At 38.4% G+C, this 288,358-nt stretch overlaps 7 protein-coding genes, 2 long non-coding RNA genes and 4 pseudogenes across 11 annotated transcripts; 4 read left to right on the top strand and 9 right to left on the bottom strand.

Moving 5' to 3' along the window:
• Window positions 1-21,832: 21,832 nt before the first annotated feature.
• LOC140233281 (uncharacterized) lies at window positions 21,833-25,920 on the bottom strand (annotated as a pseudogene).
• Window positions 25,921-54,889: 28,969 nt separating this feature from the next.
• On the bottom strand, window positions 54,890-56,557 carry LOC140233279 (piggyBac transposable element-derived protein 4-like; annotated as a pseudogene).
• Window positions 56,558-69,703: 13,146 nt separating this feature from the next.
• Window positions 69,704-118,058, top strand: LOC140232983 (uncharacterized). Its single transcript, XR_011901517.1, has 5 exons — window positions 69,704-71,213; window positions 72,019-72,277; window positions 107,163-107,887; window positions 108,662-108,906; window positions 117,685-118,058. It is a non-coding gene; the product is annotated as an uncharacterized lncRNA (long non-coding RNA).
• Window positions 118,059-125,859: 7,801 nt separating this feature from the next.
• On the top strand, window positions 125,860-135,729 carry LOC140232564 (uncharacterized). 3 transcript variants are annotated; one of them, XR_011901493.1, is made up of 7 exons: window positions 125,860-126,172; window positions 127,403-127,486; window positions 128,503-128,595; window positions 130,635-130,984; window positions 133,325-133,561; window positions 134,021-134,151; window positions 134,968-135,729. It is a non-coding gene; the product is annotated as an uncharacterized lncRNA (long non-coding RNA). The 3 variants fall into 3 exon arrangements; XR_011901494.1 differs by lacking the exon at window positions 128,503-128,595 and having other exon boundaries at window positions 130,632-130,984; XR_011901492.1 differs by lacking the exon at window positions 125,860-126,172 and having other exon boundaries at window positions 127,114-127,486.
• Window positions 135,730-136,396: 667 nt separating this feature from the next.
• On the top strand, window positions 136,397-140,379 carry LOC140233278 (putative nuclease HARBI1). The gene is made up of 5 exons (XM_072313388.1): window positions 136,397-136,762; window positions 138,420-138,686; window positions 139,189-139,340; window positions 139,911-139,914; window positions 140,374-140,379. The coding sequence occupies exons 1-5, from the start codon at window positions 136,397-136,399 to the stop codon at window positions 140,377-140,379; spliced, it is 795 nt and encodes a 264-aa protein (XP_072169489.1).
• A 3,817-nt stretch (window positions 140,380-144,196) lies between these two features.
• On the bottom strand, window positions 144,197-152,659 carry LOC140233011 (uncharacterized). Its single transcript, XM_072313118.1, has 4 exons — window positions 152,574-152,659; window positions 147,981-148,129; window positions 145,097-145,212; window positions 144,197-144,680 (listed from the first exon to the last, which is right to left on the bottom strand). The coding sequence occupies exons 1-4, from the start codon at window positions 152,642-152,644 to the stop codon at window positions 144,294-144,296; spliced, it is 723 nt and encodes a 240-aa protein (XP_072169219.1). The 5' UTR covers window positions 152,645-152,659; the 3' UTR covers window positions 144,197-144,293.
• A 9,746-nt stretch (window positions 152,660-162,405) lies between these two features.
• Window positions 162,406-168,522, bottom strand: LOC140233277 (uncharacterized; annotated as a pseudogene).
• A 1,808-nt stretch (window positions 168,523-170,330) lies between these two features.
• Window positions 170,331-172,754, top strand: LOC140232558 (putative nuclease HARBI1; annotated as a pseudogene).
• On the bottom strand, window positions 172,523-181,515 carry LOC140232560 (uncharacterized). Its single transcript, XM_072312654.1, has 3 exons — window positions 181,073-181,515; window positions 179,691-179,970; window positions 172,523-172,669 (listed from the first exon to the last, which is right to left on the bottom strand). The coding sequence occupies exons 1-2, from the start codon at window positions 181,513-181,515 to the stop codon at window positions 179,787-179,789; spliced, it is 627 nt and encodes a 208-aa protein (XP_072168755.1). The 3' UTR covers window positions 172,523-172,669; window positions 179,691-179,786.
• A 25,950-nt stretch (window positions 181,516-207,465) lies between these two features.
• Window positions 207,466-240,052, bottom strand: LOC140232556 (NPC intracellular cholesterol transporter 1-like). Its single transcript, XM_072312652.1, has 26 exons — window positions 239,975-240,052; window positions 229,180-229,392; window positions 226,221-226,431; window positions 225,514-225,702; window positions 224,924-225,222; window positions 224,097-224,235; window positions 222,739-222,962; window positions 222,046-222,179; window positions 221,233-221,322; window positions 219,907-220,007; window positions 218,802-218,965; window positions 218,033-218,161; window positions 217,299-217,481; window positions 216,791-216,905; window positions 216,199-216,326; window positions 215,346-215,483; window positions 214,226-214,315; window positions 213,545-213,735; window positions 212,867-212,985; window positions 212,347-212,476; window positions 211,906-211,967; window positions 211,351-211,501; window positions 210,132-210,363; window positions 209,178-209,291; window positions 208,610-208,772; window positions 207,466-207,851 (listed from the first exon to the last, which is right to left on the bottom strand). The coding sequence occupies exons 1-26, from the start codon at window positions 240,035-240,037 to the stop codon at window positions 207,547-207,549; spliced, it is 4,077 nt and encodes a 1,358-aa protein (XP_072168753.1). The 5' UTR covers window positions 240,038-240,052; the 3' UTR covers window positions 207,466-207,546.
• A 10,455-nt stretch (window positions 240,053-250,507) lies between these two features.
• Window positions 250,508-255,174, bottom strand: LOC140233276 (lactadherin-like). The gene is made up of 5 exons (XM_072313387.1): window positions 254,856-255,174; window positions 254,051-254,198; window positions 252,951-253,135; window positions 251,531-251,680; window positions 250,508-250,829 (listed from the first exon to the last, which is right to left on the bottom strand). The coding sequence occupies exons 1-5, from the start codon at window positions 255,156-255,158 to the stop codon at window positions 250,674-250,676; spliced, it is 942 nt and encodes a 313-aa protein (XP_072169488.1). The 5' UTR covers window positions 255,159-255,174; the 3' UTR covers window positions 250,508-250,673.
• Window positions 255,175-261,419: 6,245 nt separating this feature from the next.
• LOC140233275 (lactadherin-like) lies at window positions 261,420-270,659 on the bottom strand. The gene is made up of 10 exons (XM_072313386.1): window positions 270,569-270,659; window positions 268,894-269,099; window positions 268,058-268,205; window positions 267,451-267,576; window positions 266,358-266,566; window positions 264,883-265,030; window positions 264,189-264,343; window positions 263,417-263,596; window positions 262,139-262,286; window positions 261,420-261,442 (listed from the first exon to the last, which is right to left on the bottom strand). Exons 1-10 carry the CDS (start codon window positions 270,591-270,593, stop codon window positions 261,420-261,422), a joined length of 1,368 nt encoding a protein of 455 aa, XP_072169487.1. The 5' UTR covers window positions 270,594-270,659.
• A 921-nt stretch (window positions 270,660-271,580) lies between these two features.
• LOC140233274 (lactadherin-like) lies at window positions 271,581-272,961 on the bottom strand. The gene is made up of 3 exons (XM_072313385.1): window positions 272,910-272,961; window positions 272,331-272,539; window positions 271,581-271,817 (listed from the first exon to the last, which is right to left on the bottom strand). The coding sequence occupies exons 1-3, from the start codon at window positions 272,959-272,961 to the stop codon at window positions 271,581-271,583; spliced, it is 498 nt and encodes a 165-aa protein (XP_072169486.1).
• Window positions 272,962-288,358: the final 15,397 nt, after the last annotated feature.

Below are 288,358 nucleotides of genomic sequence, written 5' to 3'. Positions count from 1 at the left end.
TTTCTGCTATGCTGTTTAACGCTGTTTATAAATTGTGATTGCTCGATTCTAAAGATAGATATATAGAACTTCATGTTGTGCTATAATGATAGATAGAAAAATAATAATATTACTCTTTTTCTATATTAATATAAAAAATATAAAGGGACAATATCCCCATGATTCTCTGAATGATTTTCTGTGCTTAGTGGGAAAACAACCCTGAGAATAGTAAATCTATATTTTTTGGAAGTATTTACTATCATTTTTCAACTAATTAAGTTTGTCATATCTTTTTTATTCACAGCCGCTTTTTTGACAGGGGTGGATCCAGGAATTCCATAAAGGAGATGTGTCTTTACAAAATTAAAGGGGGCGCACACCCCCCCCCCCCCATTTTATTAAAATTTCTTTCCTGATCCGCCGCTGTTTTACACAGTAGGAGAACTATGCATCTGTTTATTTTCTTTTTTATTTCTTTATCTAATTTGTAAATGTAGAGACATTGTTAAACAAGACTCTTTTTTAATGTGCTGGCACAGATATTTGAAATAGCTGGTATCATCGCATGGGATGAGTGAGAACAGTCCCCAAATATTTACATGTATCTGAGTCAGTCAGTCTCTGTCTTTAACTTTATATTTTGTTGGCTGTTGTTGAAATGTCACCTAATTGTATCCGACTGTGATATGATTATCACAAGTGATGCATGTTGCCACTTGACAAATTGAGGATTTGCTGGCCTACCCTTCATTGTCAGTTGGAAATGCAGTGTTAAATTGTAGTAATGAGCAGTACTGTTAGTGAGACTCTGCCTTAGTTGCTATGAATGGTTGATTATACAAGTCACACTTGGTATTGATCACTGGCATATGGAGTAGCACAGGCACGACAAATACATTCTTTCTACTCTATCCTTTGCCTTGAATCTGTCCCCACACGCAAATGGACATATGGGACCAACAAAACTGATGGCAATAATATTTCCACCTATGAGAAAAGAATCTGCTGTCCAGGCTTGTCATGAAGTCTAGCAATTGTTCAACCAAGGATGAGTGACAGCAAATTAGATAGCAACCTTTATATTATTCGTACATTCCAGCTCTTGTATGGTTTTGGTAATTGGACAGGGAAGGTAAAGAGGAACTTCAGGTAAATAGAGAAAAGTAAAGATTTGTTTTATAGTCATATATAAGAAGATTTTTTTTTTTTTTCATTTGTGCAGAGCAACATTAAAACAAAGAATACATTCAATTCCATTCAAAATTTTCTTACTTTTAAATAGCAAATGATGATATCAGTCCCTCTTTTACCGTATCTGTGTTTGTGATGTCAGTAGACATAATTTACAGCTCATATTTTGTTACTTTTTGGATAGATATTCCCTATCCATGTGATCAAAGATATATAGAAATGTGCTCAATTAACAATTTAGGCAAGATGTTTATCAGTTTTTTCACCTTTTTATCCAACCTTGAAAAAAATGCACAAAGTCTGAGATAGGTAAATGACAAGAAGTTTCTAGTGTGGAGGTAGATCTTACATTCATTTTTTAAAGAGATTATTTGGTAACAGTTGAAATAGGAATGATGAGTGCAATGTGACATAGCTATGGCATTTTGGGTAAGATTGGTTTGTTGGGGGAAAAAAAAAACAAATAAAAAAACTTGTGTGCAGGGAAGAGCACACAAGTATGATGAAATTTTGGATGTGCTTACAAGAGAAATACATGACCATCTAGTATCAACTGGTACATCGTATTAGTTCTTGGTTTAGTGGTGTCAACATAGCATTATGTAGCCTTTTGCAAAGACAGCTCGCTGTAATTTTTAGCACACGCACACAGTGAGCAATGGACTCACACGCACTGCTTTCTAGTGAGTCTATTGCAAGCTGCCTTTGCGAAAGTCTAATTATTATGTGGAGTTTAGTATCCTATATCTCTGTATGTGTTTTCGGTATGTGGAATGCTGAGCTAACAAACAGATGTCTCTGTATGTTTCACTGGTAGCTGCACTTTGCTTTCTGCTTGTAGATTTTCCCAAAATGATATGACTTTATAAGCATTCCCAGAATTGAATAGTACATCGTAATTTGACAGATTATCACTTGGATGTAAATTGCAGTTGATATCTTGATAATGTGTTTTGAATTTTTTTCTGGTAATGATACACTACAATTGCCAAGTTTAGAATGCTTCTGCTTGCACTGATGCAGCTCAGAAATGTACTGCAAATTTGATCAAACGGGTAGAATGACAACTTGCACTGATTAAATCAACATTTAGCTGATTACCAACTCGCATGTAGCTTTGTTGATTATACACAATATATTTATGTGCCATCTTCAAATTCCTTGCACATGAGGCAAGAAAGAAATTGATTGTCTTTGCATCTTGTATATCTGAGAAATTATGCATTTTCTTCCTTTATGCTGATTAAGGCAAACAGTGACAAATCAGGGAATTAAAGAACTAGTTCACCTTAATAAATGTATGTATTGAATGAATGCAGCAATATTAGTAGAACACATCAGTGAGAGTTTGAGAAAATTTGGACAATCCATTCAAAGGTTATGAATTCTTGAAGTTTCAGTGCCACCATTGCTTGATGAGAAGACTACGACAGTTTGTGATGTCATATGTGTAGAACGATATAAAGAAAATATAAAGAAATTCAACATATTTTCACTTTTCTTGCATAATAAAAGAGCACTGGATTTGCCTCTTTTTAGAAGGCAAAGGAAATCATTACCCTTAACATGTCTGTAACAAATCGAGGAAATGTTTTCTTTAAAAAAAATGAAATTTTGTTGAATTCCCCTTCTCACAACACTTTCTGTAGGCCTGTACATCCCAAGGGAGGAGCAATGCCAAAGAATGCATTGAATACTTGAGCAAAATTGGAGGAACTCAGGACAATTTTTTTAATGTCAGTATGTCAACTGATATCTGTGCCTTGGACATCTTGATAAAATATCACCACTCCCTCTTGATTTGGTTAAAGCTGCATCGTACATTGTACTCATTGTTTGCCATTTGCAAGAAAAGTCACAACATGTAACTTGACCTCCTCAAGAAAATGTTTTCTTCATAGCTGTGGTAGAGAGGATAATCAAGAAGCATACTTCACAGAAGTTGAGTCCAAGATAAAAAAAAAGAAAGATAAATATGTGCAAGAAAAGTCAAGAGTTATCATTTGACTTTGTCAAAAGTTGTTTTTTTCATGGCCATAAGAGGATAATTAAGCAGAATGCTTCACTGAAGTTGAAGTTGAGTTGTAGATTCAAGAAAAATTTAATATCTTTTCAGCAATTTAGTATATATATATATATATATATATATATATATATATATATATATATATATAATATATATATTTATTTATTACTATTATCATTATTATTATTATTATTTTTTTTTTTTTTTGGGGGGGGGGGGAAGAGTTACAAAGAGACATCAAAGTAGCAAGGCCCAAATCCTTTTATGTGGGACTAAATCCTGACAATGGGTTGATCATAGCTTTTCCAATTTTGCTCATGTCTCCAATTACCTGTTCTTGGACCAAGACCGATGAGACTACTTTCAATCGGAGTGAACTTCTGCCTCTAGGCTAAATTTATGACTGAACATGCTAGATTGGGAGTATGGTCTGCCTCTTGCATCAGCATATTTAATGCTGTAAAACTGATCCCCATATGCAGGTAGTGTTATTGTGCACAACATCTCAATGATGGTTTGTGTCGGGGAACTGGTGATAAAGAGATTTAACTTGTTTAATTTTTACAATTTTTGTATTGTGTTGGGCTGCTGTGAATGACATTTAGAGTAGTGTAAGCCAGTGATTGGTGTAGTTCAGTGAAAATGATTGTGTTGACCTTTATGAGGTAAAATACTGATGCAAAACCATGCAAAGTTGTAATCTCTAGGTTCATATTCATGTAACAAGCAAGGAAACCAAACCAATGAAAGTTTGAGAATGGGACTATTTATGTGAGTTATAAATTTATTTTTGTTACTATCATTAGTACCTCAGAAAGTGATGTAATTTCGAAGAATCTAATAATTTCTTTATAGTAGTCACTTTAGGATGTGAAAGCATGACATCCAAGGGTGAAATTCACTGGACAGCCAGGATAATTATGTTTTGAACACTATAGCTCTATTCACATAGAAATACAAAATGTTTATATCCATGCCATTTTAATATATATTAATATGAAAGGTATTTTCAATAAAAGGTTCAACTGCTCAACACATCATTTACGTGTATTTTATTTAAAGTGTGGAAGTAAATATGAATCAGCAACAAGCATGTTAGTTTATAAGATTTGTCTTTACTGACTTCTGACTATGAATTGAAACATGAAAGTTTGAGGCAGCAGCCATATTTTGCTCCTTTAAGATCTTTGGGGATCTTTGGAGAAGCTTGTAAAGCTTGTTTTATCTGTGTGTGTGTGTTTGTGTGTTTGCGGGTGCATGTTCCTGTGAGTGATAGTGTTTTCTGAGGGATGACTTATCATGTGGGCTATATGGTGCATGTTTGACACTTGTTCAACCTGTAGGCCTACACTGTAGAATGCTATACATTGCTTTGTGTGCGCCTGTGTGCATGATGTGTTTATGTGTTTATGGCATTTAAGTATATGGGTGAAATGTGTGCTTGCATCAGTGGTGGATCCAGAGGGGAGCACACCGGGCATGTGCCTCCTTTATTTTCTGTTAAAACAAAAGAAATAAGAAGAAAAAGATGAAATGAAGCCTGGAAGTACACTGTAGCACCAGAAATATTTTTTTGTGCCCCCCCCCCTTTACGGAATGCCTGTATATGCCCCTGATGTATCCATGTGGACTGAATGTCCAGTGCACGAGAATCATATCTTGTTTGTGATTCAGCAATTTCCTTATTGCTGCCTTGAAACCACTATTCTATCATTCTATTTACGGGGTGATCGTTAACGGCCCGTTAACGATCGCCCCGACATTGTACAGGCATGCTAACCTGGAAACATTTAACTGCACATTACTTGAATATGAGACCATTCTGAAGCAAATAATTTCCACACAACAAGAGATATATAATGTATTCTTGAATGAATTCGGAACAATCATCCCCAGCATTCCCAGTGATTCCCACTGATCAGTTTCTAACCATCCCCTTTAAGTCATATGTTTTCAATGAGTTGTTTTAAAAAAAAAAAACAACAACAACAAATGTATATACATATATATATATATATATGTATATATATATATATATATATATATATATATATATATATATATATATATATATATATATATTATATATATATATATATTTCAGGTGTACCTACTGAGAGAGTCCAGAATAAAAACAGTTTGAAGAGCCCTCTTTTGTATTCTTAAAATTCTATCAATACACAGTATTGGTGCTGACCCCCAAATAAAAAGCCCATATGGCCATAATTCAAATGTGACATTAGTATATTATAAAGCATAAATAGGATGGGATGAAAGACTTAAACAGTTAAATGAATAATACGAGCATTCCTGGATAATAACTTTGCCAATTAAGGCATCTGTGTGTGTCTTCCAGGACAAATTCTTATCAATGATTATTTAAAGAAATTTGGTAGAATCAACCATGATAAAATATGTGTGTGTATATATATATATATATATATATATATATATATATATATATATATATATATATATATATATATATATATATATATATATATATATATTTACATACATAAAAAAATCCTTTATAAAATCCGTAAAAATTCCCGCATCACTACCAAAATTTAATCATCTGTTCCTTGTGTCATTCTCAACCTTTCCTGTACGTGTCATCCAAATCTGTTTACAACTTTTTTGAGTTATTTTGCACACAAACAAACCAACCAACAAGCAAATCATCGCCAATGAAACCTCCTCCCTTACTTGGCGGAGGTAAAGTAGGTGTCCAACACAAAGACACTGTACATTGAAACCAACACCGCTCTATTTATAGCATTGCCCATAAAGAATGAACTTTCACGCCTGAGACTACGCGCAGTGGTTTTATATTCTTCACTGGGGATTTGAAGACGTCCAAATATTACTGAAAAACCTGATAATAAACAAAATCAACAGCAAAACAATGATACCATAGATTATAAATGCACATTGGACAAGCACTACGTGCATTTCACATGTATTGTCAAGAGAGGGTAAGGGTGTTGCTTTCAAAATTACGGCGCAATGAGTGCGTCAAAATAACAACCCACATTTTCGAAGCAGTTATCTTGGAGCGTGTACTGCAAATCTCAATAATAGTGCGCTTGTGAATTCAGAGTATTTTCTTTACATGTGATCAAAATTTCAGGCAAAGTCCCAGCCAACACATCCACGTGGGGCCCATTTAGGTAAAATACGGGTTGAAGTGAGCTGTCAACAACGGGCCCATGTGGGCAATATGGGCTACTTCATTGGCCCCAATTGGGGCCAAAAGTAATTCATGGTTTCGCCGTGGGGCCTGTAATGGCCCCACGTGGGCTTGCCCGGTGTGACGCTGGTGTGCATCATGATACCATATGTTTACCCTTATTTAGTCAATCACTATCTAGTTGTAATGGGCTTGCCCAAGTATGCCCCTCTCGGGGCCTATGTGACTCCCATGTAGGACCCAGCTGAGCCCAATGTTTTCATATTAGCTCATCTGGGGAAAAGAATGGGTTGAATTGGGCATATTACTCATACTTGAGTGTGTGTACAAGCACACTCAGGGATTATGCCCTAATCCTAATCCTACCCTAACCTAATCCTAATGTCCTACTCCTATCGACCTTCTTCCTACTTCCTAATCCTAACTGATGATTCTGTGTCACTGTTTTATACCTGCAAAAAAAAGAAAAAAAAAAAAAAGAAACTAAAATGCGTGAAGACTTGGTAACCAAAATTGGATTACCCAAATTTTTCATTTGAATATTCATATATGCATGAATATTATTGTATGTGTCCTTAGGGTCCTATGTGGGGCCGCTGTGGGACCCGTGTGGGTAGGCCTATAGAAACCATAAGTCCCAACAGGGATTATAACTGGTATCAAATTTTCATGTTTGATTAAAGATAAGGATTTAAGTAGCAACCAACTGTATGTGCCCTATACACACACACACACACACACACACACACAAACACACAAGCACACTTACAATCGCACATGCACGCACACACACTCGCATAAAAAAGGCAGGGCTATAGCCCTACAAAAACCCATCATGCTCCCTGCTGGCCCTGTCTGTGCCCATGTGAAACCCATATCAGCTTTTCCCATCTCTGCCCTTGGCTGGCCCATAAGGGCCCCATGAAGGATGACCCTCGAGTAGCCCTTGCCCAAATCCAACCCGGCTTACCCATCTTTTACCCATGTTTGCCCATGTGGGCTCCACATGGGTGTGTTTGCTGGGTTGTAAGACATTTTAAGTATATATTGATAGAAAAACATATTAGGGTGTTGATGTACGTGTTGGGTGCCCACCTATACGTGATGGGGTCGCTGATGCGGTTAGGTTCAAATATGTCTAACGTTAGAGGCTAGACCCACTGGCACGACTGGACCTAGACCTTTTGGACAAATCAATATCCATCAGCAATTAGGTCCCCCTCTTTATTTTTGGTTAAAACAAAAGAATTGAAAAGAAAAACATGGGGGCGGGGGTGCGTGTGCCCCCTTTAATTTTGCTACGGCCTTCCCCTTTACGGAATTCATACCTGCTGGATCCGCCCCTGCCAAGGATTTATTTTGTATAATTGCTCATCTCTGTGCTCATTGAATTGTAACATAGTTACATGCAGGGCTGTAGTCCAGGCTAGGCTCCATAGAAAGTGCACCTAACCTTGTTTTTTGATATATACAATGTTTTTTGATGGTTTCTTGTCAATTCGAGGGTGCTGATTCCAAATCCGATTGATGCCACTCGCGTAACCTTGAGCATTTTCGGCAAAACGCAAAAATTCAAAATGGCCGCCAGATATGCTAATTTGGCCATGATAATCCCAGTTATGTCAATTTTATGACAAATTATTCCATCAAAGTTTTTTAAATTCTTGTTCCTTGAGTAATTCTACTTGCACATGCAAGAAATTTTTCATTTGAAGAGGTACATTTAGTATTTTAAGCTTATTTTCAATTCAAAATGGCCGCCACTCCTATACTCATGTACTATATGAATGGCAAAAAATATGCATAGAAATAGAAGACGAATTTTCAGTCACATACCTACGCTTTTATCAAGTTTTGCATGTGCAATGCAAATCTGATGAGTGCCACTAGCAAAACAAGCAAACAAACAAGCAAACAAACAGAAAGTTTATTGTCTTTAGGCTTATTATATTCTTCTTAATACAAAACTTCAAAATGGATGCCACTCATATACCCCTGCACAATATGAACGGCAGAGCGTGTGAAATTAAAAAAAAAAAAATTCTGTCACTCAGGTACTCTGTTTACCAATTTGTGTGCTGATTATAAATCAGAAGGATGTTACTAACAAAGGCTGTTTCATTTTTTGATGCAAACATCCAAATTTGCTACCTCAATCTGAATTTTTCCTTAGGTATTTGGAAAAATCCACCAAAACTTGAATTGACGCCAAGATCAAGATCGTTTATCAGGAATTATTAGACATGAACATTTGATACTTACTTGCCTTGAGATGTTCAACATCAAAATATTCATTCTGATTTACTGAATTAAAAGGCTGAATCCTAGATGATGACAAAAATGAAATTTCCAATTAACTGTCCTGTTCTACATTATCTAAAAGCGATATTATACAAATTTTTCAGTCCCCTCATCCGAGAAAGAACATGAGGCAGGGGAAAGTGGAAAAAGGGACCACCTCACTTCCTGTTGTCAAATCTCTGAAATGAAAACAATGCCCCCAAATTTTTAATGTTAACCCAGATGAATTATATATGGTAGATGAATTTTACCACCGTTTTTTTCGGAGTGAATGTGATTGAGTATAGGCCTATGATGTCGAGGGAGACTCTGAGATCTGTACAGTGCTTCCTCATTCTGAAAGCAGTGTTCTAACAACTTCACACTGCTTGTCTTTAATCTTCAGCATTTGCAGATTCAGGATTGCTCTCGGTAACCAGACCAGCTGTGTTGGGACTCTGAATGATGGCCTCCTTCATGGTGGCTGCAAACTAACTCCACTAGAGGTCTTTTTAACATATGTGGTGACATTACATTCACTTCACGTAGGAAGTTTGCAGATGATCTTGCCTTTACGTCTCATAGAAAGTCCTTGGATGACATGAGCCGAGTACTGACCCATCTCAAGACAATAGTGGAGTACTTCATCTTCTGGAGACTTTGTCCCAACCTTTTATTATTAGATTATCATCAGACCCATGCCTTCCATCTTAGTAACCATCTTTCCAACGCTATGTTCAAGGTAGCCCTCTCTGGCAAGCCTTCCAAGCATAGGCTGAGGAAGGCCACCCTCCTTCACTGGCACTCGATCACTCTCCCTCACACTGGAAGGAAAGGATGGCCATTGTCACCAGTGCCGTCAACGCATACCCTGACCTTCCAAACACGATAGCATGGGGGGGGGGGGGGGGCATTTCATGAAGCATTTTGTCTGACAAATTTGTCTGACAAATTTGCTCTCAGCCAATCAGATGCAAGGATTTAATAGCTTATAACAGTTTGTCAAAAAGAAAAGATCTGACAAAACACTTCATGAAATGCCCCCTTGAACAACCTGCCATCAATGTTCATGTTTTCATCCTGTTTCTATGACAAGTAATCGGCCTCTGACCCCTGAGGAAGTGCTGAACACCACGATGTGGTTGCAATTAAAACAATTGCAGGACTAATACGCATCTTAAGCCTGAGAATTCTGCAAATTTGGGGCTGATGTCGCCTGCTGCTAAACATACAATTAAAGGGTTCTTTAAAGACAATAAAAAATGACAGTTTTAGTTTTAAGACAAGACTGAATGAGATCATGATTTCAAAGTGTATATCATCAACACTTGGGAACATGTTACTGTGAGAGAGCTAAAAGAGGTATCTCACATTGCTCCTTGGTTGATGTTTAATGAACAGTTTGTACGGTATTGCATTAGGACAGTTCCGTTTATGCCTTCAACAGTTTTTATTGTTGTTTTAATTCAAGAAGAAAATCAGGTTTGCTCGATAATATCAAGGCGGCATTTCTAAATTAAATCATATCAAAGTGATGGAGGTTATGATACATTTCGAACTCGCCTCAGGACTGCTCCCCCCCAACTCCTTGCTGGAAAAAAAAAAATCTACAATGTAAAGGGTTTTTAGTTGTGTCATTAATGTCCGATGTGTTTTTGTCTGCAACCATGTATCTCTGCACTTACTGTATAGGATTTTTCTGTACTTTGTTAATATGATTTTAGGAGAATGCATATTACAAGCTTGTTTTATAAGTTGCTTTATAGCTTCCCCTCCATTTTCAACATTATTTGATAAATACCATGTATCTAGGCTCCTTAATATATTGTTTTAGTATTACATTTTTTTACTCAACCGGCATGCAGAATATGATGGTATATTGATTCCTTGCGAGACGTTTAGTGAACTTATATTGTTGAGACTTTTGTTGAGATAAAATGAAATATATAAGAAATTGTGTTCAACATCGTAAGGTTTATGAATATTAAATGCTCATATATGTAGGCCCCCTGTATATTGTAATTGACACCCAACATATTGCACATGCAACACTTCATGATATCGTAGGTACGGGACTGGAAATACAGTAAATTTGTTCTATATTTCCATGCATATGTTTTGCCATTCATATAATACATAAGCATAGGAATGGCGGCCATTTTGAATAAAAAAATGAGCTTTAAATGCTAAATGAACCTATATGAAATGAAAATTCGCTTGCAAATGCAGATGGAGTAACTCTAGGAACAGAAATGTACAAAGTTTGGTGGAATAATTGGTCATATAATGCACATTATTGTGTTTATCACGGCCGAATTAGCATATCCGGCGGCCATTTTGGATTTTTGCATTTTGCCGAAAATGCTCAAGGTTACGCAAGTGGCATCAATCGGATTTGGAATCAGCACCCTCGAATTGACAAGAAACCATCAAAAAACATTGTATATATCAAAAAACAAGGTTGGGTGCCTTCTAGCCTGGACTAATAATACTGACTGGTCGAGAGTTTTAGAAAGTGATGATATTAATTTGTCTTTTAACAAGTTTACGGAAATTTTTAATTACCATTTGGATGAAATAATTCCAAAACAAAAGAATAAATCAGATTATAAAAAGACACCCAGATTACCTTGGATTTCAAAATCAATTCTCCGTTCTATTAACAGGAAAAATCGATTATACTATAAGTACAAAATGAAAAGGAATGAATTATCTAAGAATAAATATACATCTTATAAAAATACTTTAACAATGATTCTACGATCTGAAAAGAAAAGATATTATTCAAAGTTATTATTGAAATATAAGTTTGATATAAAAAGTACTTGGAAGGTTTTAAAACAGGCCATGAATGTTGCAAGTAAAAATTCAGATATTGATAACATTAAGATGAATGACGAAATAATTCATGATTCTGTTCACATTGCAAATGCTTTTAATTCCTTCTTTTCAGAAATTGGTGAAACAATTGCTCAAAATATTCCTGCTACTCAGAACCATTTCACTGAATTCTTAGGTCAGTTTAATCCCACCTCTATATTTTTTACTCCTACTAATAGATATGAAATAATTGATATGGCATTTTCTTTAAAGAATAAACGAAGTTCTGGTTATGATGAGATTGATAATGTTATTTTAAAAGGTGTTATATCGTCGATCGCTGATCCTCTTGCTCATATATTTAATTTGTCAATATCCCAGGGCGTATTCCCTGAAAAAATGAAATTAGCAAAAGTAATTCCAATATTCAAAAAAGGCGATAAACTTGATACCAGTAATTATCGTCCAATTTCATTATCATCTTCGTTGTCTAAAGTTCTGGAAAAACTTATTCATAAGAGAATGACTAATTTTCTGAAACAATATAAAATATTTTCAAATTCTCAGTTTGGTTTTCGTGAGAAGCACAATACCAGTCATGCTCTCTTAAGTTTTGTTGAACGAGTGACTCGTGCAATTGATGACCACTCTCATTTGATTAGCATTTTCTTGGACTTCTCCAAGGCCTTCGATACAATTAATCATGATATATTGCTTTACAAGTTATCACATTATGGAATACGTGGGAAGGCCTTGGAGTGGTTCAAGAGTTATTTATCCAATAGAAGACAGTTTGTTACAATCAAAAATGATAACTCGGTGATCAGAGAAGTTAAATGTGGGGTTCCTCAGGGAAGTTTGTTAGGGCCATTGTTATTTATTATTTATATCAATGATTTTTGTCAAGTATCTGAAGCTCTTTCTTTTATTCATTTTGCTGACGATACTAATGTATTTCTAGTTCATAGCGATATTGATGTTCTTGTTCGAAAAGTTAATAGCGAGTTGAAGAAAGTAACAAATTGGGTCAGAGCTAATAAGCTCTCCTTGAATGTTCAGAAAACGAAATATATGCTTTTTAGTAATACTGTTGGCACTTTAAGTACTGACATAGTTTTGGATGACACTCCTTTGGAAAGAATTTCACATTTTAAATTCCTTGTGGTTATTTTAGATGAGAAACTTTCTTGGAAATTGCATATCGATTATATTTGCAATATAATTTCACGTAATATAGGCGGCGTAATTAATAGATTAAAATTGTGTTTACCTAAAAAATTGTTACTTATGTTATACTCGTCATTGATATTGCCTTACCTTAATTATGGAATTTTAGTCTGGGGCAACACGCACCAAAAATCTGTTGGACAGAGTGTTCCTTTTGCAAAAGAAAGCTCTTCGTGTCATTTGTTATTCTCCCATACGTTCTCATACAGATGCACTGTTTGCCTCTAATAAGTTGTTAAAATTTAGAGATTTGTTTTTATTCAATTTAGGTCAATTTATGTATATGTACAACAATAATCTTCTTCCTGATGTTTTCCATTCCATGTTCCTAAAAAATCAGTCATTTCATGAATATCCAACTCGACGCTCTAACGAATATCATTTACCTCTTTTCCGTACGATTTTAGCAAGGAACACATTTGTTTATACTGGCCCGAGCTATTGGAATTCCATGCATCCTGATATCAAAAATGCCCCCTCAATATACTCATTCAAGAGGAAATTGAAAGTTTCTTTATTGCAACCTTATTCTAGTGAATAGAATTAACCAGCTGTTATAATTTTTTTTCTAAGAACCAACTTTTTCACATATTGATTGCCAAGTATACTTTAGCTCTTTTATACTTATTCATATAATGCTACGATATTTCTCCGATCATTATGTCTATTACCCTGTTCTTTCTCGCGTCACTTTTTCTCACTTTCTCGACACACTTCTTACGAGATCGCTGTCTCTGTAGAACGTTTTTGTCTGTTCTGTTCTTTTCTATTATGTTAGCTTTGCCTCATTTTGTCTCGTCTCATAGTCAACTCTCCATTGTATTGTTACTCCTATACCTCAGTCTCATTTCATGTTTATTTGTTTGTATATCTGTCTGCTTTTGTTGATTTATCTTTCTAGTGGGCTTCCAGACTATTACTTTTTTTCTCAACTGATGTTTTTCCTCCGAGGGGCCCACAATCTACAAGCTTTGTATTCTTAGTGGGTCCCTCCATTTTTCGAATTTTGCATACTGTATAATTACTTCTAATCACTTGAGTTATATGATAGTGTATAATTATCATAAGGTGGTACAATCATTGTATATACATTCTTTCATGTTATACTTTACGCACCTTAATTTCTGTTATCAAAAAAGTGATGTTCATATCTTTTTTGTCGGAAAATGAAATAAAAACATTAAATTGAATTGAACCTTACCGCCTCCATACTTCAAGATCTCTATCTATTTCTATTTTAGTGCCATTTACGTACTTCCGGGTTGAAAAAAAGTGTGGGGCCCGAGCCCCCACGGCCCCCACGGCTGCGCCGGCCCTGACATGTAACATGGACAGACCAAAATGCGACAAGATGGTCTGTCCATGTTACACGCATTCACCACTAAGTGTAGAAATGGTATAAAACACAATTTTCAATAGAATTTTACAACTGTCATTATCTTCTCTCATCAAAATTAAGCCATTCAATTGAAAAACAACAAAGTTTCAATGAGCATTCATAATTTGACCTTCATATGTTAGTACAATGTACGTGTCCTGCGTTACACGCGTTCACCCAAAATTTTTCATTTTGGCATAAATTTTAATAGATTGCTTGTTTGAAGCAATTTTGGGGCAAAGTTATCTCTCACTGAAGTGTTCTAGAAGATCAGATTGTATTCGTGGGTACTGCACATTGGAAACAGAAAATATAGAGACAACCCTCAACCCTGAAAAGTACCCTTTTACTGTGGAAATGCCCATGTGCTATTGGTTGAAAGTGCGTGCGTATGCAAATGAGGTAACGGACATTTGCCGCCAAACACAGTCCGATCCTTCGTGTTCGCTCGTGGCGCGTTAGCCATAGCTTCAATTCAGACTCCTTTCTACCAGCCACTGCATGCTTCTTCAAGTGCTTCAATGTAAAACAATAGTGAGCCTGGAGATTTTGCACTAAAATCTCCTGTTTCAATAAGACTTCTTTGCCAAGTTGTCTATCAGTCTCATCATTCAAGCCTTCAGCATGCTATAGGTGAGTTGATAATTCAGTATTTAGTATCTCTGTGCATATAATCGAGACTGTCAGAGCAGAGTTTAAACATGTTGTTAGCTGTGCACATTTCCTTCACATTGCACCACAACACTCGACGGCAGCAAGAAGTTTTCCACACGTGTTCCATTAAATAATGCACGCTGAGCATTCTCGCTCGACACTGTCTCTCAAGCATGCATACAGTGGAGTAAAGTTCAGCAGGCCTGAATCAGGTAGGGCCCATGAGGTTGGCTTGTAAATTGCGGCACACACTTTTTCAGCATTCACACAGTGTATCCTATAACCAATCCCTTCTCTCTCAATAGCAAACTCTCATCAAACTGATTAGGCTTTCCTACTTGTATGATGGGGGGTTGTGTACCCGGACAATTAAGAAGTTGAGATTTAACGGTTAGTTATGAATTTTTCACATTGCCATTCAGATTCTCAATAAAAATATTCCAATACACAATGATGAGGTTCTGAAAATGATACTTAACAGTTCCTCTAAAGCAAAGCGAACAAAATCAATTTTTGTCGTAATTAGAGTAACGTTACTTAACTGAAACCCTTGCAAATATATTTTGAACGTTGATGTGTAGCCAGCCTCCGTGTATTGTCTATGGGAATCGAATGGATTAACACTGAAGTTTGTAATTGTTATTTCTGACTTAAACATGCGCACAAGTTTCACATCGCGCGTGTGATAGAATACTGCGCGCTTCTTCTGGTTGACAAATCATGAAACAAATCGCCGAATTCTGCTTTAGAGAAGTTACCTAAAAAATAGCCCGACCAGACGCTGTTAATACGCTACGCGAGCTACATATGTACAGCGGCGACTGGGCTGTGTATAGTTACCTAAAAAATTGGTATTTATTCAAAAGCCATTGTATTTTATGCTTATTTTATGGGATTTTATTGTGTTTGTGGAAGAAAATTTGTAGTCCGGTCCCACAACTTGTCCGGTCCGACCACATACAGTGATACTTAAATTGGCTCGAGGGTCGAGCTGCGAAGACTCGTGAGTCATACCCCGTTTAGAGTCCAGTAGGGTAAGGGCACCAGTATTCGGTCAGCCCCCGGTATTCGGTCACTTATCACTAGTCACCAGCCAGTAAGTTCAACTGTCACAACACACGCAAATCACATTAATTCACATACTTCCACACTCATTCACAATAGGAAACTCCCTTAGCCCCCTCCAAAAATCCATCCAAAGTCCCAAATTTTACCGTCAAAAGTGCAGAATCGGCGCTACTTTCCAAAAGCGCGCGCGGATAAGGCCCAGTTATAAGAGTACGGGTCGCCAAAAAAGCGCTAAAAATCGAGAAATACGCCGTTCTCTCGCGGGATTTTTCGCTTATCGCAAGCTTGGAGTGTAATGGTATCCTCAAAAACGCAAAAGAAAAACAAAATGTCCGTACGTGCCGATACAGTGTCCCAATGTACAAGGGTTGAATGCAAGTGCCGAGGACCCAGTATTCGGTCACCAACGGTCGCCGCAACGTCCCCGATGCAATTCTGCGCCAACAAGGTAGCGCGCGCGCGCGTTTTTCAGCTGCCTTGAACACGCATTGACTTTGAACGCGCACATCGCGTGACCGAATACTGGAGCCGATGACCGTATACTGGGGAATTTTCAAGGTGAAACATTTCGCGATTTTGTGCAATAGACCGGTTTACTAATGATATGCATAATGACGTCAACCCCACGCGACCCTAGTGATTGTAACTAAGTCGGGCAAGCGAAATAAGCGCGGACGCGCGCGCCACACTGCTTTTGCATTCACGCGTGTATTGTCTACGATCATTACTCGCTGCGGATAATCGACAACTTTCGTTTGCTATAATCTTGCTTTGAGATGGCGTCAGCTTCAAGTTCTAGCCAAAGTTCGAGTAAGCCATGGAAGAATTGGACAGTTAAGGAATTAACTGAGTATTTTAGGGATATAGGTGTGAGCACAAGCGGCTACAACAAGGAGAAGCTTATCAAACTAGTGCAACTGCCGTAGCCGATTTGGATTTGCCCGTCGATCTCGACCTCTCCCGGGCGGACACCGGCCGGTCACTGCAGGAGAAGCTCGCTAAGCCTCTGGTAGGCTGCTCGTTCTCCGACCCTAACAAGCTCGCTGGGTTTACATCCAACTTCGAGAGTATTCCAGATTTTGGACTCTTTGACGTGTTCAACTACCTGATCATCAATTGGACTGACTATGACTGGAAACGCTAAAGGGATACAAGTCATTTGAGGACTACCGTCTTTTCGCGGATGGGAGTGTTTCAAGCCTGAGTTCAATGAGGTTTCGGACACGAGCCCTTTTCCTGTTATCCGTAGTGAGGTTAGGCCGACCGGACATACCTCAACAAACCAACGTACTAGACCTGGGTCGTGATGAATAAGTCAACGGGGGAAATAAATGTTGCCTACTGCGAATGTCAGGGACGTTCGGTCTATCATTGTTTTTGTTTTAATTCTAGGTCTAGGCCTACGTCTAGATCTACTCTAACCGTTAGATCTAGTCTAGATCTATATAGGGCTAGGCCCCCTAACTGTTATCGTTAATAGAAAAATAGGCCTAGGTCAAAATCGTCATTTTATTTCATGAGGTCTAATCAGTTTGAGTCTAACTTTAAAAATAAAAAAATCCTTGGAAACATATCGATTATGACAGATTCGTTGTCTAGTTTAGATTTCACAATCAATCACAATGCTTAAAATCATTGAAGTTTGAAGTGATGCGGTCATACTGTTGTATGTTCCGTAGCAGCAGTGTTTTCCACCCATTTTCAGAACTACTGAAGACAAAATCGAAGCCAAAATTCAATAAAATCGAAACTATAGTCCAAACTGCGTTTGATCACAGCAGAATTTTCCCTCATCTAAGGTTGGGAATTGATTTAGAGCCACACGAAATGCCAGAAGGTAAAATCGAAGTTGATGCATCGCACACATGTACACAACATACACGTAAGTATACATGTGGGGACGTGTCGGGGACGGCTGCAGCAGCCGACGTTGCAGGCTCGCATCCTTTGTTTGCCCGAGGTTGCGGCCGTGTGCAAAATTAAAGATCTGTGCATACATTAGTAAACCGGCCTATTCTGTGAGATATTTAACGAAATGAAAGTTGAGATTAAAGAAATTTGATATATTTCACATACATTGCTGTAGATATGATGTCTGTATGTATCATTTTAGTTTAAAAAATATTGCAAAAAAGCTTAAGTGACCGAATACTGGGGATGTTACCCTACAATTAGGTTATGGAGAACCTCTGGAGGACATGCTACAACTGTAGATGAAAACTAGCCATTTTTTATACAAACTCAGTGGGTGGTAATAGACCCCCATTTAGAGTCCCCCTGTCTAGGTTATATATTATTATGGAGGACCTTAACTATACACATCGGCCCAGTCACTGTACGTACGTAGCGCGACAGGGCTGTACCAGTGGACCTCCAAACACGAAGAGAGTTCGATCGCTTTGAATTTTAATACTTTAGATCATTTTTTGTCACCTCAAACTCATCTGACAAACAAAATAATAATGAGACTTCATATCTATGCTATCAATATTGAAATTGGAATTTAAAAACTTCCCTTAAATGATGGTTATATGCAGCATATGTGAACGGTTAGCGAATGGTACATCGTCTTTCATGCCAGGCCATTCCGAATATATCGGGAGGTAGGTAACATGATCTGAATGCCCTTTCAAAAGGTCGCACTGTCGACCGTGCTGCTACACCAACACCAAGCAGCGCATCGCACGCACGCAAAAGATATCTCCACAGAGATCAGCCTAAGGCGCCATTTTTTTGAATTCTGCAACGATGAACCCTGACGGTGTCAGGGAATCCGCCAGAAAGTGTCATTTTTTTGTTCCACGGACTTACCACGAGGGCTCTCAATGGACTTACGAACCTTCTGTAATACAAGCATGCACTTAAGGTGAGTAACGTTTGGTAACGTGTACATTGTTTATAAAGAACGTATAAGTTTTCAAAAGTTTTGTAGTTCTGTTGTGGTTCCCCACTTTCAAGGTGCCCGCTCGCTGGTCAGACGCTGTATTCGCACAGCGTCTGGTCAGGCTAGGAGGACCTCAGTCTGGAGCGTGGAGGATGAAAACTAGAGGATCTAGCCATTTTTTATACAAACATCAATGCCAGTGGGTGGTAAGAGAGACCCCTGTTTAGAGTCCCCCTGTTTAGAGTGAGTTCCGTAGATCTACATTTCTATGGAAACGAGTGGAAGGGCATTTTTTTTTTTCCCACCACAAACAGTGTTGGCAGGGTTCGAAATTGGCGATGGTCCGCCGGCCATTGGCCACCCAAAATCACGTCGGACTAGCTAAAAATCATAACATTCTGAAGTTACTAGTCCATCTGGCTAGCCAAAATATTGCTTCAGTGTTAAAATTGATTCTAAGTAGTCCGCCTGGCTAGTTAAAAAAAAAGTTAAGTGCGACCCCTGGTTGGTCACTGGAAGTGTGTGCCATGTTCATGCTAGTCTGGTTTTCAGACCGTCTTCTCATACTCATTTCCTTTTCAGAATATTAATGCCTTTTAACAACAAAAGAAGCAGCAGGTTTAGCTGAAAGATTATGCCAGACATGTACTGCATCATGGGGGAGGTAGTCCATGGGCCAGGCCAGATATTGGTACCACCTGAGGTGGCAAAACCTTTTTGGTGTCAAAACCTTTTTGGTGTCATTTTGTTTGTCGGGCATTGATATGCTTATCAAGCTATGATAGCATTTCCAAATGAGTAGCTTAGTCATAATAAATGAAATTTTAACCAATTTGGTCTCGTTGTTATATCCCTATACTTCTGAATCGAGACTAACCGCTATACAAAGAACCGCTATAGACCGATTCTGTGACGCGCTATGTGTATTTTTGGCATGGGCAGCGCCATTACTGCGGTGTCTCAGCCGACCCCCTCTCCCCCACCGCCTTCCGCGCACGGAATGAAAAACTGATGCATTAAGGTTGTTTTAGCCAATGGGCGTCTCGTACTGAGTGCGCGAATGCTTGCTAAATGCGCGAACCTTTGTTACAAGTGCGTGATAAACATGTTGCCCGGGGGGTGGGGGAGAGGAGGGGGGGTCGGCTAAGACACCGCAAAATGAGCTCATGGCTGCGCCCAGTGCCACAAATTGTCTGCTGCCCTCAACGAACCCGAATCGGTCTATACAAACTATACAATCGAGACTAACCGCTATACAATGTCGATTGGGCAACTCGAACCGAGGCCAGTGAGGGAGATTTATTTGATTTGATATGTTATATTAATTTTGAATTATTTGCAATAAAATGAAAATAATATTGGGTAAAATTTGGAAATTTAAAGAAATTTTATGAATATAGATTTGGCGTAAATATTCCTCGAGGAATGACAAACGCCAAATAAATTCAAATAACAACAACAAAGAGCACTGTCTTCTGTATGTTCACAGGTGTTCTGTTGTAAACGCGGTGGGATTAGTCTTTACTCAAGGCAGCGAAGGGAATATCCAAAGGTTATGATGTCCACAGTGCTTAGTCTTTATTCAAGACGGCGAAGGGAATATCCAAAGCTTGTAATACAGCTAGTGTATATCCCTTTATATAAAAACAACAACAACATAAAAGGAATTCCTCGTGAATTTTACCGTATTTTTCAATTATTTATCATTTTCCGGTGAAAACGCTATGGTGAAAATGCTAATACCATGCCAATGTCGCTTTATTTCCATCCAACAATGAAAGATAATGCAAAAACAATGTACGGCCGGTACACTACAATACATTATAATAAATAATATTGCAAATGAACAGAGTGATTTTTGCTTAAAACTGATGTTTTTGTTGAGAGGGTAGTATAAAAACAGTAAAGATAATCCCTTTTATTAGGAACTTCAGATATGATAACGGTACATTGTTCTAGATAAAGACTAAGCGCACCGGGTGACAGCTGTGGACATCATAACCCTTTGGATATTCCCTTCGCTGCCTTGAATAAAGACTAAGCGCACCGCGTTTACAACAGAACACCTGTGGACATACAGAAGACAGTGAGTGCTCTTCTTTGTATAGCGGTTAGTTTCGATTCAGAAGTATAGGGATATAAAAACGAGACCAAATTGGTTAAAAATTCATTTATTTATATGACTAAGCTACTCATTTGGAAATGCTATCATAGCTTGATAAGCATATCAATGCCCGACAAACAAAATGACACCAAAAAGGTTTTGCCACCTCAGGTGGTACCAATAACCTATTTTTCGGGTCTTGGCCCATGGACTAAGGGGGCTATTACTATTACTTGATTGATATTTATTCATTGCCAATCGATTCCAACATGTGTAACTCTGACAGTAAGATGGGAGGGGGGGGGGCACTTGAGAGATTTCTTTTTCGGGGTTGGGGCGTTTTTGCCTAAGCAAGTTTTTATCACTGAATTAGGTTTATTGGCAAGCTTTTTTTCACCCGCTGGTAGAGGGCTTTTTGACCAAGGGGTGATGGTTATGCTGTAAACAAAAGCATTTTTATCAAAGTCTAAAAAAAAATTTAAAAAATAAGCCTAGCATCCCCCCCCCCCCCATTCTGCACCAGTTGGCAGAGACAAAAGTAGGGTGTCTGAAGGCGATTTTTATTTTCGTGTTGAGACTTTTTTCTACATATCTGATAAGATCAAGTTGTACATGAAAACAAAATATTCCAAATCTCATAACTTACGGATGTTTAAATCCAGAGATATGAGCTTCGAAAGTTGAGGCTAGATTAGACCATTTTTGGCCGAAAGCACGTAAAAAAAGTGGTACACAGCGCGAGTGTGAGCACGTCAGTTTTGCCTGATTTGCCAGGTAAGTGTACAATGAGGTAATGAGCGCGCGGTGGTGAAACATGATTATGCAATCTTCCATCGAGTGTATTCGGTTTCGAGGACGCGCTGTCTAGCTCTGCCCACTTTAACGTACAGTGCTCGTCATGATCTTTGACATTGGCAATGACGTCATTCTCCCCTTGTGTATGACGCACGCACAGTTCCAGCTGGTGGCTGCTGCAGCTGGAGAAATTGTGTACTAGTAGCCTGATGACACACGTGGACATCCGCCTATCCATTGACCAGCGCATGCAGCGCACAGGTTTGCGCCGCTGCCTGGCTGGCTGGGCCAGGGTACCGTACGTAGCTGTCCCTCCCGCCCGCAAGCTGGCAGGCCAGCAGGCCAGCAATGGCCAGTTGTGTCTCTTTGCGAATCATCTTTTGAGAGCCAAAATCTGGGCAAGGAGTTCAGATTAGGACATTTAGTTTTCATGTCAAGGTCTGTGTTTAGTGTCATTATAGTAAGTGATACTTTCTCATTCGATATTTAACAGTTTATTCCAAAGAATGTATTCTTCGGTGACCCGCACCTCGTCATAGTTAATGTTTATGCATATTTGAATCACATTTAGTCACAGAAATCTTATGAAATCCCACTCACATACAGGAAAAATGCTGAAGATTCCAATAGAACCGCGAGTTCACTGATCGATGCCGGAAAATCACAGCTATCATCCTCAAACACGATCGATGTCATCGAGTTGTGCGCATTCAAGGGGGGCCCGCACCTCGTCACCCTTGCCCCCATTGTTTTAAATTGTTATTATTGTTGTTGTTTTAAAATTCAATAAACAGCAGGTTTTTTCTTCTTTATTCTGTTCATAATTTGATAATATTTCCAGTTCTAGAAATTTATTTAAAGTGACAATTTTAAAGATTTTAATACTTTGAATTGTTCAATGTTCTGATAAGAAATGATTTGCTCCTCCTGTCTTTCTTCTACTGTGCGTATGTTGCTGTATGGTTGTGTTATATGTTTCTTTCCATAAATTCGTAATCAGCATCAAATTATTCAGTTTCTCTTTTGGAAACTTACTATATAACCTTTCGTTTAAATTAAAAAGGATATTCTACTGAACTTGCACGTTTCGAAGTAATGCTGTGTCTTCATGTTCCGATGATGATGAGTCGATAAGTGTGTTTTGTATTTTGTGTGGTTCATTTTCAATATTCATAAATTCATGACACGACTGTGCAGTCACTGCAAGAAACAGGCACACAGATGCACACACACACAAACATACATAATCATATACACACAAACACACAGAAAACAATCATGCTTAATGCAATTTCGTAGGCATACTGTAGACATAACGAATGCAACCTCATCAAGAAATATTTAACGTGAAAACCAATCAAAAATAAAGCAAGGTAAACACTATAAGATCTCCGTTACCAAAATTTTTCTTCATTTTTTTTTCTCATTTCAGTGGCAAGGGCATTCGAAGATATCGTCTTCGACAAAATTGTGCAAAGGTGTGCAATATTTTTGATGCACCCAGTGTGTACAGTGGTTGTAATCGCATGCAACCCAAGAGAAAATCTCGATTCCTCGAGATTTAGCACGATTTTGAGGAGTGTTCTGTTTACAGACGCAGCATGGCTCCTCGTCACCACCGTCCGTGTCCTCATCGTCGCTGAACAGCCTTCAATGTAACTGTGGCTGACATGCACCCGATGGACCTGGCTGCGACTTGTTGGTATTTTCAGTGCTCTTTGTCGGCCCATCTGGTGGATCTTGTTGCAGCTTCGATTTTCTTTTGGCCTTTGTGGATGTCTTCTTTGCATCAGCCTTTCTTGATTTCTTGTCACAAAGGAGCAAGTAGGCCGCATCCTCTATTGTCACGCATTTTCCGGATGCGTTGAAGCCATCACTATTCCCCCCCCCCCCTTCTTGTTAGGCTCATGTGGAGGACTCGGAGTTCTTGATTTGAGGAACTCCTCCGCAGACACTTCCTGGTTTGGGCCGGCATCACCCATGACTCCTACTCGTCTGTCAACACCATGGTCGTTGAGTACCTTACTGTGGTCTGTTGGTCTCGGTGTGACCATGATACTTGGTCTTGTTGCCTGTTCGATTTCAACTGCGTCCGGATTGAAGGGGAGAATTCCCGCCTTGCGGAACGCAGACTTGAGATTCTCCACCTTCATGCCCCGGAGGTATGCGATGGAGGATAACCTTCCGACATCAAACCTCGTTATGTGTTGCCTGGGATGTTGTTGCATAAACTTCCCACATTCCGTGAAGTGTGCTCTCTTCATTGATAAGAAGCACGCGTTGTCCAGTGGCTGTAGCACATTGGAAGTATGGGCAGGCAGTACGAATAGAGTGATGTGATGTTGACGTGCAAACTCAGTCACAGGTATTGAAATGTGAGAGGTATGTCCATCATACAAGAGTAGGATGTGCTTATTCTCTTTCTGATGTGGAAGCAACTTTAGGAAGTGGTCCTTGATGAATGTCTTGAACACCTCTGTGTTACTCCATCCGGAGCTCGTCATTGACATATTTGATCCAGGCAATGTCCCATCTAGCAATTTCTCCATGCCACGTTTTCCTTTGAAAACGTAATACGGCGGCATCGCTTGTCCTGCAGCATTTCTGCAGGCCAGCAGAGTTGTTGTTCCAATTCTTTGAGACGTGATCGAGTGTGTCTTCTGATTGGAACTGGCAACAACGGATGGTGGTGTATGTTCCGTGTTGAAGTTGGTCTCATACAAGACTTGGTTTGTCAAGAAGATGGTATTTGGTGAGAACTCTCTTCAACTCGTCAAAATACCGCAGGAAAACGTCTTTGCTTGTCGCCCTTGCCCTTTTCATGGAGAGCTTGCTTGGTGTTGATAACCGGATACAAGGCCATCACCGCATGAATCGACGCAACCAGTGCCTCGAAAGCAGTCTCCCTTTCAGTTGAGCTGGATGTCTGTTCAAATGGTCCACCATGTCAGTGGTGAGATGTAGCACCTGTGACGAGATGAAGTAGGAAATACATGAGAAAAAGACAATTGAATACATATGATTCTTTTCAAGTATAATATGGCAATGCAATAAAATATTTTTCTTTAGGTAAAATTAGGAACGTCAATATTTTGACATACAAATATTCATTTTCTATAATAAAAGGAACATGATAATCAACATACATGCGTCCTTGAAAGCCCATAGCCAACAGAAGCCAGATACCGAAGAAGATCCACCAGTGCCTTCTCTTCCTCCTTTGTCAACAAGGTGCCTCTCCCCAGATCCTCGCAGTTGTTTTTTGTGTTGCCATTCACACGGTCACTAAGGGTGGTGCGAGGTACTCCACATCTTAGTGCAGCTTCTCTCTTAGAGCAGCCATCCTTTACTAACTGCAAAGCCTGTTTTAGCTTGTCTAATGGGAAGGACCGCCGGCGAGCAGCCTTCCGAGGAAAAAGCTGTATAAAACAAAACAAGAAAGGAAATCAATACTGATGTCAATACATGCATACAACGATTCATTAAAGAAATATATGAATGAAAAAAGAAATAAAGGGAATAATTATCTTACCAATCACGCAAACTTACAACATACTCTAAATGTCATTTCTTTCATTTTCCTTTATCATGTAAGTATCAAGATAATCAACTTTTCTAACCCTGCAATGATACCATCATTTCGTCATCTTTTTTCTTTTCTAACCCTGCAATGATACCATCATTTCGTCATCTTTTTTTTTTTCTCAAAATTGTATCACGATAAATAATAGACACGTAAATTTCATATGTTATCTTTCAGCATTCTCTTCTCAAACATTCAGCCTTTTCAATGCTGTCGTCATGTCTTTCATCTTTACATTTAAATTACAAAGGTACAACATTCAATCTCTGTTTACAACCTCTCTTTCGGTAGTTACTTTTTCGACTTATCATCACCATCATAAGCATCGTCTTTACAACCATCACTAAAGCATTGTCAACAAAACATCTGTCCTCATCACCATTGTAAAAAACTAACCGATTGTTTAGCGTCCGTACGAAGGGCGAAAATCTACCCTAGGAGCTAACTTGTTAGTCGTCGTAGCTGGCGACAAATGCATGACGTCATGAGAATACAGAAATTTACGGGCGATCGGACTATACAGATACCTGACTGCGGTAAAAATTCACGATATTGACGCTCTTGCTTGCTATTAATTGAGACTCCACATAAGGTATGGATGTTACATTTTAGGCGTGCATTTCTTACGAAAATTTCAGATTTTCATAGTAAACTTACCTGTTTTCGCCTCATCTTGCTTGGTAGTGCTGGTCTGGAAGGGTTCCAAGCGTAGGGCGCACAGTCCCATGCGTACATTTTTGTTCTGTGCGCTTAAAGCCATTGTTACCCGTGGTGACGGTATTCTGGCCCCTGGCGAGGTGCAGGCACCTCACTATACTGCCACTTGTAATCTAACTTTGTTTCAGTGGCTGCATGCAAAATTAGTGTACATGACACAAACACATACACACACACACACACACACACACACACACACACCGCACACAAATGCAATGCAATATATTATGTTTGTTTCCGTGTTTTGTTTCTTGCAACGTCATGACACGTATTATTTCCTTCAAGTATGCATTGAAACGGGTACATTATTCTGTAGTGATCATGTATTAGCTGAACATTTAAAGTGGTCATTCAGCCTGACAATCCACATACCTTCCATAATTGTCTTTTTTTTTTTATACATTATTAGTGGAAAAGTGAGCAAAGGAAATGGGATTCCATCGGGAGTCGAACCCGAGACCTCCGGATTGCTAGACTGGTGCTCTACCGACTGAGCTATAGAAAGCCCTAGTACAGTGTTCGTCCCAGAAACCCTTTATAATTCTCAATGCTCGGGTGGTCAGAAGCTATAGCAGTGTGTTTGTGTGTGACACACACGCACACACTTAAACCTGGCATAAACCCGAAGGATAATTCAACTTGGGGATAAATGCGAGGGATCACCGAAGTGATGCAGATGCAGCTGTCGGTAAATTAACATTGTACTCTGGGGCAGATCCATGTATGCAATGAAAAACAAATAGTAATACAGTTGAACCTCTCGTATCCGGACAAGTCGGGACCGGGGCTCATCCGGATAAGGGATTTGGCTGGATACAGGAGACTCAATGCTTTATACATGTACATACCGTATAATAGAGCTCTATGGTACATACACATACACATGTACTGATGTAGCCCATTGTAGTACCACATGTAGTAATGTGTATACTGCGACCTTTTCATTGTTACACTCAGTAACAGACCCCAAAATAGAGGTTCGTGTTTGCAAGCGGAAATCATTTTCTTTTATAAATTCTTGGGATGATTTACCTAAATAATTATTAAGAAATGTATCAAGTATATGTAATTCATGTGTGTTTCCTCCCGTAATTATTAAAAAAAGATAAAAAAAATCACGGCGAGATTGCGTCCGGATAATAGAGAGATCCGGATAAAGGGAGGCCGGATAATAGAGGTTCAACTGTAGTTTAAATACAATGCGAGATTCAACAGGTAACCAATGCAATGAGGACAAAACGGGTAATGTGAGTATTTCTCCTGGTAAGGGTAACAATGCGGGCTGCTGAATTTTGCAATTTTTGTAACCGTGAAAGTTGAGATTGTGGTAGTTGAAATAGGAGTGCATTACCAAAGTCAAGTCGGGATGATATAAGAGCCTGAACGAGTTAAATACTTGCGAATAATGCCCAAATTGCGTATTGCTGATATGTCACGGATTTACAGACAGCAGAGATCTGAACAAACATGGACATTGTAGAAACAAATAATACTCCAAGATTTCTACATGAAGCAGTTGAAACCCACAAAAAACAATAAATCAGTCAATTTTCTGTACATAGCCATAGTGGTGTTAAAGTGTGTTTACATTGACTTTTAGTTGTGTGCCATTTCAGTACTCTTGGTGACTTTAAGCTGAAAAATGCTAACCATGTTCCATTTTTATTCAATAATAAGGTACAAATAATATTTCAGGTCATCTCCAGATCTTTTGACCTTGACATTGTTCTGAAAATAGCTGTAAATTCCATAATATTAGCATATTCCCAACACACAAGATTTAGTCATATTTCAAAATTGATATTTCTCTGAGACAGAATGCCTGATCATAATTATATTTACAGTACTTGTAGTCTGTAACAAGAATTTAGAGGATCTGGGATTAATTGATTTGTCTAACATGAAAATGACCTTGAAAATACAGCTAAAAAACATAAAATCAATAGAGTAAAATATCCCGTTTGCGGCAGTTTAAGCATTGTTAAGAGTTTTTCCAACTTGTAAACAAATCAGGCAAATTATTTTCAACCATTTCATATATCATAGACAAGATTATTCATTAACGCAATTGTTTTCATGAAAGAAATTTACCACTGATCAACGCAGTTTTCATGATTTACCAGGGCAAAACCCGGCACAATTTTCGCCGATAAGGGCGATATGCGACGTAGTGTTTCTGCTTGCGGCACGATGTACAATCCCTATGCAATACGCGCGTGCACCGCGATCTTTAGCTGAACGCCTTCACGTGTCTCGCGAACATTGCGTAAGCGCCAATTCCCATTGCGAAAGCACGTGAAAATAGCGTGCGCACATGCATTGGCCGCAAACAAGATCGCACTTCTGGCGGTGTTGTTAATGTCTTTCTCGTGTTTTTCTCATTTTTTTCGATGGTAACATCCACTTTCTGAAAAAAATGGCGGCCCACATCGGCTCGCGAAAATTCTATTTTACGTGAGGATATGTTTTCAAAATCCATGAACATCGAGAAAACGAAAAAAAATCCAGTTTCTTGGACCGTTGTTTCTTAACTGTTATGTTAAGAAGTACCGAAAATTTCATTTTGGATGCGATATGTTGTCATTTAGGTGAGAAAATTTCACTTTCGTCAGAGATCGTGCCCATTTTATCGGTTGGTTTTTGTTGATTCCTAGTGTGTTAGTATATATGTAGTGTGCATGTAACAGTGCTATGCTGTGTTTAGCTGTATATTACCGTGTATGTTGTACCTGCCGCGAACGGCTGCACGGCCGCTTACTGACGCAGTTACTCTAATTGTTCAAATTTCCAATAATTATAGGGTGTTTGCACTGACTTTGAATGTTGTGTCATTTTAACATTAATGATGAGTTATAGCTGATAATTGCACATTAAGCACATTAAGCATTGTTAAGAGTTTTTCCAACTTGTAAACAAATCAGGCAAATTATTTTCAACCATTTCATATATCATAGACAAGATTATTCATTAACGCAATTGTTTTCATGAAAGAAATTTACCACTGATCAACGCAGTTTTCATGATTTACCAGGGCAAAACCCGGCACAATTTTCGCCGATAAGGGCGATATGCGACGTAGTGTTTCTGCTTGCGGCACGATGTACAATCCCTATGCAATACGCGCGTGCACCGCGATCTTTAGCTGAACGCCTTCACGTGTCTCGCGAACATTGCGTAAGCGCCAATTCCCATTGCGAAAGCACGTGAAAATAGCGTGCGCACATGCATTGGCCGCAAACAAGATCGCACTTCTGGCGGTGTTGTTAATGTCTTTCTCGTGTTTTTCTCATTTTTTTCGATGGTAACATCCACTTTCTGAAAAAAATGGCGGCCCACATCGGCTCGCGAAAATTCTATTTTACGTGAGGATATGTTTTCAAAATCCATGAACATCGAGAAAACGAAAAAAAAATCCAGTTTCTTGGACCGTTGTTTCTTAACTGTTATGTTAAGAAGTACCGAAAATTTCATTTTGGATGCGATATGTTGTCATTTAGGTGAGAAAATTTCACTTTCGTCAGAGATCGTGCCCATTTTATCGGTTGGTTTTTGTTGATTCCTAGTGTGTTAGTATATGTGTAGTGTGCATGTAACAGTGCTATGCTGTGTTTAGCTGTATATTACCGTGTATGTTGTACCTGCCGCGAACGGCTGCACGGCCGCTTACTGACGCAGTTACTCTAATTGTTCAAATTTCCAATAATTATAGGGTGTTTGCACTGACTTTGAATGTTGTGTCATTTTAACATTAATGATGAGTTATAGCTGATAATTGCACATTATTTTCCCCTTTTTTCCATTTTGAGCTACAAATAGTATCAAAAGTCATATCTGTATAATTTGACCTTGACATTATTCTAAAAATCACTACGCCTTTGAGTACTAGTATTCGTAAAAGCCATATCGTAATCGCACACAGTCATACACACACGCGCGCATGCTGTCAAAAGGTCAAAGGTCAGGTGAAAGTGCTAAATTTCACTTCTTCCGCCATTGATATTACCTCGAAAGTGACTTGGGTATCATCATAAAACTGCATATTTATAGAGGATAAGATTTGCGACTTCAAGTCGAAGGACCCAAGTTCGATTCCTCCAAGTGGTTAGGTCCTTGGACAAGATTTTTTACCCACCCTGTCCATCTCGACTGGCAGGATTGTAAATGGGTATCTGGCTACCGTGCGGTTTTAATAATGGCAGGGCCCTCTTGTAAAGCAGTGGCAACACTGAAGAGGCTACCCTGGATAAATAATGCAGTATGATAGTTACAATAACAACAGCAATTATTATCATTACTACTAATTAATATTGTTGTTATTATTATCATCATTGAGTTCTACCCATGTGTGTAAAAATTTCGCTTGAATCGCTTGAAAATTGTAGTTTGATCTACAAATGCTTTGTTGACATGATGAGCTGTTACCATGGTTACCCACTGTGCGCTAATTCTGAAAAATTCTGTCTCACACAACTTTTCTGCGCCAAATCTAGTGGGACCGCTTCAAAACTGGAGAAATAATCGTCTCACATTGGCAAGATGTACTGAGAACTCATTTGGGGAATAATGCGATATAGCGGAGGCACACCAGTCACCATGGCGACATTTTTTTTTTAATGTGATTATATTCTTTAACAAGAAAGATTCGTGAAAACGTTTTGATGGTACGAAGAATCAATATTCTCAATGACAAGCTTTAGGCAAGAATGAAGGAAAAACCATCAGTGCTAGGTATTGCAACCCAGTGTACATGCATACAGAAACTGGATGCCCAAAGACTTTCTATATATGCGACATCTGCCCCCCCCCCCCCCCCAAAAAAAAAAAAAAAACGAAAAAAAAAATCCCACAATATAGGGCCTACGTGTACTTCACACTGATGAACACATTCAGAACTGAAGTGGCAGTACAGACAAGGGTAATTACATGGAATATAAATTAATGCTATAATTTAAGGGGAAGGGTATAAAAACACTTATAGCGTGAAGATGAGAGGATAGGTGATGCATGTGATCCACAAGCCTTGTGCCTGTCTCGGGGCTCTGGTACACTTGAATCATCACATCATCCAATGGCAACGCAATTTCTGCTTAAACTATTGAAAATGTGTTTGCATGAATGCATTTACCTTAACATTTATCCGAAATTACATTTGCATCACATGGAACTGGACAAGTACTGAGTAGTTCGAGTGGTTTAGCTTTTGATGATGATCTGGATATGAAATGCTGATGTCATAGCAACATACTTCTTCCGACTTACGGAAATGTCTTGCTTGACTACGATACAGCGATCATATCCCTGCTTGTGAACACAAAATTTTCTAGGATTTATATATATAAGATGCTGCCATGGCAACATATTTCTAACATTAAAAGGGTGTCTTGCACAACTACCTATACAGAATACATTGATCACACATGCTTTAAAGTGGACACAAGAAAGTAGTTTGATACACAACATTTTGGTATGATTTGTATAAATAGGGAATATTGCTTTGAGCATGCTAGTTATTAGTATTCAATACTGACAAAACAGGTGCACAACGGGGTTGTGTACATACGTGCAATGGTCCCTTCAAAGTTTAATACAGCTGCTTGTTATAAAGTTGCTGTCGCTGCTCTTATAGTCCAGGCTAGGCTCCATAGAAAGTGCTACTAACCTTGTTTTTTGATATATACAATGTTCTTTGATGGTTTCTTGTCAATTCGAGGGTGCTGATTCCAAATCCGATTGATGCCACTCGCGTAACCTTGAGCATTTTCGGCAAAATGCAAAAAATCCAAAATGGCTGCCAGATATGCTAATTTGGCCATGATAATCCCAGTTATGTCAATCTTATGACCAATTATTCCATACATTTTTTAAAAAATTTTTTATTCCTTGAGTAATTCTACGCAAGAAGTTTTTCTTTTGAAGAGGTACATGTAGTATTTTGAGCTTATTTTCAATTCAAAATGGCCACCACTCCTATACTCATGTGCTATATGAATGGCAAAAAATATGCATCGAAATAGAACACGATTTTTTAGTCACATACCTACACTTTTATCAAGTTTTGCATGTGCAATGCAAATTTGATGAGTGCCACTAGCAAAACAAGCAAACAAACAAACAAACAGAAAATTTATTGTTTTTAGGCTTATTTTATTCTTCTTATTACAAAACTTCAAAATGGATGCCACTCATATACCCCTACACCATTATGAACGGCAAAGTGTACATGGAAATAAACAAATTTTCTTCTTCTTTTTTCTGTCACTCAGGTACACTGTTTATCCATTTGTGTGCTGCTTATAAATCAGAAGGTTGTTCCGAACAAAAGCTGTTTTATTTTTTGATGCAGACATCCAAATTTACTACCTCAATTTGAATTTTCCCCTAGGAATTTGGAAAAATCCACCAAAACTTGAAGTGACGCTAACATCAAGACCGTTTATCAGGGAATTATTAGATATGAACATTTGATACTTACTGCCTTGAGATGTTCAACATCATAATATTCACTCTGATTTACTGAATTAAAAGGCTGAATCCTAGATGATGACACAAATGAAATTCCCAATTAACTGTCCTGTTCTTCTAAAAGCGATATTATACAAACTTTTCAGTCCCCTCATCCGAGAAAGAACATGAGGCAGGGGAAATTGGAAAAAAGGGACCACCTCACTTCCTGTCTTCAAATCTCTGAAATGAAAACAGTGGCCAAAAGTTTTTCATGTTAACCCAGATGAATTTTATATGGTAGATGAATTTTACCACCAGTTTTTTTTTTTTTTTTTTCGGAGTGAATGTTTGCACATGATCTTGCCTTTACGTCTCATAGAAAGTCCTTGGATGACATGAGCCGAGTACTGACCCATCTCACGACAATAGAGGAGTACTACACCTTCTGGAGACTTTGCCCCAACCTTTATAAGATTATCATCAGACCCATGCCTTCCATCTTAGTAACCATCTTGCCAACGCTATGTTCAAGGTAGCCCTCTGTGGCAAGTCTTCCAAGCATATGCTAAGGAAGTCCACCCTCCTTTACTGGCACTAGTGGCACTCGATCGCTCTCCCTCATGCTGGAAGGAAAGGATGGCAAGTGTCACCAGTGCCATCAACGCATACCCTGACCTTCCCAACACGATAGCATGGGGGCATTTCATGAAGTGTTTTGTCTGACAAATTTGCTCTCAGCCAATCAGATGCAAGGATTTTAGTAGCTTATAACAGTTTGTCAATAAGAAAAGATCTGACAAAACGCTTCATGAAATGCCCCCTTGAACAACCTGCCATCAATGCGTCTGAAATCCCACAAGCCCAGATTTCCCTCCTGTATAACTTGAAAGCTTTGACCCCAAAACATGTTGGTGCAGATGCTGGTCTGATGTCATCTCTGATACCACCCAAGTTACCTACAACACTGTCTCTGGCCTGGCAACAAAGCCATATAGGGCATCAACGGGTGGTGATCAAGCAAGTCTTCATGTCTTCATTCTGTAAATAATCGCCCTCTGACCCCTGAGGAAGTGCTAGTCATCATAAGCTGTGGTTGCAATTAAAGCAATTGCAGGACTAATATGCATCTGTAGCCTGAGAATTCTGCAAATTTGTGGCTGATGTCGCCTGCTGCCAAACATCCAATTAAAGGGTTCTTAAAGGACAATAAAAATGACAGTTTTAGTTTTAAGACAAGACTGAATTAAATCATGATGTCAAAGTGTATATTATCAACACCTGGGAACTGTGAGAGAACTGAAAGAGATATCTCACATTGCTCCTTGATTGATGTTTAATGAATAGTTTGTACGGTATTGCGTTTGGACAGTTTTGCAAGTTTGCTCGATAATATCAAGGCGGTACTTCTAAATTAAATCATATCAAAGTGATGGAGGTTATGATCCATTTCAAACTCGCCTCAGGACTCCTCCCTCCCCCCCCCCCCCCCACACTCCTTGCTGGAAAAAAAAAATACAATGTAAAGGGTTTTTAGCTGTCATTAATGTCCGATGTGTTTTTGTCTGCCAGCATGTATCTCTGCACATACTGTACAGGATTTTTCTGTACTTTGTTAAGGGTTTTAGGGGAATGCATATTAGAAGCTTTGCTTTCTAGCTTTCCCTCCATTTTCAACATTATTTGATATTAGTCTCTGTGTCCATGCATATGTTTTGCAATTCATATAGTACATAAGCATAGGAATGGCGGCCATTTTGAATAAAAGATGAGCTTTAAATACTAAATGAACCTATATGCCTATGAAATGAAAATTCTCTTGCAAATGCAGATTGAGTAACTCTGGGAACAGAAATGTACAAAGTTTGGTGGAATGATTGGTCATATATTGCACATTTTTGTGTTTATCACGGCCGGATTAGCATATCTGGCGGCCATTTTGGATTTCTGCATTTTGCCGAAAATGCTCAAGGTTATGCGAGTGGCATCAATCGGATTTGGAATCAGCAGCCTCGAATTGACAAGAAACCGTAAAAAAAAATTGTATATATCAAAAAACAAGGTTGGGTGCCTTCTAGCCTGGACTATTACTGTTAATTAGTTATCAATAGGCTTTTGTTGTAAATTCATATAATCTTCTGATGATGAACTTGATTCACAAGATTTTTGTATGACTTCTTTTTACAGTATGAAAAATTATCGTTACCGGTACCATTGTCAACGCGTTACTCGATACTGACGAAACAGGCATCTCGCAAATCTACCTTTACACTAATGTGATCACACAGGTAAATGCAATGTACCATAAAAACCCTAGGGATAAACAGCCACCATTTTTTTGAGCATCAACAAGTGTACACATACTCCCTATGCGCTTGCATTTATTTAGTATACACATCATATGGAAGGGCATGACTGTGACAACACATTAACTCAAATACAGAGACAAGTTAAAGGGAAAGATCACTTTTACCCCTCCATTTACTTTGTATTGCATTTTTGCACTTAGTTACTGTATCTCAATGAAGCGTTTGTGAAAGCAACAATATTTTGGACTCAGTAAAGCATTGCATTATCTTTCACTTCCTTTGTGTCTAACTACTTCAACAAACATTTACATTGCATTTCCAATTACTTCCTATATCTGTGGTAGGTGACAGGGTTTGAAATACGCCCACTGTTCCTCCACTGACTCGAGGTGGAGTTCCAGCTCATCTGACAGCGAGAAGCATCTCAAGTTACGCCGGATTGTGTTCAGGTGAGCGTGCATCCCCTCCCCTCCTTGCTCCCCCATTATAGTGATAGCCCAGCTCCCCACAGCTCGAACCAAGGCACAATATGATCCTTCAGCAGATGTTGTTTTGGCGTGATGGACTCAGATGGGAAATTACTCCTGAAGAAGGTAATGTACTCGAGAACTGAATGATCTGTGTCAGTGAAATATTAAAGGATAATGTTAAGGAATGAAATGCGTTACATCATATACCTGCCTTCCCATATTGTGAGCAAATTTCTACATTTTTTAAATTATCAATTTTTTTTTTTTACATTTGTCTTTTGATGAAGATTTAACTATTGCACATTTTTACATAATTGAATATTTAAAGGAAAATGCAAGCTTTAATGTACAAAGTCTTCTTACCAAGTTTGTGGATTTCTTCGCATGCGAGGAAGTCCCCTCTGTTGAAGAGATTGTCGCAGATGGCGTACAGCTTCAGTAGTGTGTTATACATCTTATTAGCGATAGCCTGTGCCTCATCGTGTAGACGTGGACATACATCCTTGGTCCTTTCCACTAGGGCATCTGTAAGTCTGTCAATGTTCTTCTCCTGTTGAAATATTAGGGTTAATGAAACTGATTTGAATTCTGTATCAAAGATTGTTCTTTATGATTACAATCTTTTGCAGTTCAAGATTGGTGACTTGGATGTCAGGACATCAAGTACTATGACAAAAACTGCAGAAGAGAGCAGATAAGTGCATTAACGGAAACAATATTAGTGTTATCTGTAATGGATCTAACAGCTACCTTGAGACACTTACGGACATAATTCCCCACGAAACTTCGACCATGAAATGCTTGTCGCTGCACACTGATGGTTTGCAGGGCCTCATCCAATGATTTGGTTATTGGCCCCTCTCCAGGTTTTAAGGTTGGCATTTTCTTGAGCTGTTCCTCCTATTAAAGATAAAATGAAGCACCAATAGGATATTGTAAATACACTCTTGAGCATTTAAGATTATAGATTTTAGGTCTTTGTTTTGATACAGATTTTCATGGCACAAATCATGGAGGGATGCAGGGACATGTCCCCCCCCCCCCCCTTTGATTTTTTAAGGGGGAGGTGGACAAATCAAATGCCCCCCTTCAATTTTAGGAATTCCTATTTTGTAAAATATTTTGCCCTAAGTATAAGAGGATGATATATATATATATTTTTTTTTTTTTTTTTTGGGGGGGGGGGGGGGGACTTGTCAGCTTATCTGGGTAGGAGACTCTGTACCAAAGCTACCACCTGGTCAGGAAAAAGGGATGAAAGAAATTTCAACAGGAACCCCCCAGATTTAGAGAGACATAGCATTCTTCTTGATTGAGTACATGTATAAGAAACAAACAAACAAATAAAAATAATGTTTACCAGGGCAGTAAGCTCCCTCTTTTTCACCTGGGCAGTTTCCAAGAGCAGAGCAGCTGGCTGTGAGTCTGGATACAGGACACACATGTACATGTGTTGGTCGAGAAGGTCTTTGTACTCCTTCTCCTTCTCCTCCTTGTCTTGGGCGAGCTTACTACGGCTTGCTGCTGCATCAAGTTTCTGTTGTGTCATTTTATGTATGTGCATCTGTTGTTGGCATGTTTTGCATACTATTATGAACTTTTCTGGGTCTACTGTGGCTGGTACAGTATGTAACTAGTGCCTGTGGTTTGATTGTGCTGGTGCTTCTTTTATGGGAACGATTTTGGTACTGACATGCTTTTTGGGCGGCCACCTTTCATTCCCTGAATCAACAACTGGCAGGTCTGACATGCATTGCCTGCATGTGCGTGGATGTTTTAACCACTTGTTCACTGTGATTGCACTCCTCCTGGCAAGTACCACTGTGCAATAATGCTGTAGTGCTGTATGCTAATTGTAAGGTCACATAACAAGCTCTAAGAAAGCACCATCAGTGCAACATATATTACAACCCAGTTTGCCTGCATATAGAAACTGGATGCCCCAAGACTTTCTATATGCGACATCTGGCCCCCCAAAAGCAATATATTTCACACTAATATACTCGGTCACAGCTGCCAAGTTTTAATCCTACCTGATGCAACATAATTTGTAAAGTTTAGATTTTGTACGAAGTACATACAGCAGATATTATGTTCTGTATAAAAGAAATTCTAAAAACGAATAATAAGCAAAAAGAATATAAGTCCATTGATAGAATTGATGCTGTAACGGGGAAGAGTGCACTCAAAATTACATAGAGTCGAATTCTACTGACAGTGGGGGAGAAATGCATTTTTTGTTTTGTTTTAGAGTTGTTTTTTTTTTCTCTATGATAGACCAAAACTCCAAAATTTATACGTACATGTTTTGTCTGCATTTGTCTGCAAGGTTTTTGTTTGCGAAAACAGGGCTCCTGAAAGAGGAGAGGGAACAAGGAAAGCGACATATGGGGAATGTTTAAGGACGGCAAAGCAAATGGTGACAGTCGAAGGGCCGCAGTGAACTAGCTGATACTTGAAGTTGTACTGAATAGTTGAAATGGGAGGAATACGAACAGGGACTGTATCAAGAAGGAAAGAACAAAAAAAAAACAACAACAACAAAACAAGCCAACAACAACTCCAGTGCAGGGTTTGAAATGGGGGAGGGAAGAAGACTTGAAAAATCATGGTGATAAGCGATCTCAGTAATCACAGCAGTTGAGATGTGAATTTCCGGGAAAAAAATAACAAAGATTTTCGAACTGTTCCAGCTTCAATTCTTATTTCTCTTATTTCCGTTATTCTTTTCAGCCCCCCCTTTCTTTCCTCCTCTCTAGTCAATTTTTCTTCCCCATTAATGCCTTATATGTCACTTCATTTCTAATCTATAATATTGTCGATACAACCGTATCATTTTCCATCTCCCTCAGTCCGCCCCATGCATTTTCCAGCTCATCGTTGTTGCTATCTTCTCTGTTAACCTTCCTAACACATTCCGTACGTCAATTCCATTCTCCTATCTTGTCCCTGTGGTGTTTCTAACAACAGTCCTGTCAAAGACCACAACATATAGTGCTTTATCATATACCTTTCTTCTTCAAAATAAACATTTCTGGACGAAAAGGGGGGGGGGGGGGGAATACACACATAACGAGAGATATGTAGATTGGTATCTACATCTTTTCAATGGTGCCAGTTTGGAAATCTGTTGACTCCTGATTCATTACACAATTTTAGGGTACGTAAAAATACTATCACATCATTTATCCATGTACATGTTCATGTATAACTAATATCTCTCACACATTAATTTTTAATAGAGTTTACAAAATATTGAGCACATGAATTCACTGTCTCAGAGATAGAAATGTACATGTGTGTACCTGTATACTGTACCTTTATCAGTAAAGTGGAAACTTGATATGAAGAAATATGATATAAGAAAATACCTAATATAACAAACTTATTTCTCCAGACCCAATGGGGAGAGCAATACTTTGCATTGTATTGGTTATTGACCACTTATATAACAAGATATCTGATATAACAAACAAAATTTCCTGGTCACAAGTTCCCATTGTATTACACACCATCATAAGTTAAAGACATGCAGCTTCATGTATTTCAGCTATGAAAATGTTGGGACTTACAAAGATCAGATATTTTGTATATGGTTTCTTTTAGACATTGCATGGTACATGCATCTCCTAACATCAACAATACCTTACATCACATGAGAAGGTATGGCGCTGCGTAATTGGTGTCATCAGCAATGAATGTCCTGCATGTAAACAAAGCATAAGACATTCGTATCATTTGAAATTAATATCCTTTGAAGTTTGACCGTTACATTTTGTAAAAAGAGTATAGTGATTGACCTACTGGTTTGAAAAAATATTGCCTAATTTCAATGTGGAAATTTTCCCATGGAAATTTTGGAAACCTTCCATGAATAGTGTGATATTTTGGCAACTTTTATTTATGATGTTTACTATTCATGAAGTTTGTAGAAAAAAAATACATTATTACTTATAGGTGATGTAAAATATGCAGTACGTAAATTATGAGTTGATTTCATTTCGGAAAACAAAAACTTTCAATAACCTTATTAAAAATTTTGTCTAGAAACCAAAAATTTACAATTCAGACTTTTTTCTTCGAAAAGTTCTCAAGATTGCAACAAAAGACAGTAACCAAATTCTTATGTGTTTCTTCATATTTAACAATTCCCCCAAACCCCATTTTTGTTGAAAATTCCCGAAATTTCCAAGGTAACTTTCTGTTATTCCCAAAAAATTTGCAACCCTTTGCAACCCAGGATAAACCCATCACCCAGGCTCTGGTACATGATCCTTCATTGGTGGCAAAATTCACAAGTGTACACGTTATATCAGAATTCAGATCAAAGAATGAGTTTGATAATATGCAAATAGAGATGCTTCAGTCTTTAGAGGAGCTGCCACTCTCATAATCATTGCTGAATTCAAATTACTTGAATCTAGAAAGATGATGAGCAATCAAAATAGCTCTCGGGGGGGGGGGGGGGGGCGTCTTTGCGATTCTTTGTGCCGATGGACCAGGGAGTTTGGCATGTTCTCCTCTTTGTTTTGCAGCTAGAGTTTCTTCCATTATATCTCCCAGACAAAGTCGTAGCATTTATTTTCGTACACTATACATGGCACCCACTTCTCAGTTGCTTTAGGACAAGCAACTCTGTACTGCATCTCTCCTATATGGCTGATTCCTTTTGGCTTTGTCACAGTTTTTTGTTCTCTCCCAACATTTGAGTTATGGTCCAGGATCCTGATTTGCATTCTTGCATTCATGTTGGGTTCTTTGAACCCAACTCGCGTTGTGCAGTACTTCAGCATGAGGGAGTGATAAGACTCCAGGTCTCCAGTGTGACAAAATTCGCTCAACTGCCGGACATCTTTCAGGAGCCTCTTGTCTTGAATAATGCTCTCAAATGCCTTGAATGGGGGACTGTCCTTTTTCAGCCATTTCTTCTTTCTAGCTACCTCAGGATCTAGTGGTGGGTGACTACAGCTGGTCACATGCTTCATCCGAAAGCTGTGTTCATCGACTATGTGGTGTAAAATGCCTATCCACATTTCAACAAGCTTGTCAGGGTTTTTGTCACAGTGTTTTGTGCAGTACCACAAATGATTGGTGACTGATGGGATCCAGGCAGCTAACTCCTTGTTGTTTTGTGATTTCGCTTTCTTGGTAAGTTTCTTTTTGATTGATTTGCTGACATGCCAAATATCGAACTGATGATTAATCTGAGGATGACTGTCTTTTATTTCCTTTCTGATTTGTAATTGACGGTCGGTGACAGCGACAGTTGGAGTGACATTGTTCTGTTGAAGCTCCTCCATGGCAGCATTTGAAACCTTCAAGTTCCATTCGCACAGATGATGACGTGTCAGTAACTGGAACGACCTTGTAGCTGACCACCTTGCCAGATTCCTGGTCCATCAAACTGTATGTACAAAACTTGGCGCTATGCCCGGGCGAATCACATCGTCCATCCCCTGCAAGTCGGACTGTTGTGAGTTCTGAGAGGAGAGCTTGTTGCTGCTTATTGTACAAGGTGTTGATGGAAGGAAGAACATGTTCCCCAACTGTGGACTAGAAGACAGTTTCAGAGACAAATGCAATGTTCATAAACTGAAAGAGATGCTTTGTGGGTTGGAAAAGACTGCCACTACAGAAGGTTGCTGCAGCCAACTGGAGATTTCCGGCACCCATTCTACCTTCCATGGGCTGGGAATGCCATTTCATGATTGTACAATGTCCAGAAATGCATGTCAAGCATATATGACTAGCAGACTTCCATCTTCTCGCCAGTCACACTGATCTGGGTCAGGAACAGAACCACAGTATTCGCATCTGATATTGGAAATTAATGCATGCAATGGCGACTTTAAGATAATGTATTTCCTCTCTTGTAAAGGACTTTCAGGACTGTTGGTATCTGAAGAAAAACTTGAGTCCGTACGTGGAGAGGAGAAATTACTGGAAAGTGTAGGAGACCAGGCAGGAGAAGAAGCTTTAGTTGGGGTGAATGGAGAATCGCTTTTTCCTAATGGAGAATAATGTTCACGGCAGGAAGGAGTTGGTGTAGAGTCATTGGAGACTGATGACGGACTGGAGAGGGATGTCTGCAGTGGAGATGTGCTAATGCTTGGTGAGGAGAATGAAGATTCCGTAGTCTGAGTTCCGGTACAGACGTAATGCCTTGGTGGTAAAGTGGACGGCCCTCCATCTCCATCCTGTGGTACAGAAGAAGAAGAAGAAAAAAATGTAAATGTAATGTTTTTTAAGGAAAAACAGGATTGTCGTTAATGACCACACTGACAAATCAGTAAAGTGATTTGCAATAATCTCCCAATCTACCGTTTTATTAATTTTAAGTTCAAGTGAAAGACTGCAGCCCGCGGTCTTTTACTTGAATTTGAAAATTGAGTGTTATTTACATGTTATGAATGGATTTAGATGGCACCGAGGAACCTTCAATCATGTTTTTATGAAATGACATTTCAGCCTGGATGAATCGATTACAAAATAATTGATTATAAATTTAACTGTTTTTCGATAGTAATATAACTAATAAGCAAAATTAAGACACCAAATGTTTTGAAAAGCAGTCATTTTTTAAACCGGAAATTAATGAACAATTACTATGACATTCAAAAGTTATTTATAAATTCTAACAACTACTGATCCATCCCTTTAAAATAGTTACTTGCTTATTTCATATATCGACATGCAATTTACCCGACCTTTTATCCCAAGCCCACTGTATACAGCATTGGTGCATACAAACATCTTTGAACTGTAGGACTAGATCCATCCATACAACTGTACATCCGAAACATCTTAAGACAATGTAAATACAGTGAAAACTCGATATAAAGAGATCTGATTATAACAAAATTCCTGATATACGTAACGAACTGTTTCTTCAGTCTCAATGAAATCAATATGTTTTGTTTTATACTGTTTCAATACAGATATAACAAAATATCTGATGTACACGTAACAAACACAATGTCCTGGTTACAAGTACCTCTTCATGAAGAGTTTTCACTGTAGTAACTAAAAAAAAAAAAAAATTGATATTGTATGGGGAAATTCCCATGAAGTCTAAAAATTCTGTGTAAAAATTTCGAATATCCAACCTAGTGCTTTCGTATAAATCAAATACAATGAAATCAGGGAAGAAATGGTGCGAAAAGCATTCTGAAATTTATGGACGACGACAACCAGGCGATAGACGGAAGCCATGCCACGGCATGAACTCATCAAGCCTTTTCTGGCTAGATGAGCCTTCGAATTGTTTAAAGGGTGCATTTCGAAATGGCAATTCGATTTTTTTTTTCTTGTTGCAATACATGTAGGTCAGATTATGAACTTGTAAAAGAACATCATTGCATGCCATTTTTACTTACATTTTCTTTCTCGTGTTCTGATGAGCTGTTGAATTCTCGATCTGTGAATGTTCTGCCTGGCTTAGTCGGAGCAGCTGGTTTTCGAGGTGAACCTATTGCCTGCATGAAATATGAAGAAATGAAGTATTATGACAGTGACATGCAATTTTTTCCCACACTTTTATAGTAGAGGGAAGTTCATAGTGAGTTTGAATCAATGAAATTATTTTCACCAAAAATTTCTGTGAATTTGTGGTATGTAATGTTGCCCTACTCTGGGCATACTTAGTAGCAGTCTACATGGGGAAAGAAGGGGGGGGGGGGGGGAGTGGCAGCATATATGCAAATAGCAACATTCATAACAGGCTTTACAATGGCTGATAAGGTATCATGAGTTTTTCTAGATAAGGAATATTTTTTTTTTTTTTTTTTGCAATAGGAAAGATTATGAACTGGTAAAATAACGACGATACATGCCATCATATTTACTCACATTTTCTTTCTCATGTTCTGATGAGCTGTTGAAATCTTGATCTGCAAATTTTCTGCCTGGCTTAGTCGGAGCACCTGGTTTTCGAGCTGAACCTATTGCCTGCATGAAATATAAAGAAATGAAGCATAATGGCAATGACATGCTCTATATATATATATATATATATATATATATATATATATATATATTTTATTTTTTTTTTTATAACTGTAGTAGAGGGAAGTTCATGCTGAGTTTGAATCAATGAAATTTATTTTTACCAAAAAAAAAAAAAAAATCTGTGAATTTGTGCTCTAAAATCGTGCAAGTAAAAAGGAGGTAATGTTTCCCTACTCTGGGCATGCATGTAGTTACTAGCAGTCTACATGGGGAGGGAAGGGGGGGGGGGGGGAATTGGCAGCATATGCAAATAGGTCAGATTATGAACTAGTAAAGGAATATTGCATGCCATATTTACTCACATTTTCTTTCTCATGTTCTGATTAGCTGTTGAAATCTCGAGCTGCCAAAGTTCTGCCTGGCTTAGTCGGAGCAGCAGGTTTTCGATGTGAACCTAATGCCTGCATGAAATATAAAGAAATGAAGCATTGACAGTGACATGCATCTTTTCCATATATGTGAACCTAATGCCTGCATGAAATATAAAGAAATGAAGCATTGACAGTGACATGCATCTTTTCCATATATATATAACACATATATATGTAACTGTAATAGAGGGAAGTTCATAGTGAGTTTGAATCAATGAAATTATCAAAAAAATTTCTGTGAATTTGTGCTCTAAAGTGATGCAAGTCGAAAGGAGGTAATGTTGCCTACCCTGGGCATACTTAGTAGCAGTCTACATGGGGAGGGAAGGGGGTGGGGGTGGCAGCACATGCATATTACATGTAGCAACATTGGCATATTACATGTAGCAACATTCATAACAGGCTTCACAATGGCCGATAAGGTATCATGAGATTTTCTTTCTCATGTTCTGATTAGCTGTTGAAATCTCGAGCTGCCAAAGTTCTGCCTGGCTTAGTCGGAGCAGCAGGTTTTCGATGTGAACCTAATGCCTGCATGAAATATAAAGAAATGAAGCATTGACAGTGACATGCATCTTTTCCATATATATATATATAACACATATATATGTAACTGTAATAGAGGGAAGTTCATAGTGAGTTTGAATCAATGAAATTATCAAAAAAATTTCTGTGAATTTGTGCTCTAAAGTGATGCAAGTCGAAAGGAGGTAATGTTGCCTACCCTGGGCATACTTAGTAGCAGTCTACATGGGGAGGGAAGGGGGTGGGGGTGGCAGCACATGCATATTACATGTAGCAACATTGGCATATTACATGTAGCAACATTCATAACAGGCTTCACAATGGCCGATAAGGTATCATGAGATTTTCTAGAAAGAGATTTTTTTTTGTTGTTGCAATAGGTCAGATTATGAAATTGTAAAAGAACGACATTGAATGCCATATTTACTTACATTTTCTTTCTCATGTTCTGATGAGCTGTTGAAATCTCGATCGGCGGAAGTTCTGCCTGGCTTAGTCGGAGCAGCTGGTTTTCGAGGTGAACCTATTGCCTGCATGAAATATAAAGAAATGAAGTATTCACAGTGACATGCATTTTTTTGAGTGGCAGCAAATGCAAATAGCAACACTCTTAACAGGCTGATGAGGTATCATGAGAGATTTTCTAGATAGAGAGAAAATGTAACCTACATGAATATAACAAATTCTTGCATGCTCATCATCCTGCGTCCATACAATGGATTTTCAATGGCGCAGTGCAACAGCCATGTATTTCACACAAATTGGAGTGAATTTTAACTTTGACACAGCCAAAATTTGACTATTTTACTTTGTCTTAAATGTATTTCCATTAAAACATACATAAAACAAGATTGGGACGTATTTATATGTACAGATATTCTAAGCTTATTTGAAATCAACTCATCCAGGGATTACTGTACACATTTACACATGTTCTCTACAATCGGTGTACTTCAATTTATGCCACTATAACCTGCTTTGAAGCTTCACTTCTTCATGTACATATGGGAAGCCTATTTATTTCTGAAAGCAGCAGGGAGTGCTTGGGAGGCTCACCACACACCATGCGCTGCCGCAGGACACTGCCAGGGTGCGTGGTGCTGGCCGCTGGCCAAGTTAGTGAAGGGAAATACCTTTACCCTCTATAAAAAAGTCAAGTTTCCAGTTTAGTTTTTCTTCTTGAAATACATCATTGCCATTGTATGCTACATGCACCTTTCAACATTGTGAATGAAAGTTGTGTTGTAACTGTCATTCAGTGGGCAACAGCGTCTGGTCTAATGCAGCAAATGTCTCGTTTCACAAGTATTAAAATTCAACTTGTTAAATTCCATTTTTAAACACTGCCACTTTTACTGGGATTTTTTTTTTTTTCTGCAAACTCCAATGCTCAGTGATTATTGAAACCGACATTCCTGTTCCCCACAATGTCAATGCTTGTATTCCAGAAAGTTGTAACATTTGAATTTTGATACCACAAAAATGCTTCATCCACGATTTTGACTAAATTTCAACAAATTTCTTTGCAAAAAAAAAAAATTATATCAGACAGTACAGCACATTTTGTGAGTGTGCTGTGCACTTTCCAAAGGCAAAGCTATTTTTTGGCTAAGTGCGCAAATAATATTTCTACAGCCGGCCTACATTGTCAGTTTCAATGTACAGTGTCAGTGAGGTTTTGTTAGTGTTAGTGTTACACTTCTAAGAGTAAGAGGCTCTAAGTTTGGCTGTAACTTACCTAAAATAGCTATAAAGTCTAACAAGAGTAAGACTAAGTCAGAGTAAGAGTAAGAATAACAGCAAATTTCAACTCACCGATCTTTTGCTAAGATGTTGGAGATGAGATTTTGCGAAGATTGCCAGGACTGCACTTGGTCTCGGGTGTTTTGCCGTCCTTGTCTTCTGCTTGTCATTTGTTGACTTGGCTGCTGCAGGTGGGAGGAAATCGCAAGGTAAGAAGTTCTCCTCGCAGATATGCGTCGAAGTCCTCGTTAGAAATTCTTCTTGGCGTTGAATTGTGGTTGTGGGTAGGCCTGAGGCAGTGAAAGTGTTGGGAATCTTCTCTGCCCATTGATGGTGCAAATTTTGGAACCTTTCCCGATCCGGAATTCTAAAGAGTGAAAACAATGGATTCAAAGTCCTGCATAGTGGTGCAATGCACCGTGCTGGCATGATGACTCTCAGCAAAAACGCGAAATATGTGTCAAATGTGAAGAAATTTAGCAGCTGGAAAAATATTATACGGCACTCGGTTCAGCTAACGTAAGTATATAACCAGGCTGTATGATATGCATAGGCCTATATAAATGCACGTAAATACAACACAGCGCAGCTAGCTCTTAGTAGAAAGCCACATCCAGGGAATCCTGCGAACGGCAGGTTGTGCGATCGCGATATACATATTCCATAATCAGCTCGCAGCGGTTCCTTTAATGCACGAGAACGCACGCACACAGTGAGGGGCCTCACAGAACCACAGCGATTCTGTAACACCATTTTTCAAACTTTTTGAATCAAATTTGACGAATTTAGAGTATTGTTGTGGAGTGAAGAGAACTATTACAGAGGTATTCTTATATGTACTTTCCATTCTCAAAATCAATTTTTTGACCAAAGATACTCTTTAACATCCCCTTGCCAATAGTCTTTTAAGGGGCGGACCCTCCCAAGTTTGAAGCTCACTATCATCATCTTCATCTTCCCCCTCCAAGTACACATACTCTATTTTGCATGTTTTATCCACACCCTCCCCTTCCTCAGCGTCGATGACATAACCCGTGAACCAAACATTTGTCCCGTCAACTTCAAATTTGTGTCTTATTTTGAACCCCAGCACGTCGGTAGCCTTAATTTCTTTTACGTATAGATCACCGACATGCATATCTGTCATGATCTCATCTTTTGAGAAGGAGTAAACGTCAATATCACTCAAATAGGTGAGCCTTAGTCCCTGATTTGTCTTTGAACCTTAGTCCCTGATTTGTCTTTGAACAAACAAAGGCAGTGTACCAAGTATCCCCGTGGTCCTCATTGATCAAATGCTCGACCATTTCCCTACTAATTCGGTGTATGGAACCTGTCTGCCTATTTTAGCCCGCTTTGCCACTCGAACTGCCTCCACTTCCCGTTTCCTTTTTCATAGACTGCTTGTATTTGTGGAGGATTTGAAACTACCAAATATATTAATACATATTCTTTCGTGTATAACCACCAAAAACTATAAGAGATCGGTAGAAACGACACAAACATCAACAAATATAAACAAAAGGAATTAATTGAATAATCAATTATGTTCTTTTATTATTTGAAAAAATAAAATATTAAATTCTTCAGTAAATTTCTTAACTGGAACTTGAAATTATATCTGTTTGTAACCAATGACAAAAAAAGGACTTGACAATTGTATTGGGATCTGAAATAAATCTAATAAAAGTAATAGACCACATTCTACACTCTCTGAGATTATAAACAACTTCAATATTACACTCATCTAGTTAGATTACTTTGAACTGTACGAATGCCCGAATAATAACCAAAATAAGGCAATTGAATAAGGCAATTAAATGTTACCGTGACAATTGAGAATATTATTATAGGTCTATATACGAACAGTCAGGAGAGATCAGGCAGATGTCTCTGATGAGGAAAAAAAATGAATATCCTGGTAGCAGGAAACTGAGAATAGCGATGCTGCAGCTAGGAGGTAGTTCGCAGAGATGATGGAGTCTAATTCCTGTAGCGATGCAACGGTTAAAAGTGAGTTCTCGGAGATGATGGAGTCTAGTTCCGGTAGTGATGCAACGGTTAAAAGGGAGTTCTCAGAGATGATGGAGTCTAGTTCCGGTAGTGATGCAACGGTTAAAAGGGAGTTCTCGGAGATGATGGAGTCTAGTTCCGGTAGTGATGCAACGGTTAAAAGGGAGTTCTCGGAGATGATGGAGTCTAGTTCCGGTAGTGATGCAACGGTTAAAAGGGAGTTCTCGGAGATGATGGAGTCTAGTTCCGGTAGTGATGCAACGGTTAAAAGGGAGTTCTCGGAGATGATGGAGTCTAGTTCCGGTAGTGATGCAACGGTTAAAAGGGAGTTCTCGGAGATGATGGAGTCTAGTTCCGGTAGTGATGCAACGGTTAAAAGGGAGTTCTCGGAGATGATGGAGTCTAGTTCCGGTAGTGATGCAACGGTTAAAAGGGAGTTCTCGGAGATGATGGAGTCTAGTTCCGGTAGTGATGCAACGGTTAAAAGGGAGTTCTCGGAGATGATGGAGTCTAGTTCCGGTAGTGATGCAACGGTTAAAAGGGAGTTCTCGGAGATGATGGAGTCTAGTTCCGGTAGTGATGCAACGGTTAAAAGGGAGTTCTCGGAGATGATGGAGTCTAGTTCCGGTAGTGATGCAACGGTTAAAAGGGAGTTCTCGGAGATGATGGAGTCTAGTTCCGGTAGTGATGCAACGGTTAAAAGGGAGTTCTCGGAGATGATGGAGTCTAGTTCCGGTAGTGATGCAACGGTTAAAAGGGAGTTCTCGGAGATGATGGAGTCTAGTTCCGGTAGTGATGCAACGGTTAAAAGGGAGTTCTCGGAGATGATGGAGTCTAGTTCCGGTAGTGATGCAACGGTTAAAAGGGAGTTCTCGGAGATGATGGAGTCTAGTTCCGGTAGTGATGCAACGGTTAAAAGGGAGTTCTCGGAGATGATGGAGTCTAGTTCCGGTAGTGATGCAACGGTTAAAAGGGAGTTCTTGGAGATGATGGAGTCTAGTTCCGGTAGTGATGCAACGGTTAAAAGGGAGTTCTCAGAGATGATGGAGTCTAGTTCCGGTAGTGATGCAACGGTTAAAAGGGAGTTCTCGGAGATGATGGAGTCTAGTTCCGGTAGTGATGCAACGGTTAAAAGGGAGTTCTCGGAGATGATGGAGTCTAGTTCCGGTAGTGATGCAACGGTTAAAAGGGAGTTCTCGGAGATGATGGAGTCTAGTTCCGGTAGTGATGCAACGGTTAAAAGGGAGTTCTCAGAGATGATGGAGTCTAGTTCCGGTAGTGATGCAACGGTTAAAAGGGAGTTCTCGGAGATGATGGAGTCTAGTTCCGGTAGTGATGCAACGGTTAAAAGGGAGTTCTCAGAGATGATGGAGTCTAGTTCCGGTAGTGATGCAACGGTTAAAAGGGAGTTCTCAGAGATGATGGAGTCTAGTTCCGGTAGTGATGCAACGGTTAAAAGGGAGTTCTCGGAGATGATGGAGTCTAGTTCCGGTAGTGATGCAACGGTTAAAAGGGAGTTCTCGGAGATGATGGAGTCTAGTTCCGGTAGTGATGCAACGGTTAAAAGGGAGTTCTCGGAGATGATGGAGTCTAGTTCCGGTAGTGATGCAACGGTTAAAAGGGAGTTCTCGGAGATGATGGAGTCTAGTTCTGGTAGCGATGCAACAAATTAAAAAGGAGTTCGCGGAGATGAAAAACCAGGAAAAACCAGATGGCGATGAGACAGTTCAGAGAATTCAGGTAACAATGAGAGTGGTGTTGACAGTCAGAAGAAATCGGGTAACAATGAAACCGAGTGTAACAACAAAGTCCGAACGGAAAGTGTCTCTGAAGAAAAATGGTGTCAAGTTCTCACCGTGAAAATTCATCGGCCAATTATATGATCATCTCCTGCCTTGTGAATTGTCTAGTAAGTAAGTCGGCAAGTCAGTAAGTATCTATCTATATCTCTTAAAATGTCTGCAAGACAATGCGTTGGTAGAATCCCACGTCTTAGCAACGAGACAACAATGCTAAAAAATGAGCGCAACGTGCTCAGAAAACACACAAAGAGGCGTGCCTCAAATAGCGCATCGCTCATTATTACTCAATAATAGAATACGCATATAACTTATTTACTTATTCATCAACTTTGTCATCTGGGGCACAAAGAACTTTGACAATTTCACGGTCTTCAACTTCGACTAAGCGTACCTGTTCCTTATTTTGTGTGATAAGCAGTAGCAACTGATCCTTCAATTCTCCCCAAGATTTGGCCCTTCCCTTTTCAGAAAAATTTAGAACGCCATTCTCAATTTTTTCCCCAAACACAAATCTCCAAGCTTTTAGTTGCATTTTCAACATTTCAAACTTATTTTTGTTCATCTGATTGGCCAAGCCCCTAGTTACATCATCTTTATTCATCCAGATACCCCCGCACATTTCTCTAACCTCATTATAGACAGTCTCTCTGCGAACATTATCCTTTTCTTCTTTTTTGATCTTGGTCTCTCGTTTTTCTCTGATTGCCATTTCTCTGCTTTCCCAAATTTTCTTCGCACACATAGCATACGTCTGTTTCTGCACATGTTTTTGTTTTCGAGCAGCTTCCATGAATTTTGTCCTTTTCTGTTCACTTAAGTTGGAGAGCCATTTACCTGTTTTGTTCTTTGAGTACATGATTACGCTTTCCAAGCAGTTGGTGTTTGCTTTTGGTTTACATTTCATCAGTCGGTCGAGCATTCCAAAATCTCTTTCAACCGACACGCTTGTCTCTGGCACACTTTTTATTTCATCCTCTTTGCCTACGTATTTGTCCTCTAGGTGGTCATGTACGAGTCTAGCTGTCAGAGTGACAAAACCACTGAATATCAGCTCCAACACCTGTTTCGTCAGTTCGCAGTCTGCATTGTGGTGTGTTAGACTATACTGCATCGCATCGTCACTTACCCCCACATCTTCAAAAATTTTGCATTTCCCTTCCATAAATTCTCCAGCGTCTTCTGCATATTGTTGGAATTTTCGTGCCATTTCCCAATATCTCTCGTTCATGTTGTTGACATTTTCATTTGTTTCCAATAGTTTCCAAAGTGGTTTCAAATCATTTGCTATGAAGAAAACCCCTGCTCCATTGTGGAATAATATATCGAATCGGTTCCCCTTAAATGGGGCCAAGGGAACAAAGTTCCTCCCCCTTTCCCTGAGGAATGCCCGGAATTGAACTGGTTTTTCTGACTTTTCACACCCTATGTCTTGTACTGCCTTGCACACAGTTCTTATGAGTCTTTCTGTTCCTCCCTCATTGCCTTTCGAAGTAACTCTGACCTTTCTCGCCCCAACACAAGCCTCGCCAAAGATCATTTTCTCCCAAGCGCTGATCGTGTTCACTGCTTGGTCAGCGAGTCCAACTACGTAGTGAAGGCCGCAGAAAAAGTTATTCATACTTGCCGCCTTTTCCTTCTTAATGTCTGTAAATCCATCCCATCCCCTCTCAACTTTTGGAAGTACCTCCCTCCTGTACTGCTGCAAAATTTCATTGAATTTTTTCTGAGCAACATGCTTGTCACTGATTGTGTTCTTTATTTTTTTGCACTATTCTGTGGACATTATCTGTCCCATCGCCCAGAACGCTGCTGAGATCTTCTAGTACATTTTTCATCGGGTCAATTGTCTCTTCTGCTGCACCTCCGACGCTTTCTCGCACCCCTAAAACATAGCAATCTCCATCCTCTGCATGAATGTGAAAAGCCCCGAAATGGTGACCTCCCTTTGTTGTACCATCTCCCCCCCCCCCAAAAAGTGAAGTTGCTCTTGTTGTCATCCAGGAGCGTATCAAGGAGCTGTATTTGGCTCAAAACCCTCCCTTCTTCATACATGTACGCCGCAAAATCTTTTTTAGGGAGTTTTTCCACCTGCGACTTAGTCAAACCCTTGATAACAGCCCTGACAACACACACCCTCACAATGTCTAATGCTCACCCCATATTTGCAAACTAATTCTTGGTACACGATCCTAACTTCGTCACTATACCTACCCTGAGATATGGCCTGTATGTTTTGTGCCTTATCAGTTTCCGTTTCCTTCATTTTAGTTAACTTTTTTTAAACTTCTTTTTCAGTGATCTGTTTTCCCGTAGAATGCTAGTAATAATTGTGTTCCGCTTCTTGAGGTAGCTCACTCTTTTCTATTTTTTTGTCCATTGTCTTTTGTGGGATTTTTTTCCTGTCTTGCTGTATTTTTCTACTTTTTTGAGACGCTTGACCTCAACTTCGAGCTGCGCGATATCGTCATTTTTCAAGCGAGTAATTCTATGTGCATGTTTTTCAGTGACTTTTTTTTTTTCAAGGGATTTAATTTTCCTTTCGTCTTTTCGGTTCATGTGCCTCATTTGTACTGTTACTTGCGCTAGTTTCAATTTGTATTCGTCTATTTTCTTTTCAGCATTGTGAAGACGTGATTTCATTCTTTGCAATTGTTTGTGGAGCTTTCCTCCAATTTTTCTGTTGAGTGTACCCTTTCGCAATCTACACTTGCATCTCGATTTTTTGGTACTCTTGCTTACTCGCTCACTCACATGAATATTGACATCCCGCCTTGACCCTTGACCCTGTTTCCGGCTGTTCACACTGTGCTTTCTATTGGATCTAACCACAGGCACAGGCACAATTGTAAAGATGTCATTTAACCCATCCACGTACGGGCCTCTGTGTAATCTGTAATTTTGTGTCTGCCTAGTAAGTTGGCAGTGAACTTGGGCGCAATCTTCCCTACGGCGTGATCTACACGCGAAGGGCATTCATGCGTCATTGAAAAAATGCCTGTGTCGTTCCCACTAGGCAGGAGGGTTGATGCGTGTACACTCGAGCGAATGTGCACTTAGTTGACTCAATACAGCGCTAGTTTGTGTGAGTTATGTGAAAGAAAATAATAAAATGTATGAATTCTGAAAGAAATATTACGTGTGTGTGTATTTTTTTCGTATTTCCTCTTCATTTCCACCCCGTTGTTATCACACATTACCCACACGCAAATCGAAGTGTGCAAAATGTCCTCGACTCCCTCGGAGACAACTGTGGGACATTCCATTCAGTCAAGGGTTTTTGTTTTGCAACATCATGAAGTAACTCTAATAAAAGAGATTTTTTTTTGCGAACGCTAATCTATTCTATGAATGAATCACTATATATTTATGCTTAGCTAACATATTTCAAATTTTTAGAGACACAGAAAAAGATTTGTAATACAATCATGATACGTTTGATCATTCATTCACCCTGTGCAGAAATCCGCATGTCTCCCACCACACGAGTTATCGCTCTCACTCAATCTTCGATCGCGATAGCATGGGAAAACAAAGACCGTACGTGTGACACAGTACAGTAGTAAACACGTGGATTATGCTGCTTCGGAAAAAAACGAAAACGTGGCATGGTACAAAGGAATCCGATGTAAAAAAAGCCACACTTTCGAAAGCTAAAACGAATAGCGAAATCAAAATCCACTAAAACGATCGGCAAACGGTCTTGAAACTCTAATGTAGATTCCCAGTTCACGTTTGGCTGAGTTTGAGAATAGTATTTCTGAGTTTTCCTCGCACGACGAGATCAAGAACGAGATCGGTGAACTTTCTACAGTTACTAATACAACTGCGTGTGTACTGTATGTTGAACACGTACTGCACGAAGTGAAGGTGCGTTTTGTCATGTGGCAAGAACGCAAGGAATGCACCAGATACGGTGTGCTACAGATTCTTGGGGCGAAATTTGCCTTGATAGAAGCCCTCCCTTTATTTCATATTTGGATGGTAATTCCAATTCTTTATAGAATCGTAAATATGAATACGTTATATATTCATTGTACAATTTTGAAACATAATGCAAATATTTTTGAGGGTTTTCATTCCCAAAATTTCTCTCATTTTGAATAACAAATATAATAATAATATGAAGAGTTCTTGATTCGAGTCTAAATTCAACGTTCCTTTTTGCAGTTACGTCATGGCAACGATGCATAAGTAATCAGCTGTTATGTAGTCGTACAACTACTGCAGTTCCTGTGAGATGTAAATGTATGCCAATGTGATTTTATTGGTGGCATTATACTGATTTTACAATCTTACCTTCTCTGTTTTTCTTTTACAGAAATCCAGGCATCATCAGATGAAGCAGTCTTTGTCAGAAGTACCTAGCTGTCGTATCACTTTTTGCCACGATAGTTTTCATGTTTCTCTTGATCATTATCAAACCATGGAGCTACCAATTTTTGGTAGCTCCATGATCAAACTATGTTGTACTACTTGTACATTTGGATGAGCTAATAATAATATGGGCAAATATAAGTCAACTATTAGAGTTCATGTTTGCACTATAAATAATTTCATATAATACAAGAAATGTCTTATGTCATAAGAAATCATTTATAGTCCAAACATGAATTACGATAGTTGATTTATTTTTTTCTTTTATTTCCAAATATCATTAGAATGATTTTGTAATTATCATAATTATTAATATTATTATTATCATCATACCTATTATTATTATTATTATTATTATTATTATTATTACTATTACTATTATTATAATTATCATCATTATCATTTGCTTATTAGGTTCTGATATTTACAAATGTCATGATATTTGATGTTGCTATGTGTTCTGTCTTTACATGGCAAAATGGGATTTTTTTTTGTTTTTTTCATCCAGGGGCAAAGAAAAAAGAGAGAAGGAAATGAAAGGGACAGAATGGGAAACACCTGCTCTGCAGGCTCTCTTTATTGTAGCATTCCATACAACATAACTATACATGTACAATTGTGAATACAATAAACAAGTAAACAAGTTAACATTTCAAACTGGACCTAAAACAAATTCATTGTCTAGCTTTTAGTTGAATTAATTTTTGAAGTGAACCTGAATAACTGAACAAGGTAAAAGAAAATAGGAAGTTAAATTCCTGCAGTGATTGCTCATGTGAATTAGAAAGGACATTACAAAACAGAGTAATGTGAAGTTTTTGTTTTCAAGTTACCAGTTTGATAAATTTTTCCTGAAGGAAGTCCAGTTTGAAATGTTACATTGCTTTTACAATGAATTACCATAACAAATTTACAAACAAATTACAAATTTACTACCATCCATGATATGCAGCAAAGGATTTGCTGCACATCACCACTTCACACCTCACACAGAACGTTCGGGTCTCACAACGCCACCTCTCTCTCTTGCATGCCTGGCACACTCGCCGAGATGGTCCCTTCCCAAGAGCATGACCACCATGATTCTGGTCATCACGACCGCCATCACCATGGGAACTGAGGAGAAGTTTGGCCAAACGCTTCCGGAACTCAAGCTGAGTCAGCGGTTTTGGGCGTCCACTTCTGGTTTCCCTCTGATGGGCCTCAGATTCATTCATGAGAATGAATGCATTAGCTATGGCCACATCAAAGAGAAACCAGAAGACATACACCCACCACCGCCGACTCGCGCGAAAGGTTGGATACTCCGTCCTCAGCTGGTCAGCTCGGTCGACTCCTCTCATGAATTTGTTGTACTCACGGAGAGCGACAGGGCATGGGACCACCCTCTTAGTCCCATCTCGCTGCTTGCGATCGACAGTTGTCTGTGCTGTAGGATCATCGGCTGAAGAGAGCAGGTTCACAAGATGCTTGTCCTGCCAAGCATAGGCTGAAAGCTGGCCACGCTGGAGCACATTGAACTCACCCTGTACTTTCAGCCTAGGCTCGGCAAGTTCAGCATGTGGCAAACCTCGACGGTTGCGACGAACCGTCCCTCAAGCAAGGGTGCCCTTCTGCTTGAGGCTCTCGAACAGATCAACAGTGGTGAAGAAGTTGTCCATGTTGACCACATGATGCTTCCCCCGAAGCCGTTCAGTCAACTCAGTCACTACACGTGCTGCCAACCCTCTCTCACGCCCTCTTCTCTTCTCTTTCCCAACATAAACCTGAAACTCATTACAGTATCCATTCACAGGGTCAGCTCTCATCCACACCTTTATCCCATACTTCGTCGGCTTGCTTGGAATGTACTGGCAGAATCCGAGACGGCCACGGAAAGCAATCATGGCCTCATCAACTGAACAATTTTGGTGAGGATTGTATTGCTGCATACAGTTTGCCAAAACTTCATTCAACACCGGTTTAATCAAGTGCAGCTTGTCGTGATTTGGGTGCTCTTTTGGTAGGTGTTGAGTTCGATCGTTAGCATGAAAATTCACGCTAATTCCTTCAAAACGTTTCCGAGACATGAACTCAGCAATACGGAGATGGCCAAAAACATCATCGGAGCTCCACATCCAGCGCATTTCTGGGAGAGGCATTATGCTGAGGTACAGCCGAATACCAAGGTAACACTTCATTTCTTCCACTGACACAGGCTGCCACCTAGGGAGATTTGGGTTGGCTTGCCGCTTTTGTGCAGCATACCGATTTGTCTCCTGGACCAAGTGCTGGATCAAAGTCAAAGGAAATAACAAGAAGAAAAAATCCAGCACTGTAGACGTTTCATTCAGCTTTGTTGTCGGTCCAGGTGGAGGTCCTGAAAAGGACCTTGCCAAAAAAGAATGCAGGTCTCTAGACCACTCCTGAGCGTCAGCTTGTGTGTCAGTGTCACTCTCATCATCATCATCATCACCATCATCACTCGAACTTTCACCAACATCACTGTCATCACTAGAGTCATTCCCACCGATCTCATCCACTGCAAAACCGTCAAAATCACTGTCATCTTCGTCACTCAAACCAAACACAGCAGCATACGATTCATACCTGGCAGACATATTGCAGTACAGAAATGAAATGGAGGTGGAAAATAATAAAACATGAATACGATCGACAACGAAGGCAAATTACCGTAGAAAATAAAATACAGAATATCTTGCACCGAAATCTAAAAAGGAGAAGAAAAACTACAATGAGAAATACTACGATGAAAACACGAAGCTTGATGACGAAGGACGGTGCTGCGGAGACACTTACGCCTACGGTAGGTACAATAGGTGGGCTACATGAAAAGTACGATGGTCACATACACACAACGACGTTCAATCAATCAACCGACACTCGAACAAAAACTCACCTCCAAATTGCTGCAAACGAAATAATCACGCAACAAAAAATGGAACACAACACGATCAGATGTACGGCTGTACTCTGAAAATAAAGGGATAGAGTGAAATGAAAGCAACAGAGAGAAAAATGAGAGAAATGGACGAAACCCTACAGAACTAATGTCACACTAACGTAATGCGACACAGCAATGCCTTCGTAACCACAGTGAGTAAACAGGTATCGGACAACAAGTCTCAACTGCAATCGATAACACGATACCGCGCGTAAGAAATCACTGCCGTTGCTGGAGCAACAAAGATGCAGGCGCGCTGTAAACATGAATATTGATTAGTTTCTCAGCAGGCTCGAACCCCTGGCAGGTGTTTTGGCCAATAAGAGATATTCTAAAATAGGTTTCTTTGCATAAATTATTTTTCTGAGTCCCAGTAACGATCTCTGTGATTGGCTAAAATTATTCTACAGCTCCTGGCCAAGCCTGAGGTCTTAGGACGCCCTCTTTTGGTCATAAATAATGCATCCCACGTTTTTTGTGGGATGAGACGTGGATGGGTTAACAAACGCTCTTTTGAATTATCCTTTGATCCTGATTTCTTCTCTCCGTTTCTTCTCTCCTCGTACATGTTGTATTTTGTTGTATATTCTTTTGTCACTCACGCCCACGAAGTTGACGTCAAACAAAAGACAACAAAACTTTGAAGTGTCCGGTTGACACGCCTCTCTGTCTCCCCCACGCATACAGTTCCAACACAACACCGTTCGTCAAACACTCCCATGCCATTCTCTCACAACCATACTCCCCACAGAGCGCGGCTTGGACATCCCCCTCAACAATGCCAATTTTGGTACAATTTGGCCCCACCTCCGCCATCTTATGTAATTCCCTTACTGTCTCATCCCCCCTCCCTTGTTTCACCATCTTTCTTGTTTTCCTTTTGAGATTGCTTGTGTGCAAATCATCAACTACTGCCCTGATACAGATTGCTTGACAGTATGTTACAGAACATTCCCTGAGATTGAGAGTATTCACGATCCCGAGTTTGCCACTTGTTGTATCGTGAAAAAAAATGCTCCAGATCATTGAACGAAATTGTATCCTGAGGAGTATTTGTGCCGAAACAAAAATCCAAAAAAAGGACTCACCGTATCCATACTGAAAAACTGAAGATCAAAACTCGAACGATTCCAAATATATCAGTAATAGTATGTTTGAAGAAAGGTTAATTGCTGTTGTGATCAATGTGATGAATCGAGTTGATGAATGATGAACGAATGTGCGAATGATGCGAATACATGTGTGTTACTCTGCATTGTCTTACATTTATTGATGCTCTCTTTCATTGTACACGTACCACCATGCGACTTACCTGGTCTTGACCTTGCATGCTTGAGATTACGTGGAGCTGTGATGTGCGTGCCCCAGCGCCCAAGTGTGTACATTGCATGCCGGCTATGCATTTCGCGGGAGCGTCAGGTGTGTCTTGTTAGCGTAAAATACATATGCATAAGCCAGTTCATACGTGCTGTCGCACTGAAGTTATGAATATGCAAGCTCCGTCTCCTCAATTCGCTGAGCCAAGAAGAGAGTGTTTAGTCATTTGCAGAGCACTTTCACAATATCCCATTGAGCTAGCGAAAAACTAAGCTCGGCATTGGATTTCTCATAATCTAAACCTCCTAACACTCAGACAGCATTGAAAGTAACGAAGCCGTCTTTGAATAACAGCAAAGTTTAGGTTTCTTTCACCAATTTTCCCAAGAAGTTCTTCGAATTATGAAATGCTGTCTGAAGGTATTATATAGCAAACTCTGCCCTTTTAGGTGATACCTAACTTGTTGAGATTGTTAATTGGGATCAACCTAAGAAATTGATGGAAAGGTGATTTTTTAGCGGAAAACCGTGACCACTTTTTGATGCGCGTGCTCTCCATTCATAATACAAGCAGCACCATGCAAAACCTATGGGGAGAGATTTAGGGTGACAAAACTTGGCGCACGATTAGACACCCTAACAAAAGGTTTGGTTGGAAGCCAAGAAGTGAGTTCAAATTTGTTCCACTGCATTGCCCTATGTAAATTTGCATCTCATTACAGTGGCAGAGACATTGGTCGTACACAAAATTTCTCCTTTCTCTCTTGTTTTTTTTTTTTTTTTTTTAGGGGCGGGGTGGCCCCTCAATGGACAGTCATTTCTATAAGATTTTATCCATACCTTAAAAGTCGGAGGTATTCCAAATCGATGCTTGACCCTTTATACCACATTCAGGGATCCTTTTTATGCCTCCGCCACGATGTGCCGGAGGCATTATGTTTTCTGGTTGTCCGTCCGTACGTACGTCCGTCCGCTTTCGTTTACGCGATAACTTGAATAATATTGACTGGAATTTTACCAAACTTGGTCCAAGTATAAAGTATGATGGGGCAATTATTTGATTAGATTTTGGGTGAACTCGGCCAAAGGTCAAAGGTCAAGGTCAAATGAATTTGTATCCGTTTACGCGATAACTCAAGACTGGATCAAGCAAATTTTACCAAACTTTGTCGGAGGATGATGTATAATGGGGCAATTACTTGATTAGTTTTTTAGTGAAATCAGACAGAGGTCAAAGATCAAGGTCAAATCCTAAGATTTCTCTCTTTATGTGATAACTCAAAACTGGATGAAGCAGCTTTCACCAAACTTGGTCCAAGGATGATGTATGATGGGACAATTAGTTGAGTAGATTTTAGGGACATTGGCAAGAGGTCAAAGGTCAAAAGGTCAAGGTCAAATGCTAAAAATGTTGCTATTTCCCCCATATCTATGCAATGCCCAAAGGTTTATTTTCGTGAAACTTAGTGTAGACATGTACTACTGCATAAAGATTCTCCAGAGAGAGTTTCATGTCATAAGGTCAAAGGTCAAAAGGTCAATGTGAAAATGTTGCAATATCACTTTTCTCGCAAATGGTTCAATGTATCTTCATGGAACTTGGTACATACGCATGTACTGACTGGCAGGGATTATCTAGGGAATTTAGGGGTCATGAGTCAATAGTCAGGGGGTCAAAGGTCAAGGTCAACTCCTCAAAATTTTACTGTTTCCCTCATATACTAGTATATGCAATGCTTGCATTATTAGATTAAAAACTTAATATATACATGCATTAACTAATGGAGATTCTCCGGGAAATTTCCAGCCAGAAGGTCACACTCTTTCTTCGTACCTTGGAAATTACTCAATGCATAAACTTATAAAAGGGTCCGTAAGAAGTCAAGTAAAAATTCTCAATTCCCTAAATATGTGTACCTGCACTCATAGACAATCATAACAAACCCAGTTCAAGGAAAGTGAACATTCAAGATATTTCTGACAAACCTGTCATTTCAATATTTTGCCAGTTATGTGAAACTGTCATCACACATTGTGAAGACATTGTACTATACACCTATTTGGAGAATCATGCATTATGGCGGAGGCATCAGTCGCCATAGCGACATTTCTAGTTTTTTTTTTTTTTTTTTTTAGTTCATCATAATGCTTTTACCCAATTTTGAAATAACCTTTTAACTACATTGAACATCCAAAATATGACAACAGCCCCCCTCCCCCGGGCTGGGAGCAACTTTTTTTTCAGCACTAATGAAGGAGTGGTGGGGAATGAAAAAGGTGGGTTATGGGTAGGACCAATCCATTATATTTTTATGCATTGCACTTTAAAACACTTAAATTCATTAAATCACTTACCTCATTGCAGGTGGGTGTTTGATCAATTTAGTCAGCGCTATGACAAGTTGTCAGTCTCAGACAATTTCAGCAAAATCCTTGGTTTTGATTGGCTGAGATGCTCTGGTCACTGACTGTTACCATTGTTAATGCCAGAGACTGACAACTTGTCAGTGCTGACAACTTTCATGAAACGGTACCCTGATCATCTGTTTTCGTTACGAAGAAGCACTCACCAGGTCATGAGATGGGGTTAGTGCTTAGCAGCCGGAGAGGAGGAGCTGATCCAAGAATAATTTGAAGAAAGATGGTTATAAATACTACCCCTAAATAAAGGACATCTGTCAATGCTCATGCAGCCCCACCCCCTTTCCAAATCACACACACACAAACCCATTTGGGTGTTTGTTTGTTTTTTTCCTGTATTATTATTATTATTTTTTTTTTTTTTGGTGGGGGGGGATTCCCATTTCCCTTATTTCCAAATCATGATGGCTGAAAGAATCACATTTTAAAATCAAGTCTCCCTCATCAACTTGGTCAATGTAATTTGTTACAATAATAGTAATTTGCCCAGCTTAATTGCTATTTGTATGTCCCTACGTAATTCTCTTTGCAAGCTAGACTTAGTGTGGCAGGAGTGGCTGTTGGGTTTGGAAGTGGGGAATGTTTTTTTTTTTTTTTTCCCCCCGCTGCTTACTGAAGCTGGATTCTATCTATGACTTTAAATACGTAACATATTAGAAATCAGTGGTAGAAGTACAGTGGGACCATGTTATATAGAGTTCTTATACAACAAGCCCTTCTATAACCAGGTTATGCTGTTTTTAACTCATCTTTTTAACCCTGAGATAACAAGATTTTCTAGGATTCAGTATATATCAACTAAAACAGAAATGCTACCTGTTCAATGCAATATTTTCTTCTCTCACCTCTCTATCAATGCAGATAAGTGGTCCGACACAGAGAGTTGCACATCCAAGATCTCACAACTACCAAGACTGTTTTTCCTTCATTTGCTTTGTCCGTCTCAAACTATACATGCACACATTGTATTATATTGGATCAGAAGTTCACATTCTTTACGGGTGTATTCTTTCCATCAAGTTTTCGGAGAAGTAAATGGTTCACTCAACGCTGTTTGTGGTACAGAGAAAATACAGCGATATCCCATAACATCCGAGCCTGGTTAGCATTGTGATGGCTGTCACATAATCAGAGGCCTAGGTTATTTACCAGATCTTCAACATACAGGTTGGTTAGGAGTTCCGAAAGTGTCATGTAAAAGGGCTCCTTGTGGTTGTCATACCATACATAAGTTTTAGTTCTTTATCCTCAATGGCCACAACTACCCCAGTGAACCACCTGCCCACCCCTCCTTCTTCCCAACGATGCTTGACCTGTTTGCCGAGTATGCTGTGCGGATTGGTGATGATTGGTACAAAGTGTCCACTATCTTCCAAGTTTGCAGGAAATTTCAAAAGCACATCTTGAAGTTCTTCTGTGGTACACTTTGACACAGCAACCTTTTCCGTCTTCTGGCCCAGAATTTTGATGCGGAAGGAGATTTGCTTTCTAAGTATACTGCATGCCCTGGTCTTGGGAAGTTTGCTAATTTGATGGAGTGTGTTCGCTGTGAGGATTCCAGTCTGAATGACATTATCCACAATATCTTCAGTCCTGTCTCTTTCTTTGGCATCTTTCTCACTTTTAGTTTGTTTGTCTCTAATTCAATTTCGTACTTCATTTAGGTATTCAACCTTATCTGCTTGGTCTTCCTGTTGAACTCCTCGAGCTGTTCGCACTGCATTTTGAATGATGGTTGTCCTGGATTCCTGTGGCATTGTTTCCAGCCATGTCCTGGTCTTGTTGGTGTGGAACATAACTTCAGCCTCAAGCTTCGACATTGATGTATTTGGAGCTCTCTGTAATCTGGAATCCAGGTGAGCAAAGTTTCTCTCTCCACTGATATTGGTACCCGGTACTTCACAGTCGGGGACTTTGGAAGTCTGCCTACTTTCAGCTTACCAAATCTTTTGAGGACTGTTGGTATTATGCCAGCTACCTTCTTGGAACCCACTCTCATGGATAACAATTCATACACAGTCAGCTGAATGTCTTCATTGTAGCGCCCATTTTCAAACGTCGATATAATCTGCTCTTCCTTTTCCATAACTTCATCAACTATTTGTTCCATTTCTGACAATGTCTTATTCTTTTGTCCGATTTTTTTTTGTGTGTGTGTTTTTGTAGGTCTTTGATCTTCTGAGACCCTTCCTGGCAGTCACTTAGTTTTTTGTTCAGTCGGCGCAACTTATCTTAGAGTCTATGCTTTTGTCTCAGTAAGTCGTCATTACATTTGGTCATACTCATAACCTTCTCTTTCAATGCACATATATGTATTTCCTCCTTCAGTACAACATTATGACATTCTCTGTTTTTAATTCTCTTCTCTTCTCCATCTCTTTAGCAAGAACTGACATATTGTGTTTTCTCTAGTGCTATTTCAAGGTGCTCATTGTATTTCATTTGAAGTCTTTCGTGTTCTTCCCATTCCTCATGAGTAATGACACTACCAAAAACTACAGTAAGTTCACATCAGGATTAGATCAATGAAACCTTGATGTAGTTTAAAGGCCAGTCCTGTTGCAACCATGTGCATTTACTTAAATTAAGTAGAGCATACAGATCTTATTTGACTGTCTCTTGTCTTCTGGCATTTCAGTGCCTCTGGTCTGCCTGTGTGCATTCCATTTCCTTCTTGTGGGCTGCTGTGGGCTAGTTACATTCATCAGACATGGTTCATTGTCACAGTGATTTGACTTAATTTGACTTGAATATGATTTAATGCTAGTGTAGTGTCATAATACTGGTATTGCACTAATGTATGTTTTTTTTTTTTTTTGCCATTGATATTTCAAGTGAAAGAGGGGGGGGGGGTGCTCTTTGGGCACCCGGCAATGTTGTCTAGAAGTGCAAGTGCAGCCATGACTTGTGATTACACAAGTCTGTGAGTCAGAAGGGCCCTGGTCTGTGATACTAGCAAAATCTTTGTCAGAGGCAAAGTGAACAGAAGTTAAATATAGCTCTAGATAGTCTACAAGTATAATATGCATTATATAAATGCTTTGTTGGTGATTGTGGTGGGGGAAACCTTGTTTAACTTCACTGACCCTTGACCTCAACAGGATTTCACCCATTAAGTAAACATGCAGTAATGCTTTCTTTATTCTGTTCCTGGGCCAGGTGTGTGATTCTTGCAATGTGCCGTCAATATGATCATTGTATACGGACAGATGATCGGATAGAATATATCTTCACATACATACTTGCATTTTTCAATGGAAGAGCATAACAAGTTCCACTTTCTTTTGTGGAAACTTAAAAAAAAAAAAAACATAAAAGAATTGGCATCACCGATTGACACTACCAAAAACTACAGTAAGTTCACATCAGCATTAGATTAATGAAACCTTGAGGTAGTTTAAAGGCCAGTCCTGTTGCAACCATGTGCATGTACTTAAATTAAGTAGAGCATACAGAACTTATTTGACTGTCTCTTGTCTTCTGGCATTTCAGTGCCTCTGGTCTGCCCGTGTGCATTCCATTTCCTTCTTGTGGGCTGCTGTGGGCTAGTTACATTCATCAAAATCATGAATTTTTTTTTTATTTTTTTTTTGTTTTATGTAAAAGTACTGATTTGTATGTTTATAATGTACTTTATATTCCAATTCTGGCAATAGTTATGGATTTTAACATACTGTACATGTTTGTGTAAACTGTACGTGTCTTTTCTTTATTTCATTTATCAATGTATGGACATGTACACATTGTTTGAATAACATCCCTGCACATGCACGTGTACTGTGCATTTTCTTCCAATTGATGCAGACATGTGCGCACATGTTTTGGTACATGGAAACAGGAATTTGATAGGGTGTGTAAGTGTGTGTCTATGTCGTCTGTTTGGGTATGTGTATGTGGTATGTTTCTGCAGTGGGTGGATATCTGTCATCAGTGTTTTGGGTGCGCAGCCGCACACTGACGCTGTGGGTGTGGATTATATTGTGTAGGGGTATGTAGAGCCGCGGAGCCACTACAGTAGCCCTTTGGTTCAGCTGTACATTTGTGATGTGGGCGTGTATGAGGCGTGCGTAGGTGCGGGTGTGTCTGTGTGTGTGTGTGCACTTGTGGGTGCTTGTGCGTGTGTGTGGGGGGGTGGGTGGGTGTGGGTTTGCGTGTATTGTTTTTGAGTGTGGGATGGGTAGGGTCACGAGCCATGCATGCTTTTTGCGTGTAATATGATAAGTCATGTACATGTGCAGGGACCAAGTGCAATATTTTGATTATTACAATACGTGTACTTGCTGTACTTTGTTTAGTGTTATGTTACTTGTCCTTCAGTTATGTATACATATTTATTTTCCTTTACATGTGAAATTTTTAATGGAGACTGTTGCAAAGATTTTTATGCCATAGTGCATGACAATAAACGATCTGAATCTGAATCTGAATCTGAATCAGACATGGTTCATTGTCACAGTTATTTGACTTAATTTGACTTGAATATGATTTAATGCTAGTGTAGTGTCATAATACTGGTATTGCACTAATGTCTGGTTTTTTTTTTTGCCATTAATATTTCAAATGAAAGAGGGGGGGGGGGGGCTGCTCTTTGGGCACCCGGCAATGTCGTCTATAAGTGCAAGTGCAGCCATGACTTGTGATTACACAAGTCTGTGAGTCAGAAGGGCCCTGGTTTGTGATACTAGCAAAATCTTTGTCAGAGGCAAAGTGAACAGAAGTTAAATATAGCTCTAGATAGTCTATAAGTATAATATGCATTATATAAATGCTTTGTTGGTGATTGTGGTGGTGGAAAACTTGTTTAACTTCACTGACCCTTGACCTCAACAGGATTTCACCCATTAAGTAAACATGCAGTAATGCTTTCTTTATTCTGTTCCTGGGCCAGGTGTGTGATTCTTGCAATGTGCCGTCAATATGATCACTGTATATGGACAGATGATCGGATAGAATAAATATCTTCACTTACATACTTGCATTTTTCAATGCAAGAGCATAACAAGTACCACTTTCTTTTGTGGAATCTTAAAAAAAAAGAAAAAAAAAAAGATGGGTGTCACCAAGTTGCATTGCCAAAATACTACAGTAAGTTCACATCAGCATTAGATCAATGAAACCTTGATGTAGTTTAAAGGCCAGTCCTGTTGCAACCATGTGCATGTACTTAAATTAAGTAGAGCATACAGATCTTATTTGACTGTCTCTTGTCTTCTGGCATTTCAGTGCCTCTGGTCTGCCTGTGTGCATTCCATTTCCTTCTTGTGGGCTGCTGTGGGCTAGTTACATTCATCAGACATGGTTCATTGTCACAGTGATTTGACTTAATTTGACTTGAATATGATTTAATGCTAGTGTAGTGTCATAATACTGGTATTGCACTAATGTATGTTTTTTTTTTTTTTTTTTTTTTTGCCTTTGATATTTCAAGTGAAAGAGGGGGGGGGGGGGTGCTCTTTGGGCACCCGGCAATGTCGTCTAGAAGTGCAAGTGCAGCCATGACTTGTGATTACACAAGTCTGTGAGTCAGAAGGGCCCTGGTCTGTGATACTAGCAAAATCTTTGTCAGAGGCAAAGTGAACAGAAGTTAAATATAGCTCTAGATAGTCTACAAGTATAATATGCATTATATAAATGGTTTGTTGGTGATTGTGGTGGTGGAAAACTCGTTTAACTTCACTGACCCTTGACCTCAACAGGATTTCACTCATTAAGTAAACATGAAGTAATGCCTTCTTTATTCTGTTCCTGGGCCAGGTGTGTGATTCTTGCAATGTGCCGTCAATATGATCACTGTATACGGACAGATGATCGGAGATCTTCACTTACATACTTGCATTTTTCAATGCAAGAGCATAACAAGTTCCACTTTCTTTTGTGGAATCTTACAAAAAAAAAGTAAAAAAGATGGGTGTGTGTCACCAAGTTGCATTGCCAAAATACCACAGTAAGTTCACATCAGCATTAGATCAATGAAACCTTGATGTCGTTTAAAGGCCAGGCTGTTGCAACTATGTGCATTTACTTAAATCAAGTAGCATATACAGATCTTATTTGACTGTCTCTTGTCTTCTGGCATTTCAGTGCCTCTGGTCTGCCTGTGTGCATTCCATTTCCTTCTTGTGGGCTGCTGTGGGCTAGTTGCATTCAGCAGACATGGTTCATTGTCACAATGATTTGACGTAATTTGACTTGAATATGATTTAATGCTAGTGTTGTGTCATTATACTGGTATTGCACTAATGTTATTTTTTTTTGCTATTAATATTTCAAGTGAAAGGGGGGGGGGGGCTGCTCTTTGGGCACACGGCAATGTCGTCTATAAGTGCAAGTGCAGCCATGAATTGTGATTACACAAGTTTGTGAGTCAGAAGGGCCCTGGTTTGTGATATTAGCAAAATCTTTGTCAGAGGCAAAGTGAGCAAAAGTTAAATATAGCTCTAGATAGTCTTTAAGTATAATAGGCATCATATGAATGCTTTGTCTGTGATGATGGTGGTGGTGGAAAACTTGTTTCACTTCAGTGACCGTTGACCTCAACAGGATTTCACCCATTGCGTAAACATCCAGTAATACAGTGCACTCCCGTTACAACGAACACGGTAATAACGAAATTTCGTTATAATGAAGTAAAACTTCTGGTCCCAAAATTATCGCCATTAAAATCTATGGTACAAAATTCGCTTATACTAACACGGGTAAAGCGAAATTTTCGTTATAACGAAGTCTTTTCCGAGCGTTACTGACAAAGAAAAACAAAAGAAATGTGCTCCGTTATAACGAACTGAGGATAGCTTTCGGAGGATAGCTTTCAAAAATACGTAGCGGAACAAGCATTTATAGTGTCTCTGCATGGCCAACGCGTCACATCACTGTGTGTTTGCTTGGTGTGTCACGCACAGTTTACGAGGGGAACTTGCATTATTACAAATTTAATACAATAATCATAAATTGAATAACTATTTGTTTTATTGTTCACATAGCTTTCCAGTGTATGACGTGTATTCAACAAACAAAATATATGCTTGGCTTCCTTGTTTTCGTTGCATGTATCTGTTCGGTTATAACGAAATTTCGTTATAACGAAAGAAAACTGCCGGTCCCGAGCAATTCGTTATAACGGGAGTGCACTGTACTTTCTTTAGTCTGTTCCTGGGCCAGGTGTGTGATTCTTGGAATGTGCTGTCAAAACGATCATTTTATACAGAGAGATGATAAGATAAAATCAATATTTTAATTTACATACTTGCATCTTTGAATGCAAGAGCATAACAAGTTCCACTTTCTTTTGTGGAATCTTAAAAAATAAAAAATGTTGTCACCAAGTTGCACTACCAAAAACTACAGTGAGTTCACATCAGCATTAGATCAATGAAATCTTGATGTAGTTTAAAGGCCAGTCCTGTTGCAACCATGTGCATTTACTTAAATTAAGTAGAGTATACAGATCTTATTTGACTGTCTCTTGTCTTCTGGCATTTCAGTGCCTCTGGTCTGCCTGTGTGCATTCCATTTCCTTCTTGTGGGCTGCTGTGGGCTAGTTACATTCAGCAGACATGGTTCATTGTCACAATGATTTGTCTTGATTTGACTTGAATATGATTTAACATTAGTGTCATGATACTGTCATTGCACTAATGTATTTTTTTCCATTGATTTTTCAAGTGAAAGTCTGGAGAGTACAAGTAAAACTGAAATTGTTAAATCTAACACTATGCAATTGATACCATTGATTTACTTTGTATTCACAAATACTTATAACACAAACAGCTAGAACCAGCTTGTGTTTCAGTCTGTATATAGTCACCATCAGCTCCTCGGGCCAAGTTACTGCTACTGACTGCTATCCTTGATTTTAAATTCAAATGTTTAAGCTTCTACCAACCTTTAATTGTAGTGGGCAAGCTTTCGTCCTACTCCTGAGGACTTTCTCAAGCCTTATGCAGTGAAGTGTTGTCTTGCTGCCGTTGCCTGTCTTTATCATTGACTTTGAAAGCAACTGGTTAAAAAGAAAAGTAAAGGAATCACTTTGGATCAGAAGGATTAATCCAGCTCTCAATAGAGACTCTGGCTACACCCTCTCACCCATCTATGGTCCAGTGATCAACAAAGACAGGCAACAGCAGCAAGGCTTGAGAAGGTCCTCAGGAGTAGGATGAAAGCTTGCCCACTACAATTAAAGGTAGGTAGAAGCTTAAACATTTGAATTTATTGTCATCCCCAGCCGATGAAAGTTTTTAGTATTATCCTTGATTTGTTTGTACTTTCTGAAGTTCTCATTGTAATGCATCACAGCACCTGAGTTATGATAAAGCACATTTCGTAAACTTTGGAACTGCAATTGCTTGAAATAGGGATTTAAATGTGTATATCTCACTTTTAAGATACACTTTCATCACGATATTTTGACCTCAGATAACCCATGACATAGAATGATTTATCAGTATGTGCCAAGTGTGGCAGTATAGAGTTGGTGGGTTCATGTACCATCAGTTCTCCGTTTGTTATTCATAGTGTTATCAGTCTTGTTGTGTTTGATGAAATGCCAAAATCTCTTCATACTCTGAAATTCCATGGTGGCTCCCAGGTGATTTTTGTTCATATGTTGTTGTTAATGCTGCCATATCACCACTGGTTCTGATCTCGTGTGAACCACAATGACCAAGACATAGTTAATGTTTGTTTTTTCCCTGAAATATTTTGTAACCTTGTTGGAGAGGTGTTAGAGGTGCTTGCAAACTCAATGTCTGGGCAGTGAAACAATACAAACTAAGTTATCGTTAAGGAACAATTACTCTCAGCCGGGGATCAGTTCTTTTGTTCAAAGAATATGACTGGAGGGGAGATACAGTTCAAGGTAGTGTAGTATGTAAGAAACAAAGAAGCCCAAATTTTTCATACCTAAAATTTGAGGTTCAGGAAAAAGAAAATGATATTTAGAAGTATGTGTATTTCATATTCACAGTTATGCTCGTACTTATTTATGTAGAATACTGACATTACAAGTTCTAAAACAGTTCGGAATTTGTTATTCATTGTCACTGTTTTTTAGTTGTATGTTCTTATATCTGGATTTTCCCTTTTCCTCAATATACCAGTAGTCCTGATAGTTTCCTTAAGTTTATAGAAATTATGTTCCTCCAATTCTAGTAGGGGAGAAATTGAAAGCCACCACAAGTGGAGAAGTGATGAGTTGGGAAGTCATGTTCGGATGTTAGTGTTTAAAGAAATGTGTGTATGTGTGGGGGGCATTTGTGAAGGAGCCGATTCTGAAAAGCTACATATTTCATAATAACAGACTTGATCCAACACCTTCATTGTATCAAATGGCAAAACACATCAGTTTTCTAAAGTCTCAAAATATTCCTATATTAATATTCCTATATTTTACCTTATGCGCGGCTAATTCCTGAAAGAATGTATTATTTTTTTTTAAAGGATTAAGAATTTGTATGTTTGAGATACCAATGAAAAATAATAGCCAGAACATTGTTAAACGTGAATGAGGACAAGTCCAGTAATCATCAGGCATGAATTAGCATTCCCACATCTGTGACAAATTAGATCCTTCATGATGGACACAACATGATACTTAATTCTGCATTTCTCCCTTTTTCTATCTAACTGAGCTTCAGAATTGACCGTACATCAGAGCAGCGAATGAAGGAAAGATGTGGAGAATTAGGGGAAAGAAGGCAGACATAGTGATGGGCGGAAGGATGGATTAAATGTATAGATAAAAAGATCGGAAGAAATAAGGCACTGCTACTGAGATGGGACACAAAATTGAAAGAAAGATTAAAAGTAACTGTAATGTGCACTCTTCAAAAGGGAGGAGTCCACAATTATCTGATTTCACATCCCAGCATTTCAATTTTTTTTCAGCCTATATCTGCTTTTGAAAATCCTCTTTATCTTGTTTGTACCCCATGATTTCAGGTGGTTCAGTTACTAGTGGGTCAGATAATGATGTTCTAAATTATGATGCAAGTAGATACTTTACCTTGGATTGCTGTGGTGTAATCAGGCAAATGAAATATAAAGTAATAAAACTGAGTCATCTAAATATCATGTAATTTCTGTAGTGTTAAAACTGATTAAGAAGTACAAGAAGAGTTGCATTATTGGTTCTGTGATGCCTCAAGGGCAGTGTAAATGTCTTCAGGGTGATGGGTTGATTGGTGATACGATGATGGCAGAGATACACCGTGCCGTATGACCCCTTACCCAGAACGATGGAACCTCTGGAGGGGTGAAATGCCTTCAGGTCTGAGATGGTGAAGGATGAAGATGCAGCATTGGTTCTGTGATGCCACAAGGGCAGTGTAAATGTCGTTAGGGTGATGGGTTGATTGGTGATGCGATGACGGCAGAGATACACCGTGCCGTATGACCCCTTACCCAGGACGATGGATCTTCTAGAGGGGTCAAAGGCCTGCAGGTCCGAGATGGTCCACATGTAAGAGCTGGTACAGGATGACGAAGATGCAGCAGCACCACGGGGGCTTGGGGCTGTCACCGCAGTGCTGCTTTGGGCGGCAGTTCCACTAGTCAAACCCACCGGATGTAGAGTCATGGTAAGACTACCAAAGAGAACATCTATCGTTCTAACTACTGAACTCTATACGCCATATATTTAGTGAGTCTAAATTTTCGCAAATTGGGACTTCCCAATGATTTTGCGAGTGGTTAAAATCGTGATCGTGGAGTAGGTATCTACTTAACTGAACGGAGAAATGTGCATACCATTACGTCATATTTATATCATATCAGAGTAATTTTTTTCGTGTGTCTTTAATTTCGCAAATACCACCTGACTCGTAAAATTTGCGAAAATAAAAACCTTGAAAAATATTTGGTGAATACAGTAGGTGTGATTCAAAGCTGTGCTTTGAGAATCAATTGTTCCGATAATTACATGAGTGTGGTCTCGCACAACTGCGTTTGTTACAAACTCAAAAAGCTGCATCACTTCGGTGATCCCTTGCATTTATCCCTGTAGTTGAATTTTCCTTCGGGTTTATGCCAGGTTCAAGTGTGTACGTTTGTGTCACACACAAACACACTGCTATAGCTTATGACCATTCAAGTATTGAGAATTTAGGGTTTCTTGGACAAACACTGAAATAGGGCTTTTTATAGCTCAGCCGGTAGAGCACCTGGCTAGCATCCGGAGGCCTCGGGTTCAAATCCCAATGGAATCCCATTTTCTTTGCTCAATTTCCCACTATTATAACTGTATTAGTATCACCATTTAAAAAGTTTGTAAATTTCCCCGCCGGATGGAGCTTGGCGATGTTGATTAGAACATATTGGTTTGAATGTATGGAGCATGTAGCTACCACACCATGTTCCTGGTTACTATCATTTTCTTCTCAACAGCTGTCGACCACTTTTCAGCAATCTTCTCCCATTCCTCAGCATGACAAGCATGGTCTCCTACCTGTCATGCCCTTTCCTCCTCTTGCCTCACTCTGTGCTTGGCCAGTGTAGTCTTCTCTTGGATGGCGGCCACCTGTGGAAGAGAGGGACTTGCGATTCGCCTGACGAGATTTGCTGTGCACTTAGCCCGCATTGCCTTCCTCTCAGCAAGATGTAATTTGCTGGATAAAGCCTGTCGGAATTAAGGAAACGAGACCAGGTACTTGGTAATGATACTCATTGGGTTCATGTTGAAGACCTCGTACATGGGTGGCTCGATTCACTTGCTGTCCGCCAGGATACATTTAAAAAAGAAAAAAAAAAATGAATGGCACTGTCCAGAAAATATGTGCATTAAAGTCTATGCTCGTAAGTAAATGTTGATTCCAGTCAAGATTCTTAATTCTGCAGTGTGCATACGTTCACAGAGATTAGTGATAAAGCTGCATAGTACACAGATCATCACTGGATTCTTAAGTATAATCAAAACTAGTTCAGCCTTTTGAATCTATAGTATCCCCATGCTGCCAGGTCTTTTACCCATTGAGGACGGACTGATTTTGCCACAACACGCATTTCCCATAGGCACCTGCCTGAAGTATACTTTGGATTCATCCTCAATGGGTTAGGAATGCAGTAATTCAAACTCTACATCTAAAGCCCCGCTCATACCTTGGCGGTTTTAGCTGCGTATAGCTGCATTAGCCGAACGCAGCACTTAAACCTTAGAGCAGCCTAGTGCAGCACTCTGCAGCAAAATATTCCATAGCAGTGACATTGTTACGTTGTAGCTCGAATATTTTTTTACAAAATGATTGCCTACAGTTGCCTTGGGTTGCTTTTCACCTTGCTCCAGCTTGCTATTGCTGGTAACAGTACGATACAATATGAAGATTGCTCGCCCCGTTGCGTGTGTACCTCGTTCGCCACTTGTTTGTTGCTTGCTAATTGTTTGCATTAACTCATTTTTCGTTTCACTGTTATCCACTCGCTTCAACTAGACTGCTGCTTGTTCTTGCTTGTTCCGCTACACATCAGTTTGCCCTGCTGTGTACAAGCTCGTAGAGAGTTGCACTGGTATATAAGTTTTTGACATTTTCAGTCATACTATTGGTAAATCTAGTAAGCAAGCATTGAATTGGTGAACCATGGCTTTGCAACAGACCTCTATTTCAGATCCTATTGCATTTCTAATTTAGAATAAAGAGAAAAAATTTAAGACTTTTTTTCTCTTCTTTAAAGCATCATTCTGAAGAAATCATTATTTTCTTAAAACATATTTGCCCTACATTGAAATTATAACAGGATAGTTTTGAAATTTTAATTACCCTTTGCAAAGTCTGAAGCATTTTTGGAAATGCGGGCTACCAGCTTTACAGCTCTCAGTTTTTAGATTTAGATATTGATACAATTGAGATTGTGCACTTGTTGAAATTCAAACACAATTGAGATGTATTTTATATCTTCGAAGGAGAAAATTAACTCTGGGTATCAAACTTTGTTTGCACTAACCAATATTTTTCTTCAGGACAAAACTCGGCTCCTAAATGATACCAGCCACAGACTATGTGACTCCTTTGATATAAGCAGGAGAGTTAACTTCCTCCACGTTGGAGGGACTCGTGCCGCACAATGTGGGCCTTAAAGAATGAGAACGTGCTCATTATCCACTTCTCATGAGTCTTAAACTCTTTTGCTCCTGACCCGGATTGCTTCCTTGTTAGTTTTCTATAGGCACTTCTTATTGAATAGTACCAGGTTTTATAGTCATCTGGGTTGATGCTCGTCTCTTGGCACTTGTCACGGATGGTAGCTTGTTTTTTACTTGTGTCTTTGTATTCTTTACAAAAGCTTCCCCAAGTTCTCTTTTTTGCTCATCGATGAAGTTAATGGCACCTTTTCTCGATTTCTTTTTTACTCCCTGTTCAACTTCTTCTCCCATGTCTTCTGCTGTTGGCATTCCAGGTGACTCTGGGGCAGGAGTGGGTGAGAGGGATCTATGTGCTGTGACTTTTTTACCTGTAACCCTAACCTTTGGCATGCTGTTTTTCTTATGTCAACTAAGTGAATTTTAATTAAATCTAACTAGATTTTATTTTCACACATACATATAACAGTCATAGCAAGCTAAAGCGAGCAGCATCGAATGCACAGGAACGAAGTAAGGCGAGGAAGAACAAGGGAACACACAGTCCTTACTAATGCGAGCAGAGTACTAGGAAGAGTGTGGTAATGCAAGCTAAAGCGAGGTGATGCAAACTAAAGTGAGGTAAGTCGAGGTGAAGCGAACAGGTATCGAAACCATACACAGAGAAATGCAGTTCAAAGTAAAGCTGCGTTGGCTTGCGTTAAGTAGCTCATTGTTACTCGTCCTTACTTGCATTAGATGGTTGCCACTCGTCTTGGCTTGTATGGATTTTGATCTTGCGTTCAGTTGCGGATGTTTGAAAAATTGTCAAACTAGCGAGCTAGAATGCAAAGCCTCTGCATCAGTCTGTATATTGACCTCGTATTAGCTCATTTCATTGCGTAGTGCTGTGTTATTTAGGCTGCATTAGACTGCGTTTGGGCAATACACAGCTGAACGCAAGCTCGAAACGCAAAGATATGAGCCAGGCTTAAGAGACAATATGAGATTTTTCATGTTTTGGAGTTCTGTTTATTGGTTTGCTTTCTAGCTTATGATAACTTGTTCATTTTTTTTTTTTTTTTAATTTGCCTATCCACCCTAAAAGTACCCAGGTTTATCAATTAAACTGATGTTAGTTTTTGTCCTCTTTTTTTCTTTAGGTTGTATCATGGTACTCATCTAGGTAAACGAAAGGAATGCGACAGAGTTCCACGTGTATGTCAACATACTCCAGTCTGTTCCCTCAGCTGCTTGTTCTTAAGGGATTCTTGCAGCCGTTGTAGGAGTAGGTTGCCTGCCAGTTACACTGTTGGTGATGAAGCTTTTCAGGCAGTCTAAACCAGCTCAACATGTAACAAGAGAAATGACAAATGCAAATATATATATATATATATATATATATATTTGGGTAAATATCGCACCCAATATTTTTACCCAATACATTTACTTTTGTGAATGGCTTAATTTGCTGAAAACCATATTTAGGTGTTGAAAGCTGGTTTTAATGTACTTGCAAGTCCGTGTCAAATGTTGCAGTCATTTAATCAAAATTAGCTAGTGTCAGTCATGTAGTTTGGGTGTGATTTGTTTATTTCATTTTGCCAGAGGCCTACTTGACAGAATTTATTTTTACCTTGCATTTGTGCTCCAAATTTGATTTGAAAAGAATTGAAATCTGATGATGACATGGTATAGACTATACTACTTTAACTAGCAATTAAAGGATTTTCATTTTTTCTATATTTAATTCATGATGGCCCTTGTGTGATATGACAGTCATTCGGGTAAAGGTCCACCAAGGGTGTCATTCAAGTATCCATATTCAAGATAACCTATAGTTTAAACACATGACTGTTTAAAATGTTTAAATCATACGTCGAGTACCAAGGGTAAACTCTTTTGGACTGACTTATTAAAGCTCCGAGACACTAACTGCTGCACTACAGCAACATTATAAGATACATGCTCTCTATCAATGTGTCGTACTCATATTAGAGGTACCAACAGCTCCGTCGGGGCTGGCAGCATTTTTTGTACACAGGCTAGCTAATCTGTAGGTTTTTGTGCACTCATCGAATTCATCGTCAAACGAAAATTCTTAAAATTAACGTTTTTTGACTTTTCTGTAACATGCAATGGAGAAGAGCTCAACCTATGATGTATCTCTTTACATAAATGAGTACAGAGAATATAGTGTCCTACCTCTGTATCATGTCGAAATGGTTGCTTAGCGATGTTTTCAGTTCTAGAACTCCCATTTAAGCATGTCTTCAAGGTAAACAATGCATGTAATAAGATAAGGCAATTTAAAGCTCTGGGGAGGTGGGCGCGGAGCCAAATCCATGCATGTGTATCATAGCTGGGGGTGGCCCCCTAACTGTTTCAAACCATTTACCGGCTGAGTACTCCAATATAATTGGCTCAAAATGAGTGTTGTTATATCAAAAGACAATTTGCGATCCCAGACAGACCTTAGTGACTGGGACTTTTAAAACAACTTTTCCATTACAAAAATATACCGAAAGAAAGTAATGAAATTTTTGTTATGCATTTTTGTATTCTGTCCCCGCTATGAGGGTGTAGAATAGAGATGTTGAAATGGATTAATGATGATTTCAAGGCAATCACACTTTGCACCTCGAGGTGCTTGGGGAAAAATCCTATAAAAACTGGGCGTAGTCTATCGTGATGCGATCGTGTGCAAGCATCTCTTTTCCTAGTCTTGAATCCAGACGCAACCTCACATTACTCAAAAACTGTGAACTGTACAGAGTACTACGTACCAATGCTCTTTTAAGTCATAGGCCCTACCAATTTGTCACCGATTATTACATTGGATTTCTAGCCTGTACAAGACTAATTTTATCCTAAATCATGTCAAACATTCACAGACCATGACGACAGCTTGGTGGTGGGGGGAGGGGGGGGGGGAGGGGCGTTCGGGCACATGCACAATCTGATTATAAAATACATGTGCATGCTGCTCCTGCTCAAGTAATGTACATTGGTATCGGAGACATTGCAATGATGGGATTATAAGTAACAGATTTGACGGCAATTTGCGATCAATTACTGTAATGTTTGCAAGCATATTGATTTCACAATGAATGTTTTTAAACGACAAAGCAAGAGCCATCTAAGTACACGCTCAAAAATTAAAAATGATTAAAAATGCAACACACTACATTTTCCCCTCCTCCATTCTCTTATATAAGGTCCTCATGCAAGCTCTCTTTCTCAGTTCCTTTCTTCCTCTCGATCACATACCCTCTCCCCTTCTCTTAAAAAATAACCCTTACATGATTACAGCACTCCATTGATTGGAATGACTGAGATGATTGTTGGGTGATCTATGGTATCATGTATCAGTAATTAAGGGTTAGTTATGAAAGTCAATCATTGGCAGGATATAATTATTAGAGGATCCCTCATTTGATTAGACATGATGATTATGCTGGCAACAATGGCAACTGAAAAGAAATCATGAAGTAATTATAGTAATCAAAGAGGTGAACAAATTGATGTTTTTTTTTTTCATGGCTGCTCATTCATGATTTGATCAAAAAGCAGGACACCCGATGAAATTCCCTTGAAATGATATCCAGGAATTCCATGTTCCTCAGTGTAAGTGAAGTCTGTGTTCCCGTGGTTCTGGCTGAAGTGTTCTTGTTTCCATTTGAGAGAAAAAAGAATGAGAGATAACATTCTTTATTCTTCAGAAATTCATAACACATCAAATATCAATGAACTCATAAGAGACATAGAAATTATCACTGTGGTATTTGCAGGGGCTTTTGAATTCACATTCAAATTGGAAGATTAAAGTTCACAAAAGTAAAAGTGCAAGCATCAACAGCCCTCCCAAAAATAAATCAATAAAAAAAAAATGAAAGGGATATGCAGACGAGCAGAATTGAGTACTTCTTCATTTTGTGTGTGTGTGTGCAAGAGCCTATGCATCTCGTAACATTATGTCAATTTCATGATGTTTGGGAGTGAATTATACTGCGAGATATCCTCTATATCGTTCCTGTGCACACCAACTGCTAATCAAGTTCCATAGGATCTTCAAAAAAAAATAAATGAATAAATTCCTAACACCATTAATTTAGGCCTTCCTCGGGCAAGCAGGCAGGGTCGGGAGCTTTTGGGACGTCCTCCATGTCGTAAGTGTCGTCATGGTCATTGTCGTCGATGTAGGTCTTGTCGGAGTCAGGTTCATGTTGTGCGTTGTCCCATTGTTCTTGGTCAATGTCCATCTCGTCGGAGTCAAAGAGGAGTGGAGTCTGTCCTTTGGGGTGCTACTTCTAGTTCCTTGTCAACATGTTCAACTATGATGAGGCACTGAGTGCTATCCAGGCCCTGAATGGATACCGGCTCAATAGAAAGCATACTCTTCAAGTCAGTTTCAAGAGCAAGAAGCAAAAGTCATACTATAGACTGTGATGGCGGAAGGAAGATGTTGGTAATGTGATGAAAAGAGCCTGCAACAGCTTAGCATTGTAAGGGAAGTCTGGTGGCAGCAAATGGGTACCAAGATGCAGGGCTTGATTGGTAAACTTCATGTTCAATCCACTGACCATCTCCCACATGAACCTGCAAGCCATGACAAACAATGGACAGGGATATTGCTTCTTTGTGAACAACCTTCCAGCTGACTGCGAGGATGGTCTGCTGTGGCAGATATTCGGGTTGTATGACTGTCAACAATGTTAAAGTTGTCTGAGACCATCCAAACCAGAGGTGCAAAGGCTATGGATAATTGTCAACATGTTCAACTATGAGGAGGCACTGAGTGCCATCCAGGCCCTGAATGGGTATCAGCTAATCATTGGAACAATACGGCATGGGCTTGCCTAAAACTGTGGAACTTCTCTTCCAAATGAGTCTGAGCTCGTGGACTTATCTTTCTTTTCCTGAGGTTCAATGCTTAAACCATACAAAGCAATTTCAGCTTATCCTATCCATTTTCTTTGAAACATGTCCACCAACAAAGTAGGTAAACAAATTGCTATGTCGATCCCAATAGACAGTCCTTAACCCTACTTCCTTCTTTAGAACAAACAGGTAATCAGCCCAGGCTGCTCACATTGCTCATATTGTATTGTAGGCGACTGTGGCCCCTGGTAAGGCCTCATCTGTGTGTGTATTCTGGCTTTTGAGTTTTACTCTCAGGTACCACTGCTAAGGCAAAGCTTAAGACTTCATGTCGTCAGCTCTTGTGTAGCTGACATTGCCAAGGCTCAACACTTACTCTCTTTAAGTCTAATGATAAACTATGCAGTCATATTTTAAACATTAGATGCTACAAAAAATAAATAGATAAATAAATAAATAAAAATAGAATTAACGGCTTTCATTAAACAGTATGAACAACTACATTATTTCACTTTGCCAGTGCAGACACACCCTATATGGTGCCATTCTTGAGAAAGTCATCACACCAGCTATCTTTATCAAGGGTGTCCATACCTATTCTGTGTCTCAATTATTTTGCTAATGCTGACTCTCTCTATTTGAGATCGTCATATTAGCAGCAGTGATTGACAACCATCTATTTCCCTCCCCCATTCTCTTATAAAAGGTCCTCATGCAAGCTCTCTTTCTCAATTCCTTTCTTCCTCTCGATCACATACCCTCTCCCCTTCTCTTAAAAAATAACCCTGACATGATTACAGCACTCCCTTGATTGGAATGACTGAGATGATTGTTGGGTGATCTATGGTATCATGTATCAGTAATTAAGGGTTAGTTATGAAAGTCAGTCATTGGCAGGATATAATTATTCGAAGATCCCTCCTCATTTGATTAGACATGATGATTATGCTGGCAACACTGGCAACTGAAAAGAAACCATGAAGTAATTATAGTAATCAAAGAGGTGAACAAATTGATGTTTTTTTCATGGCTGCTCATTCATGATTTGATCAAAAAGGCAGGACACCCGATGAAATTCCTTTGAAATGATATCCAGGAATTCCATGTTCCTCAGTGTAAGTGAAGTCTGTGTTCCTGTGGTTGTGGCTGAAGTGTTCTTGGTTCCATTTGAGAGAAAAAAGAATGAGAGATAACATTTTTTATTCTTCAGAAATTCATAACACATCAAATATCAATGAATTCATAAGAGACAAAGAAATTATCACTGTGGTATTTGCAGGGGCTTTTGAATTCACATTCAAATTGGAAGATTAAAATTCACAAAAATATTAAAGTGCAAGCATTAACAACCCTCCCAAAAATAAATCAATAAAAAAAAAAAATGAAAGTTATATGCAGACAGGCAGAATTAGATACTTCTTCATTTTTTTTTTGTTTTTTGTGTGTGCAAGAGCCAATGCATCTCCTAACATTATGTCAATTTCATGATGTTTGGGAGCGAATTATACTGTGAGATATCCTCTATATCGTTCCTGTGCACACCAACTGCTAATCAAATTCCATAGGATCTTCAAAAAAAATAAATGAATAGATTCCTAACACCATTAATTTAGGCCTTGGACGAGTCAGGCAGGGTAGGGAGCTTTTGGGCGTCTTCCTTGTCGTAAGTGTCGTCATGGTCATTGTCGTCGATGTAGGTCTTGTCGGAGTCAGGTTCATGTTGTGCGTTGTCCCATTGTTCTTGGTCAATGTCCATCTCGTCGGAGTCAAAGAGGAGTGGAGTCTGTCCTTTGGGGTGCTACTTCTAGTTCCTTGTCAACATGTTCAACTATGATGAGGCACTGAGTGCTATCCAGGCCCTGAATGGATACCGGCTCAATAGAAAGCATACTCTTCAAGTCAGTTTCAAGAGCAAGAAGCAAAAGTCATACTATAGACTGTGATGGCGGAAGGAAGATGTTGGTAATGTGATGAATAGAGCCTGCAACAACTTAGCATTGTAAGGGAAGTCTGGTGGCAGCAAATGGGTACCAAGGTGCAGGGCTTGATTGGCAAACTTCATGTTCAATCCACTGACCATCTCCCACATGAACCTGCAAGCCATGACAAACAATGGACAGGGATATTGCTTCTTTGTGAACAACCTTCCAGCTGACTGCGAGGATGGTCTGCTGTGGCAGATATTCGGGTTGTATGACTGTCAACAATGTTAAGTTGTCTGAGACCAGCCAAACCAGAGGTGCAAAGGCTATGGATTTGTCAACATGTTCAACTATGAGGAGGCACTGAGTGCCATCCAGGCCCTGAATGGGTATCAGCTAATCATTGGAACAATACGGCATGGGCTTGCCTAAAACTGTGGAACTTCTCTTCCAAATGAGTCTGAGCTCGTGGACTTATCTTTCTTTTCCTGAGGTTCAATGCTTAAACCATACAAAGCAATTTCAGCCTATCCTATCCATTTTCTTTGAAACATGTCCACCAACAAAGTAGGTAAACAAATTGCTATGTCGATCCCAATAGACAGTCCTTAACCCTACTTCCTTCTTTAGAACAAACAGGTAATCACCCCAGGCTGCTCACATTGCTCATATTGTAGGCGACTGTGGCCCCTGGTAAGGCCTCATCTGTGTGTGTATTCTGGCTTTTGAGTTTTACTCTCAGGTACCACTGCTAAGGCAAAGCTTAAGACTTCATGTCGTCAGCTCTTGTGTAGCTGACATTGCCAAGGCTCAACACTTACTCTCTTTAAGTCTAATGATAAACTATGCAGTCATACTTTAAACATTAGACTCTGCAAAAAATGAATAGATAAATAAATAAATAAAAATAGAATTAACGGCTTTCATTAAACAGTATGAACAACTACATTATTTCACTTTGCCAGTGCAGACACACCCTATATGGTGCCATTCTTGAGAAAGTCATCACACCAGCTATCTTTATCAAGGGTGTCCATACCTATTCTGTGTTTCAATTATTTTGCTAATGCTGACTCTCTCTATTTGAGATTGTCATATTAGCAGCAGTGATTGACAACCATCTATTTCTGAGTGCAACTTCATTAACCAGAGGGCATATCTAAACAGCAGTAATCACCTATAAACACCAGTATTTGTTTAGTCAAGATTTTTGTTAGGGTAGCAACCTGAATATAATTTCTACATCACCCTATGAGACACACTGGCTCTTTCCTTTTAAAGTCTGTCCAATACTGTCTTTACATTATGTTGTTATGATTCATCATGTAACCATGCATTTTTTTTTACATTGAAATTATGTTTCTCATTTTCAAAATATGGTTTACTGACTTTACCAATAGCTGACTTCATATCATACTATCTGTGCCAACATGCATTGTTGATGAAGCTGATAATAAGTACAATGAATAAGTAAAGTTGCTGAACGTTGAAGTTGCTAAACTTTATTTGTGTTGCTATGGCTGGACTGCATAGTTCCTGTGCAATATTTGAAAGAAAACTGGTAATATTTTCTTTGTAATACATACTTCTAATCGTAATATCAGTAAAAGACTGCATCATACAGTCTTAAACATTTCTTTCTGGACCTGCATATGATAACGTTTGACACAGGTTTCTGGTTTGAATGGACGTTATTGTTGCATAAATAAACAGCCCCAATAAAGGGTGAATGAACATAAATACTAATAAGATATCTTTATAGAGATAAGAACAATAATAATTATATGAAGTGTGGTAACTTGCTGTATGCTGTCTAGGCTGCATTTGCCCTTGACTTCCTCAAAGGTTCCATGAGCTAGGGCTTCACCCCGTAAATGGATTCTCCAACTTTGATACCCTGATATAAGCCATCATCATCCAGTGCATGACCAATTGCACTGTTCTCTACATTCAATGAGAGTATGATAAAAAAAAAAAAGAGAATAAAAGTGTGTAATATAAAAACGTGAAGAAGAGGAATACAATATTACATAGATATTTGATGTTTGGGATTAACAGTGTAATACTGAAAGGAACTTGACTCTGAAAGGTTGTTTGTTAGCTTTACATGATAGATATAATGTATACAGATATTCTTCAATGAAAGGGTTGATGTGAATATACCATCAATATCTTTGAATCATGAGTGCTTCCTGGCCATCTTGCTACAATGTTGGTGAGCTTACGAATGCGTCACACACCAGCTGTACGTTGATGAAATATTCTCCCTTTCTGTCGGTGGAGACACATTCTTGAAGGCCAAGAGGAGTGCCTGGAGGCTGATGTGAGTGCTGTCCGTAACACACACGTTGGGAAAGCCAGTCAGATTAAAGAACCTGATCTGCATCTCTTGCACCACCTTCAAGTTTGGGGAAATTCAATCACCTGAAATAAAAATAAAAAAAATAAAAAAATAAAAAGTATAAGTGAAGAATGAATAAAACTTTTTCATCAATTCAGAGCCAAGGGCAAGAGTAATTAAACCAACTGAGCCTAAACTGTACTTTAGAAATGAATGTAGATTCTAAAAGCCTATCAGCATTTGCAGCTCATAATATGGTCTCTAATTCTTATTCTTACAACAAAATTCAGTACTCCAAGGTGTTTTCGTCATGATAATGCCCAATTATCTTTCCATAGACTCTGTTTGATCGAGGAAAAAAAAACAAAAACAAAAAAACAGAACCTTGATACTACCTGTCAATGATGAATTAAGTGGAGGCTAAGCATAAAGGTTTGGCCTTATTGTCAACAGGCAGCCTGACTGCAGTAATGACTAAAAAAAAAATCTTAATATAACTTCATTGGAGTTGAATCAGAAACATTACCCATTGCAGTCAGCCTCTGAAAGCACTTCTTTCAGCAGGAGTGAGGGTATTAATCACCTTCTTGGCACGGTTTTGTTTCAAATTTTGAGCCTGCTTTAAGATGAAGGACTTTATTATCTGGTAAGATATTTGACACTGCATTGTTTATTCTTACTGCCAGCTCTACTGGTTCAGTGTTCTGCTGCTACTGAAGCACTGTTTCACCTCTTGCCGTATCCTTGTCACCCTCACTGTTCCCAACATCTTTCCTTTCCTGTCCTTTTCAATATGAATAACCCTTTCACCATTATTGATATTTAAGTGCAGAATCAGAAATTAGTTGTTTTTTTTTTTTTTTTTAATAAGAGTTTGTTTTAAAAGGTAGATGCAAGAGGCAGGTGGGTTGTGAGAATGGATGTGTGTCTATGTCTGTGTGTGTCTGTTTGCATACAGGGTAGTCAGAGGGGATGTGCAGTGTGTGATTTTCCATCAATTTGCTGTATTTAGTTATTTTTTTTTGTTTTAACCATGTGTTTACGGGATATTATTTCAGTTAAGTTGGTGTATTTTATTATTCCCTTTATTTGTTATTTTTGGGATTTTTCAGCTTTTCAGTTTCAGTGGGAATGTAATTCAACTTTAGTAATTTGTATGCTTTGTTTTGCTTTTTTGTGTCTTGCCTAGGATATGTACAAACGTTTACATAGATTTACGGAGTTTGTATTTGTATTGTATCAATGATGTGAGGTAGTGTAAACTTGTTTTTATTGGACAGACCAGCTGGAAAATAGGCATTGCTAATGCTAGTACTGTGACTGAAGAAAATGAATAAATCAATGAATGAATAAATGCTCATCCTCCATTTAGCCCGAACCCACCACTACCATGTTCTGCCCATGTCAACAGCAGCCTTAGATTTTTTGCTGATAGCTCATTGACGCCCGCTTAATACTTGTTACAATATCATTCCCGTCTGCATCTTTGTGCATAGTTGCCGTAACAGTGATTTTGTCCCGGCATCTGCATGCTCACTTGAGTAAACATCTGTCCATGCAAGAACCTTGTTAACAGAACCAGTGTTAACAGACATTTCTTGTTGTAAATGACAAAGTGGTTGAATCTTATTGTTTGGTGAACAGTTACTTTTTGATAAGTCATATAAAGGGAAAATTTTCCTCTCTGCATCTCAACACTTTCATATCTACTGTGGATTACCACATCAGTGTTAAAGCTGTGCTTAAGAGCTACACTACTATAAGTAACTTTAATTAAAACATGAAACACTGCAGCCAGAAGCACTGCAGTCAGTAAAACCTAATACCACCGTGAGCAAATGTGTGATAGTTTGTGACCCCAATAGAACAAAAATGTGTGTTACTAGGTCATTTTACACTGGCATTCTAAGCCAAACACCATTTTAATACTGTCTGCATTGTGCCTCTATGCATCTTAAGTTGTTGCAATTTGCACCACAAACTTTCAGATCTTAGATCTCCAAGTGTAACTTCTTCAAAACACTATCAGGTATCAAATCCCTGAATATCACATATCTCTAAGAATGTCTGGATTGCTTTGATTTGTACAACACTATTATCAAATTTCTGAGTACACATTTTTAGCTTATATTCTACATAGCTACAATTTATTGCAATTCAGTTATACCACACTGTCAAGGTCTAAGTATCACTTATCTCCCAGAATGACCCAAGTCATTTAGATTTGTACCATACTGTCAGGTATCAAATCTCCGAGTACAACCCTGTACATCATATGTATGTGTGTGATAGTACCTCATGGGTGTCTTATAAGTATTTCAAATTATATTAGGTGCTTTTGGTGTAATGTCTCTCGATTCTAAGTACCTTCAACTAGTACCACACTACCATCTGTATCACATCTTTAACTTTGACTGTATATGCGAGGTGTACGTACAATGTGTGTTTGGGGGTAGTGATGGGGATTGATAGGTAATTGAACAATGATGCATTTGCTTGCTTAACACTTGTCAGACTTCTGTCCACATTAGCCTAGGCTTATAGACCTTGTCTTTCCAGCAAGTTTAAAAGCCCAACCTGTACCAGGCAATCTCCTATGGCTATGCCTATCCTGCTTGCTCTTCCCAAGTCACTTCTTTTTCTTCGTGATAACTCCTAACCATCCTCCTCTCAGGGAAACAGACAAACATGGGACCGCCCCAGGCTTCTCACAGTGCTCACTCTCTCTGTCAGTGGCTGTGGCCTCTACTTGCCCAAGTCTGTATACTCTGACCCTGAGCTTAACTCCAAGGTATCACTACCAAGGTGAAACTTTAATATGGTCTTCAGGTCTTGGGTAGCCAATATTCTCAAGCTTCGGCCATTGCTGTCTATGAGCGTTACAATAAACGTCAACGAAGCATCCTAACGTGAAAGATTATCCACTTGTAAGGATATTCTCACTTTGAGCACTCTTACACTCCCTATTGCTTGTAAATGTATTCGCAATAGCAACCAACAAGTATCCACTTCTGAGCATGACGTCATTAACCAAGGGCTAAACCAAATTGAGCTACAACCAATAAATGTCAGCCAATAAGTGTAAACAATAATGCCAATATTTCTCAACTGAGGATTCATCTGTCAACCAACCTGAACATGCTACATGTACTTAATATGTTTCCCTGTGACACACAGTCTGGTTCCTGACCTCCAAAAATGTACTTTTTACCTTACATTCTATCATCAAAGTCTAACAATGAGTTTGTTTGTTTTTTCGTAATACCAATCTTTGTCACAATAATTTTAATACTCTTCAGTGTAAATAAGCCATAAGTCAGTAAACAATCTAGTTTGAATTTCTACATTTTGTCAGAATTTACCCAATGTCTATGTTTGAAGCTGTTAGTCAATAAACTGTGAATTTTGAAATTCCACATTTTGTCTGTCATGTATGAAAAATTGTAAATCAAACCCTGGATCACAAAATATACTTTTGTATTGTCACTTTGTTGTAACTGAGGTGCATAGTGCCTGTAAAATATTGAACAAAAATTACATAAACAAAATTGAAATACAATGTGTTTCTGTACTTTTCTATATAATCCTGTAATGCAATTATAATAGTCACACAAAACTCTCACCCTAATATCAAATATTCTGAACGCATCTAGTATCCTGATAACGAACATATAAAACAACATACCACATTAAATATTCTGATTGAACATATTATTTGTAATCCTATGTCCAAGTATTGTTACCCTTTACATTTCTATTTAATGTAGTCTGATAAACATCTAATTTTTCAGTGCTCAAGTAACAGCACAGCTTACACTTGTGTTTTCTTCATAATGATAAATTATGCCATCAGATGAACTGTATATGAATTAAGAAAAAAAAAAAAAAAAAAAAGGAACTGTAACACAGGGCTCCAGAGCCGAAAGTTACCGTTATTCATTTCTGATTGTAAAAGCAATCATCCAACATTTACTAGTACATGTATTTAAGCATCTTACGGAGCCAAATGTTACTGTTATTCATTTTCAAATGTAAAAGCAAACAAAAGACTTTCATTTTAGCATCCTACGGAGTTAAATGTTATCCTTATTCATTTCCAAACGTGAAAGCAAACATTGGCTATTTATTTTAGCATCTAACTGAGCCGATTAATACCGTTAATCATTTCCAAATGTCAAAGCAACAATCTGTTATTTATTTTAGCATCGTATGAAGCAGAATATTACAGTTATTCATTTCCAAATTTAAGAGCAGACATCCAACATTTATTTAACCATCAAACGCAGCTGAATGTTACTGTTATTCATTTGGAAATGTAATAGCAAATATCCGACATTTATTTTAGCATCATATGGAGCAGAATGTTACTACTATTCACTTCCAAACGTGGTAGTCTTAGCTCTGACAGTTACAAACAAAAAAACAAAAACAAAAAAAGAATTATACTCTGCAGTTGTGTGCATTTTAAAGCTGTGCAGTCTCTGAATTGATTGACTAGAAATGTATCAAATCACCTCCAATTTTTTTTTCTTTATTCTGGAGATTTATCTCCTTTAGTGATGGATCCAGTACCGGTACCCTCTTTCTCTTACGGGTCTTCGCCTTTGTATGGATGATTTCGTTGTATGGGAAACCTGGCAGGGACGGTTCGAGTTCTCACACACCTTTGTGAGGCTACTCCCAGAATTTGTGTTTTGTTTTGGGTACGTAATCTATGATGCTGAAATGAGAAAACTCCCTATTTCATGATTGTATAGCAGTGCAAATCTTGTTTGAATAGTCAGACGGTTTGACTAAGTTTTACTCAAATCACTTGAAATTTTGTTCTTCATAATCAGTGATTTGGATGAAAATTTTATGTACATGTAATTATAAATTCATGGAGTAGGCTTACTTTTGTTATGAATTATGTCAAATCACAATATACTGCAGACAAAAGAAAGAATATTGTGTGATTTATGAACTGAATTGTCATATTTTTTAATAATTCTGTTATGAGTTTTGCTAACTTTGTTCTTAATCAAACTGTCAAATCTCTAGGGTATTGCATTTCTTTAGTTCTTTCAAGAGATTGCTAGTCTCATTTGCTTTAGTGTCAGTTTTGTCCACATACTCTCAAATGAATTCGATCCCTTCTTCATGACTGAAGGATCTATACATGATTCTTGTGCATAGGTCCATAGGGTACATTCATGAGATGAAGTCAATAAACACTAAACCCTGTCTCCATTTAAACTTAAATATTACATTCACATTTAATTGTAGACCTTCCGGCCATTAGATTTCTGAGAATTTTGGAATAAGTTTAAGAGAAATTTAATTTAATTTTTTTTTTTAAATTTAATTTAAGCTGGAAATCCTCCAACAAGAAACTGATCAAACATTAATTAAGTTACACAATATACAAAGCCATGTTGAGGAACAAATTAGGATCTATACTACAATATACTGTAACCTTCCAATATCTACCTGATTTAAAATCATCCCTGTACCTATATAAAGACATTTCATCCCTAATATTACCTGAATGAGTGACTACATACTATCCTTATTCAACAACATTTATACTCTATGGAGTCGTACTGGGTTCATGTTAATGCTCTTAACTGAAAAATTCCACAGTTATTCCAGGACCACTGGACCTTATCTGGTGTCACTAGCTGAATTTTATGCGTTATCCTCTGTAACACCTTGTTACATTATACTTGTCCCCTTGTTCGGTACTCCTTGTTCATACTTGTCCCCTATACAGACAATTGACCTGAGGGTAACTGACATAAAAGCTTCATTCTAGGCAATCGCAGTCTGTAAACTGACATGTGGCCTCTACCTTTCCTGTCTAAGTTGATCAAGTGAGCAAGAACAAATGCATAACTGGAGTACTCCTTATTGATATCCTAGTTTTTATCCCTAACACTAACCATTATTATTTAATCTGGTGCTACAACTCATGAAATTATGTTATACTGTACTGGCTTATTTATCAGACACAACAAAACTTAAGACTCTTAGCTCAACAAACATCTCAATTGTTTTTTTAATGATCTACTAATCTTATCCAATACCAAGTATTGAAATACTTAATTTGGTTCTAAAGGTTTCGGTAACAGAAAACCATATTTTAACTACAGTGTATTTGAAAACTTGAGAACAAAAACTAACAACTTTGAACCAAGCTCAGACCAACTCAATCATACTGCAAATAGCAGCAGATAACTTCACATACAATGCATCATCATCAATGTTGTCATTAAAAACAACAGGTGTAACTATTGTCTGTGACATACCATAGATCTAGCTCATAACTGGAGTTGTTGCATATGGCAGTGAAGTGTACTATTACAGAGACAATAACATCATAACTGTTGTTGCATATAGCAACGTAGTGTATATTACATAAACAATGATATCATAATTGTTGTGGCATCAAGCAATGTAGTGTACTATTACATAAACAATGATATCATAACTTGTGGCATCAAGCAATGTAGTGTACTATTACATTATGATATCATAACTGTTGTTGCATATAGCAGTGTAGCGTACTATTAAACAATAACATAACTGTTGTTGCATAAAGCAGTGTAGCGTACTATTACATAAACAATATCAACTGTTGTTGCATATAGTGATGTTTTGTACTACATGTATTACATAAACAATAACGTAACTGTTGCAAAAAGCAATAGAATGTATAATTACATAAATAATTTAGCTGTTGTCCATTGCATAAATCAACAGTGTGTACGCTTGACCTATGTATTATCTATGTCACTGCTGACTGCAACCTGTAAGTAATCATGTTTATTTATCTAACTAGCAACCTATGAAACAGTCTGTAGTAATGATAGTGGGTGAGGGGTTCAAACTATCTTTTAGCGACAGTTGGAATACAAGTTCTGTCTGTTTGCTCTCCGTGTCTTTTCCGTTTCTGTATGGATCCGCCTTGTCTCTTGACAAGACAAAGATTTTCTCCCAGGGGACCCCTTTATATACCCTTGAGCCAGCCCAAAATTACCATTGGTACCCATTTGATATAATGATACACCCTCAAACTCATTAATAATGTGAAATGAAATGTGCACACATCATGCTTGCACTGGGGAAAAATTAAAATTTGTCAACAGGAATGCAGTTCAGAATTAGGAAAAACTGTACTGCAAACATCATTACAAATGGGGGAGGGGGGAGTGCATGGGAAAGGAGTACTGATCTCTAATCCTGCACCCATTACTAAATTTTACTCTTTCATAGTTATTGTCAAACCCTTAATGGATATCTCATAATGAACCAAGTCTAATTACTAACTACTAATTACTAAATAAATTCTTATGTAGAACCTTGGTCAGAATATACTTTTATAATACACTTGTATACATGTAACAATGGTAACATTCCTGTTCCATTCAAAATCTCAAGTCAAAATCATGAAGAGCATACTTGTGTTCACAAACAAAAATAAACATGAAATAAGAACCAAGTAGATATGATCAATAAGAAAAAGTATTCTCCTGGTGAACCACTGCCCCATAGATTTACATTAAATCATTAATTGATGACCTAGTAAACATTGGGATATGCTTGGAATAATCAAAATCTATGTATGTAATAGAGGATACTTCCTCCACTTTGCTTCCATGTTTTGTGCTAATGACGCTGATAAACAAATACAAGAAAGACTGAAATAAATTTCCTTGTCCCATGGATCTTTCATTTTAAATATCGTAAATCATATCAGTTGTCTCACCTAAGGAAATCAAATGGTCAAAGCTACTCAAAACATGACTGTTAATTGGTTTCCAACATGACAGTTTAGCATCATCATTCATTTGGAAGTGCAATACTATCACAGAAGACAATTTGTCATTTTAAAACATTTTGAATTTAATCTATAGAGGCATAACATTCTCAAATGTTTGCTCACCTAGCAACACTTTGTACATCTATTAAAAGCATTAACATCTACCTAAGATTTGACTTTATTAAAGCATGTTGAAGAGCTCTAAAAATCTGTAATTTGACTTATAAACAAAGTTTCAGAGCAAAGTATACAGCCCTTAATACAGCAGAATAAGTTTCATCTTTTGTCAATGTGTCTAAATGAAATAAAAGATTTCAAACACAAAAATAGTAACATTACAACGGGAGTATATGTGTCTACCTCCGAGCCAAAATTGACCATTTGGCAGGCATACCAGAACAATATTTTTACTAGTAGAATTTGTGATTAATTTTTTCTTTATGTCTTATGGGTATGTCAGTTCCACAAATCTACTGAACAAAAACTGAGGACATGTGTCCTTGAAGAAATATAAACACAGTATGGTGTGAAGCAAATCAAACTTTCAAGAACTGACACATCTTATTGTAAATCATTCTGAATCATGTTAAAGACCGTAACATGCAGTAAGAAATCTGCAAACTTTCAAATCAGTTTTTACAGGAATGAAATTCAAACTTTTAGCTCTTCCAAAGAATTCATCATGAAACAATTTATTAAACAAGTCATACATAACATCCCTTGTTAGAAGATTCTCTGTGAATAGAGATGGCACAGGCAACTAGAGTTCATGACTCCATGTGCATGCCCCTATTCCCATCACTGAGATGTCTTGTAGGATGAAAGTTACTTTGAGAGGTGGGTGGCAACTGCAACCTGGAACTTATTTTAAACCAGTAATGAATGATATGATGTGTTCAAGAGTCATAGGTGGCTCTTCCTCTACTCCCTGTCAATGATTGGTGCCTGCTGTAAGACAGAGAAGAGAAAATTTATATTGTTTTTCACTTTAATACCAATTAAGATATCATGCACATTCAGTAAGGAGAAAATGAAATTCTACAATTTGATGTTGAAATGGCCTAAAAATGATAATTTTACGCCGCTTCAAGCATAATCCCATGTTTTTTGCGGGGTTCCTATCGAAGTACACTTTACCACATATTAAAATATAAATAGAGTTCTGTGTGCATGGCAACATTTACAAATGACCATCTGACCATCTGATATTTCAAATAAAAGAGTTGAACAGTTTTTATGACAAAAAAAAGAGTCTTTTCAGTATTCAAATACCAAGAGTTTACAAAAAAGTGTGAATTCCATATCTACCAAAGAAAAAAAAAAAACAACAGCTAAATTATGGTGTAAAAGGTACAACGTGTATATTAAATTCAAAGTCAAAGGGAGTCCTAATGCTGAAGTTATGATTCTTAAAACCTATCCCAATATTTTCCCTAACCAAGGATCCCCATACCTTAAGTACTACTTGATGTGATAAAATGCTTTATTTTAATTTTAAAAAAATTAATTTTTTTTCGTCACATGAAAGAAAATAGCATATCCTCGTATTTTGTATCCGAGCTGAATTACAGATGTATAAATTACTCATTTTAAAGGAAGATAGCAACATGTATATTTTATATTACTGTGGCGGCCCCCCCGCTTCTACTTTGTCATCATCGTTGTTCTCCTCGTTCATCATTATTGGAGGTTTGGAAGTGGAGCTTATACCATCTTTGGCCAGTGTTGTATCATGTTCTGTCTTGTGTTGTCGTTTGTCAGGATTCATTGTGTGATCAGGCCGTGTGTAAGATTGTTAAGTCCTGAGCGGAAAGACTTTACCTAATCTTTGAAGCTAATTCTCGTAATATGACAGGGGGCACTATCCACCAAATGAATAAGTTTGTTTCGATCAAAATATATGATCTTGATGGATAGAGGTACTTAGCTACTCAGTACTTATAGATTGGACTGTGTTAACTGAGTGTATACCGGTACTTCAGTGAATGTGATTTATACTAGTTCGAGTTGCTTTAGTATAAATCCAATAACAAACTTGAGTATGGGACACAAAAATAATCATTCAAGGTTTGTGACTAGGATTTCAGTTTCAACACAAAAACAAAAATGTACACTTTATTCACAGAATGTACAACATGTGTAATGCGCCACTGTTACAAATCTTATAAAACTTATAGCATTTGATAAGCCCGGAAATTTATAATTGGTATGATATTAGCCCAGAGGAATTATTGAATACACTTGATAGAACAGAAGCCTAAATTAACCAAGTAAATGGTTACCCTAAATGGCAAAATCTATATAAGTGTCTAATGGGGGAAAGTTATGGCATCTAATATCTGTGAACTGGACTTCAGAATTTTATCCGGCGTCTATTATCTGTAAGTTCCTATGGTACCACGTCTTCTTGGATTTTTCCGGCGTCTAAGTCCGAGGAGTTATAACATCTTCTATTAGGGACCATTCATCTGGCAAAGTATGGGGGGGGGGGGGTTAACTCTTAGATATTTTCATCATTTCCCATCTTAGTCATCTTAGTCATCTTAGTGCGTACATTGGTATTTGTCTTCCAGGTCTCTAGAGAGTTCTTCTAGTTCCGACGTCTCTGCGCTGCCTATCCTCCGCAAAATTTTACGGTATTTATACCCCTTATGCGGACGTTGGAGAGAGCACTCTTAAACGGATGCGGAGTCCGTGCGTTTGACGCATAGAAATGGCAGTACAAACTAAAATGTGTTTCTTCAACTACTAAAACTTCCCTAATATTAAAATTAAAATAGCCTATGATGCTACACATACATCAAAGGGAAAGAGAAAAGTATTCTCTCTCAGATTATTACTATAATTATTCCAAAAAATCTTCAAATTCAAACTTTAAGGCCAATAACGAAGAAATTTCCCCGTACCTCACTACCGTACAATGCGCGTCAATACATGCCTCGAATACGTAGCTATTCACGGGCTTACAACCAATCCGTCATAACATGTCTTAATTTATAGAATTGAAATAACTGTATGTTATTCCAATCGAAGACTTCCGTGGAATTGTCATTTATGTTGGTTACCAGATACTTCCATCAGTGTATAAGATAACTGGATACAATGATTATAGTGTCAACACTGGTAAGTGATACAGAACGATAATTGGTAAGTTTCAGAGAATATTTCAAGTAAGACGCAATAATGATAAATCGATCAATGTCATCTATGTTGTAATAATAGATGCCACTATACCTTGTCTGAAGTAGTGTTATGCTTCCACAGGGACAAAGATAGCCGGATCGCCAAAAAAAAAAATTCAAGTTCTTTGACACTGACGTGTACACTCTAATAGCTTTACGTAGTAAGGTAGGAGATAATTATAAGTACTGTATGAGCAGTTAAGCAGACGATAAGAAGAGTGTAAGGAGGTAAAATTTACGTCATAATAGATTCCAAAAGAAGCTAGTCTCCCTCCCTAACCTACTGTTGGATGGTTACAATACGATGTATATCACATTTTCATTCACTGTGACCGAGACTAAATGGACTACATCTTACCATTGAAAGTGATATGTATAGTTCATATTGTGTACACAAAGTGATTACGTTATCACAGGATTTAATTTGTACAGTCAATCCCTCCTTGTAATAGTGTAATGCTACATCTTCTTATGGTGCATAAAGGATCTTGTATAAAAAAAGTTTTCAAGCTTCAGTAAAAGACTGAATATTCTGAATCTACAATAAAACTTTTTTTTTTTAATCTCGTATTGCTAATATCTCTTTACTTCTAGTGATAAAACATTACGTTGGTTGCGAACGCACCACCTTCAAACCCTTAAAAAAAAAAAAAAACCTTTAAAAAGTTTTACTTAAATTTTCAGTTCCATACATAAAGCGCATGTAAACTTCCTGTGATAATTAGTACCCAATACTAAATTAGATACAAAAATAATGTTTCTATTAAAAGTACAGTATACTGTTAACATACTCGAGTATAAGGTTAACATTACATGTTGAAAAAAAAAAGTTTACATTAGTGACTGCCCTGGTTCATCTGGCTTGAAACAGTGCTATATTATAAGATAAGCATTAGCCTATCACATAAATGAGGGTTTAGAGCATGACACCATCCTCTCTACCTTATTGAAACACACATTCCTGCTTTAACATCATGATACATTTCTTGAGTACACTCAATTGAAATACCTTTATAGGGAGCCTATATCCATTGATCATGATAATAATGTAAGTTCATGAAAATGCATGAAGGAGCGCGTTCATAAAAGAGATATACTTGGCATTCAAGAAAATCTAAAGATGATTCTTTTTTTACTGAATTCTTATCTCTTGTGACACAGGAGGGGTGGCCCTTTTAAAAATCCCCCATGGGCCACCTTACTAATTAACTCCCCTTTCACAAGTTGCTGCCACCTCATACTTTTTTGGGGCATGAACCCTTATTGAATGACAAAAATTGATTGACTTATGTCACTCCCCTAACCCTCCAACATCTGTGTATACACATGGCTATTGTGCTGTCAACAGTAAAAGAGTTCAGAAATGTATAGAATGGTATAGACTTTACTTATGTTTCTTTGCTGTGTCTATTATTGCCTTTATTGAACTCTGTATTGTCTTGTGACCTTGTTGGCTTAAATATGGACCTTAAAAACACAGCTGCCTTTAACAGTTATTCTTTCTGCTAAATTTATGTGTACTGTGTTTAATTTAATATAAAGCTTTTGAGTTGTTAAACCAATGCACATGCATGTAAAACTCGCTCATGCCTTGGAGATCACATCACATGTGACATAGTTTTTAAGAAAAAAAATTGTCATTGTACTGAACGCAATAAATGAACATGACATATTATATTCTACATTATGTCTATCTGACTTTGTTTTCACTAATATCATCTAAACCAACATCTTGACCTTAAAGATTCATGAAAGGACTTAAAACATTAGCTACAAAAAAAAAAAAATAAACAAAATACACACACACATTATTATTGGTTCATGAATAAGGTCATCAAGACCTCTAATATTGCTAACGTCATTAACTCTCTTTTTAGGTCATCAAGACCTCAAATACATGTAATTCTCTTCTACTGAGGTCATCAAGAACTCCATTATCTACTATTGCCCTACAAACTGTCAAGTACATTGTATTGCTACTAACAATATTCACTGACAAATATTCATCTGTCAGAGTCTTGTCCACTTACTTTGCTGGTAGTACTTGATTAGAACTGGAAAGGGGGTGAAAGAGCTCCAGTAGATAAAGATGAGAAGTGTTCAGCTGAAGAATCTTCTGCTCCATTTTTCATACTCTTGAGATTTGACAGGTTTCAGTGTTTACATTAGGGGCTACCCAGTGTCCATCCAGGGATGAACCTGCCTTTTATAGGCTATTAAAACTCTTTAGCTAGATGCTTTCTCATGGCAACCATGCCATTTTCTCAGCTGATTGGTCAAAAGTGAAATCACACACGGGCAGTAGAAAAAAAAAACCCCTTATTTTGAACTCATTATGATTTTTAGTGCAGCAGACAAGCATCGGTACTGAAATCACCAACACTGGGGGTGAGGAAAGTGAAGAACAAAGATAGTAGATAAGAAGATACGAAGGCGCGCGATAAAAAGGGACACAAAATAGCTACCCTACATGACTATACAAAAGAGAGCTAAGTACAAACTCAGTACACCTAGGAACATCACTCATTTCAAAAGGTAGTGGTATTTTTATTATCTTAAAAAGATTTAAAAATCATAGTTGTAGCTTTTTTTCGAGTAAGGGGATTATTTTGAAGAACAAGATTTTAAATTAATACAGATTATTTCGTGGAGGTAAAAATTTGGCAACAACATGATCTCACAATCAAAGACGCTTGATAAACAACAACAACATCTTCAAAGACAGCGCGTCTCAGGCAAAGACACACATCACCTGAGACGCGCTGTTCCTGAAGCCGCTGCTGCTGTTTATCAAGCGTCAAGGCAGCGCGTCTCAGTTGATGTGCGTAATACGCTCGAGGACCGCGCGCTGTCCATTTGTTTTGTACAGGATTAGCGCGTACTTTCCTGTCTTATTAAGCGTCTTTGGTGAAGAAGTGGTTAAAAGAGAGAGAGAGAGCCATATTTATCACACAGTCCCCCTCACAATTGCTGTCCTAGCGATCGCAGGAAGATGCGCCGAGTTATTACACATTTGTAGGCCTGTAGGTCTAGATCTGCACTACTTTTTTTTACAATAAATTACAGAGATTAATACTGTATAACACTGTAAAATTGTTATGTACTTGAAACACTAAATTTATCCACACATGCATATAGTATGCCAGTTCTCTATACTATGTTTTAGAACAACTATTTCTCGCAGTGAAAGAACAGCACCTCCAGAAAAGGGAAGAAGAACGAATTACTTTTGTGAACCCTGGCCCACGTGTCGCTTCCTTGTTCATACTACAATGTGTTACACTGTATATCACCTGTGTCATTTTCATGTGATTGTAAGCTATGTAACTGTTATTGTCTTCTTTTTTTTTGGAGGGGGGGGGGGAGGGTTTGAATATATGAATGAATAAACGAATAAGTAATTAATAATAATAATAATGATAATAATAATGATAATAATAATAATAATAATAATAATAATAATATTGATAATAAAAATAATAAAATGATAATAATAACAATAATGATAATGAAGATAATGATAACAAAGTAGCTTTAAATATGTCTGGTTGTAAATAAAGCCATGTAAGTACACTTTAGCAAGAAAAAGATTTTATGAAGGCATTTTGATTTCTGTGAAGGAGCAATAATTAAGATACCCGATAGCACTTGGTAAACAGTGTTTAATTGGTGGTATTACAATACTTTGAAGTGTAACAAAAAATTAAAAGAAAGATGAAGAGGGAGGGGGAAGACGAGAGAAAGACACGCAATATAGTCCAATGAAATTCAATATGAACTTTTGATAAACTTGTTTTCTGGGATAAATGTGATAGTTTTCTAACATTATGAGGTCTGTAGCCTTCTCTCTTGACACCTATTACATGTATAAGGAGTACCTTTAGTAGAAGCTGCCTTTGGGGAGGTGCAGAGTCTCTACCGTCCTGCTAATTCCCTCGCTCGACTCTGAGGCTAGGCTACACGTAGGTAGGATGCCATGAAGTTGCATGGTCATTGGTCACTCTACAGTAGCATGTAGTGCAAGATGAAGGAGGATGACCATTTGGCAAATCAGTTTGCAATGTCAAGATCAAATTCGTTTTTCATATCAACTTGTGCATAATTACACACCTTGTAGGCATAATTTCATTTTCTCTTTGTGTTGACCAACCTTTCTCCACAAAAACGGCACAATGACAACAGACAATGGGTATGTTTATCCATGACTGCTAGCATGAAAAGTAGTTCCGAACTTCATAAAAGACAGCTTGCCATCACTGACAAAAAATACTCTAGGATGGAAAAAAATGTATCACTCTTGTCAGATAAAACCCTCAAGATTCTTTGGAAGTATGCAAAGAAAACTTGAAATTCCAGCAAAAAGCAGATTTTATCTGATCAGAAAGGCAAGGAAAACAAAATAAAAAAAATGTAAAAATTGAGTATGTTGAAGTGTGAATGTCCCTTTTTACCCGACAGCAGAGGTGTACTCTGCTACTGTACATTTTTTAAAACACTGGTGATGCATAATGTGAGTAATATGAACGTCATTATTTCTCATGGTGCTTGTGTGTATACTCTGAATGGATATTACATCATGAGATAAGTTTGGAAACCACTCTGGGATTTGATGAATGACGTAGTTTTGTCATGTGTCTCTAAAGAGTAGCACCATTAGTTACTGTACAGGACAGCTGCTAGCAATAGGTGTATCACATAACTTTTTATATCATTAGGGATCAATTTTCTCAGTCTCTTGATGGCATCTCTGCAACCTTTGGTGTTCCTGGACGTGGCCAGGTAAGAGCACAGATCCTTGAAATATTTGCCAGTGGACATTCAAAGCAAATTTATACCCTAATCACTTAGATTTACATGAATATGTTTGAAAGTAGTTATAGATTTCCACTGACTAAAAAAAAATAATAATGTGTGACCAAACAATGGGCCGAATGCATAAAACAAGCAATTGCTTGTAAGCAATTGCTTCAAGCAAAAACACAAGCTCTTCTAGCAAAACGTCTAGCTCAAGCAATTGCTTAAATCCATATGCATAATCTTTTGCATATGCCAATACCTTTTGCTTGTCCCGCACAAGCAATTGCTTGCGTTTTCATTAAAAGGGATGTCACGCCTGTGCGAACACAACGTAAATGAGAAGCAGACACAAATCGAGTTTCCGAGTAAACAGTCACCTTGAAGGCATTTAATGGAACCCAGCTTCAGACCAGATACCCAGCAGTGTGTGGCAGACAGTAACGCTACAGTCACCGAGAGGTGGCGCTATATAACAAGCTTGACTTGTAACATTGATAATCATTAACAACACTGGCGTGATTGCCTTTCTTTTTTACTCTTTCATTTTTCACCTGAATGATAAAGAAAATATAAAAGCTCTACTTGAGCTTAACAAACCATTACCTTTAAAATGAATAAAGGTGTAAACTATTATAACATACAAGTAGTTGCACTGTTCATGACCTATGATACTTTCAAGAGTAAACTGCCATGAACTATAATAGGCTAGCTGGCTTATAAAAACACTAAGCTAACACCTGAAAATAACAATTACACTAACACCTGACTTAGACACCAAGAGTGTAATCATAAAAACTTATTGGGTACCGTACGTTTAACAATAACACCAGATACGCATTCTACCATCAATTCTTCTCGTCAACGTTAAAGAAAACAAAAACAATCATGAATTGTTACAAGTATATAACCATCACATCATACCAATACCTCTCTCAGACGTGCTGACACTGAGTTATACAGTCCTGATTGACATGAAACATACCGTTCAGCAAAAACAACAAATTTGACAATCATGTACGACCTGATGGGGCAAGCTAGGATGGCATGAAATAAGTAGCTCCTATAAAGGCATAGACTTACACAGTATAAACAAAAATATGAAATGATGTACAAAATATTCATGAGGGGACACAGGAAATACACATATCTATATGAAAATAGAATTACATATGCACGTAGCAGAAAACATTGATATGTACGAGTAAAGGTGCAATTAGGGACAGGCACCAAACAGACACCAGAGAAGTAAATATATAAAGGTAACTGGGAAATATTAAGAAGATAAGGGTATGTGATAATAAACCTGGTATTACATACACTCAGAAACAAGAAGGCGTATGCACCCACTAAGGATATAAGCATCATATGTTATACACAGCACAAAGGGGCAAATCACTGAGACATAAGCGGGGTGACTGAAAAAAAATACACCTATAGAACATATCCACAACTAAATTATACGCAGAACATACCAAGACAGCTAGGTGAGAGACAATAAAGATAAACAAGGATGTCATACAAAGACGGTTTGGTAGAAATGAAGAATAAACATGATACAAGTACAGCTTAAAAGAAAAACAAAAAACGCCCATTTGGGGCACCTCAGAAAAAAGGTTATGTTAAGGGACATAATGTAATAAACCAGATGGGGGAAATGAAATAACATATGTGGCACCAGGATAACATGGCTATAAGAGAGGTACATTGTAAGGATACACAGTGAGTGAGGGGGGGGGGGGGCATTAATCTGAGGTAGCCAACAGTTCGCACAGAAAACAAAATACATGTACATTGTAGATCATTGATTAATACATCAAATAATCATCAAACCTAGGTGGGAGGCGTCGGGAGCGCTGAGGGCGCCCAGTGGGGGTCACATGGGTGGGGGGACAACCTGGACCGTTAATAGTCGGAACAGTGGGGGCAGGTTCCTGGGGCAGAGGGGGAAGGGGGGCTTCAGGAGGGGGCTCCTGCAGGGGGACACACGGGACATCTGGCCCAGGAGGCAATGAGAGTTCCTGTGGAATGTCTCTGCAGGTGTCCGGGGGGAGCAAATCTCGCTCGTCATCTGGGGAAAGCAAGTCTGTCTCATCTTCGTCGGACATCTGGTGCTGGGGAGGAGCCACAAGGGGAACAGGGACCCTCATGCATTGCGATGTCTTTACACGATATGACGATTTTCTGAGCTGAGAGCCAATGAATTTGCGAATGTTACACCACTTGCCATCTATTGATGTTACAAGGTATCGAGGGCGTGCGGAGGACTTGCTGCGATCTGACCGGAGATAAACAAGGTCCCCAACTGCGAGAGGGTCATCATTGGGGAGGATGCGGGAGGGAGCCTTGGAACGCTCGCTGTGGGGATGGTTCGAAAGGCGCTGTTCATGTTGTGAAGAGATGAGGTCTGCATCCGACAGTGGAATTTGGCTGTGCGTGAATTGGTCGCGCTGAGTCCACATTTCACGTGCAGAAAGGCCACGCGAGCGAAGACGGCTATTGAGTCGGGCAGTGGCGAGGGACAGGGACAAGGATGTCAGTGGTCCTCCGGAGGGCTCATGCCGCAGGATTTCATCTTCGAGTTCACGAATGGCCTTCTCAGCAACCGGGTTCTTATTGGGATTTTTGGCATGACCTACTTCAATGGAAAGGTGAAACTGGGCGAGCAGGGCATCATCTTGTAAGGAGGCGAAACCAGGGGCGGGGTCGGTGCGGATGACAGCAGGGGGCCCATCGAGCGGGCGAAGTTCCACACAGAGACGGATCAAGGTATCGCGAAGAGTATCTCTGCGCTCATCTGGAAGGAAACAAGTGGCGGTGTAGGAAGTGACACATTCGCGGAGAAGTAAAATCAGTTGTTTCGAGCGCTTGATGACATCAGCGGCGAACGATGTACCCACGGCTGCGGGGGGATCGCCAGTGGTCTGAGGGACAACCGTGTGTGGAGCATTCCGCAGGGATGCACACTGATGGCAAGTGTCGGTGACACGTGTGATGGCAGAGTCCATGTCCAAGGCAAAAAAATGCCGGTTGACAACGGTCTTGAGTTGGTGGTGGGTGGGATGATCAAGTTGGAGATGGAGTGAAGTAAGCAGGCCATCAAGAACGCTACGGGGGATGATGATGCACTCGCGAGGTGACAGGAGAGCCTGTTCACGGCGGACAACCAACAGCCCATCTCTAGCTATGGTAGCAACACGGAGATAGCGTTTGACGTCTTTGATATTGGTCAGTTTCTTAGAAGGTCGGGTGCCCTGGAGAAGGTGAGCATGAGTGCGTCGCAAGTCTGGGCACTCAGATTGTATGCTGACCCACGCTGGACGGGAAGTGAAGGGTAACTTCTGCTTCCCTGTGAGCACGTCTGTAGGGGACACTCTGTGAACAACAGAATCCTCTGTCTGACGAATGAAGAGGCATACCTGACAAGAGGAATCAGTGCACTCTGGGGCATTCCTGCTAGCAAAATCTGACGGAACATTGGCGGATCCAGCCAGATGGAGCACGGCACATTGGAACCGGCTAACTGTGGACAGGAAGGTTGACACACGTGGGCTGGCAGAGAACTCACCACGACAGAGTTTTTCAAAAGCCTGTACACAGGGCTTGCTATCTGTGAGAATGCATGGCCGGTGCTTGGACTGCACAATGTACGGGCTGAAATACTTGCAGGATGCTGCAATAGAAAGGGCCTCTATCTCACATGGGAGCCAAGTAACCTGCCGATCACGAAGTTTGGAGCTAAAGAAACCAGCTACCTGTGGCTTTCCTTGTCGTGTTATGTACAATGTGGCACCAATACCATGATCTTTGACAGCACCATCAGTAACAATCCAAAGCTGGTCGGATGGTCGGGGAAGGGTAATGGCACGGGGGGAGGCTAAGGCTTCCTGAGCGGTCTTGAAAAATGAACGCAGGTCATCGGACCAATCAATGCGATCACTCGACTGACCACCAGCAATTGCGGCGTCCAGTGGTGTGAGGAAGATAGCGCAATGTGGGAGAACACGGGCGAGCATCTTATATGCCCCAATGAAGGAACGCATTCCTTTCACAGTAGTAGGAGGGGGGCATGAGGCAAGCGCCGCAATGCGATGAGGGCTCGCTTGTAGGGTCCCTTGGGACCAGATCCAGCCCAGGACCGTGGTAGACTTTGGGCAAATCACAGTCTTACGGGCTGAAAGATGAAGGCCTGACTTTCGGAGGGCATGCAGGACACGTGACCAATTCTGGAGAAGCTCCTCGGGGGTATCACCACCAATGAACAAGTCGTCTGCAAGTTTCACAACAATACCTTCCACAAGTAGATCCCCAAGCACGCGACACATCAGCTCTTCAAGAGCAGTTTCTGAGCCTGGCATGCCCATGGCACAGCGTGTATACACACGGACTCCACGATAGGGGGTTGCAACACCACAATACTTCATCGAGGCCTTGGACAGGGGAATTTGATAAAAAGCATTGGTGAGATCTGTGGCAATGAGATGTTTCCATTGACCAATTTTTCTGAGGGTGGAATCCACATCAGGCATAAGGGAGGGCTGAGGCTTGGCATAACGGCCTACATCGGCAAAAGCTGTAACAAGGCGGAAGCCGCCGTTGGCCTTCTTCACAAGGAAGGATGGATTCAGGTACTCAACAGAGATGCCCACATCTTCTGGGCGAGCAAAGACACCCTGTTGTTCTAGTTCATCGAATTTCTCTTGGAGATCAACCAAAGAGTTACGGGAGTAAAGTGGCAAGCGACCCTTGCGTTGGGGAGGCTGAACCGGGCCCATGTTGACAACGGCCTCAAACGGGCCAACAGCACCATTATACCCAGTGAAGGCAGGGTCAAAAACATCATCGAACTCCGCATGGAGAGACTGAAAGTCATGTTTCGTACCAATGGGGATAATGCAATCAGGATCGAGCAATATTGGGTCAGAAAAACGATGCTCAGTATCACGTGAGACACCACTGGGCACGGGCCTATCGGGTACACGGGGGAGGTCATCAGACTGAGGCTCTGAAGGAACGTAGACCGGACGGACCTGGCAGAAATGTTCATGTTTACGGATCAGGCGGGGTTGAGGCGTAAGATTAGGGATACGCACTTTGCCTGCTACACTGGAGACCATGCACGGTTCAGGCCAAGATGGATCAGTTGGGGGAACACCTTTCTGAGGGACAATCCTGGGCTCAAGGGCAAGTGTGTCATGAGACAGTAGCTCATCAGGAACTGACAGCTCGACGAATTCACCAGGCAAAAGCACAGTAGACTGAGATGGGGCACGAAGGACATGAGCACGGCGAACTGCATGTGTCGCATTGTCCGAAGGCCTGCGAGAACCATATGAAATGATCATGTCATCACCCACACACACCTGGCGTTTAGCAGGACGAACTGACACATCATTGTGCTCCATGAATGGGGTACCTGCGAGTACTTCTACATCAAGATTATCAATGACCAAACCCTCAAACACGAATGACTTGCCGTCACGAGTGAAGGACAGAGTGGTCTCCCCAACAACATCAAGGGGGGAAGACCCATCGGCTTGATGAGCAGACTGCGAGCTGGGTTTTATGACACCCTGGAGGGACTGGACAGTAGAAGCTCTGATCATGTTACCAGTAGCACCACTGTCGACAGTGATGCGAACGACCTGGTGCCCGCAAAACGCATCAAAATATGGAGACTGACGGACCTGGACTCTGAGGGCCGATGAAGAGTCGCTGGTAGCCGTATCATCCTTCAGAGGGACAGGCTCAGACAGGTGGACCTGTTCAACTTGGCACAAATCATCAATCTCATCATCAGACTCTAAAATATGTGCAACCTGGCGGGCCTTAGCAATGAATCGCCTGTCTGCTTCGGGTAAGTACGTACACTCACTTAAATAATGAGTGTCTGGCCGGCGCGCTTCACGACAGAGAGGACAGTATTTACTGTTGCGCTGGGGGGTGCGAGTCTGCAGATTGCGGCGACTGCGGGGCATTGGAGCACGCTGGGGGCGTAGGCCTACAGGGCGCGGGGAAGGGGAGGTCAGGGTGCGCATAGCACGAGAACTCTCTGTGGTGTGGATTTCATCCAAAAGACTATCTAATGCCTGAGAGATTTCGGGTTTCAGTGAAGCTAGGGTACGAGAGCGCAATTCTGTCCCGTAGCGCTGCTTGACCAGGCGAGGAAGATCTGAATGAATGAGTTGGAGCCAAGTGAGGACGATAAGGTTTTCCAACGTGGGAGTAAGCTCCTCATCTTCGCTAACACGCTTACCATGGTGAGTTATGCCACCTGCGGATGTGAGCAGGTTGTCTTCGATAAAGGCCACCACCCTTTGGTAGAGGTCCTCAGGACGCTCATCCGGCTCTAGTTTGATGTCACTGAAATCAAGAAAGTGAGCGCCGGTACTTTGAAACCCATAATGAAGCCTGATCTTCCCCCAAATATCGTTGAGGGAGGTGGAAGTCTTGACTATGGAATTGCGTGAGATAATGGGACAATAATTAGCAATCTGTCCGAGCATAAGCTCAAGCATACTGGCTTTCTGGTGTGCTGATTTTCGAGACCCAGTCGGGACGCTTTCTGGGTCATCAACAAAGCCACGGAGTGGGCAAGATTTAGATTTTTGAGCCCATGAGCAATCATCATCTAGGAACGGCGCAAAATTTGAGTCTAGGGTGAGAGTGTACACTAAGTTTTGTCGCCAATTGTCGAATGAATTGACTGTTTCACGTTTGGTGAGACACCATTGCTTGGGTGCTCTTGGAGCTGAGGCCATCACTAAAGCCTATAGGTGGGACCGTAATGTAAGAGAAAAACAAGGAACTTACACCAACTCTGGATCGTTGGCCGATTTGGAGCTCAGCAAGCTTAACGTCTGCATGTGCAGGTGAAAACAAATCCTCAGGAGTAGGTAACGTTTCCAGAGCTGCCACCACGTAAATGAGAAGCAGACACAAATCGAGTTTCCGAGTAAACAGTCACCTTGAAGGCATTTAATGGAACCCAGCTTCAGACCAGATACCCAGCAGTGTGTGGCAGACAGTAACGCTACAGTCACCGAGAGGTGGCGCTATATAACAAGCTTGACTTGTAACATTGATAATCATTAACAACACTGGCGCAAGAACAAAGGCGAGTGTGGCATCATGTATTTGAAAGGGCTTGTGTATGTGGAAACATTTCCTGACATAGCAGAAGAGCTATAAAATGCACACACAGACACGTACACACACATCTATACACACACATGTATTACTGGCTGATTCCCATCACTGCAGCTTACAGCAGCCCGGATCTGCCAGATCGCACGTGGAGAGAGGTCTCCTCGCTCTCCACCAAAGTCAGACATCCTACCTGTTTTTCATCACATTTTGCGTGCTAACAACTGGACATTCCCGTTGTTGAAATGAAAAAGTTTCTTACACTACTTATGAGTAATTTCTTGTAGATTTATGCCACTCCTTCGCAAGTGTGGTCTTTCTTTCATTAATTTGAAAATGATACTTAAAAGGAAACGTTCCGGTTAAGCAAAAGCTCAAGCTCATTTTACAGAGCTTGGAAAATCGTAAGCAATTGCTAGCAAGAACTAGCAAATGGTATATTTTATGCATACGTTTTTCAGCAAATGCTTGGTCTCTAAGCAATTGCTTGCGGGCAGCAAGCAATAGCTTGTGCTTGCTAGCAAAAGCTTCTGCTTGCAAGCAATTGCTTGTTTTTATGCATACGGATTCGAGTAAAAGGCTAGCACAAGCAATTGCTAGCGTTTATGCATTCGGCCCATTGTAACAAAGAGTCCAATACACGACACCCAAATTTTGAATACAAAGAACATTTTAATGTATTCAAACTCAAAACTTTCACTTGGTTCAATGTAATAAATACAAACAGTTCAAAACGTGAAAAAGGGTTTCCATACAGGACACTTCTTGTACGTATCATGAAGAAGTTTATCTTGTGAAGTGCTACTTCACAAGGAGGTCTGCAATGACTGGGTAGGGAGTAATCTGAGAACTTGAGATTCACCAACGAATTTCTGAATGTCCTTTACAATACCGCCTTGATTTGATCAGCACCTGTTAAAGAAATTATGTCGACCATTGACTCTCAGTCTCATGAGAATAATGTACCCAAATGAATTTTTTTTTTCAACATTCATGAAACATGTCAGAACATTGCTGCAAGTGCTTGAGTATAAGAGACTACATTGCTATTGTATAGTCTTATTGAAATTTTAAGATACTTTTTTTTTTTCTTGTGCTATGTCTATCTGATCTTGCCTGGTTACCTAGTATCTGGTGTGAATATTGGAATAGAAAGTAGATGAAAACAAAGTGTAACATACATATATATTAGGAAAGTAGGCTACTTGCAATGCATTCATGACCCAAGCAAGAAAATCAGATTTTTCAAAGAAATTTGATACATATAGTTGGAATGCCAGTAGGAGTTTATGTCAGTGCTTATGGCTACATCTGAACTAATGATGGTATTGACTGCATTGTACGCAAATGTTTGTGTGGCTCCTCATGCAGGGGAGACTGTAAGTATAATGCAGTTTTCCTTTCTTTGCAGAGACAGGGACAATACTTTTTGAAGAAAACTTTGCGAAATGCAGAGTTTGTGATCATGTAGATGAATGGGTTCAGTGCACTGTTAAAGTTAGCCAGAAACCCAAATGTGACGCTGAGCTGCCATGGCAACTCTCTTCTGATGATGGCCATGTAGTGCATCCCCACTGCAAAGGGTCCCCAGCAGGCCATGAAGGCTACTAAGACAACAAACACCCTCAGAGCCTTCTTCACCTGCTGCAGAGTCTCCCTGAGGGAGTCCAATTCTCCAGTCTGCACGGCTGCTGTCTGGAGGTAGATGCTCCGTCGGGTCCTCCAGCTGATGCGGGCAATCTGGGAGGAGGAGAAGAAGATGATGCAGAGGGGGGCATAGAAGCCACATGCAAGCACGAGGAAGGTGTAGAATGAGTTCTCCTCAGTCGTCACAGCGATGGCGCAGCTGTAAAGGTCGGGCCGAAACCCAATAACATGCGGTATGACCGTGGAGAAGGTGGCTACTGCCCCTCCATAGAGCCAAGTGAGGAGCAGCAGCCACTTGACGCGCTGCTTGGAGAAGAGCCGCTGATAGTGTAAGGGCCTCGAGATGCAGATGTAGCGGTCCACACTGATAAGGGAAAGGGTGGCGATGGAGACAACCACAGTGGCAATGGAAGTAGCAGCCATGCAGTGGCAGAAGAGGCTGTTGCTGTACCACTTTCCCGTCAGCGTGATAGGGACACAGAATGGCAGGTAGAAAAGCCCATTTGAGATGTCAGCAATGGCCAGGTTAATGAGACAGAATCCTATTTAAAGAGGGAATGATAAGAACAAGACATTAGAAAGACAATGTAACCATCATCACAACTGAACCCCATATTGTTTGTCAGTTCGTCATGAATTCAAACCCTTTGATTTTTGCAAATAACACATTGACTGTCTCTTATTCCTAATTCCCCCAAACTTTTTCTATTGTAGCCTCATATACAGTATGAAAAAAAAATATGATAATGATGCATATCAGGGATTTCCTAAACCTATCTTTAAAATGTCACTTCTCTCTGAGATGACCAACTAGTGAAGAGTGAATTTAATAGAAACCTTACTCAAACTACCATGAGTTGCCTCACAATTTTGTAAGTAATCAACCATATCTTATCATGGCATCAATTGATGGGAACCTGGTATTCCCAAAATGTAGACAAGAATGCCTGCATTTGTAGCCTTAATTCGTGCTTATTTGTGTTTTTGAAAAATGGCTTTGATAGTTTCTTCTATCAATGAGTGAATCACAGTTTTAATTACCTTTTTTTTTTTTTTTTTTTATTGTAGTATGCTCTTCTTTCGCTATAAAACTCATAGGAGGATGTACATATGTAGCTATTGAGGCTGAGCTCAGTAGAATTTCACTTTTGCTGACCTCATTCAGGTACCTCATTTGTGTAGAACAAAAGAGTTCTGTGAGCCCATCAGCGCATGCTCTCTTTGTACCTCTTGCCCAATTGATGTATTTTGTATCATTCAAAGGCACATGCAGTTGACTGTGGAACAGGGATTCATGTACCGCTTGGACTGCTTTCACACAGGTGGATAACCAACCTGTCCATCCTCTGTCAACCAGCAAAAAGGACCTCGTTTGGGGGCATTGGAGGATCTCGGAGAACTGCGTGAAGAACGGGTCAAGCTGCTGTCCGACAGCTACCATTATGAAGATACTACTCACCAGTTTGATTGAGGAGCCTGGAAGAGGAGACAATGGTTCTGATCGCCAGGTAGTTGAATATGATAATGACCACAATGAGGATGCATATCATCGTCATTAAGGGATAGTTTGGTACCATGACGCCAGGTAGCGAGACATCTGTTGTCTCATTTTGAAGTTTAGTTTCAGTATCCTGACAACCAAGACAACAAAAAAATAAACAGATCATGAAAGCAAATATGGAGCATTTTGTATTTACTTTGGTATGTATCCAACTTCATCCATGTATTTCCTGAGATCTTTAAGGACAAATAATTAGATTTATCTACTACAGAACCATAGGCCTACATATTGAGTGATTATAACCTTTGGTTTTTAAAAGTCAGTTTCTTTGACCACCATTCTATTGATAGCCACACAAATGAATTGATAAGAAGATTAATTTTGTTGAAAAGCTTGACAAATAAAACAGTGCAAGGAGTATGTGACATGTTGATTGAAATCAGAGAAATATACTGTGAAACATGATATATTCGCGGCATGAAATTTTCGCGAATTGGAGCCGACGGCCTTTTTCACAGCATGAAATTTTCGCGAACCGCCACTGGCATTCAATGCGTACAGTGTAGACAAGAAAATTCACATGCATTTTAGTTTCGCAAATTTTGGCAATTGCAAAATTCACGAAAGTAAAATGCATGGGAACATTCCTCATTTTACAGTATGTTGTATTAAACACCTAAGGAGAGTGCCCAATCCTCAAACAGAATTTTCTCATGTGGTAACCTACATTGATTCACATAAATGCACACACATGCTTATGGTAGAATCATAGATAGGCATTTCCAAGGTATAAGGGTACATTTCAGGGATGTCGGAATATTTTCTGTTTCCAATGTGCATTACAATGTACCTCCAATACAATATGATCTCTGAGAACACTGAGAGGTAACTTTGCCCCCCCCCCCCCATGCTTCAAACAAGCAACACATCAAATATAATGCCAAACTGCAAATGAGATTTGCAGATCAGAAAGTATAGAAACATCTTGCATATTGCTTTCAGTGTATAAGTGACGTATAATCTCTAGCATGAGCTACAGTAACTTATCCACAGCTCCCTATGAGAGTACCAATTTTGTCTTACAAGTTGCAAAATTCTACCTCACAAAATTTCAACAAAATATATGAATTTTGACTATTCACATATGTTTTGAATTGACAAAAATAATCCAGCAACTTTGCTTTGAATTCATATAAGAATTTGAGTTATGATTGTTATGTTATAGCTAGCTAGTACTTCATGTAAAGTTCCTTCAGTTGATTCACATGTGCTGGTTATCTTGCAAATTAGTCAGTTGTGCTGCCTTAAAGGGACTGTATAGTTTTGGTTGAGACCTAATTTCAGGTTTCTAACATTTTTTGGCAAGATAATGAGAAACCTCTTATGAAATATGAAAGGGCATGTAATTCTATGAGGAATTCAACGTTTATTTCATAAAAATTGCTTTTGAAATGGCTGATATCCAAAAAAGAGCGATTCTAATAAAGCGTGGGACCCACACTTTATTACGATTGCTTTGTTTTACTTTGTTCTTGGATGTTTCAGTCATTCCAAACCCGATTTTCATCAAATACACTTTGAATTCCTCTTAAAATGGTATGCTCTGTGCTATAAGTGTTTTCTTGGTATCTCGTAAAAACTTAAAAGCCCAATTCTCATCTCCACCAATACTGTACCATCCCTTTAATGTCTGCAATTGTGAATCGCTCCATGGATGGCTGATTCACAAATTCACAAATTCATAATGATCTCATCTGGGTTTTTAAAATCTTTTCTCTTTGGCAACAGGCTTTTCCTGATAGAGGCAGTAATCATAGAACTATTTGAAAATAGATGCATGAGTGTAATCTTCCCCAGTAAACAGCAGCTTGTCTGGTTACCTGTGAGGGAAGAATTAGTGATAATTATTGTTTCTATCTCCCGTGAAGTTAAGATAGTGAAATGATACCCAAAGGACAATAGACATTAAAATGCAGATTGTGACGACAGCAGGAGTTTGTTCCGTTCAAAGTGTCCATCAGTGTATGGGCGTGGGAGGAAGGAGATGGGGGGGGGGGGTGAATGAATGGAAGATAGTGGAATAAAGCAGAAGTGGGTTGCGTAAGGCTGCAAATGTAATGTGATGTGATGAGGGGCGTAGATGGTCAACTCTTACTGTGCTTTGTTCACCCATTGTCACACACCCCTGCATGGAGTGCCTTCTTTGTTAACATGGGTACAAAAGATTGTACCCTATCCCCCTATTCCCATTGTGTCACCATGGCCTAGGGTTAGTTTGGGAACATTACTTGCCTTACCTGAGTAGGCTTTGTCTGATCTACATTATGTACAACCAGGTCAAGTTTGGATGGATCACTGAATCCTTTCATATGAAAATGTTTAGCAAGTGAGGCTAAACCTTTCATATGAAAGTTAAGCTTTTTCAGTTTTTAAGTCTGGACGCCTCAAGGGCTATTATCCATTGTTCTGACTGGAAGCAAGAATATGATGAATTTTAGTGCTGTATGTTGTAGGTATCAAGGCCCTTTGGGTAAGCTGGCTCCATGATACATGTCTTTATGCCTTTCAGGATGGCATTGGAGCTAAGAGGAAAATTGTTTGCTCTTTCCACCATTTCCTTGTTCTGTGAATTGACCTTACTCCCTCAGTTATTGAGCATTCGGCATTAAATTTGGCACATGTGGCCGCTACAGAATATAGATGTGCAGACTTTATGTTTTGTTACGGTGGAACAATCTGTTGTCATGGTAATAGCATTTTTCTAATGAAAATCAAATTGTGGATTTGGCTCATTCCCTCATTTATAATAATTCAACTTGAGATTTGGCTCATGTGAGTGCTATATCCTACAAATGTGCAGACTTCATCTTTTTTTTCATTGTTAAACAATGTGTTGCCATGGTAATTGCAGCATTTTTAAATGAAAATCATACAAAAATATTGTTGATTTTGTTAATTCCGCCAGTTTTTTAGCATGTGACTTGTAATTTAGCAGATGTGCAGACTTCATGTTTTGTCATTGACAGACAATATATTGCCATGGTAACAGCATTCTTTGAGTGAAAAACATGCAAATTACTGGTGGATTTAGCTAACATCCTCAGTTTTGAGCAGGTGAGTTAAGGTTTGGCACATTTGACCAATGTAAATTTGAGATGTGCAGAACACAAGTTTCAGCAATTCTGAGTGATGTGTTTCCATGGTAACAGCATTTTTGTTCTCCAAATATAAAGCATAGACATTGAGGATTGAGCTAACTCCTTCAGTTTTTGTAGCATTTGGATTGAATTTTGCACTTGTATCTGCTGCAGTACATAGACGTGCACACTGAATCTTTTGTCATGGCAGAAATTACAGCATTTTTTTTTCTGCAAATCATGGATTCAGCTAACACAATATTTAAATATTTGACTTGAAATTTAGATAAGACCACTTTTATAAAAATACTTGTATTCTGGATTGTGCTAACTCACCCAGTTTTTGAGCAGTTGACATGAGATTTAGCACATATACAATGTACATTATGACCACTGTAGTTTTAAGATGTGCAAAACACAACTTTTGTCACTGTTGAGCAATCCATTGCCATGGTAACCACTTGTTTTCAATAAGAAAAATAAAAAGTTGTGGATTGAGCAAACTCCATTAGTTTTTCAGCATGTGAGTGGAAATTTTACTCATGTGACAGCTGTGTAGATGGGTATGCTTCATCTTTCATCAATGTTGAACAATGTGTTGCAATGGTAACATAGTTTTTTGAAATAAAAATAATTTTGTAATTACTAGTTGATTTTACTAACTCCCTTATTTTTATGCCTCCGCCACGAAGTGTCGCTGGAGGCATTGTGTTTTCGGGCTGTCCGTCCATCCTTCTGTCCGTCTGTCCATCTGTCCTTCCATCCATCCTTCCGTCTGTCCATAATTAATTTTGTGGACAGCATAACTGAAAAATGGTTTGAGGCATCCTAATGAAACTTGGCATATGTATGTATGAGTGGGCGAAGTTGTGCCTATCAACTGTTGGGTGCACATGCTTGAGGACAAAAGGTCAAGGTCAAATGCTCAAAATCTCACTATTTCCCCCATATCTAAGCAATGCCTGAAGGTATTTTTTTGAAACATAGTGTATACATGAACTACCTAGTAAAGATTCCCCAGAGAGAGTTTTGGGTCATGAGGTCAAAGGACAAGTGAAAATATCACAATTTCACTTTTTATGCCTCCGCCACGAAGTGGTGCCGGAGGCATTATGTTTTCAGGTTGTCCGTCCGTACGTCCGTCCGTCCGTCCGTCCACTTTCGTTTATGCGATAACTTGAGTAATATTTACTGGAATTTTACCAAACCTGGTCCAAGTATGAAGTATGATGGGGCAATTATTTGATTAGATTTTGGGTGAAATCGGCTAAAGGTCAAAGGTCAAGGTCAAATCATGAAATCGTATCCGTTTACGCGATAACTTAAGACTGGATGGAGCAAATTTCACCAAACTTTGTTGGAGGATGATGTATGATGGGACAATTACTTGATTAGTTTTTCAGAGAAATCGGACAGAGGTCAAAGGTCAAAGATCAAGGTCAAATCCTAAAATTTATCTGTTTACGTGATAACTCAAAATTGGATGAAGCAGCTTTCACCAAACTTGGTCCAAGGATGATGTATGATGGGACAATTAGTTGAGTACATTTTAGTGACATTGGCAAGGGGTCAAAGGTCAAAAGGTCAAGGTCGAATGCTACAAATGTTGCAATTTCCCCCATATCTATGCAATGCCCAAAGGTATTTTCTTGAAACTTGGTGTGGACATGTACTACTGCGTAAAGATTCTCCAGAGAGAGTTTCATGTCATAAGGTCAAAGGTCAAAAGGTCAAAGGTGAGGTGAAAATGTTGCAATATCACTTTTCTCGCAAATGGTTCAATGTATCTTCGTGGAACTTGGTACAATGCATGTACTGACTGGCAGGAATTTTCTAGGGAATTTAGGGGTCATGGGTCAATAGTCAGGGGTCAAAGGTCAAGGTCAACTCCTCAAAATTTTACTATTTCCCTCATATACTAGTATATGCAATGCTTGCATTATTAGTTTCAAAAGTTAATACATGCATTACCTAATGGAGATTCTCTGGGAAATTTCCAGCCAGAAGGTCAAAGGTCAAAGGTTAAGGGTCAAAGGCCAGGTTTCAATGCCCCCCCCCCAAAAAAAAAAAAAAAAATAATAATAATAATCCATTTTGTACCATCATTACACTCTTTCTTCATACCTTGGAAATTACTCAGTGCATAAACTTATAAAAAGGTCTGTCAGAATTCAAGTAAAAATTCTCAATTATTAGTCCTCAAATATGTGTACCTGCACTCTTAGAAAATTAAAGCAAACCCAGTTCAAGACATTTCTGACAAACCTGTCATTTCAATATTTTGCCAGTTATGTGAAACTGTCATGGATCACACATTGTGAAGACATTGTACTATACGCCTATTGGGAGAATCATGCATTATGGCGGAGGCATCAGTCGCCATAGCGACATTTCTAGTTTCTCCATATCTCTCAAATATTTACAGGTGTCTTCATGGAACTTAGTACATATGCATGTACTGACTGGCAGTGATCATCTAGGGAATTTAGGGGTCATGGGTCAAAGGTCAGGGGGTCAAAGGTCAAGGTCAATTCTCCCTCTTATCTATGCAATGCCTGCAGGATTTTTTCTTGAAACTTAGTGTATGCATGTATTACCAAAGACAGATTCTCTTGGAAGTTCCTTGCCAAAAGGTAAGAGGTCAAGTGAAAGTGCTACACTTCTTCTTTAAACGTAAAAAAGGGTCAAAAGTCGGGTACAAATCCTGCACTCTTAGACAGTATAGCCATTCATCCAAATAAACCCAATTCAAGGAAAGTGAACATTCAATGCATTTTTGACAAACCTGTCATTTTAATATCTTGCTAATTGCGTGAAACTCAAACTGTCATCACACATTGTCAAGACATTGTACTATGTAGACCTATTAGGGGAACCATGCATTATGGCGGAGGCATACCAGTCGCAATAGCAACATTTCTAGTTTAGCATTTGAATTGAGATTTGGCACGTGTGATTGATACTATAATGAGGAAAACACACCTTTATTTAATGTTGAACAGTGCATCAATTGCCATGGTAACATTTTTCATTAAAGAACATTGAAAAATATTTCGAATGAGCTAAGTCACTCGGTTTTAGGTGAAGCTATGGGGGTATTAGTCACATCCAGTGATAGTTCTAGTTTGAAAATATGTCAAAGTATTGTCATGAAATAATGGATGTTATTCATGATTATTTGAATAATTGTGGGCAATGAGGTTAAGGGCAAGGGTAAAAGGTCAAATGAAAGTGCACAAATCCCTGAATACTGTTCCTGCTCTCTTAAACAATTTAGCCATCTATCCTAAGTAAGCCTAGTTGAAGGGAAGTAAACAGTCAAAAACTTGTGACAAACTTGTCATTTTATTTTTCTTGCCAATTATATGAAAATGTCAACTCGCATCGTGAAGAGATACTCTAGTAGACATATTTGGAGAATCATTGACTACATTTATGACAGAGGCATACCGTCCAGTTGCCCCAATGACATTTCTAATACTTTTTTGTGTGTGTTGTACTGATATGTCACATTGTTTCCAGAATGTCAATAGAAATGAAATACTTTTGAGACACTTACCTGATGAACCATTTTCAGGAAGATTCACAAATGATAGATGGCTCAGGTAGTCACAGAATCACAGCAACTTTGCAAGCAAAACCTATCCACACTTGGAAACCATATGGACTCAATGCCTTCCTAATTAAGTCTCTAATGATGAAATAGGAGAGATGTCCAGCAAATATTCTCCTGTCTCGATGCCATGCATTTGATGGCAGTCTTGGCACAATGGTAATTGTTGCACAATGGTGAATTGGGGCATTCACAATTTGACAAAAAGGTCTCGCAGGGCAAAAGGAGGATGGCCATTGGACAGTGGTCACTGTGTCACATGGTGAGTGCACAGCCAATCAGCCAGACAGACGACCTGCTATGGGCAGGTCCTTTCAGGAGAAGGGAGAATCGATGGTGGATTTGTCTGCAAGAGTGAACATGTGTGTGTGTGTGTGTGTGTGTGTGTGTGTGTGTGTAGGTACTGTTCTGTAGTTTGTTCAGGGCAGATAGAGTGGGTGGGTGTTTAAATATGTGTGCATGTGTGTGTCTTTGCTGTGTTTAGAGACTGTTTTTGTGTGTTCCTCTCTTTGTGATATATTTGTGCATTATGTAACATTTTATATATTAAGAAAAAGAAAGGGATGTGTGTGGGCCATGAACATTTATAACTAGTGAGGATAATTAACCGTAGACCAGAAAGTTATCAAAGTCCAATAATTGGGGAAGACCTGTAGTCAGGTATCTTCAATTTACACATAGATATGATAGATATAAATTCCTTTGATAACTTTGAGCTTATTACATTCCCAATATCATATGAAATGCAGATATCCAGGAAACAAAGTGGAGAGCACAGGTAAATGGCTTACAATATGCTCCAGTTTCTCATCCTTTTCTCTGGTTGCTTCTACCTCCCAGATACAAATGCAAACACTCTCAAGCATATGCTACAGACACACACCTTAGTTGCTTGAGTATTTCACTTTAATGGACATTTTATGGTTTAAAGAGATTCTTACTCACATCCAGTCATTGATTAAAGAATAGAAATAAAGAATTTACCTGGAAAAAAAAAACCTGTTTAAATATTTCAGTTTTGTTTTTGCACGTGTTTGAGGTTCATTGGAGTGTATTATATACACTATACAGATATTGCCTTGTTAGAGTTGTGATATAACACATCATATCCCTGTAGGAGGTACGTTTTTCTGTAAAGATTATTATTGTCTCAAGGTGGAAAAGCAACTCCTAAGAGACTGTAAAGTGTTATATTACAATAGAAAATGGAATATAATTATGTGAAACTACATGTATAATATGGTCTGCTGGTAGACACATTGTCTTATTCCAGCTCTGTCTGGCAGCCAGTCAAATTCTTAAATATACATGGTATTACCTAATGTGATATTGCATCCTCACTGCAGTAGCCGTTTAATTGTATCATAACCAGTCACCAGCCAATGGACAAATTCAGCTCCATATCGGAGCTCATTAACAGTATGGTGAAGTGAAATTTGCATCATTTCAGAACACCATTCTTGACGAGAATTATCTTGCTGAATGAGGAATCCACATGGGAGGGGGAGGAGGGAGACCACATATGCAGCTGGTGTGCATAATTTGCAATAATCTACTAATATACCCTAAAATTAAAGAAATTACTAAGGCCTTGGGACCTGTTAAATGCCCCCTTTTGGTATAGAGTGACCACTGTGCCTTGCAAAAGCATTTGTTTTGAATGAAAAGTGTACCAATTAGTTCCATGCATTCTAGCCTCCTTTGTCCCTTACGCAAATTACATATTTCTTTCTGGAAAGTGTTCAAGGACACATGCTGCATAATTATTAGATTTGTTCTGAAATCTCTGATATACTAATGTATATTGAATGTGAAAGTTCTAATACTTTAATGCAACCCTTCTATTCAAAAGCATGTTGGGAAATCAGTGGAAAATGAGAAAAAAAATATATCGAAAATGCAAAAGTTTAACTTCCAGCCAGTTAGGGTCCATCCAAAACCAGTCATGTGTGATGTTACTAATTCTGATTTTAAATTAATCTTTTAATGCACTAAGGCATTAATATAATGGTTACATCATCCATTCTAAATGCAGTTACAAGCCTTCTCCTTTGACCCTTGCTGTGCGCTGCCTACCGATTTGCTCTCATCACTGATTGACTCAGATGGTCTTCAAACTGATTGTCAATGAATAGAGACTGCCGAAGCTATTTCCGCTAATAGTTACCATGGCCTTCCTCTTGGACTGAGGGTGCATTCGAGTGCTCTTCAATGTGTACGAACTGAACCATACTGAACCCGCGCCAGAGGAGCACAGGAAGACTCCTGAAGCGTAGCTTACCGCACTGAACTGAGCCAGAGTGGACCACTTCCCAGTCTGCTCCTAAAGGGTACCAAATGTGTAACAAAAGTTTGCATGTGAAGAATCATATGTGCATACATCATAATGCAAAGAGTTCATTCTCTTTGTTCGGGACATCTATATATAAGAAGTTTTAAAGGGACTGTACAGTACTGGTTGAGGTGGGGATTAATGTTTTGAATCTTCCTAAGCGAGATAATGAGAAACCTCTTATGAAATATGAAAGAGCGTGTAATTTTATGAAGGATTCAATGTTTATTTGATGAAAATTGGTTTTCAAATGGCTGAGATATCCAAGAAAGTGATAGTAATAAAAGGCTACAGGCCATGCCTTTTATTAGGATCTCTTTGTTTCACCTTGTTTTTTGATATCTCAGCCATTTCAAAACCGATTTTCATCAAATAAACTTTGATACCTCTTAGAATTGTGTGTTCTTTGACATCTAATAGAGTGGTTTCTGCAGATCTCGTAAAATGTTAAAAGCTAAATCATCGCCTCAACCAGAACTGTACACACCCTTTAAGGGCACTAGGTGAATTACCCTCGTGCTGCAAAATGTGTTACCCCCTCTAAACATAATTCATAAGGTATGCTTTCTCTACAGAACGCTCGAACGCTTCAAATCTGGCACAGTACAGTTTGGTACAATTGTACGCTTTGGTTCGGTATGCCTTGATTTGCTTTAGAGTGCGCAAACGCACCCCTATTCACATTAATGCTACACATTAATTGCCTTTGACCTAATTGACAACTGGGTCAAGTTTAACGTACAGGATTACTGACTGCTTATGAAAAAGCTTTTTAGCATGGTAAGTGCCTGGGCACGTTAAAGGGTTATTGTAATCTATTCAATTGTGAACACCAGAACTGGGGCCCGTTGCATAAAAGTTACAATTATGGTAACTTTGCCATCCAATGGTAACTTCCATGGAATTCTTGATTGTGATTGGCTGTTGAGTATTGTTACCATGGTAGTTACCATTGGATGGCAAAGTTACCATAATTGTAACTTTTATGCAACGGGCCCCTGATGTCAATGAGGATAATTGGATCATCTTACTAAATGTTATTAAACTCAAGCTGTGGCCCATGTGTGTGCGCCAAGGGATAACTGCTGCTGTTTATTAAATCCCTGCAGAACTTGTTAAGGCGATGTAGGTATCATCTGGGTGAACAAATAAGGTGTCTCATGCAGCTTCATAAAATAACTCTGGCTATTAAGATAATGTATGTGCTTGCATCAGACCAGACCACTGATCATCAACCGCCACCCACTCACAGCAACAAATCAACACCCTTAAGCCGCTTGTGGGAGGCCATGCCAATCATGAAACGCTGACTGAATAAAATAAATGGAAGGTATATAGAGAATGACATTCATTTGGTGTAATCACCTTGAGATTACATTTGACATAGTCATAATCTTGTTTGTAGCATAGCACATTGTCAACTGTTGACGACTTGTAGAGATGTACAACGCTGACAAAGTATTGATACATGTAGGCCTACTTTGCACAGACTTACAAATTATCGACTCTTTTGAACCAGCTATGTTCGACTTTTCTTGTACATAACTCAGTATGGTATTCTAAATGAAATAATACTGGAAGTTAAAGACAGAAATCACTGGCGTCGTATGTACACATACATTGTGTAATTATACAGTACATCTGTATGCATAATATGAGCAGGAAGTTAAAGTATTGATGGGTACACTTTTCCTGTTAGTCATATATATCACAACAATGTAAATGAAATTGGGTTCACCATTATGGTTTGAGAGAGAATAACACCACATCATGGTTATAGTCATTCTTCTGCTGAATTATAATACAAAGAAGATGATCATATACATGTAATTGATATAGTTTCATATCATACTTTCAGAATAATATTAAAGTATACTTCATACTTTCAAAATAATATTAATGTAGGAATATCGCTATAAATTGTGAATTTATAATCAATTTATATCAGTCACTGTATATGAAATCACAGATAGCCATATCATGATTAACCACCGAAACAGAATTACATGATAGAACATGTGCAATATATGATATTTACTCATCAAAAAGGATAATGATGGAAAATAATACACGCACACACATACAAAAAGAAAGAGAGATGGAATTAGAGGAAATAACCAAAGTTGTTCCCAATGTGAGTGCTCTTGAAAGCTCTTTTTGTGAAACAAGATATTGTATGTGAAACTTGTATTAATTTCAACTCTATGAGACCCACAGTCATTGAGAACTGTATTTATGATAATTGATTGGATTACTCTGGATCCATTGATTCTTGACAGACCGGAGAGTGAGCTTTAGCTCATTGTGGTCGTCATGCAGGTCTCTGACGATAGAGTTCAACTGACAGTGGACAGACTCGCCACCCTGTTCTCCCACAAGACCAAGCAACGCCTTCCACGTACTTTTGGAAGCAAGGGATTGTGTGGTCTTCCAGTAGATGCTGTTTAGGGGTTATTGTCTCGTCTCCATTAAAGCTTTCCCTCACAAAGACGAAGTATGCTTGGATGTTTGCATCTGAAAGGGAAAGTGTAGAAACCAAAGTAGAAAAAAAAAAAAATTATATGACATACCAGTCTACCATCGTATTCACCTTAATAGTGGTTAGGAATGTTTCTATAATACAGCCATACTGCACTGTCATAGGAGACTGTGTGTGCTTGATATGTATCTTTTCAAATTATGTATACATTCCAAAACAAATAAAAATCTTAAACAAAATCTACTTGCAAATTAAGATTTACACATTATTTTCAAAATATAAAGACTGTACCATAGAGATAAACAGGAACTCCCTACAAGCACTAGTACCACAGGGCAGTTACATTTAAAAGTTTATTTCAGGTTGTGTGCATTTAACTCAAAATGCCATGGGCTGGAGACATACACATTGTACCATTCTCTAGAGTCTGAGATGCATGATAGATGTATCTTACCAAGCTTGATGATGTCATCATTGGTAAGAATCGAAGGCCCCACTGTAGATGCTTCTGTGGCAGTGACCAAATAACTTGAGTAGTTGATTGTAACAGCTGTGAAGCTGCACTCCTTCTTCTTGTAGGGCGACATCGTTGGGACACAGTTCCTTCACATTGTTAGTTACTAATGAGGTGAAGAGGTCCACATTGTTTGGCTGTTCAGCAAATGCAGACAATGCCATGACTGGATTTTAAAGATAAAAAAATAATTTTGTGTTTTCCACTCTGTGATATTCATTGAAATTCGAATTATTAGTTCATTTAGTTCATTCTCAGGGTACAGGAAGGCCAACATGGTGTGCTGTTTGATGAGCTCAGTGATTTCATTGTTGAGCTCCTGAACCCCGGACTGGCAGACTCAGCTTCTTGATGAGGAGACTGAAAGCTTCCTTGGCCGTCAAGTTTGTCTGCTTAATCATGTGCCAGCTTCTGGGCAATCTTCTGGTCCAGTGCATGACAAGCATTGCTTAGTGAAGTGAAATGCTTCAGGAAAATCCCCAGAGACATATGGAGGCCATGGGGGCAGACCTGATTCAAGAAATGAAGGAGGAACCACTTTGTCATGAGGTAAGTGGGAGAATTTGTCTGAGCAGGCCTGTATCTGCATGTATTTTAGTAGTAATCTCCTCACATGTTTTCATTTCCTTTCAGAGAAGTAGTGTATTGTATTGTAGTTCATTTGATTAATCATTGATGTCTACATTAATGCTATATGTTCTTAGACTTACCTGATCCAGGGGAATATTGAAGGAGGACTCCCTGATCACATTGCTGGCTTCTTTGGGTATACCCCTCAGTTTGAACTCCTCTAGGGATGCTTGCAGGCTTCTCATTGTCCTCAGAGTGGTAGACTGCCTCGCTGATGGATATGCTGCCATCTCCTGTCTTGTTGATGTACAGTAGAGGCAGCAATGGGGGCCTTGAAAAAGAAAACAAAAACAAACATGCCAGTCAAGATTTATAACTAAAATTAGGTAGGAATGTTCCCTTTTGTCCCTTTTGAATTTTAACCATGGCATGGACAGTGTTTATTTCATACAATATCTCTATATATTTACATAATTTATGCAAATGAACTCACCATTGGGTCCTGTTGAGCCATACATCCTCGTAAGGAACTCATAGTCTCCAAAAATGAACAGGCGCATTTTCTTTTGTCTGTAATGTAAAAGGAGATAGTAATGTGCATAGTGTTACCAAACCCTTTGTTACAGCGTACAGCTATATTAACAGTATGTTAAAGAAGTATATAACCAGAAAAAAAAAGTTATATCAATTACAGTATAATTTTTCATGTTGATTTATTTGGAGCTGCATTACATTATTTGTTTTGTTTATTGCATTTAAATGTATAGTTCACGTGTAGGTTATGGTAATTGTTACACTTAATGTTTTCTTTCAATCATTTGATCACATTGTCTTTCCATCAGAATTTCATGAATGTACAGTCACATGAGCTTTGGTTGTGACCCCAACAGGGTGAAGGAAACAGAGAAATACCTTCAATTCATCACTGATATTGTTAACTTGTCCTAATTTTATCTCCAAAACTTCATATTTTTATAAATCCAGTGCTACTTTTCCTTTTCAGGAATAATGAAAGCTTTACTTGAATATATGTGAAAATTGTGAAAATTATGTACAGGACAGTAAACATGGACTTTATACTAGCTTCCATGTAGATGAAACCAATTCCTCTATCTGAGACTGCAATGATTTGAGGGCAACATCTCGGTTGAAGGTGGAGTCCGACCCTGGAAAGATAAGAATGATGCGAGTGTTCTGGAGACTGTTGGGAAGATGCACATTTCCCACCTGAACTATCAACTTAAATGTCCCTCCTCCTTTTTCCCCTCCGAGTTTGATCCACACCTCATCTGCAGGAAACTGGCCCTAATGCCACATCAGCTCATTGAGTCTGTATCAAAGGGTAATGGTAAAGAAGTGGTAAATTTGCAAAGTTGTTTTGATCTAATTTTCGTGTTTGATGTTTTGGTTTATATTACAATTTTTTGAAAAATTGACATGATTAACATTTATAACCCTGCATCACAATCTAACAAAGAGTAGCCAGACATGAATTTGTAATTAAGGGCAGATTCTGGAGTACCAGATTCTAACCTTTAAAATGATGTAAATCGTGATACAAATGAACTTTTCTATCATATCTAAATAGCAAAAAGGAGGCACACACTCTAAAAAGTGTTGACTTAAAAAAGAGACTTTTAAAGACGCTCAGTCGTCGCAGGCGATTTGCAGAAAAGCACGACACGCTGCTCCTCCCGTTACTGTACCCCGCATATGTACCGAATACGTACACGAAGTTACGCAACCCACCAGCGAACACCCAGCTAGACTACAAGAGCCTTGCGAGCCGCCCACCCTAATTTCAACATGGACGCCTGAATACCTACCGAATGGGGCCGAATGGGTGCACGCACGCACAAAACTGCACAACAGCCATGCACATGAAAATCTCTCCTACGGGCTCCGGTCATGACACAACTGAGAGAGCTGTGTGTGTACGTACGTACCTGGCTCCAGTCTCTCCGCCGAGGGGGGAGGTTATGTTTTCGTTACCGTTGGTTTGTTTGTTACTTAGTTCGTTTTTCCATGTGCAAAATAACTCAAAAAGTAGTCAACGGATTGAAATGAAACTTGCAGGAAAGGTTGAGAATGACGTAAGTAACAAACGATTAACTTTTGGTAGTGATCTGAGAATTTTTTTGGAATTTATGAAGGATTTTTGATATTTTTGCAGGTAGGGTCAATGAACTTGGGAGTTCAGGCTGCGCATATTTGAGGTTTGCATGCGCACACTAAAGCGCGTGCTCTAGTTTCTGCTAGGGCGAGGCGCGCTGTGCAGCTGAGGGTTTATGACGTAACAAAGGCTTCTATATTGGGAAATTGGGCGGCTTTCAGCACACAATGCAGTACGTATAATGGGTGGAAATCACTGATCTTTATGGAAGAGTCCAAAGAGCTTTTCCCCAGTGGTAGAGAGGAGAAAAATCTCTTTGGGAAGAGCAAGATCATTGGTGGAAAGTAACTGCTTGGCGGAGGTCTGCGCTTTCAGAGTGCTTTTTATGCCTCCGCCACGAAGTGGTGCCGGAGGCATTATGTTTTCGGGTTGTCCGTCCGTCCGTCCTTCCGTCCGTCCGTCCGTCCGTCCGTCCGTCCTTCCGTCCGTCCGTCCTTCCGTCCGTCCGTAATGAATTTTGTGGACAAGGTAACTATCGAAACCTGTTGAGGTATCCTAATGAAACTTGGCATGTATGTGTATTAGGGGGTTAAGTTGTGCCTATCAACTTTTGGGTGCACATGCTCAAGGTCAAAGGTCAAAAGGTCAAGGTCAAATACATAAAATTTCACTATTTCCACCATATCTATTGAATGCCTGAAGATATTTTCTTGAAACTTAGTGTATACATGTATTACCCAATTAAGATTCTCTGGTGAAAGTTTGGTTCATGAGGTCAAAGGTCAAAAGGTCAGGGTCAAATACATAAAATTTCACTATTTCCACCATATCTATTGAATGCCTGAAGATATTTTCTTGAAACTTAGTGTATACATGTATTACCCAATTAAGATTCTCTGGTGAAAGTTTGGGTCATGAGGTCAAAGGTCAAAGGTCAAAAGGTCAAGTAAAAATATTAAAACTTCTTTTTTTTTCTCCGTACCTTGGAAAATTGTTCAAGGTATCTTCATGGATCATAGTATATACATGTACTGACTGGAAGTGATTATCTAGAGAATGTAGGGTTCATGGGGTCAAAGGTCAGGGGTCAAAGGTCAAGTGCAAGACTTCAAAATTTTACTATTACCCTCATATTTATGCAATGCCAGCAGGGTTATTTTTTTACACTTTGTGTATGCGTGTGTAACCTAATAGAAATTCTCTGGAAAGTTTTTTTTTTCTCTTTTTGCCTCAAAGGTCAAAGGTCAAAGATCAAGTGAAAGTGCTGAACTAACTTTTTCCTCCATATCTCGGAAGTGGCTCAAGTTACCTTGAAACTTAGTACATATTATGCATGTTCTACCTGAAAGTAATTATAATATGAATTTTAGGGTCAAGGGCCAGATGAAAATGGTAACAATTTGCTATTCAATTCAGAAATTGCACTTTTTCTCCACACCTGTACCTTGAAAATTACTCAATGCCTAAATGTATGAATGGGTCAAAGTCAAGTTAAAGTCCTTAAATCCCTAGATACATGCTCTCCTATTCATCCAATTAAACCTACGTCAAAGAAGGTGAACATTCAACACATTTGTGACAAACTTGTCATTCCAATATTTTGCCAATTTTGTGAAAATGTTATCACACAGTGTCCACATGTACTATCTAGACCTATTGGGAAAATCATGCATTATGGCGGAGGCATACCAGTCGCCAAAGCGACATTTCTAGTCTAGTTTGCACTGTGGTGACAATTTCAGCAATCTAAGCAATAATATTTTAAAATTTCTGGAAATATCCTGTAACAATATTATAGATTATTTATATATTACATTATTAAATATTTAGTTTTATAAATATGGTTTAATGAAGAAATATTCAAACTCTAGGCTTCATATATATATAGCAAGTTGCAATGCATATGGCAGGTTGTTTTGTTGTTTTGATCATTGTGCAATATTGTCTGCTGCATATCCCATGTCAGCTCGCTGTGATACATTCGGCCGGATTGTAACATACAAAGTCGGTATAAAATCATCGGTATGTCAATATCAATGTGTGTGATGTGCGTGTACTGTTTGCAATAAAAAGTACTGCTTCAGTTTAGTTCAGTTCGACTTAGCCTTTGGTTTAGTAATGAAACTTCTCAATGGAGATCAAACAGCCGTTCAACTCGAAAGACTGCAAACATATTTACTTGTATGACGCTATCGACAAGTGGAGAACGCAGAGAGCCGAGTTCTTAGCATGCTTGCTAACCTAAGGTTAGGACAAGTAAGAGGCCAGAAGGGGAAGCTTGGAACAGCGTCAGCGTGCCAATGAAAAATTTGCTTTCCACTTGCTGGAGTTGCATGAACATTTTTGCATGAATTTAGAATGTGCAAATTCGTGTTACAGCATGCACGGTGGAATTGTAACTCAGCCTGAGATGTCGACCCAGCTGCCTGCATGTCCAATGCCACGGCTTACGCCAATCAAGCAACCCCAGGCCAAGTCAACAACTTCAATTAAGGAATCCAGATCCAGATGATGTGTAAGTACATGAATGATTGAAGTGTATGTAGGGCCTATAACCCTATAACGTTACAGCGCCTCTCTAACTCCCATAAAATTATAAATTTGTACTTGTACTGCCTATTCTCAAAGACACGGTTAGACTCGACTCTGTCTGAGGTACCGTAGAGCTTAGTAATCTACAAACTGTAATACTGTCTTGCTCTTGGGTCTAACGTTAGATCTAAAAAAAAAAAGTCATAAATTTACTCGTAACGGTTAGATCTAACGTTTATCTAGACACTGACTTTTTAATTTTACTCTAGTAGTTTGAACTAGGTAGTAGATTTCTGTACACAGCCCAGTCGCTGTTAAGGTTAGATGCTGTGCTTTGCACAGCACGGCGTCTGGTCGGGCTAGGGTAGTTTCAAATCATATAACGCAAATTCCCCAAGAATATAATTTGGATTTGTGAATAAATTCTAAATAATTGAATAGATCTATCTCAAGCTACATCATACATGTAGTCTAGATCTAGAACTCTAGATGATAGATCTAGATTCTAGGCCCTAGTTGGAAGTTGAAGTTGTAAGAAAATAAAAATCGATATTCTTTCACTTTATCAAAGACTAGTATCCCATTTAAAGATGGCAACTCAAAAATCTGTGATGCCCATGTTCGATGGGAATCCTTGCATGTGTATTGTTAACTATCTTGAAAATGCAAAATGCAATTCTTATAGTATAAACAATTTGCTAACACAGTTAGGCCTACACTTATTTACTGCCGTTTAGTTTTCTGTTAGTTTCTGACAGTTTCTGTTCATTGAATCTGATTCTGAAAACTAAAACAAGCAAATTAACATTTCAATTTGATATTTATCAAGACGAATTACTAATTAGCAGATAGAGATATTGCCAGTGTTATTGTGATTTGATTCTGGTGTTTAGATATAGATCTATTTACAGAAGATGATGAAACGGTGTGTCGGTTGGTGCACGGCCCCCTTTTACCACGGCCACAGGTACACTGTGCAGTGCAACGCAACTGTGGCCGTTGGCCCTGCACGGGCACAGCCGCTTCCCCGATTTGTATTTACAAACGCCTGAGCAAGTACATGATACAGGGTCTCCAACCCAATCGTCCATGTTCAAAATAGACAGCTCAGCGCTCATGTCCGCAACCCATGATGATGTGTCATCGTCCATGATGGCCATCCTCACATTTACCTGCACACATGTATCTATTGTTAACTGATTGTGGTCTGTAGCTGTACTCTAGTCTGATCTGATCTGACGAGTATAGTTGACGAGTGACGACGATCGACGATGCGATGATGAGAGGAGGCTACAAGGTGCGTATACGTATGTACAGTACATATGTAAAGGCAGCTCAGGCGCTATAACTCACGTATGTGCACGCGCTAAACTTACTGCTTGGCACCATTTTGTTCGCAACGCGCACGGAATTTAGATGTCGACATTTGTTTAGAAAAAGGATGAGGCTAATGAATATTCATTTCTTTTCTTTATACATTCACTCAAAATCTGGTGGAAAGTTCACCACACGCATACTGTGAATAGCAGTCTCGAATCCTACACTTTATGAGAGTACAATATTTAGACACAAAATTCTCCAAAATATTTATATATTTCTTGCTTAGAAATAACATAATAATCATACAAAACTCAAATGATTTTTTCATGAAAATTTATGCTTTTTTGTAATATGACATTCATGTGTATCATTTATTTGGGAAGTCCCCTAATGATAGAACTCCTTACATCCTGGTGTAGATTTTTTCCCAAAAAGTTGGAAACGTGTTATTTTGACCTAAAAAGAGGTAATTTTTCGAATATTTTATACTTACACAAAGAGGTGAAATCTCCTGATGAAGATTCAATACTTCAAAACGTGGAAATTTAGCAGATGTGCTACTAAATGACGTTATAAATATTTTAGTTGTGCTACAGAGGATAAGTTTTACACCTTACTTGCATTTTATGAGATATATTAGGTAAAACAACGATAAATCTGAGCACATGAAAGAAAGAATTAGCATGTGTTCATACGCATTATCGCCTAGCGCAGCGGGCTAGCGCGGTTTCTCGTAACCGTTCTTGAACTCGCATGAGCCCAGTCCCACATGCTGCGATTTAAAATCGCTCCAGTTGTGCACACTTCATTTCCAGAAATCGAGTCCTAAACTCTATGGATCCGAAACTAAGACAAACGAATATAGATGTCAGTCAGTGATATTGTATCAAAGAATCTAAAACATGATTAATGACTGACATTTGCTTGTTCAAGTACCAATTTTCAGGGTTGGAAACCAAGTAAATCGGGTGTTCGTTTTTACGTGCTTTCCAGCGTGTCGACGCAAGGCTCTACCCCCGTGATTGTCCGTGCACAGCATGTCACGTCCTGGACATGTGAACATAGAGCAGCTGGCTTAACACAAGGGTTAGCGTTCATGACATATTTCCTCCTGTGACATTTACACTGACAAGGCTTCGATCTATATACTTTTACTAAGTCCTTGGGGAGAAGACTGGAATAATTGTCCCGGGAGTAAAATGTTGAATTGTTTTACTGGTGCAGGATGAGCTAAATGGCAGTGCATGCTGCCTAGTACTGGCAATCTTGTTGTGTGTGATTGTGACTGATCTCTTCGTAAGCGGTCTAAGTTTAAATTCTAAAACCAAAGGTTTAGACTAGGCTTGCTGAGTGAATTAAAAGAAACAAGAAGGTATAACTATCAACAAATTCAAATATGAAATAAATACACGGATGACATTAATTTTTTTTTTGACTGTGTTGATACCCCAACACGATCAGGTACCTAGGCGTGATGCCACGCTGTCCGTTTTATTTGTTTGTTTGTTTTTTACATTGAACTTGCATATAAGCAACTGCATTTCAGAACATTCATTGATTTTAATAGAACACCCACTGCATATGCTATAGCCATATGCCCATAGTAAAAGTCAGTCAGAGTGTCAATACCCTTATTCAAATACAACAATAAGGGAGTTCATGGTTAGTGCATGTCTCATTTGACCCCTACACCACAGACTCTCAAACAACATGGACATGTATGTGTTGTGATCAAGAATTCCTTGTTGAAGCATGGCATCTTGTATTAAATCAGTGCTCACAAAATGCATGGAGAGATTTTGCTAATCAGTGTTGATGAATGAATTACTTACACCTGTACGTTCTAATTCAGTCTAAAACACATACATTGTAATGACGTAATTCAGATTCCTATAGTTGCCCAAGGACTCTATGAGATTCATTTTAAAGTAAGTGGCAAATACACAGACAGTCTCATTTGACCTTTGTTTTGCACATGCGCAAATCACAACGGTGAACTCCCTTATATAGAGGACAAACTCTTAAGTATGCAGACTAATTTTACTTGTGTCTTATTGACTTGTGCCCCCTGGATTGATAGAATCCTTGTTCACCACTGCAGTACGCTACTACAATTGTACATGTACTAGCCTTCATTATAGATACATGTATTCCCTTAATTCAACCTTAAAGTTTGAATATGAAAATGGTTTGATCATGACACACTCACTCTCATATGATCCATGTGATGGACTCCCATGAGACACTTTGATACCAAGAGATTAAAGTGATGGCATTCTAGTATTAGTACCTCATTAAGCTCTTAGAAAATGATAGATCTAACACATGAATATTTTGCATGAATTCAAATGATAAGACAAATATCACAATAGTGCTATGGAGCTTCCAAGCAATTGTATGACAGCAAATTTGCAGAGCAAGAAATGCCATCAAAGTTTCTTTGGGCAAAATGATAATATTCTAAAGACCTGTTTTCAAATAGAATTGGTATTGTTAGAATAAAATCATCAGGGAGGCATACAACATTTTCATCGATTCATTTCACTTCACTTCTTCCACCCAGTTGTGAGTACACGTGTATAGGCATTGGTGTACCAGCGACTTACGGCTATATACAAATTACCATACTACGTGTACTTGTACAAATGAAGGTAGGCCTGCTTATCTATGGGCTATTATACAAAGGATTAGACACATACTGCAGCAAAAATACAGAAAAAATAAGTGAAACAATGGTAATAGAATTTTAAATTAAACTAAAATTTACGACTGTATTGTAATAACACCATAACAATGAGAAACTGCAGAACTCCAAGATACTGTTTCATATGAACAGTATTTACTGCTAGTTGATGTATCTTCTTCATGGAGCGTCTTCCATGCAACAAAATTGAATAGCAAAGGAAAAGACATTGCAGTCAGAATATCATGGTCCCGTAACCATCTGACAATGTAACAATTGTAAAAGTACTGTTAGATGTTGACTTTTTAAACAGTGCAATACATGTACCCGTGTATTGGAATGAGTATTATGACAAATACAAGTATATCAACATGTGGCAACCATGGCTTTTTTACATTCTTTTCATAATTTTTTCTTTTATATTGTTTCTTTTATCAAGCAGCAACACAGTGTACCTCTTGAGTCTACGGAGTTTCCTCCAGCTGAGACCGAAGAAGCTCTTTAGATCTGCAACGTCATGTGTAGGGATCTTGATGGACCCCCCTGCTTCTTTTATCAGCCCAGCCAGCTCAGCCTCATCATCTTGCTGTGCCTTGGTGTCCTCATCACCTCCGCCTGATATTGCCCTTTGCATATTCAGCATCATTAGTGATCTGGAACGCTTGGTTGCCTTGGAGCAAGAGCTGCTAGATGCTTGTGGGACGAGTGCTCTTTTCGTGGTTATGGGCTAGAGCAAAGATTGCACATAAGGAATTTTACTGATGCTTGAATAATCAAGCTGCTCATGACACAGTTAAGCTCTATTTAAATGTCTTCTTTTTTTCCAAATGAGCTACATTTCTCATTTCAAATTTCCAGTTCACTGTGTATTACTGTTTTTGCAAGCCTTATATAGCATACTTAGCTTATATAGCACAAAGTTCAGTTTTATATCCCCCACAGTGTCATTTATAGCAAAAACTGGTTTCTTTTATACAATAACATACACATATATCTTAACAACTAGGGGTAAGTATTATTTAGTGAACATTCTTTATATGAACAGAATGGCGTATATAGGCCTACCCGAGTTAGATTTGACATGTAATGATTCTATAAACTGTACATGTATGCAGTGCAATCACTCACTTAGTTTCTGGATCTTCCAGTATCCCTAGAACCCTAGGCAATACAAAGTGATTGCATTTATGGTCATGGATTATGGAAAATGAGTTTTATTTGAATCATTTAACTCCTAAGAGAAACCTAACGACCACTGTCGTCGTCAAAATGGACGCTAGCTTAGAGATGATTTCATATTCCTTGATGTGTAAAGCACTCTTATGTGGCAGAAGTAGAATGAATATAAAGCTGGATGTGTATGCATTGAAAAATAGTATTTTGTAAAGAGACTAAAACAACAGGAGACTATGAACATTTAATGGATAGTTAACATTAATTTGCCAAGATGCAGATATGGGGCTTTCACTGAGCAGTTTAATAATGAATCAACCAAGATGTTGTGATGGTAAGAATATCATATGTCACTGTCTGGAGTATAATGTTTATTGATTTGTAACCATGTCCACCCAGGATCAGTTCGTTCATGCAGTTGATTCAGAAGATGTGTTGAAGGTAAAGCTTCATCCTGCCTGATGATGAAGGATGTAGCTCATCTAGTTTGTCTGGTTTTATTGTTCTATATCACACAAATGCATTAATTATCAATAATAGATGCAATATGCAATTCCTTGTCAGAATTTGAAGGCCAAAGATAAATTCATGTACAGACATAATATCATAAATGATTTGGCTCTGATTAAGTAACATGAAGTTACCTGATCCAAAGGGATGTTGAACACAGGGGGGCGAATGACATTGTAGCACTCCTTGGCGACTGCTTTCTCACAGAACTTTTCTAGGGACTCCTTCATAGTTGCCAGAGTGCGCTCTTCATGGACCTTCTCTGCAGGCACAGCCATGTCCTTCTTTGTTGTCTTGCAATATACAGTGTAAACAACAGTGGCGGCCTAGAACAAACAGCACAAGAAGCAATGAGAAATGAGTGGTTATATTTGCCCAGTAAACAGTTAAAAGCAATATCCACATTACATTGATTCATACATACAGGGATGTATTAAGGTTAATTTAAGTAGACACATGCTGAATGATAAAAAGCAATTTATTATAATGTTTATCAAGTATTTTTTTTTTTTAATCAATGTGATTAATTAATGTGGAAGCTCATTGACTTGTTTGAACTACAAGTAAAAAAAAAAAAAAAAAAAAAAAAAAAAATCTGTCTTTGAGAATTCACCTATCCCGAAGGCTAATTATTTGTCCATTGATTTGCACCTTGTCACACATACCATTTGGTCCAGTGAGCCCATATATCTTTGTGAGAAACTCGTAGTTGCCGAACATAAACAGCCGGATCTGCTTGCCTCTACACGAGTAGAAATAGATAAACAAAAGAATGGAGTGGAAAATCATGTTAAAATCATAAACAATGATATCGTACAGTTAACTGTATTATTTTACTGCTAGTGAGGTCTCAGTTATGATCAGATTGTTGATGGATGATGCGATTACATTGTGACAACATTCTTTGAAGTGGAGTTGTCTTGGTTGAGTGGATAAGAGCGCTCGTCTGTGAACGACATGAGCGTGGTATGGTTCGTGGGTTCGAGCCCATGCCAAGCCCGACACGTTTGCCCTTCAGCAAGGCACTTTATCCACATTGCTGCTCTCCACCCAGGAGTATAAATGGGTACCCGGTAGGACGAGAAAGCTTATGTTGGTTGATCAGCATGTGCGCGCCTGTAAAATGGCTGCGACTGGCTGGAATGCTCCCCAGGGAGTGGAGAATGAGCACTGTTAGTGCTGGTTGGAAATAATGTATCCAGTGACCGGGGTAATAATAGTCTGTAAAGCGCATTGAAACCCTGAAGTGTGTGAAATGCGCTATATAAAAACCAGCTATTACATTATTATTTGATTATCTAATGAAACTAAACATGCAAATTCTTCTAATATAAGTAGGCTGCTCAGGCAACAGTATGAGTACCAAATTAATTCTGATAGCTTAGTTTGATGTCATGAAGCTTTCCATTTTATCCCACTGTATATCTTTCCATTTTTTTTTTTCCACAGCAAAATGTGTATACATTGAAAAGAACCAACCTCCGGGCTGATTTGCAGAGGTCATCAACCTGCTCATCCAGTCCCTGTAGGGCCAACACCATATTCAGGGTTGAGTCTGGTGCTTTAAAGACGCAGATGGTGTGTGCCACATTGCCAACTTGGACCATCATCTTGAATGTGTCTGCTCCCTTGTCCCCGCCAAGTTTTAGCCATATTTCGCTTGTGGGGATGGCACCATCATGCCAGGTGAGCTGGTTCAATCTGTTGGTTAGATCACATCAATACAGCTCAAGCATGACTAAATGTAATATAATTAATAAATGTCATTGTATTTTACAGTCAACAATGCCTACATTTTTAATGTCAAATCTATATGGACTGAAAAAAAAAATATTTGGACATAGGGAAAAATTGAAAATTATGATGGACTGAAATCAATAGAATATAACGAGAAAAGGACTTCAACTTATGTGAGGTTGATGTAAGCAAGGTTGACTGTATTTTATTATCATATCATCTAAATTAGATGTGAGGAAGTACATTTGCCAACATGGTGGCTAATGTGTGAAATTTTCTTCCAAAAGATGTGGCCTCAGAATGTTTTGTGAATGTCTCGTAAAATTTATTAGCACTGAAAGAATGTGGTATTTGCCTTATTGCATAAGCCATTGAAAGTGCTTTTGTTTTTCATTGGAAACCCCCCAGTTAGGGCCGTCATTGGTTACAGTGCTCTGAAGTCAGATTCATCTACAGGAAGGATCTACAGCAGCAGAGGATAACCCAACCATGACCGATGATCTAGCCCTGTCCTGTACCATAGTTCTGGAAAAGTAAAAGTTAAGTATTTTTGGGGGGGTATTTACTTCCATATTTATCGTTTTTGTTGTTTTGTGGTTCTTTCTTCAAGATAGAGTACCTGGTAATCTATAAAGGAGTGCATTATTTTGTATGAAGACAATTGAATGTGGAAAATACCAAGTAATGTCATGAATCAGTGAGAACTTACTCATTGTATTCATCCAAGATAGAGAAGATTTTGTCTTTGATGGTCTTTACAGTGACGATTGGAGCTCTCCAGATTTCCTGGGCATGTCCCTCTTCACTGTAGAAGTGCGATAGTTGCCAAGCACCCACGAGATTGTCTTGAATGATGTGTTTGTGAGCCTCTCTCACATCTTGCTCATTGGCAGTAGAAATCTTTCTCTCATAAAGCCATCTAAGCAAAAATAAAAAAGCATGATAATATGCAAATGGTTAACATACGAAAAACATTTTTTCAATGACACTCAATATTTATACTTCCTCTATTCAGATATATCAGATATCATATCGCCTGTTAATCTATTGAAGTGCAATCTAATAAACTGCAACAATTTATTCATACTCCTTGTACTAAAGTTACAATGATTAGAAATCACATGATCAGATTGATTGACATTCAGTGTGTTTAGTTTGTCTGTTCAACATGATAATATATTAAAAAATCAAACAAACAAACAGAAAAATACACTCTGGTTGTCCCAAGAAAGCAAAAAATTGAGTAAGATGTGACCTTGGTCTTACATTCATATTTATATCAGATATCATGTACAAGTATAAACTAAAGGTGTCCTTTCTTCCTTTTCTGTAATGAATTTTACTAACTTTTTCAGCTTTCGGAGCCTTGTCCAGCTCAAGTTGAAGAAACTTTTCAGTTCCATTAGGTCTGTGGTAGGGATCTTCAGCAACACTCCTCCACTTTGCAGCAACTCTGTCACCTCTGCGTCCGAATGGAGATGTTTAAGTTCATCAAGCTGCTGACGAGTGGACGAAGAGCACGACACCCTCTCTCTGAAGCCAGCAATCTGAAGGGAGCGCTTCCGTAGGGTTGATGTGGCACACTCTCCGCTTGGAGTTTTCGGGTTCAGAGTCTTGGTAGGGATAAATGGCTGGTGTCATAACAGAGAGAGAGAGAAAAAAAAAATATATATATGTGTGTATGCATGTATATATATTTAAATCTTGTTTAGGTTCAGCCTACGTAAGCCTTAGGAGCAGGTGATTCAGGCAATAATGGCGTAATAAATCTCCTATGTCTAGGGAAATGTGAATAGCAGCATACAGTATACAGTATATAGGGTCAACATAATAGAGTTCTGTTTCGAGAACTGGACACAACATTTTATGGAGGTTATTGTGTTCCGTATTGTTGCATCTTGGTAATCACTGGGGATGAGAGGGACATAACCTTTTTGAAAATATGCCTTGATGTAAACTTCACCACTACAAGATCATACAGTTTGTAAATCCTCCTAGTGTATTGAAATAGAAAATGTACACACTTATGTACGAACGGCACTCATAATGTATCTAGGGTATTGTTATGAAGACCCGACTAGAGCCTAGAAGTATGGAATAAAAGGAAGGTAGAAGAAGCTATGTCTCTTGAAAATGTTGTTATATTTTGCATTAATATTGTAGAATACAATGTCTCCACTATTTAGGACTTTATACCAAGTTGTGTATTATTTTCTTGCTTCAGATATATGCCTGTATAGATGTATATAGGCCCTCTATAATATATATACATGTATATGTGTATATTATATATATATATATATATACATGTATATGTGTATATTTCATAGGCCTATATATAGGCCTATAATAATTTTTTTCATACGTAATAGATCCTATGGTGCAATTATATTGCACAAGCTCCTTTTTGTCATAAGAATGTTTGTACATGTACATGTATTACTGTATAGGAATAGAAATATGACCTTTACACCTAATTATATAGATAAGCACGTATACACATTGTAGGCCTACTGGATAAAACACTGTATCAGAGGTTGTAAATACTGGTACCGGTACCTTTCCAGGGCCCCGTTGCTAGAAACTTTGCGTTTAAACGCAACTCCAAAAATCAAACGCAAGTCCTCCAAATCTCACGCAACTTTGCGTTTAAACGCAAGTCTGTTGCTGAAAGGACTTGCGTTTAAACGCAAAGTTGCGTTTAAACGCAAGTCCCTTACGATCAAACGCAACTTTGCGTTTGGTTCAGATCAAATGCAAACAATCAGTCACACCACAAACAAAATGGCTGCCTATGTGGTAGAACTTGAGGAGGAGGAGGAGGCACTCCATCAAGCTCCTTGGCCTCATCGCACATTCAAACCAAGGTTGTCTTCCTTAGACTCTGTCACTGACGAGGAACTCATGAAGAAATATCGCTTCAGTAGGGATGGCATCATGCATATTGTTAACATGCTGGACGACAATCTACAGCGCACTACAGCAAGGAGCCATGCCATCCCTACTGAACTTCAAGTTCTAATTGCCCTCAATTTCATGGCGACTGGCTCAGTATTCGATTCTGTTGCGAGTATCCACGGTGTACACCGCAGCACAGTGTCCCGATGCGTGCATGCTGTTGCCGAGGCCTTGTGCCAGCAGGAGAACAACGTTAGTACATATCTATTTGCCTTTGTAAAATTTATTTTGTATTCTAGAACTAGATACCGACCTTTAATCAAGCCGCTATTGATATCACCACATTCATTTCAGCAATGTTCTGAACTATAAACTTTATTATGAACACCGTGCCACTCGCCACCATGAACAACCATGGCTGGGACTAAGAGTACAAATGCCCCACGAATGTTTACCTTTGTTACGATACATGCTAGTCATTACGCTGCAGCCGACAGCTTGCCTTGCCTTGCCTTGCTACATTTTTCCCCACGTTGTTTGAAGCGAACATTCACTTGTAACTCAGCAGTCCTAGCCTTGTCTAATGTCCAGTAGTGAACTACACTTGCAGAATTTGCAGACAGTCAGTTTAGCTCAGCTCAGGAAGATGTAGACCACTTTAACTCAGTTTATATGATATTTTGTCAGCCTTCAAATCGAGCCTTTCTGAACTACTGGTACAGTGCACCGGTAAGGTGGTAGTTTATTGAACAGTAGTATCCGATTACTAGTATACTGACAATCGAATCGTCATCTACGTGTACGTGGCCTGAGAGGGCAGCAATTAATCCAGCAACTTTTTTTTTTTTTTATACTGTATTAAAAAGAAATATATGTTTTGCCTGCAAACACTGTTTAGGCCATAATATTTGAATGTCATTACATATTAGCATTACATTCACACGCTCATACACATCAGAATACAAGTGTAAACTTAAAGCAAGCAGCTAGAATATATTTTTTTTTATTTTAAAAATGTGCAGTTAAAGCACACTTTTTAAAGTGCATTTCTTATAAATTCATATTACATCTTTTAAATAAAATATTTCAAAATCCTTTATACTGTAACTTTTTCAAATGAAAAATCTGCCTCCAATAGCTTGCTAGAGACATCAACGTCTGTTAATAACTTTCATAATATGACCACAATTATGTACCTTATTACCCATTCCACAATGCAAGTGAAATACCTCGACAATTGAAACCAATACCCTGTAATCTGTATATGTTCTACATGTATATATACACATATATACATATAGAACATATAGGTCTACACACCAAACTGTAGCACCCGCCCCATAAAGAACAAATTAACAAAACACCACACAAATAAATAACAGCAAAACAAAACAAAAATATTTCCACTCTCATACATTGATGTACAAGTCAATAACATGTGTCAAATGGGTACGCTCCATTGAAAGCGTTACTACTTATTAGTAGATGTGCAAAGTTAAAGCAGTGAATCATGATACGCACACATGTACTGAATGCACCACATACATCCCACACAAAAAAATGAAAAACTTCATTGTATGTACATATTATATATATATATATATATATATGTAACCACACATTTACATATAGTATACTGTAGAAGAGAAAATAGAATAATATAAAGTTAGGTGTCAATGATGTGAAGAAATAATTTATTCAACATCATAATTTTTCATTGGAATGATCATTCTGATGAAAAGGAATATGAATACAAACGGTATAGAAACAAACTGACAACAATAATACAAATGTCATGTACGTAGATGTCAGTACCATATACTGTGAGTATTGTACTTTAGACTTTTAATGATGTTATTCAAAGTATTCAATTCGATGAAGAACAATTTGTCTTGTCAACAAATTTCAGGTCATCACATTCCCCCATGCTCCCGAAGTTGTAGCCTCAACTGTGGAGCAGTTTCACCACATCGCAGGGTTCCCAAGAGTCGTCAGCGTGATAGATTGCACACATATCTGTCTGCACGGATGCCACCTCGGGGAAGACGATTATGTTTACATAAACCGCAAGGGAAGGTGTACAATAAATGTTCAGCTGGCATGCGATGCCAAGTTCAGGATAACCAACTGTGTTGCGCGATGGCCAGGCAGCACACATGACAGTCGCATATTTCAGGTAAATTCTCTTGATAATGATAAAACAATCTTAAAATGCACAATTTTGTTTTGCTTTAAATCTCACAAACTTGACCATATTTATGTATCGAAAGAGTTGCTACAGTTTCATAACAGATTACAATTTAAATGAGTTTGAAAGTAGCAGTTATGAAAAAGAACCTGTTAGAATGTACATTGCTTTAAAAGTCTTGATGATGTTAAAACAAGAAATAGTACTGCTGCACAAGGCCATCAATGTATATTTCCTTTATAGGCAATGAATCAATAATACTATGAAACAAAATAAAAAACTAAATGCAATAAAATTTGATAGGTCAATGTGAGAAAATTGATATTACCTTCACTCCAAAAAAAAAAAAAAAATGTCATAATTGAAATCACACATATATATGAAAATATAAATAATTGTAGGTTGACTGAATACAAAAAAAACCTAAAAAAACAACAACATTATTTTGTATTTTTACAAGTTTGCATTGTATCACAAACTGTTATCACAGAACAGCAGACTCTTCCAGAAGTTTGAAAGTGGCCAACTGCAAGGCATCCTGTTGGGAGATTCAGGATATCCCTTGCTTCCATACCTCATGACCCCAATACCGAACCCTCAAACAAGAGCAGAACATGCATACAACCAGTATGAAGTAACCAAGTATGTCAAATTCTACAGTAAATATTATAGTACATGTTTCCAAAACATAACATAACATAGTTTTCATTGAATAACATCTATTTTTTTAGAAAATGGTGAACAATGAAGTTATTTCACAGATATCTTATCTTTGTGTATCGCATTGATATTGTTTACTTTGTAATTTTTTTTTTTACATCATCAAATGTATTCAATTTTTTCTTCTCTGAATGATTAGACACTGTGGTACTACAACCTCAGACCAAACTAAAAATGAAGAAGGCGTATATACAACCTTTACTGTACTGTATCCTCATCTAGCAAAAGGAAAAAACAACACTAATATATATTGGTAGGTATCTGTTTACAGTTGAATCAGTTACTCCAAAATGATTTATTTTGGCAAAATTCTGATACATCGTTCAAGCAATTCTGTGGCATTTGACACAGTTACCTCTCATAACAGTGTTGTAAAAGACATCATTGCATAGGAGGTTATGCATATAAATGTAATGTACCCTTTCACTGTGAAAGTGCCTCACTTTATATTTTGATGTCTGGGCAAAAAATGTTTCCATTTTCACTTTGTAGGAAGGTAAGACATCACTAATGTTTAAATTTACACTTGTACACTTGTTAAATTGGACCAGTTATCTCTATGGGAGTGAATTTTTTCTTGAAATGAAAGTTGACATGACTGTCTTCTGTGAGCACTAGCTCAATCCTTCGATGAATATGTTTTAGACGAGACCTGGGTCTATCCATTTTTTATTATATGTTGGGATCACATAAAAAAAACTTATTTGAAAATGAATCTTTGCTTCGATGTATGGAGATATTTCTTCGTTCTGCGATTTTCTTTGCAATAGCTTATGAAAAACATGCCCTATCACCCCACTATTTTGCACTTGTTTAGTACATATCATGTACATCATTTCATAAAATAAATACTTCATCTGACACCATCTTGGGTAGGTAAATTTGGGTCATTGGTCATAAATGTTAAATCCTGTGTATTCATGAATACATGTTGTACCTTTCCCATGTTTTGCAGATGTAAAGAGCATGATACAACAATCATTTCACAAAATAACAAATTTTTGCTTAGACCCAATCTTGTCCATGCAAAGGAGGTCGAAGGTCAAATATACTTCATTCAGTAGCTTTGTGATTGTATGCGGTATCACCCCCATGCTTTGCACACATGGACCACAATACATTGATAAAATAACAACTCTTTGGCCAGCTGCCATCAAGGCTGTAATAATGAGTTTAAAAGGTCAAAAATTATTTCTTCTGTATCTTGATTACTATACAGTCCCTTACGGGGACCAGATTGTGCACATACGTAGACTAAGTTACCGTGATCATTTCATAGAATGTTGACTTTTTAATCAGACGACATGTTGGCTGAGCAAAGGAAGAGTCAAGACTAGAATTTTTCCTGTACCTTTGTAATTACATGTCCTATCACTCCCATATTGTGCACACATTTAGCCGAAGCCATATGGAAGGTTTCATGAAATAACAACTTTCTAATTAGGAGCCATCTTGGCTGTGTAAAGTAGGGACAAGGATCAAAAACATCTTTTTCTGTATCTTGGTAGATACATGGCACATTGCCCCCATATTTTGCATAGATGGTTGTGGAAATGAGGCATGAAGGTCAAAAATTCTTTATTCTGTATCTCGGTTGGAATAGGCCTTACAGAAGGCAGATTGTACACATATATCAAACAATGTTACCTGAATCATTTCATGAAATAAGGACTCTATCCTCAGAAGCCATCTTGTCTGTGCAAGGTAGCGTCATAGGTCAAAAATTCTTCCCCTTGTATATTGTACAATATGTGACGTAATGTCCACAAATTTGCACACACTAATATCATGTCTAGAGAATCATTTCATATTAAAGATAACCACTTTTTCTTCAGATGTCATCTTGAATGTGCAAATGTGACCATGCATCACAAAAGTAACAAAAAGTCGCACCCTTTGATTTTTTTTTTAAAGTGAGGACTCCAGAAAGGTGAAAGGGACAACCAAGACAGTTTTGAGTTTTCCATATTTTCTGAAAGAACTATTCTTCTACATTATATATTAAAGGAGAAAGTAGGTTTTAAGCAGTTTTATACAACCCGATCTTTGACAGAGTGGTATGATCAGGTTTTTCTTAGAGGCCACTTCATTTCCTGAAAATCCTTTGCACTCTCGTCACTTTCAAATAATATAATAACTTCTGAAAGGATGATCCTAATGCTTTGAAAGTTGCCATTTATCATGGACAAAACGAGTTCGAGCAGGGGACTATGAAACGGGCTCCGTACGTGTGTGTGTCCGTCCGTGTGTCTGTCCGTCCGTGTGTGCGTCCGTGTGTGATCAAAATCTTCAATTTGCTACTTCTCTGTCATTTATGAGCCAATTTTGATTCTGTTTGCTTTATATGATAGCACTACATGGGAGCTTTGAAACTTCTACACAGAATTTCAGTCGTGACCTTTGACCTTGACCTTTGACCTATATTGTACATTTTGCTACAAAATGCTACTCCTTCGCCATTTCTAACCCGATTTCGATTCCGTTTGCTTTATATGATGGCACTAGGTGAGGGCTTCAAAACATCTAAACAGAATTTTGAACTTTGACTTCTTTGACCTTTGACCTTGATTTTTTGACCTATATTGTACATTTTGCTACAAAATGCTACTCCTTCGCCATTTCTAACCCGATTTCGATTCCGTTTGCTTTATGTGATGGCACTAGGTGAGGGCTTCAACACTTCTACACAGAATTTTGACCTTTGACTTCTTTGACCTTTGACCTTGATTTTTTGACCCGTATTGTACATTTTGCTACAAAATGCTACTCCTTCGCCATTTCTAACCCAATTTCGATTCCGTTTGCTTTATGTGACGGCACTAGGTGAGGGCTTCAACACTTCTACACAGAATTTTGACCTTTGACTTCTTTGACCTTTGACCTTGATTTTTCGGCCTGTATTGTACACTTTGCTACAAAATGCTACTCCTTCGCCATTTCTTACCCGATTTCAATTCTGTTTAATTTATGTGATGGCACTATGTGAGGGCTTCAAAACTTCTACACAGAATTTTGACCTTTGACCTTTGACCTTAATTTTTGACCTACATTTTGTTGTACATTTTGCTACAAAATGGTACTCCTTCACCATTTCTAACCCGATTTCGATTCCGTTTGCTTTATGTGATGGCACTAGGTGAGTGCTTCAAAACTTCTACACAGAATTTTGACCTTTGACCTTGATTTTTGACCTTTATTGTACATTTTGCTACAAAATGCTACTTCCGGCGGGGACATATATTACGCACCGCGTAATTTCTACTTTTCCTTGTTTCGTTTTCTCTTGTAAAGTAGACTATGTGTAAAGCATGCTCAATTTCAGCCTAATCTGATAATCTCTATATTATTGTTGCTACAGTGGTTAACATCATGATTTTTGTCCCATTCATGGCACAAGCAGCACAGCTTAGTTAAGATTTTAGCACTTGAATAGACCCTGTACTTCAGAGCCTCTTTTTTCAGTTTTAACTTTTTCAGATTGTGGGCTTTCTTTCCATTATTCATAGAGGTTAGGAGAATCCATTTGAATTGAGCCAAACATCATTTTAAAGTTGTCAAGTCTGCTATTTCATAATCTGTCCTTACCTAAAAATTCAGTTTTAGCGATTTTTGTTAGTTCTGTGGTGCAGGGTCACAAATGATGGTCAAGTTACTTAATATATGACCTGCCACATTCTAAATTTGATGCCGAAGATGACAGGTTTGATTCCCTTTTCTGAATAAGAATCTAAACATTACATGGCCAATTGCCCCTCATCACCAATGAAGCGGATAGGGTCAAGTGTATTGGGAAAAGTACTTACAAAAAAAAATTCTTTGCAGATACATCGGATCACCTAATTTGTCAGTCATGACAAATTTTGAGCCTAGTTTATATTTGTTTTTAATGCCCTCTGAACTAATTTGATGATGCAGACTATATATGTTGTGATGGATAAGCAGTTAACATTATTTGTAAAGAGATGGAATAGATTGAGGTGATTTGGGGTATGCAGATTCAAACTTTCTGTGAGATAATCACAAACCATTTGCAAAGATTGATAAAGATCATACTGCTTGAAGAGGTATTCAAAGTTTAAATTAAAGAAGTCCAATTTTAAAGGACAAGTTCACTTTCATAGATGTGTGGATTGAGTGAATGCAGCAATATGCAATAGAAGAATACATCAGCAAGAGTTTGAGGGAAATCAGACAATCCTTTTAAAAGTTATTAATTTTAGAAGTTTCTGCTTATTCACCGCTAGATGAGAAGACTAGTACAGCTTGTGATGTCATTTGTGTATAACAATTTAAAGAAAATAAGAAAAATCAAGATATTCACACTTTTCTCGCACAGTAAAGAACACTTGACTTCCCTCTTTCAGAAGGCAAGGGGGAGTAAAATTACCTTTAACTTACGTCAATGATGAGTCGAGGAAATGTTAACTTTTTTCAAAAAAAGTGAAATTCTTTTTATATTTTCTTTATGTCATTGTTTGCATGTGACATCACACACTGTAGTAGTCTTCTCATTCAGCAGTGATTGTGCAGAAACCATAAAAATCTGTAAATTTTTAACGGATTGTCTGATTTTCCCCAAACTCTCAATGATATGATCTCCTTTTTATTCTTGCATTCACTAAATCCACATGTATGAATGAAAGTAAATGGTCCTATTATGAGAATAAAACTGTTACTAGGATTTCTTTGTTTCTGGATATCTAAGCCATTTCAAAACCAATTTACATCCAATAAAATGTAATTTTTTTTTTTTAAATGTCATTTTTTGGTTCCATAATTCATAACAGGTTTGTCATCATCTCACAGAAGATTTGGCAAATTGCAGTCCCACCTCAACACATGTGTATTCATGTTATAACAAAGTACATTAAAGAATTAACACAGGTTAGGTGCTGACATTGCGGCAGCAATGACATCAAGGGAGTTTGCGATTCTTTCAAGGTGAGAATTTTGCTGCCGCAAAATGATCAGTCGCTCTCTTTCCAATTCAACGAGCTGCTGACTAGCAGGTGGATGGACCGTAGGGGGATGTGGCGTAGGGATAGGAAATTCAGAGGGGCAAGTTGCAGTAGGACGAGATGCTGTCGGGTGGGTAGCAGGGGGATCAGATGTAAGGGGAAGAGAAGCTGGACGATCTGGAGTGATGGGAGTGGGTGGTTGCACTGGAGTTGAAATAGTTGGGAGCACTGGGGAGGATGCAGCCCCTTCAAGCAACTGCTTCAAAAGGTTTGAGGCAGTGTCGGTTCCACTTTCGTCGGTGCTCTATTAAAGGGACAAACAGTAAACAGAATCAAATTGGTAATAGCTCATGTTATCTATTGAAGAGGACTATTCTTAAACAATTATCCATTAAAAGATTGTCTATTGGGATTTACTTCATGTATCTTTCCTTATTAACTCTCAATTTTATGACTTATAACTTGAAACAGAAATTAACCTTTAAAAGAAAAAGTGATGCATTAAAGTAATTCACTATTCAAGTTTTTTGATCAAAATGTAATTCCTTTTACAAGTTATAATCCTACAATCCAAACTTGAACACAAAGGCCTACTTCTTGAATAAAAAATGACAGGAGTTGGAATGTTTTGTTGGAAACTTTATTTAAGTGAAATTGAACAATAAAGATTCAATGCTCATTAAAAAAACATGATAAATGGCCACGAAACACTTTCCCAACCCGAGATGAACTGAACCCCGTTTCAGTCTCCTGTCCCATTACACCTACAACAGTCTCCCTGGCCAACACTTCAAGTACCGCCTCCATCAAGGGTTTTATTTCAAGGCTTCCTCCACCTGCATGTAATATAATATGTCAACAGTCAGTAACTTGTATGTTGATGTCACATTTTGTAACATCAGTGAACATATTTGAAGTGACCTGCTATGAGTACATATCACATAGAAAACAATACACTCAGAGTTGAGAGAGGTAGACTTTAATAGATGACTATGTTTGGCCAGAACTTGGAACAAAATTCCCATACACTGTGACTGTCTGCTCATACACTGATACTAACTACAAAGGGAACACCTGCTTCTGTATTGCCTTGTGATCTCTGAGTGATGTATGGTTGAACCCTCTGGTTGATAGAGCTTAGAGGCCATGTCTGGCCTGATTATGTAATATACTGCTTATTTCAGTTATCTGTTGCAATTACAATGGTAAAAGGATCCCTCCTTCCCATAAATTTGCCAATTGGTAAATGTTTCCTGGTTGCCCTACATTAAATAGGAAGAGTAATCTGCTGTTTCCCTCCAATCAATAACAAACTCCGTCAGTGATCTGCATGTTACAATTTTTGTATAAGATGAGAGGTATCATATATGACACAAAGTTAATTTGAATTATGAATCCATATAGGATCTATTGAGGGATTAAAGTGTATCAATTGCATACTATCAATGTCTTTGTTTCGGTAGAAATGCTGTTTGCTTCAATTCATTTGGGACTAATCAGTTGTTCATAGCAATCATTGTGATCACTGTTAATACTGGGCTAGGATATGACTGGAAAAAAGTGCAGAGGCTGTACATACAACTATCAATTGCACCAATACAATATCTGAAAACTGAAGAGTTGTGTAGATTACAATTACATGTATCTTTAGTGTGCTCGTTTTGGTGATTAATGGTAAATTCAGCTTACCTAAGATTAATTTTATTTTTAAACAGCCATTACACAGGGACAATGACTAATGACACAGTACCAAGATATTAAAGAAATATATTTATTATGACTGAGGCTGTTCACAAAAATGTAATAAAATGCGCTGATTCAACACTATGCTGTGTGATTATTTTTGTTACTTTGGTACGATGCTGATGTTTCATTTTACACATTGTATTTGGAATTAGATATTTGTTCATTGCAATTATGGTAATGAATTACACTGAAATCGGATACAGATTTGTTAGAATATCATAAAAATGTGACCCGCTGCAACAAAAGGATCCGAAAGTCGGGGGAGGACAATTTTCTGAAAATGACATGACATTATTCCCTTAGTCTTCCACTTTAATGTCATATAATACATGACTCATGAAATTACTCGGTTGCGGATATATCGATGATTTTATTAGCGCATGTCGAGTGGTTTAAGAAATCAGCGTTTCGAGAGAACCTCCTGCAAAGATTTCCTTCCGACGCTATCATGATCAAGGGGAAGCTAGACAGTTTTCACCTTCGACAATTGAAGGTACGCTCCTAGCAACCTCCGCGATGTTCATTCAAGCTTGAGCACCAGCGGTCTATGCACGACCAATCAGTAACCAGGATGCAACGCACTGACCAATGAGATCACTTCCTCATTGCTAGGGCGGGGTCTAGCTGTGGCGCTAAATCCAAATCTTTGGACACGTTTCTGTTCCGTTGAAAGTCGGAAAATCATGGCCCAGAAAAATGTTATTTTCTTGCCTTTCCTTTGATCATTTAGCTTCGAAATTTCGGCAGATGATAGAAGATACATTACACTGCAAAATTATGTCAAAAACAGAAATCGAATGTTTTGACGGATTTTGATGATCTGACTTCAAACTTGATTTTCTCGGCTCACCCATCAGCGACTTTAGGATCCTTTTGTTGTAGCGGGTCACAAATTAGCAGAGGCTTCAAAAGAATAAATGGACTGAAGTTTGAGGCAAAACATAGTTCTGGTGTGCCTGCAAATCTGTCAAATTTTGCTCCAAAATGTACCTGTATGCCTAAAAAATGTAAGGAATAATGCTGTAATAACAAGATATTCGTTGGATAACGACGAAAAATGCAAAATATTAACAAGAAATGTTTGCATATCAGAACTTATCTGATCGGGGTCAGGCTAACTCGGACTCGGGGACAATTCGGCCTCACTTTGATGGCGGGGCTGTGTTGTCCCTCTGGACTGTAAAGTGTTGTACTATGGGAGCGTGTCGTGTTCTGGATGGTCGCAGTTTTTGGCCAAGTTGATACAACGCAAATATCAAAGAACCTCTTTGGCGCGCCTACAAAGTGAACATGCGCCTATGTATGGCGATCACTAACTGCGTATAAATTGTCTGAAATATAGCGGGCTGAGTTGTCCCTCAGGCCGAGTAAACCTTGATCCTTCTGGAAGTTGGTATAAACCGACTTTATTTTTTTTTTATCTCAAAATAATCTGAAACAACTCATCATCCCATCAAATCGTGTCATTCAAGTAAGTTTCTTGGTAGACTCTTTCAATATATTGCAAAGCAAATATGAAATGGTGCAAGACGGGTTCACAAGTCCTTACCGGAACTAACTTTTCACTTAAAATCAATGCAATATGTAGTCTGACGATAATTTCAATATACATATGAAATGCACCATTGAAATCTTTAGCTTCAATAAAATATGATCAATGTCATATTGCCCTGTTAGGACATTGACTGGTGTGTTTAGGTGTATGGGTCTTTACAGATTCATGACAACGCATTTCCCATTCAAATCATACTTCATTTCTTTTCAGTAATATTTGCATGAAAAATCTTATGCATGTTGAAACATTACAATAATACGGCGAGTGTGAACAGAAAAGACATGCATTGATATGTAACATTACCAGTTGCATTTCTTGCACTCTTGTATTTCAGTGCCCTTTGCTTGAGGTCACTCCATTTTCTTTTTACTTCCTCCTCCTCCCTGAAGAAACCAACTGCTCGCAAATGTATGGCTGCTTTCCTCCAATACCTTTTTTTCCGCTTTTCCACCAAAAAGCATAAATGAAAATGAAGAAAGTAATCGTGACTGCATACAATAGGAGCAGAGACATATTATCGATTTATAATATTCTGGACTACACCTTCACATCTTTCACCACTGTTTATATAGTATCATTTTGAGGAAATGTGAACAAATATCTCTTTTGTTTATGAAAAAAAAAATGTATAAGTTGCTGAAATGAAGAAGATAATGAGTAGCATGAATGTACTGTAATCATACAGTTATGGATTATATTGATATACAGGGACAAATTTACATAACTAAACATGTGGATAGACTGAATGATTTAACACTATAACACATCACTGAAAGTTTGAGTAAAAGTAGACAATGCATTTTAAAAAGTTATAAATTTATCAAGTTTCAGTGCTGTCATCACTGCATAAAGAGACAACTTTAGCTGTCTTAGCTAACATTCATAGAGCAATACAAAGAAAACATGAAGGAAATTCAACAATTCATTTTCATGCATAAATGAATGATTTCATTTTCTTTTAGAAGGAAAGGAAAATGAGGGAGAAAGATTTGCGGTGACAACATGTGTATGTAGTCCTTAACCGGATCGTTGTTTGGCAGAAGAGCCTGGAAAGAGGAGAATTGAAGAGGGAAGCGACATATGGGGTTGTAAGGAGGGCAAAAAGTGAAGAGTGGGGGACAGTAATGGGCTAGAAGTTGAAGTTGCACTAGTGGAGACGGTAGAGAAAGGAACAGAGAGAGTGGTAAGGAAGAATAGAGTGAGAATCAAGTAAGATGTTCGGACATCGTTAGAAGGAGAGAGATGAGAAAGAAGGGAAGAGGGAGGAGTTGAATGTTGGAAAATCATGGAGATATAGGAGAGAGAAGTGAAGATTCAAGAAACCAAGAGAAAAACGAAGTCGGCGAACAATGTGGACTATGTAATGCGGAATCAATGGAGAAAGGATGTATAATCCTGCAAAGGAAAGGTAAGTAGAGGAGAGATGAGACTATGTAGAGAGAAGGGAGAGAGAGAGAGAGGGGGGGGGGGTGGGAGAAAACAAAGAAAAGAAGAAGAAAAAGAAAAAATGGAATTCAAGAAGTAAAGGAGAGGGGGCTTGGGTGGTTCCTAGAAATAAATGCTGCAGAGGAGAGAGAAAAAAAAAAATTATGGGGAGGAAAACTGATGACAGTTAAATCCTGAAAAGGTTCCTGTGGGAGAAATGCAAAATGATAGATTAAAATAAGGTTAAAGTGTAGTCCTGAGGGGACAAGGCAAGAGAAATAACCTGTGAAGAAAACTTTAAATTAATACCAGTGGTCCTGAAATTGACCGTTGGGTTGTATGGAAGGAAGAAATAAAATGAAAAAGAAGAAAAGAGAAGAGAACAGAAAAGATGAGTAGCGTAGAAACAGACAAAAGTGTTGGGGAGAGAGAAAAAAAGAGAAATGAAATACTGAGTAAAAGGTGCTAGTGAAGGTTGTAGCCAGATGTCTTGTTATAAGAAAAACTGGGGGAACCAAGGAACTTGACGTTTCGGGCAGGTTGACTGTCCTTCGTCAGAAGTGAAGCGTGACCTGAGAAGAGGCGGGCTATATATGGAGAATGCGGACCTAGATGGAAGTGGTCGGTTGTGGCGGGCTCGCAGGCGGGCTGAGCGTCGGCTGTTGGCGTGCAAGGTGGAGTGTTGCGGTCGTTGATGCGTTCTATTGTTCTTGGAGTGTGTTGACGGTGGAGTACATCTGTGAGGGCTAACTTGGCTGTTAGTAGGTCGTGGCCGGAGATTGGAGTCGGGACTAGATGGGGTGGACGCCGGTGGTGTGGATGACTTGTGTCGGTGAGGGCGTCTTCTGGAGCCAGCGATAGGTGTAGTAATGAGTGGGAAGCGAGGTTGACGTCGTGAGTGCTGTTGTGAGGAAGTTGTTGTGAAAATGTTACCCTCAATATATTAAAGTAACATTCAGTCGAAGAAAATTGTTCTTTCAAAGAGAATTAAATAAATGATATCAATTGTGGAATATCCTACATTTTTTTATGCCTCCGCCACGAAGTGGTGCCGGAGGCATTATGTTTTTGGGTTGTCCGTCCGTCCGTATGTACGTCCGTCCGCTTTCGTTTACGCGATAACTTGAGTAATATTGACTGGAATTTTATCAAACTTGGTCCAAGTATAAAGTATGATGAGGCAATTACTTGATTAGATTTTGGGTGAAATCGGCCAAAGGTCAAAGGTCAAGGTCAAATCATGAAATTGTATCCATTTATGCGATAACTCAAGACTGGATCAAGCAAATTTCACTAAACTTTGTCGGAGGATGATGTATGATGGGACAATTACTTGATTAGTTTTTTAGTGAAATCGGACAGAGGTCAAAGGTCAAAAGGTCAAGGTCAAATGCTAAAAATGTTGCTATTTCCCGCATATCTATGCAATGCCCAAAGGTATTTTCTTGAAACTTTGTGTAGACATGTACTACTGCATAAAGATTCTCCAGAGAGAGTTTCATGTCATAAGGTCAAAGGTCAAAAGGTCAAAGGTTAGGTGAAAATGTTGCAATATCACTTTTCTTGCAAACGGTTGAATGTATCTTCATGGAACTTGGTACATACACATGTACTGACTGGCAGGGATTATCTAGGGAATTTAGGGGTCATGGGTCAGTAGTCAGGGGGTCAAAGGTCAAGGTCAACTCCTCAAAATTTTACTATTTCCCTCATATACTAGTATATGCAATGCTTGCATTATTAGTTTTAAAACTTAATATATACATGCATTACCTAATGGAGATTCTCTGGGAAATTTCCAGCCAGAAGGTCAAAGGTTAAGGGTCAAAGGGCAGATTTCAATGCCCCCCAAAAAATCTATTTTGTACTGTAATTACACTCTTTCTTCATACCTTGGAAATTACTCAATGCATAAACTTATAAAAGGGTCGGTCAGAAGTCAAGTAAAAATTCTCAATTCCCCAAATATGTGTACCTGCACTCTTAGACAATTATAGCAAACCCAGTTCAAGGCAAGTGAACATTCAAGATATTCGTGACAAACCTGTCATTTCAGTATTTTGCCAGTTATGTGAAACTGTCATCACACATTGTGAAGACATTGTACTATACACCTATTGGGAGAATCATGCATTATGGCGGAGGCATCAGTCGCCATAGCGACATTTCTAGTTCTGAAATTTGTTATGTTATGTTTTGTTGTATTTGTTGGTTTTCTGTCCATGTCTACACTTTGCACCTTAAAAATCAATTATTTTGTGCATAATCGTAAGGGAACTTACTTCACAAGGCCTTTTGGCTTTTCTCAAGTTCTCTTTTTTCATTTTCACTGTTATATGTAAATGATTGATTATCCTTTTGTGTATTGTAAAATCCAATACTGTTGTATTGTTTTATCCGAAAATGAGATGAATAAACGAATTGAATTGAATTGAATTGAAATTCTTCTAAGCATGTCACATCATAAAATGTAGCTAAGTCTTTGTAGAGACCAGTCAAAGCATAGAAAATTGTAAGAAAATATTTTGTAAGTTTTGAAAATATTGCAAGATTTGCCTGAAATTATCAATGATGTGTTCCATAGGTATTCATGTATTTACTCAATCACCATGAATACAAAGGTGAACTTATCCCTATGAGGCAATCAAATGAACTTAGTCCACATCCTCTGAGGCCTCCATCTCATCACAGTCATAACAAAATATTAAATGGGTTAGTCAAATATCGGTTAGTGATTGGCTAAACACAGTCACGTGATGGAGGCACATTCGTTATGTTCGCCCATGGGTGAACATTCTTTGTTATGTTCTCCCATGGGAAAACATTTTCACGTAACAAATGACAGATGGCCTAGGACCGCGCGCACAGTGAATTTGGCTCTGCCCGAGCGAGCGATCGAGTGCGTTGTGCATGTGATAGGTGGTTGACGTTGACTTGACGTATTTGACTAACCCATATAATATAAGAGATGATGACCTTTATTGTCGGGAACATGTACCAAACGTTCCACCCTCAGGGTTTGAAATGCTATTTCGGGAGGTTAAGTCCCTCCACTTCGTCTCGGGACTTATAACCTCCCTCACTAGCATTTTAAACCCTTCGGGTGGAACATTCGGTATGTTCCTTCCCCCGCCAGTCATCATCTATATAATAATACAGCACCCATCACATAACTGGCCAAGGTATCTCCATACCTGTATATAGATTAATTTTACTGTTTCTACATATCTAAACACATTATACCTACATGTATACAATACATTCAATTGGAGAACATGATGTGCACATGTGATGCTGTGATGTTTGTGAATTACTGAAAGATGATAGTACATGCTCTCTAATTATATTGGGGGGGGGGGTTCCAGGAATATGTCTTGGTATGTGAAAAATACATGCACCAAAACAATCTGAATGAATAGTGAAGTTCTAATGAAGCAAGTGTTAAAAGCTTTCAGTACAGGCTAACTTACTGGAACGCTGGCATGGCCTGCCTTGCCAAACAGGGCAGACTTGTGCATTCCCACAAATTGGCACAAAGCCATCACCTCTGCCTCTCTCCAATTACTTCTCCTCCTTCTTGACAGATCTTCCTGAAATTTAAGAGGAAAAAATGCAGATTTCACTAAATGTATAGTTTAATGTCCGTTTACATAATTTGTTTTTCTTCATGAAAACTATAAATTATGAATATATTGCTACCTCCAATAGTGATGTATGGTAACACTTTACTGAAAAACAAACAAAAACAGATGCAACCTATACAAAATGAAGATTGGCAAAAACTGCTGATACTCTCATTTTCGGACATGGAAAATGCTTAGAAGTGAAATTGTAACATCATGAAGGATTTCTTTTTTTTTTTTTGGTTTTGCAAATGATACCAAAAAAAAAGTAATGGAACTTGTTACTGACATAATTTTTAGGGTAATATCAGTCACCCTGCTTTCTGAAAAAGGTTAACTGAATGCTTTATTATTAATATGTAAAGTGAAAACATTCTAAATATTTTTCATAATTTCCTGATATTGATCAAGACATCATATGGTGTACAGAGTTCCTATCAAGATATAATTCCACCAAAACTGTAAGATTTGCAACCTTTTATGACAAAGTTATGTCAAGCTTTAATGGATGTGCATTAGTACTACTGCTGCTGTCACTCAGTCCACATTCATGTTGGAAATATAGTATCCGTTGATTTTCATGCCCTGCCTATTTTGGATAGATATCTAAGAGTTGTTTGTTTGTTTTGGTTTGTTGTTGTTTTATTTTCTGCAGAAAACATGAAATAACAGATCCAGCATCTGAAAATCAGTTATAATTTACTGTAAGTGAAGAATGCCAAATTACAGCCAGAATTGTTCATTCAAGTAGTTCTCATTTGTATTGACAACAAAGACATGCAGAGAATATTACACAATTTTATAACTTCAATTTGGCAATTACACTAAAACACAGATTCTGAAAATGACTTACCATTTTGACGATATGAGCTAGCAACCTGAAAAATAAGACAGAGATAATGTGTGCTTAAAATAATAACTTGAGAACCATTGATACAGAAAAATTCACTAAGTGATTCATTCTTAATCAGTTAACATCATAGTCGATGAATGACGTTTGACATTATGACTATGACAGCTGACTTTGCAGACTTGTATGGCATATGAAAGCATCTGTATTGATACTGAATATTAATCCACTTCATTATGTGAGCAATCCATTATGAAATATTCTGGAAATAAAATACCATTTCCACAGGTCAATGCATAAATCACAGAATACCATTACCCTACAAGATAACGGAGGTATAACAATGTAATAAAAAAGTACAGGCTGTTAATGGACAGTACAATCATCAGCAAATTATTCTTCACTCATCAACTTGTCCATGTAACATTCAAACTAGGGGAGCAAAGGAGACTACCTGAAAGTATTCAAAGAAGGGCCACTAAAATGATTCCAGGAATGAGACATTTGTCAGACTCTTATAGTCTGTGTCACCTACCCCTACCACCTCTCAGTTACAGGCAAAAAGAGGGGACATGATTGATGTGTACAAATATTTGCATGGTAATTATCACACTAAGTTTGACATGTTGAGTTGTAACAGTGTTGTGAGAACTCGTGGTCACTCAATGAAGCTTGGAAAATGGTATGTAATTAGAGTGGATGTGAGCAAGTATTTTTTTGCCAACATTGGTCCATATGTAGAATTCTCAGAAGATGTGGTCTCAGCATGCTCTGTTAATGCTTTTAATGATAAGCTGGACCAGCATTGGAAAAACTGTGCATTTGATTACGGATAGGTTCTAAGTGCTATGTAGAGTAACATGCCCAAGTTTGGTACACTTCACGATTTTCATGCTATTCACCTTCCAAAATAGATGAAGTCCTGAGTGTATCTTTCGGAAGATTGTTTGTCAGTATAATGACATTCTGATATGCATATTCGAGATATAAAAATTATATAAGAAATTTTGCAAAAAAAAAGTGGAATTTATAATACCTTCTCTTGTGCCATGTTAGTTACAAAGGTCCTTGATTCGTACACACACACACACAATTGTTATGCACTGTAACACAACTCCATTAATTTGCGTGCTTAAACATTATCACCAATAAGAATCATGTAGCTGTACCAGGTACCAATCATGGCACAGTGCTGTCTGGAGGTGAGGCTGACTAGCATTAAATGTAAATTATCTCTGTGAGCTCACTAGTCATTTGTAATCTGGCTGCTGTTGACTAAACATCACAACCAACTTCACTTGCACAAGATGACTATTAGATCACGATTCAGTGCACAACTACTGGTGCACAGCGGTCCAAAATAAGAACCGCGTCTTAAGTCGCCTGCTAATTTCCAGCTTGAAATCTAGTTTAGCAAGAGGTCATAAAGATCAAAAACTTTTTGTGAAGCTTCAGGTCTTTGCTGCCCTGTTTACTGTGAATTTCAAGAGGTAGCAGGCTGTATCAAGATTTAAAACATGCTATAGATCTAGCTACATGTATACAAGACTGCTATGTGAATTATTCATTAGGCCTAGGTCCTATACCTATAATTGATGTTAGATTAGCTTCAGTGTTACAAAGAATGCTTCTTAAAACCCTGTCCGGTTGGTCCCGTCTAAGGGGTTTTGGACAGTAAACAAGAAGAAGAAGAATAGGCCTACTAGGCTGTACCAATCATACTCATAGCGCTGGACAAATCATGGGCTTGAAGTTACTCTAAATGTCCTTGTTGGTCTCAAGCAGTTTTCACCACTCCCTGCCTATGTCTGCCCCATGGATTTTTTTTTTTTTTTTTTAACTCAACAACATTCTTAATAAGATTAGCTCAGGCTATATCTCTAATTACAATAAACAGATAAAGACTAAAACAGGTTAAGAGTAAAGACTATTAAATGTTAGACAAGGGTTCGCATTGCTATGTACAAGTGCTACAACCAACCCAAAGCAAATGAAAAAGGCAAACCCTGAAACAAAACTAGCCCTGGGCCTGGCTTGGGCTAGGGCTATAGTCTAACTCGTTAGGCCTGATACAAGGGTTTCTGCAGTGTTGGCCCTATAATATTTAATAACTTCTACCACAAGCACAAGTAACATCAGACAATTTAGACCCTACATATGGAACGGAAATACAGCACACTTTAGAGCGTTCAGCGGATATTCACGCGGGGACCTAAGCCGACACTCGCAGGCCAAATGAAATCAAAATAACGTTCGAAACTAACGTTACAGGTTCTAGCACATCATCAGCAGCTTCACCCGCATCACCGCACGACCGTGCGATCGTGAGTGAGCACGTAACTATTATCGGAAGTATTTTACTATTAGCACGTGAAATGCTTATTATAACGAAAAGAACTTTATCTATGATTTCCACTTACGTTAAATAATTGGAGCTGTTAATAATTCACTCAAAATACCATCATTTCAACGACTAAAATAGCATGTATTAGTCGACTTCAATTTTACCAATACTTACCGGTGGAGCAACAACAGGGAGCAGACGATTGAGAGCTACGCTGACTGGAGACGCGCGTTCCGTTTTTTCGGGGAAATACCGGAAATTAGGCTCATCCATGACAATTCGTTCCGATAGCGCGTTTATCAATCAAACGCAAGTTGCAATCAAACGCAAGTCTCTTCTAGCAACGGCGCGCAAGTATCCTACGCAAGTTGCGGGCGATACTTGCGTAGGATGTGAGTTGCGTTTAAACGCAATTCGAGTTTCTAGCAACGGGGCCCAGGCCTCTTAAAGATGGCTGTCCTACCATCGGCCGACTCTGCAAATTTCCGTTTTACGATATCGCCCCCGATTTTTCCTCTTCATCTGGGGTGAGGCAAGTGTGAGTCTTTTGTTTTGCGTAGGTGTGGTCAGTGAGTGATGCGTGGGTACAGATGTGGGTGTTCATATTTGCATGGTGAGTTGTCATTTTGCATGTTGTGCATGTTACTGTTACGTTGTTGAGGATGGATGTTATGTATGTTGGTGCTGATGTGATTTGAGTGTAGTGGATGTTCGAATTGCATGTTGGGCAATGTGAATTTACTTCGGCAAACAAAAAACGAGCGCAGTCAACGCAATTCTGATGCTGACACGGCGTTTGTACAGGACTAGCGACAGAACAATTACAAATGGTGCACACAAGGAATGAGTCAGAGGGTTGCACCACAAACCCCTCTGTCGTACATATTGAAGCCTTTCTACCACTCTCTGTCAAACTGTCAAAGAAGGATGACACACTTTGTCCAGGATTTTTCGGCCTTCCCCCATATTTCACCTTCTTCGGCCGCCCCTTTTTTTTGTGATTCAGAAAACATGCCACAGGTTGTACAGTTTGATCCTGTCCTTCTTTATTTCGGCAGCCTTGATATTGGAATAGCAAGCATGGCAAAAATTCCCAGGATGTGAGTCTTGATCATCATCGCTCACATCTGTGCTCAGCAAATTTAGCACTTCTTTGTACTCAGCTACTGTATGTGCCACCCCCTTTTTTCCCCTGCCTTCGTTAACCTCTTGCCACAGAACCTGCACAGCTGTGACAGGCAAAACAAATGATGGTCAAGCCCCTCCTTATCCATACTGTAGTATATAGCTGCTAAATGAACTCCCTATAACTTCTCACAAAAAACTCTAACGAATACAAGATCCCTGCAAGTCTGACATGAAAACACCACAAAATTACATGAAACACATAGACAAGCACAGAAAAATTATGAAATGTATAAAATTTGATAATGAAAAATGTGAATTTTTGTTATATAATTACTGTGGAAATGTAATTGTCTGTGCCCCGTCCGATCACAAGTACCGGGAGACGGCGCAGGTCGCGTCGGTACGTGGGCATTATGTGAAGTAATACTTTCTCATATCAAAGTCATTACTGATTTTTATGTGAAGTCTTGTATTACATTTTATAAAAATTTCAAAATTCCTGTGATTTCGTTGACGTCATGTGCATTTGTAAACATTCTCGGCGATTTAGCGATTTGAATGGAGTGCGACCTCGACGTCCACAGTGTGCACAGTGGCAAGAAAATGTCAGTGTACACAAAGGGAACACGTACCGTATGCGCGCTTAACGTACGTGTGCATACAATTCACATACAGTACGTACACATCTCAGCTGAGCTCAGCGCTCAAGTGAGGAATTGAGATACTATAGCGCGATACATTGCAGCAGTGATGTCTTGCGCACACACACATTTCGCTTCGTAGTAACTTCGGAAGCGAGTTTGCGTGGCGCCACCCGCAGCTGAAATATGTCCATGTACCCTCCCGATTGAGCATCTGTAAGTTTGAGGTCTACTCAAGTGCTCAATTTCACCATGCTGTGCGCTGCGCAATGAATGGGACAAAACATGACATACAACTCTATAGCAACAACAATAAAGGAATTGTCAGCTGAAATCAAGCATGCTCCATAAATGCATTCTAACCGTGACTAAAACCAACTTTCAAAGCAGTAGCATAATCCTGTCAAAAGTTAGAGTTGAAAGTGAAGAGTGTGTCAAGCATTTGTAAGAAGTTAAAGGGACCTCTAATCCATACCTAACCACACTATTCTAATAACATAAACGTGTTCTGAAAATGCAAGAAATCAGTTTCCTGTTCGTGTTATGGTTCAGAAATCTGGAATTGTGCACAATATTTTTTTTTTCACAAAGTAAAACAAAACTAAAGATTGACTAGGTTAACCTATTTCACCTACCCATGGGTATTTTGAGTCCTCACATAGATTCAGGGTGTGCAACAGCTAATCAGAGACAAGAATATTTATTTGAGATGATTGTCAAGGATTTTAGTAAGATTGTTTTCATATCTACTATCTACTGATGATTAGAAGGTAAACAGTGGGTGTGTGTTCATATCAACTGATGATAAGCAGGTAAACAATACAGAATAGGCCACTATTTTCCGTTTATTATTTTATAGATGACTGAAACTCATTTGAAATAGTTGCCAGAAGATATTAAAAGAAATATATGTGTCTCCATGTCTAGCACTGATTAGCAGGTAAACAAAGGGTGTGTGTTCATACCTACCACTGAATAACAACAACAACAAACAGAATGAGGCCTTTGGGAGTGAGGGCACTAACTTTTTACATAATTATGGTAAGTCAAATGACTAAAACAACAAAACTCATTTGACTGTGTAGATAAGATTTGAAAGAAGACTGTACCGTTATTTTATTTTTTGATATGTTCTTCTTCTAATTCCAAAAGACCAAGCTGTGCAAATAAAAAGTGGGATTTCATCACAATTTAGCCCGCAGTTTCAGTTGAACATGAGCCTTTATTGGTGCTATTTGTGCAAATGAGCTGACAAGCCTAAATATCGCAACGTATCAGGTGCACAACATACTGATTACAAGAGCTAGCATATGCCTGCATTAATTTGTACCCGGTAGCAGACGACGCTTAGGTCTAAGTACACATATTGCGCATGCCCAGGTATACGTGTGCTGCCATTTTATACAGCGCGGAGGCAATTTTGCACTTAAATTCATCATTATTTTTTCTTAACCAGTACGATGCTATCAACCTACCTTGAATCAACTTTTGTAATTTGTTTGGTTAACAAAAAAGTAAATGAATATAGCTGACTAAATCAATAACCCCCTTTTGATATTGCCAATTTATAATATAACAATTTCACACCCAATTATAGACATAAAAAAATTAAATGACCTGTTTTTTTACTACAAAAATACTTATAACACTATATATTTTTAATAGTTTATAAAATTGAATATTTTGGTAATTTTTTTTCTCAAATTTAGTTTAACATTTTAATGAACGAGGACTCGCTCTATATCTTTGTCATTCCCTCCGACAAATGTAAACCTTCCATTTTCGAGTAACAGGCTCATGAAAAGAAAGCAATTTTTCAACTTTCTTGTAAGTGTTTGGTGACCATTCTCGTTAGTACATGTTTTTAGCGAAAATATTGGCTACTATGTCATATTACTATAACATATTCCTCGAATGGTATATATGATCCTATTTTAGGATGAAAATAATTTGTGATAATTATTGGATATGGTAAATTCTCTGAAAAGAGAAGTTGCTTTATCTCCACACTTCCCCTGCCCATTCCATGTTGCGTTGTCAGATGGTTGTCAAGTCTTTGTACTAAATTGCCACAAACTTGGTAGACCTTTAGTGGCCTCGAGTGCCCGGTGTGCCCGAATCTGATTGGAGTTCTGTGGAGGAACACAATATTTTATCTTGCAGTCTCTGGCACTTAGGGCCTCTAGTAAAAGTGACGCAAATTAATGTAACTTGTAATGAATGCTCTAATGCTATATTTCAAACAATCACCAAAGTTTAAAACAGAGAATAGATTTTTTTGTGCTTCTCTGTGAGCCTAGCAATCACAATTCTGGGGTTATTGCACTTTTCACAGACATGAAATAATGATACAGTGGGCCTCAGTGGGGAAGGGTTCTCCTCCCTGACCGGAGCATGCAAAGAGTACTTTTCAATGTGAATTAAAATTCTGAAAGTCATTTAAAATGAATTTGTACAATAATTGGCCTTTTGTCTACACTTTGAACCTTACTTTGAATTAATTCATCATTTACAAATGCCTAATTGCTACAATGCAACAGAATAGTATACAACAAAATTGTATGCTGTTCAGCTATGTGCTCCATTAAAGACGCTCAATCGTCGCAGGCGATTTGCAGCTCAGTCACCTATACGCACAGCGCTCACTTAGTTCAGCACGACAGGAATGCTGCGCGCATGCGCACACTGCACCTCTTTGTTTACATTTATTTATCGTCAAGTCACGTTTTTGTCGTTTTTCAAAGTAATTCTAAAAGGTGATCCTTGCCCAGTTGGGTGATGAACCTCGTACCTACCTTATCTATTTCACCATAATGACATAAAAATATGTATTATTATCATTTTCGATACTTCCAAATACCCTTACTTTCACATATTTCAAGTTCATCGAATTCTTGAAATTGACTTTTTTTTTAATAATCTTCAAAAACCAAGAAGGGAGTATTTCACACTAAATGGGTAACATATTCTGAAAGAGGAGGAAGTGTGACATCATACAGTGCATAGGACATGTAATCATACTTTTTTTGTGTTCCTGTAAGTGTCAGAAGTCTACCTGAAATCATCAAATATCGCACTGAAGGTAAACCTGAAGTGCACGGGAATCTGTGTTTTACTGCACATTAATCTCGCTTTAGTAAGTCTTGATGACTATTTTCATCATATGTTGTCGAATTTCATTTATATATATTTTTTTTCTTAACGACTTCGCCTCCCGTGTCTGTGTATCAGCAGTTGCATGTTCTACTATTCCTGTGCATTGCGTGTGTAGTTAGGTGTGAACTGTGATCTGTCGTGTCTGTAAATTTATGTAAAAGTCTAATATTTTACTTTACACGTAGATGATGGAATGGCCTGTGGAAGGATTCGGTGATAATAGAAGATATAGACTGTATAGAGTGTTAGCCAGTGATAGGTTTGAAATATCAAATCGACTTCGAGTGTTGCCTGTGACAGTCAGTGACTGTGTGCTTATGGCTACACTGACATTGTTTGGCAGACGCTTTCTACATAACATAACAACCCCAACGCAACGGACTATGTAGCCGTAGGGATAGGGATTGGAAGCAGCAGGTATGCCTGTCTGTATACCAGAGACTGAATCCATTCTCACTGAATAATCATGAAGCCTATATTGATATGGGGAGCTAACTGGATAGGAACTTTCCCAGACAGAGCAGAGGCAGCTACACATGGATAGCTTCCTTCCCGCTGGCGCTGGAATTTAGACTAGAAAGATCTAGACCTATGTGAAGAACGATGAAAGCGATAAAAACAAGACTTCCTGTCAAAGCCTCAGGATTTCTCTGTTCAACCCACTACGTAATTAACATGTTGTTCATAATCATATGTACGTAGTGCACTGTTACAGAGTGTTAATGTTAGGTAGTGAATCACTGGCTTACGTATGGCTTCTCAGTGCCTTTTGTATGGCTTCTCAGTGTCTTTTGTATAGTGATTTCTTTTTGTCCAATTTCTGATTGCTTGTATGTTATCTATCGTTAGAAATTATATTTACACACTCGGTAAATTTGGGTGAAAATTGTGACAAAGGTTTTATCGTTCAAGATTGAATGTAAATTGATGTACACTGACCGTCAATGTCCAGTATGTATATACATTGTATCTTAGATCAAGGAAGATACATGTAGTGATAATTCAGATCTTGATCTGATATGTAATAGTACACTCCTGTTCATCCCGCTTATACATACATGTAAGGTCTGGGAATTCAGCTGTCACATACATGTAATTGATGTTCTTGATAATCCTGGACCGACTTGAATTGCAGCATCTCTCACTAATGAAGCCAAAAGCATGTCTTCGTTCACTCGCTTCATTTTATATAAATATATAAAAAATTGTTGAGTTTATTATCATCAGATTCAGTCCATCAAGTTTGTCCTTTCTGCTCATTTACTATCAATACATTGTTTATTTTTATTGTTATTCAGTGGGGTTTGCTACTTTCTGCTGAGCATGAGAAATTCATCGTTCATCTGTCTGGCTGTTCAATTACAGTAGGAGTGCTGAAGGATGTGATGTCGTTGGAAAAGACACAATCAAAACTTAAACTTAAAACGAGAAACCCATGGTCCAGCAAGATTGTTAACATCTGACTAAATCCATGTAAGTGGTATCATATGTACGTTGACAGTACACCTTGCACAATAATTAGACTTGTATACAACAACAACAACAAAATAGATTCCAAATCAGATTAACACCAAGTTATTTATTGGTTAAAAAAACAACAAAACATTGAGTTGTTGTGTTTGTGAACACAAATACAAATAAGATGTAAAGGGATTTTCCCCCTCTTGAATTTCAAATCATGTAAAGCTGTCTTGTAATTAGTGTCATATCTGTTGAATGATGTAAATCATAAATGATTGCTACATGGCAAAGTTAAAGTTTTCTTTCATAGTTTAGAAATGAAGTATTTGTAGCAAATTGAATCAAAGTGCCTTTAATATTTGCCAGAGTAATCAAATTATCATCTCTTGATGAACAGCAGTAAAACCAGGCATCCTTATATGAAGGGATTGTCTTACTTTCCCTTACAGTGAAATATATGAAATGATATATTACTTTTACTTTCATGTTATGAATCATTTCATACTTAAGGAAGTGTGTACATGCATTTTGATCACATAAATAATCAGGGGTCATTTTGAAAAGCATCTGATCCCTCATGTTCAAGATAGAATTAAGTGAAAGTATCACCAGTTTGGAGGCATTGTGCATATACACTGTAGAATTTTATTTGCAATGCCTCTCCTTCAGATTTCTTACTCAAATCCAGTGGTTAACATTTAGAAATCGTGATTGATATTTCTTCTCAGATTTGAAATTTGTGGATGTTTATTTCACACGGATCAGCTTTTTTTTTAATTTTTTTTTTTCACAGTTATATTCTTTTGCGACTACTACTGAAACTGTAGAATCTGTGACATATCTCTTCAAGTATATTATTCATCTACAGAATATGACATACAAGGAGTACCGTCTCTACAACAGGAACACATAGCCATGCATTTTCAATTGGCTTATGTGAATAGACGGTATGTCTGTGGGTTGCTTGCCAACCACTGGCCTTTTTATGCTCCTCATGAGCAGTTCCAGATCACTAGTATAGCCGCGTAGGTCCCTCTTAATGTTGTTTATCTGAGCATGGAGGGATTCTCCTCCCTGCTCTCCCATAGTCCCCATTGTTGCTCGCCACTTGCACAACCAGGGTGCCACATGGTTCTCCAGCAGGTGCATCTTGGGGGGATCTGTCTCATCCGGGAAATTTGTCCGGAAGAAGCAGAGATATTCCTGGATGCTCTTCTCTATAATCAAAAATACAAAAAACCAACACCAAAATAAAAAAAAAATAAAAAAAAAACTTGGAGAAGAAAACTTGTAATTTCATGTATATTTTCCTTTCTGTAATGCCAATTTTTAATGTTTTTAAGTGAAGATTGATGAAGCATTATTTGTAAGTAAGTAAAGAGATTTACTAATGAATTCGTTTTGTTTTTAGACATTGCTCTTACCTAGGTCATCTATCTCCTCATTCTGCAGGAAACCAGCTGCGTTCATGCCGACATGGCAGCGGCCAAAGTGGCTGAAGAGGTTGTAGTATGTGCGCGCTACCTTATCTGCTTCTCTGATTAAGTCGTCATCTTGGCACAGCTGTCTTCTTGTGTCAGCAACAGTTTGCGTCAACTTCTTGATGTTCTCAGACTGCAAATGTAGTTTGAAAATTATAGAACATAATTAGTTCAGACCAGGATCTCAATGATGGGCACCAAAGAAAAATATGCAAAGTCAGATTGATTACAGGATATATGCATTTTGTAGAAGTGCTACACTTACTTGTAAGCACTTGTGGACATGGTTGCCGACAAACAATTTTCCATGATATGCTTGTCTGTGAACATGCATTTCTTGCAGGGCTTGATCCAAGCTTGATGTGATGGTGCCCCTGCCCTCCGGTACCTTTGTCGTCTTGTTGAGTGCAGTTTTCTGTAAGGATGAGAAAGTATGAATGTAATGGTAAGAATGTATTGCCAACAACTGAGATTTTTTTGTAAACAAACGTACAAGCTGATAAAATGGTAAGATGTTATTGATTACAGAAGATGTTAAAAACTTAAGTATGAGTTACACACCACATCATTGATCTCCGAATCCTTTTCCTTCACAGATTCCTGCAGGAGCTGGACAGGCTGGGATGCTGCCTCGTCGGGGAAAAGGAGCACGAAGCAGGACAGCTGCTCCATAAGATCCCTTTGCTCCTCCTCCTTTTCAGCTAAGGAAGCCTTCAGGTGGTGGTGCTGTTCCAGCATGCTGACCATGCTCTGGGACAGGTTACTGGTATCTGGATTGCCCTTTGGTGCCAGGTAAGCTATGGCCTTCAGGTCGAGCTGGTGGCATGCCTTTTCTAAGCTGTTGAAATGTTTCAAGAACAGCCCCAGGCTGATGTATAGGCCAGGAGGACATACCTACAATTGAACAAAACAAAACAAAAAAACAAAACAAAACAAAAAAAAAAAAGGAAAGGAGGAGTTGTAGTAATGAAAACTGAACTAAATGCACTTGCATCGAATGTTAGAGGAAAGTCTTCTCTGAAATTTTTTGTTTCTTGTCTTCGTTTTAGTAGAAGTACCTGTTCGATGGGTATTGGGAGAAGGGGCTGACGCACTACATTGAAGCGATCCTTGGCGCTTCTTGATCGGGAACAGTTGAAATGCTCAAGGTGTTGCTTCAGGCTTTCCAGTGTCCGGCTCTGGCACTGTCTTTCTGAGGCAAGCTTGACCATGTCTTGCTTGCTGGCAAGGCAGTACAGGCAACAGTGACGACCTTTTAAGGAATTGAAAATGGAAAAAGAATAAATGAAAAGACGCTTTTGATGTTCAAGCATTTCATCCAGTAATCTTTTGTCACTTTCCTCCCTTATTAAATGATATAAGTGCATTACTTACCATTGGGTCCTGTCAAGCCATAGATCTTTGTAAGATACTCATAGTCGCCAGTCGTCTTCCTCTGTGAACAGAAATAAGAATTAGTAGTCTCATGTAACACAGCTTAAAAACTTTTTCTGAAAAGTTATAAAAGTTTTATGGGTGGCATTAAAGTATCTTTGTCTTCAATGCACTGGGTATGTTGCTCTTGGAATTACATGTTACTCTACTCATTACAGTGCATTTTGCAATATGTTTCTTTTTTTTTTTAATGTACAGTATGTCTTCAATGATTATGGGAAACATTTTACTGCAGGCTACCAGTATGATGTGCTGATGATCACTATTATTTCTGAAGAACACTACTATACCTCCATGTTTTGGTTGCCAGCTTGTCCACTTCAGCTGAAAATCCCTTCAAAGCGAGCTCCAGGTTGAAAATGCTGTCAACTGCATCGAACATCATGATGATGTTGGTGTTAAGTATGCTGTTCGGCTTGCCTACATTACAGATTTGTAGCATGAGTTTGAATGAGGACCCCCCTTATCCCCTCCTATTTTTACCCAGACTTCTCCACCTGTGTCCTCAAAAGATAAAAGATCCATTCTGTGAAGAAGAAAGTGAAAACATTCGTATTTGATTTGAGGTGTGCTTAAATGTATTCCTTAGAACATGTCTATTTACAAAACTAGGTAATAATACATATGTATATGAATCAAGACAATTTATGAAAGTGTTGGAAATGCCTTACTAAAGAAAGCAACTAAGCTGGCTTAAGCAAAAGCTTAATTAAGCTGAATACAACACAATTGATTAATATAACATAATTAACATATTTAATTCCAAAATCTTAATTAATCTTTGTCTTGAGTTATTTAAACGTACGCCGATCGAGCAATACTTATGTTTTGATTAATATTGTTAATCTTTACTGCAAACTTTTATGATTGCTGGCATTGAGGCCCTCTACAGATTTCCTGTTTTTGAGCCGGAGATTTGACCTTGTTATTTTGCCGTTATGGTTATGCATTAGCGGTTTGCGTCAACTTGGATACTTTACACACGGTCTTCATCTTCTCTGTGCGTTTACTTCTCTGAAAGGTGAGTTGCAAAATCCGTCTGCCCATGATCAGACATGTATTTCATGTTTGATTCAGAAACAGATTTTATTTTTGATCTTTTGTCACACCATGGGCACTGATGAAGAGTGTGACTACTGCCTTTCAGTTTAGTTTTGTTGAGAGCTATGCTCCAGTTTATTTGAAAGCTTAGTTGCTTCCTTTTGTATGGTGTGGCCAAAACTTTCAGAAAATGTCTTGATTTATTTAAACAGACAATGAGCAGTACTTCTGTTTATATATACATATATATATATATATAGAGAGAGAGAGAGAGAGAGAGGAAGAAAGAGGGAGTTTAAAAATCATTTGTATTGAAATCAGAATTTCCGTGACATTTTGTTTTTCCAATTGGAAGGGTACGACTCGCTTGTCATATTGGTCCAATTGTGACATGACCTTCTCTTCTAATGAGGACACCTTCACAAGGGGAGTCTGTTAGATGGTGGTTTGCTTGGTGTCCTTGTCATGGAATTGGAGTGGCACATGGTCTCCCTCCAAGTTGTCACCGACGATCTCTTTTTCTCTCTGGCAAACCTGTTGTTCACAGTGGCTTGGTATGCTGTGCGATTTTAGCCACCTGAATCAAAGTGTGACATTAAAAATGGAGATGAAAAAGAAAGAAATAAAGTGTCAAAACTTAAATCATTTTTTTATTAGAATTTTTCTGTATTCATAAGAGCATATACAGTGTATTTAGATAAGTGTGATGGACTTTGGTCCATTAGTTATTAGGATTTTTCTGTATTCATAAGGGCATTTATGTAAAAAAAGTGTGATGGACTTTGATATTGATAGATGATTAAAATTGATCCATAATCCGTATAATCTCAAAGATCATCATACCTGTCAATTTCCTTCATTTAGCTCCCTTTATATTTTCATCATAGCCAGCTTTTTAAAAAAGTTTTTATTAAGATCATTAAACCAGGAATTAACAGTAAAAAACAACTACTAATTCCTTACGACACGATTCAGTTTCCTTGTACTCCTCCAGCTGTGACGCAACGTAGCTCGTGCAGCCAGGAGATCGACATCCGTGATGTTGATAGACGCGCCAGCATCCAGCGTCCCCGACCTCCATGCATTATCGACTTCATGCTGGAGCTGGATTGTGCCAGACCCATCTGATACTGATAGCTCTTTCCTTATGCTTGCAATAGCGGTTATCTCTTCCTCTTTGTTGATGGAGCACTGTCTTGTGAGGACACCCGTGGTTAAACCATGAGTTTCGTGGCCAGAGGCTGTGAAATTTGAAAAGGACGAGAATCACAGTAAAGAAGCTTTTTGGGGTCCGAATAAATTCACTGAATTCTATAGTATTGTGTCCCCTCCATCAACAGAAGTTTCCAGTTTTATTACTCTGAGGACAGTCTGAATTACCTACCTCTACAATATACCAGCTAAGGAAAGGAGTTTGATTTTCAGGGTTCCAAAAGGGACACACAAATTTTAAAGAAATGTAAATTTGATTCTAATTGGAGGGGGGGGGGGACTAGACATAGCCAAGAGATATTGTATTTTCATGATTGCAACTTTCTGTGACTGTCTGTAGGGCTAATATTCATGTGATGAAAATAACAAATCTATATACCCATATATAATATAGATTAAAATGAGAAGCCACTTTTTTTTATTAATTTATGATTAAGAAATTTGGTATCAAGAACGTTGATATAACATGCTATAACAAGATATGCTCATCATGATATGTTCCTTTGATAATGACATCAAACTACTTTGAATGAGTTGGTTTTATGTCACCTATGTTCTAGTTAGGTAATGTAGGCCCTATCGGTAAGAAGGTATGCAATTTCTCCCAGTACTTCCCCCTTTTCCTTCTCTACCCCATTATTGTTTGTGCACCATTTGTATTCCATATATTTTGTATTTGTGCACCATTTGTATTCGATATATTTTGTACCCTTGTTGTAATTAAGTTATTTTTCTGAACCGAGCTTTCTCATACAAAAGTGTTTACATTATATATACTTTATAAGCAAGTACAAAGCAGACTGATTCTATTGTGTTCATCTACTCACGGAATATGTTTTGTCACATTTTTTTTTTAAATTTTAAAATGCACATTTATTTAATACTTAGAACATGCAGGAATTATGAAGACTCACTTGTCCCCTTGTTCGGAATACAGCTGTGGCACCATCACTGGAAGATTGTAATTTTTCTCTGAGAATTTCAGTACCAAGACTCTCCCTCTGGAACTTCTCTTTAAATGATTTCTCATCAATTTTGGTTCCTACCATCAACTTCTCTCTGAGAGCATTGAGAGTTGCCTGCAGGGAGTGGTCCTGCTTGGGTCGGTCTGGGCTTTTTTTCTTAACTGGTCTGCCCCCCACCTGACAACTTTTTTGCACTACAGCACACTTCACATACTCTGTTGCGTCTGTGTGGCACCCATGACATTGACGGGGCCCATTTATTTCTGGGGGATTTTATCTCCGTGTATTTTCAGCTCTTGCAAAACTGTGTGGGATACAGATCATCATCATCGTTGCAGACAGAAACATATTTTTCAACCAATGGAAGATAATCCTGAACTTTGAATGTTAGAGGCCTCTTTGACAGTGTCTGGCCACAAAACCTACACACCTTTTCCTAAATTCCGAATATGTTCATCCAGACCTGTCTGCCCCCCCCCCCCCCATCCAGACCAGTGTCCCCCCCCCCACCCAGACCAGCAGCATCCCCCCCCCCACCCAGACCAGCGCCGACGTAACCAAGACCATGCCCCTGCCCTTTACGTAACATGATACACTACATATGGGACCAAGACGACAAGAAACGTACGCGTGACGTAAACAGGAAACAAATGAGATTCGAACAACGCTGACGGCAAAAGAAAAAAGTAGGATAAACAGAGACTGAACAAAATATTTAGAAAAACACTAGCACAACTCAAAACAAAACCCCACCTACCGCTGAAAACTTTGGTTTTGTGGTTATAATGTGTCCGAGAAATGCTTGTAAAATGTTGATAAATATGTGAATGTAACTCGCCAAGCAGTACGTCACGAAAATCGTTGACGTACTGTCATGGCCAAGCGAGTAATTCAAGAGGTGAACCCCCTATAATGACGTGTAAGTGTCATACCTTCTCTTCTCATTTCTCATTGGTCAATCAAGGGGGTTTCCCCTTAAAAAGTTTAATGTTTAATGTTTAATGTTTAAAATGACACCATTCTCCACCAAATTTTTGATTCCTGCGCCCGCGAATATATCTGTAGTACATAAAGGCCGCCCTCAGCGGCCAGTCTGAAACAATCTAAGAGATGACGCAGCCTATGCACGTCAAGCATACGTGCCCCGCATAGTCTGCACAAATGTGCTAAGAAGATTCTCTGTGTTTGTCCATGTTCTGGTAGAGCTACAAAAGGGAAATCAGAAGTAGATGTTAAACCACTGAAATGAGAAAAAAAAAAAACGCTTAAGTACTTCAAACTGCTAGATATTAATCGGAGTGCACATGCCTGTCAAGCCTGTTCTCACACATAAACACACTAACAAAACAAAAACGGGTTTGAAAACACCAAAAGAGTTTCATCTTGAGACAATTGTTACTATGTGTATTTATGTAATATATATATATATATATATATATATATATATATAAAGCATATTTTTGTATATTCAGTGTAAACCAGATTTAAAATAGGGCCTATATAACCTTTGGCTTACTTGGTTAGGGGAGGGGAGCGACATATCCTCCCTCAAAAAACAAACACAATTTTGCAACCATTTCAAGTCACATTTTTAGACAATTTCGTTGAAAGGTGTGTGGGTTTTTTTTTTTTTTTTTTTGTCAGAAGAAGCCGCATGAACATCACATCCGTTACATGCAGCAGATCGCAAGACTTGTTTTTTATATCATGTCTTTATATCATTGTACAGAGCACTGAAATAATCTGCCCGTTTTTATAATTATGGATGTAAAACCTGTGCAATTCAGCGTTTGGCTGCCAGACATGATTTGTAATAAAACCTGTTCAATTCAATTCAATTCAGATATGAAGCACTTCTGACGACAAAAGCAAAGTTTGCTCGAATCGCCGGCATGCCCAACTGTGTCGGGTGCATTGACTGCACCCACATTTAATCTCCGTGCCCCCACCAACGCACAAGCCTATATCAACAGAAAAGGCCGGGCTAGCATCAACACACAGGCCATCGTAGACGCGGACTTGCGTTTCGTCAACGTCGTCGCGCGATGCACGTTATGGCCAGGATCAACACATGATGCATTCATTTGGGAGAACAGCAATATTTGCCAAGATTTTGGAAACGGCAGATTCCCATCTGGATGGCTCCTCTGTAAGCCTATTAATTATTTTATAAAAGAAGTTATGCGTGCATCCTTAATCGTGAACTTTATATTTTATATAGGCCCTATACTTCCATGCGCCCCTTATTGTAATTGGAATATAATTGGTTTAATTATACAGAGATAGAATGATTATCTCTTCATACGTTTGTACGTTTATCTGACATTGATTATCATATTGTAAGTGATTAAAATGTAATTGTAAGAATATTTCATGAGGTGAAATATGATATGTTTCGTTCAACGAGGAGCATAGAGGTGGATGAGGTATTTGCACTGGATTGTCGATGAATTATGTGTATATTTTTAAGCCGGTCAATCAATTCAACACACCTATGACATGCGAATACTCTTCACTTTTTGAGTTGCATTTCATCAAAATTTGATAGTGTATTTTATACAGCAGAAATTGTACGATATATATAAGCATTATACATAGTGTTCGGCATATATCTGTAATGTTTTTGTGTGTTTTTTGTTTGTGTAATTAAGATTTTATTTACGTCCAAGTGTTGTGTCACTTGTGGTCAGTTTCATGAAAGTCTTAGGAGAAGCTTTTCGCTCATAAAACACACTTATGGAAATGAACCTTCATGAAATCTGTTTCACATCACTTACTTTATAGACTACATAGCTCCATTATTATCGAGCGGCCTTTGTCATTCTGATAAGACTTTTGATATGACTTCATGAAACGGACCCTTATCAAATCTTTTCGTATATTGCATACACTATATTTCCTTATAAGTTAATATTTGAATTGATTTGAATTGATATTTGAATATATTTTTCATGTTGTTGTTGTTTTGTGTGTGTGTTTGTGTATGTTTATGCTTGATCTACAGGGGATAGTGGTAATGGTTTGCAGCCGTGGCTCATTACCCCTATTCTACGGCCACAGTCAGCAGCAGAAGAAAGGTACAACAACTCACTGACATCTATACTCGTACGTGTGTGGAACACGCTTTCAGTCTCTTGAAAGCTAGATTCAGATGCCTGGATAGGTCAGGAGGTATTCTCTGCTGTTCACCAGAGAGGTAGTAATCATGTCATTTTTAAGATGAGCTGGAGTTTTAGAGAATGTAGAAAAAATTTTTCCTAAGGTTTCTGATGAGATATTTTTATTAACGTGAAGGTATGAGAACAAGCCATCTGTAATAAGATAAAATTACATTAATTCCGCTCAGAATAAGTGTACCTGGTAAATGATTTAAGATAATGCCATATTTATAAATAACATTCTATAAAATTTAACACCGACTTGAATACAAATTTTCTCTTTCCGTTGATAAAATGATGTGGGTTAAGCATAACAAATCATAAACAGATACACATTTCAAATAAGTATTAATATTAAAAGGCAACTCAAATTAATGTCATTGATTTAATATCACAAATGATTATACTTTCACAATAAAATCACGCAAATGTAGAAATGCCTCATACCGCTGGAAAACTTCAGAAAATTGACTGTCTCTTTTCAAAAAAAGCTTTTCCCTTTGTTGATTACATTCCATTCATTTCATGTGATAATCTCTGTAAGAATTTTTTTTCCGACCAATTCACTCTTTAATGAGACTCAAGCTCTCATTATAATGTACTACTTTCCTCAGTTCCTGTTGGAATATTCTACAATTCTTGGATATTTCTTTGTTTTTATTATTGATTTCATTCTTTGTTACATCGCAGAGTCTGCAAGATCATCCTTTCGTGTTGTGTACTGCACAATATGTGCGTAAACCGGCGACTACCCTTGCCAGATGGTTTGGTAGTCCAACCACACGATCCTGATCAGCATGAACAACCAGCCGCACATCATCATGGAGGAGTCGACGCAAGAAATCGTGTCATCCGAACTTTCATGTATTTTGTCGGAACAAAATTTAATGTACCTCCAACAAGATAATCAGACATGAAATGCTGATTTCCTTCTTTTGTTTTGTATACTTTTTTCAGAGACATAGAATTTTATATGCATTAAGATAGATAACAGCATGTCATCAAGGAAAGTCACTGGAGGAATATTCCCGCTTGGATGTTGCTGTAACTCTCGTGGGTGTATGAGACGCCGCCTGAAGGAGATAAGGAGATAATAAATATATACAAAGAGATATTATAAACAGGTTTCCACTCTTCAAAATGTTCTATACTGCAAAAATATACACATATGGTATACGGAGTAGTTTAAGCATGTTGAATGAAATCCATTGCACTAAAGGCATTCACATTGTATCACATCATGCCAACTGTATTGCCGTACAAAATTTTGTTTAAATCTTCTGCACATACATGTTCTTTTTCCATGGCATAAGACTTGATCTGAAATCTGCCTTGACTGCCGAGCGGCCAAATATTACAGATCAAAGAACCAAAGCATAGAGTATTCCATTGGTCCGATTTTACTTCATTGAGTAAGGCAGGTATAGGGATGAAGGATATGGTAGCGCAGCGTGTAGAATACAGTAGCACAGTTTTTCCATGTACATGTATTAGTATACATGGATAGACTATGCTATTCTACACGCTAGGTTCAAATGTATACTACACGCTTCACATAATCTGTTTTATTTTTATTCCCTATGAATAATAATTATGAAAATTATATTATTATTATCATATTATTATCTACACGAAAAGAAAACCACATTTGATTCAGCATGACAGAGATAATAAAACATGACAGAAACAAATCACGAATGAGAAAAAAAAAAACACACAACATACATTAAGACATAGAAAATAAGGCTCTCTGGCGATCTCGTGAGACCATCCATGTCAGAATCGACATAGATCTTTGTAGCCCAGATGGCTACTAGTACATAATTATTATAAAGATTAAAAAAGAAAAACACTTCGACATGTTTTTCTATAGTTGCCATATGACGTCAACATGCTCAGTCTTTTCCCCTTCTTTGAGTTTATGAAACCCTTTATTTTGCTTCCAGCTAGACTTTCTTTTTTTTTCTTAATTCTCCTCTTCCAAGAAAAGTTATTGGTCTTAGGAATTTATGAGTTTGACATTGGCTACTTTCTCTCGCTAGTGGTCAGTTCCCTGCACTCTCCATCCCCGAAGCACCACACCAAATTATTACGGGGAATGACATGTTTTTACCCTCTGATCCCTAAACATGAATGACCCTCTGAGCTGGAAGGTCATTCTCCTGCCAGAATTTCCAAAGACAAACTTAGGGACGACCCAGAACAACGATAACGTTGGATGGCATAAGGACACTAGTATCCATTTGGTTTATCATTTTGTTACCCTGGAAACAATAAAGTCCTGACCAGTGGTGACAGAGAAGAAAGAAATGAAGAAACTAAAAGACAGTGGGTGAGTTAATCAGAAAATTAAATGAATCACCGAAAATAGAGTTTTCACAGAAAAAAAAAAATGGGAGGAGCAAATGGAACATTTGACCAATAAGAAAATATTTTTCAGTGAAGATCACACCCCGAAATAAGATTTAGCCAATGAAATGTATAAGGGAAAGAAAGTTTATAGGTAAATTGGTTATCAGAGTATTTGAGATTACGAAGAGTTATGTGATGAGCGAGATGTTCAGTTGTGTTCAGAAGAAAGAAACTTGTGTGTAATCATGTCTCTGTGTCAGGCCTACGGGAAGGCAGGTCGTTGAATGATATGCTGTTAGCAGCATTGGCATTATCCATATAAATTTTATCCTTCTCCCGCATTTTATATTTCTTGTTGTGGAACAATTAGTCTCTTTATAACTTCTGATGATGATTGGTGTCTACGGTGAGTACTTAACCCCCGACCGGTACAGAGAGAAGCTAACAGACCAGACCAACATAACATCCGCCTCTGTACAAAAATTGGTCACCGGCTTGGAGAAAGTCGTAAGGAGTGTTAGGTGAACTTACATCTATATTGGACACAAGCTCGGTAGTCTACTGATATAGCGCCTGAGATGGGGCAATCAGGAGGTTGTAGATTTAAGCTCATCCCATTTGCAGCCCGTTATGTATGTACAAGTTTAAATGTATAGTATATATATATATACATGTATATATAAATGTATATATATATATATACATATATATATATAATAAATGATAATAACAATAATAGTGGCTACCTGAATAGCGCACAAGTAGCTACAAGTCCACTTTCCAGTGCTCATGGCGCTTAAAAGATGAAGCGCCATGAGCTTCAAATTATATATATATATATATATTTTTTTTTAAATACAATGTATATATTAACGACGACTCAATACACATTTAACAATGTTATTTACGTCCTAAAGAAAATTTATCCATCATTTGCATTAAAGGACAAGTTCACCTTCATTAACATAAGGATTGAGAGAATGTAGCAATATTAGTAGAACACATCATTGAAAGTTTGAGGAAAATTGGACAATCCGTTCAAAAGTTATGAATTTTCGAAGTTTTTGTGCAGTCACCGCTGGATATTCCTTTAATAACTTGACGGTTCACAAGCTGAATAACGTTTGTTTCTCACATCTAACCCCATCCCCCTCCCAACAAAAAAAGAAACAAAGAAAACCTAAGGCCATTCAAGACACGTTATGCGTGTTATGGTTTTGTCACAGTTCCAAACGTCAGACTTTTTACAATTTGCCAGAATGAGTTATCCAGTTCTCTGAAATCTACACATTTGATTACAATACTTTTTTCTCCGTATCTTAGAAATTGTTCAAGGTATCTTCATGGAACTTGGTGTATGCATGTATTACCTGATAGTGATTCTTTAGGAAGCGTTTTTTTTTTTTTTTTTTTTTTTTTTTTTTTTGGGGGGGGGGGGGGGGGGGTTGCCCAAAAGGTCAAAGATCAAGTGAAAGTGCTGAACTTACTTCTTCCATATCTCGGAAGTGGGTCAAGTTATCTTAAGACTTAGTACATATTTATGCATGTTCTGCCTGACAGTAATTCTCTTATGAATTTTAGGGTCGAAGGCCAGATGAAAATGGTAACAATTTACTATTCAATACAGAAATTGCATTTTTTTCTCCATACCTTGAAAATTACTCGAAGCATAAACTTTTGAAAAGGTCAAAGTCAAGTTAAAGTCCTTAAATCCCCAAATACGTGCTCTCCTATTCATCCAATTAAACCTAGGTCAAGGAAGGTGAACATTCATCACATTTGTGACAAACATGTCATTTTGATATTTTGCCAGTTTTGTAAAAATGTAATCACACATTGTCCACATGTACTATAGACCTATTAGGAGAATCATGCATCATGGCGGAGGCATACCATACCATAATGCTCTCTCTAATCAGATGACATTTGAAAAGATCTTAAAGTTGATGCGTTACGAATTTCATTGGGCAATTGATTATACAACGTACATTGATATTCCCGTCTTTCCCCTCTCTTTCTCGATAACGAGCCTCTCCAACCGCTAAACGGCGCTCCTCAACTTCAAACCTCTTCTAGCTGTTCTATCACCAATCTCTCCTTTTCCACGTCAAGTAACTGTTTTGAGTAGTCGTCGTCGTCATCACAGCGGGCGGCGGATGACGATCCAGAAGGTGTGGATGTAGACGATTCGCTTCGTCGTTTTTTTTTTTTTTTTTACCGCATGCGAAAGCTCTATACATATATACCTAAACGATAAAATCATAAATTTGTGTGGATATACCTGCTGCATCAAGTACATCGAGATTTAAATTTGACAGAATGTACGACCTGGATAGTGCCTTCACAATTTCATTCGATGAGTTATTTATTCTACAACATTATATGGAAAATGAGTTATATGTTACCTGGGGTCGAGGGGAGCCTTGGCAGATTTAAATCCACCCCGGAAGCTAAAGTTGTTGGGGGCCGAAACGGCAGCGACATCATCAGCTTCCGGGGCGAATGTCGCTGTCTCACAGCCATTCGGAACCCCGCAAATGACGTCGTCAGAAAGAAACTGGGAGAGAATTTCCTCTTCCTTCTCAAGGGGTGGCAGTTGCGGCCCTCCTCCAGTCATGTTCTCTTGTCTTTTGCGACGTGCAAGCTTTCTCTTGAGATCGCTCGTTTATGGTCGTGAATTTTTTTCGCAGTTTATCTGGTTCTCTTGTTCGCCCACTTACTATAGCGAAACTTGCTCTGAAATCGATGTCCATGCTCGATCCTTCATCTGATGGGTCAGATGAGCTGACAATTCACCCTCGATGATATCTCTTCGCATACTTCGCATACTAGGGCGACTTTTTTTTCTTGCGAGAACATAACGCATCTTTGCGAGGCCATTTTGACAGGAGAGATGAGGATAAAGATGCTCCGTGTAGCCGTGAAAGTGCTGAACTTACTTCTTCCTCGATATCTCGGAAGTGGGTCAAGTTATCTTGAAACTTAGTACATATTTATGCATGTTCTGCCTGACAGTAATTCTCTTATGAATTTTAGGGTCAAAGGCCAGATGAAAATGGTAACAATTTACTATTCAATACAGAATTTGCATTTTTTTTTCTCCATACCTTGAAAATTACTCAAAGCATGAACTTATGAAAAGGTCAAAGTCAAGTTAAAGTCCTTAAATCCCCAAATACGTGCTCTCCTATTCATCCAATTAAACCTAGGTCAAGGAAGGTAAACATCACATTTGTGACAAACATGTCATTTTAATATTTTGCCAGTTTTGTGAAAATGTAATCACACATTGTCCACATGTACTATAGACCTACAATGTATTAGGAGAATCATGCAGCATGGCGAAGGCATACCATACCATAATGCTCTATCTAATCAGATGACATTTGAAAAGATCTTAAAGTTGATGCGTTACGAATTTCATTGGGCAATTGATTATACAACGTACATTGATATTCCCCTGTCTTCCCCCTCTCTTTCTCGATAACGAGCCTTTCTTCAACCGCTTAAACGGCGCTCCTCAACTTCAAACGTCTTCTGTTCTATCACCAATCTCTCCTTTTCCACGTCAAGTAACTGTTTTGAGTAGTCGTCGTCATCACAGCGGGCGGCGGATGACGATCTAGAAGGTGTGGATGTAGATGATTCGCTTCGTCGTTTTTTTTTTTACCGCATGCGAAAGCTATATACATATAGGCCTAAACGATAAATTATAAATTCGTGTGGATATACCTGCTGCATCAAGTATATCGAGATTTAAATTTGACAGAATGTATGACCTGGATAGTGCCTTCACAATTTCAATCGATGAGTTATTCTACAACATTATATGGAAAATGAGTTATATGTTACCTGGGGTCGAGGGGAGCCTTGGCAGATTTAAATCCACCCCGGAAGCTAAAGTTGTTGGGGCCGAAACGGCAGCGACATCATCAGCTCCCGGGGCGAATGTCGCTGTCTCACAGCCATTCGGAACCCCGCAAATGACGTCGTCAGAAAGAAACTGGGAGAGAATTTCCTCTTCCTTCTCAAGGGGTGGCAGTTGCGGCCCTCCTCCAGTCATGTTCTCTTCTCTTTTGCGACGTGCAAGCTTTCTCTTGAGATCGCTCTTCATGGTCGTTAATTTTTTTCGCAGTTTATCTTGTTCTCTTGTTCGCCCACTAACTATAGCGAAACTTGCTCTGAAATTGATGTCCATGCTCGATCCTTCATCTGATGGGTCAGATGAGATGACAATTCACCCTCGATGATATCTCTTCGCATACTTCGCATACTAGGGCGACTTTCTTTTCTTGAGAGAACATAACGCATCTTTGCGAGACCATTTTGACGGGAGAGATGAGGATAAAGATGCTCCGTGTAGCCGTATCCGGGCACTCACCTCCTGGGCAACTACCCTCCAGGGCAATTACCCCCCAGGATAACTACCACCCGGATAACATCCACCCCCCCCCCCGATTACTACCCCCAGATTAACCCCCCCCCCTGCACCTCTATTGTTCTCTCCTTTAAGCACATGATCCATGAGTGAGATAGAACACAGCCATTCGGAACCCCGCAAATGACGTCGTCAGAAAGAAACTGGGAGAGAATTTCCTCTTCCTTCTCAAGGGGTGGCAGTTGCGGCCCTCCTCCAGTCATGTTCTCTTCTCTTTTGCGACGTGCAAGCTTTCTCTTGAGATCGCTCTTCATGGTCGTTAATTTTTTCGCAGTTTATCTTGTTCTCTTGTTCGCCCACTAACTATAGCGAAACTTGCTCTGAAATTGATGTCCATGCTCGATCCTTCATCTGATGGGTCAGATGAGCTGACAATTCACCCTCGATGATATCTCTTCGCATACTTCGCATACTTGGGCGACTTTCTCTCCTTGAGAGAACATAACGCATCTTTGCGAGGCCATTTTGACAGGAGAGATGAGGATAAAGACGCACCGTGTAGCCGTATCCGGGCACTTACCTCCTGGGCAACTACCCTCCAGGGCAATTACCCCCCAGGATAACTACCACCCGGATAACTACCCCCAGGATAACACCCCCCCCCCCGATTACTACCCCCAGATACCCCCCCCCCCTGCACCTCTATTGTTCTCTCCTTTAAGCACATGATCCATGAGTGAGATAGAACACAGCCATTCGGAACCCCGCAAATGACGTCGTCAGAAAGAAACTGGGAGAGAATTTCCTCTTCCTTCTCAAGGGGTGGCAGTTGCGGCCCTCCTCTAGTCATGTTCTCTTCTCTTTTGTGACGTGCAAGCTTTCTCTTGAGATCGCTCTTCATGGTCGTGAATTTTTTTCGCAGTTTATTTGGTTCTCTTGTTCGCCCACTAACTATAGCGAAACTTGCTCTGAAATTGATGTCCATGCTCGATCCTTCATCTGATGGGTCAGATGAGCTAACAATTCACCCTCGATATCTCTTCGCATACTTTGCACACTAGGGCGACTTTCTCTCCTTGAGAGAACATAACGCATCTTTGCGAGGCCATTTTGACAGGAGAGATGAGGATAAAGACGCACCGTGTAGCCGTATCCGGGCACTCACCTCCTGGGCAACTACCCTCCAGGGCAATTACCCCCCAGGATAACTACCACCCGGATAACTACCCCCAGGATAACACCCCCCCCCCCCCGATTACTACCCCAGATACCCCCCCCCCCTGCATCTCTATTGTTCTCTCCTTTAAGCACATGATCCATGAGTGAGATAGAACACGTAATGAAGGTAATGTGCATATACATACTCTGGTGACATGCTGTTTGGAAATGCCAACTGGATTGACCATACTCTTGCTGCTGATGACATCACCCAAGCGCCCATTGGCAACATCCAAGATTCTTCACTCGTAACAGTCTTGGAGATGGCTTGAGAGGAAGTCGGCCAGTTGTGCAATATTGAAGGCCTTCGTTCTTGAAAGAACTCTGTCCTCGAGTATTCTCATCGCAGACTCACAGCAATTGTTGGTCAAATTACCTCGCAGAGGTAATTCAGAGTAAGCATTCTGAAGATAATCCTTAAAGGACCTGGAAATGGAAATGACAAGATATGTGAGAAATTTTTCAATAATTTCCTTTATGATGATCATCACTTGAACTGTAATATCTTAATCCTAATTAATCTAAAAAGAATGGATGTGGTGGAGGCATAGTAGGTAGCAAAAGAGGTGACTGTATAATGTTTCCTTTTGATTAGATGTTTCCATTTCTCATTAAATCAGTTCCTAGTAGTTTTCATTTCTCACTTTGTGGCAGCAAAAGAGGTGACTGTATAATGTTTCCTTTTGATTGGATGTTTCCATTTCTCATTAGATCAGTTCCTAGTAGTTCTTATTTCTCACTTTGTGGCAGCAAAAGAGGTGACTGTATAATGTTTGCTTTTGATTGGATGTTTCCATTTCTCATTAGATCAGTTCCTAGTAGTTTTCATTTCTCACTTTGTGGCAGCAAAAGAGGTGACTGTATAATGTTTGCTTTTGATTGGATGTTTCCATTTCTCATTAGATAAGTTCCTAGTAGTTTTCATTTCTCACTTTGTGGCAGCAAAAGAGGTGACTGTATATAATGTTTCCTTTTGATTAGATGTTTCCATTTCTCAGATCAGTTCCTAGTAGTTTTCATTTCTCACCTTGTGGCAGCGAAAGAGGTGACTGTATATGTTTCCTTTTGATTGGATGTTTCCATTTCTCATTAGATTAGTTCCTAGTATCGTTCTCATTTCTCACTTTGTGGCAGCAAAAGAGGTGACTGCATATGTTTCCTTTTAATTGAATGTTTCCATTTCTCATTAGATCAGTTCCTAGTATAGTTCTCATTTCTCACTTTGTGGCAGCCAGTTGAGGCGTCTTGTAATTTGAATCAATTTATTCAGTCCTAATTTATCTTCATTCTTCTGATAGTATTACGTTAAGCTTCCTCTTCATCGTACTCTGTTTTTATGTTGATATAGAGCCGGTATGTTAGTTGACTCCAACATTCCCATTCTATCTTGATTGATTTATTTCAAATATAAATGTCCTTGAATTGATCATCATCCCTCAAAACTAACCATAAGATTTTTTTTTTTTTTTTTTTTTTTTTTTTTTTTTTTTTTTTTTTTTTTTAGAAATAGAAAATAGCATTCACTTACTTGTGGAGCTCTGGATCAGCCATGCTGGATGCAAATAATTCATCAGCTTCTTGTGATGATGTGGCAAATATCATCCTCATGTGTCGTAGATGTTCTGGCCTTTCTTTGAGAGGAATTTTGTGAGCAGCACTCCACAGCCATCTCCAAGTGGCCTGCAGCAGGTGGAAGGAGCAGAGGAGCAAGGTTGACTGAGGAAAAACATCCTGGAGAGCACGGCGCTCTGCCATGCAGTCATCCGTTATGAGTTGGGTACTGACGACACCCCTTCCACCGAAGGACCCAGATGGCAGGATAGTGGTGAAGAGTCGCAGAGCCGCAGTGATGGTCGGTTGTGTCTCAGCTGTGGTAATAAGGACACCAATAAGAAGACCCCCCACGCACGAGTGAGTAAGCAACATGAACACCCTGCAATTGTGTCTGTCCATGTTGCTCGATGCGTCCATGAAGCAGAGCTCACCGGAGTATTTGTGTAGCCTACGGACCCTTCGTTTGCATCAGGGGAGTAAATGGCTGCAATAACTTGATTGTCTTCCGTAATGTCCACAGCCATTTTGCCACTTGCGGAGCATTAAAATGCTTGGCAAGATCTTGCAGGCTCCTCACAATGCCCTCTCCATCATTACTTTTGCTGTAATTTGCTTTGAAAATCTTCTGATAGAGTCTGAAAGAAGAATAGGAAGATAAACTAGATGAATTCTCAACCACCGGCAGTCAAAATTAATGCCTCTGCTATTGCTAGATCGGATTTATATGACACATTCATGTAAGTTTTTCAAAAGGTTGATTTGTTAACTGATTTCTAGATTTCTCAAGAATAAGCCATTTTCCTGTATACAATGACCTCTTTGACCTTGTGACCCCAAAATCTCATCAGAATATTGTCACTCCCATATGCCCATGAGCTGAGTCTGAAGGTGATCCGTCTACTGGTATACTATCACTTCATATTTTGTAACCATGTTAACTGTTAATTGTAATAGTTCCCGGTAATGGTTGTATTCCATATTCTCACCTACAGCAATACTGTATGTCTGGACACACAGATCTATCAGCTGCTACTTTGAAGTAATTTGGATGTTTCACCTGAAGTTCATACTTGAGAGCTTCTAGAGCTGCAGTAGGACCGTACTTCCTATGGAAGAGGTCGATGAGTGTGTCTTTGGTCTGCTGGGACACGTCCCTGTATTTAAGCACACCAGCGCATTCAAGGTTGTGGTTGTGGTTGTAATTAGACGAAATCACTGTTGGGAATCCTGGCAGATGCACATCTGTCTTGTTTCTGGATGTGTTTTTTTTTTTTTTTTTTTTTTTTTTTTTTTGGGGGGGGAATGGAAACAAACATTTTTTTTTATATGCATAAATAATGGAAGAAGCACTTGGTTAAAATAGGTCAGATATGTAGCACTTCAGGACCTACAGAAATGATTAACCCAGATATAGGAAACAAATAGGATGAAGTTAACTGAGAGATAACTTTATGAACTTTCCATCAAATATTACAATTTGAAGAGGAAGCTTCCTCAAAAATCCTCCTTGACTTATCTCATTATGTTTATTCTCTACAATTTGCATACCTGCCAGTCCTGACAGCCAAGTAATAGGGACAAATGAAATAATTTTTTTGAAAATACAACTCGACTATCAAGGAAAATACACACTCTTTCCTTTCCCCCCAAACAGATACCGTACTGCATTGGACAGTTTGCAAGCACAATTGTGACAATTGATGACATAATCAGTCAATCATCATTAAATCAGTTTACTGTAAACAAAAGCATTGGTATGTGCTTACCTACTAACTGGCTACTTGGTTACAATAGCATTGCATGTTTTCCTACAATAGCTCATCACAGCCTTTATGTTTTTGATACCACTTTGGGATTCCTGACATAGCAAGTGCTAATTGAATATGCATGTTTGTGAGTTGGCATTATCTGAGAATAGGTTGTCAGTTGATGATGATTGACTGATGATGTCATCTACAGAATCTGAGTTTGGAGGGGTTTTTAGGGGTGGAGCTTAGCAGATAAGATAAAAATGATTGAAAAATAACATTAAATATACGACAAAAATTGACACCCCAAAGTCATAAGATATGTGATGTATGATGTTAGTACAGATCAATAGAAATCAACATTTGGATTTCAGGTCACCTTTAAAATACTGATAACTCCCCTTCTAGTATTAGTGCTCAGAAGAAAGAAATTTAAGCTCATAGCGATGAACTAGCTGATACATTTCAAATTTGAGTTCAGCCTGCATCAAGGCAGGTAGTTTAGCCACAGTCTGAGACAAGTTAGAAAAGAAGGGATCACTGTTGTCGGATGGAGTGCCTCGTGTCTTGAAATACTGCAACATCGCTTCCTCCAAAGGGTTTTTCTTCAACCTCTTTGTAGGAGTAGATCCGTAAGAGTGAGCAGTTGCTGTTGGGACAGAAAAGACTGTGTATGAAGATTGAGTGCCATCCGATTTCTCTTCTTTGTCCTCTTTGTCCTCTTTTGTGCACTTCGTCTACCGTGTCCTCTTCCACGTCTAGCTCCAACGCCAAATTGGTACTGGTTCTGTTAGAAGACAGAATTGTTCACAGATCGTAATTATGTCTGTGTTTAGTGGTACAAAGCGATTTCACGCATAGTACAATGTAAAAAGAAAAAAAAATTGAATGCAGCTTTAATTTTGCCCTTGGTTTGACAGGGGAAGTTGAGTAGTCGGGTAGCAAGCGTCCTCTTCGAAACCTTTTGTGCATGTTTTCTAGAATTTATGTGGTCGGTTGTTTGATAAGTTTAATCCTCTCACTCTATAACGTGTTCTCAAACCTATTACTATAAGAAAAGGTGTTCATGAAATAATACAAATTTAACTCAATGAATCAATTATGAGATGACCGATCAATCCCATTTTAAAGCCACTAGTTAACATTGCGGTTGATCGATTTAAAAAATTCTAAAACCGAGCATCTCTCTAATTATGTTAAGATGGATGAAAAAACACCAAAGATGCAAGTCAAACAATCATTATCAAGATATCTACGATAATCATCTCGTGTCATCATACAACCATCTCCCAATGTCTAGCACATAACGATAATAATTCCAGTACTCTAATCTATGGGGGATCTTTTAGGTTTTTAAACTTTTGAAGCACTTAAAGTGATAACCTTGAAGAATTATTATTTTTTTTTCACAGGTTCATTTTTAAATTCCATCGATTTATCTGATCGCATGTACGGACGTGCAGCTCAGATTTTCTTTTTTTTAACTTAACACGTCAACCAACGCCTATATTTATTTATTTATTTATTTATTTACTTATTCATTTAATTATTTTATTTATTTTCGAGGAGAGGGGGAGGGGGGGGGGGGAGCAAATAGGTATTTGGATGGCTGATTGCCAGTCCGCTAATCTTAGATATCTTGGTCATGTCATGGGGGTAGGGGGGCAGGGGGCTCTGACACATTTTTTTCATGAAGTTTTCCCCATTTTAAAGCCACTGGTTAACATTGTGGTTGATTGATTTAAAAAATTCTGAAACTGAACTCCATGACCCGTCTTATTTCTGAGGGGTATTCAAAATCTAAAGTGCATTTACCCTCTGATAACTGCTGCATACATGACGTAATTCTACAAAAGAAAAAAAAAATCAAATGAAATCTCAGTAGTGCATGCTCTTTTCCAATGTACAGGTAAATATACTTGTATTCAAAATCTAAATTATACTAATATTGTCCTCTGATAACTGCTGCATACATGACGTAATTACACTGTATATAAAATAGAAAATCAAATGAAATCTCAGTAGAGTGTATGCTCCTCTCCAATGTAAATACGTTGTATACTTCTTACTTGTGTATGCTCAAGTCTCAATGCAATGTACACCTGAAAACATTGTCTCAACATATATTTGCCTCTTTCCGTTTACATACAGGTGAGACAGTCATCCCAAGTATCCAATGATTCTAAGAAATGCGTGCAAGTTTGTTACTGATGAGAGTGTCTACATGTATACACCCAAAGGTTACATGCAGAACTGATCGAGTTTTATGCTTCTGTGATTGCAACTATGTAAATAAATCACAGATGAACTGGAGCTGAAATTTACCAAGAATTATTTCTCATAGTGGAGTATGAATTTCAATCCTACTTTGCCTTCCCCCAGTGGTTTTTTTTTTTTTTGGTTTTTTTTTTTTTTTTTTAATTGGGATGTTCCAGTCAACACTTGATATTGCATGGATTTGTCATTTTTTTTTTGCATCAAACCTTGAAGTCCCCCCCCCCCCCCCGTTATAAAACTTGCTGTGAGAAATACTATTACATCTCACCGCCTGATAATGTTGGTCTTTTCCTTCTCGTGTATGGAGGTCAATCAAAAGTAGAAACTCTACACATAAAAGTCACCTGCAAAATGTGACTTACCTTTGATTTGTTGCCTGTCAACTGCTTTGAAGCCTGCTGTACTCTGTATTTCTGTACCACGTATGTATGATGGAATGATCGCATCTTCACATTGTAGCGTGCAAATATGACATGAAGGCCTAACCAGACTCCATTTTGTAGGCTGTGACAAACGATGCTAAACCACTTTTGGATCTGTGAATATTCCATGTAGTTGTTCATATGTGTAGCTCTGATGAATGTTCCTTCTGTCGCACTGAAATGCTGTATTCATCTTGTACATACATTATGAGAAATACATGTCACCTGAGTGGATATCGGTGAAAATTCAGGAAGTGTCATTAAAAAAAAAAAAAAATGTTCCTCGCTACTATCATAACAAATTTCCACCTCCCCATCCCTCATGTCCACCACTGCCCCACTATACCACTTCTCCTTCCCATCTTCCTCCCACTTGTGCATTAATTGTCTGTTGATTATTTGTTGCGGATGTGATATGTCTCTGGTGAACTCTGTCTCGGCTCTGGATAGCTGAGGAGGATGCCCATCAACTCCTGAACAGAGCACCTACTCAAGGCGTGCTTTCCTACGTTCTGTCCAAGAATTTTGTTCCTAAATAGTATTTGTGCTTTTAGAGTCGCTGCAGCTTTTGTTTTAGACATACCATGGATAAGCATTTCACACTCATTCCTTTGTGCAATCATTCCGTCTTCCAAGATACTTTCTAGAATTTCTTCAACTCTGTTCCTGGCTTTCTCTGACACTTCTGCTAGCTTCTGCTGCTTTTCTCTTACTCGTCTTTTCACTTTTTCTCTCACCTTCACCTTATCCTCCATCTCCCTCTTGCGCTCTCTGGCACCTGCCCAAACACTGTCATGAATTATCTTTTGCCTACTTTCCTTGGGCTTGCTTTGAAGCCATTCTCGTGTTTGGTTGACCTTGAACATGACTTTGAACTCTATCCGACGGAAATGTTGGGAGCATGGTGTAGTTGCGAGTCCAGTGGAGCGAAATTTCTCTCCCCAGTGATGTTGTTGCTGCTGCACGAAGCGGCTTGTTCTTGCACAACCTCTGAACATTCCCAGAACTCACCACCTGGGAGCTGAGAAGCGAGTTGACGTCTCACTACGTCAAGGATTGACGTCAGGATTGCTTTAAGTGGCGCGACCATGTCGTTCTCAAATGGTCCTGACAGAAGAGAAGTTGAAATGTCGTCCTCAACTGGTGTCTCACCAAAAACGTTACATCTATCCACTAGCATGGACTCTGGCTCCTCAGACCATTTCGTGAGCATGTTGTGAGCACACTCATACAACGTGTTCATTTGGAGGATGTTGCCTCCGTCACTCACAACGTTCATCCAAGGCTGGGCAACTAACAAACCAACAAGACCGAGGCATCGCAGGTGAATAATGTTGCCCCTGTACCATGCATTCACAAATGCTCTCTGCAGATCATTTATTGGCTTGCTTACTAGGCGAAAGTAATCCATGATGCTCTCTCCAATGTGATGAAGAATGCCGGCAGAGTAAAACAAGATATTAAATCTATTCCCAACCCATCTTGGGATGTAGTGTTGCAAGCCTCTGTCTTTCAAGAACAAACGTAACTCGGTGCTGTCACCACAGCCGTCATTGTTGAAAAGTTTACTGGCTACACGAACAAAGGCTTGCGCATTGCATTCACCTCCTTTGTTGAATGGCATTTTGCAGTTGCCTTCTGGTGCAACATCTAACTTCTTGAGTGCCTTGTTTGATTCTCGGGCAAATGAATCTAATGGATGCATAGCGCACCGGAACTTGTTTAGCGTAATGCCCCACTCTTGCTCCAGCTGCCTGTCCACTGCATCATTTGTCACACATCGGTCACTCATTGTGTTCATCACCTTGGTGAGAACATGAGGGGAAATAGCATCACATGCCTGGGCAATTGTGTCCACATATTCTTCAGCAGTTCCTTCCGGCTGTTGGGAAAACCCTAACATGTAACTTTTCGTCTTAGAGGCAATCTCCACTTCAGCAAGATGACCAAGTCTACCTTTTGTCGTTCCATCGTACTTCAAGGTAAGTCCTCCTTCATCTTCTAGGGCTTCACGCAAGTGACTTCTTGATACTGTTTTCATTTCTGACGCCATACGGTGCTGAGTGCTGGCGGAAGGAAGAGGTCCAATTTGTCTTAGATGGATGATTTCAACGACTGTCTTTATAGCATCACTTGTCTTGTGCTTGGGTACTCCAAGGTCCTGTCACAGAGATCACAGATATGTAGATATGCAGAACTAGAAAATTTAATTAAAGATGATTAATGCCCCCTGTGCTATCAGAATATGCTATTACCATGCCATGCAGTTTTCAACGCATAAAAGAGACATTTCACATATCTTCACATGACCAAAATAATGTTTGTGCAAAATTTCATGAGCACTGCTTAAAAATAAGACAGACATTTGACTTGAAATGTCCCTTTGGTCATGACATGCTAACATGGCATCAAGTTCTGGCACAATCCATATGTCATGCACATCTTCACTATAAGAAAAATACAGGAGGTACTGAAAGAAAATATTGCATAAAATCTGCCTAGATTTTAGAAACATCTTAGAGTTTGACTTTTGAGTTTTTAGAGATTCTTCTCTAAAATACTTCCTATAAACTTACCTGAAGAGTGTCAACTGGAAAGAACTGGAACAACAAGCTTGGAAAGGTGTCGAGATGTAGCTAGGTGTGGCGGAGGAAAGTTTCTTGCAAGAAGAATGATGAAGAAAGTTTTTAGCATCGGCTGTCAGGATAGTTAGTCAGGATAGTTTCCTTCACAACCAAATCTTTGAAATCATTCTCACCTTTTTGGTATCAAATTCTAAATTTACCTCTCAAATTAGGAATATAGACTACCTCATTCTGTTTTTATATGATTGCCAAATTCGATTTCAAACAAAGTGAAATATAATAATTTTATTTGTTATAGCTTTTCAGTTAGAAAAAGTTCTAGTTCATATACAAGTGTAAAATGTATGTGTCTGCTATTGTCCAACAAAGACACGTTTTTACATGCAGTCATTGTAAAGAGATTACTGGACGAGGTGAAACAAGTTTTGGCCAAGTGATGAACACTTGGCCAACTTGGACAACTACAAAATATTGTCACTAACAATTTGATTTTGATCCGGTCGCGGATGGTAAGCGGCTGAATGTCATCTGTCACCCAAAGTCTTACAGTCTAGCCTCAACCAGTTCTCTCTATATGACAAGTAGATAATAAGACACTCAAAGAGTCTAGGACATGTCGATTTACGAATGCATTTATTCTTTCATTTGTCTCATTAACATTTGCGATAATAAATAGGTAAGAGTACAATGGTGATAGGGAAGGAGAACAGGGTCTGGGACCCTGGTTTAAGTATTTGCCACTCCTTAATGGACGATAATAGTTAAAACGGACTAAGAACAATTGAAAGGATAAGGAACAGTTAAACAAATTACAACAGTTGTCATTATGGCAAACGTTACTGACCAGGAACACCATGGATATTAAGAACCTTTGCAAGTGTTGCACTTGTTAGTGAAAGTTGCCAGATGTTATTGAAATTGACGAGATAAGTTTTGGATTGTGGATAATGATTCTACTGGTATAAGCATGTCCCATTTATTATCGATGTCCCATTATCGATGTGCCACTATAAATGCTCTTTTAAGCATGTCCCATTTAATATTGACGTTTTATCATAATTGTTCCCATAATTATGAGTAGGCTATTATCATAAATGTTTCAATGCGCTGTCGTTTTATAGACGATATTAGTGGTTTTTCAAAGCAGTGAAGTTTACTGATGTCACTTGACAGTAGCCAGGTTACCCCCCCCCCCCCCCCCCATACAACGGGACTGGATCGAACAATCCCGAACAGGGAACGTTCAAGTAACCACTGAGATGAAGATTGAAGTGCAGTTGCATTTGATCAGATGAAATGGGTACCCCTGCAATAGCAATCCCGAACAGGGAAAGTGAACGTCATCTGATTTAATTCCTGAACAAGGAAAATGCCGACACTGACAGTAGCAATAGTAACAATCTTGAATAAAGAAAGTTACATGTGTCATTTCATCAGAAGTATACAGCCCCAAGGAACATCCCCCCCTGTGACTGAGGCTCTGTCTTGTTGACACCTGACACTGCGGCAAGTGAAATTGTTACTGACACTTGTTACGACAAGTGTTGTTATTGTGATGTCACTGAATATAACTACAGTTATACATCAATTTAATAGGAGAGATTTCATAGTCAGGTGTGAAAAGTTTGTAGATCACAGAAAGCAAGGTACGAGTGACAAGTAATGTCGACAAACTTGTTACTAATAGTGAAACTTTTCTAGGTGTGATTTCTTTTAGCAGCATTATGCTCTGGAAGTTTAAGGAATATTAAACCTGAGACCAGATAGATGCAAGTGTTGAAAGCAAGTGCTGGTTAAGCACTAGTAGCATGTACACCGACAGAGTGAGTGACATGTGAACAGAGTACTAGGGCCGGTTGCATTAGTGAAATCCTGGAAGGGTGGATAGAGTGGAATAGTGTGTTTATCCCAGAGAAAGATTCAAGGGTAATATGGCAAATTACCAGATTGAGTGATATGGAGATTGTTAACGAAGGTGGGAAGCCTTAACGCAAGATCTCATCCTAGGAAATGTTAGTGGAAAGATAAGACCCATAAGCGAGATAACTTGTGTGGAGTGAAAATCTGCAGTGACTCTTAATAAAACCTTGACTTATGTAAATCAGTCGGCCATTGTTTATTGACACACTAAGGCATTGATCTCAACGCCCCCCCTTTTTTTTAGTAACGACCCACAGTTTTGAATGATAATAATTGTGTGCACATGCACGACATGTGTAATTCTTGCTCAGACTCAGATATGCTCAGACTAGATTCTGAAAGTTGTTAGTATAAATTGCAAGTGAAGGTGTATTTGCCTATGAGTTACAAGTGTAACTGCCTACAATATAATCTTTAATTTTGAATCAGAGTAAGTTTTGTTCAAGATCAGATGTGAACAATATGAATACAGCCAGTGTGACAGCTGTATCTTTTGCTGTTAAAGGGACTGTACAGTACTGGTTGAGGTGTGTATTCATGTTTTGATCATTCCTAAGTGAGATAGTGAAAAGCCTCTTATGAAATATGAAAGAGCATGTAATTTTAAGAAGGATTCAACGTTTTTTTTTTTATGAAAAGTGGTTTTCAAATGGCTGAGATATCCAAAAAAGTGCTAAGAATAAAAGGAGACATGCCACAACTTTATTAGGATCTTTTTGTTTCATCTTGTTTTTGGATATCTCAGCCATTTCAAAACCGATTTTTCATCGAATAAACTTTTGATACCCCCTAGAACTGCATGCTCTTTGACATCTCATAGAGTGGTTTCTGAATATCTCGCAAAAGGTTAAAAGCTAATTAAAAATCCTCGCCTCGACCAGAACTGTACACACCCTTTAATGGAACGGAATAGAATGAATCGGTTATGTAATAAACTGGCTTTCAAATGTATTTGACAGCTTTCTTCGATTCTTCTTTGTTGAAGTGTATACCATACCATAGCTTACCCAGGCAGAGGAATATTAAAGTAAGTGTAGGAGACTTATTTACAGTGACAAGTGTCTTGGCATGTGTAATGGTAACAGTAGTGTCGTGGCATGTGTAGTGGTAACAGTAGTGTTGGTGAGTGCAGTGGCTACTGTGGGGTGCATGTGATGTCACAAGTGACATTGCAAGTGTGAATGCTATAGCAGGCTATGCTTACACTGTGGTGATGGCAAGTGAGGTGGCATACAGCTAGCGATCGTCGCGAAAGGGCTCAGAAGTTGAGCACTGCGTGCGTAGAAAACGATGTACGTGCGCGAGAGCGCCATATATAGTGCTGAATGACGAACGCTAGTTATGCAGCGATGTGCGCCACACACTGGTCGGGCTAGGACTCTAACAAAATTAGGCCTATAGTCACCTATACAGTCGTGACATGCTAAGATACGGCGTGCTTAATTATACCAGTAAAACTATACACAATCCAAGAAAGTCGCACTCATGTGGCTGACACCCTGCCAATTAAATATGTAGGTGGAGTTGTGGAGCGAAATTTACCGGTACTCTGAGAGGTAGAGTTTATTCTTCCATTACTAATGCACCATGGTCCATCAATAATCATCTCCATGACCATGGTGGCTTGACCCAAGTCTGCAGACTCTAAATCGGGTTTAATCTAAATCCGAAATATACTTGGATTAACTAAAACTCGCTAGCAGAATACAAATTAAACGTCAGGTCTACCTAAACCGTACGTGTGAGTCTGAAATTGGTTTAAACTTTGGTCTGGTGCGGCTAGTGCTCACTCTAGTAGAGGCGGATCGAGCTGAGCTCAACTAAGCAACCCTGCCTGAACTGACGTCGATCAAGCCGTCCTGACAAGTAACTTGCAGGCGCGAAAAATAACCATGGAACCTGGGAACAGTGTGAAATTCTTGACAGAGAGCCTCGACTTCTATAATAACATATTGTAAGTGATCAGAACGTAGTGATACGACAGTGAAATAACTTACGGAAAATTGTCCAGATGATGTGATATTCGTTTGGTTCAGTAGTCAGTAGCTAGCGCTAGCTGCTAGCTAGCGATGTAGCATCTAGCACTAGTTAGGTTAGTGGGTTATAGCTACGTTAAGCGCATGCACCGTTTTAGCGTTGCAGCGCATGCACGCAGCAGCTGCCGCGCGCGCTGCATTACCGTAAAAGTGCGCTGCTATTAAACGTCAACTTCACATGCTAAAACGGTTTATATTCCACATACTAGAATGTTGCAATAGGATTGGTCCAGAGCTGATCACTTGATGAAGCGTAGTTTTGCCCATCACATCACCTGACAAGAAAAGTTGGTTACACTCTATGTTGATAGCATAGAGCTGTATTATAGAGCTCTATGGTTGATAGTCCCTTTTGTTTCGCTGATCTGCACACAGTCCACACAGTCCTAACGCAAGATGAGTACACGCGAAATAAAAGTGCGTTGCACTGTGGACTATCCAAAGAGATTATAACACAAGAGGGCGTAGTCCAGTGGGGAGGCAGCCGCGCGAGGGAGCTGCCATTTCGCGCTATGGGAGCCGCCATTGCACGGATCCTGTACAGTTATTAATCAGTAGATGGCAGCGCACTGTTTAATGCGCTCGACTTGAATATTCGGCGCAGTGACCTTGCGTTGTTTTATTGTGACGTCACAATTGTCATGTTAAAGCGTCATAATGGTGCTGATGTTGTTTGATTTTATGGCGTGATTGGGAATGTACGCGAAACAAACGTCATAATGCTCAACTACTGTCTAGTCTACACCCAAGTTCCCACTGTTTATTTTGCGAACAAGAAAAAGGTCTGGACTCTCCCAAATGGTTCAAATGATATGATATCATCGTAGAAAGTACTATTTAAACAATTACCCACATTGTGATTCTGAAAATGAAAATGTGTAATGAAGAACAACATATCACTCCAGATATGATATGAGAAGATATGACTTGAACGTAGACTTAGATCCAGTGCCAGGAGCTGAGTGTGCGCTCCCTCTTCAATTTTGGACGCACTATTTGTACGCACGCGTATGGCGACTACTTACTCTATAGGTATAATCTCTTTGGGACTATCATGTGACCTAGGTCACTTGATAGTACACAGTGCAACGCACTTTCACTTCGGTCCCGCGCTGTGCGCGCAGCAAATTCATTGTTTTGTCATCTACGCGCACACGTAGCCTAAGCCCTAAGGATACCTAAAGACAACTAAAACGGTTTCAGATGTGGAATAAAATGGGAATTTCTAGGACCCTAGATGTGGAATATAAAGCAAATAATCAACTTTTAGTTTCAGGCAATGAGACAAACTATCACTTCCTCGGCGATCTGAATGTGTACGCTATCTTTCCTCAGCTGCGCTTCGGAAAGATAGCTACATCCAGATCGCCTCGGAAGTGATAGTGTGTCCCATCACCTTCACCAACATTTATTATTTGCTTACAATCTCGAAGTTGGACCGTTTTACCGTGTAATCTCTGTTTTGTTTTACGTAAGGTGTCCATAGACCGTTTTACCGTGTGAGCACAGTGGAATTTGACATTCGTTTCACATGGTAAAAGGGTCTATCTTGAAGATAGCCGATTTTTACCGTCAGTGATTTCGATAGCAGTTACATGGTAAAACGGTCTATTTGTATAAATTTTGTAATAACACTGGACTGAAATAAGCATTTAAGGTGAAATTTTCTCAAACATTCCTTTTATGTATACATTTTTATAATACATAACACTCACAAGCCATTCTCTTTACAAACACAAGAGGCAGACATACAAATACACCAAACTTTAAACCCGTTTTTCTCCGAAGTAACATTTCTCAAGATAGACCCTTTTACCGTGGAACGGCCGCATGTGATAAATATTTATTATTCGTTTTTGATTTTCCTACTGGTAACATCTTACTGTCACTTTCATTATTACCCTTCTCTTTTCATATATCTACATGCATAACAGACAACAAGGTACATTGTTAGTGTGGGGATCTGTCTGATCACCGGATTTGTGCGAGCAGGAGGAAGCCAAATTCAGAAACAGATCTTTTTTATCCCATCTTCCATGCCCTAGCCGCTGATGAAGAGCATGGTATTATCTCAATATTACGAATTTGGGCCCCGTGGCATAAAACTTACCATTAAATTTCAATGGTAACTACTCCTCAGGGAAGCTCAACAGGAAAGGCATGACGCTTTGTTTTCTTGTGTTTTGCTTGATTTATTTGTTTCTCCATTATCACTTCTATTGTTTTGCAAATGCGGAATAGATAATAATGATAATGATAATAATAATAATAGTAAAAATTAGGCATTACAACCCAGCACCATATAAATATTGCCTCTAATTCTAAGACTTACTGCTAAAAAAGTGGTAAAATAAAACAATAGTATACTGTAGATCTATGACTTGTATTATGAATATTGCCGATTGCATCAAACTTCAGTGTTATGTAATTAGGCTAATGAAATAGAGTCTACTAGTTACATCTATACACTCAACCAAAAAAGTAAGTTCCCCCTAGCATTTTTTGATATACATGTATCTCAAAAAATATTTTACCTATTTTCAGAATTCAAATGGGAATGGATAGGGAATTTTATTACTCATAACATGAATGGCCTATCATTGCCACCAGATATCATCATTGGTGTCAAAAAATGCATTCTACATGTATGTCAAAACGCAGTTGGCTGTGCACAGCTTCTCTTCCTTGTTCACCCATAACACCACATGGGGCCCTGCACATGCGCAGCCAGGGGATGATGTGATCCTCCATGATATGCTGTTTTGGGGTGATTGACTCGTTGGGAAAACTTGAACGGAAGAACATGAAGTAGTCCTTGATGTGGGAATCTGTCAAGGAAGAGAAAATATAGTGTTTCTTCTAATTTCACCAGTAAAGCATCAATGCATTTTCAAGTTAGTAGGTACAGAGTGAAATCGTGCCTGTGTACATACCAAACAGAAACTTATCTAAAGGCATGCCATACATTTTCAAGTCTTGTTTTGGGGAATTTATGAAACAAATCATATGTGTTCCCTTTTGTTTCTCTCCTGTGGCCAATTCAGGCCACTAAAATATTTAAGTCTGAAGTTTTGGTGGCCCCCAGAAAAGTACTGTAGTGACCTGAAATAATTAGAAACATAAAAATACACTTTGAATATTATGTGTCGGATTGGGGAACCAAAATATAGCTTATTATCAAATTTGGTGGCCCTATGTCGATTTTAAGTGGCCCAGGGCCACCGCCAATGTTGACCTCTGTGTACATTTATGTATAACACACGTACATAAGGCAAGCAGCTACAGTTACACAATGAGTTAATGTCCAGGACCCTTAAACACTCATCTTTTGAATTATGCTACTTAAGTTTCTATTATATTTTTAATGCACACTAGAGTATATTATCATAGTAGCTGCACAATATAAATGTCCTTTATTAATACTACTCACATGGATATATATTATATAATATGCCTTTGTACTTGAAATAATTCATTAGAGGGAATTCATTCATTTTATATGCACGTATACATAAATGTGTCACCCTTCTTACCCAGTTCATCTATCTCACTCTCAGTATAAAGAAAGTGTCCGGCATTTAGAAGCCTGAGGCAATTGGCATACTTTGCCATGAGCGTCTTGAATTCGTCTTGGATTTTCCTGCAGAATGGGAGCGTCTGGACATATTTCTTTTGTCTTTGTAGGTATTGCGGATGTGAGTGTGTTCAAATTCTCGGGCTGTAACAAAATAAAAGTTAATGCATTTATGTTAAGAAGGATGAAAAGAATTTGTGCTTTACATTTTACGATCCATTTTTAAACAGTTGCTTTACAGCCTAATGATGATGATAATAATATATATAGATTATGCATTTATGTAACACATAATGATATAAAAGATTTTCTATGTGCTTTACGTAAGTTCTGTCTTATACACCAGAAAAGATGTACCTTGAGGGTCTTGTTGACGTGATTCCCTACAAAGCTTTGGCCATGGTAGGCTTGCCTGCACACGGTGAATGTTTGTAGTGCATCATCTAATCCGCTTGCTATTGGTCCACTTCCAAAGGACGAGGGAGGGGTTGTCTTTATGTCATTTTCCTGTTTGAGAAATTTCATACGGTTTGTGAAAACTTAAAGTTATGACAAAGCATGTGGTATACCAGTATTTGAAATATAGGTACGCTTATGGCCATATGATTTTTAAGTCCAAACAGCATGTGTAACATTTTTATATAGTCGCTCACCAACTTGTCCTTTTCTGAATTAAGGTCTTCTGTGCTTTGCATGATGACGGGGGTGGGTTGTACTCGGGGAACATAAGAGACATCTCCACATACTGCTCTGTCTGTTCCTGGATTTCCTCCTTGAGTTCAGTCAGTCTCTTTCTCATACCTGCATGCTTGATTTCTTCAGTGAAAGCCTTCTCGAATTTCTCCTTCTCTGGGGCACTTCCAGACAGCTCTTCTGCTTCCTGAATGTCAAGCAAATGGCATGCCTTGTTTAAGGCATTGAAGTGCTTTAAGAAGATGCCGAGGCTCATAGTCCTGGTAGGAAGACCTGAGTAAAGAAAAAATGGTATTTTTATTATTTTTTTTTTCATGCAGAACAGAGGGATTCATTCATGATATTGGAAACTACTAAGAGGAAGAATGAAATGGCTGATTTATCAAAAGATATTAGAAATGTGCATAATAGTGCTCAAGCAAGCCTGCTTTTTTATCATAACCATTATTCCTCATTAAAATGTAAAATATGACGTACCTTGAGAGCTTGTTCGTGACTGGCACAGTGTTTTTTCAGTGACAGTGAAGGTTGTTGGACAGCTTGTATTCTTGGACTGTGTTTTCCTGTTAGCATTTGCACCAGGACTTGGTCTAGTGTTGTGGTGGCACCTATACGATTTCTATATTCTGTATGGAATACGTTGAAAATGATAAATACAAAATAAGATTTTTTTTTTTTTTTTTTTTTTTTTTTTTTTTATAGCTGAAGCTACTAATTCTCAGCTCACAGATGCGTAAGTGAACTCGGTTAATTGCAAAGGTTATTCCTTATAATGTCATTGAGCTCATTTTAGAGCAGGGTGCTGGAACATTGAAAATTATAACCTCAAAAGTAGAATATGACCATTCAATTCGATTCAATTCACTTCGGTTTATTTATATGAAATAGTGCAATGTTTACGTAAAATGGACATTACAAAGAGGAATGATTATATACAATAAATCATTAAACAATTAGAACTATTTTAAAACTTCGTGTATCAAACTTTATTCCCCATGTAATATTAAAAGATAATGGTAAAAGAAAAAATTAGCGTCAGCCTGAAAAAGTCTTAATGAAAATGTGAATTTTCAAATCCACCTTTAAAACAAAATGTCTAAATAAAATTTTAGCTGAAATATTATGTGGTATAAATTGCTTGATAAGCCATAATGTAAAATATCAAGTTAAGTTGAATGATATATTTAAGGAAGCAAAGTTAACCTGTGTGATAATCTCTTTGCTAATAAATGATCAGCTCAACTTAACTGAATTGAACATATGTAGAGCACTCGACAATGAATTGCACATGCATGATATTTCCATCTTGAAATCAATTAAACAAAAGAAAACTAAGACATTTACTTATCTATTCATGAATTCATACCTGGGCAAAAATATATAATGAAAAGTTATGATTTATTTATACATGACAATCAAATGTTAACATACAAAAATAAAATCAGACATACAGATAGGCATCTGGTACTAATTTTATATATACCCCCCCCCCAAAAAAAAAAAAGAAGGAACATGTCATTTATTAGTTAAACAATGTGACTATGGTATTATTCTCGACGTTGGTTTATGGAGTACAGGTATAAAGTCTCGAACAAAGGCTACATACGCAGTTTACGAACTTTAGACATGGAGGTTAATTTGCATAACAAAAAAGCCGTACAAGTTTTGCTTACGCTGCGCTTCGCTAAACACTCCCACTCCCAATGAGCTGTTTCTGTTTGAAGTTCTGTCACGAAAATTAGATTCAAAGTCTTTATGGAGACAGCTGTGCTTTTTGGATCAGTTTTGACTCAATTTTCAAGATACGAGGATTGATATTTTGGAATAAAGCTTATCTATATGGAACTCTGTATTGATAAGGTGGAAGGTTAGCTAGTTTTTAATGTTTCTAAGCACCAATGTATAAAAAGTTGATTTTTTTTTTTTTTTTAAGCTTGGTATGATAGCACTAAGTTAACTGAACTAGTGAACGCACAATTGTTCAGATGTTCACAAAATTATGTTTGTCTCACAAATCAACATTGTCTCTCCGTATATGCACACATTGTGGATGCTGGGGAATTCACTCCAAAATGCACACCCCAGAGAAAAGCGAGCATTACGATGGGTGACCATTGCTTACTACTTGATGTGATTAAATGCCGTATTTCTCAAAAAATAAAATATTACTGATTTTTCAGTCTCGTGAAAGAAAATAGCATCTCGTATTTTGTATCCAAGCTGAATTTCGGATGTATAAATTACTAATTTTAAAGAAAGATAGCAACATGTACATCACATTTTCATTCTCTGTGACTGAGACTGTATGGACTAGTACATCTTACCATGTAAGTGATATGTATAGTTTATATAGTGTTGGCAAAGTGGTAACATAATCATAGGGTTTAATATATGCAATCAATGCAATAGTGTGATGCTACATCTTCCTACTGATGACGCATAAAGGATCTTCTAAAAAAAGTTCTAAAGCTTCAGTAAAGGAATGAACATTCCAAACATACAATAAAACATCTTTAATCTTGCATTGCTGATATCTCTTTACTTCTAGTGATATAACATTACAACACTGTTCATCTGGCGGGAAACAATGTTACATTATGATAAGATAAGCATTACTTATCAACAACAACAACAAAAAAACTTACCTTACAGATGCACCCTCACATTAATTTTCTGCTTTAATGTCGTGATACATTTCTTGAGTGTACTCAATTGAAATACCTTTATAGGGAGCCTATATCCGTTGATCAAGATGATAATGTAAGTTCATGAAAATGCTTGAAGGAGCTCGTTTATTAAAAGAGATACATTGTATATTCAAAAGAATTTAACATTTTCTTTTGATGCATTCATATTTATTGTGATGCAAGGGGGATGGCCCTTTTATAAGTCCTCCATGGGCCACTGTACTAATATAACTCTCCTTTGTGGCTACCATATACTTTTTAGGGGTATGAACCCTTATTGAATGACAAAAATCGATTGATTTATGTCACTCCCTTAACACTCCAACGTCTGTGTATCCACATAGCTATTGTGCTGTCAACAATAAAAGAGTTCAGAAATGTATGGAATTGTACATATTTCTTTGCTCTGTCTATTATTGCTTTTATTGAACTATTTTGTCTTGTGATCTCCTTGGATTGAATATGGACCTTAAAAACACAGCTACCATTGACTTTGGTCTTCCTGCCAAATCGAAATGATGACCTTAGAAGAGAGCTAATGAAGTTAGTAATGCCAGTATAGAGGTCGTGTCTATTTTTGTAATATAACACTTGACAGTCTCTTGGGAGCTGTATATCCACCTTGAGACACTAAATCTCTAGGGGAAATATACCACGGCAATATCTGCAGAGTGTATGTATACATGTGTGTGTATATGTGTGTGTATATAATACATAGTGCGATGATGCTGATACTCGTACCGTACGCCTCTGTCATCTTAGGAAGAATTATAATCGAGACGATGTAATGATGACAAAAGATGTTGCAGGAAGCCGGCATGTGTGTAGATATATGTATATGTATATATATATATATATATATATATATGAAGAAATAAACTTGTAATGCATTTTTTTTGCCACTAAAAAATGAATTTATTTGACGCAAATTTGACAAGAAGAAGGCTTAGAAGAAGAAATGAAGAAGGCGGAGGCTGCTGAAAATTCGAGTCGAATAAACTCATTCTTTATTGGAAAAAAAAATATATGTATACATTGTATACGTGTATATATATATATATATATATATATATATATATATATATATATATATTGAGTAGGTTGTCCACATATTATTCAAGCTGTTGGCAGCCAGTCAAATTCTTTAATACATAACTGATGTGATGTCGTATCCTCCCTGCGTTAGTCATGTGATAGTAATATGACCAGTCACCAGCCACTGGACATATTCAACCCCTACCTCAGCTCAATAACGCTATGGTGATGTGAAGTTTTCATCATTTCAAAACATCATCCTTCCAAAAATTATCTGGCCAAATGAGGGATTAACATGTTATGGGGGGGGGGGGGGTGAGCGAGACCACAGATGCAATTAATGTGCGTGATTGCCAATAATGACTCCTGATCTACCGAAGTTATAGGTTTGCCCTAGATCCAGAAATTACTAAGGCCTTGGGACCTGAATGTCCCCCTTTTTTTTTTATAGAGTGACCGCTGTGCCTTGCAAAAGTACTAATTTCCGCCTAATCCCTTTTAAGTCACCAAGGCCTTCCTGTTGGACTTAAGGCCTTCCTCTTGGACTGAGGCACATTTGCTACACCTGAATTGGCTTATTGACCTAAAACAACTGGATCAAGTTCAGGTGGATTACTGGCTGCTTATGAAAAAGCTTTTAACAAGTTAAGTGCCTGGCCACGTAAAGGGTTGTCAATACCTTATCTTTTCCATAACTTCTATGACATGAAAATCAGTGAGGATAATTGGAGCATCTTATTAACTGTTATGAACCTGTAAAGCTCTGTCGCATGTAGTGCCCCAAGGGGTGACTGCTGCTGAAAACTCCATGCAGAACTTGTTAAAGGTGAGCATCATCTCTGTGAACAAAGAATGCGTCTCGTGTGGCTTCTCAAAATAATCCAAGCTATAATGACGTATGGGCATGGATCAAGGCCCCCTCTGCTTTAAAGTCATATGTCGTAAACCGGTCATCTTGCAGGGACCTCCCCCCTCCCCCCCCCCATGCCACCAGCAGTGATAGAAAAGTAGCGATTTTAAAATGTTTGCAGAAACAGACTTCAGTGGGTTACATACTTACAAGTACCACTTTATGCACTCCTTTTGTATTTGATCTAGCCGCATTGATAAAACTTCATGACCATTGTTTAAAGGGCATGTTTTGAGGTTTGATTTTTTCCTGCAAGTTGCTTGCTGACAGCATTTGCTTGTTTTTCTGTTTGTTGTGTGTGTGTGTGTGGTTTTTTTTTTTTTTTCTTCTTTTTAGTTGCGCCCTGATAGATGGTTATGTCGCCTAGGTACGTGTGTAGTCCAGATTCTGGACGATTTTTATCATTACGCATCCACCTCAGTGCGCCAGCTGTCGCCGCTCCATAGCTTATCGCGCTATCCCCTGTAACCGCTCGATGCCCACAAACCTGTACGCCCGAAAAAAAAAAAGGTAGTCCAACTTTGGAGGGCTTCTATTTTATAACTGTCAGCTATGGATGGAAAGAAGAACTCTTCCTCTTTCCATTGATACCTAATTATGCTGACAAATGTTTAATGTCATGAATGACTGAGCGCATGAACTTTAGAAACAACAATGACAAATTGCACTTTTTCCAAGTTTGTATGTTAATTTGAAGGAACAATGCATGTCTCACTGCATGGGTGAGATCTGTCAATGAAAGTGCTCAAATCATCAGGCCAGCCTGCACGACTACAGATTCGAGTTTACGGTTTCTTCTAACCTTTTTTTTTGGTTCATAACCTTCAACATGGCCACGTTGTCGTTAACTTGGTCCTTCTCATAAAGACTAAACGATTATCCATTTTTCTCTCTTCATAAAGAATTATTCAAGACATGGTTTGTCACTGGGAGCTATGCGATGAATATGAACAGAGAAAAATGGACTGTGTGGGTTGGCCTCTGTGGAAGCGACCAAGTTATTGGACAGATGGCCATGTTACAGGTTAAGGACCATAAAATGTTAGAAAAAGACCCTAAACACAAACCCGAAACTTAAACCTGCATTCGTACATGCTGGCCTACTTGGCTTTTCTTCCTTTCCTTGCAGTCAACATTAAGCTCTCCATATACGAGTTGACAATTATGAATAGTATAGTAGCCCTCTAAAGTTGGATTATACCCTTTTTTGATACGCACTGTATAGCGTGACAAAGAGGTGACCAAATGGACAGGACTGTGGAACAGAGACAACGCTCTTCGGAGGTTTGAGGAAGAAGACAATAAAAATAAAAATACACAATAAACCCTTCAGTTGCGAACTATTGATTTAAAAAAGTCTAATCATAGGCTTGGCGTATAGGCAATAGTAGAAGTAATAATAATGATAAAAAGGGCAAAGCAGATTTTACAGACGGGTTACAAAATAAGCCTATAAACTAATCGAATGGGGGGGGGGGTGGTTGTCATAGGATTATTAAAGAGAAAACATCAATCTCCTTTTAAATGAGTATCTTATAGAGGAAACAGATTTTGTATCAAGATTCAGAGAATTCCAGTACATGTAATTTGGTCTAGTGTAAATAAATGTACATGTATTCTTTGCTAAAATCGAAGAACTGGTAAGTGAAAGTCATTACAGCGTTGAGTAAGGTAATTATGAAAAGATTGATTTCTTAGGAACATAGAATCAAAAATAGGTGGAAGTAAACCGACATCATACATGTTAATAAGTTGGCCTAAGTTAAATAACAATAATTTATTGGTTTATTGTAGTTTGGATGTTGGAAGCGTACATGCGTTATTGGAATCCCATTTTAGAAAACGACGTAATAAGCAGCAGAGTAAATGTCAAATGTTTTTTTTTGCGACAAAACTAAAACCGCGGGATCTACAAACTCATGTACGTGGTCCTTTTTAAAGTCATTTAAAACAAGGAACAAGCCAGAACAGAGCTTTTATCGATTTAGAATTTAATACTATAGTAGCTGATGCATTTGCGCTTGTTCCTACTTCATAGGTGATAAACAACAGGGTTTTTTTTTAACATCGTCTATAAAGAAATGTAGGCCTACATCATGAACATTTCGATGAAATGGAGTACGAGGGCTTTGTGTGTGTGTGTGTGTGTGTGTGTGTGTGATTGTACATATATTTATGACGATATTATAGGCTAAATGAGCCGAAACAGAATAAAATGAATAGAATAAAAAGTGCGTTGGATACAAACCGACAGACCACCCACAATGCACACACACCCCGAAACACACACGCATGAGACATCGGGCACAACGAATGTGTGCTTTATTTCATTTTCCCCAGTTTTCTGTTCACAAATAAATTGTGAAATAATCAAATGCATAACATCATTCCGTAGCAGCACCAACATGCAACAAACTATAGTAGTACCTCAACGGAAGAAATTGGGAGCTAAACACTGACAATGGAAAGACTTCATATTTTAGCATGAATAACCTATCATCCTATCCCTATTAGTAATTTCATAATCATTACTCAGTTTTCCGTTGTCCATTCAGTGGATTGATATCAAAATCACAGACGCACATTAAAGGAGACCTCCGGATGATTTTCAGACTTTTACATTTGAACAACTATAAGTTGTACTGAGTACAGAGTTTCAGAATTTATAGTGATTGGGGTGAGGAATAAGAATGGTTTCAAAATTTATAACAAGTTTCAATGAACAAGGATGATGACATGGCAGCCTCTCTATAAGAATGCATGAGTTGGGGTTCAAGGAAGCAGAGCAAAAGAAGGCATGCATAAGTTTCACACAGGTGAAATAAGCGGTATTGTCATGATTGTAATGGAATTACACTGCTACATTTCTGAAATATGTGAGGCTCCTATGTCATCAATACTGTTCAGTGTAATTTGTTTACGATTTTTCAGAGTATTCGTTTATCTGCTCACGGACCACAATAAATTCCACATATCTATAGGTGTCGATTTATGTACATTGTACTACACGATGTAAAATTATGAAAATCGTCTGGAATGCCTCTTTAACGTATATGGAAACGGTCAGGGAGTCGCGACAGTCACAAAAGCGTAAAATCAAAAAATGAAATAAGCACAAACTCAACATGCACATACCTAACTATAATAAAGAATTTAATCAATTCTTGCATGCTAGTGCTCAGTATGATACATAACATTCTACGTGCCCATTAACATCGATCAATTCATGAAGCACATCGGAGGAAAATATACACCGACACAGACCCACACAAAATGAAAACCCAATTCCAACACACCTTTACTTTTTCATCTTCTATGTATTTATTTAGACTAACTGCAGACACAGACGCGCAAGGATATAATCAGAACACATAAATATAATAAGCTCTACGCACGGACGGCTGAGCAGTCTTGGTGAAGCAAAAGTGTTTCTTGCTTTTCCTTCTCAAGCACGCGAATACAAAATAGAATTAAAGCAGACAAGACTATAAGTTAACATTAAGCATGAGGACAACGATGCATAATGCTCTCTACAGTCCACAGCAGGAATATATAGTAGCAAATAAATTATATGATTTTTCTCTATTTGGGTAATATTCTAAACGAAGCAATGTACAATGACCAGGCCGTTTTGTAAAGAATGCGTGAGGTGAGTGTCAGTCATATTTGAATGAAATTATAGCTCTGATGAGGATATGACCTACTTGTCAGCAGTCGTATATTTCATTTTTTCCCTATGCAGCAGGTGTGCTACGTACGTGTCGTCATTCTATATCCTAAAACGCTTACTTTATCTTTGATAAAGGAAACTACGAGCAAAACGTAAAACAAAAATATAGACTTTTTCTTTCTTTCAAGCGTATCATTTTTTTTTCTCTCTCTCTGACCTCTATTATGTACGGTGTATGATCAAAGAAGAGTGCATCAACACCACATACGTCTAGATTCAAATTGTGAACGGCTGCGTGAACAGGTGTTGGTTCTATTCTATGTACGTCGCCTGCTTTTGAAATATCATTCTGGGTAGCATCTTCAAGCGAAACGTGATTATGATGACTGTTTTTAGGTCGAGGCAAATGGATCACAAGATATGCCGATACGTTTATATAATTCTGTCATTCACTCGCCTCCACCGGCTATTTTACAACGTCATACTATAAGAAGATGTAATTCGATTGGCAAGGTGAATCAAATATAAAATAAAGCGTGCTAATAAACAACGACACTACATTGAACGAATGCCGACTCAAGAAAATGTCTTCGTCGCCTAGACTGGGTAACTCTGTGTACCACAAGTTGATTGTTCGAATTATGTGTCCTTTAACACATAATTTAATGTCGCATTCAGAATATCCTTAACTCACATAAAGATTTTGCACCTTTTCGACTATGATGCAAAGATTCATGATTTTTATGATGGCACGAGAGACACTCGTAGAACTATGGCCCTGCAGCAGCGTAGCTTTTAAACTTTTGATATATAATCGCACGTTACACGAAATGACAAACTATAGTGAATAATATATTTCAATAGCTGCAGCTTGAAGGAAATATACTTATGCATATATCGCGAGAAATCAACAACTGCATTGGTGTCGTGCATAATTGTCTATAATATTGCGCACACAAAAGTCATTACCACAGTCATTTTATACATGAAAATGAAACCATAAATATCGTCACTCAACAAGATAAACAAATTGAAGATGGCATACATTTTTTTTTTTTTACATATTGACTAATATATAACACGATATAGTAATTATCGACACTCGTGTAAAATCTGCGTGTCCATCAAACGTTATACATTCACAAACACAAAACACAAATCTGTCGGCAAAAAGGGAAATAAAATGATGAACTTTAAAACGATACCACATGATAGATAAACATAAGTAGATTTCTTTTTCTCCACAGGCTGTAACTAATGCTAGAATATTGAAATTGAGCAGTGCGAAGTTCTTGGTTTAGTATCTATACATATCAATTCATACCGTAAAATTGATGGCATTGCAGCATTTGACGCTACCCAAAAATTACAAAACCTGTCAAAAGGTTAGATACTATCAGACTATACGAATGTACCATCTTGTATATTAAAATACACACATACTGTACACATAGTGTGCCGTTTTCTCCTTCATTTTTTTTTTTTTTTTTTGCATCTATTACCGCGGAATTGAAGTGATCTACAGTGATCACCAATAAGTCATGTCACAATTACTTCGACGCCAAACATTCTCTTTGCCATTATCTTGATCATCATCACCATCGCCTTGACAGTCATTTTTATTTCCTTTGACATTATTTTGATGCATACAAATCGACATGGACAAACGTGAGAAGATACAATGTAGGTATAAATACACTATAGCACAGGTGGATACTGTGAAACGATTAACATTTATCATTACTTGAACTCACGTTCACCGCTGCACTGCTCCAAAACTGCCTGGAAAAAATACACAACAGTTCATTGAAGATTACCGTGACCCTCACTGGGCCTCCCCCTGGTCCCACTCCTTCTCATTGACGTGTGGAATTGGGCATTAACCCTTTATGTGCCAACGAGTCAAATATCCACAAGTTTCACACAATCATAATATCCACGGACAGGTAATCAATGTGGCACGCAGAGGGTTAAGGGAGGCCCTGTACGAGGAGCACGTTTCCTTTTATACACACCACGAGATGAAGAGATTCTAAGATGATTGGAACATTACAAGAAACATGGTTAAAATGAACTGATTTTATCCGAAAGCAATGACGCCACACGAACTTTTCGCAGGCAGAGCCTTTACCGTTGTTTGAGTAAGAGGACCTTTATTTATCATCTTCGAGTGAAATAACTCGAAGTAAGGAGACAGGAAACAGATAACTGGCACAGTAATATATTCTTGAACATTCCTAATTTACAGTGTTAAACAACAGTGTTACTATACTTTACTATAGTCAGTCTGCCGCAATTAACATGTGACATGATCGAAATGAAAATATGGCACCTTACAACATGCAATGTGACTATCTTCTGGGGCATTTTGGGTTCCATCATGTGTTTAACCGATTATTGTTTCTGTAGACGAGAAAAGGTACAATAAATATACAACACAGGAATGTTTTGTCGCTATTTCTAAAGGAGGTGAGAGTAGTCTAGCCACACGTTTTGTTTAAAATTATTTCTCGAAAGTAAAGAAAGCGAACATGCAGGGGGAACTTGGCGATGATATAATGATGCACAGTCCCACAAGACGATACAAGAAACTGTTAGAAATGAGGAGAGCAGCAGGCGCAGCGGAGGTTAGCCAACAATAACATCATTTTGGGCCCTGACAGTCGTCATCTTTTTGGAGTCTTAGACCGGCGGTAGAGATGCCGTGTACTGGTTTGTGCATTAACCTTTCGGGAGGGGGAAGAGACAAACATTTGACATTCCTGTATTTTGCTATACTTAAGATTATCTCTCTCTTGTAATTTGCCTTGCTCGCTCTGACTTAACGTCATGATGTCACGCCAGCCGCGAGGATAGATAGCAAGGTCCTAAACGTCGACTCCATTCCCTTATCATAAATGGGTGTTGATGTCGCCGTCAACGTCGTCGACGCCGGTCTGGACCTCGACAGAGCTCCTCTGCCTCTGGAAGACCTTCCCATTGCTTCCGCTGTGGTTCTCCCCGTCGTCATCCCTACCCGCGCTTCCGCTCTCTTCCAGCTCGATCTTGTTCTCGTAGGCGGGTGGGTCGTCCGGCGTCTCGTAGACGTGGTCTCGTCCCTCCAAAGCCTCCTTGGCTTTACCGTTGTGTCCCTGGGACTCTGCGTCTCGTTGCTTTTGCTGCTCCTCAAGGATGTATGCCTTGTTTGTGTCGGGGCCTGGATGTAAGAAAGAAATTAAGAAGGTGATAAAAAGACACCAGGGCACAAAGAATGGAGCAAAAAAGATGGCGGAGGGAAGACGAAGAAAAAAAATAAGCAAGATATGAAGGAGGAGACGGAGGACAGGAAAGAATTGAAAAGAGATGAGAAGGTGGTTCTTGTGGTAACTGCATTTGCAATTATGACTCTCCTATATTCGTAAGCATTTGCCACATAAAGTCTTTTTCATTGAACGCGAAACGCATCAGTGAGAATGGCTACTGTGATCGTTAAAATCTCATTGGCTTTAGTCGTGATATTATTTATACTGAATTATTCTATTAAAATTCTGTTGCCTTATTTGAGAATGTTTATCCGCATGATTACTGTCACGATGATCAGTTCATTAAAACACCCTGCAATGACGATGTTATGGTAATATTCAAGTGAAAAGAAAAACGAACAGAAGGAGCAGTACTATATAGTGCACTATACCACCACTCATTATTGCTGGGCAGAGAAAATGGTACCAATTTGGTAAAGATAGAAATTTAGTGTGCGTGGTACTGTAGTGATGAAGGAAGATTCCATTAAAAAAAAAGGGGGGGGGGATTCTATCCGAAAACCCCGCCAAAAGAGCGTTTTCCGTGCTTGTGGGATGTGTGCATTTGATATAGGCCTATTTGTTTTACTTATTTCAATGATTATCAAAGGAACCGAAGAACAGACGAGGCTCTCCCAGCACGACTACGATGAGAGAGGGGACCTTCACGTACCGATGTAACTTAGCACGACGGGAAGGAAGAGGAGACCGTGGGCGGTGGCAACCAGGGTGATCGTCAGGAACATGCGGAAGTAGAAGACGACAAAGAGCTGCGACTTGGCGAAGGCTAGCACGATGATACCAGGCAGGTTTGTCATGGCAACCCCGCTCAATACCTGGTTAAAGGTGAGCAGTAGTGATTATGATAATAACAATCATATTTATGGTATCATGTAATCATCATATAATTATTAAATCATCATAATCATACAAACAATAATAGTAATTCCCGATGTATATCGAGTTTAAAACCGAAGTTTCATGGCACTTCAAGGGTTGAATCACAGGGACTGTTTAAGTAAGAGTAGAGACAGTAATGGTTATGGTAATTTTTCATCCCATTCTTCCAATTCATAACTCCCATATTAATTTGTCTAAACGGATGTCAAACAAAATTGTTCGGAGGAGTGAATGAATGATACTTCCAGCTATTCAGTGGCTGGTAGGCCTACTGCATCTCGAATTCAATTGCCAAGTAATCTAATGGGCACCCCAATCATGTAAGACTGATTCGTGCTTACCGAACTTCCCATGGTTGCTAGGGCGTACTCAGCCCGCTGCTTTTTCGTTCCCTTGGTGCACACGGAGAATGATCGCGTGATGTGGGACACGAACTCCACCGATATACCAACGGCCTGCGAGTAAGTGATTTTGTTTGAAATGAAATGAATTAAAAACATGCAATGAAAATTAGTTAGATTGCGACATGCAAATATTTTCATTAATTTGCCATTCACGCTGGCATTATAATCATTATCATTATTAACAGAACTATCATCATTATCATCACTGTTATTTGATATCATCATGTTCATAGTCCTTGAAGAAAAACATGCAAAAAACAAATTGAAAAGAATCTTCAAAAAGTTGCACTTTGCATAATCAGTCTTTAGTATAGTGGCCCTCGAGACGTTTCGAATGACAAGTGTTATTCACTTCTTTCAAAGAGAACACGTAGAGTCCGACTGAAATAGAACAAAGAAAAAAACATTAAAAAAGCTCCCTCGTCGTCAACACTATCATCATTATGATTGTCTAAATCGTTTAGACTGTCATTAATTATGCCACTATCAATATCATGGCGACCAAACTATGAACGGTACCGCTGTCGCGGCTATAGTAGAGAGCTTTAGATTTTGACGCGCGGACGTTTGAGACGACGCTTGCGCTGGACGTTATCCTCTCCCCTGCGTCGTGCTGAAAAGTAGCTTTAGATTACTATGGGACGCAACGTATAAAAAATAAAATGGCGCCCCCATATGATCGGTACATCAAGTAGTTTTCTACGTCGCAAATTGTGCGGACGTAAAAAAAGCCCAGTACGCGAAGTGAAAAACTCAGGCGACGCAAGCTAAAAATAGATCGACTTGACGCGCGCTTCTGTACATGCTCAGAACATGTGTTTTGTCTCTGAACGTCCCCGTCGCGAAAATCTAAAGCTCCCTAATCTGTATCATGACAAGAACGACGCGTACCATCATGAGGTTGACGAGGGAGACGGCGTTGAACTCAATATTCCAAAGGTACATGATGCCCATGGTGTCGACGACAATCATGGAGATGGTGATGATGATGATGAAGGGTGCTGAGAGGCTGAAGCCCAGCATGAGGAGGCTGACCACGAAGATGGGGATGAGGGCGATGAGCAGCTGGACGATGGCCTCGTCGACGAGTGTCAGATACTGCTCATAGTACACGTAGAAGATACTGGAGGACACGAAATAAAAGTTGAGCCACCGTACGGTTATTTGGTCAGTACGTTAAGTTTTGTATCTCGTATAAAGTCAGTTCGCGGAGTTAGCTCATGTGCACATGGGGACAAATGATCTTTCTTTCATTTTTTTTTTTCTCATTTGGTTAGGCACATCACTCGTTTTCAAAGTGCACGGGCTTGCTCGACGGCAACAATTTACAAAGGATGAACTTGCGTAAATCAGACGGCCAGAATGGTTCCTCAATTAGCTCTTGGAAATGCATCCATTTTATTACTTTGCGTTGAATGTACAAACAATCCTTTTCTACTGATACTGCCAAATCGACCACTTTGTCGTCACGCGGATGTGTCTTTGAAAGCACCATTATAAGGATTACTTGAATGATTATTACATCACAGATTATTATCTCAATGAATTTAAAAACCAACATAACCTGTTGGTACAAATTACCTTATGTCGTATATTGACATTCAAGTATGCAAGATGAGTGTCATGTGATTTAACTTCTACTCACTTATTAATGACACTAAAAAAGGAACGTCAAATCGAACATAACATGCAATTCCACTATATACATGTATCAAATCCAAGAGCTCTTCTCTTTTGGCCCCCAATACATAGGTATCAATGTCGTATGGCGTAAGATAATAATTTTATTAATTTGTCAAATTCCTTATTCATGTTCCTGCACTATGACTTTCATTTCATTTGTCCACGTGTCAGTGACCAATTCAGTGACAGAAAGGGAAAAAGAATCAAAATTTACATACTTCCTTGAGCATTAGTTAAGCTGTTTCTCTCGTGAAACTAGCTACTTCGACAGATATGGTCCCCAACATTACCCAGTAACAGGTAACATGGCATAGACTATCGCAGTATGCCATAGCGGAACACTTCTTTATAGGGAGGACATATTATGTCGCTATAAAGACCACAATACGATGTTCCCTTCTCTGATGTCGCTAGCCTGCAGTCTTACCTGTAGGGAAACACGGTAAAGTCTTCCCCGACGTCGTAGTTTTTACTCATAGACTCTTTGATGCTGTCGCCGAGAATCCTCGCCTCTTTCAACGCCGTGATGAAGTCGGTTGACGTCACAAGCGGAGTATGATACGTCATGAAGTAAGTTGCTAAAAAACAAAAAGATATTATTATTATTATTATTATTATTATTATTATTATTATTATTATTATTTATTCATTTATTTATTCGACCTGGTAAAGAATATATATTATAAACATTACAAACATGAAACAAAAACCACTTGATTTGAGGAAAATGTTGATTTTTTTTAAGAGTGAGTACTTTATCTCACGTCTAAGATTCAACAAATCACACAAGACTAAATTTCCTAGGGAGAAATATCGTACACATTTTATGTTTTGATATTTCTGTGGTATTTTTTGTATTCTTTATTATGTGTTCATTATCAAGGTTAAAAGAACATTGTGAAGATGTAACAATAAATTCATGTAATGAATTCACGCGGTTCAACAAATTAAATCAGAATATTAAAGTCAGTTTTATGCTTACCGATGATGTCTGTCTCTGAGTCGTCCGCAAATTGTACCGACTGTCCGTAAGCGGCGCTGCCTCTGTAAATACACCAGACGAAAGTGTTGACGAAATTAGAGTATAATATTCAGAAGGCTCAGAATGGTAAAATTGACCAGGATTGCAAACATTTTCAACTGATTAGATGTGAAACAGAACAGAACCATCAAAATGAACATGACCATCAGACAAACATTTTTGATAATCGCAATAATTTACTATACTGATAGATAATTGTTCTATTATAAGAAATGCTGTTGTTGATGATACAAAGGCAGTTAAACAGAGGAGGAAACTATTACGTCACTTGTTCTATTAAACGTCAGTTAAGCTCAGGTTTCTCCAGATAATAACGTACTGCTGTTTGCATTTCCCCCTGGCTGACATATGAACAGATTAAGCGACGATTTAATGATTTACCCCTTGTTACAGATCTCATTCGGTACATCGTCGAGGAACCACGGAAGATGTTTCGAGAACGACCTTTCATCCGGTCTGGTGTAACGGTCTTCTCTCGAAACACACGCGAGGCACAGAGGTGGGAACTCAACTGAGAAGAGGGGGGAAAAATCAGAACATAAAGATTTTATCTTCCATTTTCTCTGTTTTTGCATCATTCCGTTGCACTGCGCGGAGTCAATGTGAGATATGAAATGAGAGTCGATTGCAGAAAGAGTATACGTGCTTTATGCTGGAGGTGACGATTTAAAAGTGACTGACTCTGCGGTGATTTCAGTTTAAATACTCGCAAGTCCTATTTTAAACTTGTTCGATTTTCTTTTTATGTTTTATCCCACATTGTTCAACTCACTTCTAATGAATGTCCACAATGCTGTTAAGTCCGACAAAGCACAATGGTTAAACATTCAAGCTTCGAGAAACTATACGGGTGAGGTGACTGTCGATAAAACGACAGGAAGTAAAGTGGAGTGTCACTGACCTTTGGAAGGGCAGAAATCTGAACCGTTACTGGAGGCGTAAGTGCGACAACAAGATGTCGACGCTAACCAGTCGAAGTAATCATCCATCCACGATGAAGTTGACTGGGCTATATATGTCCTGAAACATAAAACAAAGAAACAAAGAAATATAGAATAAAGATAAAGAACACAATGTTTGATCGGATACTGCTATGGATCAATGAACAAACGAGTTCGATTCCCGGCCAGATGCTTACATTCTTAGACATAATGTATTTCGTATTTCTTGGCCAGGAAATGATTTAAGATCACTGTCGTGAAGTGGATGTGTCCTTGGAGTGTAAAACAAGAATAACTCAAATAGTATATTTCTAGGATAGAATCCAATGTTTCAAGCACAATTTTCCCATTGACCCTGTGGTAACAATTTAGGAGCTCTCCAGACAACTTTATCCTAATTGTCCTATTCTTGTTAAACAAATTGAGTTCTTCTTTGGGAGTACACGGTTTCTGCTGATGCTAATGTCAGTATCTATGTAAAAAATATTATTCTGGTACTCATAGCTAAAACAAAAGTATTGTCTATGAAAAGACAACCGCGACAAAGCTAACACTGTAACCGATGGGAAGAATTATCCTTGTTGGGTTATATTTTGAGTTCGTTTGTCACGTGATGCAAAGCAAAATACGTGACTTACTTTTCTGAAATGAGACTTGCGTAGTAGATCTGTTGTGTTAGCGAGTCGCTGTTGCAGCCGGCGCCTCCACACACTCTGTTCTGTCCTTCTTGGGAGGGAAAATAGTAGCCTTCTGTGGTCACGAAGTAGACTGGTGGCCCAACTTTCATGTATTGACCCATGGTTAAGAGGTAGTCCAGCACGTACGAATCCTGGTGAAGAAACGATATTTCCAGTCTTCATTTTACCCATGAACATATCTTTATGTACGTCAAGGTTTGCTTTTGTTGTTGTTGTTGTTGCTATTGTTGTCTTTGTTGACTGCCTTTGCCGCAATGGGTGTATACACAGGTTCAACTCCAAAATGTATTCTTTCATGACATTTGTAGGTGCACAAGGAAGTCTGTCAGGTCGCTGAGTCCTATATAGAAATGGTCGTTTTGTCTTGATTGCAATAATCGGTAGCAAAGTTGATACATTTATCGAGTGACTGATTACATAATAGTGGTCGTGTCGAAAGGAATTGTGACTTCTACATGACAATCATGTCTACAAGTCAAGCCTCAAGGAGACTTGCACTAGGTTATGGGTATAATCATGCATCTCCATTTGATCTCCCCCGCTAAAACGATCGAACGAACGAACGAACAAACAAACAAACAAACAAAACGTTCCGCAGCTTCTGTTAGAGTAAGAACCTACTTTTGGCATGGTGATTGTTTGATCGAGACCAACTGGAAGCTTCATGGTGAGAGCGATGCAGGTAAAGGCGAAACCACCGAAGAGAAGAACCTTGAGAAGGAAACAAACACACAAACAACCACGATTTAAAAGAATCATGGGATATCCTTCCACCCGCTCTTTTTATCATACAATGTACATGATCCCAACAACACGGTTTCATTGTGCAGTAATTTCCACTGTTATTAAACCTTTGTGATTATGAACTCTTCATATGCCATCTGCGCTTTTTGCTCATTTATATGGGTTTTTTTTTTTTTCAGACACATATTTAAGATTTTTTTTTTTGGTTTTGTTGTGTAAGAAGAAACAGCAATTTTTTGATTAACTCCAGTCAATATTTAACAAAGCCGGTGTGGAATTAGCTCATAGTTGCCTAAACTGGATGACACGTTGAAGTTCAGGTAGTCAATTAAGTTTCATTTCTTTTTTTTTTCTCACTTTGTTGAGCATTAAGAGATTTGATGCCCTTCGTTCCGCTAATTTATGCCAACCTTTTCCACTGAGAGCTCGCTTTCTATTCTAAGCCATTTTATTATGGCACATATATTTGGCTTCAAAATTGATTTCGCTAATGTGCAGGAAGCGATGCTTCTCTCTCTTTCTGTGAAGTATTGACCAATTTCCTTCCTCACTAATTTTTCAAACTACTTTTTTTTTCTTCCCTTACAAGAGAGCTGCCTCGTGATTGCTAATGTGCGTCCTTGTGTGTGCATATATGTGTGTACTACTCTGTCTTTTTTTTTTTTTGCTATCTCTTAGGCAAATTGTCCTTTTTTGTGCAATTTGAGGTTTTTTGGGTTTTTTTTTATGAGGGGACTGCATACCACAGGCTCTGCTTTTTAGCAGTCCCCTCCATTTCCAGCAATTTTGTATCTGACTTTATTATAATGATATAACATTTATTTGTATCTCTGTTAATAATTCAGCTGTGTCTTTATTACATGTTATGATGTTCATCACATTGTTGTACTGATTTCGTGACATTATCTGTATATGCGAACATTTCATCGTATTCCTAATTATTTTGTTGGAAATGAAATAAATCAACTTGAACTTGAACTTGAATTTTGATACTTACCGTAAGAGGGCGTACCCATTTCATCATCATAAACGGCGCAAAATACTTCTTCATGAAAGCCTGCAAAAGTCCGAGCTTTTTCGGAACGGGATCCTTGTGCTGCGGGGGAATGCAGCAGACGATGTCGAAGCGACCACTCTGCAAATAAAAAAAAAAAGAGGCAAAAAGAAAACATAATTATGTGTTGTTGTTTGGTGTTTTCATTGTGTGTGTGCGCGTGTTTTACGAGGCATACATTGGCAAATAGTCGAGAGATAGCAGAGGGTCCACACGCTAATCAAGCCCACTGATCTCCACATGAAGTATCTGGATAGCTCATTGGTAGGCCAATCGCTTTGAAGCCACCGCGCCACCATCTTACCACGCATATCGACCATACATTTGTGTACGGAGCTCACGACATCACGTGATCTTCGCAACAGTCTGCTGGAAAATGCTTGCAAGTCCCCATGTGCCTGGTAAGATGGCGGTTTGGTATTGAGCGCTAAGTGTCGCATGTTCTATTTCGTTAGGAAGTCAGTCGTTAACGAAATGATTATTTCGTAACGAAATACAATCATTTTGTAACAAAATGGCCATTTCGTCGACGAAATTACGGATTTCGTAACGAAATAGACCATGCGACACTTGGCGCCACATTGGTGGCTTCACATGTCTGTACAGCGTAAAGTAGCCAATGAGACATCTATACCTCTGTGGAGATCGGTGATCAAGCTTCATCGAGAGGCTGATGCGCTGGCGTCTGTCGGCGGCTCTGAAAGGCTGATGAGAGACTATTGAACAAAATAGATGCGACATTCGTAGGGGAAAACATATAGGACGAAACTTGTAGCCGCCATATTAGCTGTCTCACCTCTTGACGACGGACGTCGAGGGATAGCAGGGCTACGAAGGCGGTCATCTGAAGCACGAAATTGATGAGGACGGAGAGACCGGAGTAGAGGGCAAAGATGCGAACGGCAGGCATTTCGGTCAAAGCACCTGAGACACAAAGATATCAGAGACATGTATTTATTAACTGATTGATTTCATTCTAAGTGGTCAATTATCTGATCTTTTAGACCACTCTTTCATTTTTTTCATTAAATCATTCGATCAGTTATCAATTTTTATAAGCATTTATGTATTCATGATTTTAAGCTACACATCGATTGTTGATTTTCATTCGTTTCTTCCTCTGCTCATTCTTTAATGTATCTATCTACATATTCCTCAATGAATATGCATACTCATGTTTGTTGTGTTTCTCATTTCATTCCCCAGGCTTGATGTTTATTGAGAAGTAGGCCCTACATGTATTTTTAGTCTGACCAAAGTCTATTAAATAACTTTCGGGTGGCAGACGCAAGCAAACCTGAGTCAAGGAGAAATATCTTAGAGACATGAATGAATAAACGATTTTACTCGAGATTGTCAAGATTAAAAAAAAAAATAAAAAATCTCACCGAGGAAAAATGAGACGGATTCGGAGAGGCCACAGAGCAGCATACTAGGAGCGACCTGTCCCAGAACTCGTCCGATCTGTTCTTCCCTCGTCTCGCCCTCACGTCGTATGTCTCTCTGCAGGACGATGAATAAATGGATAGGACATTGTAGGAGGTAAACATAAGACATTTCATTACCAAAAAGAGACACAAATTTGGATTTCCTGCTATTCTGTTATATTGCACTTATACTTAAAAATCCTCTCAATGTATATAGGATTGAGTTATTGGCCTAACAATAATGGTACAGCACGATTAATGACACCAAGCTTAATATTATTTTTCATTGGGAACTTTCACAAAATCGTCAATTTCTTTCATATTTGGTTATGTCACTAGTGAACCTATACTCCAAACGATTGATACAAACGCTTTCTTCTCGATACTGTCTCATCTGTAAAGAACAAAGTGTGTTCATTGCAATCGCTCTCGCTTATCATCATTTTTTTTTTTTAATTGAAAACATTACCTGGAAGTCCAAGACAAAAATGAAGATGTTGTCGGCTCCGATGGCGAGAATGAGGAAGGGAACGACCTCCATGACGATCAGCGTGGTTTCGACCCCGAAATAGCCATAGGCACCGATGGAAGCAAAGACGGAGCTGAGAACGATCAGGACGCCGCCCAGACCCAGGGTTATTTTCGAGTCGATCTGGAGAAATAGAAGGCGGAATTGAGAATTTGAGAATCATACGTTACACGGAGTGTAAGGAGAGAAAGATACAATAGTCACACTCTCACAGATAATAATCTAGTGTGGTAAGTCTACAGCGAAATGAATGTCTCTTCGTATGTTCATTATGATTGTTTATGTAAAGCCTATACGTAGAGATATCTTGCCGAATGATTATGACGACATATGATTGATGGATCAGATGGCTTATGATGCTTTCTAAAATCTCTCCATTTGATGGTTATCATCCTAGAAAGAAGCAAGGTGATTCCGTCTTTTGTTTTAGTTGAACAAGGTCATCTGAAGGTATGAAGAGCGTACGATAGAATTACCGAACTCTGCTGAAGTGATTGTGCAGCACATTTTATTATTATTATTATTATTATCATTTACAACCCTACGGATTGTCCAATTTCCTTCAAATTTCTTTCTACATTTCACTAGTCTTTCTGCATCCGCTGATTTCACACATCTTTATGTGTGGGGAAACTTACCGCTTTAGACTTATCCCGTCACGCATGTGAACTTACCAACAGTCGGTCCATCTTGGAGAATTCTCCTAGAGCCAGTGCGATGTAGGCGAAAATGACCACGTAGCTGACCGTGATGGTCACAAGATCGGCCTCACTCTGCCTCAGCAACTCGTCTTCGATGGAGCGCTAAAAACGACGTCGATGTCGAAGGAAAAAAATAAATAGGAAGAAAAAAGTGTTGAGTGCATAAAAAAAAACAACTTATTCGTGTTTAATTATTAGTCATAAAAAGGAAGTTTGGTTACCACATTGCTGTATCATGATACCTAGGCACTGAATGGATTGTACATTCAGAGTTACTTTCAGTTTCGTTTTCAGACGTCGGAATCATTAAACCATTTAGTCAACCTTTTATATCATGAGTACTTCAAATATTCTTCCAGGTTCTACATTCAATGTACAGGTAAAGAGTACAATAACACTTTTGCCATAAACCTATTGTCATTCTAGGACACCCAAAACACGCAAAGATGGAGGACGCGTTCGTAAAACTCTGATTTTATCTTTGTCTACGGTTCGTATACTCATGTAAGAAATTACCTATTACCTAAATAAGCTTAGAATATGTTGACTTTGTTGATATGTTTACTCATGATGACATCAGATATCAAAAATCACCTTCTTTCAGGTGAGTATACCTATGTATTTGCGGTGTAAGTTTATACTACGATGATACATATGACTAAATTTCAAGTATGTCCTTGACCGTTATTATTACCACCCCCCCCTCAAAAAAAAAGAATAAAAAAGCAGGAAGGAGCTTTACTTCTGCGCTGTAGGAAATTGTCAGATTTGGATTCTCGTATGTTTTCATGAAGTCGAGGAATTCGGATTCCCAGGCGAGCACCATCTGGTACCACGTGTCATTGTCCTTCTTGTTGTCAAGAAGTATTGTGATGGCGAGGAGTTCCGCCTCGTTGTAATAGTCCTCTAGATGAAGAAGAAGAAATATAAATGGTGCACAATAATGATGGGATCATTCAGGCCAGCTTTATATGCGCCCCGGGTATTTTACGAGGTAATTATTATTGCTTTATATATGCCCGTGATTTTTATCATGGCTGTTATATTCTCAAAACACTGCATAATTGGTGTATATTGTGTCGATGAAGGCTAATTTGTCAATCAGTTGCAATCAACACAACTCGACGCAAGAATTATTGCTATGAATAAATATGCAGTGTCTGTTGCTACAAGGGATCAGAACTATCACTGGCTGTCGGGTGGGAGGGAGCTCGGTAGTCTAGTGGGTATGACACCTGTCTAGTAATCAGGAGGTCGTGGCTTCATACCCCCCGAGTATGTACGCCCGTGATTGTTTAATCATGACTTTATTCAAGTTCAAGGCAGTGTTAGAATGACATAGATACAAAAAAAAAAAAACCACAGAAAGCAAGTCCACCGTTTCATTCAAAACGAATGGCAGGTTAAAACACGTACATACCATAGGATACAAAAGACTATTGAAGTTTACATTGCCGCAACTCAAAATTGTAATGGCTCTTCATACTCAAACACTGAAAATCGGTGTGTATCTACGTTGATGAAGGGCAATTTGGCAGTCAGTTGCAATTAAAACAACTCTACGCAAGAATCATTAGTTTGAATAAGCTTCGTACAATAATTTCGACGATATTTTGCATTTTGCAAGTAATACTATAAAGAATCTGTCACAATATTACGTAGAACCTTGAACTTCGTCGAATGATAAGGATTGGATAGTCTAGCCATAATACTTAGTAGCTTGCTTCAGTTACAGGACGGAAAACTAGAGATAATCGACAGCGGAGTATAGAAAGAATTATATTAAAGGTTAAGTGCGCACAGAGAGCAGGACCAGCCGCAATACTGTGCGTAGCACCCTTTTATACCTGGGTATCCACCCAATGCCACGTATGCGTAGGTGGGCCCACCGAATGCCGAGACACACATATCTCTCAGTGGTGTGTTATCTTCCAGGGCGAGGGGACTCCTGCATGGCGGAGAAGTGGACAGGATGAATGAAGCTGTCTAACATATTATACATGTAAGATTAGTAATGATTATAAGGCAATGAATTCAAAAGAGAGATGTACCAAGATAATACAAACATACAACAAACACGTAATGAAAGACGAAGAGGAAGAGGACAAGAATAACGACAAGAAAAAGATTCATGAGGAGGAGAAGGGCCGAATAAAAGGAGTAGGCAAAAAAAGGGGGAATGGATAGGAAAAGGAAATGAAAACAACTAAAAATGGAGGAGAAAAAAAAAATGTCAACTCGAGTCAGAATTATGTGACTTTTGGATTTTTTTATATGTCAGATTTGGCGGACTGGTGTGGATGCTCTGTTCACAATTGCTGAAAACAAGGATGCAAAGGTAAACATGTTTGTGGATGTCAAAAGCACATGAAAAGGGTGGGAAAACTCCTTCGATTATTCGACTTGGTGTCGCGGAGAGAATAGGTGTGATAAGAATGAACAATGCAAGGTACGAATTTAAATGCGAGGGAAAGGAACTTCTTCCCCCTGTTTTTTTTTTCTTTATATGGCAACAGCGCTAATATTAAACCAGGAAATCATTCTCTGCTATTGACAATTACTTTTACAGCAGAAGACGGTATAGCACCTCAAACTTCAAAGCAAAACTGGCACTCGTCAAATGACGATTTTTTTTTCTCATTGACGTCATCCTTCATTTATTATAGTTCCGTAGATCTTTATTTTAGTTTCCTTTACAAATTTCATTTCGTTTCCTTTTTATTTCATTTCCGACAAAAGTATATAATTCAATATGACATTTGCATATAAACAAAATAGAGTACAATATGACTTTTGCATATTCAAATGAAATTAATGCATTTTTTTTTGTACAATAAAACAAAACATACTTTTAGTTAAAGAAATACATGGGCGAACTGTAACTGAATCGTAACAAGGAAAAAATGTCGGAAGTGGAGGGAACTGCTAAAAAGCCTAGCTTGTAGAATGCAGTCCCCTCGTGTGTGGTAAAGTAGTAGTATGTAATAACCAAACGAAACGATGAGACATAATACGTGGGAAACAGAGGGGATGTAAATTGACTCTCCCTTATCTGAGATTGGGTGAAATTAGGAGATTTGGTCAGAAGACAAATCATAAGCTATAAATATAGGCTTGACGCTATTGATTCCTTCGCTATTGTACAAATGTAAGGTTGACCCGGAAGTACTTACTTCATGCAGTAAAGGAAGTGATCACGGTAGTTTGCGGTCTTATTACCCTCCGATGCGACGCGGTTCAGCTGTTCGTAGCTGTTGCCGTACCTGGTTATATGGAGACATGGTAATTTGACTCGTCAACTCTCTAAGCAAACTCATCATTTGAAGAACAGACTTTGAAACATTTTCAATCCATTACTGTTATTTTCCACCACATTTGATTCTCCCATTACTCGGAAGAACTAGGAGTAATTTTTTTCTACTCATAAACTGGATACTTCTGGGCAGCTTTAGTAGTCGTTAGTCTTGACTGGTTGTGAGAAACGTAATGCTCTGTGAAATGGTTAAGTGTTAACAAATTAATGCTTGACGCCTTGGTGCATCTTCCTATGTGTCAGTTGACAGAAAAATGTATTGAGATAATCAAGAAAATATAAATAAAACCGGCATTAACTTTTATCTTTTTATAAGTCGGGTGAGGTATTTTATCAACAATACAATAGGAAATCGTGAGCTGGAGATTCAGTCCTATTTAAAGTAATAAACAATGAGAATTCACGGGTATTAAAAATAGAGGTGTATCTCTGTGTTGGAAAAAAAAAATCAATGTTTTTCTTTCTCGTACACTGCTCTAATATCAGAAAAATCATTCAAGAAAAGCACCTGCTATGGTTTAATTTATTATCTTTCCGGGAACGATTTTAGATGAATTTTGTTCAAAAGATATGTTTGCATATTGCGGACAAAACGTCCACATATCACTGAGAGTACATATTTTTTATTTTTTTTTCAGCTATGACTAAAGTACGACAACTACAACAGCCTTACCACTGCAGCACGCTTTGAATCAAGCAGTTGTCAACATCGGGCGCTAGAGGCTTGTTGCACACGTCTTGTAGGGTGACGGGAATTCCGTCGTAGTACGCAACAAGATTTTCCACGGCTTTCTGGATATCCAGAGCCTATACGAACGAGAAATGCAAGTTCGGGGTAACTACAAACTTATTTCAACCCATTAAGAAAATTGTGCTCTTATAAACACATTATTAAATAGGAAGCTCTAAATATCACTGCATATTCTACTCTGGTAATGATTAAATCTAACTTTTAAAAAAAAAGTGTGACAAGTCCGACAGATATTGAAGTTGACTCTTACCCTTTTGCACAATGGACATTAGGAACATGCTCTGACGATTACTAAAGTCCAGTGAGATGGATGCGAACACAGTGAATGAAGCTACTGTTTTCCGCTTAATGAACATTATTATTCAAGGACCGAATATATATATATAATACCATCAAGTAACGTTTTTGCGCTATGAGCCATTCTGATCGGAGCCTGACAATTAGATTGATTGATATATCGTGCTATACACATCGCCTGTTTTTTAGTCAGTCCAGAGATACTCAAAGAATACAAACTACGAATATAAGCGACATTAGAGTTTGTGAACCGGTCATATCAATCATCCGAGAGCCGTAGATAATAAGTTTTGCAAGGATGAACGGACATATTTTTACCTGAGTCAAAATGTCTAAATTCACCACCGGACCAAACGTTTTCACACCCTCGTTGTAAGTGTTGTACTCTTCCGGCCGTTCATTGGGTGCGCGTAGGTACAGGAGTGTGGTGCGATAGAAAGGCACGAACGTTTCGTCGTAGTACTCCTTTTCGAGACGGGCGCGGCTCTGCGGGCCCGACCACAGTTCGACGGGATCCGTCACCACAGTAATCATCAAGATACCTTGGTTTCGAAATCGAGCACGAAAAAAAAAAAAAAAAGAATCGTTAAGTACTGTGGGATAATTCTTAAAAAAAAAAAAAAAACTAATAGAAATGTACATTCTCCTCAGAATTGGATTTTATTTTGTTATTAAAAAAAACTTTTGACGTATCAAGGCCGAGTTGAGAGTATTGGGAGGAATTTCTATATCAAGCATGGGGTACAAAAGAGGAAATCTGCAATTTACATTATTGATCAGTTTAGGTATGATCAATTTACGCACAAGAGCGTGCGTTCACTCTCCCTCACGCTTTTTTTCCTCACGCTTTTTTTCCTCTCTCTCTCTCTCACACACACACAACAACAACAAAAACAAAAACAACATACACCTATTGCCTCTTAAAAAAGAAAAGACATTAAAACACAGACACAGACACACACACAATAAAACCCATAACTGAGAGCTGTGTCCGAGGTTCTACAGAAGGATCAGTGACCCTTGACCCAGTTACACCTTAAAAATATCTTCAAAATGAAATTGTTCGAATAAGAGTTTGGTGCATCCCCAAGAAGTAATGTTGTACACTACTATCATAAAATGAAGCTAATGACAATTAATGATATACTGCATTTTCAACAAGGTGCTTTTGTCAGTGTTTGTGTGAAAACTATGAACAAAATCATACCATCATGTTGTAGAGACAACAAGAGTTATAATAATTTCAGCACACGATCATCGACTTGGCTACATCTTGCAAGTTACAGAATAATAATGTCATGCCAGTATATTCGTTTTACTGAACCCAAACTCTGGAACTCATTACCTCTACATGTTACCAATGTCCCATCTACGAAAATGTTTAAACGTAAATATAAGTAATGCCTGTTATCAATGCTCTGTAAAAAGTAAGATTTGCCGGAATTGTTGATCAAGGGTAGATGGAAACACAAATGTACATTATTTCTTGGATGTCTGTCAACATACCTTGCTCTTTTCTAGTTTCTTCTTCTTTTTCTACTTGTTTTTTTTTTCTTTTAATTCTATTTTATGTGTGTATGCCATTCTTATGTCAACCAAACACAGGCATTGCGGTGTATAAAATGCGCTATAGTTATTTCTGCATAGCAAGGCTGCAGTGGTCTAATAACGCTTACCACAAGTCAGGGTGACTGTGACCGCGACCATGATTAGCAACACGAGGACGGGATAGCGAGCAATGCCCGTGCCCCACCAGGTGAAAAACTCCCGCAGTTTGTCGTCCATCAGTTTATTCAGCTTGTCAAGCCTGCTCACCTGCAAAGAACCAGCAAGACACCGTATCTATGAGTACCACTCGCAGTCTGTCTGTGTACAATGTCAATGACATTTCGAGGTGGCAGTCTTGGGAGGCTTTTACGAGATATCGCGCTACTCTTGCATATTCGCATTTCTTAAGACGGTATATCGACAAAGCAGCGTAACTTGGTGGTTTGTTTCATTTCCAATCTGACAACTTGGCTGGTTAGCTCATATTAAACTGCACCAGTTGGTATTCCATTTTACGGGTTAATGCACCCTTGTCATTTCGATGAATGTATCTCTTACGTCCGTGGACTGTGGGTCAGGATCATCATACCATTTTCACTCTTAAGTGAAAACAGGGGAACTTGTGACACTACTTCACTTTCTTTATTAGATGTCTGATTATGTTAAAATTTCTACCAACCTGTGTGTTTGATTATGTGTTTCACATTTGGACTCGCCTGACAATAACCAGTTTCTTCGACTAAAGCTTACAACTGATTTGCATCTTGCCCATTTGAAATATTGAACATTTTGAAATGAATTGGTTGGGTGTCAGCAGCGCGATTTACAAGATTGTTAAATCGTTTGAAATGTGTGCAGTTTGAGAGAAGCACAGTGGACTGTGAAATGCCGCACACAATACAGTATCAAATATCGAAGGTTATGATCTTTTTGTATTTTTTGAAGTTCCACCTACGTCATCAGGATGAACGGCCGCGTCCTGCTTGAGTGGATGATCCTCGTCGTCGGCAACTTTCCTCGCCTTCGCCCAGCTCCGCAGGATGAGCAGGATGACGAAGAGACACGCCACGCCCACGTAGACCATCAGGACGATGAACGAGTTGCCGTCCATGAGGCCAATCATGAAGGAGGCCTCCGTAGGCGGGATGGTGGGCAGCGCCGAACACGAGCGCTCGCAGTCCTGGCAGCTGCAAGGGAGCTGTTCGCCCACCGGTTCGTTGCAGTAGTACACGGACTCGTTTAAGGGTACCATTCCTGGGGGAAGGGGGGGGGGGGGGAGAAGAGAAGCTGAAGATGACATGGCGAGATGCACGCAGTGCGCATGCTCGTTCGTTTTACCCTCGGATTAAAAGGAGGTACAAAACCAGTGCAACAAGGTGCAAGAAATCTGTCCAGTATACTTGGCAAGAAAACTCAACATTTCATTGGTGCATATCAAGTTCTTCCGCCCTTCCCATAAATTATACATAATACTCTGTACTCTGAGTGTATGAAACAGAGCGGGAAGGAATTAAGATTTAAAAAAAAAAAAAGATATTTAGTCACCTTCCTCCATGTTTCCAACTTGAGAACCAGGTGGAACCACATAGAAGTCCACACTCCATGGAATGAATCCATTGCCAATGTCTCCCAAGAAGTCCAACCACCGCTGGGGCGAGCAGTCGTCTCCAAGATAACCGCCGCACATCACGTCCATCACCGGAGTGTTGGCGGCAGGGAACTGCACGTTCTTGCCTGGAGAGCGAAGCAAAGAATGGGGTGCATGTTGTTCATGTAATCCTCACACTGAAAATGACGAGCTGAAGAGATCTCGCATCTCGACATCTCCGACCCGAAAAGGTCGACAAGGCGAGGAATTATCTTGTCTTCTCGGTGGCACTGTGACTTAAGCTTCCGTACGTATTAACCCAGTGATAGTTACACCAAATACCTGTCATTCATTCAGACTGTTTTCCCCACCGTTTTGGCTTAAAGCTTTGATCTCTCTTTCTCTCTGTACATAATTATATCGGTTCCTTTCCCTTGATGCATTAAAAACTCCAAATATTAATGCACATTCGTTTATTTCATCTTATGTAGTTAAGCTTGCACTTACTCTACCAGCAAGCTTCGAGCGGATTGCACAGCTACAGGCTTCGCTACGGAAGCCCATGCAACTCGAATACAGACGAAGAAAGAGGAGGAGAAGAAAAAGAGGGGAAAAAAGAGGGGTCTTAACTACTCATAACTACCAGGTGTGACATGACACTCACATGAGTCATAGGCGATATTGGCAAAGTACTCGTCTACGTAGGATTCGAATTCTAGGACGCCCTCGCTGTTGTCGGGGAAGGTGATGACGGAGGCGGGCCTGGTAAAAAGACTCTGATGAGGACTACAGACGATGGAACACATCATGGTGAGGATGTTTTGTAGGCAGGCGGGACATCGGCCAAACACCGGCTGCATAGCGGCCAGGAGCGGCTAAAAACACGTCAGATGACAGAAAGACACAATCATGGAGAACTATACAGAACAAGTTTGCTTGAAAATATCAACAATAGCACCTTCTATATCATTGAAATATAGGCCGTTTTCGTAACATTATTCCAATTTTATGCAAAGCTTTTTAACAAAGCTTGTTCTTGACAACCTGAACGCTTGTCCGAGGCTTGTCCGACAAAGCAACAAGTAATATGTAAACTGGATTCCTACCACTGAAATTCAGTTAAGAAGGGCAGGTTAATGGAAAAGCTCGTCTCTATATTCCCGGGAAGAAAACATCTATAAATTTGAATACATAGTGAAAGCGGTCTATTAAGCATTACCATGGACCTACTACACACATGGACTATGAACGGAGGGTCTTTCTTTGATCCGACCTGCATCGCCGCCATCTGATTATGTGCATCTTGATGAGTACATTCAGATGTTTGGACAATGACGATTGTGTAATCGTTCATCGTCACTGACAAAAGAACCGTTTCCCTCATTTTGGTTTGATTTCGCTGAGGTGCCTTTTCAGACTTACTGCCTTTGGAAAATCGACAATGATGGGGAGCAGCAAATCTCAAATCATGACTAATTTCGTGTCGCTAAATTAGTAATTACTAAATTGCTAAGGTGGACGCTTGTGGACGCGCATGTAACGTTGCTTAATGGTAAGACATACATGTCGTCTGCTATTACTGTCCATGTTTACTCTGAAACAATGTGCGAAAAATGGGACAAATTAGTTAACAAATGACAACCAACCTGCCGAAATACTTGCTTTCTCTCGTAAAGTACGTGCGTTTCGCAAATGGTTTCCCAATCTATTCTAAAACTGCACATGCATTTTTATTGCTTTAAAGAGTTATTGTCTTCTGCGCATATATAGTTTTTAGATATCTCAAAGAGCCGCCTTGTTTTTACTCCAGGCTGGCTGTCGGTGATGCACGATGAGATTAAAGCAAGAAAGCATCATTAAAATGTTACTGTGACGCTTCTCATAGAAACAGAAATGAGCGATGTATGTCCATGTGTGGTAGGTCCATGGTATCAGAGTGGAAGCCTCACGATGGTATCTTTCCGTACGGTGATAAGCCTAAAACAGGCTTCTGTCACACGGTCTTATTTCAAACACTTTCGTGCATACAGGTACCTTAATACACAATTGACACACACGCACACTCACACACACATACTTTTTCTTCGTATGGTATACCTCTTGCATTTCAATGGGTTTTTTTTTTCATCCAAATACAGGTATTATAAATTCCACATATTTCATGATCGCGACAGATGTGTTTCGCAATTTCATTGTTCTGTGCTATTACGATCATGTGAGGTGAAAGTTTGTATCGCTTCTATTTTATCACGTATCAAAGCATATATAGGTTTCTCTTTGTTGCGAAATGTCCACATCAGTCCAAATGAAATTGCAGTTCCCATATCGAAGTAAGTTGACATGGAATTTAAAGAGAAATCCAGTCCAAATGTAAATTAGTCTGATAAAATTTTACGAGTTCAACGGTAAAAATTTGACTGAAATCGGATGAAAAATAAGGAAGTTATGAAATCTTTAAGTTTCGATAATTTCTCCAAAACAGTTCTTGTACAGTGGGTATGAATATGCAAATTAGTGACCTAACCATGTCATACGCTCACAATTTTGCATTGATCGTGTACAAAGAAATGACGATAATTCAATGTTTCTGTCATTGAAGTCTGAAACATGACGTTATTTCTGGTTGAATAACTTCAAAATAGTGATCAGTTAGATATAAATTATGAGGATTTGAGCCTCGGGCATAATTACGTCTAAATGAAAAACAGACAATTTCAAAATTTTATGTACAAACTATACGATATCAAAGTTGTGAGGGAATGACATACTCACTTTGCCATTTGCATATTCATATTGACTGTTTGTTTCCCCCAAAATAGCGAAACTTCAAAATGTCATAACTTTTTTATCCGATTTCGATCAAATTTATACCATTGAACTCGTAATCTTTTACTCTTTCTTATCAGATTAACTTAGATTTGGACTGGATTTCCCCTTTAATGATAAGGATGTGATGATACCTTGTGACTAGAAAGTAGGAAAAGCAGGAAAACAGCTCGCACTTTACGTATGACATCATAAACATTACCCTTTTTTTTTCTCCCTCTCTCTCCTACCCACACTCTTCGTGGAACAAACACCCTGCTGGACTTGTTTTTGTTTTGTATTTGATAATGTTAAAGGTATTAGCCCACATTTGTAAACCTGCAGCAATTGGTATCATAGTTAGCATGGAGTTTGGGTATGATTGCAGTAACACCTGTGCAAAATTTCGTTCCAATTAGTCCATTACTTTCATAAAAATAAATTAAAATGCACCGTAATCCGTATGCATGCGTATAACGCTCGCTAGCTCCGGTCCACGTACGTGTTACATGTACAATGTACGTAGCTATAGCCCGCGCTCGTAATTCGATTTTTGGTCTGGTTGACCCGGTTTGAAAATTGATTTTAAAACGATGATTTTCTCTCTTTTATCGAATGGTATAGACAAAGAGCGACAGGTGAGGTATGTTACTGTTATAACTTGTACTTGAAGTCATATTGGACCTGTTTTATGCAGTTTTGATTTTCGTGGGTTTGCAAATGTGGGCTAGTACCTTTAAGGCTGTGCGCAGGTAATCAATAAGCCTAGTAAATTCCCCTAACCAGGACAGTTTTGCATAATCTTGACATATATATACCCGCAATGTTTGTAGTTGCTCTCTGTCACAGCAGACGTTCGAGTCGTTCATGCCTGGACACATGTCTTCCAGTAGAACATCGCCCCCAGCGCCCACGCTCCTCGAGGGATCGTTGTCCAGGCAGTTCAGATCCGTCCTGTTCTCCTTTTCCGGGTTGGGTCCGCACTCGCTGTACATCATACAGGTGTTCCTATCGTGAGTGTACGCCTCCACCTGTGGGAACAAGAACACGATAATCTTTATTTAAAAAAAAAAGAATGCCACCTGCTGCAGGACTACGACAAAAATGATACTGAGCATGACAACAGTATACAGTCAACTCTCGTCATAACGAAGTCCCGGCAGTTTTCTTTCGTCCTATCGAAACTTCGCTATAACTGAACAAATAAACAATAAAAGATAAAGACCAGATAATGCTTGGGCCTAAATTCTTACTTCGTTGTAATCCGTGATTTCGTTATGAGCGTGTTTGTTATAAGGTAGTGCACTGTATGAACTGTCATGATGAAAAAGAAAAAAAGACTAATTATTTCCATTCAATGGTCGAAATGAAGGGCAGTGATTTCATGAAACACACACAAAATGATGATGATGATGATGATAATAATAATAATAATAATAATAATAATAATAATAATAATAACAATAATAATAATGATAATAATGATAATGATAATAATAATAACAACAGCAACAACAACAATAAGCGCTCTAGCTGAATCACAGGCAGAAGTCGGAGTGCAGCTGTTGGGAAAAAGAACGAACGAAATTCATACAGCGTGCTTGGATCATTGCAAATGATTGACAAATTACCCTTCATCAACGTAAAGAAAAAATCGATTCTTCAGTGTTTCGAGTAATAGCCATGATGAAAATCATGGGCATACATACTCGAGTGAAAAAACGAAACCACGACCTCTTGAAGGCAAGACTACCGAGCTTCCACCCGAAAGCCTAATGTTCCAACAAACGTGATCAGTCAGCATGAGATGAAACAAAACGGCTATAATATACTCACAGCCTATTCTCTACCTACGGAACCTAATCGTAAACTCGCTGAGATAAAATCACATCCTTAAATTTCAGCCTTCGTTTTGATTTTTAGATATTCTATAGAAAGACATCGCTTGCATCACAAGACTGGTCAGACTCGCTCGCCAAACACAAGAAATGTCTTTGTTTCCTCACGAATTTACCACAAGTACCAAAGGAATAGGAGAAAGTAAAAATATTCATTACATTAAAGGATAAAAAAGAAAAGCAGATTTACTTCGGTAAATATACAATATGCAGACAGACAAAGTGCACACACATGCACACGCATATGCACACATAAATAATAAAAAGACATTAAAGATAAAAGGGAAAACGCAAGAGCTGTTACTTGCATGCTTAAGAGATGAAATACACGGATGTGAGAAAGATGTATATCAAATTTGAATTGTATAAATGATTCAATATATTAAATTGCTGGCGTTATCTAGTATTGCACTTATTGCTATTTGGAAATTTTCTTTGGATTTCATCTACTGTTGTATCATAAGTAAGGAGGTATTGATATAACCTTAAAGGGGATGGCTAGTAACTGATCAGTGGGAATCAGTGGGAATGCTGGGGGATGATTGTTCCATTTCTTATGGGATTCATTTACGAGTATATTATATATATTGTTGTGTGAAAATGATTTGCTTCAGAACGGTCTCATATTCAAGTAATGTTTAGTGCACCGTCACTGTACGGCATGCTAGCCTGGAAACATTAAACTGCACATTACTTGAATATGTTACCATTCTGAAGCACATAATTTTCACACAACAATAGATATATAATGTACTCTTAAATGAATCCCACAAGGATTGGAACAATCATCCCCCAGCATTCCAACTGATTCCCACTGATCAGTTATTAGCCATCCCCTTCAAGTAAAGATAGGAGGAAAATCCTCTGATTCATGGTTAAACAGTATTCTAGGCTGGCTCGATTGTGACATTAATCATTTTTTTAAATCATGAAGCAATATTTTTTTTTTCAGTTCAAAAGGAGGGGATCCATTGATGAAACAAAACAGTTTTACACAATGTTTTACGTCACAATTTCCATGGTAAGGGAAATTTTGTTTATTTCGTCTCTAACACATAATGAAGGTGTATTTCAAGAAGGACTTTATCTTATTGTATAGGGCAAGCTTTGACAATACATGAGGATATGGTGACACCTTGTACTTCACCTTTCTGATCGGTAAATTTAGGATTAAAAATAAGATCAGTGTATAAGAATCTGTCCACAGAAATCAGTGCAATCCTTTGTCCAGGAGTCTGTCGCTTTTAAGCGCATAATCGTGTCTTCATGAATTTTAAACATTGGATTACGTAATGTTTGACAGATCGAACCATCATAAAGATAATCACTGGAAGCAGGGAGTGACCTTTGCTACCAAATAATCTCATCTAGCAGCGCATTGCTGCAATCAGGCGGCATCACACAGACAGAACGTTGTCACTGCAATATTACAGCACACCCAGGGCTTAGATAATGTTTTAAGGGCTCTTTCATAATTGACAATATTTGTGAACGTATAGGAATGGTGCTTATTTGAGATTTGAGGTAATTTTTAGCATACAACTTTCAGTAATCTGAAATAAAAGTCTTGATTTCTTTAAAATCGTCATCACGTTAGCAGTCGTTAATTTTGTTATTATCTAAGATAATCTCAAATATATTCTCAATGTTTTGTCACGATCTTTTATGTTCCAAAATTTTGAGAAAATTGATTACTGCGGAAATTATTTGATAGCTATGATCTAGTGCGAAAACCCTCCTTCTTTCTCCTTTTTTTTTCTATTAAAGAGGCTCGCATGTCCAAAGAGAGTCCCCCTTGGAAAAAGTGCAAACAATTCACTGTTCCAAATTCTTTGTAAGGTCTCCTGTGTAATGAGTTTTTACCTGATGAAAATATCAGAGCTCCTAATATTGGATTAATTTCAATTCATCAACTATCGTATGGCAAAGGATATTTTTACCGAATGGTGAATGGTAGTCAGAAGAGGGAAAGGACAACATTAAAAGAAGAGAGACGTTATGAAAGTAGCTCGAGCAGGAATGGAATGAATGGCTTTGGAATTGATGGAATACTGCTTCTTTCTTCCTCATTTCCCAGTTTTTATCGCCCCAGTTATGGTACGATGAATTGAATGACCCGTAACTAAGGGTCTGTGACATAAGCCCACATCGAAATCCTTGCGCAAGGCTATAACTGGATATATATAGTTCTCTCCACCGGCGGTAACAGCATGTGACTTGGCCCTTAATGACGTATCAATACGACAGCATCGCACGTCTTATCACTGCACTATCTTTTCGTTGTGTACCAGCCCAAAATATTGTTGGTTCCATTGTTACACCCCCACTCCTCCTCCTCCTCTATCTGCCTCTTCTTTCCCTTTTCCTGACTCTTTTTCTTCTGCTTCGTCTCCTCCTTTTTCTTCAATTTCTTCTTCTTATACTTCCACGTTTTCTTTTGTTGCTACCTCCTTGCCTGCTTTTCCTTCTTCTTCTTTAAAGTCTACTTTAAATATTCTTTTTTTCTCTCTCTCTCTCTGCAAATCCTTCTCTGTATCTTATCTGTCGAGTGTCGTGGAATAAAGTGGGTATGATAGCGCGTGTCACCGCCCTTTCGAAGTCATCCAATACATGCCATCCAACCACAGGTAGCTGAGTGAACGATACTTTGTTAACACTTGTTCAAAGTATAATATATGCTTAATCAAAAGTTGCTTTCGGAAGATGAGAATATAGCTAGATGACAATGCATATTCCGTTTTCATCAAGGAGAAGAGACCAATGCCGTAAAAAATAATAATAATCAAAATGTTCTTTAGATGGATCAGCACGATCACTACTTTGAAATATATTGAAGACCTTCGCTCAAATAATTTTGTTAGTCACTGATATTTGTACAAAAACATTGTAAGATTATCAGGAACTCAAATTGTCAATGAATCTTGCAAATCTTTTCGTTGGACATCATTCATTATGCGCCCAGCACTGACAGGAGATATTACGTCTAAACGTCATGCATATCTTAGATGTAAAAAAAAAAAAAAATCGGAAATTCTTTCCCGAACCCACGAACTTTTCAACACATTTCTCAAGAATTGTACATGTACGTGTAATGCTGTGTTCTGTAGCATCTTTATTCAATACGATTTAGAATGAGAGGTTGAAATGACATCATACTGTTAATTCATGTTCTGCAGCTGTAACTTACTTGGCTCCTGGTCGTGCATTCGCAAGTTCAATAGCAAATGACTGCTTGGCCATTTCCATCGAATTGCTGACTAGACGCAAACATAATTTATCTAAGTTGGATAAGATGATCATTCGACTCTTGACCTACCAAAGTCGATACTGTAAATAAAGCCTGATGAAAATATTGATTTTAGTCAATTAAATGTATTGGTACGTTAGGGTATCTACCCTTTTTTCAAGAGAAGTTAAGTTGAATGAGTATTTAGATACTAGATTAGCCAAAAAGCTTTCCTACTTCATAAGATTAACGTTGTCATCATTCATATAAGGACGGATGCAATGGTAAAAATGTTCAAAGATTCAAACAGTGATATGAGATAGTTTTATATGATTCCCTCCGTACATCGTTGTCTGGTGTTCATTCAATCTTGCTCCTTTATGTCGATTTTTTTTTTCGCACCTAAAGACTTCTTTATTTTTCAATCATTAATTGATTTTTTTACCGTTTCCTTTTTCTCAAGTCGCGGCAGCCTTATCTTGGTTGTAATTGCACATATCACAGCTAGCTGTTCCCCTTTCCTCCGATCGTGAACATGTTTAATGCGTAAATAAATGCGCTGTAATGAGCACAGCTGTAACAACAATGTTATGGGAAAAACGAAGCATGTTTGATAACAACTATAACACTTGGGCGGCAACCAAACGTCATGGCTATAGATAGAAAGTTGAAAAAAGAATAACAAAAAGGAAAACAAACATGATAAAACAGGATAGAAAGGTGTGACATCAATGTTTTTCAGAGATTTTTTTCAAACAATGTATTAATGGTACATAGAATAGTTTTCTTTGCTGCAGTGCGATATGCAGAACACTTCTGAATCTATATGAATGATATTATGTGTCACCTTTTTGCGGTTCTATTTTGTTAATCTGTGTTGGTAAAAAAATATCAAAAGGAGAAATCAGGTTGTTGTTGTTTTTCTCTTTCATTTTTTCATCCGGGCAGGACATATGTGAATATGAATGAATACAACAAGGGTATGAATAAATGACATGATTAATGCATGTGTGAGGCATATAACATATCAATATATTCGTAACGTGACTTCCATCTGTTTCATGAAATATGTAAACTAAGATCCAAAGCTTATTCCAACCAGGTGAGTATTGAGCCTTGTACGTTTTAGTTTAGTCTAGGTTCATAAAAAAGCGCGGTTTTGTACATTTGTCATATCTATGTCCAGGATGCCAAGTAAAATCGTCCGGTGTGATCGTCGAGTAATGCTATAGAGGTATATTTCACTCGTAAAAAGGCTGTAGGCACAATGTCTGGTAAAAAGATAAAATGTCATAGGTCGTTGCATCTGGATATCAGTCCAACTATCGCATCATAATATCCCTTTGATTTTGCTTCTTTCTTTCCAAAACTTGTATTCAACACTTTTGCATCTGCGATTTCCACTTCTGGAAATTGTATTTTGCTTTCACGTTTAGTTTAGAATCCTACTTCTATTGTTCTATTCCCTGGGTTTTGCGTAGGCATCCCTTACAATTCCGTTTTCATCAAAGGTGCTGTACCTCAGCGTCTTTAATGGTCTATCGGAGAAATGCCAAGCAGAATTTGATATTAAGAAAAGTCATATTTTAGACTGAAAGGACGTAACACAAAGCGAATAGAAACTGTAAAAAAAATAGAAGACGATTCCTCTCCCTTATCTTTACCGCCATCAAGTTGATTTCGGCAGTGATATATATTCATAAACATGTGATTCTGAGAGCATGTGCCACGGTGGCCTAAATGTACGATGATTGTCACAAATTGGGATAATAATCGCCATGATAGCTTGTACACATGAATATTCTGGCGCTCAGAAAAAAAGTACTGATTAGATGTACAAAAAAAGATTTGATAGTTTTGTAAATTTTCTCGAAATCAGTTAGGGTGTCCCTCAAGAGCATGGTAAATCGCTCCTCAATGTCAATTATGCTCCAAATTGGAACAAAGATGCAAACTAATTGACTAAGTTGACAATAAAAACTGAGCTAAAAAAAGAAATATGAATTTGAATGCCTTATTTCATTCTTGAATTTATATTCATGCTTGAATTTCCATAATTACATAGAGCGAGGAACCCATTTTTCGAGAATAATAAGGAACGACTGGTTATTTAAAGATTGTTGACGTATGTTTACAGTGTATTTCAGGTAATCAAATAATTTGAAATCCGTGATTGCTCATACACAATATTATCTCCGTTTATCAAGTCGAAAGATATTTTTTCTTGAAATTTTTTGAAATATAAATAGAAGTTACTGAACTCATAAAGAATGCGTCTGCCACTGCCTATTAGCAGCCAAGTTTTGAAGGTACGATTAAAAAAAAAAAAAAAAAAAAACCGGAACAAAACGGATGAAAAAAGTATGACCAGAGTTCTCCTGAAAAAAAAAAATGGCTAGGAGCGTTTTTTACTTAAACCCATTTTATTATGTTCCACCCAATCAAAAAATTGCTAAGACGTGAATGTCTTTGTGAATGAGTGTGTGCGTGTGAGTGTGTGTTTTGTGTGTCAAATCTTCATGCGCGAAGGTTTCATGAAGTCCAGACAATCGGTTTTGAATTCATCGTATAATTGAAAATCCATTTTTTACTCTAAAATTTCCAATGACGCGTAATTTGTCTCACTTTGTTTCAAAGAACTTAAAACATATACAGTAAAATCAACCAAGACATAATAGAAAATTAGTTTTAGCGGTTACTTTAGCGCAATTGTTCGATGCAAAACATCCTACTAGCAATTTTCATGAGAACACAAAAAACAAAAACACAATTTCACGTTATATTTGGTCTTTGAAATTCAGACAGGAGGTAGTCAATACATGGTGCTGTCAATTTTTAGCATCTATGATACTTTATTTCTTACTTTCAGCAACTCATCTTATAGAAAGGCAGTCTTTGCATGCAGCTTGTAATGTTTATGCTACTTTTTCACGGTACGGTGGCAACGTGTCACGTTGCCAATAAAGTACTCGAGTTTGCTTAATATCCGGTTTATTCTTGTTAGGTTTCCGGCGCCCTTTTTTCCCCCTTCTCCTACATCCCCACGGGAAACTCTGACTTGTGGTGTCTGTGTACTAGTATTCTTTGAGAGATATCGTACATGTCAAAATAATGTGCCTTTAAAAGACATTTTTTCGTTGACTTTATTATCCCTGCTTCTGTCTTATTTCTTGCTCCATTTCTTTTCTACTCATTTCATTCTCTACCGCGTCCGAGCTCACAGGAGACGGTTGTAAGGAAATTTGCGATGAAAGAAATGTTCACAGTTAACAAAGTCATCATCTGCAAACTAATAACTACAAAAAGTACACACCAAAACATTATAGTAGTCCCTTAATACGACCATGACCATGTCAAGCTTGAGAAAATAATGAAAGATATTCAAGCAATGCTGTTGCTGTGGGGTTTTTTTTTTCTCTTTCTGTTTCATGGCTCTAGCTGTTAGTCCATTCAAAGGAACTATCTGTCACGATCATGTATGGGTTGAAATGCATGATAATCGTTATGGGTAGGAAGATATCTTTTTTTTTTTTTTGTCACCATCATTGTTTTGAAATGACCCGGAACATCTCAGACCTACCGCAAGGAAAGGCTGAACGTGAGGTAATCAGTTCATATTGCTGAATACGTTTCCGTATTACGTGTGCGATTTATCACGAAGCCATGGTTCGGGGCATGCAATAGCCAAAGAGCTACGTTAATACAGTTACAACAATATTTGTTATTCCCAAGATTCGTTCATCCGAAAACGAAAAAAACGTTCGTAATTTCGAAGGTTCGCTAATATGCATCACTCTTTTAATTTTCGGATTAATTCGGACTGTTGGAATAATGAACCTTAATTTCATTTCTTGATTAACGAACCTTATTCGATCTTTGGATTAATACACCTTTGGAATAACAATGTTCAAATCAACGATAACATATTATATATTTTTTTTTCATTTTCGGGTTAACGAATATATAGGGATGAGAAATCTGAGTGTTTGGGAATAACGAATCTTTGGAATAAGAAACCTCTGGAAAACTAATCTTATTTCAATTGTGTATTAAGGAACTTTCGTAAGAACAAAACTTTCATAATTTTCGGATTGACACATACCTTGGATTCAACGAACCATATTGCATTAACGAACCTTCGGAAGGCTCGAACCTGATTTCTTTTGGATTAACGAACCTTTGGAATAAGGAAGCTTATTTCATTATCGGATTAACGAAGATCAATTTGATGTATACAGAATTAATGTGTTTCGTATTAACGAATCTTCTGAATAGCGCCACAAGAATGTTCGGATTAACAACCCCAATTTCATTTTGGATTAACGAACATCTAGGTGTAGGAAATTTGTGCATTTCGAAATGACGAACATTCGGAGTAACGGACCTTTGGAAAGAGCAAACATCATTTCCTCTGGATTAACGAATCTTCGGTAAAAACTAATATTATCGTAATATCCCTTTACACCCACCCCCCCCCCCCAACCTCCCTCCTCCATTGTCCACAGATGATGGTCTCCGCCGTTCGCTCGGCGTCTGCAGCGGCTAAGATGGGGCTGGACGAGAGGCGCGAAAGTCTGCATCATGATGATAGGATACTTCAATACAAGGTTTGCAAGAACGTTTCGAACACTTACGGTTCTCTTTTTATACACAGCCTCATATCGTAGTACAAATTTCATTCTATTTTTTAAACGACAATATATTATTGTGGTTAGCCGCATGACGTTCTCATATACCGTGAATTTAATATTCATGTACAAAATGTACATGAATATGTTACTTTGGTTGTTTACAAGAGAATTGTACTTATCGAGACCAGTTTTTGAGATACGTGATTTGATTTTAATTGAATTTGAGTCATCTTTTAAACGTAAACAATAAGGAAGTAACTACTGCCTCTCGCAAGCAACCGCAGTCCGGCGGTTGAAAACCCCTTCGAAAAACCAGGCCATAGAGACAAAGTGCCATAGAGACAATATTGTTATATTGTTATACACCTCTTGATCAAGTGCGGATGAACTATTAATGCTGAATCAGATGGAAATCCTTGACAAATTAAGATAAAGAAGTGCCTGGGTACATCAAGGGTATAATCATTCTAAATTTGCTGAGGCTGAGATGAATGGCAAATGACATTCACTGAAGGGAAGCGCTGCGGTGATAGCTGGAGAGTATTTCATTTCTTTTTAATTAATTCAACTCCTTTTTCAAATTCCATTTCATTCATTTTTCAAGCGATTTATATTATTTTGAAAAATAATACAGTCAATAATAGAGTTAGGATGTACTATAGAGAAAACATGCGGAGGTACGATGAAGTAATGCCGATTTAATAACACAGCACGGTATTACTTACCATTCCAAACAAAATTATTATCTGATTCTAGTTCAAATCAGACTCTGAAATGAAACCAAATGCTCTGTATCAAATGTTATTATAACTTGTCATGTTGACCTTAAGAAATGGCACGGACTTCATGCATTATTGAGATGTTCAAGCCGAAGAGGCATTCAAACAGAATTCAAGCATTATGTTGGGGTTTTCTTTTCCTTTTTGTTTAAACACGATACTTCAACGTAAGTTCACTGTGTCATGTTCTTATTATCATTAGGATAAAAGATTTTTTTTTCTCGCTGTTGCGTTTGTGCATTTTAGGTTCTTAGAAATAAATAAACTAACGTTTATGCATGAAAAGTGACAAAGTCCCACCTGTGGCATTTACTGTACTTTATAATACCACTCCTACTCTCACGACACAATAACCACACAAAGTATGAGCGATTTATTGTGTACCCATCATTCATAGCGAGCGTTATGGAGGAAAGTTAGGCACTCGCCTACTTTATGGACCACTTCAGTTCGGATATAAATAATTGACGCGCAAAATGGATTCAATCCATAAAGAAAGAAACACTAATGTAGGTATTGATATGATTATGAAAATCCAACTTATTTCTGTTCTATGTATAGATATTGGCCAGATATCTATTCATAATCATCTTTCAGCAGAAATATGGGTACAACCTGATTTGACCAGCATGGGCAACAAATCTTTCTTCTTTTTCCACAGACTCTCAAGCACGGATCGGTGATATCGGATGATTTGCACTAAGAAATTACATAAAGACGATAAGAGCGACACTGCATAATACATTGTTTACATTGAAAACTCGAGTAAGAATATGCTTACAAACTTTAATGAACAAAATTGGAGAAAAAAGGCAAAACAACACATTGTTTTAACACTATGTCTCGTAAACAGAGAATGAATTCGCACTTTTATGATGGTTGAATGTGGACAGAGAATAGAACATTACACGGCATGATATATATACATTTTTGGGGGTCAAATTTCGTGTTTTTGTGAGATACAGATTTATACTATATGTAAAGAATGAAATTAAACGAAACTCCGCGGCAATTCTAATCGTGTGTGTATAGTGTGCACATTAATATAACGTCAGAAATCACATCAACATGTAAGTTACCTGGATTACGCTAAGTGCGACCAACAAAATGGCGGCCAGCAGCCCCATATGCTTCCAAGCCATGTTGAGGAGTGACGCTTGGTTTTCCTCCTGTAGAATGTCTGTCCTCTTGTGCAGTGCTTTCCTCTCTAAAATTCGTCAAAGACCAGGAATGTGCTGGTTTAAAATTCAATATCCGGTATAAGATGTCCGTCCAAAGATGGAATAGTAAAGTTTACCAACTTCAACACACTATATTATAATTCTAAGTCCAATCCACGTATATCCAGCGTTTCCTTTTTTGTCCAATACAAGGGCGATAAAAAAAAAAAAATCGTCTATTTTGAAGCAAACTGTGTCCTATTTGTTGATCTAAATATCTTTGACAGTTTCAGCTTCCTTATCCTTTCAAGAGTAGCGGACGACTGATCCAGTGAATGTCACAGATGACTCCAGTTTTCCAAACGAAAAAGAAAAAAAAACCCACCGTGCTACCAGTTTGATCGCCTGATGTCGTCAAACAGGCGGGGCTGTTTTAGGATTGTGCGGTAATGTTGAGTCGTCATCACGTTAATTAATTATCCGAGCCGTCATAAATGATTAACCCCAAGGGTAAACAGGGTAGCGCTTACTAGATAACCAGCCCCTCAATTGTTCCGATAAACCGTTCGGTGCTCTTCTGGGGCAGGGGATTTATGTTGACATAGGCGAGATACGTTATACAAGACCAAGATTTTAGCACTCTCTGTTTCTCAGCACGAGTGTATTGTGCCATGCTCATGAAACCTACTGCTGTACCAACGGGCACGGTTGAAGGCAAACGGGGTCATTGCCAAGTTTTTGCTTTGATGGTGGCATTGACATAACGCGAGAGATAAGATATTGTTATGACTTATGGGGCACGCCTTCCTTTCCGCAGAAATGAAGCAAAGCAAAAGAAAAATGATGTCAGCTTTGCGATATTTGGAATTAATGTCTTTCGCGAAACCCAAGTTTCAAAACACAAATTAATGAGTAGTTTCAAGAGTCATATCGCGATGTTTAATCACTATAAGCTGAAGCAATCTAAAAGGCATTTGAAACCCAAATAAACATAAAGCTGTAAGAACTATAAGCACAAAGGATACAGAATATCTCCATATCTATAACCAAATGCCTACGTGCATAGTCGCAACCACACATATTGCTGCCAGTATTTTTATTGAGAAAATGAAAAGTTATAAAACTTCCAAGGTCTTCATACACTGCATGTAAGGCTTAAATTACAATATATAGATTTTGGTTTGATTTATGTTATTTTGATGCATTTCCTTAAAAATTCTAGGACAAAAGAACTCAATACTTCATAAACTCGGAAATGTTTTCGTTTAGATAATTCTGAAATGGAGGAAAAATTACCCAAATTTGATTAACTTAGATTTAGGAGAATTTTATTACAAACATTCTTAATATAGGTTTTCCCATCCATTTTCGCACTTTTGTCATTCAATTTCAAAGATTTATTATTCAATTTCGTCCCGAGAAGCAGGTGGAACGCAAATCCTAACTTCAATTTCGTCAATTGTCATTGTAATTCGTTTTTCGTCAAACATTTTCGAAGACATAGCATTCAGAATCGTCAATTGTCATTCAAATTCGTCCCTCCCGCTGACGGATCGCAGAATGTGAAGATCAAATTCGTCTTTGTTCACACAATTTCATAAATTTTTCATTCAAATTAGTCAGATATTGTCAATTCTTTATTTTGATGGTGAACCAACTTTAAGCCGACATATTTTTACTTTCTCTCGTAAACTGTATCGTTACACATTATTCCCTATAACCATTTGCTTTAACAATACACACAAAAAACAAGACTGCAAACAAAAATAATTGAAGGATAAACGACAGTCAAAAGTCATAACCCAGGGCAGTATGTCAGTGTCACATTTTGAACTTTAACTGGTAATGATCAGGTTTTCTCATCATAATACATGAAGCAAAGTTTAAATTTTGTACCCTGGAAAGCAGCAAACATAATTATGTTATCCATTCTTTGACATTAAACAGGCGACAATTCTACACTTAAATTTTGTCTTTAATCATTTTTGCCTAGAAATCGTTTGTCAGTGTTTTCGTTTGCGAGACGGTATACGTCTGTTTATATATTCTTATATATAAACAGTTTATATATGTTTTATATCAGTGTTTATATATGTTTTATATCAGTGTGTACTCGGATTGCTTGTGTGTGTCTGTATCTGTGGTTCTGTGTGCGTGTGTGGGGGGGGGGGGCACTTGTGTGTATGTTAACTCCTGAATGTAAAATGTGAACGGTTACAGAAAAAAAAAATACATGAATGACTGGAAAATCACGCCGGGTAGAGATATGAGACGAATATGAATGAAAATTTAACTAAAATGATTGACAAAAGACGAAATCGATCCTGCTGTTTTGAGTGCTGCGAGTGAGACTGACGAATTTGAACTGTAATGACGAAAATGTATGCCAAATGACTAAATTGAATGGACTTTATTTGAAAATGAACGACGAAAGACGAATTTGAAAGTAAGATTGGCCTACTCCCGACATTCCGCGACGAAATTGAAGTAAAAATTGTGAAATTGAATGAAAAAAGTTTGAAAATGAATGGGAAAACCTATACTAAATAAGAGATAAGATTACTGGGTAAAATTGATCTTTCGGTATTCGTGACAATTAAGGCAAATGTGCACACAACTGACATCTACAAGTAAACCTACAAATAAATGACCAATATTTAGAATTGTAAGCGAGTGCTTCGCATACGTTTCATTTTCATTTCATTTCATTTCATTTATTTCATTCCTTCTTTCTTTTTCGTCAAACATAACACGAAATGTATCAGAAGATATAACATAGGCATGTATTCGACTTTACATGGTAGATAATGGTTAACAAATACGAAATTATACATGCATACCGGCAAAATACGTCAAGTAATAAAATAAATAAAAGATGTTGGCTTCCATAAGGATTCGTCTGTTTGCAATTTTATGTTCGTAGCCTCAATACCTGATTTTATTTGTATTTATGCTACTTTGGTACCGATTAGTGACTAGTGAGAGAAGTGATTGTATTTGCATGGAAATTTGCTGTTTTTACTTCTTGGATCTCATGCTAGTCACGTGTTCACTGCATAAACTGTGAGTTGAACCTTTTAGCTAATGTTTCAACTTCAATGTTGAATTTAGGGATTTCATACTGCAACGAGACAGTTAAACATCCTGCCATTATCATGTTAATTCATTCATATTTTTCAATATAGGCCTTGTTTAAAACTGTTTTTATTATTTTTTTTATTATTATTATTATTATTATTATTATTATTATTATTATTATTATCAAAGACTGCTGTAGTTAAAATATACCCCAACGTGGCAAGCTCCTGTGCAAATCTTGATTTTTTCGATGGCTGCAGAAGAGTACTATCGGACAATCCAGTTCACACGAAATACATGTACTGCATTACTGGGCCTTGTATTTTCCTGCTGATATTCTGTTAACGATCGCATGAGGGAGAACTGACAATAATAAAGATAATGATAGCTCTGTGAAGTGAGCCTTAATTGGGTGTTCAACTTCAACTTATATTTTTTTTTTCAAGATAAGCAACAGACATGGTTTGTCCAAATTAGTGCGCAGTTTGCTCAATATATTTATAGATAAAATGTAACCATTCATCACAAAAAAAAAGTCGCCGTGATTTTATGTCAGCACTGAAAGTAGGTGAAACGGGTCAATTGTAAGTTCTTTGTATTTTCTGAAGGAGGAATTCTTCTACTTTATTCTAAAGTTTGTGATCGTAAAACGACCGGGAAGTTGTGCTTTTATCAGTTTTTCTAGAATATTTCTTTTTGTAGAATAGTGTAATTAGGTTTTTCTTGAGGACCATTTTCGTTTCTTACAGAAACTCTTTACATACTCTTCACTTACAACTCTAATAGCTTTTGAAAAGATGACGCTACTGCTTTGAAAGTTGGCAGTAGTCATGAATATCATGTGTTGATAGAGCATGCTTAAATTTAATTTCATCTGATAATCCCCTCATTTTTGTTTTTATGTTTTTTGTTTGTTTGTTTGTTTGTTTTTTAACAGTATGTAGTTTGTCCCATTCATCGCAGAAAGAACAGCTTGGTAAGATTTAAGCGCTGGAATAGACCGTATACTTTAAAGCCTCTTTTCTTATTAAATACTTTTCCAGAGTGGGCGCTTTATTTCCAATATCATTACAGGTTAAGAAAGTCGATTGGTACGGAGTCATATGTCAATTCAAAGCTTAGAATCTGCTCCTTTGGAAGTAATCATTACCTTCTCTTTTAATATAACATTACAATCTAAATTTATCCTCATTCTGATTTTCTTATAAATTTCTGAACAGGTGAAAGGATATCACTCTTTTCAAGGATACATATCACTGTCAAGATCACTATTATACTAATACTGATTTAAAGGGGAACTAATATTAAAAACAATGACAACAACAGTAATTATGGTAACGATGATAATTATAATTGCAATAATGATAACAGGGCTACATAGAAAAAAATGACTACATGAACTCTGGAATAGTTTGGCGCTTGATAGCATAGAGTAATTATGTTAGTAATATAATGTTAAGTCTTTTTGTCCTCTCAGTATTTTGCTCCGACTAACATTTATTGAATTCTATTATGGTTAGATGTCTTTTGTGGAGAACTAGCTATATTCTGGCAGAACACAAATCTACATATCACATGCAGATCCGTCAATGTTTGCTTGGAGACACAGTGTCCAATTTCGTAACAATTTACTCACTATCCCAGGTAACACGAACATACAGTACACAGCAATGATTGTTCCTTTTATCAATGTAATGTTATCGGTTGACGCTATTGTATCCAAGTAAGGTAGGTACTAAAAGATTCTGCCGAGAAATGTTTGCGTTCATCATGTGCTTTGGATGTTGGAACCTAGCTTCTGTGGTCATTTTCTGCTACCTATAAAAGAAACACGGGCACAGTGTAGAGGACGGAAGAAAGGGAAATGAGTTAGATATTTGGGGAAAGTGGAGAGGGTAAACCGAAACGGGAAGAGGAGAGGACTTGAGTATCAAAAGAGATTGCAGTTGCAGTAGCAACTGAAAAGAATTTATTATGAAGAACAATAAAAGAGAATGGGGAAGGAGAAGAGAAACAGAAAAGAAGAGGTTAAAAGAGAAAGAAGGTTTGGGAAGTAGAAGGTAAAGTGGAGAGTATAGGACGAGTCACATGACACAATATGCATGATCGATGAAAGACGATAATGGAAAAAGGAAAGGGAGAGGATTAAACAAAAAACGAAATCATGATATTTGAAAAAAAAGATTAAAAAGATATAACTGAAGTAAAGCAATAGAAGGAGCAGAATAGATAAACAAGCAAAAGAATGAAAGAAGGCAAATGGGAGTGATATAAAAGAGAGATGTATAAAGAGATAAAAAAAAGTAGAGGATGCATTATTAAGAATGAATGAGAATGTTTGGAAAATACATAGAAAAACAAAGAAAAGAAGAAAAGCTAAAACATTTATGTATATATATATATATATGTATGTATTTGGCTATTAAAGTGGGTGTAGGGAACAGTAAAGTAGAACAAGGGTCAAGGACACTGTCGGCCAGTTTAGGATTTGACAGCAAAACATTGTTTCGCGTCTGCACCTTAATCTTTCTAATTACGTTCTATCGAGTGATAAAGAAGTCCTTATCACACAGCGTTTAAGGGTTATTTGCGATGTCATTTTTCCCCTTCTGGGATAGCATTTGCTCCCTTGCTTTGTTGTTTTTTTTTCATGTTTATTGCAAAACTTTAACCGCCCCCAAATGAAACCAAGCTCATGACGATTCTGACTAAAATGTTGAGATCTTCCATCCCTCACTCTTAAAACTGAAATGGTAAGTCAACATTTTAAAATGTTGTCATTCCTCCAAACTTTTTGTAAATGTTAAATTCCAACTCAAAATGTTGAGCTAACCATTCCTGAAATTCCAAAATTTCCACAGGATCCTATCAGCGTGGGGTATATTTAAACTACATATTTATCATATAAAATTTACACGAGGCCTATACATTAAAAATATGACTGAATTTAAATGATAATGGGAAAACGTTAAACTGTCCCGTTGAAAGGCTCATGTCTCATGCCGAGTTCTCTCCTTTCTTGTTTAAGTTTCTCCTCTTCGGTAAAAAGGAACATTTTCCTGTAATCCCCATTCCTGATATGTTTAAAGATTAAAATAGAAACACATGACTTCCGCCTATCCTTTTTTATGATACTCAATGACCCCAGCCCCAGCCCATCCCAGCATAGTCCCAAATTTGAGCCCAACAGTAATTTGTGCATATTTAACAAGCACAAGTTTGACTATCGCTTTTATTCCATTCATCGTTGATTCAAGGTTCCAACACAGCTAATATTGCGTCGTTACCTCATATGTCATCTTATCGCGGTAGGTATTTGTATGCGTGTAAACAGCATCTATAATGATCGCAACTGGCATTACTGATTTACGAACAGCGTGATAACCTGTTCCAAAGTCTGCCCATCATTACAAGGACATCAACCTCTGGTTATTGTAAGAATATTCGTAACAAAGACATATTATTATTTTAAGTCGTTAAGAGAGCGTTTATCTTGAAGTTTGTTGTTTTTGCCATTTGAATATAGATATCTAATTAAAGAAAGAAGTTACAACAGTTTAAATCTAAGCATCAGAAGGTATTCTGCTCTGAGCTGAGATATGTGAAATTATAGAAATTAGGAACATAGTGTGTGTGATGGGGGATGACATAGTCACACGCCCCTAGATGGAATTTCTTGCATTTGGCCTTGACAATCATTGTTTCGTTCAAGTCGATATGGTCAGTACAAAGTGTATCAATTAATTTTCTTTTGTACTTTCTTTCTTAATAATTCATATTTTATATATACATATATCTACGTATCTTAACCTATATTTATTTTATTCAATGTATTCTTTCTATTCTTTTCATTTTTCTCCCTTCCGTGGCCCATTCCCGATATGCCAAGATGAATTTAAAAAAGGGGGAGTAAAACACTCAGGTAATTCAAAAGGTAATGTTGTAAAATAAGAACAAAAAAAAAAAACAAACAAACTTAATATTTGTTAACAAGTCAAAAGTTTCATATCTGAACTTCCTCATGTCTTAGTTTAAAGGACGCTTGGAAGACTTAAATTTTCTTTTTTTTTTATGTAACTCGTTGGAGTTTGACTTTGCCCATAATGTGCTCCTGCATCTAAACATCAATGCTGATTTCCCCCAGAAGACGTTTGACAGGGTATTTCAATACTGTTTAGGTGGTAAGTTTATAAAAGCATATTATTGAACAAACGTTATTATCCATGTCTCATGCGAAGGCTTAGATTTTGGAAAATTTAACGACACCAAAGTTAAATAATAAGACTCACGTGGTATGGCAGAAAAAAGTGGGCTCCTCTTTCTCGTCTCATTCTCATTGGACGTACATGGACGATAATTTTGTTATCATTCACAAACTGTGAAGATGACTATTGGTGACTATGAACTGTTCCATCTTCAGTTCCTGGCTGTTTCGTGTACTTTTTCTTTATATACAATAACTGCGCTGCAAATTAAGCATTTTCTTTCTTTTTTTTTCACTTTCCAACATATAGATGTTTGCACGTTCTTCAGTGGATCATATTGTATGTGCTTTGCTAAAGTAAAACAAGAAAATAAACAAAAACAAATCTAAACTAAAATGTGTTCTAAACTTCTTCTTTTTTCTGTTTGAATTTACTGTATTCTTCTTGGACGGGGAGATACATTTCATTTTTTTTTCCTCCTAAATGAGACGTTCTTCAAATTCAATGATAACACCGTGTTGTCACTTATCACATATATTTCTCGAAATATTTATATTCCCCAAATAATGGTCTGTTTCCCCATCTTCCTCATCAGGACAAAATGTCATACCAGACATATCCGTGTTCTAGCAATTGCCAAGAAATATATTATATTAATTTCCATGTTCATTTTTTTTTTCATCCCAACAGTCCCTCTTTTTCCGAGGCCTCGCCCAGTACAGATCTGTTTATCTATTTTTTCATTCTTGTCTATTAATCCATCTATATCGATCTATATCGATCTACGTAATCATGAAAATATTCTTAACCTCCCTAAGCCCAAATCAACTATTCTTAAAAATAGCACTTTATATTCGGCATCGAGATTATTCAATACATTACCAACTAGAAACAAGATCCTTAACTTCTATTACTGCATTTTCAAGAGCAATTTCGCACATCTCCTTTGCTAATCATTCTACCTGATTATATCGAATTTATCAAAGCACTCAATGCTTTTGTAATTACTATCTCCCAATAACTTGTCACATGTTTGATTTTTCGTTTTTTGTGTGTGTCTGTACTTACACAATGTATACTCTGTGACTTTTTTTTTTCTCTTTCATTTTTTTTTTCTGGCGTTCGTTTGTAATGATTATTTTGTGTTTTTTATGTGAATTCTCTTCATTGTATGATTTCTATGTTTTGTTATCATTTCACGCCTTGCTGAAAAACAGCTTATAGCTGATTTTACCGTGGTTAAATAAATAAATTCAATTCAATTCAATTCAATTTGTCTGTCTGTCTGTCTGTCTGTCTGTCTGTCTGTCTATTTCCTTGTCTATCTGTCCATATATTCATATCTTTTCGTCTCTCTCTCTCTCTCTCTCTATCAATCCATCTCACACACCTTCAATTTCACATGATCTGACTCTTTCAAAATGAGTTTTGTGTTTGTCATGTTGCGAGAATAAGTTTCGGGATCGGTAAGGAGCGTTATCTGTCGGCTTGCTTGATTTAAAGTTCGTTTCTTGTATAAGCCAGTTCGGAGTTAGCTCATGAGCACATTGGTCCGAATGACCTTTCTTTTCTTTTTCTCATTCGGTTAGGGGGTCTTCACTCGTTTTCAGAGCGATTAATGCATAAGAAGCTTTACGTAGCAGTTTATGGAATTCATCAATCCTGTTCAAACAAAGAATGAACATGCGCATAGATCAGATGACCAGAATGATCCGTCAATTAACACTTGGGAAAGCATCCATTTCATTAATTTGCATTGATTGTATTTAATAATCTCTTTCTATTGATATTGCCAAATACCACTTATGCTATCAGGTGGATGTGCTGGCAAGCAGCATTTATGAGGATTATATGAATTATCATTACATCACAGATGTTTATCCCAGTGAATCTTAAAACCAATATGCCTGTTGGTACGAATGACCTTTTTCTGTTCATGCACAAAGTGGAACTCCGAACTGGCTTATTTCATTTGTTGATCCTTCGACTGTGAGGGAATAACATTCTTACATCATGCCGCATGGCTTTATTTTCACAGAGTATAATGATATGATCATGCTTTCGTGACTAAATTGCTTTATTACTGATATCGAACAGCAATGATGGCATAATCTCTATAAAATAACAAGGCAACTTACATAGTTTTTTTTTTTTTTTTTTTTTCATGTACACCTCCGGTATGTTTAAGTTAAAAATACTGCTGCTACTATAATACTACTGCTGATGATGACGTTACCACGTTAACTTCTGACTACGGGATTTTCACGAATAAGAATTTAAGTTATGCTGATGATATTAGATCGTGAAGTCAGATTTCCTGCTCATATCACATGTTGCTTACTTAGCAAAAAAAAAAAAAAAGAAAAAGGTATACTAATCATTCTTTAACACGACTGAAGGTGTCATATCAATTCTTGTCTTAATCAAAATGGAATCAGCATTTTAGGAGTTTTCGGCCGGAATATAAGCTTGGTATAAGTTAGATTTAACTTCGCATAGTGGTCGGTTATTGAATCTTACTCATTCTAAAAGAAATAATATCAACAAACTTGAAAACTTTAGTTTCGTGTTAGTCATAGCAAGCTTTATAAAAATCCAAAACAAACACTCGTGTACGATCAAGTAAGTAATATTAAAGAATTATCACCAAGGCCAGTGTGAGAGATTTTAACATCCCTAACGACTTCATTCGAATTTCGTGGCGTGTTCTGTTTGTCTAGAGTTTTGTTACTTTCATTTGCATAGATAAGGTCGGAGTTCCGGTAACTTTCATGAGATGTCACATAGTTCTTCTAAGTTATCACTAATATGATTCGAAATGACGTTTTGTAACATAAAGCTATGTTATATAGTCCATCAACTTGAAAATAAAATGAACATAATAATGGATATAATGCAAAAATAAAAAAAAAGACCATTAAATTTTACAGTGGGAGGCACTTCAGATAAAAAAAAATATCACATTAGTTTGTTCGAATACTAATAGAAATGATAACGATAGTGATAAAAATCATTATGATAGTGATGATAAAATATAATTACAATAACAGTAATAACAAAAATAATGATTATGGTAATAATATCATTAACTACGACAGAAAATATAAGTTGGAATCTTGCTGACCCTGTCATTTAGTTTCGATCTAGCTTAGACGTGAAATTGTATTAACATGATTTGAATGGGATTGCTTCTCTCTCTCTCCCTCTCCCTTTTTCTCTCCCTATGCTATATGTAGTGAGCTATCGTTGAATTAAAAGTTTCATCCTTCGACACAAGTTTTAACATTCTTCGAGCTGGTTACGTTCTTGCGCTGTGAAGCGGGGTGGATGCCGGACTACTCGCTAGCGATAGGGCCTTTTCCGTAGAGTTCCAGGCGTGCGCTGATGTGGCCGTACCACGTGAGGGGAAGAAAGCGGACGAACCGGCAAAGCTCTGGCCTGGGCAGGGTGTTGGTCACCACTGTGGACCGATCTGAGTTCCCAGTAAAGATCTAAAGAAATTCAAATTCAATTCATATTAAGTTTTATTTTCAACTTTAGTTTGTGTTTTCAATAAAATATAAAATCACATACATATAATGCTATTATACAAAATATAAACGTACACTAACTTGTTCCCAAATCATTGTATCATTGGAAAAGAGAGGCCCGCGTATAAGACATGCTTGTAGAGATGTGGGCCACTCAATGAATTGAAAGAAAGAAAAAAAAAATAGAGTAACAGACGCACACACACAGGCTCACAGATGCTCGAAGGAAACAAAGACTTGGACAGGACAAACAACAAGAGACAATGGAAAGGAAAGACGTATAGAGAAGAAATGAAGTATTATATAGTACTGTATTAAGTACCTTTACTGCTTCCACTACTTCAACTATATTACTTCTACTAATACTACAACTGTACCGGTTATTTGGAAGTGCTTGTATCATTCAAGGGGGTTGAATATTGTGGAAAAATTTGAAAATCGTAGATTTTAAGCAAATTTAGTCATTTTTTCACGTTTTACTAACTTTCTCTTACCTTCTCCACTATGGTAAAAAAAAAAATCAGTTGTCAGGGGAATAACTTTTAAATAGGTGACTCAAGATTAATGACGTCAGTTTTTAACCTTTCTGCTTGTGAATATTGCATTCGGAAAATCCATTGGAAAAAAAAAATCTCATACTGCTTTGTGGTCTGTCCGCTTACCTTGTCTTCTTCGCCATTCGGGCAGATAGTCTGCACTGTGTGAAAATTCTCTCCGTCCGTGCTACAAGCTACCTTGTACGTGCGCACCCATTCGCCCGAACGACCCTGCGTTGCCAATCCAGTGATCCGAAACAGATTTCTGAGGTCGATCTATTAAAGACGTAGATGTATATGAATTCAAAGATTTGCTGTGTCATATTTCAAAAAGATCGCCTTTGTTTGTGAGCTAGCTGCAAGAAATCAGCCTCTGATTACTCTCATCGGTTACGTTTTTCTCTATCTAAACGGTTTGTTCCAAACAATGTCATGTTCTATCGAGCAGTCGATGAAGACGTGAGATAATTGAAGCAAAATGCACGTATATTGAGATACAATACCAGTACAAATTTGTTTCGCTTGACAAAAGATGTTATGTTTTAAAGCAAAAGAGGATGTGAACACAGTTGTATATCATTAAAGGACAAGTTCACCTTCATAGACATGTAGGTTGAGTGAATGCAGCAGTATTAGTAGAACACATCAGTGAGAGTTTGAGGAAAATTGGACAATCCGTTCCTAATTCATGAATTTTTGAAATTTCTCCTCAGTCACGGCTGGATTAAAAGACTACTATAGCTTGTGATGTCACATGTGTACAACGATATAAAGAAAGAATAAAGAAAATTCAACAAATTTTCATTTGCCTCGCATAACAAAAGAACACTCGACTTCTGTCTTTCAGAAGACAGGGGGAATAATATAACCGTCAACATATGTCAGTAACAAGTCGAAGAAATGTGCACTTTATTCAAAAAGTAAAGTTTTGTTAAATTCTCTTTTTATTTTCATTTTATCGTTATACGCATGTGACATCATACACCGTAGTAGTCTTCTTATCCAGCAGTGATTGCGCAGACACTATAAAAATTCATAACTTTTGAACGGATTGTCCGATTTTCCACAAACTTTCACTCATATGTTCTACTAATATTGCTGCATTCACTCAATCCTTATGTATATGATGGTGGACTTGTCCTTTAATAGATTATGAACATTATATTGACTAAAATGCCACTGAACGCCTTACCTATCTCCGTTTCAAGGACATGAAAACCCAGTTCGCAGCGAATCAATAGATGGCGCCATCCTTAATATAAGCAATCCTGACGTCATGAACTACTCAAAGAGGCATTCTTTTCATAGTCAAAAATATAAAGAAAACCAAAAGATGCTTTCTAACTGCTATAGTACCTGACTTTGGCCCAGTTTTTGAGACGCATTTTCCCGGTGCTGCCTGCGATCTTTTGTCCTATAATTATAATACATAGGGACAAAATCTTTTGTTCCTATAATTATATAATGACAAGATCTTTTGTTCCTATGTTATAATATATAGGAACAAAAGATCGCAGAAAGCATTGGCGAAGTGTGAATGATATACCTGTAGCCATTGGTTGACGTTGTTCGCGCGTGCTGCCCAAGCGTCCTGGAACCCGCTGGAGGGGGTCAAACGCAGTCTTCCGCGGCTCGGGGGATACGCTGCGCTATACACACTCGACGCAGTCATACTGGTGTTTGGTACGATGTAATCCTCCAATCCCAGAGGCAAGAACTCCTGGGAAATGTCTGTTATTTGATAAAAAATAAATACTTCTAAACAATAATACTGCCGTATAATCTGTATAACCGTCTATTGTTGTGAGAATACAGAGGTTTAAAACTATTCGTGATGAAAAGAAAGAAAGAAAGAAAAAGATATTCGATACTTCTATTCCATTTTTTTTTTTTTTTTTTTGGGGGGGGGGGGTTCAGTCACAAACCACATGTTACAACATTCAATATGTTGATTTCATTGAATTTTCCGGCAATGACAATGATGTCCACAAACAAGCATCTACTTTAATGACTGCGTGACGAAAGAATACGTGCAATTATAGCAGGGAGGTGGACCACGTCCCTGGATATAGCAAGTCCACAGCAAGTGTAAATTCGTTACAATGAATATATCTGAAGGCTCTGCACATTATTTTTATGGTGAAGAAAAGGATGGGATGAAGTGAATGGAGAGAAAGAATAAGATAAAGATGAGAAGGAGAAGAGAAGATGTATGAAGAAGGGGGGGGGGGGGTGGAATAAGATGACAAGGCTGACATTGAACGGTCAATACTTTAATACCAACAAATTCATTAGAGTGGATTCATTCATTGTTCAATGTTGTCATGGATCCATTTATTCATTGTCGAATATGCTACTAAATTGAGCTTGAAGTAAGTATATAGATCAAGAAAAAATATAACAAAAGATTTTTGGGAGGGGATCCGATATAAATGTATAATGCCCCACTGAGCCAGCCACCATATAATTCCACTGACTGCTCACCAAGCGGCAACCCCCGCTCCGAGAAGCTCGAAGCTTCTACTAAAATGAACATCAAAATGAGTATAGATCAAGAAACAAACTATAAAACATTAAAGGGAGGGTAAATATAAATGTACAATGCCCTAATGAGCCAGCCACCACATAATTTTACTGACTGCTCACCGGCGGCCACCCCTGCCCCGAGAAGCTCGAAGCGCATGCTGATGTCTTGATGCCAGCTTTGCGGCAGGAGGCGAACAAACCGAGCGGTCAGGGCTGGTACGAACTCGTGGGTCACCAGACTCGAACGGTCGCTATTTCCGACGAAGATCTGAAACAGTGATATATGTCACATGTTCTTCAAACATTTTACATGTGTAGATGTCGATAAAGTACGTAAACATAATAGATATCGATAACAATATCAGTAATACCTCTTGATGATCTCGACTAGCACAGAGCTTCAAAAAGGCTTTCCCTTCATGGCAACAAGAAAATACAAACTTTCACAAGGCTCCAAATGGAATCTTTAGCCCATGTCCTCAGGAGAATCGAAAAATTGATCTCACTATTATAGATAGTGGCCAACCCATTGGTAAAGATAATGCACTTGTTGAATTACAGTTATAGGTTATGAAATCTCTCTGATAACACTAATAGACCCTATATATTTTGATTTCTTGACACCTTTCGTTTATGCTATGAATGCATAATTATTATCGACTTTGTAAAATGTATATGTATATGTTTATTTCATCTCATTCTATGATACACACACACACACACACACACACACACAGTATATATGTATATAGTGTATGTACATACTACATACAGTATGAATATGAAATAATTTCCTTTACGTCAATGCATACACCACCCCCCCCCCCCCCCCCCCCCCCACCACCACATCTGTGCGATTTGGCCTTTGGTCGTCTGTCAATAAAAACCACTATTTCCTAGACTCCTGATAACCGTTCTAAATTACCCTGTCATGAACGCCCATGCATGATCTGGTCTGAACGTAGAGCCAATCACGTCCGTTCTTGCTGTGGGCCACCTTGAAACCCGTCACCCACTCATCGCTGTCCGACCTGCCTTGGGTGATAACGCCTGTCACATGATGTGTTCTCTGTAGGTCCGCCTGCAGCCACTGCGACTGGTCTTTGATCTGTGCTGTCCACGCTCCTCGAAGCGAGCCAGAGGAGCCAGTGTTCAGCCGACCTCGCTGCGGGGTGAACGAGGCGCTGTAGTAGGACGACGCAGTAATGGCGGCGTCGGGGATGCGCATATCTTCGATGCCCAGCTTTGAGTGTGCTGCTTCTGGTGCTGTATAAGAACGTCGACATGGAGCGTATGACTTTGATCGAATGTGTACATTTACATGCGAAGAAGTTCGTCAGATCATTCTGTTTATGTAGCTTTGAACAAGTCTATAAATACTTTGACATCGAAAATAACAACACAACGCCACTCAAAATGGTAACGCAGTTGCTGACCTGTAAGGTGACATTCTAATTTATTCAATTCAATTCAATTCAATTTTTATTTCCACTCATGGGGTGGAACACCCTCGTCAGCCAAAGGCTGGTTTTCAGAGGGGTCCACACATACAGGTTAAAAATACAAACATTATACATACAGTATGACAAGGATATACATCACATAATATGCAAAGAGCAAGAAACAAGGTATATGCACCATGATAGCTAGTTTCAGATACAAAAGTAGTAAAGGAAAGAAAAACATTATCTACAAGGCCTTAGATTACAACATAAAGAAAAAGAAGAAAAAAAAATAAGGGCATGTAACACTGAATTTCAAATACAGAAGAGAATCGGTATTGCTGAGATATTTTGACTGTGTGAATCAACGGCGTAAATCCATACTGAGGAGTGGGGGGGATGGTCACCATCACCACGATTACAAGCCCATAACCGGACCGGCGCAGTCTTTTTTTTTTTTGGGGGGGGGGGTGGGGGGGGGAGAAGCTTTGTGCCCCCCTCCCCCCCCCCCTACACACACACGCTTTACAGGGATCGGATGCCCCACTCTTTTGCATGAAATATAAAGAGGGAAAAAATTGGCAGCAACAACATAAAGACTTTTTGTTCTTGTTGCTTTTTTTTTTGCTTGTCAGACGACTTTCGGCGGAAAATCAGACCTTAAAAGTATGAAAACATTTTTTTCTTTTTGGGAAATATCTGTGAGAGGGAGCGGAACGACCGAACGGGGGAAGGGTGTGTAGGGGGGGGGGGGGGGGGAGGGTATCCTTCTCCCACACGAGGAAGATTTTGCATTTTCAGACCTGAAATTCAGCGATCTGGTGCTCACTTGTGGTGAAAATTTTGTTTTCTTTTCTTTAAAAAAACACTAAGAAAATGAAATATTCACAATATATTATTGAATGACAAAATCGTGGTATTTCAGCTCTTGCTGTGCGACATCACTGTGAAGGCCTACTAAATAATGGGGCCTATCATCGGCGTAGGCAGGATTTGATCTTAGGAGGAGCGGTTATGTGAGGGAACGAATCAAGCGCGGGGGGAGGGTATGGTAGGGGGGTTTTCCCCTCCTACGGTGAAATCTCTTTGCGTTGAAAATTTTGACATTTTTCAGTCCAAAAACTCGTTTGTCATGTGTTTGTAGCTATATTCTTGCTTTGGAAATTAAGGGGGGCACACCAGGCGCAACTGCTGTCAATCACTGGCAGCAACATCACGAGAATGGCATAGCGATTAAATGCGAGCGAGTGGAGCGAGCGAGCATGAAAATTTTAACATTTTACAGTCTAAAAACTGCCGTTTGTAGCTATACTTTTTCGCTTTGGAAATTAAGGGGGGCCGCATCAGGCGCAACTGCTGGCAATTACTGGCAGCAACCTCAGGAGAATGGCATAGCAGTTAGATGCGAGCGAGCGGGGCGAGCGAGCTTGAAAATTTTGACATTTTACAGTCCAAAGACTGCCGTTTGTGGCTGTATTTTTTCGCTTTTGGAAATTATGGGGGCACACCGGGCGCAACTGCCGGCAATCGGGCAGCAACATCAGAATGGCATAACGATTAAATGCGAGCGAGCGAAGCGAGTGAGCTTGAAAATTTTGATATTTTACAGTCCCACATGTCCTTTGTGGCTGTACTAGTAATTTTTCGCTTTGGAAATTAAGGGGGGGGGGGGGGGGCGCACCGGGCGAAAACTGCTGGCAATTACTGGCAGCAACATCAGGAGAATGGCATAATGATTAAATGCGAGCGAGCGAAGCGAGCGAGCTTCAAATTTTGACATTTGACAGTCCCAAAACTGCCGTTTGTAGCTATATTTTTCGCTTTGGATATTAAGGGGGCGCACCGGGCGTAAACTGCTGGCAATTACTGGCAGCAACATCAGGAGAATGGAATGATAATTAAATGCGAGCGAGCGAAGCGAGCGAGCTTCAAAAATTTGACATTTTACAGTCCCCAAACTGCCGTTTGTAGCTATATTTTTCGCTTTGGAAATTAAGGGGGGCGCACCTGCTCACAATCACTGGCAGCAACATCAAGAGAATGGCATAGCGATTAAATGCGAGCGAGCGGAGCGAGCGAGCTTGAAAATTTTGACATTTTACAGTCTAAAAACTGCCGTTTGTAGCTATACTTTTTCGCTTTGGAAATTTAGGGGGCACACCGAGTGCAACTGCCGGCAATTACTGGCAGCAACATCAGGAGAATGGCATAGCGGTTAAATGCGAGCGAGCGGAGCGAGCGAGCTTCAAAATTTTGACATTTTACAGTCCAAAGACTGCCGTTTGTGGCTGTATTTTTTCGCTTTGGAAATTAAGGGGGCACACCGGGCGCAACTGCCGGCAATTACTGGCAGCAACATCAGGAGAATGGCATACTGATTAAATGCTAGCGAGCGAAGCGAGTGAGCTTGAAAATTTAGACATTTTCCAGTCCTAAAAACTGTCGTTTGTAGCTATATTTTCGCTTTGGAAATTAAGGGGGGCGCACCGGGTGCACCTGCTGTCAATCACTGGCAGCAACATCAGGAGAATGGCATAGCGGTTTAAATGCGAGCGAGCGGAGCGAGCGAGCTTTAAAATTTTAACATTTTACAGTCCCCAAGCTGCCGTTTGTAGCTATATTTTTCGCTTTGGAAATTAAGGGGGGCGCACCTGCTCACAATCACTGGCAGCAACATCAAGAGAATGGCATAGCCATTAAATGCGAGCGAGCGGAGCGAGCGAGCTTTAAAATTTTAACATTTTACACTCCAAAAACTGCCGTTTGTAGCTATATTTTTCGCTTTTGTTTGTCCCACTTTATTTGAGAACCATCCCCCCCCCCCCCCCCATCGACGCATCTATACATATTAGGTTGCTTTTGTTAAGTGAAAGATCTGCTGCACACTCTTTGATAAATTAGGGAATATACGTCTATGTCAAAAGTGTACAAAGTTTATCCCTTATCCTGTATAGCGGACCTTTTGCATGTTCATGATTGCAATACAACGATCTGGTGCATAGTTCTGGCGATATTTGGACAATTTTCCATTAAGAAAGTTCGAGATTTGTCCTAATCTCGGAAATTGCTTGGGGGATACCAATGATTTGTCTGTCTGAACACTTCCTTTGGGGCGGGGCAAATGCCCCTTTGCCCCCATAGATTCGACGTCCCTGATCTTCCCTTGGTATGCCCATAGATGTATCCTGACTGAGTCATCAGTCACTGTCGTTTCTCAGGAATGATTCAGGAAATGGAGGGGGTTCAATTATGGCGATAAAGTTGTTGTTATTGTTTGTTTGTATGTTTTCGTACATATTTTGCAGATGGTCCCCAGTTACTCGCGTCATAGCATGTTTATATGTAGACCTATACCATTTGACGTTGTCAACGCCTGAGCCATACCTTACAGTGTATGTCGATGTTACTTTCTTCGCGAGCGAGCGAAGCGAGCGAGCGCTTGAGAAAAGTATACATTTTCCTACAAGATAGAATACTGTTCAGCTCTGTTACCTGTCTGAAGGCCGGCGTACAAACGTCATGCAATATGCCAAAATTGATACAATCACATTTCTGCTTCCTCCATTTTTTCCCCTCAAAATTCAGGGGGGGGGGGATGATTGTACAGGCCATCCCCCCCTCCTCCATTTCAGGGGGGGATATATCCCCCCCATCCCCCCCCCCCCCCCGGGATTTACGCCCATGGTGTGAATTGATGAGTAAAAAAAAAGGAATGGCTTTAAACTCCATCCGGTTAAGCATCCTATATTTATACTTATTTTATGTATTTATGTAATTGTTTTTTGAATGTATCAATGGAATCATCAGAAGAAACATGTCGGACTAAATCATTCCATAAAGAAGCACCTTTATATACAAAACATCTTTTACCATAATCTGTTTTAGGGCGTGTAATATTCAATTGCATGTCGCCCGACCTTGTGGCATAATGTGATTGACGTACTCTAAAAAGTTGATTCAAATACGGTGGGGCAGTATGATGAACACATCGATACATAACTTGAGCTAAATGCTTTGATCTGCGAATGTGCAATCGATCTAATTTCAATGAAGAATACAATAATCTACTTGGGAATAACTGGTTCACCTTCAACACTGCCCTCAAGGATCGGTTTTGTAGAGATTGCAACTTATCTAAATTAGTTTTGTTGGTGTTTCCCCACACCACAGAACAATAATCAAAATGAGCTTGAATGACAGATTTGTAAAATAATTCAGCTGTTTTCTGAGTAATGAAATATCGTATTCTTTTTAACAGATACAGATTCTTCACTACTTTTGATTTCAGATATTCAATATGTCTATTCCATGATAAATTCTCATCAATATAAACTCCCAAATATTTACAAACATTCACTTTCATAATAGGTGTGTCATTTATATACACACAAGAATCACCACTTATATTGTTCCATTTCTTCAATCTTTGTTTACTACCAATTAACATATTTTCACACTTTGCAACATTTAAAACCAACTTGTTAACGTTCAATTTTTATCATTGTTTATGTTCATGGTTGGGTATTTTACATGGGGAAAACTCTTCGTAACTGTCTGACTTTGCATATGAAGACAAGGCCAATGATATGTGACTTTTATACATGTTGCTTATCTATTCTACCGTCCGTACTGATGAAAAATTTCTGCATAATGATGTGCTTTAAATCTATCCAATGAAATAATAATTGTTGATGGTTAATAAAATTATATTTCAGTAATCTGGTAATTACCACAATAAAGCTGGTATCTCACTGAGCGGCGAACGTTTGCGAACGTAGCGAATTTGAGATTCGCCAACTTTTCTGACGAATGTTTGCGAAAACTCAGGGTTCGCTTCTGCCATTAGCGACAGTTAGCGACTTTTAGCGATGTTTAGCGACAATTAGCAACACTTGAGCGAATGTTTGCGAAAGTGTTTGCGAAACACAGGTGGCGACTATTAGCGACTGTTAGCAAATGTTAGCGACAATTTTGCAAATATTAGCAACTGTTTGTAAATCCCTTGCGACAATTTGCGAATGTTTTGGGACCTGGAAAAGTACACGGCGATTATGTACAGTGAGACCCATAAAACAAACGTTATACAGCCTTCCACTGCATTTAGATCTTCTGCAACCACCGTTCAAGATGGATTTCCAGAATATGGAAATGAATTTCTGCCAAGAAGAGGCTCAATGTGCTGCTATCCTTGAAGAGCTGCTTTGCCTGGCTGCTGCTACAGCTATCGATAACCAAGGTTTGACCCTGGGGAAAAGGGGATAAATGCCCTAAAGGGCTCAATTTGTGATATACATGAAAATATCGATATTCTTTGTAATTGAGTTATATTAGTTAGTAGAAAAAGCTGTTTTCCACTATTGGCCAGGTTTATATTGGTATAATTGACATCAGATAACTCATACCTGTTAGTAAACAAGCTTTGACCCTTGCCAATAAATGCCCCAAAGGGCCTATTTGTGATATATTCGGAAATTTGTGTATTTTCCATAATAGACGAATATCGCTTATTGATGTCGCTCCTATCCCCGTTTGGCCAGTTTCATATTGGTATATTTTACATAATATAACTCATATCTGTTGATAACCAAGATTTGACCCTGGCCAATAGGGGATAATGTGCGAAAGGGCCCATTTTGTGATATACATGAAAATATCGATATTCTTTGTACTTGAGTTATATGTGTTAGTAGAAAAAGCTGTTTTCCCCTGTTGGCCAGGTTTACATAGTTATAATTGACATCAAATAACTTATACCTGTTAATACACAAGGTTTGACCCTGGCCAATAGGGGATGAATGCCCAAAAAGGCCTATTTTGGAATATATTTGGAAATTTGTGTATTTTCCATAATAGAGGAATATCGCTCATAGATGTTTCTGCTATCCCCTATTGGCCAATTTCATATTGGTATAATTGACATAATATAACTCATATATCTGTTGCATAACCAAGGTTTGACTCTGGCCAATATGGGATAAATGCCCGAAAGGGCCCATTTTGTGATATACATGAAAAAATCGATATTCTTTCTAATTGAGTTATGTGTGTTAGTAGAAAAAGCTGTTCTCCCCTATTGAAAGAAGAGAAAGAAGATGAAGAAAAACAAGAAAGGAAGAAGAAAAGAAAGACTGTTTGGATCAGAGAGTGGTTGTTGCAGAGGACAGACTTTGGTAACTACAATGAAAAGCTTTTACAGCAATTACATGATGGAGATGTCAAGAGCTTCAAGAAACCTTGCCTGTTTCAGGAGCTTTTACATAAGAACCATATGGTTACTTGTTCGCTAGCAGTGGCGAATCGAATAAAAACGTTAGCGACACCGTATTACGACCGTTTGCGAATTCTTACGAGTGTTTTGCGAATGTTTGCAACTGTTAGCGAAAATACAAATTCGCAAAGAAATTTTGAACATGTTCAAAATTTCTTTGCGACAAGAAAAACTGCTTGCGACAATAAAAACCGTTAGCGAACTTTCTTGCAACTGTTAACGAACCTTTTGCAACCCTCTACGAACCCTGGCGAAATCCCAAATTCGGTACGTTCGCAAACGTTCGCCGCTCAGTGAGATATCCCCTTTAAGGATGATAACAATGCCCTCATGAATACATGATTACGAATACTTATGTTTAATATGTATTCTTGTGTGTGTGTGTGTGTGTGCGCGCGCGCGCGCGTGTGTGTGTGTGTGTGTGTGTGTTTGTGTGTGTGTATTTGTGTGTATGTGTGTGTGGACGTGATCACTTTACACATTTAACTTTAAACTTACGAATTACTGGCCCTTTGCCAACCAGCTCCCATCGCAGACTGATGGCGTTGTTCCACGACACCGGCTGAAGACGGACAAATCGAGCCGCAAATGGCGGACTCACAGCGTTGTGTACGGTACTTTCCTTGTCGAAATTGGCGGGAAATGTCTACATTTTGGATAAAAACAGATGTGCAAGTGGGGCCGGTATACACCACTGGAAATGACTGAATTATTGAGACATTTTAATTCTTTGAATTTGAGAGTTGTTTTGATAAATAACCTCTTCTAACCTACATGTGCTTGTATACACATGTACTAGTAATAGCGGTAAAGATGCAGACAACTAACACAGGTGGTCTCGAAGCTCGCATACCTGAGTCAGTACCTTAGAATACAATATTAATACGTCTACGGTCAGTGCCTATAGTTGTCATCATGTGACCAGTGTGTATACTTTCCAATTACAACTAACGATATTTGAGGCAATGGAAAGCGACAACGTATCCCTATGGCACCCAAGTGCCGTTTAGAGTTTAATATCAATGTGTTGCTTGTATTGCGTATTGTTTTTACGAAATTCTTTTGACCTCTTTACGCCAACTCTGGTGTTGAAGTAAGTATTTCTGATAATAACAATGATGATAAAAGTAAGGTAGTAATGACTCAAACAGACAATACTGGTAACATTAATGATATGAGAAATACCTGCATATATTATGTTTCTGTGTTTATCATTTCATTTCATTCCCATTATCTTCATCATCACCACCATCACTTTCATCTTCATTATCACATTTTCTCCTCTCATCATTACCCTGTCGTCATCATCATCATAATTCACTTTATTTCTATTCGTATCTATGCACTAGAATATAAAACATAATGTATTTACAGTGTATTATATTTTGTAGTATTTCCTCATTCCGCAAACAATATGTGTATTATGTAGATAGGTCCCTGGGCTGCCACGTGTTCAAGCTTTTGCTTTAATATGGTGGCAGTCCTTCTTCCGCATAATTTCTCAGGTAATTATTTTGAAATTTGGTAATACGAATTATATTTTGTTAATGGAATTAATTTACACATCAATTTTCCTTCTTTGAATCATGTACATTGTAATCTGCTTACTGATATTTTATGTGACATTACTGAAAAGAATCTTGATTTATGTATAAAATTGTGTTGGAAGAAAAATAAATCAAAACAATCAAAATCAAACAAAATATCATAAGAAAGAATGTATTTATTTGCAATTAGCAAACGTGAAATGACACCATTAAATGGCTGTTCTAGTACCTTTGGCTGAGGACTACAGTCAGTGACAGCAGTCCAGTCCTTTCCATCTATGCTGTACCACACAGTGTATGACGTCACCCACTCGTCATGCTGTGCATCATGTCTACCCTGCGTGGTGACCCCTGTTATTTCAAACGCACTGCGCAGGTCGACTTGAATCCATTCATCTTCGCGAGAGGACTGAAGGATATGAAAGGAAATTGATCTTTAAAGAAAATCTTTGACTTATCGGACATGGAATCATTTCAAGTACATATTTTCACATGAAAATCCACTACATATTCAAGCTGACTATGGTTTCATGAAGTATAATCGGGGGAATAAGGAAACTAATGTGACAGCGGACAAAACAGTTAAGATACTTAATTAACGTTTACTTCAATTTTTTTTTTCGACAAAAGACAAAACAATGGCAATGGTCTCTCTCAAATTTCTTTTTTTGACATGACTTCAAGAAGAAATTATATCCTTGGCATCAATTTGTGCCAGCGTGAATATGTTAAAAAGGGGGAAAATATCTTTAGTGAAGATTCATAAATTATGTATGTGAATGAGGTACTTGTGAGGTCATAATATCATCACCTAATTTCTATGCAAACGCGTTCATTATTTTTGAAAGTATATAAAACTTTTAAATTCTGTAAGTTTCATATGATTTAATACCGGATTAGCTGAAATTTCTGACATCATATATTTAACATGTATATTAAGTAAAGCCAGCTTTAAAATGGTCAGGCATAGCACAATATATCTATATCAGTACAACACTTACACCTGCGATCCACGCACCACCAACGTTGCCAATTTGACGTCTGTTAAGTCTAGAATGATCGGCGCAGTGTGCCATGTCCCGACAGGATGAGGCCACGAGACTGGTGCTGGAGACGCGACCATCAGCGATGCCCAGTTTACCTGGAGTTTGCTGTTCTATAATGCATACATAGCATTAAAGAGTGGATATGAATCATGTTGTCAATACCAACCAGTTTATTTGAAGAACACACAAATTATTGGGCTCCCTTCCCTTTGTCAATGATTGTGATTAATCTCATATGCACTTCTTAGTGCAGGAGATGATTCCAGTAAGCAAAAAGGAAAGAAATTAATAAATAAATAGAAATATATATATATATATATATATATATATATATATATATATATATATGAAATGAAAACAAAGCAAGAAATGCGTTATTACTATCAAACAAATTTTAATGGTTGCATGTCACGAGTCTCCTTCAGGGTTTCTCACCGCAAATTTTCAATGCGTCTGTTTCGGAATTTGAGTAATCATACTTTCAACGACAACTACAATCTTGGCCCTGTTTCTGACATTTATCTATTCTAATTATTTGCTAAGACATCTGTCTTATCAAAAAAAGAAAGAAAGAAAAGAAACATAGCCATCGTTACTGTAATCATCTTACTATTGACTATAAATATCAACACTATAGTCATCTACATACCGCTGCCTGGGTTGAGTCCAAACAGTTCAAATCGCATGCTAATGTGGCCCACCCAGGATGCAGGGTGAATCCGAACGAACCGCGCCGTTACCGGGACGGCGATCGTGTTGACAGCGTAAGAATTCCGATCCTCGTTCGCTACAAAGACCTGTACGTATTCAAACGAAAGATCATTGTTAGGTTTTGATTACGTCACGTCAATTGTATAAATGTACAATTTGACTTTTTTGCTTCATTTTACAAATGACAATGCTCACTATGATTCTGCCATCAAAAGCCAGGGAGCTTCCACAAAACATGTGGTTTACATGCATCTCAATGGGCAAAAATAACTCATTAATTAGGGAGATTCTTATACATTCTTCTATCTGAACATGAAGAAATATTTCAGCAGGAAGCATTCTGCAGATACATTGAAACTTGGTAGTTCTGTGCTTTGTATATCTTCTTATTTTTGTGTATGTAAAAATATACCATTTATTTAATCCGCCACGGTACTGTGATGACAAATACTGTACATGGATCAAACTAAATCAAACCAATCGAAACAAAACCAATCCAAGCCACACCAATTTATTACTACAATAATTATACTCACCAGCAGCACTAATGATTCCTACTCGTATACTATCTTATCGAAGTTAAAACAAAACTAATACTATTAAGACACATGAGACTCCATCCATTTTAAGCTTAATCGCTTACGATGGTGGTCTCCTGCATTCAATGATCTTTGTTATTTACTGAAAAATACTGTGTATTTTATTTTATGTTTTTGTGTATATACACTGCTCAATGCAATCACCTATATGTGTATCTATTTGTATACTGTTATCGATTTATTTCACTGCACTTGCTATTCTTTGTCTTTGTATTTTTTGAAATTTGTATTTGAATTATATTTGATTGAATGCAGAAATAAAACAAATCAAATCAAAAATAAAAAAAACAACCATTTCTACCTCTCTTTGGAGAGTAATGTTACTACTTGTAATACTTCTTTTTTCAAAAGCAATGTCAATTAATGCTGATGATAGTCTTATGTAAATCCAGTAAACTATATAGGCTACTTAATACTGGACTATTCGGAATACTTTATTTATACCAGTACATTGCTACACAGAGTACCGAAGTAAAACATTGCCATATATGCCAACAAATCAAAAATTATATAGGCCTACAACATTACATAACAACGAGGAAATGACATAATCTAGGGCCAACAACGAAATAACATTTCAAGGTAGGTAACATTATTATGACAATAGCATTGATCAGTAACGCAAGTGCAACTGGGTAGCATTTGGTGGAATGACTTTTTCTTTGTGAATTTGAATAGATTTGTCTGACTCTTATAGATCAAACATTCTTAATACAAACAAAGACTTGATTTTTGTGATATGAGTGCACTTGGACAAGTGACTGACAAGAAGTGACGAACAGATAGACTGACTAATACAACAAAAACATTGAACCTGTGGGACGCCACTCGTATCAAGAACGTCTTGAAACCGCCTGTCGCCATCTTGCTTGTACGTCATCTTAAAACTGGACACCCATTGGTCGACGTCATAGCGACCCTGTGTGACCACGCCCTGGATCAGACGGTTATCGGTCAGATCCACTTGGATCCACTGGGTGTGGTCAAGCACTCCAGCCGACCACGCCCCAATGCCATTTGAATCTGTTACGTAATAAAATGGAAATCGAAACTACTTGACAGAAGCTTAACTCACCATGGTGCACTGTTGCAAATCCAAATGTATTTATCAATAAGTACACTTCCTTTTCTATGTTCAGATAGTAATCGTTTCGGTAACCGAAAAGTTAATAAGTGAATTGACAGTTAGTTTTATCTTGAAAAATGATTAGGATGTTTTAGTTAACAAAGCCTCATGCAAAGATTTTAGAGCTTCATTGTGGTTAACTCTCTGAGGCCCCATGGTTGATCTCTGTCTAACGAAGATGTAGAATGAGATGGTCCAGGATGGGAGCAAACTGATTATAGTTCTTTGTCTGTCAAGATCAGAACATTAATGAGGACTGACTTGGTTCCAGACATTGGAGAGACTTTCAAGTGGCTTCACAATAAATCAATTGAAATTTCAAAAAAAAAAGTCGAACCAAAAAAGTATAGAATGTTGGAGAAACTGCCTTATTATGTCGTGAATCTTCTACAAAATCGAAAGTCGGCTCTAGTTTGTCTTACATTCGGTACCAAAGACATCTTGTTCTACAACTCCCATTTAAAATAAACATGCAGACAAAGGAACAAAGAGAGAGAAAAAAAGTTCAGGTTCGAGAGGTCCTAGGAAATTAATAACAAAAGTTTTATGTCTACCTACTAACAAACAACATCGTGTAAAACGGTGCAGTGCAAATTTGCTGATCAGTCATTTTTTAGAACGTATGTAGAAAAGAATGTAGAAAGTGGCATCTGCCTTATAATTGAAAGAGATATCGATAAGAACGTTATCGTTCGGGCACTTGGGGACATAAACATCTCAATCTTCATGTTAGATCTGTTATCAGCGGACACAGCGTAATCAGACAGAGTGGTGTACTAACCTGGTTTCTGTCCAAGCCTAGCATGGGATGCACACGTACTGTCGTTATAGCACGAACTAGCCGACAGCCGAGAATCAGTAATGCGCCTGTCTTGCATGCCCAACTCGAGGGGATCAAATCGTTGACCTGTACGTTAATAATTATACGTGATGTCACAAGGTAGGGAATTATTCTATTATATGTAATAGATTCAAAATCTATCAAAAGTAAACAAACATCACATCAATTTTGCACGTCGATTTGATAATACATGTATACTGAGGGGAGACGTAGCAGAGGTGATTTCAACATTGGCATTCTCGGCTGATGATAAAAAAGACACCTTTTTTATTGGATCACAATACTAGTATGGGAAAACCAAATCCATTTTCTCTCTGTCAGTTGACCCCTCTCCCCCCCCCCTCTCCCCCCCCCTCTCTGTCTCTCTCTCTCTCTCTCTCTCTCTCTCTCTCTCTCTATATATATATATATATATATATATATATTTATTTATTTATTTATTTATTTATTTATTTATTTATTTATTTATTTATCTATCTATCTATTAATGCATACATAATTAATCATTACTTTATAATGGCAATGTTTTTCGCTAGCGTAACTTCACCTGGTACGGGGCCAATGCCGAAAACCTCAAACGTCATACTGATGCGTTCGTGCCAGGCGGTCGGGTGGATGCGCAGGAGCTGGGCCCTGATTGGTTCCACTAGTGAGTTTTTGACCTTTGTGTCAGGATCCGAATTGGCAACGAATCTCTAGCAGCAGATGAGTTAGATAGATTATACAGCGTCTATGTTTCCATTGACTCCATCATTACCACTCAGGGGAAAAAACAACAACAAACAACAAACCTCACTGTGCCTTCAATGTTGAGGATTAAGTCGAGGCCTTGCTGGGGGTAAAGTGAATCCAGTTCAACTACTCTTGCGTTTCTACCGTCCTAGCTGGCATTTACCAATTGTTTACGATACACGAACACACACACGCACATAAACATATTATGTGCACACATGAAAGATATTTGTATATATATATATATATATATATATATATACATGTATATACATTGTAGTTGCTTAATGTTTTGCATCGTACATTATTGGAGATTGAAACCCATCCCCCGATGGAGCCCCCCCCCCCTTGTCGATTCTAGACTTTATATCATTCTGATTCAATTTAAGCTTCACATGAGACACAAATAATATATATATATATATATATATATATATATATATATATACAACGGTTACTCCCGAAAAGTGCTCCAACTCAGCAAAAGGACTTTACACGGATGTTACAGTCCTTTACCTATCAGATGACAGGAAAAAAAAGAGAGAAAATGATTTATTTTTTCACACAAATACTGAATATGATATCAACATCGATCTTTTTTCCCCTAAATAGATCTGATCCTTTTACGCTCCCAAACGCTATAACATGTACCTTGTCATTGTCAGCGCAATCTTTTACGAATGACCACGTGATACCATCTGGGCTGTAGGCTATCTTGAATTCTGTGACCCACTGGTCAGACTCGGGGCGCCCCTGGGTGGTAATGCCTGTCACGTGGTACATCCGTCTGAAGTCGACTTTGATCCACTGATTGCCGTCGTTGGCCCTTGCCGTCCACGAGCCTCCTTTTCCGTCACCTACACCCACGCCGGAACGAGAGAAAACACTGAGAGAAAGTGACCTTGCCTTACACAGAAATTACCTGCGTTCACATTTCTAGATGACCCATTAAAGGAGATGGCTAGTAACTGACCAGTGGGAATCAGTGGGAATGCTGGGGGATGATCGTTCCAATCCTCGTGGGATTCACTTAAGAGTACATTATACATCTATTGTTGTGTTTGTCATTTGCTTCAGAATGTTCTCAAATTCAAGCAATGTGCAGTTTAATGTTTCCAGGTTAGCATGTCTGTACAGTGACGGGGCGATTGCTAACGGCCCGTCAGTACATGACATACTTTTTCACACATTTGAATACTGTGTTTGTATGTGTATGTGTGTGTGTGTGTTAGCATCAAGTGTCAAAAGATTTCCAAAGCATTGAGATCCACACTAATATTCTTAAATTGGAATCATTAAAGGCACTATTTACCATTTGCAGATGAAACAAAAATCTAGCTTTAGTGCTTTAAAATAGTTTTCAAATATGAGTTAGGGACAGAAACATCTAATGTAAAAATGTAAATCAGTATAAACAATGTTAAGTATTATTACTAAATATACAAATTGAGAACAGTAGTTATAATAAAATTGCTTCTAAAAAAAAAACAACAACCCGCCTTTACAGTTATGGTGTATTGAGAAAAACAGTTTTTAAAAACATGTTTTATGATTCAACTACCCCACACATATGCATTTAAAAAGATGTGATAATTCGAACATTTTTTTTTTAAAATCAGTGCTCCCAATGGTAAACAGTACCTTTCAATTTCGCTCTTTGACTGCCGGGCAATGAAATTCAGTGACCCGAAAAATGCAGAAAAAAAAATGAAATAATCTAATGAAACAGGAGAATAATACAACCATGATAATTATGAAAGAACTGTCGGATACGTTAAAGCGCTTTAAATACCATGTACTACGACAAAAAAGAAAAAACATTATGAAGTAATATAATAATAACAAAAATAATTATAAACTCTGAAAACTGTGCGAAAATTGGCAAGTATGATAACATGCTTAGAAAACCACGTACTGCCGGAAAGAACAGACATCAGTAAAGGGGTATAGATGCTTCCGATTTTTGATAGAGGTAACTATTGTGGCCATAAAATAGACTGAGTTTAGCTGTGAAGACTATGGCGGTGATCTGGCCACCCTGGTTGCGCACATCTTGCTGTTAATCGGTTCATCGCAAACTTACAGCAAGCACACAGCCAGAAGTTATTCTCCATTTTTCTGATTTAGAAAAGCACTTAAAAGCAATGTAGACTATCACAAAATTTGTTGGTCACCAAATCATTTCATCTTTTGGATATAATTATTATGTCCCAACATCTAATTTTGGTGACCCCGGACCAACGGGCATCCGGGCCACCGGAACACCGGTAATATAATCGAATGTCAATTGCTCAATATTATAGAAATACCAAGTAAAACGACTAACCCTGCAGCGAGTCAAGCCGACCCATGACAGGCAGTGTATGGACGCTGAGGGAGCTAGAAGCGGAGATGGCGTCGTCTGCTATGACACCACTTTTCATCCCGAGCGCCATTTCTCTTCCAGCAGTTTCTGATTGTTCCAAAAGCATATAAAACGTCTGCATAGCATTTCACAATCTCCTCAGAGCTATATGCCCTTTGTAATATCATACATTATTATATACATCAACAACGAATGATTTTAAATTGTCTTCTAAGTCAACATTTTGCTATACATACGACTAAAAATATCAACATAATTGCACAAAGAATTATGATTTTACATGTAAACAGTAATTTCATTTAAATAGTTTTATCACTGGTAAAGACACTCATGGTATGGAACAATCTTGTTAGAAATAGATTTCTATTGTACTGAAGTTCTAAAAATAGAGTTTGTTTTCTTCTTTGTTTAGATAAAATACTATCAAAACACACTTCAGATTTTTTTAAAATCCTTTTTAGATATGTACGGTCCCAGTCATGCTCCTTTTAAACGTTGAGTTAACTTACTACATAATCTATTAGACTACAAATTAGTTCCATCAACAAATTCAAACAGTAACATACAGTCGATTTTATTGTCTATATTTAACTTTATGTACGTATTATTAAAGTTTTTACCGTCCTATGGACAGGAAAGTACAATCATGATAACAGTACTGTATATAGCATTATTTATATAAGTTTCTTTACTTGATTGAAATGTGTCGATGAAATTCAAATGTGATAGTATCAAAGCTTTTGAAGCTGAATATGTATAAGTTATCACACAAAAAAGAGAAAATTTATTTCAGCAATTTAAGTCATACCAGCAGCCAAAATTATCTTATCCTATATGCAGTTATGGTATACTGATCCTTATTCATGAAACAATTAATACATCATGTAAGGATACTCTTTGCATTTTCTTTTCTGTTCAACTTCAACAGTCCTTACTACTAAGGAGAATAAAAGTGGACAACAGGTCATAATGGCTACAGCTCTCGGCACTGCGAAGGATATACACAGACGGAGCGATTATCACAGTTATCATGAGCAGTTGCCCACAGGTTGATAGGATACGCACCTGCCACCACCTTCCCAACGAGTTCGAACCTCATGCAAATATGGGCCTGCCACTGGGTCGGCAGAAAGCGGATAAATCTTGCCGTGATCGGCACGGCGAAATCGTTCGTTTCGATCGTGGAGCTATCCGTATTGCCTTCAAAAACCTGTCAGAAAAAGAATTGAATACAGACAAACAAAAAACAAACGCATACATGACATATTGCTAATAAGGACCAGAAAAGCAAAACCAATGACCCCATAATATATTCGTGTGTGGAGTAGGAAGCGAATTGGTGTTTTAGGCGATGAACTCTGGTATGACACTAGCACTCACCTGGCGTCCAGTTGTGAAAGTTGGCAAAAAATAAGCATTTGTCGTATCGGAAATTGATATCCAATGTCAAAAACATGATGCAATCATTGCTTGATTTCCAGTGCTATGAGTATATTCCTCAAATTGCATTTTGCCATGTCAGAGCTCAAATGCAAGCAATCGGTAGCAAATCATTTTTTCCTGTTTCGCTAAATCTTAATCTTTCTTCTTTGTTTTTTGGCGGTTTTTTTTTTTTTTTGTACTTCACTTATGAGGACATTGGAAAAAAGTACAGAAATAAAACAAACCCAGCCAAGATATGTCTTTTCAGATAATGTGTGTCACCATGATGTCATTAATTTACCTCGGACCCAGCCTCAACGGCGTTCAGTGCTGATGTCCAGGTCAAACCATCAAGGCTGTAGTGAACACCAAAAGCTGTCACCCACTCACGAGCATCACTCCTGCCCTGGGTCATGACCCCAGCGACCTGGTGCGTTGACCTCAAGTCGACTTGTATCCACTCACCCTGGGTGTTGGTGAGGGCGCACCAAGCTCCCTTTTTCCCATTGGCTACGAAGTCGAAGAAAAAAAAAATCAAAATGGTGAACACGTCATCGAAGAGAAGCAATCATAATACCACCACCATGAAAAAAAAAATGCACGATTATGTTTCTGCTTCTACCAGCATTATTTATAATGTTTAAAAGCCACGCAGATCAAGTCATAAAATGATGATAGGATCAATCGATAATATGCATTTTCATGTAATTTCATTGTTTCTGCATGGTACAGGTAATCAACGAAATCACTTTAGAAAAGGAAATATACAGTGTACACATGGTTCATCATCATTCATGGTTGACTTTGCACATGAGAGGTAAGGAAAACATTGTGACAGGAACAGAGATATGATACAAGGAAAAAAATCAAAGTACCATACAGGAGGATCCCCAGTAAGACGAGATAAATGTTGGGGCCTCATAAGCGATCATATTACCTCCGTAATAACATCGAGGAAGTAAAGAAGATACATGTGAGTTCCTTTGATAATCAATTTTGAATATATAGGCCCTAATTAGACAATTCATTGTGTTCTTATCATCACAGTAATAAAAATTGACAACGCTTTTGATCTGAGATTTTAATAGGATCTCTCTTTATCTTTCTAACGTGGACGCGTCTGATGTCATCTTAGTGACGTATTACATGTAGCATCAGTCTCCATGGGAATTCACCTGCTATGAGATTGAGTCGGGCTCGAGCTGTGCAGTGGTTTGGTGATTGACAGCTACTCGCCGTGATCTGAAGGTCGGAGATTCGTCTGTCTTCTACGCCAAGTTTCTCGTACAACAACCCTGTAAGACAAGGGGTGAAAAGTCATTTCACAGCATATCGGAGGATGCTATCATAATTAGAAGTGGGAAGTCTGCAAGGACTGCTGTGCATGTATCATACTGAAACGCCATGCCACGTCAAGTTGACTTTCATAGATAAAATATGAAATGAATTCAATCATTGTTCGTCAAATTGGACAAAACTTCTGAAGTTTTACATGCAGTTTCAGATGTTTTCGATAGTAATTGTGTATCTGCCATATTCCTGAATAATAAAAAAAAAAACCCTGCAAGTCTCTCTCTGCCTTGCAACAAATCTTTAATTAGATATATTTCTATCATCATTTCAAAAGAAGCAAGTCCTTCCCATCAAGAATTGTTCTTGCTTCGTCATGATTAGCGATTCGAACGCATCATTGTAATTGACACGTCAACATGACTAATATCACTGTGTAATGAACCCCCGCGAACGTTCCTTGTTCATTCAATTATTAAATATGATGCAAGAGGGGAAAAACTCCATACAGGGCTGACTAAATCTGTCAGTTCATCATGTCTGCCGATATTAATGACCAGTAGATCAAGACATGACGATTGACGCGGTGTAGGCGTATGGGTATAGACAAGAAAACAAAAAGAAAACAGTGCCTCAGAAAAAAAAAATGGAAGTATGGGTGGTGTTCGCTAATCCAAAGGTTAGTTTATCCGAAAATGAAATAAGGTTAATTATTCCGAAGGTGTGTTTATATTCTGAAACACACAAATTCCCTATACCTATCAATTCAATTGATTTCATTTTCTTTTTTCACAAAACATAAATCACAAATAATCTTGAGTAGATATGAGTTGACTGTAGCAAGGAAATTAAAGAAATCATAAATTAAAGGCATTTATGAATCAAAAGGAATATATACACAGTTACAAATCAACCTTATTACATGTTCCATTATTCATGCTCTGAGGAAAGAAAAAAAAAGAAAGAATGCACTAACAAGAAGAATTTGTACATTGTGGACAACTCATACAATCAACTCGAAAACTTGCCAAAGAATATTCGTTAATCAGAAAATAGATTAAAAAACCCTTGATTCGACAGTTAATTGTGGCGTTAATCAGAAAATGAAATAAGTAGCGTTTTATCGAAGGTCCGTTCATCCGAAGAATGAAAAACACTGTAACTTGATACAACGCGCATATTCAACAAGTTCAGTGGACGTGAATGCGGGTCTAGTCCGAATATCAAACGCTAGTTAGACATCACTCCAAACTTGAACTTACAAGGGGTATGATCTTAGCCAAATCGAAAAAAAGCTCTTAAATCGCCACCGAGAATCTTGGAGCTCGGTTCAGCGGATGACATCCAACACCGGACCAAACAGTACAGCAACCGGAACGGCATCAGAAGTTTAAGGTCAACCTGCTCACACCGAATAATTTAAAGTTCTGGATTATTGCTGGCGCTACCCGAGACGGGGTCGATAGAGTCAATAAAATCTTACAAATCTTACTAACACTAGCGCTAGCATCGAACTTTAATTTACCCAATGTTTTGCTTTATGTTTAAGGCCTTATGATTCTCATGCAGTTTGATACTTACCAAAGGAGCATCTCAGTATAACAAGAGCTATGATTCCAAGTAACGTACTTCTAACCATGATTACACCTATAGGTAAAAAGATTAGAGAGAGAGAGAGATCAAAGAGATACATTATTAGAAATCGTTGAAATGCTGAAATGATATTAGACAAAATAACATTTTTTAGCCAAAGCTCTGTTGTGACAAGTTTCACAAGTCAGTGGAAACCACTAGTGGTGAATTCGATAAGGTTAAAGACGTCACCTGTCCATGCCAGAAAACCAAAAAAAAAAAAAAATAATAATAATAATAACAATAATAACAGATTATAATAGTAAAAAGAAAATAAAAATATTTTTTCGTTGTTGTTGTTGTTGTTGTTGTTGTTGAAGGGGGTAGAACTGGAGAGTAGGGGTGAGGTTTGAAATGGCCAGATCACCTCTCAACAAAATTGACTTCTACATTATTTTTGGGAGAGGATAATGGGAGAGTTATGGGATTGTGACCCTACCATTTTCAGGTGAAAACAGGTGAATGTCTACGTCGAGTCCCCTTGCTGTGATATAACATTTTGATATTTAAGTGTGTCCCTAGGCACGGCACATTATCCTATAAATTGCCTCCTTCCGAAGGGACCTTCAGCCGTCAGTCACGTGATTGCTTGCTTATACCAGCCTCCAACTTCCTCATCCAGCTAACATCAATTCAGTCTCAAAAACTGGAATCAGTTTGAAGTTGATGAGGAAACGCACGACTCAGTCAGGCAATGCATGCCCAGAACTCCTAAAAATTAGATAGAAATTGTCTAAAAGAATACTGCAACGCGTACCACACCGTGTTTGAGTTAACTTTGATAGACAGGGCAAAATCAGACTGGCCCATAACATAATTCTTATAATTTTCTTTGTACAAACGAAATATTGATAATGGTGATGAATACTGTTCATTCATCATTCCTTATCAATTGAATTGAGACTTATCCCTTTAATACAATCAAATTCTTATATTGTCAGTAGTTTTGTTGCCTTTCACGCCCGTTTCTCTTCGTATTTCCTCTCTCCTATAAGAATATAAAACTTGTTACTGAAATGTTATCGGCAATATCAGCAGAACGAGATGACCATTTCTACATGCCAACATGGTTTTGCATGAAATCGTAGCTTCCTGGATTTCCGCCTTATAGGCAAAAGGGAACACGTCACAGAATTTGGAAAAAATTACAAAAACAGTACGTTTAATGGATGTCCGAAATATTATAAGAGTGTTTGGTCTGTATCAGAACGTTGTTACACTGCTAATTAAGCATTGTGAGGTAAACCGTTTAGTGTGCGTTTATACTTGAAAACCCCTTCCTCCGCTACATGCGTCAATAGAAGTGTGTTATACACATCTACCGTTGGGACCATCATAGCTGGAACAATAAAATGCATATCAGTGATATTCGTAGTATGTATACATTGGTAGTATACCTATGCCAAAGACGACCATGAGCAATCAATGTTTCCATCAGTGATAGTGCTGTCGGCATGACCAGGTATTTCAGCAGAAGCGATATTGTGGGAAGGAAACGGTTCTCAATAAACTTCCTCATAAAATAGAAATTAACAGCCAAAGTTCCGTCACTCTGCTGCATAGCACCAAAACCAAAGCATCTTGGCAGGTAAAACGTTTTCAAATGATAAATGATACATACAATGTGTAATTAGCAGCGCTGTCGTCGTGTTGCGTGATACTTGTACTGTTCTCCTCCATACAATCTTTCTTTGTTGTCTCGGACTTTGTTTTACCGTGCACCATCTGCATTTCACCATCTGCATTTGATTATTTTACCCTATTTCGAGGTTGCTGAATACGAAATGGATGATGTAATTCGTGCATCATTTATGGCTTTTAGATATTCAAAACTGTTATCAAAACTGCAATTCCTTTATATTGCATTCTTATGATGAATAATTTATTGTAATATTAAGTGGTTTGAGAGGGGATTAAATAATCAAGAGTGACAAACAATAATTTGTACATTGATATACATTTTAATTGAACTTATTTTGTCAAATCAGTCAAAATGCTATTAAAAAAATCAATCAATGGCAGTGTATGATGTCCTAATGTATATTTCACAAGAACATTTCACGCGTTTTGAAAAGGTTGATATTAACATCCTCAGGAAAGTTTGAAATCTACGAACATAAAAATATGACTGATAATTCTATCACGACAAATGTCTTTTAAAATGACCCCAGTCACTTCCAAGATATGAATTTACGCTGTTACAACAAAGAAAGATATGGAGGAGAACAGTACAAGTATCACGCAACACGACGACAGCGCAGCTAATTACACATTGTATGTATCATTTATCATTTGAAAACGTTTTACCTGCCAAGATGCTTTGGGTTTGGTGCTATGCAGCAGAGTGACGGAACTTTGGCTGTTAATTTCTATTTTATGAGGAAGTTTATTGAGAACCGTTTCCTTCCCACAATATCGCTTCAGTTGAAATACCTGGTCATGCCGACAGCACTATCGCTGATGGAAACATTGATTGCTCATGGTCGTCTTTGGCATAGGTATACTACCAATGTATACATACTACGAATATCACTGATATGCATTTTAGCGTTCCAGCTATGACGGTCCCAACGGTAGATGTGTAGCACACTTCTATTGACGCTTGTAGCGGAGAGAGGGGTTTTCAAGTATAAACGCACATTAAACGGTTTACCTCACAATGCATAATTAGCAGTGTACACGTTCTAATACAGATTAAACACTCTTATAATTTCGGACATCCATTAAACGTACTGTTTTTTGTAGTTTTTCAAAATTTTGATTGTGTGATCTGTTGGTGTACGTGACCATGTAGAAACTCGTCTCTTATTCATTTATTATGAAACTTGTATTATGTGGAGGGGGAATGAAACGTATTAAAGTGTGCAAAATGACCAACTGGTGATTTAAACAATTTCTGCAAGACCATCACTATTATCTAATCAACTGATTTGAGTGTTCATGGATTAAGAAGGGTAAACCTCTTCATCACAATCACATTATGGTTGAGATGGGCATGTCTTCAATTGCCCATTGATTGCTAGTATTTAGTTCCGTTTCACACAGAGACAACAGTAAATGAAAAATCTTGCGATTATCCGTGTACACCTGGAGTCTTGCAGAGTTCATTTCTGGCGCATCTTTATCGTATCATCCCAAAGACAGCTACAGGAACTGGTTTCAAAGCAAATCATAAGCAGGATTAAAGACTTACAATTGATAGTCATTCGTTCGTCAACAGATTCCAGATGGGTTTAGTGTTTATGCCTTTTACAGATACCAAAACCTGATTTGTGTGTGTGTGTGTGTGTGTGTGTGTGTGTTTGCACAAAATTATGGCCAGCATTTTAAAGGGGCATTCAAAAATAGCTGTAAAAAATTGAGTTGATTCTTGACTAACTGACAGGATGTAGTGAGCAAACAGTGGAGATTATTGTGCACAAAGAGGAACCTTATGTGGGGGAAAAATCTAATATTGCGGTCAGGGCCAAAATCTGCGACAAAACTCTAGATGTGTGTATCTGCTCACTCCTCATGTGCATCATGACTAACATGAATATCTTCTGTTGAAATCGTTAGCTTTTAGTAGGGACAAGGACAAATCGTACGAGAGCTCCAACAGAACAGCATGAACCAAAGAAGATTGATTCTGGAGGCTTGCCAATTCAGTGAAATCCACTTGTTGTTGAACAATCTCCGCATGAGAATATATTTGTACAAAGCACAAACAGGAATAGCTTTCTCATTTTCGAGATATTTCTATGGAAAAAACTCATTTAAATGTCCACACACCGGAATATTCAAAGTATCTAAACAAGATTTAAATCTTAATATTTACTTTAAAAACTGGTCATGGCACCCAGACCTCCAAAGGGGGCTAAAAGGTTTAATTTTAGTGTGCAGATGTTCAACAGTTGTGCAATGTTTATGCGAGAAACAATTCGCTATCATTTCTTCTTCTTCTTCTTCTTTACATAATCGGTTTTTTTTTTCTTCTGAATACTACCTTATCATTTCATAATATAAGTTTTTCCGTTGAAGATGACGTTACCAGATTTTTTTTTTTCATCAACTTGTATCATTAAGATTTGTCGTGCAGCACTTTATTGGCTATCCATACTTTGGGCCAAAAGAAAAAAAACCCAAACAAACAAACATGAACATAGTACACATTGTACTGAAAGTATATACCCATTTTGTATCCTCTTTCAATCATGTATTGACTATTGCTTAAAATTCAGGAGGTAAATGTGATTCTGCAACGTCCTTTGTTATAGGGCTTTGTATATCAAACGTCGAAGGTGCAAGATTCTCTGTAAAAACTTCGGAACTAAAATATAAAACGTATTTATGAAACACTTCCATAGAGACTATAACTTACCTTGGTCGAGGTGTTGTGGTCACACCTTACAAATCCGTCCCTTCAACTCGCTCTACAACAAGAGCAGGTGTAATTGTTTGAAGTGTGCGCGATGACATAACATGGATCTAGTTCGAGGGAAGTGAGATGAACTTGGCAGTGCTTGAGACCGAAGCCCAGAAGTAACTGCGTCAGAGATGTCCTCTAATATTAGGTTTGCTGTGACGGAAGGCTGCCTGCGACATATGATGTGCGAACTTTGAACTTGTGCCGGAAAGAGCAAGGGGTGGTTTCAATGTTTTGTCAAGAAGGCCCGAGGTCAAAGAACGCGTGTGTGTTTGTGTGCGTATGTCGGAGGGAGGGGGGGGGGGGGGATGAAAGGGTGGAGGCCTTGTGTGTTGTTTGTGTTGTAGATTTATATTTCTTAACTTTGCTGTCGTTTTGAGTTTTCGAAAAATGATGTCATCAGTTGAGTTGTTATGTTCGAACTCGCGCAGTGCTTCGTGGAAAGATCAAAGGGTGGTTTCAATTTACTGGAGGCCCGGAGGTCAAGGAAGGGGGGGGGGGGGGGGAGGGGGAGGGGGGAGGGGGAGGTGAGGGTGAGGGTGGAGACCTTGTGCTTTTCTTATTATAGCTCTATTTTGTTGTTGCTGCAGTTTCACGTTTGATATGAATTACATTGTAATTATGATTTTTTTTTTCACTCAATCAAATCAAGGCAGGCAGGAAAAACGACGAGGAAGTCGAGGGTTTACCCAGTGCTGTTCTGTTTGCTCACAATGTTGATGGCATGGTTTTTGTTCTGTTTTGTTCTCTTTTATTAACTTTTCTTTACAATGGACCCTTGTTTATCAAGATTAACACATTGCCTATAGTCTGTGTCAACTGTCTTTATTTGGCATTCTACATAGTGAAAAAGCCAATATCGTTTATCGTCGAAAACAAATAAGTTTCAGTTTCTCAGTTTTAGTTTGTTTCATTTGTCTACTTGTAGAAATCAAAAAAAAATGTAATAAATCAACGACAATTTGACGATGATGTGACAAAATCACTGGTAACTAAACTTACTCATAGCTGTCTTATAGACTCATGGACGGTTACAAGCTTTGCTTTTGCGGTTCCTTCGCATTTCACAAGTTATAGAGAATTGTCTTTTATGTACATAATTATGCTGACACATGCACTTTCTTGTAATTACCAACCTTATATCATATTTTGAATTTTGCAAATTGCTTGTTTGTATTTTTGGTTCTTTTTTGTTAAGTACAATCCTTTATGTACAGATGTAATGTGAAATATGAAAATAAACAGCTGTAACTGTTCGCTGTGTCTCAAGTGTAAGACCAGTGCAGTTTCAGCAATTCAATTGGATTCAATCCAGTATGCAAGTACATGAAAGAAAGGACACTTACGTATTTTAGGGTACCAAGTGGAGGAGACAGTCACCAGTAAGCAGTTAGTGTGCTTGACTGGGATGACGGCCTCGGAGTATGTAACATAGTTTATAAAATGGGTTCAAGAATGTAGCCAATTGGAAGCGCTGAAATGAGTCACGTGTGCGTGCATTAATTTCTTAGTAAATGCACTAAGAAGAGTCTCTCTTCCACCTCCTTGGCCTGACGCACGTCACAATGTTTACACTAGCAGTGCGCACTCAATCAGTTGTTACAAGTGCGTCACGCGCTACTATTACGCGCTGTCAATCCTGTAAACAACTTCTAGATCGGGCCGCGGGCTGCCAAAACAGCCGGCGGCCTTTCTTGTTCATAACACGTGGCGTACGTATAAGTACGTACAGTACTTATGTGCGGGATTTCCGAGTGTGACATGCGTAAATGTTTGGGACATCTTCGGACATCTTGACTTTTGAGCGAGTGCTACATGTAGCTGACTGGTATTGACCCACAAAGGTACGTGAATAATGCTGTTAGTTTTCGACCCATTTTATAAAACAAATGATGCACAGGATTATTTCGTGGCGTTAGTGAAGGTGCGGCGCACTCTCGAGTATTGACAACGGTTGCAAACATGCACTCGGCTGCGCCTCGTGCATGTCGCACCATTGTCAATATTCTCGAGCGCGCCGCACCTTCACTAACACACTCTATCCTGTGCATCATTTTGTATAATGATATTATATATAACTAATTGGAATTGAAGAAGCAACAATGGGCAGAAAAAAAAAACCTTCTACCTCTAGGACATACATGTACAATAAATTTACCGTAGCTTTACTGTAAATGTGTAGCCGGACGAGTTTTGTCCAGAAAGAATCGCCTAAGGCAGTAAGTTTGATAACATGATTTCATTTGAGCGACTTTTATTGGCAGAGTATGTATAATGTACGCAGTGTGGGTTTGCTTGTTTGTTTGGTTTTGTGTGTGTGTGTGTGTGTGCGTTTGTGTGTGTGTGTGTGTGTGTGGGTGTTTAATAAATTAACAGACTTCGCTTAAGCGGCAAAAAAAGTATTCTCCTGTATGTGGAACATGTTATAACTATAGACAGAACTAGAACATTAATGCATCATGACGACTTGAAACAAGGAGATGTCTGGCAGAGGAGGACGTGCTCTACGCTATCAACCTATTCAAAGATAATCAGTGATTCCAGACCTACATCACTTGGTTTAGACCCCAACCTTTTTTTATTCATGAAGGAAGTACTAGTACATGTCTACACGTAATCCCACCACACCCACGCATTTCTTGAATTGTTTTTGTCGAGCCAACCGGAGGTGCGGGGAGACTAAGGGATTGCCTGCTGCGTCTGTCCGTCCGTCGTCCGTCCGTAACGCTACAAAAACTTGAATAACTCTCTACTGAGGACTTCAATTTCAATCAAACTTGGAGTGAAGAGTGGTTATGCAAAGTTACACATTTTACCAAACATGAAGTACACATCAAGGTCAAAGGTCACAGGCAGGGGTCAATAAACTTTAGGGCCAGTGTTAAGCCCCGGTCACACAGCACTCCACGTCTAAATCACGTACAAAAAGTTATGGAAATCTGGTGGACGTGGTCGTAAGTGGTAATTTTTGGGTCAATTTTGATTTGGCCGTGCTTTGTACGGGGTACGCCCGCTGGCAGCTGTTCCACTGCTGAAGCACTGCCTAAGCACGGCTAACCACGTCCAGCCACGTGTATGTACGCGGAAAAATCCATTTGTCAGTGATAAGCCGATTAACACACGCTATTTCCCGTGATATCAACGCGTAACACGCGTCAGATGACCGTGCTGTGCCCTTGACAGACCGCTAAACTTTCGCGTCTTACCGCGGCTACCCAAGTTTTAATCACTGCCGGAACACAGATTATCACGTGCATTTCACTTTTTTTGCGCGTCTTCATTACGTGTGCCACTCGTGGTTGTCCGCGGAATAAAATTTTGAGCAGTTCAAAACTTTTTACCGCGTCCGACGCCGTTCCGATTTTTCCCCGCGTCCTGCCACGTCTATAAATCGACCGTAGCTCGTCTTAACTCGACATCAACGCGAACAACATCGTCTGCTTCACGGGAGACCACTTTTTGACGTGTTTTGGCCGTGATTAAGCCGTAAACCGCTGTGTGACCGAGCTTTTAAGTTTTTACGGTGCGTTTCGATTATGGCTCATAACTTTTGATGTATAATACATGTCTGTTTGTGACCAAAGTTGGATGGTAGATATCCCTCGGGGAGTTGAAGTTCATCACAAGGTCAAAGGTCACAGACAGGGATCAACGAACTTTTAGGGCCCAATATTAAGTTTTTACGGCGCATTTTGATTAGGGCTCATAACTTTTGATGTATAATACATTTCTGTTTGAGCCCAAACTTGGATGGTAGATGTCCCTTGGGGAGTTGAAGGTCACCATAAGGTCAAAGGTCACTGGTAGGGGTCAACGAACTTTTAGGGCCCAACGTTAAGTTTTTACGGCGCGTTTCGATTATGGCTCATAACTTTTGATCCCTATGTCTCTCTGTGACCAAACTTGGCTGGTAAATGTCCCTTGGGGAGTTGAAGGTCACTACAAGGTCAGGTGTCATATTCGGGATCACAGAACTTCCTGGAGTTAGAAAATATTAATTTCTTGTACGCGAATAGGCGAGACACATTTTGGCACTTGCCTTGTTTACATCGTCCAATGGGATCGCCATGAGGCATTTGCCAATGATGCGTTACAGAGGCACTGCGCACAGTATACCTCGACTGAAGATTACCAGTCAAGTTTTCTATGTTCCTACTGACATTTCATCTTCATTCTGAGCAATCGAAAGTGAAAAGGGGAACTCTTGGCACGACAACGCACAGATATCTCAGCAGCATCGATGCTGGTTAGCAGTCCAAAGTGTTGTGGGAAGGAAAAGTTTCCGAAGAAACTTTCTCATATGTATGAATAAACAGCCCAAGTTCCGCAATACACCGCAAAGCTGCCATCCATTCGACTGCTCATCGCATAACTAAATAACAAAAAAAAAAATAATAAGAGGACTGATTTCAATGCATAATGTTACTTCAAATGGCATTCATTATGCATAACTGGTAACATGTTTGGGAACACACAAAATTTACAATTGTAGCACTTCTTCCGCAATGATATCACATTTTATACGTTGTTTATCAAAGGTCTCAACGAAGAATAGCCTTTCAGGCAGAGTGAGAATAACAAGTATGGCATTAGAAGTCAATAAATATCGTAAGATACTAGTAACTGTAAGACAAATTACATAAAAAGGCATAATGTTTCGCACTGATTGGAGAAAAGTTAAATAGATAGACAGATAAATACAAGGTATACTTTATAACGATCTGCAGGGAAAAAGCTGCGAGATTCATTCTGAATCGCTACCATGATACCTCAAATGGCAACAAAATGCTGCAAGAACTTCACTGGACCACTCTACAACAGCGCAGAGAAAATGACAGGCTAACTATGATGTACAAAATAAACAATGATGTTGATTATCTTTTGGCACAGGATTATATCAAACAGGTTACCCAGTCGACGAGAGCCAGCCAACCAAACTTTTCTGAGGGTCCCATATTGTACAAGCTTTGCTTTTTAGTAGGACCCTCCATTTCCAATAGTATCCTTCAATTTGTTCTATGTATATGTATATGTAAAAAATACAATGTTTTATTCATTTTGTTGCTCATTATCACTTTTTTATTTGTTTTTGCAATTATTACAAATGTATTCTGCTTATACATTGTATTTAATTTTCTCTGTTTATTATTATTATTTTTTATTCATGTTCCATATTCCACATTTCGTACAAGTTTTATATTCCATTTGATTTTGAAATGGAAATTTTTTTTTAACACAATGGACAGTATGAACCAAAATTGCACAAATGTATAAGGACGTATAATTGACGTGTAATATGAGGAACCCACTAAAAAGCAAAGCTTGTAGGATGTGGGTTCCAAAAATATAATATAGGCTTTTAGTCAATGTCAAAAGTGACGTAACATGCAAAAATACAAGATATCGAGAAAATTATAAAGTTTACGGAATGTACAAAGTATTGTATGATGTTTATGATTAAACTTATGGTATCAATGCTTAGAAAAGTAGCAAGTTTATCAAACTAATGAAGTCATCCGAGCGAGGCATCATTTGAGTATGCAGAAATTTTTCAAGTGATTACGGTAAAATAATTAAATGTAGGATTTTAGTAAATTGACTTTGAGATTTTGCTCAAAGGAACTTAAAGAACTTGATTGCAACCGAACCGAATCTAACTCATTCCAGAAAGAAGGGCCGGTCGATGTAATTGTCTTAAGGGCTAAAACTGTACGAACAGGGGAAAATTGATAGGATTCACTGTGTCTTGTAGGGTAAGTATGGATATCACTGTTTTTAACAAACATTGAGGAAAATATACTAGGGAGATCACCAGTATTCAACTTAAACATAAAAATTCCAACATGATACAAATACAAATCAGAAATTTTTAACAATTTACTTGAAACAAACAATTCATTAGTGTGATCAAAAAAGTGTGCACGATTTATAGTCCGCAAGGCCTTTTTCTGAATCAAAAATAACGAATCGATTTTAGTCTTTGAGCAATTCCCCCAGGCTAACTCTATTCAAGTAAGGTAATAATAGAGTTGTATAAAGAGAATGCAATATTGGCTTTGGGAAGAGATATTTCAGTTTGTGAATAACTCAAACATTCTTGCACAACAATTTGCATAAATAAATTATTTGATGGAAATGAAAATAAATTATTTGATGGAAATGAAAATAAATTTGAACCTTGAACTTTGAACCACATTCCTATCAGATACCATACTCTAGAACGGAATCGCATTCATTCCTCTCCCTAGAGTGTAAGTATAAATATTTATCAGTACTCATAGTATTTAATAATTATGTTCTAGGTTCCAGTCATTCTTTCCGAGAAGAGTAAGGAGCTGGAAATCCTTGTCCTCTTTTGCAGCGCCATCTGTGGGAGCCTTTCGTTATCGACTGACGGCTGATAACAGTGGCGAGTCTCTTGTTATTCGTATTTGCTGTCTATGTGCTTGTAAATATTGGAACTCGATTGGACGTAAATAATGCTGAACACACATAGTTTAAAAGAATCTTCAGCTTCCAGTTAATTGTATAGGAGGCAGACTTAACCAGAAGAAGAAGTAGTAGTAGTAGTGGTAGTATTTGTTTGTTTGTTTGTTTGATTTATTTTTCTTCCAACACAATTTCATACATAAATCAAAATTATTTTCCGTAATATCACATGGAATATCGTAAGCAGATTACAAGTACATGATTCAAAGAAGGAAAATCGATGTGTAAATTAATTTCATTAACAAATTATAAATCGTACTACCAATTTTCCAAATAATTATCTGAGAAATTATGCGGAAGAAGGACTGCCACTATAAGCAAAAGCTTGAGCACGTGGCAGCCCAGGGACCTATCTACATAATACACAAAAAATTATATTGTTTGCGGAATGGAGAAATACTACAAAATATAAAACACTGTAAATACATTGTTTTTTACATATGTATAGTGCATAGGTACGAATAAGAGTAACGTGAAATATGATGATGATGATGATGGTGATGTATGATGATGTTGACAGGTTAATGATGAAGAAAAATGTGATAATGAAGATGAAAGTGATAGTGGTGATGCTGAAGATAATGAGAATGAAATGAAATGATAGACACAGAAACATTGCGTATATCTATTGTAGTTTTAAATCCAATTTACAGGAAAAGAAATGTGATCATACAAAAAAATATATATATTCAAATGCTATATTCATAGATTGTAATCTGACAGTAATGTAGTTTTCAATCTAGCCTTGAAAGAATATAAAGTTTTACACGATTTAACATAATCTGGGAGTGTATTCCAAAGATTTGGTCCATTGTGTCTTATAGATTTTTGTGCAATTAATAATCTGGGATTTACTAAATGAAAATTTTGCGAATTACGAGTGGGATATGAATGAACGGTATAATTCAGTTTAAAGAAATCGTGAAAAATGTTTAGAAGTAAGTTGTTCAAATACTTATACATAAAAAGCAAAGAATGTAATGTATTTATATCAAATATATTCAGTGTTTTCAACTGATAAAAAAGTGAACTGGTGTGGGCTAAGTATTGTGATCCAGTACAGATGCGAATGGCTTTCTTTTGCAGTAAATAAATAGGGTTGAGTTTAGTTTTTGAACTTGTAGCCCACACTAGATTACAATACATAATATATGGTAGGATTAAAGAATTGTAAAGCATAAAAAGAGTATGTTCAGGAAGATAACTTTTCATCTTTGAAAGAACACCTATATTTCTAGAAATACAGGTTGTAACATAACGTATATGATCATTCCAGGTTAGGTTTTCATCAATAAAAATACCTAAAAACTTAATAGAACTTTTACGTTCAAGAAATACATTATCAATTCTTATATTATTTACAAGATCATCTGTGTGAGTTTTCATATGCTTAAAATAAATATAATTTGTTTTATCAATATTAAGTGATAATTTATTATTCTTGAACCAGTTGGAAACATTTGGTAACTCTGCATTAAGTGTAGATACCAACGTTTCTATATTATCGTGGGAATAAAGAATATTCGTGTCATCGGCATATAATATAAATGATAATATAGACGACGAATTAACAATATCATTGATATATAACAAAAAGAGAAGGGGACCTAATATTGAGCCCTGGGGCACACCACATTTTATCGGTAAAAAATTTGACGACTTGTCATTATGTATAACATATTGCTGTCTACATGATAAATAATCCCTAAACCACGAGAGTGCAACACCGCGGACACCATAAAACTGTAACTTTTTAAGTAAAATATCATGTTGTAACGTATCAAACGCCTTAGATAAATCCATAAAAACTCCAATAACATGTTTTCTATTTGCTATTGCGTTTGTAATTTGATCATACAACTGGACCAATGCCAAATCTGTAGAGTAATTCTTTCGGAAACCATATTGATGTAAATTCAGAACTGCATGATTTTGCAAAAATTTATAAAACCTATCATATATCATTTTTTCAAGAATTTTGGAAATACTAGGAAGAATAGAAATTGGTCTGTAATTACTAATTTGGCAAGAATCATCTTTCTTAAACACTGGGTTTACCTTAGCAATTTTTAACGAATTGGGACATTTTCCAGACTGTATGGAAAGGTTAAATATGTGAGTAAGTGGATCAGCAATTTGATATATAATTTGTTTAAGTACTAATGTGCTTATTCTGTCACATCCACTTGCCTTACTAGAATTCAACTTTTTCGTAATATTGATAATTTCTATGGGATTTGTAGGGTTTAAAAATAACGATGAGGAAATAGGGTCCGGCAAAAATTTCAAAAAATCTTCATTTACATCATCTAATGTTTTTGCCAGATTAGGACCAACATTAACAAAAAAAGAATTAAATGCATCTGCTACATTTTCCTGATCAATAATACAATCGTTTAATTTAAAGTCTGTTTTTGGTAATTGTTGTTCTTTCTTCCCAACCAAATCATTTATAATTTTCCATGTGGCCTTCATATTTGACTTAACTTGACTCAACTTATCAGAATAATATA

Source organism: Diadema setosum, chromosome 9 (genome assembly GCF_964275005.1).
Source record: "Diadema setosum chromosome 9, eeDiaSeto1, whole genome shotgun sequence".
NCBI lineage: Eukaryota > Metazoa > Echinodermata > Echinoidea > Diadematoida > Diadematidae > Diadema > Diadema setosum.
The sequence above is the reverse complement of the archived record's forward strand: the minus strand, read 5'-3'. Positions and strand labels throughout refer to the sequence as shown.

Bases quoted from the DNA above. Each gene is read 5' to 3' on its own strand.
- LOC140233278 (XM_072313388.1), top strand. From the start codon at position 136,397: ATGGCTGCCTATGTGGTAGAACTTGAGGAGGAGGAGGAGGCACTCCAT. The intron at 136,763-138,419 runs GTTAGTACATAT...AACAAATTTCAG, and splicing joins TGTGCCAGCAGGAGAACAAC to GTCATCACATTCCCCCATGC. The intron at 138,687-139,188 runs GTAAATTCTCTT...CTGTTATCACAG, and splicing joins ATGACAGTCGCATATTTCAG to AACAGCAGACTCTTCCAGAA.
- LOC140233011 (XM_072313118.1), bottom strand. From the start codon at position 152,644: ATGGCTTTGTGCCAATTTGTGGGAATGCACAAGTCTGCCCTGTTTGGC. The intron at 148,130-152,573 runs AGTAAGTTAGCC...TTTATGCTTTTT, and splicing joins GCAGGCCATGCCAGCGTTCC to GGTGGAAAAGCGGAAAAAAA. The intron at 144,681-145,096 runs GTTGGGAAAGTG...TCCCTTTAATAG, and splicing joins CGGGGTTCAGTTCATCTCGG to AGCACCGACGAAAGTGGAAC.
- LOC140232560 (XM_072312654.1), bottom strand. From the start codon at position 181,515: ATGGACGCATCGAGCAACATGGACAGACACAATTGCAGGGTGTTCATG. The intron at 179,971-181,072 runs GTAAGTGAATGC...TTCCATTTCCAG, and splicing joins GCTGATCCAGAGCTCCACAA to GTCCTTTAAGGATTATCTTC.
- LOC140232556 (XM_072312652.1), bottom strand. From the start codon at position 240,037: ATGGCTTGGAAGCATATGGGGCTGCTGGCCGCCATTTTGTTGGTCGCA. The intron at 220,008-221,232 runs GTAAGTACTTCC...TCCGCCATGCAG, and splicing joins CACTTCCTTTACTGCATGAA to GAGTCCCCTCGCCCTGGAAG. The intron at 217,482-218,032 runs GTAAGTTCACAT...CTATTTCTCCAG, and splicing joins CCAAGATGGACCGACTGTTG to ATCGACTCGAAAATAACCCT.
- LOC140233276 (XM_072313387.1), bottom strand. From the start codon at position 255,158: ATGCGCATCCCCGACGCCGCCATTACTGCGTCGTCCTACTACAGCGCC. The intron at 253,136-254,050 runs GTGAGCAGTCAG...ATCAAATAACAG, and splicing joins CGGGGCAGGGGTGGCCGCCG to ACATTTCCCAGGAGTTCTTG. The intron at 250,830-251,530 runs GTAAGCGGACAG...GAATTTCTTTAG, and splicing joins CGAATGGCGAAGAAGACAAG to ATCTTTACTGGGAACTCAGA.
- LOC140233275 (XM_072313386.1), bottom strand. From the start codon at position 270,593: ATGGGTCGGCTTGACTCGCTGCAGG. The intron at 263,597-264,188 runs GTAAGTGTTGTA...CATATCCTTCAG, and splicing joins GTGGTGCGTGGATCGCAGGT to TCCTCTCGCGAAGATGAATG. The intron at 262,287-263,416 runs GTACTAGAACAG...TCCAAAATGTAG, and splicing joins ACTGTAGTCCTCAGCCAAAG to ACATTTCCCGCCAATTTCGA.
- LOC140233274 (XM_072313385.1), bottom strand. From the start codon at position 272,961: ATGATCGCTTATGAGGCCCCAACATTTATCTCGTCTTACTGGGGATCC. The intron at 272,540-272,909 runs GTATGGTACTTT...TCGACTTCGTAG, and splicing joins GTCTTACTGGGGATCCTCCT to CCAATGGGAAAAAGGGAGCT. The intron at 271,818-272,330 runs GTAAATTAATGA...TTTTTCTGACAG, and splicing joins CCGTTGAGGCTGGGTCCGAG to GTTTTTGAAGGCAATACGGA.